The sequence below is a fragment of the Lissotriton vulgaris genome, chromosome 1_1 (assembly GCF_964263255.1).
Source record: "Lissotriton vulgaris chromosome 1_1, aLisVul1.2, whole genome shotgun sequence".
In the NCBI taxonomy this organism is placed as follows: Eukaryota; Metazoa; Chordata; class Amphibia; order Caudata; family Salamandridae; genus Lissotriton; species Lissotriton vulgaris.
In genome coordinates this window covers 1,506,950,522-1,507,238,879 of record NC_141685.1, presented here as the reverse complement: position 1 = coordinate 1,507,238,879, position 288,358 = coordinate 1,506,950,522, and positions in this window count along the sequence as shown.

Sequence of the window (288,358 nt, the reverse complement as noted above, 5' to 3'; positions counted from 1 at the left end):
CTAAAGTGATTTATACTCTATGTTCTAAATGCTAATTCTAACACTATTTCTAGTTATAAAAGTGCTGATTCCTGACAGTGGTACAGGTGGCCCTGTCTTGTAATATCCCCTGTAAATTCTGCCCGTGCCTGTTGGCACATTGTGAAGTGTGTGTTTTTATCTAATGTGTTTTGGTGTAATACACAGGCTATTTTTATACATAACCTTGTTTGGAGTTTCCTTTGTGGTGGGCCTTGGGTGTTGTTGCTGGGGGTGCATGCGCAAGCACTTAACTCACATTGCTTCCGAATTTAGCCTTACTGCTCGTGCTACGTTACAAAGGGGGTGAACAGGGGTTATCTTGGTGCGTAACTCCCTTGCCCTGGCGTGGAAGTGGTGGTCTCTGACAGACTTTGGCGCAAGCCCTGGCCGGCCAGGGATCCCATTTCTAACATTGGCTCGTTCATAATGATGTTGGCAATGTTTTAGGGGGGTTTGGTGTTCTTTGGTACAGAATTGGCAGAATTGTGGCCTTTTGGGGTGTTTTGCGGGCGCGTGTGTTTGGGTGAAAACTAAGTGAAAACTAGTCGTAGACCTTCCTTCTTCTTCTTCTTCTTCTTCTTCTTCTTCTTTAAAGAGCGCAGTGGTTCGATTTTGTTCTGCCTTACTGAGATTCTTGTGTATCGCTGGAACAAGTGACTGTCCATGTGAGTTTCAAGAGGATCGAAGTAGTGGAAGTGTTGAAAACAGCAATGTTTTGTGAACAGCGCAATTTGCCATGTTTTGAATATACCAGTATTGCATGTTTTTGGGGGGCTGTTTGGGGGGCTTCTAGGTTTCTGTGGGTGGGTTTTGGGGTCTGGGAGCACTTCTGGCACAGTCTAATGTTGATTGCATTTGTTTTTCAGGAAATCCATGGTGGAAAAGGGGAGTTAGGTCCTAGCTGCAGAGCGTATTTGAACTGAATTGAAGGTAGGCCCATTTTTGCTTTTTGTCTGTTTGGGGGTGTTCTACTTTTGGGCGGGTGGCTGCAGGGGTCTGGGGGCATAGCTTGGAAGGTCTAATATCGGAATCAAGTGTTTTGGACCAAATCGGAGGTGAAAAAGTTTTTGCGTTTTTGCTCACTTGCTTGTCTTTGGGGTGCTGTTTGGGGGGCTTCTAGGTTTTTGTGGGTGAGTTTTGGGGTCTGGGAGCACTGCTGGCACGGTCTAATGTTGATTGCATTTGTTTTTCAGAAAATCCATGGTGGAAAAGTGAAAGAGTTATGACCTAGCTGCACAGCGTATTTGGACTGAATTGAAGGTAGTAGGCCCATTTTTGCTTTTTGCCTGTTTGGGGGTGTTAAACTTGTTTCCGCCTGGGTTGACGGGTGTGGGGGCATTGCTGTGAAGGTCTAATACCGGATAAAAGTGGTTTGGAGAAAATCGGAGGTGAATTTTTTTTCCAATTTCAGGAATTTCGCTCACTTTAGCGTTTTCGGGGTGTTGGGGGGGTTCCTTGTGTTTGTGGGTGGTTTTGGGGGTCTTGGAGCAACGCTGGGTATGGATACTTTTGATTGCAAGAGGTTTGACGGAAATCCATGGTGGCAAAGGGGAGTTAGGGCCTAGCTGCAGAGTGCGCACGGAGTGATCTGGGAAATATGCAGAAATATGTCAAAGTGCCCATTTTTCCATTTTTGCTTTTTGGCTGTTTGGGGGGCTTAAACTTGTTTCCGCCTTGGTTGACGGGTCTGGGGTATTGCTGTCAAGGTCTAATACCGGATAAAAGTGGTTTGGAAAAAATCGGAGGTGAAAAAGTTTTTCCATTTTCAGGAATTTCGCTCACTTTAGCATTTTCGGGGTGCTGTTTGGGGGGGTTCCTGGTTTTTGCGGGTGGGTTTTGGGGTCTTAGAGCAATGCTGGGTATGGATACTTTTGATTGCAAGAGGTTTGAAGCAAACCCATGGTGACAAAGGGGAGTTAGGGCCTAGCTGCAGAGCTCGCATGGAGTGATTTTGGAATGAGGCCAAAATAGTTCTAAGTGCCCATTTTTCTATTTTTGCTTTTTGGCTGGGTTGATGGGTCTGGGGGCATTGCTGGAAAGGTCTAATACAGGATAAAAGTGTTTTGGAGAAAATCGGAGGTGGAAAAGTTTTTGTGTTTTTGCTCACTTGCTTGTCTTTGGGGTACTGTTTGGGGGGGTTCCTGGTTTTTGGGGTTGGGTTTTGGGGTCTTGGAGCACTGCTCGAACAGTCTAATTTTGATTGCATTTGTTTTTCAGAAAATCCATAGTGGAAAAGTGGAGTTATGACCTAGCTGCACAGCGCGTTTGGACAGAATTGAAAGAAGGCCGAAAATATTCTAAGTATGAGATTTTCCATTTTTGCTTTTTGCCTGTTTGGGGGTGTTCTGCTTTTTTGCGGTGGGTTGGCGGGTCTTGGGGCATTGCTGGGAAGGTCTAATAATGTATAAAAGTGGTTTGAAGAAAATCCATGCTGAAAAGCGTTTTGGCACTTTTTTTAACTTAGGGCTCATTAGGGTTAGCAGCAGTATTGCATGTGTTTGGGGTTGTTCTAGATTTTTGCAACTAGGTTCTGGGGTCTTAGAGCACTCGTGGGAATGTGCAATTTTGGTTGCAAGTGGTTTGAAGAAAATCCGTGTTGGGAAAGGGGGGATTTGGCCTAGTTAAATAAAGTGTTTGCCACTATTCTTAACTTAGGGCTCGTTAGGGTTAGCAGTATTGTATTGCAAGTGGTTTGAAGAAAATCCATGGTGGGAAAGGGGGGTTTTGGGCATACTTCCTGAGTGCGTTTTGGCACGATTTGAAATTAGGCTTCTGCGAAGTAGCAGCAGTATTCTGCAAATTTTTGGGAGGGTAATGTGGGGTGTTCTTGATTTTGGGGATTGTCATCTCTGAAAGTGAAAGTACAATTTTTGCACTACACGACGAGCCTTATATATTTTTTTCTCCGAGGTGTCTTTAACACTTACTGTTGTGTTTTTCCATCATCAATTACAGGCAGGCTTTTCCCTGTGCCATCGATGTACTACTCAGGTTTATAATTAGCGATCCGCAAATCCGCATCAGGCAGGCAGTGGGCAGTGTGTCTGATCACCAAGATTGATCGACGGAGCATCCGATGGAATGAAGGAGTACCGCGAATAAGAGGAATGGCTGGCTGCATCAACTTTACAAATTCAACGGGACAACTACATAAAACAGTAACAGAATCCAAAATTTTCCTTATCTTTTAAATGCTATTCTTGTGAACTTGAACTTACTTGTACGAGTGTGACTCTGTGCGTTTGTTTGATCTCTGCTTCAAATTCATCCCTCCAGCTATTTTATACGTTTTTGCTATGTTTAACACTAATTTAATGTTCTAAGTGTTTATTCTCTCTGAGGGCAGAGAGGCAAGTGAAATTGCGTAATGACTGCAGCCCTGTACTGTCAACTTGTTTCTTCGTAGTTACTAGTAAGTTGCAGTAAGTAGTAGTACTACTTTTCAGTAACCTAACCATCCATTTAGTAAACAACTTCTGGCATGCAGTTGTGCACTTTCTTTATGTACCTTTAAAGATTTATCAGTATCTTCTAATTCAAAGATTTGTTTCTCTTCATTTGTTGTTTGACTGTCCATGCTGTGTTTTTTTCCTCTCTACCAAACTTTCCCAAAACCCCCATTCCCATCCAATTTTCAAACCCTAACCCTCTTCCCCCGGGCTGTGTGGTATTTCATTGAGGACAACAACAATAAATTCCACACACTTGCTGGGGAGGACAAGGTCAAAGCAATCAGAAGTTCATGTGCGCCATCGTGGATTGATAAGAACATCCTCCTCCTACACAACGTGAACAATCAAATGCTTAATGCTTACCTTACGTTGGCACTGCTTTGGCTACAATTTAGGGCACTGTTCTGTACCGTACTATCTATTGTACTGTTTCTAATGCTACGCTGAGGCCACTCAATGTTTAATTTCCTCTTTTTTTCATATGGTGATACTGCCAGTGTGTACCACTACTGCTACCAGCACAACAATGATATTGCATCCGTCGAGGATTCAAGTCACCAACCAACCTTATTCACCATGTGCAATGCAGCCAGCCCTGGGGCTACCCCCAATTCTCAAACACAAACCACAGGTAAGATAAGCATATTGGAGAGGTAGTAGAATAATGGGCTAGGAGGACTAAGTTGGGAGGAGAGCAGAGACTGACAGTACTACTAGTAAAGTACAGTAGTAGGGATACTAAATTTACTAACTCGGTTACTTGCATTTTGGTACATTTCAGGACTAGATGTTTTATTCATGCTGATAAGTTTGAAGAAAACAAACGTTCAGTAACCACCGCCAACCCCCACACAAAATAATATATGAACGCGTATACTATGTTTTTTGTAAGAAAAATAATTTTTAAGAAATATATCTTCGTGTTGTTTTCAGCACAACAATAAAATAAATTACCCGAACTCACCCCCCTCCCTAACCCAATGTCAAAAATAAGTATGGGCAAATTTTGCGAATTCGCGATCCGCAAATTTGAGGATTTGCAAATTCGCAATCCGCAAAATTTGCGAGTTCGTGCAAATTTGCGGATTTTTTTTTTTTTGCGTGTTTGCGGGGAGCTTTGCGTGTTCGCGGGGCGCTTTGCGTGTTCTCGGGTTTTGTTTTGCCTGGTTCATCACTACCACCCTCTCGTTTTTTAATGCCCTTCTGCCCTCTGTACCACTTGTTTTTTTGCCTTTCTGCCCTCTGCCCCACTCTTGTTTGTGCCCTTTTGCCCTCTGCCCCACTGGTTTCTGTGCCCTTCTGCCCTCTGCCTTACTCATGCCCTCTGTCCCACTTTATGCCCTTCTGCCCTCAGCCATAAGTCAGATTCAACAGGAAGCACTAATAGATAAAGTAAAGCAGGTGCTCGAGTTGAAGGTCAAATTAAGTTGCACAGTCATTAATCACCCCAAGGTTGGGGTGATTAATGATTGTGTAACTGAATTTGAGCTTCAACTCTAGCACCTGCTTTACTTTATCTATTAGTGCTTCCTGTTGAAACTGACTTATGTAACAATTTTAGAGGCTCTGGCAGCTTGCCGGAGCCATTCTAAAATAGTTACAAAAAGTCAGCTTGAACTTTTGACCCAATCCGTTCCGCTCGCGGATTTTGCAGAAAATTCGCGAATCTCGCGGATTGCGAATTTACCGAAAATCCAAAAAATCTGCGGGCGGAACAGATTTTCCACCCATGCTTAGTCAAAAAGTCCAAAAGTCCCCTTTCCCAAACACCCAATTCCCACCCCACCAACAGTCTTTAAAAAAGGGGCAAGGGAAAGTCACTTCCTCCGGTGGCGTAGTTTGGCAAGCAGTTGCTGCATGTCCCGCTGCTCTTTGCGGAGGTCCCGGAGCTGGCGCTGATGTTTTTTGCACAACCGCTCCAGGTAGTCCACTCGCTTTCGGAGGCGGCGCACACGTGCCATCCAGGCTCTGGGGGTGCAGCTGTTGTTTTTGCTGCTGTGCGGCGGCAGCGGGAGGCTGTCAGGCCACGGCTCCCTTTGGCTGGAGGCTTGTGGCTGGTGGACCCGGGGGCAGTGGAGGAGGATGTACTGGTTGTTGTAGTGTCCTCATGCTCCCGAGCCCACAACCGGCGATACTCCGCACAAATAGCCTCCAGCTTACGGGCCCTAGCCCGGACAGCCATCTCCTTACGGGTGAGCTTTTTTGGAGTAGCATCTATGAAGAAAGAAAGAAAAATACTGTAGCCAATATTCTTTAGCATAAATTCAAAATAATTCAACAGAAAGTTGACACTCAGTAACACCAGCATCAGTAACACCAGCAAGTAGCAAACACAGTATAACATCTTGAAGATAACGGACCAGGGTTTTTTTGATTGTCGATCCACAACTGGCGCCTCCCGTGTGTGACGTTATTTATAATTTCTAACCACTATTTTGAGGGTGCCCCGGATAGGAGGAAGAACCTAAACCTCCACTTAGGACCAAGATCCAAACAAAATTGATACAACATGTATCTGTGCACACGTCGCTTTTTACAGAGTAAATGCTGTAGGTAATCAAACAACACAACCAATAGACAAACAATGTGGAAGTAGTCATATTTTTTTCACCACGCCCAGCCAACACGTGTTTCCTCAGGGCTAGTAGTCCACGACTTCATCAGGGCTCCCGCGGGCAGCAGTTTCAAAGCTATTGCCACAATGGCTAGGTGCGCTCAGCCGGGTCTAATTCCGACCCGGCTACCGGGTACTGTGGAGGTTCTCGCTGATTCGTCTCAGCTTTCCAGCGTCTCCGCGTGTAAATAAATGTCTTCCGCATTTACACGCAGAGACGCTGGAAAGCAGTACGGCTTAACCTGCCGCTCACATGGATACTCCTATGGTATGTCACATCTTTGGTATTAACCATCACACAGATGGCTGAGACGAATCAGCGAGAACCTCCACAGTACCCGGTAGCCGGGTCGGAATTAGAAGCGGCAGAGAGCACATTGCCATTGTGGCAATAGCTTTGGAACCGCTGCCCGCGGGAGCCCTGATGAAGTCGTGGGCTACTAGCCCTGACGAAACACATGTTGGCTGGGCGTGGTGGATAAAAACAGAATTGAAGAAAAACTTCTATCAAGACTACTTTTACATTGTTTGTCTATTGGTTGTGTTGTTTGATTACCTACAGCATTTACTCTGCAAAAGGCGACATGTGCACAGATACCTGTTGTAACAGTATAATATTTTGGCATGTATCTTTCCGCCATCTTTGTAAGCCTGTGACATTACTGGGAGTTTCAGGAATTCCACTAGCAGCACTATGGGTGGACTCACTACTACATACAAAGTCAGAGTACTAAAAAAAGGCCTTTTTTACTTTTTTCTCTTGTGTTGCAAAAGAAATTACTGGTACGTGAATTTGTGGTAGCCGCCATAATGGCAGCTCACTCAGCTTTCACCCAAGAAATACAGACACAGGCCAAGATGATGCAGACTCGCAGTACTTTAAGCAGTATATGCAAGTGGGGATCTGAATGTCTTACTTTTATTATAGGGGTGGCACTGCCACTGGCCATACTTCATCCACTCAGCGTCTGCTCTACTACATCATACACCTCTGCTATCGACGAGGAGGATAAAGAAGATAACATCCAGGCTTCCAAAGTATGTCTATGATTCTTCTTAATGTGTCAAATGTACCAAAATGTATTTTTGTCAAAATCCAACTACACCCTTTTCATTATATTTTGGAAACCGCCGTCTTCTTATGTTGAATTGCATTCAACAAAACCATTCTTTACAGTCATAAATATTAAGACTCGCTCGTCCTTCGTTTCACCCTTCTTTAACTTTTTGTTCTTCACATCCCTAAACTACATCTGATATGACTTGGCTTCACAATAAAAATTTGCCAGCTGAGTTGAAGTGAATTAGAGGGGGCCATTGGTTACCAGAGAAGTACCGCCGCTAATGCTATTAAAAGTCAAGGTTGACTGTCTTCTCCGTGATAGCCCAAAAAGTACTTCTAAATTAGTAAATGTTCTTGACAGTACAGTTTACCTATACTAGTGTACTGTGTACTACTGTACAGTACATCATACACTCCTTTGCGAGCCTACTCAAAAAAATTTCAATAAGTAAGGAGTATAATAACTTACCACCGTCCGCCGCCGCTGAATCTTCCCCCCAGCTCCTCCTGTTGGCGCCGCTGCATCCAGAGTGGATCCCTCCGCACAGCTGGCCCCGGCACTGGTGGTCATCTGTGCCGCATCAGATGTTGTGACGTCTAGGAAAAACATGTCATATTTTCAGATGCTTTCATCAAAAAGGAGGGAAGAGGAATTGGGGTCCATTCAGTTCCCCTGGTTAGATCATGAAATAATCAATAGTGGGAATGGACACTGGTATCTACAATAACCATTGGTTATTCTTTGACAACCCTCATAGACGCTGATTGATTCGGATGTAAACTGTGCGGTATATCTTTTCGTCCGCCCCTTGTCAAGCGCCAGGGCATAGTCATTGGGTTGCCAAATATCGTGCTATATGGCTGCCTCACCCGAGGCAACCTCAAGTTAGTGTAGAAGTGTCCAGAGATAGGGGACAATTCTCAGGAGGTAGTGGGTAGAAAAAAACGTTTAAAATCGGTGACTCCCCAAACATAAGATTTATTAAAGAGGAAAAAAGGGGGGTGAGTACCGGTGGTTAAAAAAAGTTTTGGTTATATTAGTAATCGAGTTACTGGATTACCATATTACTCTTAAAAGACAAGTCGACATGTTTCAGCTCACCTAGGGCCAGAAGGTCTACGGAGCTTTCGTCAGGACAAAAACAAATGACAAGACAAGGAAATAGGATTGAAAGTACTCACACAACTTGTGTAGTTTTCATGGATTAGTACGAAGATCTCATATTGAGATTCCTGTAAAGTGAGGACAAAACATAATACAAATGAACGTTTTACATGAAATGGTGGTATAAAGCACGCTAGCACAGCTTACGGCTTCAAGCTAGGAGAAAAGAACATTAGTTCCTTGAGTAGAGTGCACCTAATTATGGTCACTGTTGGGGGACGGGGGTCTAGAAGAGTAGAACATAAGGAGGTTCAGTTCACTGGAGTTATGGACAATTAAAAGGTAGTATAGGCAGTGCGCAGCAAACAGTATTTAAAGTATTAAAGCGGGTCACAGGTTTCAACATGTCTAAGGTAGAGCACTACGGGGAAGGTAGGGAAAGAATAGCAGTATCTCACATACCTTCGTGAAAAGTTAATTTCTCCACATCAGGTTGCAATGGAGTCGCTAATAACGTGGTCTTTGCTACAAAGGTGGAACAAACAAAAGGTATTTACGAGGTTAGGGCCTTACGGATGTAACTAGTACCAAAGGTCTAGAGAGGTTTGTAGATGGAGCTGGCCGCCATTCTTACCCGCGTGTAGGAGAGCATTCGCTCCTAGTGCTGACTCTGCCCCTGGAAAGAAAGAAGGATCAACTCAGGTCACTATTTATAGCGCCAAAATAGAAAAGAGGTTGCCAGGTAGAAATGACCTACTTAAAGATGGTGGGTCTGCGGAGGTAGGTAGTGCACTCATTAGTGAACGGTTGACTGTAAACATATGAAGCCTGTGTTGAGAAAACAGAATCTACTAGTGAGATTCATATCGGTCGATGTGACATACAGATTATCTCAGGGGATACTTTTTAGATGTCGAAGAAGGAGTTTATAGGGAACAGTTTAGGAGAACTGATGCCAGGGGATATTGTCATTCAATCCCGATATGTGGGTTCTGAGGCGATTGACCCAACGCTGTTCCTTTTCAAAAAGGATCTGTTCAGCATTTTGGTTTTTGTCATGGAGCATCTCAAGGATTGTCCAACTCAGTTCATCGCACGTGTGTCCAGTCTCCACAAAATGTGTACAGAGTTTCGTGGTGTTTTTCTTCAGTCTCACATTGCTTCTGTGCTCACCGATGCGTGTTTTAACTTTTCTACAGGTCATGCCCACGTATTTCAGTTGGCAGGGGCATGTAACCAGGTACACCACATGTGTTGAATTACAATTTGTGTGTGATCTTTGGGTCCAGATTAAATCATCGGTCAGCTGTAATGTCTTAGTGGTCTTGGTGAGTTTACACACGCCACAGGTACCACAGGGAAAATGCCCTGTTACGGGGGCCATGTTGACATTTCTAATGGTCGACACAATGGAATTTTTCTTCTTTGGTCGAGTGTGCACCAGCACATCTCTCAGATTCTTTGTTGTTTTATTTGCGAATCTTGGTTTTGGCCAGTTGAACGTTCCTGAGGTTACTATTCTCCAATTTTTTCTGATCAACTTTTGTATTTCGTAACTTGCTGGGCAGTAAGTTGTGACGCAGGTGACCAGATCTTTTATGGGTTCTTTGTCATGTATCTGTAGCAGGCATTCACGTGGTTGGTTCTTGGCTCTCTTTCTGCATTTTGCAATCACCCGAGGTGTATAGTCTCTAGCTTGCAGTTTCCTGCTCAGGACTGTGGCTTGTTCTTTATAATCGCATTCTTTGCTGCAATTACGTTTGTGCCGGAGAAATTGGCTGTATGGAAGATTGTCTCTGAGCGGACGAGGGTGGTAGCTCTGATAAGACAATAGACTAATTTTGGCCGTTGGTTTGGTGTAAGTCTTTGTTTCCAGTTTGCCATTTTCTGCAAAAATAGTCAGATCAAGAAAGTCAATGCTCTTGTTGCTGGCGGTGAAGGTGAATTTGAGCCAGCGATCTCTCCTGTTCAACCATTCTATGAATGTAGTTAGGTCTTGTTTAGTATCCCAGATTAACAGGATGTCGTCGATGTATCGTTTCCAGTATTTGATACTGGAAACGTACGGATTCTCGTTGTTTAGTACAAACTTCTGTTCGAATTGGCTGACGTATAATCCTGCTACTGATGGCGCAAAAGCGCTGCCCATGGAAGTCCCGTGGCACTGTAGGAAGAGGAATCCATTATATTCAAAGTAGTTCTCCTTTACGGCTAGCCTGCAGCATTCTAGGACACAATGACGGGGAGTTCGGTGGGACCATTCTTCTTGGAAGAGAAGATCCTCAAGCATTTGTAAAGTGTCATCTTGTGGTAAGCTCGTGTGCAGCGATTCGACGTCTAGTCCTACTAGGAACATGCTCAGTGGGTCGAATTCTTTATCTGCAATCTGTATCAACAGATCGCGGGTGTCTTTGAGGTATGTCGGGGTTTTCTGGACGATCGGTTTTAGATACTCATCCGCAAATTTTGAGAGAGGTTCGAGGAGCGAGCCAATTCCCGACACAATAGGGCGACCTGGCGGTGGTGACTTGTTTTTATGAGTTTTAGGGAGCGAGTAGAAAAATGGTATTTTCGGTACTCGTGGGGTCAGAAAATCAGCTTCTTTTTTGGATATCCATCCGTTTATTTCTGCTTCATGAATCATTATTGCAATGGTGTTTGTAAGTCTTGCAGTTGGGTCAGAATCCAGTCTTCTGTAGAAAGTTTCATCGGATAGTAGGGCAAGGCATTGCTGGTTATATCCTTCCTTTGTAAGGATCACTACCCCACCACCCTTGTCCGCTGGCTTGATAATAATATCATCATTATCTCTTAGCTCTTCGAGGGCACGTCTTTCTTTTTTGGTAAGGTTTTAGAAGGGTTTTTTCTTTTTGTCAAGATTGTCTATGCCTTTCAAAATGGCCTGCTCGAAAGCTAGTATTTCGACTGGTACATTGTTTGTGGGGGGTAAGAATTTGGACTTCCTCCTTAACGTGGTGTCTCCTTCATTGATGGACTGGGGTGAGCCGTCAAAAAAAGCTTTGAGTTTTAATGTTCTGCAGAATTCAGACAATTCACATTTGAGTTTGAAGGGATCCAACGTGGGGGTCGAGACGAAACCTAGGCCTTTGTTTAGGACTGTAGTTTGTTCTTGGGACAGAATAGTATCTGACAGGTTCACTATTAGTGATTCTTTTTGTTCTGTTCCATCTGTGCTGATGCCATGCTGCGGGTTTGTACATTGGGAGGACGATCTTGCCATGTTATGTTTTTCTTTTTGCCTCTTGGTGGATTTTGGCCTCTCCCTAAAAAAGGCTGCGCTGATTGATGTGGTAGAATCTGGTTATGTAACATTTGGTTCCCCATTTGTTGTTGTTGGTCACCACCCTGGTTGTAGGGGTTCATGGGGTTCATCCAGCCTCTGTACACATTTTGTGGAGACTGGACACACGTGTGATGAACTGAGTTGGACAATTCTTGAGATGCTCCATGACAAAAACCAAAATGCTGAACAGATCCTTTTTGAAAAGGAACAGCGTTGGGTCAATCGCCTCAGAACCCACATATCGGGATTGAATGACAATATCCCCTGGCATCAGTTCTCCTAAACTGTTCCCTATAAACTCCTTCTTCGACATCTAAAAAGTATCCCCTGAGATAATCTGTATGTCACATCGACCGATATGAATCTCACTAGTAGATTCTGTTTTCTCAACACAGGCTTCATATGTTTACAGTCAACCGTTCACTAATGAGTGCACTACCTACCTCCGCAGACCCACCATCTTTAAGTAGGTCATTTCTACCTGGCAACCCCTTTTCTATTTTGGCGCTATAAATAGTGACCTGAGTTGATCCTTCTTTCTTTCCAGGGGCAGAGTCAGCACTAGGAGCGAATGCTCTCCTACACGCGGGTAAGAATGGCGGCCAGCTCCATCTACAAACCTCTCTAGACCTTTGGTACTAGTTACATCCGTAAGGCCCTAACCTCATAAATACCTTTTGTTTGTTCCACCTTTGTAGCAAAGACCACGTTATTAGCGACTCCATTGCAACCTGATGTGGAGAAATTAACTTTTCACGAAGGTATGTGAGATACTGCTATTCTTTCACTACCTTCCCCGTAGTGCTCTACCTTAGACATGATGAAACCTGTGACCCGCTTTAATACTTTAAATACTGTTTGCTGCGCACTGCCTATACTACCTTTTAATTGTCCATAACTCCAGTGAACTGAACCTCCTTATGTTCTACTCTTCTAGACCCCCGTCCCCCAACAGTGCCCGTAATTAGGTGCATTCTACTCAAGGAACTAATGTTATTTTCTCCTAGCTTGAAGCCGTAAGCTGCGCTAGCGTGCTTTATGCCACCATTTCATGTAAAACGTTCATTTGTATTAGGTTTTGTCCTCACTTTACAGGAATCTCAATATGAGATCTTCGTACTAATCCATGAAAACTACACAAGTTGTGTGAGTACTTTCAATCCTATTTCCTTGTCCTGTCATTTGTTTTTGTCCTGACGAAAGCTCCATAGACCTTCTGGCCCTAGGTGAGCTGAAACATGTTGACTTGTCTTTTAAGAGTAATATGGTAATCCAGTAACTCGATTACTAATATAACCAAAAAAAATTTTAAGCACCGGTACTCACCCCCCTTTTTTCCTCTTTAATAAATCTTATGTTTGGGGAGTCACTGATTTTAAACATTTTTTTCTACCCACTACCTCCTGAGAATTGTCCCCTATCTCTGGACACTTCTACACTAACTTGAGGTTGCCTCGGGTGAGGCAGGCATATAGCACGATATTTGGCAACCCAATGACTATGCCCTGACGCTTGACAAGGGGCGGACGAAAAGATATACCGCACAGTTTACATCCGAATCAATCAGCGTCTATGAGGGTTGTCAAAGAATAACCAATGGTTATTGTAGATACCAGTGTCCATTCCCACTATTGATTATTTCATATTTTCAGATGCCACACACAACCCCCTATTTTGTCTTGTAATGGAAGAAAATGTTACATAACACATTTTTTATTACTGGGATTGAAAAAAAGTAACGGTTTTGGGGAGGGTGTTAACCTTTTATATGCTTATTCCATTAAATGCTACACTTCTTCTTATGACAACCGATGAATGCTTGCTTAACGTGCACAATTTTTCTCATTACAGAAAGAAGATTCCATTGCCCTTCTGCCAGACGATTCACCAACTACTACTAAGTCATCACCAGCAGTACTTTAAGTACTTTAAAGAAGGTGGGGGCTACTGCACAGTTATTCTAATAATGTCATGTGTCTGTTAACTATTATTATGTTTGAGTCATACTAATTTCATTCATGGGAATGTTGTTTAAACTTTAACGTCATCTTCATCCATCAGAATACTACGCTATTAAAAATAAAGAAATAATGTTTTCATTTCTTAATTTAAAATAAAACTTTAAAACTAAAAAACACTATGTGGTATTTGTTTACGAGTGACTGAGGGGAAAGGTTTGAACTACTGCACTTGGCAGTCATGTTTCAATGACTCAGATAGGCCGGGACTTGGAGGTAGTCTTCTTCTGTTCTTCTGGGTCGTAAAATCATTGGTCAGACATTCTAGATAGTCGGTCAGGGGATTGGTGGTTCAACTTCTGTTCGGACTGTGGTATGTTGAAAGTCAAACTGCACCTATCATCAACAATGTCCTATTTATCTTGTCCATACTTCTTTGTGTGCAGAATAGTCCCTGAAGCACTAGCGGTATGGGATGTGCTTCTCTCAAATCAAAAAGGCAACTGCTACTTTTTACTTGGTGTAAACAATGACATTTTGTTGATGGAAATTGTCAAAGCACTTACATTAAGAAGACTGGAATAGACAGCAAGAGCAACATAGAGGACTGCACTCAGTGCCTAGAGCTATTGCTGTATCAGAGTTTTGTTTCACACCGTTTTCCGAATGGGCAAGCTTAGCTCCCTACACATACCGACTCACTCATAATTGTAAATAGTTGTAGCACAGAGAGTGATGGCAGGGGCAGGATAAGAATGTAGAAAGTAGTCTACATTAGAAGAACATCAATGACTATTTTGTAAAACATAGAATTATTAAGAACCAGTTTGTAATGAATAGGAGCTGTAAAAGTTAGGGAAGTATAAGTATTAATATTACAATAGAACAACTTACTGGGGCCAGCAGAAGAGCCTGCAAGGGAATGCTCCTGTCCACCTTCTTTGATTCGGAGTCTCTGTCGCCGACGGCGCCTTGCCCCTGGGTGGTGCTGGTGATCATGAAATAAAGAAACACAACATGGATGATTGTTTTTTGGAAATATTTGATTTCTTTGTACTCAATCTAAAATTATGTCGGGGAAACAAATTAACATCAATTGCATCTGATCTGGTCAACTAGGAGAATAGTACTACAGTATTGCCGGATTCGCAGACCGTCTAATAGGAAAGTTATGTAATTCACTAACTACATCAACAACAAAAAGGTTCTACTACGACTGCCATCACTCAGCAGCACGAGACGTGGCATGACAGACACAGTCCGTCATCATGATTGCAGACCACTAACAAATGTCCTATAACAAGTATTAAATAATATACTCAACGTATCAATCCACCACTATCTCCTCAAAGTGGCAGCAGCAGGAGTACAAATAAGGACTAGACTTGAGTCTACTGTCTCTAGCATTACGCAGTAATGCTCTCAAATGACTAAAAAGTTGCAAACAAGTAAGCATAGTAGCAACGCCAATAACCAGGCGAGCACCTGCAATGACAGAAGCTATTTAAACATTAATTTACCTGCAATGTAATCGAATCAGCAGCATTCGTACTCCTCAGGAAAAAAATAGATTAGCAATATAACAGAGCAGAAGGAAAAACAGTAGTTATTAAATAGCTACTTACCAAGGTCAGGGATCTCCAATCCTAGCAGGTCGAGCTTGTCATGCTTCCGGTCCAGGATGTCACTCCACCGGTGCGTCACTTGCTGGTAGGTGCACCGGACTGCAGACTCCTAATACATGCGCCGGCACACCTTCTCGCACAGCTGGCGACGCTCCCGGAGGCCGTAACCGGAAGCAATCCGCCCACCTGCTGCCACGGTCTTAGGGAGGTGGACTTGGACAAAAACCATCAAGGCGGCCACCTCCACCGCAGAGAAGATCTCCCTGGCCTGGACTTCCTCCCCCCTCAAACACCCACAAGGGAGCCGGGTACGGGGAGCTGGGCCCTTTCCCTTGCCCTTGTCGCATCCCTTGGCCCTGGTCTTGGGCACAAGAAGAAGGAAAGAAGAATAGGTGTGAAAAAAATAAGAGAGAGAGCGAAAGAAATAAAGTAGGTAATAAAGTAACAAAACGTTTTAAAAACACAAAATATAGATGTAGGAAATTGAAGAGAGAGATAATAAGCAAAAAAAATAAAAAAAAAATCAGAAAAACATAGGAGTACAAAGATGTAAGATGGATAGAAAGGTAGCATGCCCAAAACCATAGCAGTGAATGAAAAACAAGATGGCCGCGCCCATAGAGGACCGCGTGGGGTAGTTCGCATGATATTTCCCCCGCGTGCAGGCAAAAACGCCCACGAACACGTAATCGTGCGCCGCACACGAAGCGAGCATGCAACTTGCGCTTGGAAACGGAGACACGTCACGCAAACAAGATGGCCGCGCCCATACACGACCGCATGGGCAACCTCGGGATTGGTGCGCTGCAAGTGGTCCGCGAATAAGCAAAAAAACGCACGAACATGCAAAAAAAAAGAAATCCGCAAATTCGCACGAATTTGCGGATTGCAAGTTCGATTTCGCACGAATTCGCGCACCGCGAATCTCGCGAAATGGCAGAAAACGAATTTTGAAAAACTGAAAGCACTTAGCATGTGCAAAAGTACAAGCTAATTTGTAACCATTCCCTCTAGTGCTTCCTGAGGGGCCCCTCCAGAGTTCAGTTGCCTACTTGCAACTATTCTCTGACCCTGCTCTGACCCTCAAAGCAGGGTCAGAGAATAGTTACAAGTATGGCACAATGCTCCTGTAAAAAAAATTAAACTGCAACAGGAAGCACTTACAGCTAAGGAAGCAGGTGCCAGACTTGAAGCTCAAATTCAGTGACACAATAACCAGTCCTAAATGAATTCATCTCAGTTGAGGCTGGGAAGGTGTGCTTTGCTATCCCCCCATAATCTACAGTGGTGAACAAGAGGGTGGTAGTGGTGAACCAGAGGGTGCTGTGATAAACCAGAGGGGGACAGTGATGATCCAGAGGGTGGCAGTGGTAAACCAGAGGGTGGCAGTGATGAACCAGAGGGTGGCAGTGATGATCCAGAGGGTGGCCGTGGCAAACCAGAGGGTGGCAGTGATGAACCAGAGGGCGGCAGTGATAATCCAGAGGGTGGCACTGGTGAACCAGAGGGAGGCAGTGATGAACCAGAGGGTGGCAGGGATGAACCAGAGGATGGCAGTGATCAACCAGAGGGTGGCAGCCATGAATCAGAGGGTGGCAGTGATCAACCAGAGGGTGGCAGTGATGAACCAGAGGGTGGCACTGGTGAACCAGAGGGTGGCAGTTATGATCCAGAGGGTGGCAGTGGCAAACCAGAGGGTGGCAGTGATAAACCAGAGGGTGGCAGTGATAATCCAGAGGGTGGCACTGGTGAACCAGAGGGTGGCAGTGATGACCCAGAGGGTGGCAGGGATGAACCAGAGGATGGCAGTGATCAACCAGAGGGTTGCAGCCTTGAATCAGAGGGTGGCAGTGATGAACCAGAGGGTGGCAGTGATGAACCAGAGGGTGGCACTGGTGAACCAGAGGGTGGCACTGGTGAACCAGAGGGTGGCAGTGATGATCCAGAGGGTGGCAGTAATAATCCAGAGGGTAGCACTGATGAACCAGAGGGTGGCAGTGCGGAACCAGAGGGTGGCAGTGATGAAACAGAGGGTGGCAGGGATGAACCAGAGGATGGCAGTGATCAACCAGAGGGTGGCAGTGATCAACCAGAGGGTGGCACTGGTGAACCAGATGGTGGCAGTGTTGATCCAGAGGCTGGCAGTGGCAAACCAGAGGGTGGCAGTGATGAACCAGAGGGTGGCAGTGATGATCCAGAGGGTGGCAGTGACGAACCAGAGGGTGGAGATAATGAAGCAGAGGGTGGCAGTGATGAACCAGAGGGTGGCAGTGGTGAACCACAAGGTGATGAACCAGAGAATAGCAGTGATGAACCATAAGGTGGCAGCCTTGAACCAGAGGGTGGCAGTGATCAACCAGAGGGTGGCAGTGATCAACCAGAGGGTGGCGCTGGTGAACCAGAGGGTGGCAGTGATGATCCATAGGGTGGCAGTGGCAAACCAGAGGGTGGCAGTGATCAACCAGAGGGTGGCAGTGATCAACCAGAGGGTGGCAGTCGTGAACCAGAGGGTGCTGTTATGAACCAGAAGGTGGCAGTGATGAACCAGATGGTGGCAGTGATGATCCAGAGGGTGGCAGTGGCAAACCAGAGGGTGGAAGTGATGATCCAGAGGGTGTCAGTGGTGAACCAGAGGGTTGCAGTAATGAACCAGTGGGTGGCAGTGATGAACCAGAGGGTGGCAGTGGTGAACCACAAGGTGATGAACCAAAGGATAGCAGTGATGAACCAGAGGGTGGCACTGGTGAACCAGAGGGTGGCAGTGATGATCCAGAGGGTGGCAGTGGCAAACCAGAGGGTAGCAGTGATGAACCGGAGGGTGGCTGCGATGAACCACAGGGTCGCAAACAGGCTGGACACATAGAAACATCATGGTTGTGACCGTTGCGACCACAAAAGTAAGTTTGCGTTCCCGAACTTGTAAAAAACCCTTGCAAACTAGCAAAAACAGCAAATTCGCACAAAGTCGCGAATTATGCGAATTGCGAGTTCGCTTTCGCACGAATTCGCGGATCGCGAATTCACAAATTTTGCCCATACTAACACTAAAACCACAACAGAAAATCCAGAAAAGACTTTCATTAGAAATAGTTTAATTACTCCTAAAAAGAAATGGGAAACTACCAGACAGACTCTTACTAAAGAGAAACTCAGTCCAGAGGAAGGTCTCCCCAACGGAGAGATAGATCTCCAGAATGGGGGGGGGGGTAGGTCTCCATAACGGGAGCCCTCTGAGAAAAGATATAACCTCAGAAATAGGGATAATTTGAAAAAACCTGACAGATATCAAGATAATGATACACGTCCCTCTCGATCTTTTCAGACTTCCTCACAGAAATCGGAAAGAAGAGGACGGTCAGAACATAAAGAAGAGCATGTCAAGTCCAAAGACAAGGAACACGCTCACCAAAGTAAAAAAATCAAATTTTCGAAAAAGAAGGTAGCAAGAATAAAAAATAAAACATGCCGAGGATCCTGAGGACACAACTCAAGAACGGAGAGTGGGCCCAGACAATGCTAGACAGCGCAGCAGAAGTGACCATAGCTTGCAAGATCCTGATGAATCTTCTGGAGACAGTGGACACGAATGAGTACATGTACAGGAATGTAAATGTAAATGTACAGGAATTTATATAGCGCAAATCACCGAGCGGTTTCTAAGCGCTTGCTTAGGGAACCAGTCCTGGTATTCCCCTGTGAGATAACCCCGACAGGGTATCCGCAAGGTGAAAGCCAGGCATCCCGCCGCGAGGGGCCGTTGTGGAGATTAAGAAAGCTATTGCCCAGAGTCGCAGAGTGTGAACCTGTGAATTGAGTAGGAACCGGAGCGAGAATTGTCGAGACCATGGACATTTTTTAGGACTCAAGACCCCGCCGAGCCGGGAATTGAACCCTGGTCCCGGGCTGTCCTCTGCTTCCAGGTCTGCCTCCTCTAACCAGTGAGCCACACTTCTCCACTTCTCCACATTCAGGTGGAAACTGCAGACACCAGAGTTAGTGTCCCCCATAAATTATATGAAATAACATTGCGTATAGAATGGGACATAACTAGGAAAATAAGAACTCTTTTTTGGGAGAAGCTATCTAAAGGCTATGATATTCTTCTAGCTGAGAAAGACTGGCCACCAGAATTTGTTAGGGAGTGCCCACATGGCGAAGAAATGATTATGCCTGCCTTCTCAAATTACATAGGAATCCCCTTACCATAAAATCCAGTTAAAAAATAAACCTACTGCACAAAGGCAGTATCCTGTTAAGCAAGAAGCTAAAACACAAGTCAGGGAGATCTTAGATCAACTTGAGTACCAGGGGGTGATTGAAACATGCACCTCACAAATGAACAATCCTTTGTTTCCTGTCTCCAAACCAGACAATTCATATCATCTAGTTTTGGACTACAGACACTTAAACTTTTGTTGCAAAACATTTGCAGTACAAAATTCACACAGTGCAGCACTGATGAATAACATTGTGTGCAAAAAATATAAAAGACATTAGATATTTCAAATGGTTTCTTCTGTCAAAAAATTGCACAAGAAAGCAGGTATTTGACCGCTTTCTCAAGTATGCGGGCCCAGAGGCAATTTTGCCGTCTCCCCCAGGGATTCAAGAATAGCCCAGGATTATTTTCAGGAAGAATAACAGAGTTACTACAAATGTATGATGATGAGGCATTATCTTATGTCGATGACATGTATCTAACAGACGATGATTTGGACAGGCACTTGAAAAGAGTGAACACCATTATACTTGGGTTCGCATCTGAAGGGTACAAATTCAATTTTAAGAAATCTTGGATTGCCCACCTGACAGTCCTATTTCTAGGATATGAGTTATCAAGTGAAGGGAAAAGCCTGGCAGCCAATTTCTTAGAGAAATGTGCCTTGCTCCAAGCTCCAAAAACGTTGAAAAACTTACAATCAATTCTAGGTTTCCTGAATTTTGGAAGAACTTACGTTCTGAATTACGCAGAGAGGGTTAAACCTCTCTACGAATTAATAAAACCTGATTTCAAACCAACTAATTAAACTCAGACACACACAGATATTTTACGTTCAATACAAACAGACATGTTAGCTAAAACAAAGCTACAGACACGCGTAAACGTACGCAACCTTGTAATCCGAGTCATCCCAGGAAGATGCAGATTCACGTACCTGACCTATAACGAAAGTGAAACGGTACCAATAGCTTACAAATCACACTTGTACACACAAGCTGAAATAAAATTCACTTCAACTGAGAAAATTCTGACAGTGGTTCAAAAGAAAGAGCCCTCGCACAGGGACGCGCATATCGGTCGTAACACCTGTACCTGCCCTAGAGGCAGTAACAAGAGCGAGCATTCCAAATGCAAAAGCTTTACATCCAAGATGGATACAATGGGGTAATTCTCTTGCTGCAACAGACGTTGAATACGTTTTTGACCCTAGCTTGAAAACACAAAAATTTCTCCAATACAAGTACGAATGTCCTCTGCCGACCGAAATTCTGCCTCTTGAACATTACGGCTGTATAATATATAAAGACGGATCACCACAGCCCGCAATTGGGGGTAAACAAGCATATAGTGTTGCGTGCATGATTGTTAAAGGTCGCTGGCGCGAAGGTAAATTCTGGCCTATGGTCACAAAAACTCAATCACTCGGAGACTGTACAACTCAGCGAGCTGAACTACAGGCTTTCAAGATGGCGCTTGAGAATACCGAACGCGAATTCCCTACACTAAGAGTGTGTGATTCGTATTACAGCGTCCAGTCTTACAATGAATACTTGCAGAACTGGGTTCAAAACGGTTTCAAAGATGCGAAAGGTGGCACAATAGAGCATAAATGCTTTGGGAACAAGTAGTTCTTTTTCAGAAAGAACTACAAAAGACTCACGTGATCCATACACTGAGTCATTAACGTGATGGCGTTCACGTTGCAGGGAATTCATTGTCTGATGAAGCCGCAAAGGCAGCTGTCCACACGGCTTCCGTAGCTACAATTAAGCGTTCTAAAATAAGAAAAGACGGTGAAACGCTAGCAGTAAAAGCCTCAATGGAAGGCAACTATGCGGAGTTACATCTAAATTATCCACTCGGCAATACATACATAATTGATGCAAACTCCGTTCCTTTTGCTCAAATCCCTGGAGTGGGGGGCAGAGTAATTCCAAACAGGAAACGGAGGGCTTACTTGGTTCAAGAAGTACATATGGGAGAGGGTCTGAGGCACCAAGGGATCTAAACTTCTCTAATAGAATCACAAATGAAGTACTGGTGGCCGGGATTGAGCATGCAAATTTATAACTTTGCAATTGATTGCCAGAACTGCAACAGAAATCACAGTTATGAACCGGACCAGGTAACTGACAATAGCAGGGTCCGTCCAGCCCAGGCACCTCTGTTAGATACCATTAGACTGTCTACACGCAGGCGTCCCTACGGACGGATGCGGCCCCACAACTACTAAGACAAGATTCATTTGGATGTGGCCCCAGCGCTCGGCTGACGCCAGAACTGTTCTAAAAGATTTGCGAGTCTTTATCGGCACATACAAAATCGGCATGCTGCATTCTGACCAGGGTCCTGCGTTTAGCTCTTGAGCTTACAAGGAGGCCATGGCCAGCTTGGGCGCTGCATTGCGGTACTCTAGTCCCTTCCATCCTGAGGGTAATGCGGTAGTGGAAAGAAAAAACCATGACGTAAAGCAATCTATAACAGCAAGGGTATTAGGTTCGGGTGATGGGTGGATTAAACATCTAATAAATGTCCAACATAGTCTTAATAATCTGCCAAGAAATTCCCTGAGTGGAATCACTCCATATGAAATTTTGTTTGATACTAGAATGATAATCGAAGACCTTGATAGTCAGACTTCAGTGGTGGAACAAAAACCCTTTGATATCAAAGATCGTTTGGCTGTTTTACAGGACTTAAATGAAACAAGAAGAAGTCTGAGTAACACAAAGCTAAAGCCAACGGCCACTGAAGAAAAACCACCTGTGCCAGCAAGACCTGTCTGGATTCCAAAGATTGGGGATCTGGTCAAAGAAATGATCGCGGTAAAGAAGGAATTTGGGCCTTCTTACAGAAAAGCAGTACCCGTCTTAGCAATCAACGGAACAAGATCAGTAGTACTACTGCCCCTTGCTGGTAAAAAGGAGAACAGAGTTGTATCAATCGACCTGGTAAAACCACAATCATGTGGCCAATAATAAGTAGTAGGCCATGTGGACTCCCGAGATTTAGCAGAAGACCAAACCTTGCTACAATTCAAGAGGTTCAAACTGAAAGACTAATCACATTTGATAAACCTGCAGTGAATAAAGAAGGACTATGCAACAAAGCCATGGAACTTGTGCCTCTTGAAACCCAAATTACAACAGTTCGTCAAGAAACACCTGTCTACAATGATGTAGCCTCTGACTATACTAAAATGACAAAGGACGAAGCAACTACAAAGATTAATAACAATCTTGATGCAATTCCAACAATTGACAGAACTGCCTCTGGCTATTTCATCAATTTCGATAACTTTTCTGAAGATCCCAGTGAACATGAAGAAAAGCCAGCAAACAAAACATTCAAAGAAAAAATAACAGAACTCTTTCATCAACTTGGAGAAATATATCTGATTTCACCATGGATTGAATTGTGGATTGTGTTAGGTGTACTTTTCCTCCTGCTCTGGCTAATTTTGGTTGTAAGCTTGGGAAGAATGATTGATGTAAAATACAGTACAATGGACACAGCAAGTCAGAAAATCAATGTGGTCCTAAAACCTCACAAGTCATCTCATTTTGAAAAAAGAGACCTGTCATCAGTAAACATCACAGCCATTCCTATACCTGGTGGTGTAGCATGGGACGCTACTGATTACGACATCTATGGCCCGGTTGAACTCTTGAAGTATCAACACCAGTTCAAGGTTTCATTAAGTGACTTTGTCTCACCGAGCTCTTTCTCTGATGATTGGGACTTTGAGACTATTAATAATATGATGTCTGATTTAGAAATGTCAGAAAAATTTACAGATCATGATTATTTAGAAGGTTCATCTGATTATGAAGAAATGTATTGCTTTAATCATTATGGGCACCACTATTTGCATAAATCAGCAAAACCTAAAAATGTTTTTACTTATAATCAATGGGAACATTGTCCAACACCGACAAAAGGCAGCTTGAAAACATTTTATGAGAAATTTCCATACTTCTCAGGGTTTAATATCACAAATCCAGAAACGTTTTATTTAAAAAATGTGAATAAGACAGGAATGAAAAATATGTTGATGAATACAAAACAGATATATTCTGCAAAATGTTATGAACAGTTGTCTACATTTAGGTTTGAATTCTGGAAAGATAACATTGAAACAAAAACAATCTGTGGTTCAAAAGATTGGCAAGTACAGGGATTAGAATCATAATTCTGACCTTGCATGATCCCAGAACAAATAATGTTCCTGAATGACACCATTCAACAAACAACCTGTCTTGGCCTAGCCAAGACAAAAGATTTAAACAACCCGTCTATACCAAAGCCTATGCCTGATAGTAATAGTACTACAGATGAGGGGTTAGACGTGTCCCATATTTTACACCAAAACAGAACAAATCCTGATTGGAAAAAATGGTTGATCTGGCCCACAGACACTAATACCTGTCAAGAGAGATTCCTGAACAAAACACAATGGTTCAAACGGAACAGGCCAGACACAAGATTTTCCCAGAGACAAGATCCAGGGATAATAACAACGTACAGTGTAGGAAAACTATGCCTCGAATGGCTACAGAAATCCACACTACCTGAAATTAAGCAACACTTGAACTTACTTAAAGAAGGTGCTGACTCGTGGGATTTCTTATTGGGACCTCGCAAACAGCGTCAAAAAAGTTTCATATACGCCGGTATATATGCTGCTTACAACGAAGCTTGGAAAGTAACGCAAATTGAAACTGCTGAAAAAATACGAGAAATTGATCGTATTCATTTGGAAAAATCACTGTCTGTAGTGTACAATGGGTTAACGACTCTGTCCTCCAGAATTTATTCTTTGGACAACATTGTATCATCTGCTATTGATATAATAGAATAGGATATGCTAATGTTGCAACATGACCAGTTCCAAAAAAGTTCTATTGTACAATTAGGCTGGACGTTACAAAATCTGCGTTCAGGCTATGTGCCTTGGCGTCTAATCAACACAATATCATTATTTTCTATCTTTAACCTTACAGATAAACAAATCTCTTTGGCACAAAGAGGAGCAGACTATACGGTGCTGAGCATTGAAAAACTAGAACGATTACCATTAACAGTTTCCGAGAAACCTGTAATTGAATGGATAATACATGGTACCATAACAATACCAATAACGACATTCCAGTTTCAATACTGCTTACAGCATATACCAGCAAGCATGTTTGAAAGGTTGGGTAAAGGATACATTAACCCGACCTGGAATTTATCTTACACACATAGATGTTGAAGTGGGGGAAAAAGAGGTATTTCTTAGTGGTAACAATTGTAAATACTCACTAAGTGTTACACTTCTGTGTCAAGGAATTCATTTACATGGAGCCTGTGAGGATTCTTCTAATGACCTTTCTTGCCACCTGCACGGCACCCCTGCTACACCAATAGAGCCTTTTTTCAGACAGCTTTCCAACGGCAGCTACGTTATGTTAGGTGACCACAGCTGTTGTGGCATGTTGCCAGGAACGGCCTATCTCGTCAGTGTTACATACAGGGTCACTTGTTGTATGCAAGTATTCTATCCAAACAGCAAGCCAGACAAGGAGGCAACAATTTGTCCTTCATTGAATATATCTTCTATTCGAATTGATACATTAAGCAGAATGAAAGCCATTCTTTTACAAAAAACGGTGCCTTTAACTTCGTCTAGAGAAACGTATGATCTGCAAGGTGCAAGGACCTCAGCAGAGATACATACATTATTATTAACAAACTGCCCCGTACATTTCGTAGAAATGTTAGGTCAAATTTTAAACATGTAAGATACCAGTGGCATCGCACATGTATTTAAGACACTTTTTTCTGGACTGTTAGCACCCTTCCAAGCAGTAGTGAGCATTTTCCCAAATTTCGTGCACTCTGTGTTCGGCGGTCTGCCTCTCATTTTGGGACTCCTAGCAGGAATTCTATTTTTGTTCCTTCTGGTCCGATATGGCAAGTCCAGTCACCAGTGATACCCAGATTACCCTGGAACATACGATCCAGGCAATGCGGTACCGAAATAAGATAACACAGGTCCTCGGCTTGGCTCGTCTAAGAGATCTGAATACCACATGGTTTCTATCATTCAGACCAATCTGGCAAGATTGCATCTTACCTGCTCTACGATGCCTGCTTTGCGGAGAAGAATGCGTGTTAGACATCTGTCTCTCACACCCATCAGCAGTACCTATTGATGTCGATACTTTGCTTGGTTGGATAATGGCTCATGCAACGTGTTGTCCCCAGCGGCTACCAATTCTGATGACGGCATTCATTGAAACCTCACCATTACGACTAGGTGGCGGTGAGGTACGAGATGAAAGGGGCACACAGGTAGAACTTTCTGTGAACATTGCTGATCCAGATAAGCCTGACGGTAATGCATCTCATATATGCACTATTTCTACTTCTTTGGAAATGGCCCAACTTTCACCTACTGGGGTAGACAAATTCTTTGCCAGCCTACCTGAGTTAATGTTTTCTCCTAACAACGAGAATAACTCTTGAGAAACAAGCACACAGCATTCCCTGAACTTTGATTTCGGCCTTCAGTTTTGATAAACATAACTTCGAAAATTTGGAACTATTTCTTTTTTTTACTACAACGAAATTGTTTTTTCTCATTACCAAAATATTTACCTTTTTTTGGCACAGAGTAATCTGCTTAATGCAGAACTATTCTTAGAGAACAAGATTTCTATTTTTGAAACCTAGAGACAAAATGTATACTTAGTCTCTAGCACATGTACAGTCTTATATAAATATGTGATGAAATGGTCTCAACCTTCTCTTCTGTATTAAGAGCCATTTCATAAATGTAATTTCATGAATCATTCAGTCAGTATTTCAAATGTAAAACTATATGCATTATTTGAATGATACCACTACTTAGAAAACGTACAGAATAATACTCATTTTTCGTGTACAAACCATTTCAAATGCATTTTTATGTATTTTTGGGGTGGGATTGTAAACACATGCTTAGAAATGTTATAACTGCTTAGTATTTAGTAAAGATGGACATTCTACGTAGAGTGGGTTTTTGTTGTCAAAAGCCAAACTACGTCGTCCCTTACCTTGAGCTGAACGACGTAGAAGTCATCGCAGAGACGCAAGGGACCAACTTCCCAAAAATCTAACTAAAAAATTTGCTGATTCTAAATACACAGCTAAGAATAAAACTAGACTTATGGGAGGAGGGCCGGTACTGGACGTGATGAGATGAAAGAGGAATCTTGCTGTCGACCTGCAGAATAACAAGCAAGTGACATTTACTATTGACTCTTAGTGCACTCCCTGAGACCCTTGTTACCTCCATTTGCCCTGAACCACTCAGTTCCCTTGAACCCTCACACCTTAGACTCCTACCTGCGATCAGTCTTATTCAGTCCTTCGTCCAGTATTTCTTTGTCTTAGATGAGATGGGAAGTCGTGTAGAAGAGAAGTGGAGTAGTGAAGAAGTCCCTTGAAGATTCGTTATGGTATCACGCTTCAAGATACTAAAGAAAACAAAAAGGGGTGTTTTACAAATGTTCCACAGTCTAGTTCTTCCAATTCCCCTTTAGCTTTTAACTTACTTGGATATTAGGATGACTGTAGTGAGAATTGGATTCTATACTCTCTTGTGTTCAAACCTGTTGTAACACAAAAAAAGATACACCTACTCTCTCCCAAGTAACTCCCTTAAAAACTAGTAGTTACAAAAATAACATCTCAAACAACAACATATTCCTTGCATTACTTTCCGTTTAAAAATCTGGATTGTTTTGCACATAACTGAGTTTCTTGTTCCTTAAGTCACAAATATTTCCAAAGTACTCAAGTCTCTTGCATTAAAGTTCTCAATTTAAGCCACAACTATTTTTAGAACGAGAGTCTTCAAGTTCCGAGAATATCAGGTGAATTTTGAACTTGTCCTGTCTTTCTTGCGATGGGCGCCTTTTAAATTGAAATACTGGTTTACTTATCTTATGTCTTTTTCTTGCAGGTCTTGTCTTCTTTCACCTGGCTAGAAACCGGTCAAAAACGGAGTGGCGAGCGTCGAATTACCCAGCAGAGCGGAGAGGTTCCAAGCGCGATCCTTCCCGCTTCCAAAGCAGAAGGCAAAGCGCTTCTAGAAACTTGGGTGCGGTTTAAATAGCCAACCGCACCCAAAAATCATGTGCGCACGCACGCGTCTGCAACGCCGAGAGCCGAACGTGGCTCAAAGAAAACAAAGCCTCTCTCGTCCTTGGCATTGTGCGCTCAATACTTACAGTGCTCACAACGTTGCTCCTATCATTGACGCCTTCTCAGAAATAAGTCTGGCCAACAATCTTATTCCAAACAGGCAACTCTTTCGTGTCCCAGCAAAACGTCAGTAATCACAGCAAAACGTTTGTTACCACAAATGAACGCATATGCAAAACGCTAGCTATCATAAATGAACACTTATCCAAATGAAAGAAATAGTAATTAACACAATCACTGCATATTATCAAAGAGGTACTGGTGCACGGGACAGGGGTGGGTTTTCTGTGAACAGTCACCCCCTAGCTTTCCTAGTCTGGGGGTCGAGGAGATTCATGACAGTTGTAAACGAATCTAGGACTCTAGTGTAATTTTCCCGATTCATGCCCTTATATAGGTATAACTTTTCATATCCTTATATAAGTATAAGAATCATAACCATATTTAGACACAGCCGATGCAGTCCAAATACGGCATGGCTACTTCCACTAAGCTCCTAGAGTACAACGAGTTCTTGAAGACAACCAGCCTTCAGCAGTACGGGACTTCCCCCTGCTTCAGTATTGATTTGTCCCAGAACTCCTGGAGCGTGTAAAGAACTTCGAGTTCTTAATGACGTTATTATGTCCACCCTTATGTCAAACTCGGCACCTTCCAGGTATAAATATACCCACATCTGCCCTAGCAAACACACAGTGGTTTGGAGCAGATCGACTAACTACTTGCCCGACGCCCTGCTATAGTGAGTGCCAAAGGAAGCCGACCCTCCAGCTGACGCACTGAGAGAGGTGCTATCTTTTCTCCTGGTGAGAAATCCAGCTCCAGCGTTTCCCTGCTACCCTTGCGGGTTACTGGGAGATCGAGTCCTGAGAGAGAGATACAAGACCTCCTTCATTCTATAACCAAGGTACAGAGCCGATTAGACCCTTAGAGAATTCTTGGATAGATTCTTGGCAGAAACTATTTAACTCAAGCTACACCTCACTTACTTCTTCCATTGTACTAGACTTAGGTTAGGTACACCAGGGTAGGCATATTTTAGATGCACCAGTTGAGTACTTTTAGTCATTATTTATCATTGTATGTATTTTACCTATTTTATGTATTTTATGGCTTAGAAACCATATCATGCTTTTACAGTATTATTCCATAATACTCTTTTTTCTGTACGCACTTTACTTCATAGCAAGTATTACGATTGTAGCAATTAACTTCTCTTGCATGAGAAAGAAGACTGCTCAATAAATAACCTTTTTATTGAACACGCCCGTCTCTCTATTTCTCTGCAAAAACCCTGGTGAAACGAAGCATGCACGATTGATTGAGTGAAATAGCCATCTATTGTTTCCGCGACTCTGAAGATATATTTCTTATTCTTGGGGAACAAAGTTGCCATGTTATTTGGTTGTCAGAAACGAATCCCTTCTTGTTTATTCGAGAAAGTTTCTAGTGACCTCTGAGCTAGCTGACATTCATAATTAAGTCTAACATATTCAATAGAGACCTAGTCGACCTAAGTCCTAAGTCTAAACTATCATTTATGTTATTCCAATGCGCAGAGCCTATTGGGAATATAGCAACTACACTACAACCTGGGTATTAATACACTCCCCCATCCAAAACCCCTGTTTCCCTTACATTCCATCCCAGGGGTTTGGTGTCAATCCTTCATAAATATATTTATAATGTGTATTAGTAAATTCAAATTTAATGTACAAATCACTAGAAATAATACACAAGTATTAACTGTGTATTAATAAATTCCAACAACCCAAAACTCCTAATTCCTTCCATTCCAGCCCATAGGAAGGGTAAGACATCCTGTAAGCAATTCATTATTAAAATGTTGACAAAAAATATATTTTAAAAATAATAATAAATAATACTAAGTATAAAAAGTAATACCTGGGTACTAATACTCCCCACCCAAAACCCCAGTTTACCTATCATCCCACCCAGGGGATGGGTGTCGAACTCTCTTAAATAATATTTATATATTTTTTTTTACAAAAGTTACATTTTATATAGTAAAGTCTATAAACTAATACACAAGTATTAACTGTGTATTAATAATTTCCCAGACCCAAATCTCCTCATTTCCTTCCAATTCAATCCCAAACGATGGGTGAGACGCCCTCCTTACAGTGATTTGATTTTAAAAAAAGTCTTGAAGCAATTTTAAAATGTGCATTATTACACTCCCTCACCCAAAACCCATGTTTCCCTAGCATCGCGTCGCAGAGAATGGGTGTCAGACCCTCTTGAAGATGATGAATTTTTTTTTTGTATTAATATTACATTCATTTAAAATCAACATTAATAAAAAATATAGTTTTAAAACACTAGCATAATCAATATTGAAAAATACTTAAGTAATAAGCACTTACCTTCAACACTTACCTTCATTTTTGTTGTAATAGTATGCCTTGTAATGGCACATTCGCTGTAATGGCATATGTTGTAATGGGATGCGTTGTAAAGGATGCATTGTACAGGGATTTCAATGTAATGCCTGCATTGTAATGGATGTTGCCCTATGGCCCCCAGTAATGCACTACAGTTAACTGTATGCTACACTCCCCAACACTACAGTGGCGACGAGCTGGTGTTGTGCTGCTCCATGGCTCATGCTCCAACTGCATGTGTTCTCCAGTAACACACGTTGCTCGTGCCTTGTGCCCAGTTCTGTTTAGAGTAACTCGACACATGCAGCAGCCGGTAGAGGTTGATACACATCAGGGGAGGAGCCCCCTGTTCCTGGCGAGCCATCTCAGCTGCATGGTCTTGCCCTCTGGACTGAGTGCTGGGGCAACTCAAGAACTTGCAGCCAATCCTGTCCGAAAAGGTAATAATTGGTCTTCCTGTTAAAAAAAGCACAGTGAAGCTACATGCAAGTGGAACAACAAAATATAAAGAAGGAGGGCGACAAACCCTCAATGGGGAAATACACATGTGAGTGAACAGCAGCAGGACAGTCAGTTATATCTTTAAGCCCAAGTTGGTGTGCTGGTGGTTGTGATGGTTGTGAGTGCGGTGGCAGTTGTAGTCGGTAGGGTGATGGTTGTGTTGCCTGTGGATGTAGAGTTAATAGCATGTGTATGATGTGTGTATGTTTGTCTGTGTTTGTTTCTGTTTCTGTGTGTAGGCGATTGGTCTGTTTGTGTCTGGTGGAGTCGGTGCCTGCAAAGATGTGAGTGTGCTTGGGATTATGGTGGGAGTTGGGATTTGGGTTGAGGAAAAGACCTGAGCTGGGGCAGAAGGTTGGACCGGTTGGGAGGCTGCAGTGAGTGAGGAGGCTATTTTTGCAAGTGATTTGTGCATGGCAGACATTGAACTGTGTAAGGCATCCAGGAATGCAACCAATTCTTCAATGTGGTAGTCTGGCTTACAAAGATGTTGCATATGAGGTCTATAGCCTCCTCACTCTGCACAACCAGGGTGACGGAGGCAGAGAGTGAGGTGCCTCTGGTAGAGGAGACCCTAGCCCTTTTAGGGGGTCGGGTTTGACCAACTGGGGGAGCAAAAGGGATGGTGCAGATGGGTCTCACGTTGGCTGACAATGATGCGGTTGTTATAGTTCCTGTAGGACCCACCACCACTAGGGACTGGTCGCTTGTGGAGGCCTCCAAAGATGATGACGATGTGGTGGCCTCCGTTCCAGTCCCTTCACCCTCCATGCCACTGTGTCCATTAGTGTCACAGTGGCCAGCTGCTTCCCCACCTTCGTGGTAATGTCCCCTTCGCATGCTCTTGAAGATGCTGACAAGACATATACAAAAGATTTATTATGTCTGTGTAAATTGAACTGATCATGAACATTTTCCTGATTTTTTTTCTCCAAATGCTCATATTTAACCTGCATCATGGCTTTCAAACTTTGGGTTAACTTTATCATTATCTCGTACATGTAGGAAACATCGTCAGAAACCATTTGGTCAAAGTTTTGTAATTTCTCAGTATTGCTCCTATCTTATTTTGATAATTTCTCTTACCATTTTCAATTTTCTCCAGGAACTGTTGAACACTTGTGAATTCTTCTGACTGGTTGTTTTGAATGGTGAACTTATGCCACAAAAAATAATATAAAGAAAAAATCCCTTTGTACTTTGTTTTTACAAGGCAAGAAAAGCTGATTCATTATTATTTAAAAAATAAAAATATGAATCAATGTGTGTTAATATTTACTGCAATGTTGAACCAATTTTGTATAAACTGAATGACCGTATCTTTTGTTTTTGACATTTCACAATGATAACACTTACTTCAAGTGACTGGAGTATTTTTCAATTGTTAAAATTAATTTTATGTATTCAGTTTTTAAGTTGCCTACTAGTTCATCATGCCCTATCTACTTTCTAATGCTGTTGAAGAAATTCAAAATTAATTTTTATTGGTATGTTAAAATTACTTTGACAGCTTAAAAAATACACATGGCTTAATACATTCCTAATTCACTTTAGTACAAAGCAAATACATTTTACATTTGACTCCAAAATATCTTAAGTAATTTTTAGTTAATTTTACCATAAGGAACATTTAAAAAAAAAAATCTGGCTTTCATTTTAGGCACAACTTGGTACAACATTACAGTGAATTTTATATACACCAATTCAGATATATTTTTTAAAATAAAAATAATTATATGACAAGTTTAAATCATGATGCATTTCTAAAATGTTCCTAATAAGTAATTTTGTGTGCTTGATTTGCAGTTTTCCAGATGGGCTATTCTAGCATATATGTTACTGAACATTATATCTTCAAAAGCCCCTTTAACTAATCTTTTTTTGTTCTTTATTGATTTACTATTTTGACATAACAAAGCACATAAAAATACTGTTTTTGGGTATGTGTTACTCTATCATGAATGTGTTCACATTCATGTCTGTTTTTTTAAAAAAAATTATCCCTACCAAATTAATTTCTCAAAAAACAAACTGGCATACATGCACATTTGTGAATACGTATCACATCATGCAAATCTGTCTCTTTTAACATAAATGTAGTTGTATTATTTAGTAAAAACATATTTTCTATTAAAAGTGAAGCCATTTGTTCTTATATTGCTAGACATTTTGGCTCACATCCTCACTATTGTTTGTTTACAATACCAGCTCACAAATGGGATGCTTGGAACATCCACTGTATCATAAGAGCATTTTATGCTATGTCACCTGTAGTAGGGCTAATGTAACATCCTTCACAATTGTGACGGAGCATAACACCTAACACAATTATAAATTGTAGCATGTTTGGTACAGCTGCCCCTTATAAAGTCAAGCAAACGCATATATAATTTTTTTTAAGGCAGGCATGTGTCTGTTCAAAACAGTTCTTTTATAGTGATTAGAAACATATTGGTATAATTTTCCACCAATTAATATACAAAACACATCATCATGTGCCTTGCGCAAAACTTACACCTTGAAGAGCTCTTCTTGTGCATTGGACGTGTGTCGATCTTTATGTTGATGCCATCATTCGGTGCTGTACCAAAATATAGTTCTTTAAAATGAATCTAAAAAAAAAACATACCCCCTTGCTGCTGGGCTCCCAACTGCCCATCAAGCTGGAGATGTTGGGAGGACTACATGTATGTATGAGATTGAGGGCTTCTTAACCAAGGCTACAGGTCACTCATGCTAAACTGTGTGGCTTGGACATATGGATCACTCAGAAGTCAGTCTTCCCAAATTTTTCTAGTCTAAGACCAACAAAACCCAAGACTAAATTCATCACTTAATATTTTCTCAAGGGAATCTGGCAAAGCCCAGGCAACACTTTCAAATTCGATCACAGTGTCTATTGGTACCAGCGTTGGCATTGTGTCCTTTACAGAACACCGAATTCTGAAACAAATATAGAAGTCTCATGCACAAGGGAATATATTGACGATTCTTCATCTAATAATGCCACCTTTGTATTAGGCCAAGGAAAAGTATGCGTGGAGCTGTGATCTTAGGACCACCCTTAGACTGAGGACTTACTGCAAGTGCCTGATATAAATAAAGCAGCTGACCTGGATAATCCTTCCCCAGAAGCAATTCAATTGTGTTTAAAGTTCAATTGGTGGAAGCAGGCCTGCGTGGAATTTCAGCTGGAAATGAGCCTTCAAACAAAAGAGAGGATATCTGCAGGTAATTATATTACTAAACACTATGAATGTGTTACAGAGGATTTTGGGATCCATAGTATCATTAATTGAGAAATTGCTAGCTTGGTCAGATCATAATCATAACTCAATGTTACTGACCCAAATTTTACAGGTTTTGATGCACTCATAATCTAAAGTTAATGGGCAACCAAACTGATAGCACAGCAGCCACGTGCAAGGCCCTAGTCACAGCACAGATAATAATGACAAGTCTGTTCCATCTTGTGGGAAAAACTAACCATATTTTTTCACTTGAGTGTTTGCCCTCCATCGCAACAGCCTACTCAATAACCAGGGGAAGTCAGGATTTGTCAACAAGACATGTGACATCCCAATTACCCCTGAGAGTGTTTCTGGGGGTCTCACTCCTTGAACAACTTGAACACGTAAAATAAACATTGGAACTCATTAATGACCAGGAATCCTTTGACTTAACTCAAAGTGCACAAAGCTAAACAGAGCCTTAACCCGAAGGGCGAAGAGCCACCTAAAGATCCAAGCAATACCAGTGATGCTTTAAGAAACAGAGAAGGGGAAACATGGCGGCCGCAGGCTAGAGTGGCGCGCACACTCCTGAGAACAGCCGATCCGGAACCTACACTGCTACCGCTACGACTGTGATGTGAGCGGGGGAAAGTGGGGGAAAGCGAAGAATCGGCTTCCCTTGAAGCCATGCATTGACCCGGCATCTTTCCCGCAGCTTTCGGCAGCTTTCTATGACATTTCTGACATTGTGATCGAGCTCGGAGGTCGGAGCACGGAGAAGAGCGGAGCCCTTCGTGTTTACCGGCTTTCATTTGTGGATATGTCCGCCGGTAGGGCTTACATTGAAAACCTTGAAGCGGTATATTGACCCGGCATTTTTTCCTGGCTTTCCGTTTTGTGTTTGTGGATGTGTCCACCGGCAGTGATTGCTCTGCCGATCTCCGCCTCTCGTTTGTGTTGGTGGCGGGCAGCAGAAGAGATCAGACGCGGCCGGGTAGCCGCGGCACGGAGAGTGCACACGGTGGCAGAGAGTGGCGGGGGGAGCAGGAAGAAGTACCAGAGCGAAGTGATTGAAAGAAAGGGGACACACAAGACGGGCCACAAGGCGGTAGATGCTGAGAGAGCTGAGAGAGCTGTGGGAGCTGAGAGAGAGCCGACCGAGCTGGAGGATCAAGGTGACATCAACGCTCGTTCAAGTAAGGTGGGATTAATGGATGCAAGGGGGCCTGTAAATAGTGACTGCAACGAGGATTCAACCAGGGAGTCACAAGTGAGAATAACAAGGAGTAAGGCTAGAATTTTAGAAACTTTAGAAAAGGAACTACAGGGCCCAGGGTGCACTTGGGGGGAGGTTCACAGGAAAGCACAGGAGCTAAAAAAAAAATCTGAATTAGTGATAGACACGAGTAAAAAACAACAAAGAAACAAGAATAAACCCAAGATCAAGAGCTCAAAAGCCCCAGGTGACATAACTCCATCACTGCGCTCTTATTTAAGAGTTCTACCCCAAGTTTTGCAGATTACGCAGGATATGGCAGCAGCAGCTATGGATAGCAACAAGCAACTGCAGAGCAAACCTGACTCACTATCAACTGGGGCTGCAGTAAGTATGGGCGGAAAATCCGTTCCGCTCGCGGATTTTGCGGATTTTCTGTAAATTCGCAATCCGCGAGATTCGCGAATTTCCCGCAAAATCCGCAAATCCGCGAGCAGCGGATTTTATGGCTTGCTCGCACTGTTCGCGTGAGTTCGCGGCTTCCCAGTTCAACTTCGCGCCCCACGAATAAGCGCTAAATTGCAGAAATACAATCTTAGCAAAACTGAAACTACTTACCAGGTTCAAAAGTTCAAGCTCATCATTAGTTGCCATTTCCTGTAGTGCTTCCTGAGGGGCCCCTCCAGAGTTCAGTTGCCTACTTGCAACTATTATGTGACCCTGCTCTGACCCTCAGAATAGTTACACATATGCCACAAAGGTCCTGAATTACAGCTAAGGGAGACAGGCAGGAGCCAGGCTGGAAGTTCAAATCCAGTGACACATTAATCAGCCCCTAATTCATTATTGTCAGTTGGGGCAGGGCAGGTGTTGTAACTAATTTTGCAACAATGAAAGCACTTAGCAAGTGCAAAAGATCACTAATCAGGAAGCACTAAGGAAGCAGGTGCCAGCTAAAAAAATATTCTGTGACACATTAATCAGCCCCAAATTAATTCAGGTCACTTGAGGCAGGGAAAGTGTGCTTTGCTTTGCCACAATAATGTACACTGGACAACCAGAGGGTGCTGTGATGAAACAGAGGGTGGCATGGGTGGGCCAGAGGGTGGCATGAGTAGTCAGAGAGTGGCAGTGGTGACAGAGAGTGGCAGTGATGAAGAAGAGTGTCCCAAACAGGCTGGACACGTAGAAACAACAAGTTCGCAAAACTTGCGACCCGACAGGTAAGTTCGCGTTTGCGAAATTGTACAAAACCCTCGCGAACTGGCAGAAACCCGCGCAAACACAAAAAATCCGCAAATTCGCGAGAATTCGCGGATTTTGCGGATTGCTAGTTCGCAAATCCGCAAAATTCGCGAACGCGAGATTCGCTAAATTCGCCCATGCTTAGGCTGCAGTCGCTGTGTCACCACACGAGGGGGAAGGGACCGAAGCTCCGGCCACTTTACTCACACCTCTGGCCTCTAAAACCTCTACAGAGAAGGGTACTCACAGTGCAGTATCTCTAGAGGAAGTGTCCCTGGATGCATCAGTTGGAAGGGAGTCCGAACAAAACACAGCTCTAGATTTTGGTAAGTCGCTCGAGGCTATAGTCTCCTCCATCACAACAATGCGAGAAGAGATCAGACAGGAATTGGTAGTCTCTAAATTAAATCAAAATGAAATAAGAGCAACTTGTGAGGAACTAGGACATAAGGTCGATGGCCTTTATGTAAGGACTGAGACTCTAGAAAGCTCTGTAGGTCTTCTAACCACTAATTTGGAGTGCGCAAGGTCAAAAATACATAACCTCCAAAGAGATGGCGAAAATATGAAAGAGCGAATAGAAGTGTTGGAAAACTTTTCTAGACGCAATAACATCCGACTTCTAAAGATTCCGTAAGGGAAAGAAAGTGGAGATCTCAAGGGATATATAATAAAACTAATAAAAGAGGCACTCAATTTGGAGGAAACGGCTGAAGAACTCAACAAGGACATCCAGCGGATACATAGAGATCCGTTTCGCATGAACCCAGCAAGGACTAAACCTAGGAAAGTGCTAAATAATTTCCTGACGTATGCTCTTAAAGAGAAAATACTAAATTTAGCCCTGAAAGCTGGTACAATAAAAGGTCCTGACTTTTCTTTTGAGATTCGCTCTGACCTCTCAAAAACCACATTGGACAGACAGTGGGAATTGGGTCAGCGCATGGATAAATTTAGATCATACGGGGCTACGGTGCAGATGAGATTCCCTGCATTCCTTTGCATTATGCATAATAATAAGATGCATAATTTTCATACTATACAGGATGCAGATGAGCTGTTAGATTCCATCCGAGATCATGCTCAAGCTCAAGCCCAGGACCAGGCTCTCTCTCACAAGATTTAGAAATCAAAGTAAGTTAGATATCAGTGCAGACATAGATCCTCAGGTCTTCCAGAACTAGATTGTAGAACCTAAAAACAAGGGATATATATAAGCAAAAGAAAAAGGAAGTGACCACATAGGTGGAACCGGTAACACAAAAAAGGAAAAATAATAATAAATATAGATATATATTGGAAATACACTGGGAGACCATGCACAGGGAAAAAAAAAAAAGGGGGGAGGGATCGAATAAAGAAGAAACAGCTCCTAAAAAAAATAATACCACACAACTCCCGCCTACGATTATCTTAACACAGCTCAACAAGTCAGCTACTTGTGGTCTCATCTCTTCTTTACTCGCTCATTGACTAACATATTCTTTGTTCAAGACTAGGTAGCAGTAGTGGCTCATGGATGGGCTGTAGATGGGCGTTAAATTGGCTAAAGATCGAGCCAGAGTAAATAAGGGGGGGTTTCCCGGGGTAAGGGTAGGGGGGGTGGTGGTAGATTAGCAAAAAAAAATCCTCATCTGTGCTCCTGTACTGTTGTTTTAACTATCCAATCTTTACAATCTTTACAAAAACAGGTTTTTTCCATGCCAGGTCTAAGAAATGTCCACATAAATAGCAAAAGAGGAAGGGTGATAGGGATAGAAGCTATAATATGACATGCACTAAATTTTTGTCCTGGAACGTGAATGGTCTGCGCGTGGGAGGAAGACATGAGAGCATACTACAATACTTGAGAGACTCACGGGTGCAGGTCATAGCGTTGCAGGAAACACACCTTCTCAGAATAGAGGCAAACACTATACTAAAAAAACATAGGTGGATTGATAAATTTTGTTCCACAGATCATAACGCTAATATAAGAGGGGTAGTGTTCATTTTTTAAAAATCTGCAAAAGCAGAAATACTAGATTGCAGGGAAGACCAAACAGGGAAATGGCTAATAGTAAGAGTTTCGCTTGATGGTCAGATTAGAATTTTGGTGGGCTATTATGGCCCAAACTCGGACGATCCATCACATCTAGACGCAATAAGGACCCAACTAATAACAGTGCAGGAGCCAATATTCTGGATGGGAGATTTTAACATTGTTCTTGATCCCAAATTAGATAAATCAACAAGGTCTAAAACTACTGGCTCTATTAAATCTAGAGAAACACTTAAAGCAATAATGACATACGTGGGTCTGGCAGATCTTTGGAGAGAAAGAGTGGGTAATAAGATGGGGGTGTCTTATAGGAACAGCCGGTTTAAACATAAATCCAGAATAGACTATGCCTTCTTTAGTTACTGTCTAAAAGACACTCTCGAATCAATAGATTATTTACCATCACATCTATCAGACCATTCGGCGCTAGAGTTTACTCTTAAGTCTGACACCACTGTCAAACACCCTTCATGGTCTTTTGACAGGACACTCCTGCTCGAGGAAGAAGAGGTCAACTTCCTAGTAAAAGAATCTATAACCTTCTTTGAAATAAATAGAAACTCTGCAACCCCAACAGTCGTTTGGGAGACATTCAAAGCTTTTTTAAGAGGGAAAATTACTAATAGAGCCTCCTATAGGCGGAAGGTATATTTTGACAAGATAAACAGATTAGAACAAGATATGAAAACTTTAGAGTCAAAAATGGTCTTGCCTTCAATAACAGCTGAAGAGCAAGAAAGATTGGCTGAATTGAAAGCTAAATTAGAGAATACTTTGCAGGAGAGAATAAATAAGAGGTGGGAAGCGAGTAAATCCTCTCAATTTGAGTTTGGAGAAAGTGCAGGAAAAATTCTGTCTTGGAAAATCAAATCTGATAAAGCCCTAAATTACATCAGGGAAATCAAGATAGAAGGTGAGCCAGAGACAAGAACCACCAGTCCTGAGATAGGGAGAGTGTTTCTTGAGTTTTTTCAGGATATCTACAAAGAGGATCTCCCCAACGACCAAAACGCAAGAGATAGATGGTTAGACGCCATTACACTACCTACTCTCTCAACAATCCAGAGCAAATCATTAGAGTCAGACATTACAGAAGAGGAGGTGAAAAAAGCTATTAGTCAAACTAAGAAAGGGAAAGCAGCAGGCCCGGATGGTTTGCCGGGAGAAATCTATAGAGCTTTTCAGAACACTATTACACCTGTGCTAACTGAACTCTTTAATGGCATCTTAATGGAAGAACAGCCAATGCCTAAGTCTTGGGGGGAGGCCACAATTGTTCTCATTCCAAAACCAGGGAAATCCCCATTAGAGTGCGGGTCATACAGACCAAAATCGTTACTTAACAACGATTATAACATTTTTACAACTATCATCGCCACAAGACTGGCTAGCGTTATTGGTACTGTAGTCCATCATGATCAGAAAGGGGTTATAAAGGGGCGACAACTAGCTGAGTTAACGCGGGAATTAATTGGGGCTATAGATATTGCTACTGCTTTCTCTCTGCCCTTGGCCACTTTGACTCTAGACGCAACTAAGGCGTTTGACAGAGTCGATTGGCTCTACCTAAACGACGTCTTAAAAAAATTTAATTGTGGGGAAGTGTTCTGCAGAACTATTATGCAGCTATATAGTGCACCATCAGCTAGGCTGCTGGTTAACGGGTCCCTGACTGAAGCACTTAACATTACTCGAGGAACAAGGCAGGGCTGCCTGCTTTCCCCTCTCTTATTCGATTTGTACATCGAGCCTTTTGCCCAGGTGTTAAGGGAAGAGGCTAATATTCCATCTTTTTGTTTCGGAGAGTGGGAAAGACGGGTAGCATTATATGCAGACGACATCTTAGTGTTTACATCTGATCCAGTCAGGGCATTCCCAGTGGTTATACAACGGGCTGAAGAATTCGGCCATGTCTCGGGCTACAACATAAACTCGAGTAAGAGCGGGATTATGGCATGGAATCTACCCAACCTAGATGTTGGGATAAACATCTCATCCTCAATGCGGTATCTGGGAATCAAAATAACCCAAGATGCGGGCATCCTTGCACAAATTAATTTGGAAAGAATACACAGTGAAAGCAAAAGACCTATGAAATCTTGGACACATTTGCCTCTTTCCATAACAGGAAGGGTAAATCTAGTCAAAATGTGTATTCTCCCAAAATTCACCTTTGTTTTCAATACTATCCCAATTGCCATGGAAACAAAAATGATGGAAAAATGTCAAATAGAAATTAACTCTTTTATATGGAACTACAAGACCACAATAATAGCATGGAAGAAGCTTAGAAGAAGGAGAGAAAAAGGGGGCCTTGCATTGCCGGACCTAATGTACTATTCATGGGCCTTTCAGACGTCTTATTCTAGGATGCTTCTCAAAATGCCATCTAATTTACCTAATACATCCATGTAAGGGGCCATGCTAAGGGGGACGAATCTAGCAGCAGATGGCTTTATGTTTATATTTAGAAGTCAGACATTTTTCAAAAACATCAAATTGAAAATATTGCACTCATGGGCCAAAAATTGGTTTAACATCAGGAAAAAACTGGGTTTATCTTATTACTCAAATTATTCCCCAATTTGGGACTCCCCCGGTCTACCCCCATGCCTGAGAGACAATCTGTCCACTATATCAGAACAAGCAGGCATTACTAAATGGGGCCAATTATTTAAAGAAAAAAAACTGATAACTTGGGATGAGCTATATGATCTAGTTGGCCCGGGGCTTTCCAGATTTAAATATATTCGACTGGATAGCTGGGCAAGATCTGAAACCCGCATAGATGGTAATATTGGGAAGATAAGTGAAATGGAACAACAAATGGTGGAACGACCAACCGGAGGAAGAGAAGTAGCCATATGTTATTGGCTTCTGTTGGAGGAAAGTGAAGGGGAGTTTCAACTCTCGGATGAGTTATGGGGGGCAGAGATTGGGCTTCCATGCGAGGAGAGGTGGATAAACTCCTTTGGATTATTGCGTAAAATCGTAAAGCCCTCTTGGCTAGTACGAAATCATATTTTCTCGGTACATCGGGCATATTTAACACCACAAAAACTCTCTAAATACCAACCGGATAAGAAATGTAACAAATGTAATTTAGTAGATGCATGTGATGTACACATGTTCCTAGAATGTCCAAATATAGCAAAATTCTGGGAAGATGTGAAAAACACTCTAAACTCTATACTAAATACATCCCTGTCAATAACCCTCCCACTTGTCATCTTTGGGATGGAAGACAACATCATAGGCAAGGAGAAGTCATTTCTTTTCTACGCAATTCTATTAGCGAGAAGACAGATCTGCATACAATGGGTAGAGAAGACACCTCCTTTACATTGTTCATGGCTCACATCTTTATACGAGACATCCAAAAGCGACCTAAAAGATCTGTTAGTAAGAGAAACTTGGCTTTTTGGGACCTCCTGACCAACTGGAGATGATCCGGGTTTTTTTTTTTCCCGGGTCCGATGATTATGCCATCTATACTCTTTTGGACCAGGGGCCAGGATAGTTTCGAGTAAGGTCCGGCAGGTTGAAACATACCTAGATGGAGTCAAAAGAAAGCACCCCTAACTTTTATTGTCGGCATATCTCTCCCACCAACATAACACATCACGTCAGCAATGTCGTGCAAGGTGGGTGGCATTATCCGTCTAAAGGGGAAGGCAGATGAGGAAAAAAAAAAAAACCAGTTATTTTCCGACAAAAGTGTGCATATGAAACCGCAATCCATCCTAAGTTCTCAATGAGAGGGACGTGACTTGGGCGGCTGCAAGATGGACACACTCTAAGTGGGCTCTGCTGGCCAAGCTCAATATCCAGAAGAATCCTATAGGCAACTGCATCTATGCTACCTGATCCCCGGTTTTCCGGCTGTGTCTCAACTCAAGGCATCGCCCCATGATGTACTAGACCCGCCATTGACGAACCCCGTCGTCTTACCTTCCTGTGGAGCTGGCTTCCTGTGTTTGCGGATCGCCTGGAGGACTGCTGGGAATCCTGATCTGGTCTGCCCGGTGAGTGCCACTGCCGCTGGGATGTTTTGCGGCGGGATTGGGGGCCCGCGTGCTGCACCGCCCGGTCCGGGCCATTTTGCGACACTCTGTGTGCGGGGCACTTGAGCATTTCACTTAACCATGAGTCCTGTCAATGCTGTGGTTGGGTGAGTCTCTGGGTAAGCTGTTCACCACATCTCATCTATAACTCAGCCCATGCTTCTGTGTCCTGACATACGAGGAGACCACCCATCTTTTGCACCGTCCCCGACCTGAAGACGATGGTGGACATTGAAATCATACGGAAATTCTGTTTCGATTGCCGCACACTACGGAACTAAAGTGCCCATTTGGATCCCCATTTGAAGCCCAAAAAATATTTCCGACTGCAATGTCTGCTACAGTGAGGGTTATGGCTGCAATGCATTTCTTTGCTACTGTGTCTTTCCAGTACACTGTGGCCAGCGCCGGTAGGATGTCACAGCCCATGTTCAGCATGTCGTTGCGTGACGCTCTGTCTGAATTGATGGTTGACCAGGACAGATATGTCCAGTTCCTGAGGAGGGATAAATTGGCAGCTGGGACGGGGGAGTTCTATGACCTGGGCGGCATTCAAAATGTAGAGGGAGCCATTGATGGTACCCACCTTGCCCTTGTTCTGCCACAGGCAGTGAACACATCTATAGAAATTGCAAACACTACCACTCCATCAACGTGCAAGTGGTATGCCAGGCAGATCAGATCATCTCACATGTCTCTGCAAAGTATCCTCGGTCGGCACATGACTCCCACATCTTGCGGAATATCACTATACCCCAATTGATGGCCAATCTGCAGCCGAGCGGGCCTGACTTGTTGGTGAGTGGGCTTTGTCAATGACTGTGATGTATCTGTGACATCACAGTCTCCTTACATATTCAGATCACACAGTTTGCCTGTTTGTCTCACAACTAGGTGACTCTGGGTATCCCAATCGTCTGTGGTTGCTGTCCCCACTGGAATCCGGGGGAAGTACAATACAATGATGCACATGGGAGGACACACTGTGTGGTGGGGTGCACTTTTGGACTGGTGAAGTCAAGATTTAGGTGCCTGACAAGACTTGTGGTGCACTTCTGTACTCACCAGAGAAGTCATGCTAGATGGTAGTCACCTGCTGCATGCTACACAACCTGGCCTTGAACAGCGGAATTCCCCTGAATCTGGACAATGATAACCAGCAGCAGCCCCCCTCTCCCAACCCACACATGCCCAGTGACGATGACAGTGGTGCAAGGAATCTGCTTTTTGCAAAAAGGACAGACCCTAACTGCAACACCCCCTTAGGCCGAGGCAAGACCCAGCACTCCCCCAAGGTGAGGTAATAAAACCAAGCCAAATGTATGGAATATAACACAAATAAGTTTATTAATATGATACTTCAAAAGGTAGGCCGAATATATCATTCAAGGCAGACTCCCAAGTATCAAAAGGACAATTGAAATAAACAGTCAAAATAGAATGCAGTATGTACATATAGCAGAGAACAGCAAAGAATGGAATAGAAATAGAATAAAACTGGTTAGGAACACCTCATTGACTGACTCTTCTACAACATTCTTGCCCGCTCAAGCTGAGGGAAGTCCATTTCTGCAGCCCGGGCAGGAGTTTCAGTCAGGACTCAAGTCCCACCAACCCACAGAAATACGTTTATTGTGTGGTGAACTTCCACCTGGCCTGCGGAGGCTCCCGGCTTTAATCATTACTGAAGTGAAGCAAAGCTTCTAGAAAGTCTCTCCCCCTCTTCATTAGAAAAAACCGAGCTGGCTAGTACCAGTCTGTGTCAAGACCAAGACAGTGGCTGGCCAAGCCTCTGTATTTTGACTTTGAGGCAGAGTTGCACATTCCACAGATTATATCCAGTTCACTCTGGTCAGTAAGGTGCGAAAAACAAGTGAAGAGTGAAAAACACATGAGGAGCAAAAAACATGTCTTCCCCACTTTGCAGCTATGTGTGAGCACAGAACAGTCAGTTATGCAAACGCTGCCAGGCACACAGAGAAGCCTGAAACAAAGCAAAGTTAGAAAGCAAGATGACATAAGGCCGTGTCAAAGCCAATAGCAAGCACTGCCAGGAAGCAAGAAAATGTCAGAGAGCAATATTGACATGAGGCCATTTCAAAGCCAATATTAAGAGCTCATATTGAAATTTATTGTACTACTCCATAACGGCTTTCGCTAAGCAGGCATTTATAGGGCTGGTCTACATTAAGGCTAGAATAAAATAACACGCTAAAGTCAGTTTAAGATGGTGGTAGTTGACGGACATTATGGCGTACTCAACCACAAGAGTGGGCCATTCATTACAAGTGGGGCGGAAGAAGGCCTTGACCAGCGTCAACAGCTCATCGTCAACTACTTCCGTTGAGTGTAGGTGAACAATTAGCGACTGTGACGGTGTCTGCATGCCTTGCTGTTGTCTCACAAATGTTAGCTTTGTCACTGCCATTTTGTACACATACAGGACTATGCGCATGATAAGAACATTTGGCCAGGCAGGGACTGAGCTCCCACAAGCACAGAAACCAATTGCTATAGTGCCCCACTAGCGCTCCTACTAACTCAGAGGTATTCACGCACCTGTACACAAGAAGATAAGTTGAAGACAAGAAACGCTGTTAAATGTGCATTTTTTACTGCAGTGTCAAAACATGCAACATACCTGCCACAACAAGCTGAGAATGCATGAGTACAAAAACAGTTATCATAGTGACACATCCATATCACATGAAGCAAGATGTTGCATCAATAATCGCTTTGGACTGAGACACACAAGCATATCCCCCCACCCATTGCAGGAAGGAGTTTACTGGAATGTCCCTGGTCCCTGTGCTTTGTCAGCAGACCCCATTCTTCAGCCTATACATGGTGAAATGTACTTCACATGTGCTGTCTAGCTCTCATCACTGGATGGATCACTCCCCAAGTGTGGGGCATCTAGCCCACTGTCCCATGACATCTAAAAGGCATCTCTGTTTTCCTGCTGCTGTGAAACTTTGTTGAGTTAGGGTGCTAGGGCCAGTCCAGAACAGAATGACAAGGCACAATGTTCTCCAACCAAAGACAGATTTTTCAGACAGTACTCCTGGACCGCGCAGAAAACAAGCTCTACGGACACTTCTCATGTGCCAGACATATACTAAGGTACTTGCAAAACAACTACGTCATGTAATATTCATGCACTACAGCTGCATAATGTAAGCCGGGTTCATGCCAGTCGACAATGTCCACGATGGTTAGATGACAACCTCCCCTTGCTCAGTTCTGTGGTACCACACGAAACAGACTGCAGAGGTCAGCAGAGTCAAAGCTAATGCAGACAGAGCGAAAGTCAGAGAGCTGAATTACAATTCCTGTCAGTATGCATGAGATAGGCAAAATAATATTGAATTTGTCACCAATACTTCCTGTTGCTCTTAAGTAATTACGAATCCAAGTAGGCACAGGCAGCTTCGAAGGCAAAAGACGATCCAAATCATCTTCAGCAAAAAGGACCACCATTCAATCCAGCAGTATGAAGGAACAGATGTGCTCCTTGCACCACGAGAATGAAAGGAGCATCCCATGGCAGCCTAGGAGAGGTTCGATGTAGGCATGGCACAGGAGCCATTGAGCAAACGTACAGGCGCAGCTGTCAGCCTGTCTGACACATTGAAAGGCATCTCATAAACTTGTATCACCGATGCAGTCCTGGTTGTGGACCAACAAAGGACTCACCCACAGCTCATGTTCCAGGGCAACAAGGGATGTGTTGGAAAGGCAAACATCCGTGGACCAGTGAAAGGTGCATCTGCGACAGGAGGAACCTGGTTGCATGCAGGTGAAATAGGCAGAGCGGAATGTTTGCCTATAGCTGATGCGTAGCAAAGCTAACGGGACACATCCAAAGAGAAGCTGCATGCGGTCATGGTATGGTTGCAACTGACCAGGGTTGCCCTGGACCCCTGGATGGTCAGACATGGCGTGAGAGTAATCTCAGAACCAGCGCTCGGCTAAACAGCCAAAGTAATGATCTGAAACCACTATAAGCAGTATGTAAATTGGAGGAATGAAACCCGGTAGGACTCCAGAAATAGCATGAAATGAAGGGACACGGCCAGAGTCCACAAGTTCGAAAAAAGTGTGCAATGGCCTGCAGTGTCAGACACTATCAATAATTTGTGATTCAGTTCCCCGAGAAAAAAAGTGGGAGTGCTGTGTTCAACAGTGACTGAATTGCGCGGGACCGTCAAGACACCTGGAATTTGAAGGTCTCGGGCTGATGTGGGAGTGACTACTTGTCCATCTGGAAGACCATTGTGCCTGCACACTGATTGAAGTATACTTCCGCTGTGGGAATGTGAGGCCAAAAATGAATATCCACAATCACATATGGGGGAGTGGGGAGAACATTGCTACAGCAGGAACACGTTATGCAACAGTTCCCATATATGTGATGCCTGCCCTGTGACCGGAGCAGTGGTCAATCAGGGGAAGATAACTTTGGATGGTACAGACATTTAGCATGGGTATGATGTCAGGAACTGGTGTTCATGTGGTTAAACATGCATGAATTGCACGTCACATGAAAAGCCCTGTACAACAGTACTTGAGTGTGTGAGTGAGACAATGTCAACATCGTCCACATGGCAGGATGTGCTGTGATGCTGGCTCTTGTGGGCACACTGGGTCTGTGCAACATAATCTGTGACAACTTCCATCATGTCCATGTTGATGTTGTTAGGGGGATAGGAGCACATTGCTTCACCTCCCAGCACAGTTCATCACTTAGCGTTCTGGTAAATGCAGTTCAGTCAAAATGCTTACTTGTTATGGGACTGAAGTGTTTTACCTGAGTTGGGCAGGGAGCGGTACAGAGACCCGAGTGGATTGTGGACGCTCCCTCAGCAGACACCAATCCCAATGTATCTAACCCCTATTGATGTAGGATGATAACGCAGCACACATGTGTCTAGGGATTGACAACACTGACCTGCATTCAGCCATGGTGACTCACTTTAACAGAAAGACAAGTGAGCATTTCAACTGTAGTGCATTTACCAGGATGCTGAGGGGTAAACTGTGCTGGGAGGTGAAGTTGTGTGCTCTCATCCCTCTTCTTTCCATGTTGATGGTGGTTTCCTGTGTTAACTGTTATGCATCTTGTACAGTGTTGCATAGGGCAGTGCTTTTATTGTACTGCCATCATATTTCAAATCACTGTCTTTTTCCTTGTGTCGCTCTAAGTTCCTCTTCTCTATCAATGGATTGTCGCATTCACATCGCATCATGATACATTGCAATGTTAGTTAACATGCTCCTTACTATGTTAAAAATGTCCTCTTGACACAAAGACATGTGGGTGTGATTTGTGTTTATTTGTCAATGAGTGACAAGTGATGGTACATGGATAGTTCAGATGGAACACACAGTGGTGGGATTCCACAGTCCAACAGTTCACTCTCATCCTTGTGACAATGTGGGATCGGATTTTCCAAAAAGTCAGTGCTCAGTGTGACGCTAGTGACATGCACGTTGGCTCTGAGAACTGGTACGGCACTGTGCTTTGCCACTTGATCCTACCTGGGACTTTTTCGGATGCCCCCTATGCCGTTTGGCCTGGGGGGTACCTGCTGCATGATCTGAGGTGTCTGTTGATTCGCTGTGATGTGACTCACCCCTCCCTGTGGTCGCTGCTGAGGTGTTGTAACTATCATCTGGCTGGCCACGGGGGCTGGCCAGCTGTTTGTGCTGCATGCATGTTTCTCAGGACACCCACAAGCCATCCCATGGATTCAGAAAATTGTCTCACATGACTATCCATGGAGCGCTGCAGCCGTCGGAGTTATTGCAGTTCATCAAGGACCTGGCCCATCCCTCCCTGGTTCTGCTGGTATGCACGAAGGATAGTTTGCATGGTGGCTTTGGCCTCTGTCTCATTGTCCTCCTGTGACTTTCCCCCAGTTGTCCTGTCACCTGCCCTGCTGCCACGGGCCAGTGGCGGCGCCTATCCCTGCCGCAGCACACTGTCCCCAGCATCCCGAGGCTGCCTGGTGGTGTTGAATGCAACTGGCACAGGGACAGTGTTGGAGGCAGCGTTCGTGGTGGTGGAGGTGGCTGCTACACAGGTCAGTGCTGCAGGGGTCAGTATTGTTATTGCAGCTGTTGTGAGAGTCGTGGTGGTGGTGGGGACAGCGAGGGCCAGTTGTTTTGATTTGCAGTTACATGTGACTTCATCAATGAAACTGTGATTCATATGAACTCTCAATGGTATTTTCTGTGTGTGCACTTTCTACAACGTATGCAGCTTGGCAGATTTGGCTCACAGGTGCAGGATGTTGTAGACAGATAACTCCTTGCTGTTTGGGAGAGAAGACAGAGGGCCTTGTGGGAGTTGTGGTCTTGCTGTCAGGTCCCAACAACCCATTCCTGAGTAAGATGGCTACCTACCTGTCTCTTGAGTGTAGCAGAGGAAGGAAATGCTAGCCTTATGAGACATTCATGTTAACAGCGTGCATTGTACATGAGTTTTATTTTGTCTGGCATTTGAGGCTCACTTGTTGTGCACAACAGTACATTAAAGTGGGATGTGATCATTTTGTTTGTTCTTACCAGCCTCCACTCCCCCCTGGATTCCTGTGAGACTCTCTGGATACAGTATAGCAAGCGCCTTCTCCTCCCCTTCACTGAAGGTTACTCATGGTATGGGAGGGCCGCAACCAGTTCTGTGGGCCGCCTTGTGGTTTCTGTGGGCCCGATGCTTGACCGGGGCCTTGAGGTTGACTCACCACCCTTTTATGTTATGTAGGGTGCATAGGGTGGTCCCTACAGCATTGACTTTGTAGTAGATCATAGTCCACATCGGGGTTTAGCACAAAAGTGGGTTTGTTGGACCAGACTTCCATACAAATGTGGTTCTACCCTTATTATCTCATCTACCACCCCTTTCAACTCAGTGTCTGTGAATTTGGGCATTTTCCTTTTGGTCATAGTGCAAAAGTGAGAATGGTGCAGGGTGCAGGGGGTGGTGGAGTTATGTGAAGTGTGTCAGGTGTGTGGGTGGGAAATGGTGTTGTGTGGAGGAGGATGTATGTGATGTTTTGCTGTGTTTGTAAATGGTGTCCTGTCTCTCTGAGTCAGCTTCTGGTGTGCAAAGTATGCCGGTCCAGGAAGGGGATTGTTTGATGCCATGGTATGTGGGTTTGTCACATGTCCAATGTCCTCCAGGTGTTTCTTTCATGCTGGGCATGGCTTACATTGCAAATTAACATTTGGGGTGTATCAATGTGGCTTGTGTGATGTGTTTGTGGGCAGCATCCTGTGCAGGCACACTTTGTAGCACAGCTGTTCAGTTTGTTACTAACGCCATTCAATTGGTCTATGCGCGAGCCTGGAAATTGGTACACAATGCTGCATCCTCCAGCTCTGCGGTTTCATCATAATTGGCCAAGCGGTCATTCCGCAGCAGTAGTTGCATTTTTAGTCCCTTGAATTACTTTCCTCATCCGCCGCAGTCGGATTTGCAACTTTTCCGAGAATGGCGGACGGTCATTTGTGAGTTCTGTTTACTGTGGCAGGATTTTGCCTGCATTGCATCATGATTTGACAGACGGCCAGCTCGCGACTTCCCTGAGAAAGAACCCTCCCACCAGCGCAACGAACCCCAGCCAAGCGGCCACCAACCTCACGAAGTGGATCAGCGACTGCGCAGATGACCTCGCCCCCCTGAGGACCCCGCCTAGCAGACCGTGCAGCAAGAGAGCCCCATGGTTCACCAACGAACTCAAGAGCTCCAAGAAGAACTGCCGAGCCCTCGAGAGAGCCTGGCGCAGAGACCCAACACCGGACAACATGACTGCCCTAAAGCTCGCCACCAGAAAACACCACTAACTGATCCACGCCACCAAGAAAACTGCATTCAAGGAACGACTGGACAACAACGCACACAACAGCAAGGAACTCTTCAACATCGTTAAAGAGCTCTCCAACCCCAATGCCGGAAACAACAACATCACTCCTTCGCAAGACCTCTGCAACTCCCTCGCCGCCTACTTCCACAACAAGATCGCGGACATACACAACAGCTTCAGCACTCAACCGACGCACGCCACGACCGAACCACCACCCCCCACCACCACCCTCCGCGCCTGGACCCCGATCAGCACCGAAGACACTGTCCGCACGATGAACTCCATCCACTCCGGATCTCCGACCGACCCCTGCCCTCACCACGTCTTCAACAAGGCCGACGCTGTCATCGCACCCCACCTGCGGGACATCATCAACACCTCCTTCGACACCGCCACCTTCCCGGAGAGCTGGAAGCACGCCGAACTCAGCGCTCTACTAAAGAAGCCATCAGCCGACCCCACCGACCTCAAGAACTACCGCCCCATCTCGCTGCTCCCGTTCCCTGCAAAAGTCTTTGAGAAGACCGTCAACAAGCAGCTGGCCGCCTTCCTCGAGACGAACGGATCCCTCGACCTCTCGCAGTCTGGCTTCCGGGCCAACCACAGCACCGAGACCGCCCTGATTGTGGCCACTGATGACATCCGAGCCCTGCTTGACAATGGAGAAACGGCGGCCCTCATCCTCCTGGACCTCTCCGCGGCCTTCGACACTGTCTGCCACCATACACTAGTGCAGCGCCTCAGCAACGTCGGAATCCAGGAGAAGGCACTAGAGTGGATCATCTCCTTCCTCGCCGGAAGGACACAGAGAGTCCGCCTCCCCCCGTTCAGATCAGAAGCCACCGAAGTAATCTGCGGCGTTCCTCAAGGCTCCTCGCTCAGTCCAACCCTCTTCAACGTCTACATGAGCCCCCTCGCAAACATCGCACGCCAGCACAACCTCAACATCATCTCCTACGCTGACGACACCCAGCTGATCCTCTCCCTCACCAACGACTCCACCACCGCCAGAGCCAACCTTCACGAAGGGATGAAAGAGGTAGCCGAATGGATGAAGAACAGCCGCCTGAAACTGTACTCGGACAAGACGGAAGTCCTCATCCTAGGATCCTCACCCTCCGCCTGGGATGACTCCTGGTGGCCCCCCGCCCTAGGCAGCGCACCCAAACCAACAGACCGCGCACGCAACCTGGGCTTCATCCTGGACTCCTCCCTCTCCATGACCAGACAAGTCAACGCCGTCTCCTCGTCGTGCTTCAACATCCTGCGCATGCTACGTAAGATCTTCCGGTGTATCCCCACCGAGACCAGGAAGACGGTCACCCAGGCACTCGTCACCAGCCGTCTGGACTACGTCTGGACTACGGCAACTCCCTCTACGCCGGAACCACCGGCAAACTCCAGAAAAGACTCCAGCGGATCCAGTACGCCTCAGCACGACTCATCCTGGACATCCCCCGTCGCAGCCACATCTCCGGACACCTGAGAGACCTGCACTGGCTCCCGGTCAACAAGAGAATCACCTTCCGTCTCCTCACCCACGCACACAAAGCCCTACAGGGTACCTCAACAGCCGCCTCAACTTCTACGCTCCCAAACGCCAGCTTCGATCGACCGGCCATGCCCTCGCCGCCGTCCCCTGCATCCGAAGAGCCACCACAGGGGGACGGTCCTTCTCCTACCTCGCCGCCAAGACTTGGTACTCCCTCCCGACCCACCTCCCACCTCGCCTTCAGGAAGCAACTCAAGACCTGGCTGTTCGAGCAGTAGCGGACCCCCCTCCCCTAGCACCTTGAGACACTCTGGGTGATTAGTGCGCTATATAAATGCTTTGATTGATTGATTGATTGATTGACGGCGATGCCGGGGGTTATGCGGGTGGATTTTTGCAGCGAGCATGGCAGATTGACGCCTTTTCCATCCGCCATCGTAACGGGCCCCTAAGTTTGGATTTGTAACGATCCATATTAAAGCCTACATATATGCATTTTCCTACATGAAATCTAACAAATTACTGTCGAAGGCAATGGTTTTGATGCTGATTACTCTGTGTGACAAACTTGGACCTAGAATGCCTGATGTATGAGAAACATTGGAAAACCCTCTTGAGAGTGATAGTGTTCTGGTTAGATTACTGTCTCGTGCAAACGTTCATGCATAGGACAGACTGCCCATTGCCAAAGCTTGTTACTTTCGGTGCGGTTTTCATGTACTGCTTGTTCAGTCATGAAGTTTCAAATTGATTTTGCGTCATTAAGTGCAAAGATAAATTAATGTTTGAGTTTGTGTGAGTTATATAAAATAATCTCCGACTGATTCCAAAATAAAGATTTCTGACAGAAGTAGCATTCTGATAGAAATAAATAAAATAACCTCTAGAAAAACATAGCATGTACATTGTGTCAATAGAAATACTTGAGTAAACCTGTGATCGCAATGCATAACATAAGATGAATGTTCATGTTGTTTTAATCGCCCAAAGCAGCAGTCAGAAAGTATTCAGCCCTCAATGATGTGAGATATGAATGCAAATGTAATTCAGTATCTGTATGCAGACAGGATCCGCTGAGTGTTGTCTATTTAAAGCTAAGATGAAACACTTGTCAGGCTCAGTTTCTCAGTGGGAAGTCTTCCTTCTTCTAAGATTGAAAAGACAAGGAAATACAAGATGCAGCTGGATGCTATCGCCCTGTGTGCCAATTAAACTCCAGAGTAACCTATAGACTGTAACAACAGGGTCCTTGAAGAAATAGCTTTAACAGGCAGAGAGTTATTATCCTATTGCCCTTGATACTGTCTTTCTTGGGCAGCTTTTCTTAACTTACTGGTCCTTGAGAATTTACTTCTTTAGAAATTAGATATCTGCCAGGCAAGGTGACGTGTTTTCTCTATCCTGGATTTCTTCCTTTACACAGTAAATGTGTTGCAGCTGTGGTATTTGTTGTAATGTCAAGGAGATATTTGAGCAAATAAGACAGTAGTAGTGCACTTCAACTGCATAAGCAGTTGGTAGCAGTAACGTTTTTTAATGAATAGAGTGAAAAAGAAACAACTAGGCCTCTGATGTCTAACGGAACAGGTCACCAAATAGTCGTTGCAAATGGGTTGCTGACTTTTCGCCACCTCATTGTCATTTTGCGATGTGACCTATGTACTATAGATTTCATTGCAAAATGCCCAATTGGAGAGGTTTGGAAAATGAAATGTTTAATTAATAGAAAACAGGCAGAATGCTATTTGCTACCCTTTGAAATTGGCCATGACCAAGGGACTCGTGGCGTGCCAGGGGCAAGAAATTCCAATCTCTGTATTTATATTACCAAATGGAAAACAGTCGTTTTTTTTGAACAACCCATGTTCCTTAAAGAGACATGTCAGGTTCTGATTTTAAAAACAAAGGGCTATATTTCTAAGAAAGTGGTGCAGCAATTCACCTTGTGGTGCTGCGTCACTGGAAAAGGGCATAAATGCACCATATGTAAGGCAAAATGGTGCATTTCTTTCCAATCCTCTGTGCTGGTGCGCAATGGGCTGCCTAGTGCCAACACAGACCCCTTGCACCAGGGCGCATGGGGGCCTGCGTTGAATGTAGGATTTCTTTTGTTAAGGAAGGGCACAATCCTGCACAAAAACAACCCTGAGAGGCTTTTTTCTCTTTCTATGTGTGATGCAGACTGTAGCACACATAGAAAGAGGAACAAACAAGGAGCAATAAAGATATTTATCCTTGTTATGCCTCTCTTGGGGAGGCATATATTAACTGGTCCATTTCCAGGTTTACCTGCTGGATTGGCATCTTTGGCTTGGTTTCCACAGACATTTTGCTTCTACCTTCTGTATTTTTGATGCAGTGCTCGATTTCATTTTCGTGGCTTAGGTGCTTTGGGCACTTTGCCACTGCTGAACAGTGTCAAAGGGCAAGTGCTCCCTGTGTAAACTGTTATTACAATTGGTTCTCCTTGATCAGCATATTTGATTTACTGGTAAGTCCCTAGTAAAGTGCACTGAGTGTGCCAGGGCCTGTAAATCAAATGCTGCTACTGGGCCTGCAACACTGATTGTGCCACCCACATAGGTAGCCCTGAAAATGAATCTCAGACCTGCCACTGCAGTGTCTGTGTGCATTTTTAAACTACCATGTCAACTTGGCAAGCACATCCACTTGCCAGGTCCAAACCTTACCTTTTCTTACATGTAAGACATCCATCGGTAGACCCAAGGTACGGGCAGGGTGCAGTGTATTTTAAAGGTTGGACATGTACTGGTGAGTGTGACATCCTGATAGTAAATTATTGCCAATTTAATTTTTGATTATTGAAAGTCTATCTGCCCCGTAGGATAGTATGGGAGATGCTGTGTAACATCTTACAAGTATAACATCCCATTGGGATAAGATAGAGGATAAGGTTTAGGCTCTCTTTACTCAGAATTTAATAACACATCTTTTAGTAAATATGGTTTTTAAATTGTATGTTTGAAAATACCACTTAATGAAAGTAGGTATTTTATTGTTTAACCATTCTGTATGCCTCTGCCTGATTGTGGATTGAATGTCTGGTTTTGTAGTGACAGGGGCTGGGGATGTGCATTCACTGTAGATAGCCATTGGGGGGGGGGGGGGGGGGTTGAGGTATGCCTGTCCCTTCCTGGATGACTCAGAGCTGAGCTGAATAGACATTGGCTGCATTTTGAGTAGTAGGAGAAGTTTTCTTTGCACCTAAATTGGGCCTGTCTCCCTTGCACAATGCTGTCTCCAACCCCTGTGGTCAAACTGCACAAGTGAGGTCAGAACCGGTTTGGACTGGGCTCAGAGATACTTGCAGAAAGAAAAACAAAGACAAAATGGGGTATAAGTAGTGGACCTTAAACCAAAGAACTTTACAGCACTTCTGGACTGAAGAGGAACCTTTGCCAAAGAGAAGAGCTGTAGAGCTGTGAGGAGGAGTACTGCCCCTTTGCAGTGTAAGTAAGTATTACTTTTATTTGATTTCGTTAAAAATCATAAAAGCGTGAGAAAAACACATATTACATAATAATTAACTGAAGTTAAAATCTATGAAAATGTAGACAAGTAAAAACTATTATCCTTTCGTAAGCTTTGGTCGCAACAACAGTTAAAACGATAACATTGTAAGAAGTTCATTGCAGTTCGATATGAAAAGAGTGATATTTGATGTCTGTGCAGAAAGGGAGTGACCAGTCAGTCATATAGCTTTGCCGTGTGGACTATTGTCTTTTTTGTCCAGTTCTTTGGCTGCTATTTTCCAAAAGGTGATGGCTCGACATGACAGCTGTATTGACAGTCCACCAAGGCCTTGTATCACTGCAGCTCTGCACGATCTCAATTGGTGCTTCCTAAAAATCTCCCGAATAACTATTTTTCGAGGTTCCAATAGCACGGGGCAGATGCATAAAAGGTGTAATAACAATTCTTCTCCTTGTTCACACAGGCGACATTCTTTAGTAGGCCTTGTTGACTTCCATTTCGGGGCTAAATCCTTTGTGGGGAACGAACCCAACCGCAACAGCGTCAAATAGTGCTTTTTGTGATGAGAGAAGTGTTCGGACAAGTACGGTTGGGGTTTCAGAAACTGATATGATTGAATCACTGCCCATGCATGGTTTTTCTTAGCAAAGGCAGCTTTATCAATAAGTAGCGAAGTTTGCTTTATTGCGCTGTTTACCATATTTTTGAACCCGGAATATGATGTTGTTGTATGCCATGCCTCTTCAAGATGTAAATCAACAAGTGATTCTTTTAGGACTGCAACAATGGAGTTTTTTTGCATCGCCTGATTTTTGATTTCTTCCCAACAGCAGTGGGCTAAAGTGTCATCTTCCGCTTGCCTCATCCGCCAGTAATATTTTACCATCGCCCCTTGTCTGGCAGGTTTCTGATTTTTCAGCCCGTATTCCAGTCGAACTTGTGCCTGAGAAATGTGCCGAGGAATTAAAAACAGGCGCTTGAAAAAACTTGATTCATGATTTCCGACCCATATGATATTGAGGGTAAAAATGTAGCTGCGATTATCTTAAGCAACTGGCCTGTTGGACAACCTTATAGTTTCTTCTGTAAAATTTTGAAAGCATACAGGAGTTGTTTTGCTTTAGTGTTCCCTTGGTCCAAGTGTTGCTTATATTTAAGTGTGTGGTCAAGTTGGAACCCTAGGTATTTGTATGAGTCCACCTGGGATATTGGTTTTTCCTCCAGTTTCCAGGTGAATTTCCCCTTTGACCCTATTTTGTGATGACTACTAAAGCATAATACCTTGGTTTTCTTAAGGTTTATTATTAATTGAGCAGAAGTGATATAAGATCCTAGTTGTGTCATTGAATGCTGCTTGCATATTGGTGTTTGTGCTAGGAGCACAATATTATCTGCGTATTGAAGGCTCCTGATCGGTGTTTTGCCTAATTTTGGTGGGTCAATTTGCACTTGTTGGAGGTACTTCTCAAGATCGGCTGTGTAGATGTTGAATAAGCAGGGGGCCAACACACACCCCTGTTTTAGACCATTTGATGTTGGGATCTTGTTTGTTATGGTGCGGCCATCTCTTTTCCTTATCTGCACCCAAGTGTTTGAGTAAAGATTGATTATTGCCTCCAAAAGTTTGGGTGGTGCCCCCCAGGTTTGCATTTTGGCCCACAGCTTCTTTCTCGGAACCTTGTCGAACGCTGCTTTAAGGTCGATAAAGCATGCGTACAAGGTTCGAGATTTTGCGTAGGCTTGATTGGCTAGTAGTGTCACGGCTGAAATATTGGTAAGGGTGCCCATTCTGGCTCGGAATCCAGTTTGGGTGTTCGGTATCAGGTTTATGCGTTTGACCCAATCCTCTAGATCTGCCAAAAGATTTGCAGCATATATCTTGGCCTCCACATCGATCAGTGCAATCAATCTATTGTTCGCAGGGTCTGCGCGTGAACCCATTTTGTATATAGGATTTAAAATGCTTCCTCGCCAGGAGTCAGGGATCGAGCCAGTTGTTAACGCGTGCGTAAACAATAGAGTTAGAATGCCAGTCCAAAATGAAGGGCCGTGCCGGAAGAGTGCATTTGGCAAGCCATTAGGACCTGGTGCTCCCTCAGATCTTAAATGTTTTATAATTTTAAGAACCTGGTCTTGTGTAATCTGTAGCGGATGTTCTGAAGATTCTGACTTTTGTGTTTTGTACATCATATCTGGTGTGGGAACTTCCTGCTTTATAGCACCTAAGAGTGGAGTGGCGTTATATGTCTGATCAATATGGTCTCTCCAGGTATATTCCGTTATGTCTGAGAGTGTGCTGTGTGGGGTTTGCCTGCAGTTGCTGCTTCTGTCAAGGAAAGGACAAAGACTGGAACTTGGCTGAGAAAACTGCTTGAATAAGATCTCCAAGGGCTTGTGTGTGCTGGCCCCCGGCTCTGAAGTCTCAGAGACAAGAACACTTTACCCCCAGCTCCCCTCAACTTTATTGCTGAGAGTTCTGACATGCCAGGAGGTGCCTAGTTAAGTTTAGGGGCCTATGGAGGTTGTTCCTGCTGTTGGGAGCTAAAAGCAATATGAAAGAAGCAAGAGAAGCAATCTCCGATGCCATTAGTGTTGCCACTGTGACGCCACGACTTGCACTGAGGTCAGGGTCAATACTTGTAAAGTGCAAGATGCACCGCCCAGCCTGCACCGCAGCTCTTTCGCCCTCGACGCCTGCAGTTATCGGCATTCCTGAATCAGCGCTTTCACCGACTTAGTCATCGCCTGTGCCTGCATCCTGTTATTGTGGCGTTGATATCCGCTGAGGGTGACTCCACAAACTTGTTGACTTTTCATCACCTCACTGGAACCGACGCCTCACTGCCAATGCAAATGTCTTCATCTGTCCTTGATTCGACACATCGCCTCCTAGGGGGCACGATGCATCGCCTCCCCCATGGCAGCAAGGGAGCCAGCCTCCACCTCGGCACGCAGCCTCACCTCCACAACGTCATGCATCATCATAGACTTCATTTTCCAAAGGTGATGTTTGCTTGGGGTTCTGTGTGACTCCGTGCACAACGCTGCGCACCTCACAGTTGGCGCTTTATTTTGAATGTATTGCTGTCACAACATTGTAATAGCCCCAGGTAGAGTTATTCGTTTTCTACAAGCTTTAGTTTGGAAATAGGTTGTTTTAAGTTCTATTTTTTAATACCTGTATTTTGGATTTTTTGATGCTTTGGTCTTGTTGAGATTCGATAAAGATACTTTATTTTTCTAAACAGGTGTGTGTCCCTTTGTGATGTTTTCACTGTGTTACTGTGAGCTTTAAGTACAAGTACTTTACAGATTGCCTTTGGGATAAGCCTGGCTGCTTGTACCAAGCTACCAAGGGGCAGACCAGGGGTTATCTAGGGTGTGTATCCCCCATACCCTGACTAGAAGCAAGGGTCCCTAAGTGGACAAAGATACCTATCTCTGCCAATTAGAGACCCCCGGTACTAACACCTGCTCTTGTAAATCTAGCAATGCCTCAAAGTCCATGGATGCTACATGGGAACACCCACCCACCCCCCATGGAAATGCCTCCCTGGTGCAGGTGGCCTTGCCTGGCTTAATACATCTTATTTTTCATTGTGTCGCTGTAGTAATGAAGATCAGGTACTGAAGTGTTGCTTTAACTTATTTATTAAGTCTTAGTTGCAGGTTGGAAATCCATATTCAGCAACCCCACCAGGTGCAGCCTGCCCGCTGCTCAGCTCATACTCCAACTGCCACACCTCACCTCACAGACACCCAAACATTCCATTCATCAGCACCACTCTAACATTCCACACAACACCTTCTCACTGGCTGAGCAGCTAAAGCCAAAGCAACATGGGAGAAGCATCTACATATAGAAGACACCACAGTCACTCTTGCATCATGTTGCATGGTGAAAGAGTGGCACAAAGGGGCTAATAAGTACTTCCATTTGGAAAGCAATCAGGTGAGGATGCAGTTGTCCACTGTCTGCTCCAGCTCAGGCCAACTATAATTATTCCAAAAGGGAAAGCTTTTCAACTGGTGCAGCTTTCCCTTTGTGAATTAGACACTACCTCAACTAGCATCTCAATATCACAATTGCAATCAAAACCAATGATACATGTCATTGTGATTCACAATTAGGAAGGAATTTCACCTCAATGCCTCATCCTAATTCTAATACATTGTGAGTTGCAGAACTTCCAAAGGGGGTTCGTAACTACTCAACCCAATTGTCTGTCACAAACTTAGTGATTTTGCAAATTTCAGGATTTGTACCTGAAAAGGGGTTTGGACACCAGACCCTATACCCCTTAAACAACAAATATATATATATAAATATCCGGTAATCCCGGTATTTTACTTGATCCCGAAAGTCCATAAAGATCGGATCAAGCCACCGGGTAGGCCCATCATATCGGCCAGACAAGGAACATTTGAAAATACGTCTCGGTACATCGACCACTTCCTCCAGGATCATGTCAAATCCTTACCATCCTACCTAAGAGACACTATGGACTTCTTGGAGATGACCAAGACAATTATGTGGCACAATGACTATTTATTAATCTCACTTGATGTGACTGCATTGTACACTAGTATCAACCACAAGGACGTTTAAAAGCAGTAGCACATTTTTTTAATAGGAGATCGGTACGCATGCTAGAACACAATGCTATGATAAAAGAAATGACTGAGATTTGCCTCACTAGTAATTATTTCTTATTCCAAAACCAAGTATTCCAACAACTAAGAGGAGTTGCGATGGGGGCCTGCTTCTCCCCCAGCTACGCGTGCTTGCACATGGGGCTGTGGGAGGAGCAGGTCCTGGGAGTCGCCTATGCAGAGGTGATGGCTAAGAAGGTAGTGTTGTGGCATAGGTTCATAGACGGCCTTTTTGTAGTATGGAAGGGGTCAGTGAGTGAGGCAGAACAGTTAATCTCGGATATCAATGTCAATGAGTTGAATCTGAGATTCACAGGTGTGATCAGTGACAGTAAAGTCAATTTCCTAGACGTTGAAGTCTATGTGGAGGGAGGTAAGCTTCAAACCAGGTTGCATCGCAAAGAGACCGCGGGCAACACGGTCCTCCATGCATCAAGCCACCACCCTGTTCACCTGAGCCGAAGTATCCCCTACGGGGAGAGGCTGAGGATCAGGAGAATATGTAGCACAGAGGAGTCATGTTTGGCATCACAAACAAGCAGCAAGGAAAGGTTCCTGGCAAGGGGCTATTCGGCGGCCTTGGTTGAAAAAGCCATGACAAGGGCCAACAAGACAAATACTCTCCTCAGTACTGAGGGGAAACCAAACAGAACACCGCAGGTGGGGAGTAATGAAGGCGGCCAACCAAGACTAATAACAGCTGACAGTCGTCAACACAAGCAGTTGCAAAAGATCTTTCGCAGAAATTGGCCCGTAGTCAGGGGGGGACCCTGTGATTGGTAGAACGTTGGCAGACTATCCAGCCATAACGTATAGTCGTGCCAGGTCAATGAGCGACATGCTTGTGAAGAGTAGATCGGAGGTGGTGAGCAGGGATAACTGGCTATTACAAAGCAAGGGTTTTATGAAGTGCGCCATCTGCAAAGCGTGCACCATGGGAAAGAATAGGACGACCTATATGACCCCATTTAGTGAGGTACCAAATCTTATCACCAAAAAAATAACATGTAAATCGGATTTTGTCATGTATGTGCAGGAGTGTGCGTGTGGCCTGCGGTACATGGGTAGTACCAAGTTACAGGTCCACAAGCGCATACTCCAGCACATGCGGGCGGTCAACAATAAGGACGAGTCTTATCCGGTGGCGAGACATGTCAACTCATGCCACAAGGGTGACCTGGGTTGCCTCAGCTACTATGCAATAGATATGGTGCAGCCGCTCCGAAGAGGAGGCGACAGAGAAGCGCGCTTAAGATTATTGGAGACCAGACATATCCTTGAACTCAACACCAAGATGCCGAATGGTCTTAACGCGACAGAGGACTTGCATACGTGCTTATAAAATGAAATATGATGTCGAGCATATCTGCGGTACAAAAGGGGGTGGTGATGGACGGAGCATCTGAATCAATCAAACACTCACACCCAGTCAAAAGATCTGGGTTGAATCCATCACCGTTCTTTAGCCCACTCTGCCACCCCAGTTCAAACATGGCTATATGCAAATCAGTCTGACCCTGTGCCTCATGGGAACAGTCCAGCCTGAACTGCCAAGCCTTGTCTTCCCTGGAACGGAAACAAGCTTCCGAGGTCCGGTTTCTGGCATTCCAGCCGTCTTCAGCCCGGCTTGCTTGAATCCAGTGGCAAAGTGAGCAAAGGACTCACGTCTGAGCATACCCTGCCACAATTATGGCGGCCAAAAGCGGTACAAAAGGGGGTGGTGATGGACGGAGCATCTGAATCAATAAAACACTCACACCCAGTCAAAAGATCTGAGTTGAATCCATCACCGTTCTTTAGCCCACTTTGCCACCCCAGTTCAAACATGGCTATATGCAAATCAGTCTGACCCTGTGCCTCATGGGAACAGTCCAGCCCGAAATGCCAAGCCATGTCTTCCCTGGACCGGAAACAAGCTTCCGAGGACCGGTTTCTGGCATTCCAGCCGTCTTCAGCCCGGCTTGCTTGAATCCAGTGGCAAAGTGAGCAAGGGACTCACGTCTGAGCATACCCTGCCACACTTATGGCGGCCAAAAGCGGTACAAAAGGGGGTGGTGATGGACGGAGCATCTGAATCAATCAAACACTCACACCCAGTCAAACGATCTGGGTTGAATCCACCACTGTTCTTTAGCCCACTCTGCCACCCCAGTTCAAACATGGCTATATGCAAATCAGTCTGACCCTGTGCCTCATGGGAAAAGTCCAGCCCGAACTGCCAAGCCATGTCTTCCCTGGACTGGAAACAAGCTTCCGAGGACCGGTTTCTGGCATTCCAGCCGTCTTCAGCCCGGCTTGCTTGAATCCAGTGGCCAAGTGAGCAAGGGACCCACGTCTGAGCATACCCTGCCACACTTATGGCGGCCAAAAGCGGTACAATTGGGGGTGGTGATGGACGGAGCATCTGAATCAATTAAACACTCACACCCAGTCAAAAGATATGGGTTGAATCCATCACCGTTCTTTAGCCCACTCTGCCACCCCAGTTCGCTTGGCAGTTCAGGCTGGACTGTTCCCATGAGGCACAGGGTCAGACTGATTTGCATATAGCCATGTCTGAACTGGGGTGGCGGAGTGGGCTAAAGAACGGTGATGGATTAAACCCAGACCTTTTGACTGGGTGTGAGTGTTTGATTGATTCAGATGCTCCGTCTATCACCACCCCTTTTTTGTACCACGTCGAGCATTTCTGCAGCAGAAATGCCAAGGGGTAGAACAATGATAAAAATTTGCTGGGGGAGTCATCAAAACAGAAGACTGTTTTTAAGAATGTATTTTTACACTTTATTCACAGGGTGAAGTCATTAAACTCCTACAAGTGTGTGCAATGGATAGATAAGATAACTAGGGCAGTGTAGACGCAGTTATCCCAAAATGAATTAGGCCCACTTGGGCTCTATCGAAATTCACCCCTATTTTGAATCCATTTTTGTAGAACAAATGCGTATTTTGCACAGATTTCAGCGGATGTTGCACATATTCAGCATATTTGCACAAATAAATATAGAATGTTTATTTATATTCATTTTTTTATATATATAATGAAATATCGAACCTTGATTTTACATTTGATGTATTATAAATCTTTTTTGGGTTATATGTGATATTCATGTATGTAATTATTTACGTATTTATTTGCGAAATTTGCACATGAATGAAGGACAATATGGAGGACTAAAAAGCACAACTGTAGTCCGAGGGTTTTTAAGGGGTGAAATAACAACGTGAGAATGATGTAATGTACATATTTTTACAACATTGTTGGTGATTGCCATATATATGCATCATCTCGCCGATATGTTCAATTATTGTGGATTAGGCGGAAGTCTGTTGTTTATGTCCACAGGCCCATGGTCAGATGACCCATGTATGCACCTTAAATCACGAGGATAGGTTGACCATGTCATGTGATCAAGGGCTTCAGGGCCGGAAACGCGTCATGGCGAACAGAGGGATGCACTAAATAAAACTCTGCAAATTCACCTGAATGGGTAAGGTTCGTTCTTAGTGTCCGGTGACCTTGGATATGTAGTCGAAGTTCCTGGAAAATATATATATATATATATATATATATATATATATATATATATATATATATATATATATATATATATATATATATATATATATATGCTTTTCACAGTCACCTTCGTTTACAAGACAGACTGCTCGGACACCTTCCTTGTGCAAGTAAAATATCGATTTATTGGCAACAACAACGCGTTTCGGCGATTAAGCCTTGATCATGCTAAAAGTCTCATCTCACAAATGCCATTTAAATCCACACGTACAGACATAGACATTAACATAGGACTGCTTTGAAGGTGATACAGAATGACAGTACTTGTGTCGGCCATTTTGATATGTCCAAAAATGTAATATAGACCAAGTGGTCAATTCATGGAGTTATGCACATAGTGCAAGTAACGAAATTAATACCATTGATTTTTGCAAAATCTACATGCTACTTAGTGTCGGTCAGAAACACCAAAGGTAAATCATATACAAATAGGTTAATTCACCAGCAAGTCCTGCCCCAGTGGGCTAATAACAACTACCATAATCAATAGCAGTCTCTTGACTGTTCTCTCACCCATGTGGGCAAACCCAATTAAGTCGATACATCACAAGTGTCTTGCATGTTCTTTTCAATGGAAACTTCATACACAGTCCTAGGCACCTAAAAAATAGAAAATTTAAAATTACTAAAACAGCCGCTGCAATAAACTGAAATAAGTCAAATTCATGTTCAATGTAAGTGTACTGCTAATTCTTCATTGACATTCAATCCATTATGTACTGTACTTTCAAAATCAATAATGTAAGTCGATTCAAGTTTGCGTAAAGATGGTTCTCGGTTCCCACCCTTCACCCCAAGATCAACATTATCAATCACCCTCATTCTCAATTTAGTTTCATCATTGTAGTGGTGTAAATGAAAATGCGGTGCTACAGGATAAGATCTGTTGTTGTTCCTTATAGCTCTGAGGTGTTCCAGGATTCTTGTTTTAGCTTGATGTTTGGTACTCCCCACATACCATTTGTTGCATGGGCAAATCAAAATGTATATACAGTATGGAGTGTTACAGGTTAGATGGTTTTTTATCACAAATTCCTTTCCTGTGTTCGGAACAGATAGTCTATCACAGTTAACACTTCCTCTACAAGCATGTTCTACTGAGTGATGAACACCTAAAATCTGACCTGGGTTGCAATCCCCAGATTACTTTTAGAAAGAGTAGATCATTGAAAGACGAATTGAGTCACAACTATGTCACACAAGAAAGACAGGGAACCTCTGGTACACAGACAGGATACAAATGTTGCAACAATTGTAAACCTTGTAGAGGAAGTGTTAACTGTGATAGACTATCTGTTCCGAACACAGGAAAGGAATTTGTGATAAAAAAACATCTAACCTGTAACACTCCATACTGTATATACATTTTGATATGCCCATTCAACAAATGGTATTTGGGGAGTACCAAACATCAAGCTAAAAAAAGAATCCTGGAACACCTCAGAGCTATAAGGAACAACAACAGATCTTATCCTGTAGCACAGCATTTTCATTTACACCACTACAATGATGAAACTAAATTGCGAATAGTGGTGATTGATAATGCCGATCTTGGGGTGAGGGGTGGGAACCGAGAACTATCTTTACGCAAACTTGAATCGACTTACATTATTGATTTTGAAAGTACTGTACCTAATGGGTTGAATGTCAATGAAGAATTAGCAGTACACTTACATTGAACATGAATTTGACTTATTTCAGTTTATCGCAGCTGCTGTTTTAGTAACATTACATTTTCTATTTTTTAGGTCCTTAGGACTATGTGGCCACATAATGTTCACTGTGTATGAAGTTTCCATTGAAAAAGAACATGCAAGACACTTGTGATGTATCGACTTAATTGGGTTTGCCCACATGGGCGAGAGAACAGTCAAGAGACTGCTATTGATTATGTAAGTTGTTATTAGCCCACTGGGGCAGGACTTGCTGGTGAAATAACCTATTTGTATATGATTTACCTTTGGTGTTTCTGACCGACACTAAGTAACATGTAGAGCTTGCAAAAATCAATGGTATTGATTTTGTTACTTGCACTGTGTACATAACACTATGAATTGACCACTTGGTCTATATTACATTTTTGGACATGTCAAAATGGCTGACACAAGTACTGTCATTCTGTATCACCTTCAAAGCAGACCTATGTTAATGTCTATGTCTGTACGTGTGGATTTAAATGGCATTTGTGAGATGAGACTTTTAGCGTGATCAAGGCTTAATCGCCGAAACGCGTTGTTGTTGCCAATAAATCGATATTTTACTTGCACAAGGAAGGTGTCCGAGCAGTCTGTCTTGTAAACGAAGGTGACTGTGAAAAGCATGTTTGGGACTTCCGGTGCCCTTGCTCGGACCACCCGCTAACAGCAAGTCCGACTTTACCGGAGATCAGTGAGAGAGCATATATATATATATACATATATATCCCAAAAGGTGTTTTCTTCACGTTCATTTCCATAGGAAATTTTATTACTGGCTACAGCCCGAACTGCTGAACAGAATTACACCACATTTGGCAAAAAGGTAGCGTTTGGTTCAGAAAGTGACCTTTTTTTAAAATGGCATAAATCCATTCAGTAGTTGTTGAGAAATTCAAAAAAGAAAAGCCTGAAAAGAAATTTCCCATAGGAAACTTTAGCCAATGCTACAGCCAGAACTGCTGAATGTAATTACACCAAATTTGGCCAAAATTTAGTGCTTGGTTCAGAAAGCGACATTTCTTTTAAATGGTGTAAATCCGTTTGGTAGTTGCTGAGAAATTAAAAAAATAAAAGTTTTGATATCTGGGGCAGCGGTGGGTCCACATACCCTCCCGCCCACGAGCTTCACTGTGATTGGCTGCCAACACGCCCCCTTGACTACACTATAAATAGTGCGCGCAGCTGGAAAGCGCGACACTAAGACCTACGAGACTCCTGAGGCGGAAGCCGGGAGAGATTGAGACAAACCTTCTTTTAAAACGCTTGTGTGTGATACTCTGTACTTTTTTTAAAACAATCACCTCATTGCACTTAGCAATTCACGAACAGCGAGCTCATCGCTGCAACGCTTGTCACTCCCACCGCCATTCTCGAGGGCGAGGCGCGACTAGAGACACGCCCACCTCAGGCGGCCACGCCCCTTGACTACACTATAAATAGTGCGCGCAGCTGGAAAGCGCGACACTAAGACCTACGAGACTCCTGAGGCGGAAGCCGGGAGAGATTGAGACAAACCTTCTTTTAAAACGCTTGTGTGTGATACTCTGTACTTTTTTTTAAAACAATCACCTCATTGCACTTAGCAATTCACGAACAGCGAGCTCATCGCTGCAACGCTTGTCACTCCCACCGCCATTCTCGAGGGCGAGGCGCGACTAGAGACACGCCCACCTCAGGCGGCCACGCCCCCTTGACTACACTATAAATAGTGCGCGCAGCTGGAAAGCGCGACACTAAGACCTACGAGACTCCTGAGGCGGAAGCCGGGAGAGATTGAGACAAACCTTCTTTTAAAACGCTTGTGTGTGATACTCTGTACTTTTTTTAAAACAATCACCTCATTGCACTTAGCAATTCACGAACAGCGAGCTCATCGCTGCAACGCTTGTCACTCCCACCGCCATTCTCGAGGGCGAGGCGCGACTAGAGACACGCCCACCTCAGGCGGCCACGCCCCCTTGACTACACTATAAATAGTGCGCGCAGCTGGAAAGCGCGACACTAAGACCTACGAGAATCCTGAGGCGGAAGCCGGGAGAGATTGAGACAAACCTTCTTTTAAAACGCTTGTGTGTGATACTCTGTACTTTTTTTAAAACAATCACCTCATTGCACTTAGCAATTCACGAACAGCGAGCTCATCGCTGCAACGCTTGTCACTCCCACCACCATTCTCGAGGGCGAGGCGCGACTAGAGACACGCCCACCTCAGGCGGCCACGCCCCCTTGACTACTCCTCTCCTGACTATAAACCATGTGCCTCGCCAGGAAGCGCAGCGGACGAGCGCAGCGGGCGCGACGATTGCGCGCCGAAGGCGCGCCTAAGGTAAGCCCGTCTGCGCCCGTCCGCGCCAGACCGAGCCCAGAGCCCATACCCCAGGCTAGTCACAACTGCCCTCGATTGAAATATTCACTCGATACCCTGTACCAGCTCAGGGAACCAGTGAACATTAGATGTAAGGAAACTATTATGCCAGAAACCGATCCTATCGGCTGCCCTAACTGCGACTACAGGTTATCCCCATCCCCCCTACCCGAACCGGCTCATCTTGAAATGGCCCTGCTGAATTGTAGGTCACTCCCAAAGCATCAGACAGAAATCCACTTACTACTAGCAGAGCTGGGCTTAGATGCTCTGTTCTTAACAGAAACGTGGCTTTCCCCTAGCACAGATCCAGACATCAATCAAGCACTTCCTCCCGGATACCTCATTAAATCTCTAAATAGACCGAAGGGTATTGGTGGGGGGATCGCGATCATCTACCGTGATAATCTTTCATGCCAACTTAAAGATAGCCCCATTCTGGATAGTGAAAACGTTCTGTTCTCCCTTCACCTGCCACCATCTACGACACTTTCTGGGGCCCTAATCTACCGCCCTCCGGGACAGGTAGGGGGTTTCATAGACTCACTCACGGACGCCATCTCTTCTCGGGCTTGTGTGACCCCTAATTTCACAATCCTTGGAGACTTAAATCTCCACTTCAACGATCAAAGCAACAAACTTGCAACTGACCTAAAAGCCGATCTGGCTTCCCTTAATCTTCATCTCCTTAACAAAGAACCCACCCATACGAAAGGTCGGCTACTGGACCCCATCTTTTCCAACCTCTCCACCCTCACTGTACAAACTCCTCTGCCCCTTCCTTGGTCAGACCACTTCCTGGTCCCTTTTAAACTCAACTTCCAGGCAAATCGTCTGACATCCGCCTCCCCCGAGTCCCTTCTCGTCCTTGGAAAAAACTGGACACTACCTTATGGGATCAGGCACTGACGTCCACGGTTCCCCTAGTAGACCCTAACCCCTCGTCAGCTGAAATCCAACTTCATAACTGGATAAAAGATTCCCTCGACTCAGTTTTACCTCTTAAAACTCTCCCATCCAGTAGGAAATCGTCCAAATTACCATGGTTCACGGAAGAACTTCGCGAATTAAGAAGAAAGGGCAAAAAGCTTGAACGCCGTTGGAGAAAGAACTGGAATACAAATGACAAAAGCGACTATAGAACCCATATTAGACTGAATAAAAACGCATTAAAAACTGCACAGGCCAATTTCTTTGAGGAGCAAATAGCCTCAGCCGCTAACTCCGCGAGAGAGACCTATCGAATAGTGAAACTCCTCACCAAAATACAAGACCCTCCATCTTCCCCAGACGTGGATGGCACAAAATGCAACCAAATGGCAGAGTTCTTCTCTGCAAAAATTGCTAAAATCCTAACTTCCCTTCCAACCCCATCTACCACTCAAGCACTCCCTGGCTCCTCCCCTCTCCAAGACACCCCGAGATTAACCTCTTTCTCCCAAATCTCCATTGAAACGTTTCTCAACGTTTTACAGAAAGTCAAAAGTGGCTCCCCATCAGGCCCAGCCCCCATTAGTAAATTGAAGCTAGTTGCTCCCACTATTGCTCCCCTATTTACTAAACTGATCAACGCCTCCTTTGAAAACGGTATAGTCCCGGCGAACTGGAAAAAAGCCACAGTTAAGGCTCTTATAAAAAAACCACACTTAGATCCCACAGACCCTTCCAATTTCAGACCAATCTCACTGCTACCAGCTATGAGTAAAATAGCCGAACGAGTAGCAAATCAGCAACTTTCGGATTTTTTAGAGACCAACCATCTTCTCCGCATGTCCCAGACAGGCTTTAGACCAGGACAGGGGACTGACACCGCTTTGTTAGCCGTTGTCGAGGAAGCCAGGGGCATATTGGACGCAGGAGGATCAGTGGCAGTGATCCTCCTCGACCTGAGTGCCGCCTTCGACACGGTGGACCATGCAACCCTTGTCCAGCGCCTTGGCCTAATGGGAGTGGCCGACTCCGCCCTGGCCTGGATATCATCCTTTCTCAAAGACAGGTCCTTCCAAGTGGCTGACGGGTACTCCGTCTCCACTGCTCAGTCTCTTAGGTGTGGTGTGCCTCAGGGATCTTCCCTGAGCCCAACACTTTTTAATGCTTACATGGCTCCCCTTGAGGATGTTGTAAAGCCATTTGGCATTAAATCAATAATGTATGCTGATGACACCCAGCTGATCGTCTCCCTTAACCAGGCCGACAACGCCCTGACCAACCTGACCAGCTGTCTAGAGGAGGTGCATCAATGGATGTGCGAATCAAGGCTAAAACTAAACGGGGAGAAATCGGAAATACTTCTCTTAGGAACCTCCAACAAAATTCCCACTTCCCTGCCTTGGCCACCGTGCATGGGAACACCACCCATTCCCAAGTCCGAAGTCAAGAGCTTAGGGATATGGCTTGACCAGGATCTAAGTTTCAAAACTCAGGCGAGAAAAACAGCGGGAACCTGCTTCGGCCTGATAAAAATGGCTCGAAAGATTTTACATCTACTTCCGCCCCAGTCCAGGAATTTTTTGCTGCAGGGGCTTGTGAACTCCAGACTGGACTACGGAAATGTCCTGTACCTGGGAGCCCCAGCCTCGGTGACCCATAGACTTCAATGCGCACAGAACGCGGCGGCGAGAATTCTCACAGGAACTTCAACGAGGAATTCGGCTAAACCAGCTCTCAGAAGTCTGCAGTAGCTGCCAGTAAAGGAGAGGGTCAATTTTAAGACCCTGTGCATTACTCACAGAATTTTGCACAATGAAGGCCCTCCCATTCTCAGGACACTGGTGACTCAACAACAGTCAAGTCGCCAACTAAGATCCAACTCTCTTTCCCTCGCCAATGTCCCCAGAATTAGGAAGGCCAGAACAGGCGGCTGCATGTTCTCCTATAATGCTCCCAGACTGTGGAACGCCCTTCCCCTTTCCCTGAGGCAAGAACACAACCACCTCAGGTTTAGGAAACGCCTAAAACCCTTACTTTTCCCCTGAGCTCACCCCCTGACCTTTCCTTCCCTCAGTACTGTGGTCTTTTAGCGCCGGGATGCCTTAGGGTAGCTGCGCGCTCTAGAAAACATAAAATCAAATCATTAAAATCAACATTTCAAACCAGAAAGTGTTGGCAGCCATCTTGTGACTCTGTAGAACTGAGTCACAAGAAAACAGTCAAAATAAGATTAAAAAAGAAAAAAAAGGGGGCAGTGTAGAAACACCCTGACCACCTAGTCTTGCTCAGGGGGTCGGGGTGCGCATTTGGTGTGCGAATCCAGACGAAAAAACAAAAGAAAAATGAGCCCTCATGTGCACCAGGTTCCGGGACCAATCCTATAATTATATTGTGGGGGTCTGCGTGGCCTCCATAGCCCAGGGGACCGCAACCTCACCGGGGATTTCTAAATTAGGTGCGGGAGGGCACGTGGCTCTCCCGCAGCCCCGGGGACCGCCACCTCCCTGGGCTTGTTTTGTAATTATTGAAGGGCCTCTGAGCCCCCCCAAGCCCCGGTGATTGCTACCCCCTTAATATGCAGGGGGGCCTCGCAGGCCCCTCAACCCCAGGGACCACCACCACCTCTCAGTTGCTTCGAAAATAGAGGGAGGCGTGGCCCCCCTTCTGGAGCCCTTGATGGCCCTGGGGACTGCAATCCTCCTGAGCCGGCTCCTCAATGTCCCGGGGATCCCACCCTGGGACATTGTTGTGTGCTATGACAGAGTCGAAGCACGTCTCCCACCCTGTCATAGCAAACCCTGGTTTGCTTCGTTGAAGCGAGAGGAGGAAAACCTGCTCTTGCTTCAATGAAGCAAAGCAGGATTGCTTTTGGGCAAGGGGAGCTGCATGTTAGCAACTAGTATGAACTAGTGTGAACACGAAGGGTGCGCAGCTCTCAGCGCAACCCCCTAGTGTAAACGCGATGGGTGCGGGGCTCTCTACAGTGAACAAGATGAGTGTGCTGCTCTCAGTGCGGCCCCCTAGCATGAACGCGATTGGTGCGCAGCTCTCAGCACGGCCCCTTTGTGTGAACGCGATGGGTGCGCAACTCCAGGCATAAAGAATTTTTTTTAAATTGTAAAGCTAGGTTATATGTTGGATTACTAGGTGGCTCTTAAAAGAGCCCTTGTTTTTATTGGGAGATTTTTGTAGCTACATGTAAGTGCCGATACAGAGCCTTAGGTTGTTGAGAAGGACTCTCCCTTATATGTGAAGTGTACACCATCACTCCTGTAGATGCCATTCATTTCGAAACACAGATTGTTGTTGTATATGGAGCCCATCCTATGGTCTCTGAGATAAGCAGAAACAGCTTTATTGATATTTTTTCTGGCTTTTTCAATTTGTGGACATAATTGATTGGACCACTTCCATTTTTGTCTTAGGCATATGTTAGAGTATACAAAGACAGTTTGGAGGAAAAGCAACATCAATTCTGCAAAGGTGTTCTTCATTAGCATTTCCAGTCCTACCCCAGTCAATGTGCCTAGGTCATTGCCACCACAGTGGACAATCATGTGGTCAGGGGGTTGGAGATGTAACATGGTTTTAACCAAAGGCATCAATTGGTAACACTTTAATCCTCTTTGTCCAATCCATTTAATGTTCACATTTGGTAAACCTAGATCCTTTCAATACCTCTGTGTTCAGCATACCTTTTGCACCAGAAAACATAGCTGTGACCTACAATCCACACTCTAAGCACTTGAAGGGAAGTCTGGATGCACTGAAAAGATGTCTGTAGCTGAAGTAGGCAGTTGGTAGAATGAGAGGTATCTAAAATGGTGTATAAGATGCAGTTTTTGAAAAAGAAGAGGAATGATTGGTTGTTTAAGAATATTGTACATTGAAACATAGGGTGCATGTTTCTGTCTTTAAATAGCATGTTTCTTATTGGTTAGTAAAAAATGTTTGAAAGGTACAGTAGATAGAATAAGCTCATATTTTGTAAAGTCAACCACACCTGTTGTTTGTATTTGCAACATTGTGTGGTGAACTTGAAAATATGCTGAACTTGTGACCTGTGAGTTCAGTTGAATGTTCCATGAACTGTTACTATGAAAACAGGTATTAAGCAGAATGGGGGTAGGGTTGAAAGTTAACTGTGGCATTAAAATGTGAATTTATTATAAATATTAAAGTAATATGTTATTGCAGTGAGATTTCCCATGTCAGTGCTATGTTTAGAAGAGGTGTGTTATTACAAAAAAGTGGTAAAATTATTTGTAATATATTTTTGAACTCCTGTATGGATTTGCGGTGCCATCGCTTTTGGTGCACGGTGTAGTAGCGACTTCAAAAAATTCAAGTAGCAGTTTGTGTTCAGTTAGAAGTCAATTGGCAAGGGTTGAAATGTTTAATCAATATAAATGTGTTTTAGAATTGAAATAATCTAGGTAGCAATGTGATTTGTTATTTATATGTATATGTGTGGAGAAAGAGAGGGAAACTTTACCATTTCTGGTTTTGCTTTGCTGAGAGAAGTGCTATACATATTGATTGTGTTTATAAGAAAATCTTTTCTGAGTTTCTGAAACTTCATAATCTACAAATCAATTTGAAAGGTGAGTTATACATTTGCTAGGTGTATTATGTGTTGGCTTTGTTTTGAAAAGAAAACTATAAATCATGAACTTTGAAATTTGACATATATTCTTAAATGTGTATTACAGTGTGTTGTAATGTATTTCAATGTTGTTTAATATAGATTCTGTATAGTATTATGGGTATTTTGGAATATAAATTACTGATTATGGTAGTTTTTTTTCCGTGTGTGGATATGTACATCTGTAGTATACCGCATAATTTTAGGTGTTGCTTTCAATTTGGAAGTGTATATGTTGAGTTAAGGCATTAGTAATTAGACTAGTTTTTATAAGTGTTTAGAGAGGTATAGTTGAATATACCATATAATGTTTTAAATTTAAAGTTTGTTCTGTGAGGTGTACATAAGGTTAAGGTATAGACATATCCTTGAATGGTTTCAGGAATATGTTGTGACTCATAGCAGAGACATGTGAACGGTTCCTGCTTTCTATTTGGCTAGGTGTAACATTATAAGCAGTTGTAAAATGGTAAAGCAGCAGCATAAAAGTGAGGTCTGCGATATTTTTGTAGATATATTATCACTCAGGCACTTTGTATGTACTTCTGAAATCTCCCAGACATTACCCTAGCACTCATGGAATCACTAGGCATTACGTATGTACTCATGTAATCCCCCAGACATAATTCTGAAGTTATAAATTCATCAATGAATTAGCTATACACTGGTTCAATCACTCAGGCACTATCCTTGTACTGCTCTAATCACACCGTCAGGATTAATGCACTCTTCCAATCATTTAGGAAGTGCTGATGCACTTTCAAAATCATGTAGGCCCTAAACTATGCAATTATGTGATCACCCAGACACTACCCTTGCACTCCTGCAATCACCCTGTCAGGATCTATGCACTCTTCCTATTACTTAGCCAGTGCACATGCACTACCTTTAGACTTCTCCAATCACATTTACATTTGTAGTATACTGCATAATTTTAGGTGTTGCTTTCGAATTGGGAGTGCAGTCTGTCAAGTTTAAAGGTGTGCATGGAGTTGCGTGTGAAGTATATCTCTACTTGCATATGTTGAGGTAAGGTATTTCTGATTAGACTAGTTTTCTAAGTCTCTAGAGAGGAACAGTTGAAATATGCCACATAATTGTTGACTTATAGCAGAGAAATGTGAATGGTTCCTGCTTTGTATTTGGCTAGGTGTAACATTAAAAGTAGTTGTAAAATAGTAAAGCAGCAGCACAAACTCGTGCACTGCTACAATCCCCTAAGCAAAACTCTTGCTGTGCAGCCTTCGCCATGTCAGTACCCATGCACTCCACCAATCACCCATCTAACACCATGTACTTATTCAATCACTCTACCAATATCCAAGCACTTCTACAGTCACCATGCACTCTCTTTGCAGCACTGTAATCATCCAGTCACTACCCATGTACTCACTACTTATTCAGATCTTCAACTATTCAGGTAGTAAGCATACACTCCAGCAATCCACCTGTCAGTACCTAATCTCTCTTCCAATCACCCATCCAGCACCATTTATTTATGTACTCATTTAATGAACAGGCACTAACATATGCTCTACGACAATCCTCTGTGCACTATCCATGCAGACCTCTAACCAGCTGCATACTACTGATTCACACCTCCAAATATTCAAGTAGTACCCATGCAGTTTAGCAATCCCCCTGTCAGTCCCAAAGCACCCCTCCAATCACCCATTCACAATATGTACTTATCCAATCAGTCTGCCAATACAAAAGCACATATAAATTCACCATGCACTCTCTTAGCACTATTGTTATCATCCAGTCAGTATCTATATACTCATGCAATAACCCAGTCACTAACTCATGCCCTATTACAATCCCATGTGCACTATCCATACAGACCTCTACCCACCTACCCACAACTGATTCATTCTTCTAATTACCCAGGTAGTACCCATGCAGTCCAGATATCCCTCTGTCACTCCCTACACACTCCTCCAGTTACCCATCCAGCACTATGTAGTTTTCCAATCACTCCGCCAATACCCAAGTACTTATAAATTCACCATGCACTCTCTTTGCAGCACTGTAATTATCCAGTCACTAACCATGTACGCATGCAATGACCAATGCACTAACTCATGCAGTGCTACAATCCCCTGTGCACTATCCATGTATACCTCTAACCAGGTACGCACTACTGATTGACTCCTCCAATCACCCAGGTAGAACCCATGCATTCCAGCAATCCCCCTGACATTCTCCATGTACTCCAGCAATCACCCATCCAGCACCATGTCATTTTCGAATCACTTCGCAAATACCCAAGCACTTATAAATTCACCATGCACTCTCTTTGCAGCACTGTAATCATCCAGTCACTACCCATGTACTCATGCAATGACCCAGGCACTAACATACGCACTGCTCTGTGCACTATCAATGCAGACCTCTATCCACCTGCACACTACTGATTCACTTCTTTAATTACCCAGGTAGTACCCATGCGGTCCAGAAAGCCCATTTCACTTTCCATGCACTCCTCCAATCTCCGATTCAGCACCATGTAGTTTTCTAATCACTCCGCCAATACCCAAGCAGTTATAAATTCAGCATGCACTCTCTTTGCAGCACTGTAATCATCCAGTTACTGCCCATGTACTCATTTAATGAGGCAGACACTGTCTTGTGCATTGCTACAATCCTCTGTGCACTATCCATACAGACCTCTTACCAGCTACATACTACTGATTCACTCCTCCAATCATCCAGGTAGTACCCATGCACAACAGTAATACCCCTGTCACTCCCCATGCACGCATCCAATCACCCATCCAGCACCATGTAGTATTGCAATCACTCCGCCAATACCCTAGCACTTATACATTTACTATGCACCCTCTTTGCACTACTATGATCATCCAGTCAGTATCTATGTACTCATGCAATAACTCAGTCAGTAACGCATGCACTATTACAATCCCCTATGCACTATGCATGCTGACCTCTAACCACCTACACACTACTTATTTACTCATCTAATTACCAAGGTAGTACCCATGCAGTCCAGCAAACCCCCTGTCACTCTCCCTGCACTCCACCAATCACCCATCCAGCACCATGTAGTTTTCTAATCACTCCGTCAATACCCAAGCACTTATAAATTCACCATGCACTCTCTTTGCAGCACTGTAATCATCCAGTTTCTACCCATGTACTCATGTAATGAGTCAGGCACTGTCTTGTGCACTGCTACAATCCTCTGTGCACTATCCATGTAACCCTCTAACCAACTGCATACTGCTGATTCACTCCTTCAATTACCCAGGTAGTACCCATGCACTACAGCAAATTCACTGTCACTCCCCATGCACTCCTTCAATCACCCATCCAGCAGCATGTACTTATTCAAACACTCTGCCAGTACCGAAGCACTTATACATTTACCATGCACTCTCTTTGTAGTAGTCTAATCATCCAGTCAGTGTGCATGTACTCATGCAATAATCCAGGCATTGAATAATCCACTGCTACAATTCAAGGATAAAACTATGCAGTCATTATAACATTTGCGCAGAACCTATGCAGCCATCTAAGCACCCACTTACAGCCCATGCAGTCATTGAAATATACAGGCACAACCTTGCACTGATGAAACACTCAGATTCTACTCATGCACTCATCTATTTATGTAGAGAGTACCATTGTAGTAAACCTATCACCCATCCAGTACCTATCCAGTCATTTAATTACCGAGGCAATTCTCTTGCACTAATACAATCACCCCAGTAGTACACTTCCTTCCATTCAATCTCTCAAGGTTTAACAATGGAACCAGGAAAAAACTCAGTAGTCAATCACTCACCTAATTAGCCAGGAAATACTGATGCACTTATTAAATTCTCCAGACACTACCCATTTAGTTATCTAAGCATCCAGGCACTACCTATTCACTCAATCAAATAGAAATGGGCTGCATCCAGCTGCTGAAACACTACTCATCCACTCATCCAATAGGCTAGGTGCTATGCATTTGCTTAAGCAATCTTGTATGCACTATCGATGTGCTGCATAAATCTTGCAATCATCCAGGCACTGTATTATGTGAAAAATCCTGCTTAATGTTTAGAAGAAATTAATAGAGCACTTTTACTTGGTATTGTGTCAGATGTAGAAAAGGTGTGTGGTGATGTGTAGTTTCGTTCCTTTGGTCCTGTCCAGGATTCTAGGGAAAATTAAGAGTTGTTAAGAGGAGGAGTTGCAGAACAAGATATATATATTATACCCCTGGGCAGAGCTGGCAGAGCTGGCAGAGCTGGCAGAGCGGCATTACGTGAAGGTCCATGAAGTTAGGGACCAACTCAGTGAAAACTCCTCTCCGCTCTGCCGCCTGCCTCCACCCCACCAGGAAGAATTACATTAAATATACATAAAGGTAAAAAAATAAACACTTACCTTGACTGCGGTGTCCCCGGGCTGCCGTCCTCCCCTTCCTCGGTTTCACGATGATCTGTACATGCGCGCACACCCGCGCATTTCACGCAAGAAATGCACATGCGCGAGCACGTGCGCATGTGCAGATCATCGTGAAACCGAGAAAGAGGAGGACGGCAGCCCGGGGATGCCGCAGTCAAGGTAAGTGTTTATTTTTTTAATCTTTAATGTATATTTCATGTAACTTTACCTGGGGGGTAGAGGTGGGGCTGGTCAACTCCGCTCTGCCGTGAAGTGTGCAGAGTTGTGCCTACTCCGCATTTTCCATGGAACGCAGAGTAGGCACAACTCCGCACACTCCATGGGCAGAGCAGAGTTCTCCACCCACTGTTAATATATTATAGTTGATAGTTTTAAAGTGGAGATTACAAAATTTAACACAGTGTTGTGTAAAAAAACAGAGTATGTTCATATATATTGTTGATGCACTTACAAGATTTAAAAACAGAGGGCACAATTCACAAAGGCAATCTGGGAAAAAGAGTCTAACTTTACAACTTTTGGTATTCATAGAGGCAGTTTACGAGTCATATGTTTACGTCCACAGTTGAGCCAGAATCTCGAGCTTGGGCCACAGTCTCCGCACCGGGCCATACTCTCCGGCTCGGGCCGTACTCTCCTGCTCGGGGTCGATGAAGTGTAATCAATTGGCCAGAATACAGTTTTTACAAAAAGGAACATAAGGAATATGTGATAAATGGTAGAGGAGGTTGTGAAATCAGTTTGGGCAGGGAAAAGGTTGTGGCCGGACAGTATATTCTATCCAGAAAAGTTTGCTCCATTGCATCATGGTACATGCAGTCCACAATTTGCGCTCTCCACAGTGCTGACTTTAGTGTCAACTGTAGTGTAGTGTAGCCCGAGCCTCCTTTCCACACCTTTCTGCAAGGACCATTGCTACTTAAAAAACCATGGAAATTCACTGAAGAAAACTAAAGGTCACAGGGACATTATGGTTAGGCTGATATTTCATTCATACAAAACCAGATACATTTGCAGTTATAGTTAGCTGAGATAACTATAACTCGCACCTCGAAATGTACTGTTTATGACCTAATTTATTACATTACTTATACATGGTCAGTTACATCACTGATGACATCACCAATGACATCACTGATGACATTATCCAGTGACCGTGTTTCTTTAAAGGTTAAATATGTTTTTTATATATATATATATATATATATATATATATATATATATATATATATATATATATATATATATATATATATATATATATATATATAATTAACAGAAAGAACCATATGTTTCAGGAGCGTATAGTTAGTTGGACATTTCACTCATACAAAACCTTTGCAATTCCCCCGTTATAGTTAGTTCAGCTAACTATAACTCAGGCGCCCGCAATGCACTGCTGATGACGTCACATATTACATCACTCATTACATGGTCAGTCACATCACTCATGACATCACTGATGATATCATTGATGACATCACTGATGACATCATCCTTATGATAGAGTGGCAGACCTCCTGTCACAATAATCTAACCTTTGATACACACACATAAAAATACAAACTAACATTTTCGAACAATGGACATACCAATACCAGTTACAACACACCTATTCAGTAATTCCAAGATCTACACACCCGTCCACTCATTCACCAACCGCCCCTATACAGTGACTCAAACACGTACTCACTCATCATATGTACTCGTACACCTATTCATCTTGTTACACAACACCACTCATCCATAGAGTTACTCACACACATAGTCACACATGCAAAGTATAACACATCTATTTACTTGCATATACAGTTATACACACACTATCACACTTACTTCTACAGAAACTTACACATGCTTACACTCTTAAACAATCACTTATAGAAACACCTACTTATTTGTACAGGAACTCTTCCAATCTCTCACTCTCATATATACTCACTTATATACACCAATACTCACATATACTAGTTTGAAACATATGTAGTTACTCGTAAAAAAACTATTGAGACAGTCATTCACTCACTAACACACTCATACACACACTCATAAACCTATACAGTCCTGCACACATGCTGTCTTCAACACATACAAACAGTGAGTCACTCATTCATGTATCTATGCACTAAGTAATACCTCCCACCGAACCATACAGACACTCAGACACTCATACTGATACTAAAAGAACAGATAATAACCCATATAGACACTCATGTAGCTACTCACCAACCCATGCAGCCACTTATACACAAAGTGAGAGACTGATACAGATATTTAAACATTACTCACTAACCCATGTATTCACTAAGATACACTTAATCAGTCAGTTATAAAATCAATTTTACAAAAACTTTATATAATTTTTAATTAATAGATTCATTGATAAATATGTTATGTAGCGGGTTGTGGGTTTATAGGGGAATAGGGTGGGAAGTAATTTAATGATGTTAAATTAAGTATTAATTAGTAGGAGTTATTAAATAATTTTAATTAATTGGTCATTAATTTTAATTAATTGATTAATCGATAAATATTGATTAATTGATAAATATGTTCTGTAGTGGGTTGTGAGTTTATAGGGGAATAGGGTGGGAAGTAATTTAATTATGTTAAATTAAGTACTAATTTGTAGGAAATATTAAATAATTTTTATTAATTGGTAATTATTTTTAATTAATTGGTAATTATTTATGTAATAGTTTAATTTTTGATTAATAAATGTTATTTTTTCTTTATAAGTATGTTATTTTAACTCCTACGCTATCCAACATTTTCCCTACTGTTGCACTCTCTGGAGTGGGAATAGTAATTTTTACCCCTACGCTATCCAACACTTTCCCTACTATTGCACTCTCTGGAGTGGGAATAGTAATTTTTACCCCTACGCTATCCAACACTTTCCCTACTGTTGCACTCTCTGGAGTGAGAATAGTAATTTTTACCCCTATGCTATCCAACACTTTCCCTACTGTTGCACTCTCTGGAGTGGGAATAGTAATTTTTACCCCTACGCTATCCAACACTTTCCCTACTGTTGCACTCTCTCGAGTGGTAATAGTAATTTTTACCCCTACGCTATCCAACACTTTCCCTATTGTTGCACTCTCTGGAGTTGGAATAGTAATTTTTACCCCTACGCTATCCAACACTTTCCATACTGTTGCACTCTCTGGAGTGGGAATAGTAATTTTTACCCCTACACTATCCAACACTTTCCCTACTGTTGCACTCTTTGGAGTGGGAATAGTAATTTTTACCCCTACGCTATCCACCACTTTCCCTACTGTTGCACTCTCTGGAGTGGGAATAGTACTTTTTACCCCTATGCTATCCAACACTTTCCCTACTGTTGCACTCTCTGGAGTGGGAATAGTAATTTTTACCCCTACGCTATCCAACACTTTCTCTACTGTTGCACTCTCTGGAGTGGGAATAGTATTTTTAACCCCTATGCTATCCAACACTTTCCCTACTCTTGCACTCTCTGGAGTTGGAATAGTAATTTTTACCCCTATGCTATCCAACACTTTCCCTACTGTTGCACTCTCTGGAGTGGGAATAGTAATTTTTACCTCTATGCTATCCAACACTTTCCCTACTGTTGCACTCTCTGGAGTGGGAATAGTAATTTTTACCCCTACGCTATCCAACACTTTCTCTACTGTTGCACTCTCTGGAGAGGGAATAGTAATTTTAACCCCTACGCTATCCAACACTTTCCCTACTGTTGCGCTCTCTGGAGTTGGAATAGTAATTTGTACTCATACGCTATCTATGTTAATAATTTTATTATTATTACTTTTATGTTGTTATTAATTGTTATTTATAAATTAAATTATGTTTCTTAAATTATTTATATATATTTATTGTATGTTTTTTTAGTACTTTTATGTTGTTATTAATTGTAATTTATATTACTATTGTATGTATATACATTTATATTTATATTATTATATTTTTATATATTTATAAGTTATTAAAATAATTAATTTAGAGTTATTATTAATGAAAAATATACTATGTATTATGCATTTATTATTAATTCTTTTTTTTACATTAATTGTTAATATTTTATAATATATTATATTTGTAAACATGTTTATTACATTCATAATTATTATTTTGTTAATATAATATTTTTATTTAATTAAAATATAACAATATTTTCCCCAAAACAATATTTTTTACATTCAATATATTTTTCCGATATTTTGGTACTTACCTTTTTAAAGATAGCATCTCGATATTTTGTCCCTCGATATTAGTGTTGCGATATTTTTGTATATCGATATTCTGTCTGTCGATAATTAGTCAGACATTCATATATTTATCCTGAACAGCAGAACAGCGTATTCCAGAGTCCGTTTTTCTCTGCATGGTACCTGCATGCACCTTGGAGTGTAAACTGATATATATATGTATATATATATATATATATATATATATATACATTACCTACTGGCGGTCGCCAGTAGGTAGGTATAGTTAGGATTTTTTTTCAATGTTAAATCTCAAAATTCTATTTGGAATAACTTGGGCACCGGTTGACGAATCTGCCTGAAAATTTCCTCAAAATGGCCTCGTCGAGCACCGGTCCTTCCCTAAAAGTTTGGGGGGGAAGCGTCAAGCAGGGGCGGAGATAAAAGGGGGTCCCAAAACGCGTTTTCCCCATGTTAATTTCCATAGGGCGGTCGACCTCACTTTTAGCCCGAACGGCTGAATGGATTTCCACCAAACTTGGCAAAATTGTAGGGACTGGTAGCCCGATGTGCCTTTGCTATGTCTCAAGATATATGCTCCATTGGATTTTGAGTAATTTAGGTTCCAAAAAATATATATAACTATAGGCGCGCCCTGGTACGCGCACCGGGGAGCACACCGGGCGTGCTACGCGACTTGCGCACGGAAAGGTGATTGGTTCACGGGTGTCTGTAAACATTCGAAACAGTCCGGAGTGGCCGCCATCTTGTGTCGCGGTAGGATCGAGACACAAGTGGTGGCATTAAAAAAAGGGGGAAATGACTATAAGGGGGCAGGGTAGACCCCCCGACCCCCTAGGTTTGATGTGGGGGCTAAAACAGTTTCCCGCGGGGCATTTAAAAAAAAAGAAATCGATTTGCACCGGGGAGCGCCCCGGGGAGCGAAGCATGGAGAAAATCCAGGGTCTTATTTATGAAGGCCTTGCGACAGTTTTGCGCCGCCGGTGCGTCACTTTTTGTGATGCACCTGCGGTGTAAAAAATGCGCCTCGTTGCGCCATATTTAAAAAGTGACGCATCTAGGTAGATGCGTCACTTTTTAAACCCCTGCGCCACATTATACCTGCGTCAGGTATAATGTATGCAGAGGGGGCGTTCCCCCGCAAAAAGCCTCGTAATAGTGACGCACTGAAATCTATGAGATTTAACTGCGTCACTTTTGTGACGCTGTTGCGTCAAAACCTTGCGCCTGCCTCACAGCAGGCGTAAGACTGACGCAAGCCCTTTCACATGGGGCTTTCCCCATGTGAAAGGACGCATTACTGGAGTTGCCTCACTTTTGTGACCCACTCCAGCAATGCGTCACTTTTGCGCTTACAGATACGTCAGAAATACTGACGTATCTGTAACTCCTTGCGACATGATTCGTCATACATTTAATATGACGCATCAGGAATGTCGTAAGGAGTGCGCACTGAAAAGTGACGCATCGCTGTTTTCACGCAGCGATGCGTCACTTTTCATGAATGAGGCCCCCAGTTTATTCACTGTGTCACCTCTACGACCCTTTCTTGCGTCAATACGTCCCTTTTGCATATATTACACCTGACGTAGGAATAATGTGGCGCAGGGGCTTACAAAGTGACGCAACTACCTAGATGCGTCACTTCGTAAATATGACTGAATAAGGTGCATTTTTTACAGCAAAGGTGCATCACAAAAAGTGATGCTCCGGTGGCGTTAAAGTGACTCATGGCCTCATAAATGAGTCCTTCTGTCTTCTACTCATGCATCATATTAAATTTATGACGTATTATGTTGGAACTTCTTACAGATACGTCAGTATTTCAGACGTATCTGTAAGCACAAAAGTGATGCATTGCTGGAGTGTGTCTCAAAAATGAAGCAACTCCAGCAATGTATCCTTTCACATGGGGCCAAGCCCCATGTGAAAGGGCCTGCACACCTGCTGTGAAACAGGTGAATATTTGGACGCAACAGCGTCATAAAAGTGACGCAGTGATATGTCATTGATTTCACTGCGTCACCTCTACGACCCTTTCTTGCATCAATACGTCCCTTTTGCATACATTACACCTGACGTAGGAATAATGTGGCGCAGGGGCTTACAAAGTGATGCATCTACCTAGATGCGCCACTTTGTAAATATGACTGAATAAGGTGCATTTTTTACTGGACTGATGCGTCACAAAAAGTGAAACTCTGGTGGCGTTAAAGTGACGCATGACTTCATAAATGAGGCCTTCAGTATTCAACTCCAGCAATGCATCTTTTCTTACCATTCCACACCCCTGTTCCTTTTCAACATTTTCTTTGAATATCCACATTCCCCATATTCACTCTTCTTCTCCTTACTTTCCTTCCCAACACTCACCTTCTTTCAGTCCCCCTACTTCACTTCCTTTCTCCTCTCATACCTTTCTGTTCTTTCTTACTCATTTTCCCTTCCATTATCAATGCACTCCATTTCACTTACTCTTTTTCATTTTTTTAAGAATATAGCTCTTTGATGGGAATTGGAGGTATTTCTGAAAAGAACTTTTTTTTTCTTCTTTTTTTTAAGAACAGAAACAAAAACAGGTAATGGAAACTGCTCAACAGGAGCAAAAAAAAAACAAAAAAAATTAGGGCTGGGAACAGCAGTGATGGTTCTCCAATGCTCGAACCATGAGCTGGACACTTTGCTCCCCATAGGTAAGGAGTTGATTGCAGTATCTACATCTCAGGACTGCATTGTTAAAAGCAGGTTGAATATTTGGCACGAGCTCCTGCGATTGCCCCCTCCCAGAAGTAGTTGCTCCTCCGGTGGATGTAGAGGCCCCATCACTGGGAACCTCTTGTGCCAGAGCCCTGACACTTTCCCGGGCAAAATTCTGGGGGTGCCTCCTCTCCACATGCCGGATCATTGTAAAGTTCCCAAAAGAGTATTTTTTTTTGGGGTCACCCCGTGACAGGACTTGTTTGCAGATCCTGCACTCCACTTTTGGAGCATTCACCTTTTTCTGGTTAGGTGGTATTTTAAAAAATTTCCAAATAAAATGCTCCTTCACCTTTGGCTGAGGAGGCTCTTCATCAATGAGATCACGCTCTTCATCACTGCTGGATTCTCTGGCAGCCATGGTAAACCAAGAAAGATCCAGGAGAAAAAACAGGTCTTTCAGTCACAAAAGTGAAAGAAGAAGTGAAGGAAATGGGTGGGGATTTCATTCTTTGTAAAAAAAACTGCTAGCAACCAATGAAAAGTGTTATTTTAAGGTCACATGACTTGACGCGCTGAAGCTGGTCGCACCGGAGCGCTTCCGGGTGCGCATACGCGGCCCGAACGTAGGCGCTTCCGGGGGCGCACACGCGGCGCGAACGTAGGCGCATACGCGGCACGAACGTAGGCGCTTCCGGGGCGCATACGCGGCGCGAACGTAGGCGCTTCCGGGGGCGCTTACGTGGCGCGCCGAAGTGACGTCTTGATAGTTTCACGGAAATGCAAAATCATTTTCATTTCCTTATAAAAAAAAACTGCTTTTACATGTATGGTACGAAATGTTTTGCGTTATTATTTACTTTTCATTCATATTTTTTTCATGAACGAAAGTAGCGCTCTGGGTGCGCTTTCCGGAGAGCATACCGGAGCGCGCACCCCGAGCGCCCCAGGAAAAAATGATAAAAAAAAAAAAAAACTTAAAAATTAATACTTACACAAAACAGCAAATTTAAAAAAAATCATAGGTTAGAAACTCGATATAGAAAGGAATTAGCATTTAAAAAACCTATGAAATTCACTGAAAAAACCATAGGTTTCACACCAGTTATAGTTAGGAATTAGCATTTAAAAAACCTATTAAATTCACTGAAAAAACCATAGGTTTCACACCAGTTATAGTTAGCTGGAAATTTTACTGACATAAAACCATTGACATTCCCACGTTATAGTTAGTTGGACTCACTATAACTTGCGCGCCTGCAATGCACTGCTGATGACATCACATATTACATCACTCATGACATGGTCAGTGACATCACTCATGACATCACTGATGACACCATCCTTGTGACAGAGTGACAGACCTCCTTTCAGTGTAATGTAAGCCTTGAAACACATATTCAAAAATAGTATTTAACATTTTCAAAAAAATGGAGATACCCATACCAGTTACAACAAACAATTCAGTAATTCCACCATCTATATACACATCCACTCATTCACCAACAGTTCTATATAGTCACTCATACATATACTCACTCATTATATGTAGTGATACACCTATACATCCTGTTACACACCGACAGTCATCCAAAAGTTACTCACACACATATTCACACTTGCAAAAAAACTATTGAACATCCATTTATTTGCATATACAGCAATACACACACTACCACTTCACTTCTAAGGAAACTTACACATACTTACTCTCTTAAACAATCACTTATAGAAACACATACTTATTTAAACAGGAACTCTTACAATCTCTCTCTCTCACATATACTCACTTATACAAATCAATACTCACATATACTAGATTAAAACATATGTTGTTACTGAAAAAGACAATAGTGAGACAGTCGTTTACTCACTAACATACACATATACACACTCATTCATCCATACAGTTTTGTACCTATGCTGTCTTCAAAACACATACAAACAGTGAGTCAGTCACCAACCCATAAAGCCACTTATACACAAAGTGAAACACTGATACATACATTTCAATATTTAAAATGTACTTGCTAATATATGCATTCACTAAGATACACTTAATAAGGCAGTTAACCAATCAATTCTTATAAAAACAAACATCCATTTACACACTTATTTAACCATTTATTCTTCCATCGTCCTTTACAAATACATATATAAAACATATATGTTTTTCAGAAAGACACACATTCACTGGATGGTGTCATCAGTGATGTCATGAGTGATGTCACTGACCATGTCATGAGTGATGTAATATGTGACGTCATCAGCAGTGCATTGCAGGCGCGCAAGTTATAGTGAGTCCAACTAACTATAACGTGGGAATTTCAATGGTTTTATGTCAGTACAATTTCCAGCTAACTATAACTGGTGTGAAACCTATGGTTTTTTCAGTGAATATATATATATATATCTCTCTCCAAACAAAAGGTTAGCCCCAAAGAGAGACGCCAGCAGTTGCGTGTAAATCTTCGATTCTTTAATGATGGCAGCAGCATTCAGGCAAAAACAACCATGATTTCATCAGGCAATGTAGCCACGCCAGACGCATTTCATGTACTGTGTTCCGTTCTTCAATGGCATAAGTCTTAAGCACCCAAATGTACTTCCTGCACACATTTATTCTCCGGGGCCTGCCCCAGTGGGCAGGGCCAGTCGCATGGCCTTCTGGTCCAGGTAGGGAAGGCTAGGTAAAGCAGCTCCTATGATCGGATCATCTAGAACCAAGGGCCAGTTACGTTTAAAGATGTTTCGGATCTCCTTGTGTTGTTTGTTGTATTCTAGTATGACTCTGAAATCGTTTTCTTTAGAATTAGAGTTTAAACTTGATATCTGATGGATAGTGCCAGAATTAATGGTTAGTTTTCCACATAGAAAATCTGATCTTTCTATTGACATTGATTTTGAGATAGTACTGTCTATTGTTTTTGCAGAATAGCCACTTTCTAGAAATCTTCCTTTACTCTCTATTTGAGCTTATTTGAGAGACAAGGGGTCACTGTTTACATGTCTAAGTGTAAGCATTTCCCCATAGGGAATGCTGCGTATTAAATGACATGGGTGTGCACTACTGGCATGCAAGATGGCATTGCCTGCCGTTTCATTTCCATATAGTTTAGTTTCTATTTTGTTGTCCTTGATGTATATTTGCCTGTCAAAAAAATTGACAGTTTCAGTGCTGATTGTAGCTGTAAGTTGTTTGTTTAAGGCATTGTCATTTAGCTTTTTAATGAAATCACATGCTGTTTGTTGTGAACCTGACCATATTAAAAATAGATTGTCTATGTAACGCAACCAGACAATAACATTGTTTTGAAATTCAGCCTTGTACTTGGTTTGGAGTACCTGCTCCTCCCACCAGCCCATGTGAAGACATGCATAGCTGGGGGAGAAGCTTGCTCCCATTGCTACACCTCTTGTTTGTTTCAACAACATATTGTTGAACATAAAAATGTTGTTGTCTAAACAGAAAGTTGTCATTTGTACAAGTATTTCACTGTGTTGTGCCTGAGATTCTGATCTTTTTGACAAATATTAACGTAGCGCGTTCAGACCATTGCAGTGTTGTATACTCGTGTAAGAGAGGTCACATCAAGGGATATCAACAAGTAGTTTTCCTGCCAGCAATGCTTGTCAATTTGGTTAGAAAGTCATTTGTGTCACGCACATAGGATCGTATCGTCTGAACAAATCCCTGTAAAAAATAGTCCACATATTGAGACGTATGTTCTAAAAAACCATTGCGGGCTGAAATAATAGGTTTTCCTGGCGGATGTTCTGCATTTATTTGTATTTTTGGGATAAAATAGATTATGGGTGTCACTGGATGATCTTTTTTCCAAAAATTTTATTCACTGATGGTTATCAAACTGTTATTTTTCCATTTGTTCAGTTTGATGTTGTAGTTTTTATATGTCTGTTTCAATTCCGTCCCGCTACTTTTTGAATAGCACGTGCAGTCAGTTAATTGTGACAAAGCTTTATTGGTGTACTCTTTTTTTATCCCAGATAACTATATTTCTGCCTTTGTCTGCACTTCTGATTACAATGGAATTGTCTTTTTCCAATCTATTAGTTAGTTTGTGGTAATTCATGAGACGTCGATTGACTCTGCATTTAGAATTCTCAACCTTATGATGTAATTTCTTCAATTGTGCCACAGTTTATTCATTAAAAATGTCAATTGAGTCTCTTATCATAATAGGGTTGAAGGTCGACTTTCCCCGGAAGGAGTTGGTAATGGGGGCTCATCGTGTATGTTGGCATTGACATGAATTCTCATTGATAATAAATCAGCATTACCATCTTCCCATGACTCTTCAAGATTGGATAGTAGAAAACTGTCTGAATTGGAGGCAACAGATGCTGTTTGCGATTGACTTGGCTCTTGTGAGTTTGTACTCTCATTCATCATAAAGAATTTCTCGAGTTCCAATTTGCTAATGCAACGATAGACATCCATTATTGTTTTAACGTAATTAAAATTACTTTTGGGGCAATGGGACAGGCCTAGTTTGAGAATTTGTTCTTCTGATAGCGTAAGATTGATTTCGGCTAGGTTAATAATCGTTTTGCTTTTAGTTTCAGTTGACTGATTTATTAGCGTTGGTTCCAGCGCCCCGTCGCTTGTCCTTTGGGTCTTGATGAATTGCCTACTTGCCTTTCTCCTTTGCCTAGGTTTGTGGGTTCTGTTTCTGATGCTGGTGCTTTTTTGTTTTGTGCGCGTAATGTTGCCATTCGGTCCATTACTAAAACATGAAGTTCCTCTCCTGGGTTTTTTTTATTTTGAGGATTGGTTTGATTTAAATCTCTTAATTCAGAATCAGAACCACTCTCCGGGTCCGAGCTTAGGGGCCGATTAGGATTGCAGTGATTCCGCATCCTCCGGGCTGGCGGAAGTCACGGCCGGCCCGGAGGATGCGGAATCACAGCAGCAGTGCCTTCAAAGACCTCCCGCCAGATTAGGATGGCGGGGGGGTCATCGGCGGACGGGAAAACCGCCCGCCGCTTTTCCGCCGTGGTCGCCTTCCGACCGTGGCGGAAAAGCTCTAATATGGTGGCGGTGTCTATCAAACACCGCCACCCATATTAGGATGGGGCAGGAAACATGCTTTTCCACAGCGGCTTCTCCGCCGTGGAAAAGCATGTGGTCTTTTGAGTTTGGGGGCCTGTTGCGGGCCCCCAGGGTGTCAGGGGCTGGGGGGTGCACATGGGGGGTACCTATGGTACCCCCCTGCATTTACATGAACAAAGCGGCAGGCCCGCGCGGTGCTTGCAGCTTTGTGCATGTAAATGCAATACATGCATTTTTAACCTTGCGGCGGGTGCTGCTTCAGGCAGCACCCGCCGCTAGGTTAAAGATACAGGATGTGACCGCCAGGGTGGCGGTCACATCCTATTTCAAACGGAGGGACCGACGCTGCCCCTGCGGACGGTCCCTCTACCTCGGGGGTGGCGGATGGACGCAGGTCCGTCCGCCATCCTAATGGGCTCCTTAGGTCAGAGTTTGAAGTTTCTAAATATTGTGCCTCTGTTCTTGACGTACTTGGCATTTGTTTGTCACCTTTTTTGTTGTAATCTTTGACATTTCTGATGGCATCATATCTTTTGGAGAACGTAAATATCTGGCCAAACTCATAGTCCATTTTTTCTCGTTGAAACTTGTATGCTTTACACTCTTTGATTTTGTCCTCTTCTTTTTTTAAATGAATAAGTATTTCATTCCGTAATTTCGTAATTTGATCGGCTGAGCCAAGGCCTTGTATTTCTTCATTCAATTTCTCAATCTGCTCAAGAAAAGTAGTTCTGTCAATGTCAGCATATTTAATTAGAATAAGTATTAACTTTCTAGATAACTTTAAGTTGCAATTAGCCCAATTTTGCATCATGAGGGGGTTCGGGTTATCATAACTTGGTGCTTTAAATATTCTTACCCTCTTGGCACCCATCCTACATCGATGTATCTTTGTAGTGATTTTGATTCCCACCATTTACTTTGCTCTTGATGCATGTTCTTCTCTAACTGTTGGAATTTTTCTTTGATATTGTTGGTATTTTTAATATTGACCATAGATGCCTTTTCCCAGTTGTATGAACTACAGGCAAGTTACTGAATAGTTCTTCTGCCGCTGCTTCGCGGTCTCGCAGTGTGTTGTGCGCCATCTTGAAATTTAGAAATTAGGCTTGCGTGAATCTCTCCATTTATGCTGCGTAGTGTGAGATAACGTACAATGCCTTGAGCGATTTACCGTTCACCCTCGAAAAGCTACCAGTAGTTGTATATATATATTTTTTTTTCTTCTTTTTTTTAGGATAATATAGTGTCACCAACATCCAAATGAGGCAAAGTGACCTGTGGTAAGATGAATACTCACCAGCCCGGTTCAAATAATATTATGACTGTAGATACACTCTTAGGTGCAAACTTGAATGTAAAATTGGGGAACAATCTTATTAGTGTCTACACTGAAATTGATTCTAATTACAGCATGCACACAGAAGTAAAGTGCAATGGTATGCATTTGATGTATTGTATTGCAGTACTTAGTATGCTAGAGAATGATAGTAGAAAAATTATACTAGACAATTGGTGTAATGGTGCACTGCTATGCATTTGATGCATTGTATTGCAATACATAGTATACAAGAGAATGATACTAGAAAAATTATACTAGACAATTATACTGCACACGGGTCATGACCAGACTTTAACCAAGCCAGTGGGAATAATCACACTACATACCTCAGATTACAAATACAACCACAGCGTATTGCACTTAAGTTCAAGGAATTCACAAAAGCACAATAACAATGAATGCTGAACAAATATCAATAATCAAATTGTCACCTCAGCAGTTAAAAGAATGATGGGATCTCATAGCAGCGGTGTGCTGATCACTATTTTAGGGTCCAGGTATCATCTGAGAGATATATGTAGTAATGTACATCATGTGTATATGGTGGGATAGCATAAACACCTTACAATAGGGTACAAAAGACACATCAATTAATTCAATCCACTTCACTATGGAGTTGAAGGTAAGACTCCGTGAACCTCTAGAACACACATGAATGCATTGGAATTATCACTACAGAAATGTATATTTGGTAGGCCACATTATAAGTATTTTTGTGAAATCTCAAATTTCAAGGAGATCCACCAAACTAGTTGAACAATAAGGTAAACCTTTTTTTTCCCCTCTTCATCTTCGCCCATGAGAGCTGCAAGAATGTTTTAAACATAAGATGTCAATACTTGTCTTAGCATGGTAACTGTTTGCCAAAATTCAGGAAGGTTCATTAAATGACACTAAATGTATTATAATTTTTTTTTAATGTACACCCATTTAACTGTGTCCCCTTCATGATGAATATGCACAATACTTGAAATGCAATCAGTGTGCATAACCGATTATCTGTCTACAGAATCAATATTTCCAAGTGCTGACTGAACCTGTAATTTTTGCATGAATATTTACTTCACTGAAAAAAACACAGTTAAAATGATGTTATGGTGCCAAAGCCAAACTCTTGACATTTTCAACCAATTTTGAACTACAACTTAACTTCGACTGTGTTTATTACACTGAATAATTCGTTTTTCTTCCTTTGCAGACCTAAAGTGTTTATATTACTAAACCATAAGACACGTTTAACTGTATTTTCTCAGTGAATTGCTGAGGCTCAAGGACTATTAGGACTCTTGCAGGGTCCTTGCACCTGGGATCAGATCCAGCTTTAAATGGACTTTAGTCATGCACAGCACAATTTGGATACAGGTCCAACACACAGCTGTCCGAGCATTCTGATGGTTGGATGCAGAGCCCAGCCTGTGGCCAAGTCCTGCATCCAACACCTTGTGTGCAACCACTACTGCATCCAACCTTTGGCCAATCACAAAAGAGTTTGGATTCAATGCTGAGCTTGCACCCATTCACTTGAGTCATAGTAGTTGGAAGCAGGCTACTGCCTGTTCTTGAACACAACCTGTCATGCATTCAACAACCACTGCCTTTCGTTCATTTTGGGCCAGATGTAGGTGGCCCAATACCGGTCGGTAACGGCCGAAATTACCGAATTTCGGCGGATACCGACCGGTATTGGGTTTTTAGATGTAGGTGGCATTTTTTTAGGGTTCTGTATTTTACCGAATCGGTAATTTAAGGATTTCTTAACATACCGATTCAGTAAATTACCGAATCCAGGATGTAGGGAGCACTCAAGTTAGTGCATTCCTCAGTTAAGGATTCATTATTTACCACCAACTACAAGTTAGTGGTAAATAATGAAAACCTTTGAAAAAGCATTTTTTTTTGCTTTTCCAACAGTGCGGTGTGGCAGACATACATGCCCTTAGGGCATGTATGTGTGCCACATGTGCACCCATCTACAATTGAGGGGTGCAACAGGGTGTCAAAGTGACACCCTGCCACCCTTCAATCTTTTCCCCCTTTTAGCGAATCGGTATTTACCGATTCGTTAATTGACTTTCATTCCTATGGGCCTCCAGGTCCATAGGAATGAATGGCACTTACCGAAGGAGGCCCATAGAAATGAATGTCAATTAACGAATCGGTAAATACCGATTTGGTAAATACCGAATCTTAACGATTCGGTAATTTTTACCGAATTTTTAGCTACATAGCATTTACCGATTCGTAAATACCGAATCATTAAAATTCGGTATTTACGAATCAGTAAATACTATTTACCTACATCTAGCCCCTAGAGTTTTGCTAATAACTTTGATGCTGTTTAGCTAATGTGCATGAAATTGTGCAAACCCCTAAAAGCACAATGTTTCTAGTGATAAAATGTGAAGGGGTCCAACATGGTTGGAATTTCCAAGCCTTTAAAGCTACTATGTGCATTTGGGATACACTTTGGCCTGCGGAGGTTCAAATGGTTTCAGTTCTCTGTGCTAGTGAAATAGCAATGAGTGAATTAAAATGAGCGGTGCAGGTCAGGAATAGATTAGTGAAAATTGCCATGACCCTGAACGTTGGGTATTTTAAAGTCTTGGAGCCCTCTCTCCTATCGAAGGGTAAGTTGAAAGAGGCCTGCAAGATATCATATAGGTTTGCAGATTTACGCTATGTATAAATGAAATCTTCAGCTAGTTATATGTTGGAGTCATGGGAAAACCCAAGGATGTATCCTTATATGTTCACATTCCCCAATCCCCAGTGATAGTCGCTGTAAAAATACAATTGTGGGTTGCTTTGAACTTCTGATGTTCAAAGTAGGAGCAATTCTTGGCACTCTCTGATACAGATCATAATTGTAGCTGTGGATTATGGGCCAATAATGTTAATGTTCACCTTTTATTAGATTATTTGCACTTTTACAGAATTTGATGCTAGATTTTTTTTAAACTTAAAAAAATATATAATATCTATCATCGAAATGAGGCGCTCTCGTTACTCTCAAACATGGTGGGGCAGATCTACAAGGAAGAGCCGCAGCGTGGCAAAGCAAGCCCTTTGGCTGCGCCATGCTGCAGCACTTCCGAAGCACAGGAATGCAACATATTTACAATAATATGTTGCATTCCTGTGCTCTCCCCTGCGCTGGTGCACAAACGGCAGCCATGAGTGGGCTCAGGCACCCTTGCACCATGGTGCAAGGATGCCTGCGTCATAGGGAGACTGTTTTTGAGCAGGAAGGGGCACCTTACTGCACAAAAGTAATCACTACAGGCATTTCCCACTTTCAATGCATGATGTAGAATGTAGCATGCTTTGAAAGAGGAAAAACCGAGGAGAAATTAAAACATTTCTGCTCGTTGTGCCTCGCTACGCCTCCCCTGGGGAGACGTACCATTGACACTCATTTCCAGGCTTACGATTCCTCGTAAATCTGGAAATGTGTCTCGTTCCATGGGTGTTGCATAGGAACAACCACGGCAACACCCATGGAATACCCCTTCCACGCAAAGTGCTGCATATGAAGGGGCTGTATTTACAAGGTGAGGAAAAGTCACGCAGGGTTGCTTGTTCTCTCCTTGTAATTATGGAGAAGTGAAATGTGCCTCCAGTATGTCAAAGAAAGTGACGTACTGGTGGCGCACGGGGCTTGTAAATCTGCCCTAGAGTTTTTAGATGTTGCTTGTGTGCCGGCAAATGTTTAAAAAACTAGTTTGGGCTACAAATGTTCATGATTCTTGACATCTGATAATGTATGTTGACCTCCATGTTAGACTATCTAGGTGGAGCGTCAGAGGTGGCAAAATTCTATACATAGATTGATGACAGGATAATATGCCTCGATGTTTAAATAGGGTGTTAATGTGGTGTCCTGTATGTAGGTTGAGTTAAAGAATGTGTATAGGATTCGAGAGGGTGGGTTGAGGATCTCTTTTTAACATTGCATATGTGTGTATTTATTGTTTTAAAGACATATGTATAAATAATAACGATTTATTTTTTACTACTTTGCAAAACTGTTATAGGATTCGCACATTTTCAGCTAGCCAATTTAGGTCCAAAGCCTTCGAAGGAAAGAGGGAAAGCAGAGTTAGCAGGTGTTGCATTTTCGATTTTAATCTCAATAGGAAATTTTAAGATTCACTACAGCAATAACCACTGTTTAGATTTACACCAAACTTGGCATCAAACTAGAGCTTCACTCAGAGGAGTGCCATTGAATGGTTTAAAGTAAATCTGCTCACACAGTTTAAATTTGTATATTGCAAACTTTATATTAGGATAATGCCGCAAATGTAGAAATGCTCTTTGTATTATGCTTTCACAATAACTTACAGTCAGGTACTATTACTTTCTCAGTGTTGAAAGGAGGCTACTTTGTTCAGAAACTAAATTGTATGAAAGAGTAATGCGGACGAGCCATCTGAGCCTACTTGTGCTCAACGCTTGCTGTGTGGCTGATACTGCTGGCAAACACTCATTTTCTTATAGTACTTCAATTCAGCAACTTCTAGAACATCTTTTAATTAGATATTTCACTAGAGTGCCCCCATGGGCCTCCATCCACCGTTCAATTAGGTAAGATTAATTCTGAAAAGAAACGCGTGCATAAATGACTCTGCTCCAACCAAAGCTCTAACCACGAGCACCTTCCTTTGCCTTGATTAGAGCTTACTTCTGTGGTACCTCAGTTGTGTTATGAGATCGAAAGTATTGAGGCCAAAGCTATTCGGTGCCTTTCAGTACATTTGTCACCTGTATGAAAAGTTAATTGTTACACAGTTTCTTCCACAGCCTGTTGCGCCGTGATTAAGTTTGAGTAACCAGAAGGTAATAAATGACAAAAATAGATGGCAAAGTAACATTTTTATAAACGAATGGATCCAAATTAGGAAAAGTACGAGTCTGTTGTAATGATTTTTCCACTGTATGCAATGAACCCCATTTTTTGTCTTTCTCCCATGTGGAAAGGCATATTTGCTGTTGCCCCGTGCTGGGGGCGCCAGAGATGAATATCTAGAGTACACTTGCAGTAGTAATGCTCCTGTGTGATTCCTTTTACCCTTAATGTGAAAAGGCCTGTGAGAGACAGGTATTGCAGAAACCTATACTGCCACACCTTGCGTAATGAGATACCTATGTTAAACTGTATCTGTAGCATGCTCCTTTGAAGTACTGTACTATGACCAACCAATTGAATATTTAAAGTTAGGTGTTAGACCTGACACCCATGGGTGGTAGTCCCCCAAACCTTCACCCCTCCTGTTCTGATGTATTTGTTTTTGTTGGATTTAGGACAATGTGCACTTTACCACTGCTAACCAGTACTAAAGTGCTTATGCTCATACCTCTCAACCTGGGCTATACCAATTTGCGCTTTTATTTACTTTTAAGTCCCTGGTAAAGTGATTGTAAAGGTACCCAGGGCCTCCAAATAAAATGCTACTAATGGGCCTGCAGCACCCATTGTGCCAACAATTTATGTAGTCTTTTTAAACATGTCTCAGTCCTGCCATTGCAGCCTGTGTGCAGTTTTAAACTGCCATTTCGCCTGGCAAAATAACCCTTTTGCTAGGCTCAACCTTCCTTTTTAATGCATATATATACGTCAACCCGATGTAGGCCCTAAACAGCAGGGTGCATGGTATGTGAAATGTTGGAAATGTACTTTTAAGTTCTACATGTTCTCATAGTGAAAAGATCTTAAATTCGCATTTCCCTACTGCCAGGCCTACCTCTCCCCTAGTTTATCATTGGGTTACCCTGTTACATTTAATAAGTGCTAACATTTGAATAGGAGCAGGTAGGAACGTCAAGTTTAATCTCAAATGAATTGTAAATTAAAACCCTCTTTAATGGTAATGTATGATTGTAAGTCACAGTTCTGAAAATTTCACTTTTAGAAAGTTAGCATTTTCTTGTCCTACTCATTTGTTGCCTGCCTGCGGGCTGTATACTGGGAGGGTCACATGCCTAGGTGTAGTTGGACTTTGACCTTTGTGTATTCCTCAAAGACCATGATACAAAGGGGAACTAGGTGTTGTCAAGCTGTCACCTACCCCACGTGCACTTCAAAGGGCTGGCCTAGCACAAATACAAATAAATTTGCCACCATCCTATTGTGACCCCAGACAACTTGGGCCTTGGAAAGGAGGCAGGAGGAAGTTTCCAAAACCAGAAGTGTGGATGGTATAGGTGTTTCCCCCACTTCTAAAGCTGGCCCCAGGTATAAATATTGGAACTCTTGAAACACACATCAGATCGCCTCAGACTGCCCTACTGCCAGAAGGACTGCCCTGCTGCCCTACTGCATGAGGAAGGAAACAGGACCTGTTACTTGAACCCAGAGCCACCAGAGTAACTCCAAGGGCTAGCAGACTGGCATTGTTCTGTTCTGTAGGGACATGGCAAGCTCCAGAGACCTTCCCTGCATCTGCCCAACTGCCCAGACTCAATTGCCTGCCTGTGCTCTTCTGCTGGCCTCGATTGGTGTGAATCTTGACCCCAAGAGGTGCCCCCAGGTCCTGTACTGTTGGCTGGCATCAGAATGTACTCCTCCAGTCCCAAATGTGGGCACTACTCAGAAACATCACAAAATGATCCGCCTCAATGCATCACAGCACAGGTCCTCACATCACCTCCTGATCGGCAGCATCATCACAAATGACTCAGCACAACACATCTGAATCCTGGGCCTTGTATCGCAGTAATTCACAGCCCCTGATTGCCAGCCCTACCGGTACTGATGCAAATTGATACAGCACGACACAAATAACCATAGTTGTCGTTTTGTGCTGTTCAGCACTACTTTTACCTATATTTGAAATTGCACATCTACAGTTCTGCTGATTGGAATTTCATCATTCTGATACCATTTTATTTATTACATTTTTCTCCAGTGTTCTAAATTGGTAAATTTTTCTTCTGTTTGGTATTCACTTGATTACTCTCTGTGTGCTGCATAAATACTTAACACATCACCTCTAAGTTAAGCCTTACTGCTTTTGTGCCAAGCTACCAGAGTAGGTAAGTATACTATACAAATACGTAATTTATATATGCAGAGTTATTAAAATAACATTACATTTCATAGCACGTATATAAATACATCATTCTTAAAAACTGTTTTTGATATAAATATGATAAAAAGATTCAAAACAAAAGTGCCTATATTTAACTTGGTGTGCACTAACATGCCTTACTATGCCAGTTCTTGTGTTATTGTTTAGCGGATATTTTTTTTCGCTGCAGATGGTAAACATTTTGTACAACAGCAGTTCAGAGTAGGGTCTGACGGCATTAAGCTCACTATTACTGCCTCTCTACAGGTTTGTACACCCCATTCATTAAATAGTACTTTCAACATTGATCCTCGTTCTTGCGCTAAAACCGGGCTCAAGGATACAATATGTGTAATATTTTCCTTTCCTGATTTGCACAGTCTGCAATTCGTCTCTGACTTTGACTTATTCTATATTTTACCGCTGCACTGTCCTGGGTACAACCATACCAGGCATAAATAAAATACATTTTCAGGGATCGTGACCAACCTGCCTTTAATAATTTTGTTGCTTAAGAGTCTTGCATTTATTTATCAAAGACCATACGTGCGCTCTTACTGCCAGCAATTTTTTATCTTTAAGGACCGAAAATGTCTTTACCGAGATGTTAATACATTTGTTGAAGATTGCTTGTGAATAGGAATTTTCCCATAGGGATTAAATGCCTAGGACTTATATTGATTGATTATGGTAGGTACAGGCTGGAGAGTCCTTAACCTGTTGTAATTCCCACCACAAGGCTTGACATAGATGATATTCGGAGGATGATTTTATTCTATTCCAGGTTTTTATGTAGGCCTCTTTTCTAGCAAATACTCGATTTATTAGTCTGAATTCCAAACTTTCTGAGCAGGAGATGCATTTAGAGGAAGACTAAATTGTGATCGAAACACTCTTGCTGAAACAATATTGATCTGGATGGCATCTCTCCTTCGGAGAATTCACTTCCATATATAATGCTGGGCCTCAATTTGTGTGAGATGACTTTCAATAATGGGGCAAAGCATGGTCCTCCTAATATTCTTCATAAATATTGAAAGGACAGGCTCAAGGTAGTCGCTTTTCTCTTTAGATTTCTTTTGTGCTATTGGAAAGTAGCCCTATCATCGAATAATACTCCCAGATATCTATAGGTAGATGTCAGGTCCAATTGTTTACCTCCTAGGAACCCGCTTTTCCTTTTTTTATTCTACCAGTAAATTCCATCACCATTGCTTTATTTAGGTTGACTGTCAAACCATTTATGATGGAATAAGAGTACAGCTTATCGATTAGTCGTTGTTGGACGATTTTTGTCTGACTCATGGTGATAACATCGTCTGCATACAATAGGTTTGAGATTTGCATATTACCTATTTTTGTTTCGTAAGAATTTGTTTAGTTTAAATAAATCACAAGATCTCCCAAAAACAAATTAAATAGGATCGAGGCCAACCTTGCTTCCCCCTGGTCTATTTGCATTTTCCTACTGAGCTCGGATCCATCCCCTATTCTCACCCGCGCCCAGGTTTTTGAATAAAGTAACTGGATTGATTTTAGCAAATAGGCCGGGATACCCTAGAATGATTTTTGCCATAGCAGGTTACGGTTTACACAGTGGAACACTAATTTACATAAATACAGTGGCTGTTTCTTAGACTTCTGTTTGTTCATTACTGGGACCAGGAACGAGACAACGCGCTCGTCGGGCCACATAACGATTGATATGTACAATCTAAGTGTAGTTGGAGACTCACTGTAAGAGTACTCGTGTATCCCCCTTGGATTCCGTAGCAGCTGGTATGAGCAAACAGGGTGCCTTTAGTTAACATAGAACAAGTGTCCAACAGTGGAGTGGCATCAAATTGTGCGGCCCTGATGAATCTGCCAAAATTGCTGTGGCAGTGAAACATGTTGGTAATAGATAATGGTGTGCATGAATAGCTACCAGCCTTTTTAGTCTAACAGCAAACACCAATTTCTCTATGAATAAAATTATGAAGAGACGTGTTTGTTGTTTTTTATACTCTTCTTGATTGTCACTAGCAGACTTTCTCTGCTTCCACTTTTCTACACACTTTTTTGGTTTGTTGTTTTGGACACGCTTTCTCTATTTCTTTCTGAACCAGATGACAACCGATGATGAGACAGGGGCCCTGCCTGGAGATTGCATACCAGTTGGTGGTGTTTCCGTGAGGTGTCATTCGGTTTGTTCACATTTTTTCTAAACAGAACTTGTTCCAATCTGATGAGGTGGACACTTGATACTGATTAAAGGTGTCAGACACTTTGTTTTTGTGTTCTGTGTAACTGTCAAAGAGGTGTTGGCCTATTGGTTTTGTCTTTAATTTTAAGGAACTCAGGACGTAGTGCAGTGGAACGACCCCTTACTAGAATGAAAGTATATAGGGGAGGATAACAGTTAACAGTACTTACAGACTGTTCTGTTATTTAATTAACTGACATTTTCCACGTCTCTTGGACAGGGCTTTTGTTGGTAACTGTTTTTTGAGTGGAGGGCAGCCCCAGTCCGGTATTTCCCTCTTAGCTCCTATTTCTGATAGACTGTTCATTACTAGGACCAGGATTTGCAGATTGATTTCACTTCCCGCTCCCTGGATGAATTCTGTCTGATTTGGAGGGACAATTTTATTTTTGCCAGCCCATTTTAAAAGATCTAAAAGCAGCAGACTAGCAAAATGTTTTGGCTCCATATTTTGGAGTGTCATTAATCAACAATTAACTGGTTGATGTCTATTGCCCTCATTTAAAATGGGGGTTATCATTGAACCCCTCCAATGGTCAGGAATTGACTGCTGTTGCATCACACAGTTAACACCTGTGTTAACCTGCTTGCCCAAAAAGTTGTTTCTGCTTTAAATAAAGCCTAAGGGAGCCTATTTGGTCATGGGGCCCCATCATTCCTACCTTTTTGAATCCCTTGCTGCACTTGGCTCTTCGAGAAAGAATTGGCTAAGGGCACCTGCAAATAGGGGCATCTTCTTCTGCTCTGCGCTTGTTTGTACGGATAAACTGTGTTCTGATTGAGTGATGATTTACAATGGTCAGACAAGTAATTTATCCAGGATGTTTCTGTTAAATTTTAACTAATCACTGGTACCTGTGCTCGGTTCAGACCATTGGTTAGATGTCAAAGATTGCTTACATTTTTCTTTTTCGCAAGATAAAATACCTTTGTCCAAAGAGCTTGCTTCCCATACAGCGTTAGTGAAGTTTCTGTTTAATATAGTGAATCTATGTAATTCTACATTAGTTGGATTCTTCTTGATCCTCCTCCAGTCCAGAGACGATTTCGCTCATTTCTTATTTGGAAAGCCACTACAACCTTCTTCTTTCTTTGCTCTTTGGCATGTATTTCCTTTTTCCTTCCCTGCGGCCTTTTCATTAATTGTTAGTTATTTGATAACTTATCAATAAATAGGAACAATTTACACGTTGGAGTTAGTAAGTGTTCTTTAATGCAAAAATTTGCTGTATCTCGCACCAAGCTTTAAATGTTTCTGTTTGCCTCTTCTGAGCATCTTAGCCTTTGATTACTTGTTTTGGTAATTTCTCCAGTAAAGAGGGGAGCTTTCCGATGAAATAACTTTGAACATTGATTGTTATTATTTGCAGGGCATGTTCACTCTTGTTTGGTTTCTTTATTGAACAAACAGCAACTTAGTTACAAGTGAAAGAGTGACTGCTGTATAGTCGAGATTTGAGGTTGTGTTTGAGGCATAACACATTCATGGAGGTGGGGAGTCTTGTTGGTACCTCCCATTTAGAATTCTTAGGCCAAGTGATTCCAAATCCTTTGTTAATGCCATAGTTTTTGTATCCATTGCTCTTTATTTATAACACTTGCAGACTGTGTTGGAATGGACCAAAAATAGTTCTGCTCAGTTATATAGTCGTTGTTGTTAAAAGATCTCAGTACGTTCATATTACAATCTACAGTTGCAAAAATTTCTGGGGGCATTCCCTGAAGGAAGGTCAGTATAGTATTAGCAAGTTTTAAGGCAAATGATAATAACTTTGACCTTGTATTTGGAGGGATGTAAGGGTTAATCAAGAAATTAGCACTCTTGCTTTTTTATGCCATTTTGTTAATTTTATTATTAAGATGTTCTCGTCTTCTGATGTTATCTGCTCTTCTTTCATTAGTAGGTGTATAGCTACAAAGATTGCCAGACCAACCTTTTGGTGATCTGCCTTTTTTACTTTTACTGCGGAGGAAAAGAAACAAACATATCCGTTAATTGATAATGGTTTTAGTGCCCATTTCTCTTGTAAACAGAATATTCCAAAATTCTTTTGTATGGCTTTCAGATTTTTAGCCACTCCACTAGACTGCACCCCGTTAATGTTCCAAGAGCAAATTCTTAGCTAATCTTTATTTATCTGCACAGCTTAAGAGAGCCATACTATGTTAAGCCTTGGGCTGACTTTTAAATTTGCTTTGTTCTGTGCAAATATTTTGTTGTTGGTTTGCCACCCTTTGGATTTTGTAGGATAAACAATCGTTTTTTTGCATTTTCCGAGATTTTCAGAGAGGATATCTGGTTTGTTAACATAAATGGTTCTGGATAGACAAGCGGCGTGGACAGTGTCATCCTGATGCCTCATGCCAAAAAGCAGTTTTTTTCCTGAAGAACCCTTTTTGCCAGTGAGCTGGATGCCCATGTAACTACAATTGATTCCTGCTTATTCCTATTGTCTGATTCAATGAACTCCAAGTCTTATATATCAGTTGATGTTATTTTTGCATGGGAGGGTATTGCCTGTAGCAATTTCAGGAATGTTCCTCTATTAAGTGTATCTTGCATCCCTCTTATTTTGTATAGTGGCGTTAAGATTATTTTTGTCGCTAGTACATTTACACCTTGCATGCTGGTTATTGTGGACTTATTGAAATGCTATTTGACGATATATTCGGCGAATAAGAGTTTATATATTGGTTGGGTCTAGTAATTACCTGACCCACGTTCTGACTCCTTCTAATATCTTTATGTTCAATCGTGTCAGCCTGCTTCCCATTTAATGACTTTGGTACTACATTTAGAATTTTTTCATTATTTACTTCCCTCTCAATAGAACCTTTTTCAGTTGTATTTTTAGTAAAATATGCTGAAACCTGTAATATTTGAGAATCCTTCTGTTGAATTTTCTCTTTTTTAGGAGATATTGTAGCTTGCTAAAAATTGAAAAGCACTTTATGCTGTTCTTTATTGGACCTTGATCAGGTTTTTTGGGCTTATCCTACTCAGTCTCCCTAGTAATTCCATCTTGATAACTACCCAGTGTAGTAAGACCTTGTGTGAATATTGTACTGGCTCTTTGCTTATTTCTTGATTTGCACATTTTATTTAATTGTTTTTGGGATATTTTTAACTCTTGCCATAATTGATATTCCCATTGTAGTTATAGTTATTTTATATATCTTTTATCAGTGCAGTCAACACCGCTGGAATTTCAATCAGTTTATTAACTATAGGTGCATGAGTACATTTTAATGGGGATAATGCCAAGCATGCTTGAGCGTGGGTGATCAAGTTGTTTAGCTCCAGCAGTTACTGGTTTATTCCTTATATTGAGGTAGCCATGATGTTCAGTAAATCAATCTGAACCTCCATCTCAGTTGAATGATAATTTAGAGCTTCCAGTGCTAACTACGATGATCTACACAAGATATCCCATACTGAGGATTTATCTTTTATCATGGAACAGTCATCATGGTTTATAAGGAGATCCATCATTTTTTCTGGTATTCTTGTACATTTTGATCAATTGAATAAGCGTTCTGATCAGATTCTTGGATCGTTTAATACAACTTTTTTTGCTTTTCTAGTTCTGCTGATTCCCGCTTGTGTACAATTGGGATTATTGTATTTCTCTTTTATTCACCAAATATTTACTTCAATTGGAAGTGGAGTTCCATCTGTTAAGTAGCATTCCTTTAGCACACACTCTAATTTATTGTCCTCAGGAATTCGTGATAGGAGCTCCAAGTCGTTAAATGTATCCCACACTGATTCTTTACTCTCTTCCAGATTGGATTTTACTGTTAGGTCGTTAGCCGGTGCACATATTATTTCGGGTGATTGTGAGTTTTCTCTGGCAGTTGTTGTTGGGACCATTGGCTCCGGGAGAACATTTGAATCTTGTGCAATAGAAAAAATTATGGTTCTAGTGTCCTTCAAAAAGTAAAATGTTTGTGGAATTTTGAACACTTTCTCAAACATTTGAGTTATTGGGGAGATTAGAGATTGCTTTTCAGTTGAGGATTTAGCTTTTGTACCTGTTGTTGTCTGCACATGTTGGTTCCATTTCTTCTTTCATCATGAGTGTATGAAATGCCCTTTCATGCCCTGACCTCATAGCGCAGTTTTTATATTTCCTAGTAATATTTCCCTAATAACTGAGTTTGTGCTTGATTGTAGTGTACGTTAGCCTCTGGTGAGACTTTACCCCATGCATATTAGGGCTGTCACACTTGGAGTAAAATGTTGGGAAAAAGAGCTGCCCGGTCTAAATGTATCTATGCACCATAAAACGAAAGATCAAACAAATTGGATTGAAGATTTGTACCTGCAAATCTTGCTCTCTAGTGGATCAGAGGTTGCTGATCACAAAATGGACCAACCTTCCATTGTAAAGAAATTTGGACAATTTGCTTTACGATCCCTGAAAGCAAGAGGAAAAGGATCCTTGAGTCTTGCTTTCCTTCTGTTCTCTCACTGTCTGTGGGCTGCTGCCTACAGCCTCCCTCCGTACCAGAACTCCTGTTGGAATGTTCAGATCACACCAGACCCCACAACGGGCCGGACTGGCTCACAGGGGCTCAAGAACAGGTCTGTCCAAGTGTGGCAACCCTCCTGTGATATGCGCCACAACACTACTGCAAGCCGGAACACCAAGCCAGAGGTGTGGAAGTGAATAGCTACAGGGATGAGCGGAGCACTATTGGTGCGTCCACAAGCTGCACCCAGCCTAGCAGGGCCACTTCCATGGGAATACCGCTGCTCACTTTCTGTGGCAGTCAATTATGGCTGCCACGCTCCCCTGTAGCCTAAAACGCTGCCTGCACCACTGCACTCCACGTACTTTAACTGGACTCAAATCGGCCTGGCCACTAATTAGCGGGGATTTGCTCACCATGCTTTGTCCTCTCCCTGCTTGCTGCTAGCCTCTGACCTCTTGCTGGGCCCTGAGGTCAATTACCACTTTCAGAGGTGTACATGGTGTATGGCGGAGCTGGGGGCCAGGAGCCAGAAGTGTTCACCCTTGCTGTGCATGCAGCACAGAGCATGTGACGCCGACTACCAGTCCTTTCCGGTTCACTTTGCGACCAACCAGAGGGTTATGTACAGGTTAATTTAGTTACTTTTTGTGGTTCCTCTTTTACAGGCATTGCAGTTGTTTCCTGAGTAGGGTTTCACCCCAGTCAACCAAGAGCAACGCAAATCCTCACACCAAGCTACACTCACCAATTCTAATCCCACTGCTTGAACCACTGCACTGAAGCCAATTGACTCTACTCTTGAAAGTTAACCAGTCTGTGGCGTAAACCTCCTGAGGTATTGCATTATCCTTAAATTAAATACTTACTGGGTCAGTAGAAAGGCCCATTGCTTGATTTGAGCCAGTGATTACTGGTTTGGGCATTCAGCACATTTTTATGGGAGGGCAACTCTAATTTTACCTCATCAGACATTGACCAAGAGCAAGAGAGGGAGACAGACTCAAAGGTGGAAAAGGAGGAAGAGAAAGACAGAAAAACCATTTCATATGGGGAAGCAGAAATCTGCAAGAGTGAAATAATGGGATGGGAGAGTTTGGTAGTGGATCAAAGAAATATGGGGTAGATTCAAGGTTTCACAGACTTGTATGCGAGATGCTGTCATTTAATAACACCAGTTACAGGCTACTGAGCAGAGGTTTTGGCACCAGCACTCATTCTTTTAAGAATTAAGCAGTCGAAATACTCCATATCAATAATGCAATCGCTAGTGTGCATTTATCATAGCCAAGGACAAAAAAATGATTATTCAAGGGCTGCTTGGAGGTGACATTTAGAGTTAAATATTTCTAAAAGTGCACTTGCTTCAATTTAAAATGTGCTAGCCCCCACGAGCATGTATTGAACTTATTTGAGAATATTAGTGTCTTGGTTTTGTCCACATTAATTGTGAATTTATTGTTTGTAAGATATTCAGAAAGCACTTATAATTTCCATGGGAGTCACACCAGTTAATAATTCTTAAACACAAGGGGGCATATTATCAAGGGGGTTTATCTCCGCTTTTTTGGCTTTAAAAGCCAAGAAAGCGGAGATAAAATTATCTCCCTATTACCTAGCTGTCGCTAACACCAGTTAGCGACAGCTAGTAGGAGATAGCGACCATCTTGGGCCCCACTTTGCATGTCAGTGATATTTATCACTAATGACATGCAAAGTGGGCGTGCCAAGATGTTAGCGACTGAAAACAGTTGCTAACATCGTTATCTCCTATTACCAACTTTTGGAGATAGTCGCGCTAAGCGCGAATATCTCCAAAAGCTACTACCTGCCCTGAGCAGTTCTTAGCCATGTTATCCGATGGGAGGTGGATAACATGGCTAAGAGCATTAGCTCGGTAATGCATGAATATCGCTGACTTTTCAGCGAAATTCATTCATTTGCGGCGATTTTTATCGCATTTGCGATAAACCTTAATAATACCAAGGTTTATTTGCAGTAAAAATCGCCGCAGCTCAGCGGTAAATTTTTGTCTCTAACCAAGCAATAGCGATAATTATCGCTATTGCTTGGTAATATGCCCCAAGGTTCCATTTAGAAAGGGAAGAATGTGCTTTTTACACATCTTGGGCGAGAATGACCGAATATCCTCTATTTGTGTTTGTAACCTCACACAGTACTGCTTCAATCCGTTCTCTAGAAGACTACAGGTCAAGTTTTCAAGTTTGTAATTTCTGTAAAATGACCAAAAGGCGAGGTTGTCCATTCAGTTCTGAAGTTTAACTTCTATTTGCCGACTAACAATTTTCTAAGGCTGAAAGAGTCAAGATTGAACCTGTTTTTTGATGACTTACATATTTCTAGTCCTCTTCGCTTTTGACCGCCGCCAGCGTTGTCAGAAACAATTATTGCGCAGCAGATATCAGAGTGTCATACATTAAAAGGAATTCACAGTACAGCATTTTCTTGAAAAATCCGTCAGGTTGATATTGAACAGAGTGTACAGATTTTTCTCAGATACGTAAGTGTCTAAATACTTTACGGATTAGAGATGTCTAAGTAAATTGACTGGTAGTAAACAAGTACTCCTCTTCATTCGAGAACACAATCAAGGCTAAATGATCTATTCAAATCGACAAATGGCCAGATGTATTCTATGGATACAAATATATAGTCAATGGCAACTTCACAATTACCAGAACGAAAGGTGGGCCGAGCTGGGCAACCTTTTGGATTATGCCTGTGTGAAATTGGGTTTTTAGTTGTGGAGGTTGTGGGCCTGCACAAGCAATAGGTCCACAATTATCTCCTCCGTGAAAACTAAGGGGCATATTATCAAGCCTGTGCGCTAAAATTATCGCCGCTTTATCGGCCGAAAACGACCGATAAAGCGGCGATAATGGGCTTGATAATATGCTCTATGGAATTCCAATCGAAGCCCATGTTAGATGTGAAGACATCTAACATGGGCTTCGATTGGAATTCCACAGAGCATATTATCAAGCCCATTATCGCCGCTTTATCGGCCGTTTTCGGCCGATAAAGCGGCGATAATTTTAGCGCACAGGCTTGATAATATGCCCCTAAGTATCCCATTGTAACTCAGGGTAAAAAATCAGAGGAATCCAAGGCTTACTCAGGGGAAGTGGTGTGGGCTAGTAATCCCATTTTTACTGGCACACAACAACAGCACTCAATAAAAAATGGTCCAGTCAGTGATTTTTCTTTTAAAATGGAAAAGTACATTTACTACACATACACTAAATACCATTCACCAATTTTCAAATATATACACATGGTTGAAATACCATTTGTGGCATTCTGAAATCACAATAAACACCTAGTGGATCATAGCACTCAAAATCACAATAGCCCCCTATACCAGACAGAACATCCCAATTTAATGGGGTGTAATTTTCAATGACACAGGCCTATTCACTTTGTCAAGGGGTCACCACACCAATTAATGAGACAAGCCTATTGGCTTTGTCAGAGGGGTCACCACATTAAAAGACCACTAGCTGAATATTATGATTACCTATCTTATCACTCGAACCAGTAACCATGTTTCAGTGCCATCAATATTGTCAATACAAGCATTGCGATGTTTATCAAAAATCATTGTCACAGCATCTGTTCGACAAAAGCATTTAAAAATCAACATACCTTGGCCAAGATTTACTAAGCCTTTGTGTTGCCCTTGCGTTGCACAAAGTGATGCAGAGGAATGCAAAGCTTGTTTGGAATTTACAACATAGCTGTTTGTGCCACTGTATGTTACATTTCGACTTGTAAGGCGTTCCATGGATGGAGCGTGGGCGTTCTCATGTATCCATCCATGGAGTTTCGGCTATTCCCAGATTTACTAAAGCTAGTAAACCTGGTAATGCATCAAAATGGTACATCTTCCGCGATGAGGTGCAATGAGTAGAAACATCCTTATATATCCTCATTATTTCCTCTTTCCATGTGTGCTGCATTCGGATGGATCGATGGATGGGTGGATGGGTGGATGGGTGGATGGATGGAGTATCACGGTGGATGGATGGAGTAACAGGGTGGATTGAAGGATACATTGAAAGGGTGGAGAGATGGATGAACAAAGGTGGATGGATGAGTGAAAGGGAGGATGGATGGAAGGATGAATGAAAGAATGAATTGATGAGTGAAAGTTAGGGTGAATGGATGGACAGATGAGTGAAAGTGTGGATGGTTGAATGAGTGGAAGGTTAAATGGTTGGATGAGTGAAAGTGTAAATGGATGGATGGATAAATAGATGGATGGGTGAAACAGTGGATGGATTAGTGAAAGGATAGATGACTAAGTGAAAGAGAGGATGGATGGACAGAGTGAAAGGGATTTATGGATCATGGAGTGAGAGGGTGTATGGATGGATGAGCGGATGAATGGGTGAATAAATGACTGGATGGATAGATGGGTGAAAGGGGGGATGGATTTGTCTCCCCCTACTGGGCCTGACCTTACTGGCAACGTTTGGCTCCCTTCCTTAAGGCAGCACCAAACGTCCATTGTTAGTGGCTTTTTTAGACATAACTGAACTCTGCTCGCCCTAGAATAAAAGACCTCTTTTGTCTTTTTATCACGTCCACCCCTCCCCACCCTTATACCAATTTAAGTTGCCCTCATCTGTTAATCCTATCCTATGCTGAGATTCACCTTGAGCTACCACTTGACCCTCCAGACTTGGCTTATCTACTCCTTGCGGCCACACAACATTTCCCGTCCTATACCCTGAAACAAAGTATCTAAAACCCTAGATGGCAATTTATGGACCCCGGCATTTTCTTCTGACTTTTCTGCCGAAGTCAATGGGTGTCACTTCCTGGGTTGTGAGAACCCTCCCGCATTTCTACCTCTAGCAGCCACAGGGCTCACTGGACCCAATCTGCACCTTTGTAGGTGCACTGACCTACCTCGTTTAGATTGCAAAACATTCTGCTTAGCATGATATGTTATTGTGCTAGCTGCTTGTTAATCCTCCACAGTGACACAATTGATTCTTTTAATTGCACAATTGACTCCCTCAGAGAGACTGCTGCTGTTTGCATCTTTTTATCCAACTTCTCGGTAGAAGTTGAACATTGTCACTCCCTGTGCTGAGAGACTGTTCCAATATTTCTAACCCTAGCAGACACTGGACTCACTCGGCCTTGTTTCACCTTGTTGACACACCAAACTACCCTGTTAAGATTCCACAATATTGGTAACTTGCTTGCATATTATAGGCAAGATCTCATCCACGTAATGAACTTGAACAAATGCGATAGAATTCCGTGGCTGACATTTGTAAAGAAAGAACTGTACCGGCTGAGTCTTCATGAGCTATGGGAGGCCCCTGAGTTAGGCTGTCAGAAAGTCTATCGAAAAAGACTGGTGGAGATTCATAAGGAGAGAAGTCTTGCTTCCCTTGTGCTTGCACCCCACAATGGGATTTTAACTGAACGATTTCTGGATTCCAAGAATTCTTACCACTTCGAAAGTTTTATGGATATCATTTTCCCGATATTGGCAAGAAAACTGTTCATCCAATGGAGGCAAGGTACACTGCCCATCAAATCTTTTACATATAAATGGGCAAAGGGGGATGACAAAACCTGCCCTGGCTGTAGCAACTATGATGAGGAGGAAATCCATGTTCTCTTCTTCTGCCCAGCCTACAATGGACCAAGGAAACACTGGCTAGTGCCTATATGCAGGAATCTGGGCATAAGGAGCTTTGTGATCTCACACAGAATATTGAAAACAAATACTTCTCCTCATATAGTATTTGCAGTTGCTAAATTCTTATTGGCGATGTGGCACATCAGGAGAAAACTACTAAAAGCCTGACTACCAAAGGTTGGAATTTGTATATAACTGTATTGCCAATGTACCTCCTGATTATTAATAGGGAATTGATTCTTTTCTTTTTTATTTCCCCTTTCAAAGTATGTTTAATACATGTCTTAATAATAATGTGGACGTTTTACGATGTATGTTTTTATGATGTATGTTTTTATATGTATCTTTTATGGCCTAAATGGCCGAAATAAAGAATTTTTGGATTGGATTGGATTGGTAACTATGATATGTTATTTTGCCTGCTGCTAGACAGTCCTGCACTGTGGCATAATTTGATGCTCAACTAAACTCTTGCGTCCTATTATATGGTAATCTGTTGCTGTTAACTCCCAAATCACCCTTTGATTGTATTTTCTGTTGTTTTTTTATCATTTGATCCCTTATTACCTGCTTTTATTCATATATCCCTAAATACCCCTTACTACTATTCCTTTTGCCCTGACTTGTTTTGAACTAGTAGAAATTTTGAAAATGTTTGTATTCTTTTCTCCCTGTAACTATTTCTTTCTGATATGCTCTCATTACAAATATTCCAATTGTCAAACTGTCCTCCTGTGTTATTCTGACCTCTCCTACTCACTTTCCACCGCCCAGTTAATCACGCCCGTTATTGAATCATTGGATATCCCTCCCTTCTTATTCTTACCTCACCCTCTTAAGTTTACCCCCTTTACCCCTCACTCACCGTTGTCGCCTTATCTCTTTTTATCATTTTCCTCTCTCTTCTCTCCCCCCTCCCCTCCTACAAATTGACTAATCATGTCACCACCCAATCACGCCCTCTTCTCTCAAGGCCCTTACCTCACTGGACATGGCCCCAACTCTTGGTCCATTTCTTACCCTCCCAATCTATCCAAAAACAACAAGACATTTTTTTAAACATAGAACACTGATCCATCACCCTGAAACTTTAGGTGTTGATAACCACCACAGCCTCTCCTCCCCTATAAAAACCAACTACATCTTCTACTCCAAACGCCCCTCTAAATAGAAGAAAGTTTAGTAACAATGGGGTAACCCAATATCCCTCAGAACCTAGGCAATCGTATGTAAAGAAAACCAATGGCTCTGTCGGGTATCACATATTCCTTCAACACTCGAACAATTTATTGAGTTATTCATCGAGTTATTCAAAGAAACATTTACTTTCAGTCCACGGAACACACACAAAGACCATATGGGGTATTTAGTTATTTTTTATATAAATTACATCATTCACAAATACCCCTTACTGATTTTATGAGTCTGTCAAAACAAAAAGTGAAATATACATGTGTGACAAAGTGACATCTGGTGCTCAGTGATACAGTAGTGGTGCACAATATGTACAAGGTGGATAAAATATGTATAAGAAAATTAGATGGCCAGAAATGAGGTATTCAATGATTCTGCAAATTAAATGAATAAGTCTTTTTCGCAGAGCCTTTGTGCTGGTCCAAAGGATATTGTCGACGTTTCAACCCAGGGTCTGCACTACTATCTAGTCAGTGCGGGTCTTCATCCTGTTATTTTGGGGACTAGCAGAATCCCCCTCTCTCCCGGCTCCCCTAGACCTCCTCCCCAACTTACCACCATCCACTCATGCTCGCTCCCAAATAGCAACCCTAAACCCATTACCTGCATGCTTGTAAACTGCTGTTCGGCCAATCATCATGCATTCGAAATATCTGAAACCATCGGCTTACTCTCCCTCCCCCATTACTCTATCATCAGAAAAGACAGACCTTTGAGAAAAAGGGGTGGAATAGCTGTAATCTTTAAAAACAAGCTCCAACTTTCTCTATCTAAGAATGCAGAGTAGAATGCAGAGTACTCAACGTTCGAATATCTGGGAGCCAAACTTAGGTTTCAAGATTCTTCCCCGATTTGAATTCACAATATCTAGCATCCTCCTGGTGGCCCTCTTCTCTTCGCTGAAGAATTATCCGACCTTTTTACTCAATCTTCACTTTCTAACTCTAAAAATCTCTTACCTGGAGAATTCAATCTCCACTGGAACGAACCTGAGAACCCCCCAGTTAACCTTCTCACTAATCTTCTAGAGATTAGCGACCTCAAACAACTCTGCCATTCCCCAACCCATTTTAAAGGGGCCATTCTTGATGCCATCATTATTAACAATGACTTTGCCTCCCTATCTAACATCATCCCTATTGCCTTGTCGGACCACCACCTCATTATGTTCACAAACTCCCCCTCAACATCACCCCAATCCAAAAGCACCAAATCCATAAAATGCACAACACATTTTAATCTCATCCCCCCTGGCAAATTAGAGTCCAAACTCCAAGCACAACTTCATCTCACCCTTCTCTCTATAAATGCCAATGAGCTCACAGAGCATTTAAACAAAACTGTCTCAGAGGTCTTAGATCAAATTGCCGCGCCTAAACTAAAAACTTTAAAAACTATCCCTTCCAAGTCATGGTTCAACTCAGATCCCAACAATGAAAGACAACATGGAGACAACACCCTTCTCCCTCACATCTCGCCCTCCTTAGAGCCACTAGATCTACCTATAAGAAGTACATTTTTAATGAAAAAGCATCCTTCTTCCGCTCGCAACTCGTTTGTGCCAAAAATAAACCCAGAGAACTGTTCAACATTGTTAGAAATCAAACTTCCTCTGCCCCCCCTCATGCTTACGGGCTCCACTATCAAATGTGATGAAATTGTTAACTTCTTCTCCGAAAAAATTGCCAATATGAATCCCTCCTTGTTGGCTAAAGTTCTCTTAAACATTTTGCTTTTCCCTGGACAGTTTTCCTGACTGAGAGCTGTGAAGTTAGATGCTGTAGATACTTGCCACTGCTAATCAGTGTGTAAGTACTGATGTTCACTGTATAAAATGTAGTGGTGTTGATTGTCTCTGATTGGTATGTTTGCCTTACTATCAAGATCCCTAAGTGATGCGCACTGTGTGCGCCAGAGCTAGTCCTAAAGAAATGCACAGAGAGGGAACACAGGTCTTCAGTGTAAGGCCTGCGTGCATTGTGCTAAATTAACATGTTGTCCTGGCAAGTGCTATCACTTGTCAGGCCTTACTTTCCCTTTTGCATACACATGGGGCACCCCTTTAGGATATTCTGGGTAACCCTTAGACAGGGTGCAGTGTAGGTAAAAGGCAGAACCTGTGCCAGTGTGGGTGCCAGAAGCTGACAGTGGAAAATGCTCTATTTAATTTTTCCTGGTGAAAGGCCATCCTGCCCATAGGACAGAATAGGAGAGGCTGGGTGTAGTATTGTTAGCCTAGTTTCCCAAGAATTGGAAATGGAACAGTGAAGTTTGGTATGTCTAAACTCAATGCATCATAATGCATCTTTTTGAGTAGATAGTTTTGTTGCTGTGTGTCCAGAAACCGCGGTTTGAGAAAATAGCCACGTTTGTGCTTTAGACCTTTTTGCGTGTCTCAGCAGAATGTGAATTGCCTGCCTGGATCTGGGAGAGGTGAGAAAGCTGAGGGAAGTTGTGCCCCAGGGAAGAGGTGGAGACAGTGCCAGGCTGCCCTGCACCTAGAGCAGGGAGAAGGAGAGGCTTTGTGAAGTGAAGAGGCCTGGTTCCGAGCCATAAAATAATAGACCCATCTCCCTCTGAGTGATTAAAAATCCAGGCCCCCAGTATCAAAAAGAGGATGGTGACACTGAGGGGGAGATATGCAAGACTGATTTAGGGAGGAGTGGGGGACCTCTAAGCACAAGAAAACTTCAAAGACAATAAGGCGTGTAACTGGAAGAACTGTAACCCCAAGACTTTGGCTTTTGTCATATTGATGATGTCGTCAAGAACGGTCTCTGTATCATTCAGAGAAGTGCTGGGAGCACGTTGAAGACATTGTGGACCGGCTTTGACCTGTCCGCGATTGGGAAGAAAACATCTGCCTCTGGAAGAGTTGCTGAATAGGCTGCTGGAGACACTTGACCCTTGCTGCGTGATCTGGGGCTTGTGAGTAGTTTGTAGCTTTTGACCGAGGAGATACTGAAGGGGCACTGCAGTGGGTCGTGTCCCCCCTTCTTCCTGAGCAGGACTTTGCTGTGTGCTGTGTCCTTTACCCCAAGGGCCCAAGGTGAGCTGGCTCCCTGTTCGGAAACACAGGAACATTTAAGTTCCCAGAAAGTCTCAAGTGGCGCGGTGGTGGGACCATGTTGTGGCAGCCTGAGACCTCCAAAGGGGTGCCTAAGGTGATTGTGGGCACCCGGAGTGAATCAAGACTAACGCAAAGGGTGTGTGTCTTGGTGCGGCTACAGGTGTTGGAGCACCCATGGAGTGTGGGCATCGTGGAAGAGAGCTGAGACTCAGGACGTGCCGGGGGTGCGTGTCGCAGTGCAGTCCAAGCACTGGTGGAGAGTGCCGGGAAATCATGGGCACTAAGGAGGAGTGAGTCTCCAACACGCAGATCGGCGTGTGGTGAAGAGGTGAGAATCAGATGCGCAATGTGCATGTCGTGGTGCGCCCGGGCGTTAGTGGAGAGCGCCAAAAGACCGTTTGCACCAGGAGACAGAGTGGGTCTCGGACGCACCGGGGCTGCGTGTCGAAGGTACCACCGAAGGTGCTGGTGAGGAGTACCGGGAGCGGTGAGCACCAGGGAATGAAGAATTCCTAACAGTGCTGGAGAGGAGGGCCAAGTGATCGGGCCCTCGAAGGCACAGTGAGGTACCACCAGCGCGTGTGGAAGGCTTTGTGGAAGAAGTTTGTGGTGAACATTGATGGCCCTGACTGGCAGTCCGGCAGCAACTGAACTAGCGGCCCGAGTGTGCCTTGCCATGGTGACAAGGTTCTGTTGGAAGCCCAATCCACTGTGGCAGGAGAGGAGAGTGGGGTCGCACCCCTACAGGTAAAGTAAATCATCGCCTGGGGCGGGGTGCAGGCCCGGAGGGACACTCTCTCGGACGCTGGCTGTTGGCAGCTGTGTGCAACTGTTGCTCTAGCCCAGATCTCGGTCCGTGCTGGTCCCAGACGGGGCACTACAGAGGCCATTCCCATAGTAGAACTTGGGTGTTATTGTTGATCCGTGTTGGGGGCAACTGGTCACACACTTCTAAAATCAGTTGTATAACACTTTGCATATTTTCTGCTAATGAACTATCGAACTGTTGAACAACGTCTAACACTTGAGGTGCTTAACGAACTCAGTGGTTAGTGAGCTGTGCACTATGTTATGTTTCTCTTGCAGGATACAGGATCATAGCGTAGCAAACTGCATTGAGTGTTTACTCCACTGTACTGAATTGCACTGGGACGCATTACCTTACTACTTCTGTGCACAGGGCATGCACGTGGTGATACGCATTGAATTGTTTTCCTATCGCACTATACGTAATTGCAGCATGACCCATTGCTGTTTTCCTTCTACGCATAGGGTATTCTGGTAGCAAACCGAGTTGCATTATCTTGTGATGACTCAATACATGATCTTGACGCTACGCATTGCATTGTTTCACTGTGGTACTGTACAGGAACCCAGCATTAAGTAGTGCTGTATTCCTTGTATTTTGCAACGTGTGTGAATCTAGTGATACGACATACCTAACCTGTTGAGAACGGTTAAAAGTCAGCGTAACTGTTGGTTAGACGCGGTGGTTGGTGATTAGGACCGCCCAACCCACCAGAAACAATATGACCCAGTGTATATATGTGGGAGTTGTATCGTGTGGTCATTTCGAATATCTTTTTATATAAAGTATGCTTGTTTTATACAAACTCGTCTGGAGTCCAGTTGTGGTAACATCATTGGGAATGCTGTGGGCGTGGTTGCACATACTGAACACTCATGCCTTGGAGATAAGCCTGGCTGCTCTTGTCAAGCTACTGAGGGCTGAGCAGGGCTGTCTTGGACGGTGTCCTTTCAGGGCCTAACCTGGGTGCGGGGATGTCCAGGTCGCGCACTTGACAACGATGCGGGCGGGAGCTCCAGCTTCTAACAGACCCTAACGACCCTAACAACCTCCCACCTATCTCTAACCTCCCCCTTCTTTCCAAAGCCCTTGAAAAATGTGCCCTAATCCTACTAGATAAACACATTGAAACTTCCAACCTTCTTGACTCTTTGAAATCCAGCTTCCGTAAACCCCCTTTTCTGAATCGTTTTTGGCCACTATAGGTGTGGCAGGGTATACTCAGACATGACTCCCTTTCTCACTGCACCATCAGGATTCAAGCAAGCCGGAACGAAGAAGGCTGAAATGCCAGAAACCGGTCCCCGGTAGCTTGTCTCCTTTCTGGTGAAGAATTGGCTTGGTAGTTTAGTCTGCCCTGTTCCCATGATGCACTGGGCCAGGGACAGACTGATTTGCATATAGCCAGGTTCTGAGCTGGGATGGTGCAGTGAGATAAATAAAGGTGATGGATCAAGCCCTGATCTTTGGACTGGGTAAGAGTGGTCTGCTTAATTCAGACACTCTGTTCATCACCACCCCCTTTTCTGAATCGTTTTTGGCCACTATAGGTGTGGCAGGGTATACTCAGACATGAGTCCCTTTCTCACTGCACCTTCAGGATTCAAGCAAGCCGGGCCGAAGAAGCCTGAAATGCCAGAAACCGGTCCCCGGTAGCTTGTCTCCTTTCTGGTGAAGAATTGGCTTGGTAGTTTAGTCTGTCCTGTTCCCATGATGCACTGGGCCAGGGACAGACTGATTTGCAAATAGCCAGGTTCTGAGCTGGGATGGTGCAGTGAGATAAATAACGGTGATGGATCAAGCCCTGATCTTTGGACTGGGTAAGAGTGGTCTGCTTAATTCAGACACTCTGTTCATCACCACCCCCTTTTCTGAATCGTTTTTGGCCACTATAGGTGTGGCAGGGTATACTCAGACATGAGTCCCTTTCTCACTGCACCTTCAGGATTCAAGCAAGCCGGGCCGAAAAAGCCTGAAATGCCAGAAACCGGTCCCCGGTAGCTTGTCTCCTTTCTGGTGAAGAATTGGCTTGGTAGTTTAGTCTGCCCTGTTCCCATGATGCACTGGGCAAGGGACAGACTGATTTGCATATAGCCAGGTTCTGAGCTGGGATGGTGCAGTGAGATAAATAACGGTGATGGATCAAGCCCTGATCTTTGGACTGGGTAAGAGTGGTCTGCTTAATTCAGACACTCTGTTCATCACCACCCCCTTTTCTGAATCGTTTTTTGCCACTATAGGTGTGGCAGGGTATACTCAGACATGAGTCCCTTTCTCACTGCACCATCAGGATTCAAGCAAGCCGGGCCGAAGAAGGCTGAAATGACAGACCCCGGTCCCCAGTAGCTTGTCTCCTTTCTGGTGAAGAATTGGCATGGTAGTTTAGTCTGCCCTGTTCCCATGATGCACTGGGCCAGGGACAGACTGATTTGCATATAGCCAGGTTCTGAGCTCGGATGGTGCAGTGAGATAAATAACGGTGATGGATCAAGCCCTGATCTTTGGACTGGGTAAGAGTGGTCTGCTTAATTCAGTCACTCTATTCATCACCACCCCCTTTTCTGAATCGTTTTTGGCCACTATAGTTGTGGCAGGGTATACTCAGACATGAGTCCCTTTCTCACTGCACCATCAGGATTCAAGCAAGCCGGGCCGAAGAAAGCTGAAATGCCAGAAACCGGTCCCCGGTAGCTTGTCTCCTTTCTGGTGAAGAATTGGCTTGGTAGTTTAGTCTGCCCTGTTCCCATGATGCACTGGGCCAGGGACAGACTGATTTGCATATAGCCAGGTTCTGAGCTGGGATGGTGCAGTGAGATAAATAACGGTGATGGATCAAGCCCTGATCTTTGGACTGGGTAGGAGTGGTCTGCTTAATTCAGACACTCTGTTCATCACCACCCCCTTTTCTGAATCGTTTTTGGCCACTATAGGTGTGGCAGGGTATACTCAGACATGAGTCCCTTTCTCACTGCACCATCAGGATTCAAGCAAGCCGGGCCGAAGAAAGCTGAAATGCCAGAAACCGGTCCCCGGTAGCTTGTCTCCTTTCTGGTGAAGAATTGGCTTGGTAGTTTAGTCTGCCCTGTTCCCATGATGCACTGGGCCAGGGACAGACTGATTTGCATATAGCCAGGTTCTGAGCTGGGATGGTGCAGTGAGAACCAGAACAGTGATGGATCAAGCCCTGATCTTTGGACTGGGTAAGAGTGGTCTGCTTAATTCAGACACTCTGTTCATCACCACCCCCTTTTCTGAATCGTTTTTGGCCACTATAGGTGTGGCAGGGTATACTCAGACATGAGTCCCTTTCTCACTGCACCATCAGGATACAAGCAAGCCGGGCCGAAGAAGGCTGAAATGCCAGAAACCGGTCCCCGGTAGCTTGTCTCCTTTCTGGTGAAGAATTGGCTTGGTAGTTTAGTCTGCCCTGTTCCCATGATGCACTGGGCCAGGGACAGACTGATTTGCATATAGCCAGGGTCTGAGCTGGGATGGTGCAGTGAGATAAATAACGGTGATGGATCAAGCCCTGATCTTTGGACTGGGTAAGAGTGGTCTGCTTAATTCAGACACTCTGTTCATCACCACCCCCTTTTCTGAATCGTTTTTGGCCACTATAGGTGTGGCAGGGTATACTCAGACATGAGTCCCTTTCTCACTGCACCATCAGGATTCAAGCAAGCCGGGCCGAAGAAGGCTGAAATGCCAGAAACCGGTCCCCGGTAGCTTGTCTCCTTTCTGGTAAAGAATTGGCTTGGTAGTTTAGTCTGCCCTGTTCCCATGATGCACTGGGCCAGGGACAGACTGATTTGCATATAGCCAGGTACTGAGCTGGGATGGTCAGTGAGATAAATAACGGTGATGGATCAAGCCCTGATCTTTGGACTGGGTAAGAGTGGTCTGCTTAATTCAGACACTCTGTTCATCACCACCCCCTTTTCTGAATCGTTTTTGACCACTATAGGTGTGGCAGGGTATACTCAGACATGAGTCCCTTTCTCACTGCACCATCAGGATTCAAGCAAGCCGGGCCGAAGAAGGCTGAAATTCCAGAAACCGGTCCCCGGTAGCTTGTCTCCTTTCTGGTGAAGAATTGGCTTGGTAGTTTAGTCTGTCCTGTTCCAATGATGCACTGGGCCAGGGACAGACTGATTTGCATATAGCCAGGTTCTGAGCTGGGATGGTGCAGTGAGATAAATAACGGTGATGGATCAAGCCCTGATCTTTGGACTGGGTAAGAGTGGTCTGCTTAATTCAGACACTCTGTTCATCACCACCCTCTTTTCTGAATCGTTTTTGGCCACTATAGGTGTGGCAGGGTATACTCAGACATGAGTCCCTTTCTCACTGCACCATCAGGATTCAAGCAAGCCGGGCCGAAGAAGGCTGAAATGCCAGAAACCGGTCCCCTGTAGCTTGTCTCCTTTCTGGTGAAGAATTGGCTTGGTAGTTTAGTCTGCCCTGTTCCCATGATGCACTGGGCCAGGGACAGACTGATTTGCATATAGCCAGGTTCTGAGCTGGGATGGTGCAGTGAGATAAATAACGGTGATGGATCAAGCCCTGATCTTTGGACTGGGTAAGAGTGGTCTGCTTAATTCAGACACTCTGTTCATCACCACCCCCTTTTCTGAATCGTTTTTGGCCACTATAGGTGTGGCAGGGTATACTCAGACACGAGTCCCTTTCTCACTGCACCGTCAGGATTCAAGCAAGCCGGGCCGAAGAAGGCTGAAATGCCAGACCCCGGTCCCCGGTAGCTTGTCTCCTTTCTGGTGAAGAATTGGCATGGTAGTTTAGTCTGCCCTGTTCCCATGATGCACTGGGCCAGGGACAGACTGATTTGCATATAGCCAGGTTCTGAGCTGGGATGGTGCAGTGAGATAAATAACGGTGATTGATCAAGCCCTGATCTTTGGACTGGGTAAGAGTGGTCTGCTTAATTCAGACACTCTATTCATCACCACCCCCTTTTCTGAATCGTTTTTGGCCACTATAGGTGTGGCAGGGTATACTCAGACATGAGTCCCTTTCTCACTGCACCATCAGGATTCAAGCAAGCCGGGCCGAAGAAAGCTGAAATGCCAGAAACCGGTCCCCGGTAGCTTGTCTCCTTTCTGGTGAAGAATTGGCTTGGTAGTTTAGTCTGCCCTGTTCCCATGATGCACTGGGCCAGGGACAGACTGATTTGCATATAGCCAGGTTCTGAGCTGGGATGGTGCAGTGAGATAAATAACGGTGATGGATCAAGCCCTGATCTTTGGACTGGGTAAGAGTGGTCTGCTTAATTCAGACACTCTGTTCATCACCACCCCCTTTTCTGAATCGTTTTTGGCCACTATAGGTGTGGCAGGGTATACTCAGACATGAGTCCCTTTCTCACTGCACCATCAGGATTCAAGCAAGCCGGGCCGAAGAAAGCTGAAATGCCAGAAACCGGTCCCCGGTAGCTTGTCTCCTTTCTGGTGAAGAATTGGCTTGGTAGTTTAGTCTGCCCTGTTCCCATGATGCACTGGGCCAGGGACAGACTGATTTGCATATAGCCAGGTTCTGAGCTGGGATGGTGCAGTGAGAACCAGAACAGTGATGGATCAAGCCCTGATCTTTGGACTGGGTAAGAGTGGTCTGCTTAATTCAGACACTCTGTTCATCACCACCCCCTTTTCTGAATCGTTTTTGGCCACTATAGGTGTGGCAGGGTATACTCAGACATGAGTCCCTTTCTCACTGCACCATCAGGATACAAGCAAGCCGGGCCGAAGAAGGCTGAAATGCCAGAAACCGGTCCCCGGTAGCTTGTCTCCTTTCTGGTGAAGAATTGGCTTGGTAGTTTAGTCTGCCCTGTTCCCATGATGCACTGGGCCAGGGACAGACTGATTTGCATATAGCCAGGGTCTGAGCTGGGATGGTGCAGTGAGATAAATAACGGTGATGGATCAAGCCCTGATCTTTGGACTGGGTAAGAGTGGTCTGCTTAATTCAGACACTCTGTTCATCACCACCCCCTTTTCTGAATCGTTTTTGGCCACTATAGGTGTGGCAGGGTATACTCAGACATGAGTCCCTTTCTCACTGCACCATCAGGATTCAAGCAAGCCGGGCCGAAGAAGGCTGAAATGCCAGAAACCGGTCCCCGGTAGCTTGTCTCCTTTCTGGTAAAGAATTGGCTTGGTAGTTTAGTCTGCCCTGTTCCCATGATGCACTGGGCCAGGGACAGACTGATTTGCATATAGCCAGGTACTGAGCTGGGATGGTCAGTGAGATAAATAACGGTGATGGATCAAGCCCTGATCTTTGGACTGGGTAAGAGTGGTCTGCTTAATTCAGACACTCTGTTCATCACCACCCCCTTTTCTGAATCGTTTTTGGCCACTATAGGTGTGGCAGGGTATACTCAGACATGAGTCCCTTTCTCACTGCACCATCAGGATTCAAGCAAGCCGGGCCGAAGAAGGCTGAAATGCCAGAAACCGGTCCCCGGTAGCTTGTCTCCTTTCTGGTGAAGAATTGGCTTGGTAGTTTAGTCTGTCCTGTTCCAATGATGCACTGGTCCAGGGACAGACTGATTTGCATATAGCCAGGTTCTGAGCTGGGATGGTGCAGTGAGATAAATAACGGTGATGGATCAAGCCCTGATCTTTGGACTGGGTAAGAGTGGTCTGCTTAATTCAGACACTCTGTTCATCACCACCCCCTTTTCTGAATCGTTTTTGGCCACTATAGGTGTGGCAGGGTATACTCAGACATGAGTCCCTTTCTCACTGCATCATCAGGATTCAAGCAAGCCGGGCCGAAGAAGGCTGAAATGCCTGAAACCGGTCCCCTGTAGCTTGTCTCCTTTCTGGTGAAGAATTGGCTTGGTAGTTTAGTCTGCCCTGTTCCCATGATGCACTGGGCCAGGGACAGACTGATTTGCATATAGCCAGGTTCTGAGCTGGGATGGTGCAGTGAGATAAATAACGGTGATGGATCAAGCCCTGATCTTTGGACTGGGTAAGAGTGGTCTGCTTAATTCAGACACTCTGTTCATCACCACCCCCTTTTCTGAATTGTTTTTGGCCACTATAGGTGTGGCAGGGTATACTCAGACACGAGTCCCTTTCTCACTGCACCGTCAGGATTCAAGCAAGCCGGGCCGAAGAAGGCTGAAATGCCAGACCCCGGTCCCCGGTAGCTTGTCTCCTTTCTGGTGAAGAATTGGCATGGTAGTTTAGTCTGCCCTGTTCCCATGATGCACTGGGCCAGGGGCAGACTGATTTGCATATAGCCAGGTTCTGAGCTGGGATGGTGCAGTGAGATAAATAACGGTGATCGATCAAGCCCTGATCTTTGGACTGGGTAAGAGTGGTCTTCTTAATTCAGACACTCTGTTCATTACCACCCCCTTTTCTGAATCGTTTTTGGCCACTATAGGTGTGGCAGGGTATACTCAGACATGAGTCCCTTTCTCACTGCACCATCAGGATTCAAGCAAGCCGGGCCGAAGAAGGCTGAAATGCCAGAAACCGGTCCCTGGTAGCTTGTCTCCTTTCTGGTGAAGAATTGGCTTGGTAGTTTAGTCTGCCCTGTTCCCATGATGCACCGGGCCAGGGACAGACTGATTTGCATAAAGCCAGGTTCTGAGCTGGGATGGTGCAGTGAGATAAATAACGGTGATGGATCAAGCCCTGATCTTTGGACTGGGTAAGAGTGGTCTGCTTAATTCAGACACTCTGTTCATCACCACGCCCTTTTCTGAATCGTTTTTGGCCACTATAGGTGTGGCAGGGTATACTCAGACATGAGTCCCTTTCTCACTGCACCATCAGGATTCAAGCAAGCCGGGCCGAAGAAGGCTGAAATGCCAGAAACCGGTCCCCGGTAGCTTGTCTCCTTTCTGGTGAAGCATTGGCTTGGTAGTTTATTCTGCGCTGTTCCCATGATGCACTGGGCTAGGGACAGACTGATTTGCATATAGCCAGGTTCTGAGCTGGGATGGTGCAGTGAGATAAATAACGGTGATGGATCAAGCCCTGATCTTTGGACTGGGTAAGAGTGGTCTGCTTAATTCAGACACTCTGTTCATCACCACCCCCTTTTCTGAATCGTTTTTGGCCACTATTGGTGTGGCAGGGTATACTCAGACATGAGTCCCTTTCTCACTGCACCATCAGGATTCAAGCAAGCCGGGCCGAAGAAGGCTGAGATGCTAGAAACCGGTCCCCGGTAGCTTGTCTCCTTTCTGGTGAAGAATTGGCTTGGTAGTTTAGTCTGCCCTGTTCCCATGATGCACTGGGCCAGGGACAGACTGATTTGCATATAGCCAGGTTCTGAGCTGGGATGGTGCAGTGAGATAAATAACGGTGATGGAACAAGCCCTGATCTTTGGACTGGGTAAGAGTGGTCTGCTTAATTCAGACACTCTGTTCATCACCACCCCCTTTTCTGAATCGTTTTTGGCCACTATAGGTGTGGCAGGGTATACTCAGACATGAGTCCCTTTCTCACTGCACCATCAGGATTCAAGCAAGCCGGGCCGAAGAAGGCTGAAATGCCAGAAACCGGTCCCGGGTAGCTTGTCTCCTTTCTGGTGAAGAATTGGCTTGGTAGTTTAGTCTGCCCTGTTCCCATGATGCACTGGGCCAGGGACAGACTGATTTGCATATAGCCAGGTTCTGAGCTGGGATGGTGCAGTGAGATAAATAACGGTGATGGATCAAGCCCTGATCTTTGGACTGGGTAAGAGTGGTCTGCTTAATTCAGACACTCTGTTCATCACCACCTCCTTTTCTGAATCGTTTTTGGCCACTATAGGTGTGGCAGGGTATACTCAGACATGAGTCCCTTTCTCACTGCACCATCAGGATTCAAGCAAGCCGGGCCGAAGAAGGCTGAAATGCCAGAAACCGGTCCCCGGTAGCTTGTCTCCTTTCTGGTGAAGAATTGGCTTGGTAGTTTAGTCTGCCCTGTTCCCATGATGCACTGGGCCAGGGACAGACTGATTTGCATATAGCCAGGTACTGAGCTGGGATGGTACAGTGAGATAAATAACAGTGATGGATCAAGCCCTGATCTTTGGACTGGGTAAGAGTGGTCTGCTTAATTCAGACACTCTGTTCATCACCACCCCCTTTTCTGAATCGTTTTTGGCCACTATAGGTGTGGCAGGGTATACTCAGACATGAGTCCCTTTCTCACTGCACCATCAGGATTCAAGCAAGCCGGGCCGAAGAAGGCTGAAATGCCAGAAACCGGTCCCCGTTAGCTTGTCTCCTTTCTGGTGAAGAATTGGCTTGGTAGTTTAGTCTGCCCTGTTCGCATGATGCACTTGGCCAGGGACAGACTGATTTGCATATAGCCAGATTCTGAGCTGGGATGGTGCAGTGAGATAAATAACGGTGATGGATCAAGCCCTGATCTTTGGACTGGGTAAGAGTGGTCTGCTTAATTTAGACACTCTGTTCATCACCACCCCCTTTTCTGAATCGTTTTTGGCCACTATAGGTGTGGCAGGGTATACTCAGACATGAGTCCCTTTCTCACTGCACCATCAGGATACAAGCAAGCCGGGCCGAAGAAGGCTGAAATGCCAGAAACCGGTCCCCATTAGCTTGTCTCCTTTCTGGTGAAGAATTGGCTTGGTAGTTTAGTCTGCCCTGTTCGCATGATGCACTTGGCCAGGGACAGACTGATTTGCATATAGCCAGATTCTGAGCTGGGATGGTGCAGTGAGATAAATAACGGTGATGGATCAAGCCCTGATCTTTGGACTGGGTAAGAGTGGTCTGCTTAATTTAGACACTCTGTTCATCACCACCTCCTTTTCTGAATCGTTTTTGGCCACTATAGGTGTGGCAGGGTATACTCAGACATGAGTCCCTTTCTCACTGCACCATCAGGATTCAAGCAAGCCGGGCCGAAGAAGGCTGAAATGCCAGAAACCGGTCCCCGGTAGCTTGTCTCCTTTCTGGTGAAGAATTGGCTTGGTAGTTTAGTCTGCCCTGTTCCCATGATGCACTGGGCCACGGACAGACTGATTTGCATATAGCCAGGTACTGAGCTGGGATGGTACAGTGAGATAAATAACAGTGATGGATCAAGCCCTGATCTTTGGACTGGGTAAGAGTGGTCTGCTTAATTCAGACACTCTGTTCATCACCACCCCCTTTTCTGAATCGTTTTTGGCCACTATAGGTGTGGCAGGGTATACTCAGACATGAGTCCCTTTCTCACTGCACCATCAGGATTCAAGCAAGCCGGGCCGAAGAAGGCTGAAATGCCAGAAACCGGTCCCCGTTAGCTTGTCTCCTTTCTGGTGAAGAATTGGCTTGGTAGTTTAGTCTGCCCTGTTCGCATGATGCACTTGGCCAGGGACTTACTGATTTGCATATAGCCAGATTCTGAGCTGGGATGGTGCAGTGAGATAAATAACGGTGATGGATCAAGCCCTGATCTTTGGACTGGGTAAGAGTGGTCTGCTTAATTTAGACACTCTGTTCATCACCACCCCCTTTTCTGAATCGTTTTTGGCCACTATAGGTGTGGCAGGGTATACTCAGACATGAGTCCCTTTCTCACTGCACCATCAGGATACAAGCAAGCCGGGCCGAAGAAGGCTGAAATGCCAGAAACCGGTCCCCGTTAGCTTGTCTCCTTTCTGGTGAAGAATTGGCTTGGTAGTTTAGTCTGCCCTGTTCGCATGATGCACTTGGCCAGGGACAGACTGATTTGCATATAGCCAGATTCTGAGCTGGGATGGTGCAGTGAGATAAATAACGGTGATGGATCAAGCCCTGATCTTTGGACTGGGTAAGAGTGGTCTGTTTAATTTAGACACTCTGTTCATCACCACCCCCTTTTCTGAATCGTTTTTGGCCACTATAGGTGTGGCAGGGTATACTCAGACATGAGTCACTTTCTCACTGCACCATCAGGATACAAGCAAGCCGGGCCGAAGAAGGCTGAAATGCCAGAAACCGGTCCCCGGTAGCTTGTCTCCTTTCTGGTGAAGAATTGGCTTGGTAGTGTAGTCTGCCCTGTTCCCATGATGCACTGGGCCAGGGACAGACTGATTTGCATATAGCCAGGTTATGAGCTGGGATGGTGCAGTGAGATAAATAACGGTGATGGATCAAGCCCTGATTTTTGGACTGGGTAAGAGTGGTCTGCTTAATTCAGACACTCTGTTCATCACCACCCCCTTTTCTGAATCGTTTTTGGCCACTATAGGTGTGGCAGGGTATACTCAGACATGAGTCCCTTTCTCACTGCACCATCAGGATTCAAGCAAGCCGGGCCGAAGAAGGCTGAAATGCCAGAAACCGGTCCCCGGTAGCTTGTCTCCTTTCTGGTGAAGAATTGGCTTGGTATTTTAGTCTGCCCTGTTCCCATGATGCACTGGGCCAGGGACAGACTGATTTGCATATAGCCAGGTTCTTAGCTGGGATGGTGCAGTGAGATAAATAACGGTGATGGATCAAGCCCTGATCTTTGGACTCGGTAAGAGTGGTCTGCTTAATTCAGACACTCTGTTCATCACCACCCCCTTTTCTGAATCGTTCCGTAAAGGCTGCTGCACTGAAACTGCATTGCTAAATATAGTTGATGATATCCACCACGCCTTGGATGATAGTGAGCCTTGCCTGCTCATTCTCCTTGACCTCACTGCTGCATTTGATACAGTCAACCATTCAACCTTACTTAACGCTCTCAAATTTATTTTTGGCCTGATTGACCCTGTCCTTAATTGGTTCGCCTCCAACTTCTGACATAGAACTCAGCAAAACAAAATCCAAGACTGTCTCTCAAGCCCCACACTGTCTCTCCTGGTGTCCCTAAAGGATCTATTCTCTCTCCAGCTCTCTTCAACCCCTTTATGGAACCCCTTACCGTCATACTTAAACAAGCCGGAATCAACTACCACCTCTATGCTGATGACTGATGACACCCAACTGTACTATAAAATAAATCCCACTCTGATGTCCAGCACCTAAACAACGTCTTGACTAAGATCCAATCCTGGTTCCACTCTAATCACCTAAAACTCAACTGTAATAAAACTGAAAACATTCTTTTCCTCCCCTAAAACAACCAACTCCTCGTCCAAGCATGGATCTCTGACCTTAATGCCCTCAACTGTTCGCTCTCCTTATCTAAATCAGTTAAATCTCTGGGTATAACCACTGACAACAAGCTAACTCTCAATTCCCATATAAAAAATTCAGCTAAGGGAGCACTTTTCATGCTCCATCATCTCAAAAAAGTTAAACCCTTCATTCCAGCTGAAGATTTGAAATCTGTTGTCCACTCTCTAGTCCTCTCGAAAATCGATTATCGTAACGCTATCCTCTCCAGAACCGTCAAAGTTCACCTTGCCCCTCTTAAATCTGTTCTCAACCTTGCGGCCAGGCTTATAACTGACTGCAAACATTTTGATCACATCTCCCCTGCCCTCAATGCCCTTAAAAGGTTTCCTGTCGAAGGCAGATCCTCCTACAAAATTGCCTGCACTACGCACAAAGCCCTTCATCAAAAGACCCTGATCTACCTCTCAAGCAAACTCAATAAAGCTGGCTGTTCCCGACCGGTAAGAAGCACCATCTCTCTCCTCCTCGTCCTCCCTCTGCTAAAAAAGAAAGCCTCACAATCTCGCTCCTTCTCTGGTATGGCTAACATCTGGAATGCCCTCCCTAAAGACTTTTGATGTAAATCTTTTTACGTCAGTTTCTAAAATGACCTCAAACGGCACTTGCCCAACAAATATTGGGGTCCATAGTCATTTTCTTATCTCACTGCTATACTCTCTCCCCTCTCCCACCCCCTATCTACTCCCTTCGACTTTCTTACCCATCCTCTTCCTCACCCCCTCTCCAACTTCTCCTCCTTCCCTGCCTCATCATACTATTACCCCCCTCTTTTTCATGCCTAACCTACGCAGACTACTGAGCTCACGCCTAACCTACCTAATTTACGCAGACTACTGAGCTTACCTCTTGTTACTGTATACAATCTGTAATTTCCTTTACCACTTTTTGTTTTGCAAATAGCTCCTTCTTTACCTATTTAAATTACTCTGCCTGAATGTCGCATTTAGAACAATTGTTTATATTCCTGTACTATCTTCATACTTATTTAAAGTGCTCTGATACCCCTGGGTGGGGCCAGCGCTATATAAAACCTTTTAAATAAATAAATAAATGGGGAAAGAGGTGAAAAGATGAATGAATGGGTTTAATGGATAAGTTTGGGGATGGATAGATATGTTTGAATATGTATGGGTAGAATTGTGAAAGACTGAATGATGGATAAAAGAATGAATGGATGACAAAATGAAAAGTTGAAATACTAGATATCAGCAGGTGGATTGAAGGATGAAAGTATGAATTAATATATGCTTGGATTAAAGAGACAAGAATGCTCTTCTGGAGTGGGTCATAATGGCCTGCTAATTTTGCTTCTTACCATAAGAGCTTTGAATAGCTATTCATAAGGAATCGCTATTACAGACTCGCAAAACGGGATTCATGTAGGAATCGCAAAATAAAATGCGATTCCTACACATTCCTTATTTGCGATTAGCAAATTGCTAATCGCAAATAAGAAATAACTCCCCATTCATTCCTATGGGCCAAAAGGCCCATAGGAATGAATGGGGAGTATTCCTTATTTGCGATTAGCAATTTGCTAATCGCAAATAAGATAGCGATTTAAAGGGTGCCAGGGGTGTCCAAAGGACACCCTGTAGCACCCCTTAAATGCAAATGTAAAAAGGTGTTTTTCACACACATGTCCAAAGGACATGTGGTGTGTAACATGCAAAAGAAAAAAATTTACTAAAGTGCTTTTTACTCTTTTTTCGCAATTTACCACAAAGTCAGACTTCGCAATTTCAAATTGGTTGATGAATTGCATTTGAGGAATCTCTATTAGAGATTCCTTAAATCCAATTCCTCGCAAATATGCGATTTCGCTAATAGCGATTTTTGCATTTGGGATGATGAATCCCAAATGCAAAAATTGCACTCGCAAAGGGCCAGAATCTGGCCCTTTGCGAGCGCAATTTCGCTTGATGAATCGGGCTGTTGGTTCGAAGTGGATGTACTCTCTTGCCTGAGTCCAATAGGGCATCAGGTGGCTTGTCCTTTCAGGTGCACAACTAATGACCTCTTTTATTACAATGCCCATTTGGTCAAACCTAGTACTGTTGTGTCAGCAAATATCCCATTATTTGCACATGGAATGTCGCTAAGCCGTAAACTAACATTACATCACTTCATCTCATTGTTGAAACCATATCTTCAAATTAAAATTTCCTGCTCACGCAAATATAGAGTCAGGAAAATTAACCCTCAAACTTGATAAGTCATCTTCTACACTGGAAAAGTTTCAATGAAGCAATGTAGCAGGGGTTGTATATAGATAATAACAAACAAATAAGTCTTTAAGCCCCTTTTTTGAGTGAAATTGTAGCAGGCATGCAAAGATGCAGGTACATTTAGGGGCTGATTCCGATCCTGGAAAAACACTGTACAAACCGTGGTATGGAGCGGTTTCTCCATACAACTCGTACTTGTAAGGAGGCCCCTACAACCTAGGAAGTACGATCCGTACAAATAGACGCACTCCATACAAATTGTAAAAAAGACCATACAACTCGTATATACAAGCGATTCCGATTCGGATTGCTCTGTACGCGACGTTCCCATGTATTCCCGGCAGCAGTTTACAACCCGGCAAGTACGATTCGTACAAACGACATGCGGTACGGCTCTTTTTTTACAAGAGACAAAAAGTGCGGGAAAAGCCTTGTACGCCCGTAAAACAGTACGAGACAGACCCCCCCATGTACGCGTCGTACACCCCATGAATACAGGGGTACGGTGCGTATGCACAGTGCGTATGGATGACACGGAAAGTGGGGTACGGTGCGTACATACGCGATGAAGGGGTTCTGGTCATGTACGCACCGTACAAGCACCGTACTCCAAAATCACCTGTGTACGAACCGTACCCCAAAATCGCGTATGTACGCACCATACCCCAAAATCGGCCGTGTACGCACCGTACCCCAAAATCGCGTATGTACGCACCGTACCCCAAAATCGCCTGTGTACGCACCGTACCCCAAAATTGCCCGTGTACGCACCGTACCCCAAAATCGCCTGTGTACGCACCGTACCCCAAAATCACGTATGTACGGTGTGTAAATGCGTGATGTTGGGGTACAGTGCATACACAGGTGATTTTGGGGTACGGTGTGTACATACACGATTTTTGGGGTATGGTGCGTACATGGGCGATTTTGGGGTACGGTGCATACATACGCGATTTTGGGGTACGGTGCGTACATACGCGATTTTGGGGTACGGTGCGTACATGGGTGATTTTGGGGTACGGTGCGTACATACGCAATTTTGGGGTACGGTGCGTACATACGCGATTTTGGGGTACGGTGCGTACATGGGTGATTTTGGGGTACTGTGCGTACATACGCGATTTTGGGGTACGGTGCGTACATATGCGATTTTGGTGTACACACCATACACATGCCTCACATGTGGGGGGACCCCTGTACGCCTCATACCTCTATACGACCCGTACCCCGGTATGAGTCGTACCCCCAGAACGAGTCATACCAGGGTATGAGGCGTATAGGGGTTCGCTTCGTTGCCTGGTACAAGTCATTCCCCGTATATAGGCCATTTTCCATACAAATCGTATGCTGACAAACTGGTACGAATCGTACTTGACTGGTTGGACAGCCTTTTTATAATTTGTATGGTCTTTTTTACAAGTCCGTGTCGTACAGCTTTTCCCGATCCGATTTGTAAGGATTGGGCCGATCTGTATGTATTTTTCCCGTACGAATCGTACTACACGGTTTGGAAGGGACTTGTACAATTTGTATGGAAAAAACTACAAATCCTATTTGTATGGAAAAAAAAATCCATGATCAGAATCAGGCCCTAAGTGTCCACAATATGCACCTCTTTGATGTAGATATTGACGCAAATGCCAGTAGGCTCCATGAAGGATACCCTAGTTTTTACAACTTGCATTTTTCTCTAATACAAAAAAAAATCTATCACGGACTAGCCCACAGTAGCGTGCCCTAAAATATCAAAATAACTTAGTTGTTCGATGGATTCAACAAAAAACTGAGTTGTTATGACCATGAATGTTTGATATAAGCATACTTGGCCTCAGAGTCTGCTATGTTATATGCAATACTACTATGTCAAAATAATAAAATTTTATCCGATACAACAATGGGTTATATCAGCACATTATCAAAGAAAAATAATGTTTATAACATTGCCACAATGCATTCCTTGAAAATTTAAATTGGGCACAGGGTGTTTTGTGTTCCCTCTGGAATATCAGACCAACAATGTTGACGGGAGAGCATAGTGGTGGCCTGCCCTAGATGCGGTCTGGTAGCCGCATCAGATGTTCATATGTTTTTTGAGTGTTCATTCTTAACACTATTTTGGAATGAAATCTGCGCTTCCCTCTCATTAGCGATAGGTTCGCAAGTCAGCCCTTGCCCTATGTTAGTCTTTTTTGGTATTATACCAGAGCTTGATGGCATAAGTAAACAAGCATTTACAATGCAATGGTTTCGCCTTTGGAAAAGTTAGAGCTATTGGAATTGTAAATGACAAAATTTTTATTTATGTGTTGGTTTTGAAAACAGATAAATAAATGGCATTGTCATTTACATTGCCATTAGCTTAATCTCTCGCAAATGTGAGACCTATTGTACCCTACAGACGAGCTCAGCAGACAGCAATTACTACCACACACACACACACCCAGAGCCACACACACACACCCAGAGCCAGCCACACACACACCCAGAGCCCCACACACACACACACAAACACCCAGAGCCACACACACACCCAGAGCCACACACACACACCCAGAGCCACACACACACACAAACACAAGAAAAGCTATTGAATGAACAACTGCGTAAAAACATACACTAGGTGTCATCTAAACAAAAAGACAGCAAGTAACTGCATTTTAATATACTCATGTTTGCACTCTGTTGCAGAAGCGCTTCTTCGATTTTAAAAATACTACTGTTTAGGTTTCTACTGCAGATCTGCATAAAGGATGAATAAAGAAGGCAAAGGCTTGGTGTATATTGCTAGCCCTTTAACTGTGAGCAACAACCAGAGTAAAGCCGGACCACTGGCCCGAGCTAAGATCACCACAAAATGCCATTGTTATAATCAAAAGGTAAATGCCAAGGACGGAGCCACCTGCCTGCCAGGAGACTCGTGAAAATAAAATTGTTCAAAATGTATTTCAGCCGAGAGCCAGGTACGTAACAAAAGAGAAATATTGCAAGAGGGTCACACCTCAAATCTGATTAGATTTCAACAGACCTCTAGCAATGTCCCTAAACTCCTACCTGGTGTTCCAAGGAACATGCAAGGCACTAGAAAACCCCACCCCATACAGTCAGCTGTTCAACGAGTAATCTTAAAATGGAACTCTGCATCTAGCCCCAAGCGACCACTAGGATGGTGAACTTGAGTTTCACAAATACTCCAACCATAGTCAACATCCGTGTATTAATACTAACCTTTTTAAAAATGTTCAACGACATAGAACTCCTCAAAGACCCTCACAGAACCAAAATGCCCCTTAGTGTTACCACGTCTAAATGCCTAAACTGATGTTTACATGGTACATGTGCTACAAAAACAAGAGACAGACTTAAATAAAAAGCAGTGAGTGCTTACCCCTGTGCAGTCGTCAGGACTACGTCCTAGTGTAGGCATCATCAAGTGATGTCCGCTGAGCTCCAGATCACTTCCAACAAAATCATCCTCATATTCATCAAAGCAAGAGGCAGAGGACAGGCCAGCAGACGAGGAGCTGGACATCTTGCGGGGAAAAAAACAGGGAACAGGGGAGCCCCCGCAGCCGCTGTCCGAGCAGGGAGACTCAGCGTCCCCCAACCCTCTGGTGTCGGGACATAACTCCCAGGGGTGGAGGAAAGGGATACATCGTTCTTCGTTGGGACCTCGGCAGGGGTTTGGCTCTCGCGTAACTATCAGCCGCGGGATGGGGCCTGAGAAGCTCAGGCCCCTAGGAGTCCTGCTCTGTGGAAGCTGGAAGGCCAGCTCGGTCTCGGGGGCCTCCTCCCCCACAGAAGGCAACCTCTGGGGTAATATTGGCTGCCAACACCGTCCGGTCACCCTGTGTACTTTTGTTTTGTGGGTGCACTGCATTATCCACGGTCATGTGGCTCTCTTTGGCCACAAGTCCCCCTTCTCTTGTGCTGGCCTGGGCACTCCCTGCGGAGGACCCTCCGATTAAGGTGCAGTGCTCCTTAGAGAGCCATGCGTGTGCGGTCAATTTGTGTCTTCCTGCACACGCCAGGGCACAACTAAAGAAAACGCTACAACAAGGAAGCTGCAAGTGGCTATGGCCCGTGCTCATGCCCCGCGCTACCCACAGACAAAGGTCTCCTATTCCCGTAACTGGGATACGAAGGGTTCTATGTTGTTTTCTATAAAAAAAGTTCTAATACCAGGATTCAATTCCAGCCCTGTCTTAGCCGTTAAACCTGCCTCCGGTTTGAATTGCTCCTCCTCACATTGACATGCACCGTCATTGGCCAGTATTCGGGAACTTAATATGAAATTATCTAAGAGTCAACTGGGATAATTTCATGTAAGACAACATCTGGAGATCTGCAAATTAAAGTCAGGCTGTGTGAGCGCGACGAAGAGAACAAGTGTGGTGTTGGAATGCACACACGTCATACAGACTAGAGTGCATAGTGAAGAGGCACATGTATGTGTGCAGCCTAACATTAGTGGAGGGGAGGAGCGAGATTACTAAACTGCAGCAGATGTAGACCACAGTTCCGCATGAGAGGGGAGGCTGTGTCGAGAGCTCTCGGCTAAGCGCACAAACAAAACATCAAAAAAAGTGCTGCTTCAATAGCAGATGAAAACGGTAATAGGGCCAAGGGAGACTGATAAGAGACGAACAACAGTAAATAGTATGCTACAGTCAATAGAAATGGAGGAAAAGCAAGTGGCAAGCACAGGAACCAATGAAAAGTAAGGGCAGGATGTAAGCCCCTTTTAAGATTAATATTAACAATAGATTTCACAAGCGCTGTTCAGGCTAAACCTACCAATTGCATTGCAAATGCTTGTTATCGCCTTTGGGACCTTATAAGCATTTAGCCATGCACAATTTCTGGCAATGGGAGAAACCATTAGATTTGACAGGGGGTGAAGGTTCGTAGGTGACAGTAAGCAGTAGCAAAAGCATGCAATAAAGTCACATTTAAAAGGAGACAGCTGCCAGACTGCACTCAGACTTTCTCTCGTTCCAGCTCAAGGGTTAGCACCGGCTGCACAGAACCTGCAGGTCACATGTGTTTATCACAGAGACTGGACATGTGTTTCATCATTCCAATGTCGCCGAAAGCAGTTTCCTTGATTTGGGCAGTGCTGGTAGCACCAGTGCCTTGCGTGAGAAAGCTCTATAAAGGGTATGTTATGAATTGTAAAGTACTTGTTACAGTAATTACTAGCCGAACACCTGCCTGCTTTCAAACAAACTGCTAATCACTCTATAACACAGCACCGGTGGAAGCCATACCACTGCCTGTGCATTGATACGCACAACAGAAACGGTACAAAACACTGATATCTGCAAATAGTATCAGAGTAAAAGTCTGACCTTGAGACGAGCCCTGCAGACGCCCCCACTGAAGCTCCGGCACTGCCCAAGGTGTGAACTGTTGTGAGAGTGCTTTTCCTTCAGCCTTGCACGAGTCTCTAGCCCCCCCCCATCTCCCCCAGAGACGGGTCATCTGCAGAGGGGTCGCTGCTGGCTGCCTAGACACTGCTGCCCTCCCCACCACCTTCGCAGTCACCCGTCACTGCCGGCGACACAACAGGTGCGAGGGTTGACCATCTACCCCTAGGCACAAGGGATGGCCTTATTTATAGACCCACAAGTGTTTGTGCGGGGACAACAAGGCTGCAAATTGTCATGTTAAAAGCCTGCTGCCTGAGCTTTGTTAACATGACAGGTATATTTGTAGAGTGCCATAGCCTCAAGGTGCTATTGAGAAATAACGGATGGGCCCTCATGGTTAGGGACACGGAGTAGAGAAAAGGGGCCCAGTTCTGAGTGTAAGGTGAAAGAAAGTCCTCAGATTTTGAAGGGGAAGTGGTACATCCTCAGTCTGCCAGCGGGATATCTCCAGAGCACACCACTACGTCAGTGTATTCTGAACCAGAAATACAACGCAATTCTGAAATTGGAGGGCTACTCTGTTCCTGCATAAGTTTTTTTTTTCTTTGCATTCGGAAATTGTAGATCTGATTAATCCGTAGTGAGATCAGAACTACAGGTCCCATAATGCAATGAAGAAACCTGGGTCGACGATAGATCTATAAAAATTGAGCACTATGAATTCTATGTAAGTGGGGCTATCCACGTGTTCGCGATACTGATAAAGGCTGAAAAGATAGTAAATACAACACTTAACAGGATTGACTGGGACCCTAGACCTCTGTGCTCCAGTGAAACTACACCAGCCGCACCATTTTGTAGTTACGGAAATCATGTGCTTTTCCTCCAAACTGTCTTACGTTGTTCATCACCACTGGCATGCCCATACTCATTCAACACTGGATTGAACTTGAATAAAAATAAAACCCACATTATTAGCAGACTCCAATAACAATAATATCACTGTTAACAGGGAGAGGATGCGGCCTAACGGTGAGAGCTGCCGACTTTGTAGCGACGGAACGAGGTTCAAGTTTTGGCATTGGCTCAACATCCTGGACAAATTACTTAATCTCCCAGTGCTTACCAAAAAGTTATTGTGTAATGTAACTAGTGCTCATGTAAAGCGCTACGGTCGTGTTAGCACAACAACAACAAAATAAGCACCACATATGAAGCATTGTGCTTACATTCCCTACACACCTAAAGGAACAACTGAATAAAATGCAAAAGGAACATATAAAGCTGAAAAGTCCAACGAAAAACTGAAGAAATGTTTCTAAAACTGGTTTGAGTCCCAACCCTTTTTTTGAACAACATTGATTGCACTTCTGCCTATGTCTGATTTTTTTATTACTTAAATTAATAATAAATTGTAGGTTTACTCCCAAATCAGGAGACTGCTGATTTAGTTTACAATTCTGCCTTTGCAACACACTACAAGGTCTTCTCAAACAACCCAAATGATTGTAAAAGCATAAAAACTAAATGATCGGGATAAAAACTGCACAGTAGCAACATGCTGTAACGCAGAGAAAAGAAAATACATTTTCTTCTCACTATTTAAAAAAATATGCATCTCTTTTGAACATCTTTGAAAGATGTTGCATTTTGTATAGGGAAGAAAAAGACAAAGCTCTGCGACTCAAAATGTATACACTGCACATTAATTGTGTCATGCACAGGAAACTAAGAAGCAGTCACAGCTTACGGGAGCAAGGTGACTCAACCTGTGAGCAGACATCGGACTGCGCATGCTTTCTGCACAGACACTCTACCATCCTGTGCCAGCTCTCTACTCCTCCTCAGTGTGGCCGGACGACTTAAGACGCACTAACTACTTTAAAAACAAGCATTGAAAATGCAATAGGACTCGCAATTAAGCGAGACCTACTGCATTAGAATCGGAAGTGGGGTGGGAAGAAGACACGAACGGGAGTAGGGAGGGAGGCTGGTGTGGTCTGAGAAGTCACAGAATGCGGGAGGGGAGGGGGGAGGCAGAGGAAGAAAAATCAAGCAAGTCAGGTCCCGGGCCGGCAGCCAATCACAGCGCGGCCCGGGGAATGACGTCACAGGGGTGTCCCGGGTCGGCAGCCAATCACAGCGCGGCCCGGGACACAGGGCAACAAGGGGCGGGGCTTAAAAAAGACCCAGAAACGCCCCCGATTCGCGTCAAGGCGGGCCCTGAACTCAGTGACGCTCCTCTCCTCCAATGGCTGGCCAGCATTTACGAGGCCAGCCAATGGAGAAGAGGGGCGGGTTCAGGCCCCCATACTACTAACAAAAGATTTCAGCTCCGCCCACCCACTGCTTACGCAGTGGGACGGTAGCCGAAACCTAAAAATGAAAAAGCAGAGTACAAAAAAATTTACAACTCTGGTTGTTCCTGAAAGCTGGGAAGATTGTGATCTTAGCACATCAAACCTTTTCTAAATGCCACTTTAAGAAAAAGTGCCACATGCTTCGTTGCACAGCACTTTTTTTCAATTTTTCTAAATAAACACAAAAATCTGCTATAGCTTGGCTATTTTCTTGGGTTCGCTCCAGGGGAATGCAGAAATCCTAGGTCCATCTAGAGCTCAATATGTGTGAAAAAAGAACACAAATTGGTCATGAATATCTTTTATGAAAAAAAAATCTGATGGCTTAAGCGTGGCATGCCCCAAAAAACATAGTAAACTGTTTACATGCAGTTGAAACAGTTCCTCTGTAGAGCGTACTGACAATCTCAGGTCTAACGTTCACCATAAAAGTATAAATAAATAAATGAATGTGGAAGATTATACTGTTTTCTTAGGTCAGACTAGTCGCAGCCTCAAACAATGTCACCACATCACACGTACACAACTCGAGCTCTATATAAAACCAACAAATACAAGAATAAAATTCTAAATATGCTGCCTCCTGCTAAATTATTCACCAGAATAAACAGCCATACTGGGCCAAGCATCTCAACCATCCAGGAGGTAAAGTAGTACTTGAGACAAAGACTTGTAAAATCTTCCTTACTCAGAAGCACTCTTTTGCTGGTGCCAAGGCAAACATACTTTTTGACATCAGAATTCAATTCAAGCTTCTCTCTTTTGGGAGAAATCAGAAAACTAAAAAGTATATTTACTAAGAAGTGACAGAGTGCAGCATTAGCCTTCCTGGCTTAACGCCTCATTCTGCCACTTCTGCAACACAGGTCTTCACCATATTTACAACAAAACTGTGCCACCCTGCATTTCCCCCTGCGCAGGCGCTAAATTTAGCAGCGAAGCTGTGTTGAGGGGAAGATTGTTTATGTGCATGAAGGTGTCACTTCCTGCTCATATACAATCTTTAAATGGTGTTTTGTAACTTCTTTCTCTGCTGCCGAATGCAGCACACATAGAAATGGCAAAACATATTTTTTTTAAATGATTATTGATGTGCATAAATAATCAATGACATGTTGCTGTTTCTATGAGTAACGCACAACGGAGCAGACCTGGAAACAGCAAAAATGAGGAGAAATTAAACAGTTCTCCTCATTTCGACAGGTCAAGACCTGGTTTTCACTGTTCTTAATTTTGGCGCTACCTCCTATTTATACCACCTTTGTAAATAGGGGGCAGCATCCAAATCAATGGGTGTTGGTTTTGAACACCCACTGCACCACCCATTCCCCTTCCCTTTCACTCTGAGAAGAGCGTGAAAGGGGGCCTTATTTACAAGGTGGCATTAAGTGGCTTAACGCTTCCTTGTAAATAAGGCAAAGCCCCTATCGCCACTACTATGTCCGGAAAAATTACATTGTGGTGGCAATAGGGGCTTGTAAATATGTCCCTAACAGTTGCCATCTCTTCTTGAATTAATGTTTTTTTATATGTATTTAAAGGTGCCTTTATTTTCAGTAACTGCAATGCATGGATGTGAGGTTTGCAAATCAGTTATCTATTAAGCATTCTAATACTTTCTGTGGTTCAGCATCCCTATAGAAAGCATTTAGATAAATAAATAAATGAAATTAAGTAAATAAACAACACTTGTAAGTGGTGAGCATTTAACTCACTGAACCATCTTGCCAGCGTATATAAAGGCCCTCATTTAGGACATAATGGCCCGACCATAAAGGGCTGAGGCAGAAAGGTCACGTCCTTCAGCGATTGCTGGTCCACCTAGGGCTGGACTGGGAACCAAAAGCAGTCCTAGCAAAGATGTTCAAACCAGCCCCAGCTAAAATGCTGAAACCATTCCCTGCTGAAATGGTCAAACCAGTTGCACTCTTTTCCTTCCTCTCTCTCTCTTTCTCCCCCTCTGCCACTCCCCTCCCGTTTCCTTCTCCCTCGCCCTCTCTCTCTCTCTCTCTCTCTCTCTCTCTCCTTGCTTGATGTATCTGCTGCCATACAACCTCGGGCCTAGAGACAGAGTAAGGCAGTGGCCTATGACCTTCCGAGAGCGGAGTCCTGTTGCTTCTCTGGAGCATAAATGGACAATTTGGCCCCGAGCTCACTCCATTTAAACTCCCCCACGTTTTTGGAGGGTTAGCTTGCAGAAAGTGCTTCAGCAGAGATGATTGGAGCCTTTTAGCAATAATAAATATTAATGGTCTGCCAGCCATGTCATAGTGGTTTGACAGATCGGTTGGAAACAATTTCATTATCCATAGCTCTTAAATGTGCCCAATCAGGGGTTCCATGGTGTACATAGCTTTTCACAGACAGCACAAATGAAGGATAAGCAGGATGGCCGCTCCGACGTCATTCTTGGTGGCAGATTAGAGGAAGTCCAGGTGCTTTTGAAAGCAAAGCTGGCTCATACTCCCTCGTCAGATAAACAAAGCATCCTGTACCTCTAAATTAGTCCGGGGAAGTGAGGATTTGGCGGGCAATGTACCTGCAGGTTTTGGGCGCAGACTCAGTTACTGCTCATCTCTAGATGAGAGTGACATGAATGTAAGCATGCAAAATACATAGCAATGCTAATTCAGTTTACTCAAGTCACGTGCAGCCTCTTGCATCAAGAAGTCATGTTGCAAAGGATCAAATGAAATCACTTTGAAAAACATCAAAGGCACAACCAATGCCTAGATGGAATTAGCAGTTCATTCCTCGTGTGTTGGTTTAAGGGGATTACTCTTCGGTGACCTTAAATCAGGAGTGATTTCACTCACATTCCAGTGACACACACTGAGCATATTATTTGGTTCCGTTTTTGTTCAGGAACAGCTTAGAGGAGACATGGGTTCAATTTGTCTCCAGATGTATCGAATCTGGGCTTGCATTGCAGGGTAATGAAACATTTTGTCATCTTTTGGTATCACACTTCATCCTTAGCACCAGACCAGCACATGCTGTTATGGTATCAAGAATAACATTTACTCTGGAAACTGTCACACTGTGTACTCAGGGGAACTGCATACTTTTTTTTGAAAATCTTGTTTAGTATAAGCGAAAGGTGTCATCACATTCTGCCTAAACTCAGTAAAATCTAAAGTAAGAATGACCCACGTGAAAAATCCTCTCTCTCACGGCGGGTTTATAGAGTTAACAAATGTTACGTCAAATGTTCTTTTTGATTTCTGTGTATCTTTCACTGAGCTTTTCACTGACGGCTGTGTAGCAGGAACAACATTAAAAACCCAGAGGGAAAACGTCCAAATATTTGTGTTCTTCAAAACACAATATGGGTGATGCCTAGTGCTGCCAAACGGCCGGTGCGCAGCAAGGGTCACCACTTAGCTTTTACCAGATGGCAATAAATGCCACTCAGCGGGCAAAATGGAATCTCTGGAATGCTTCACATGTATGGCTTACAATAGTGGCGTAACGCTAATAATTCACATGGGGAAGTACAAGTACCATTATTCACATATTACATTAAATAACAGCACAGAAGTGACCCCGACATTGTTTTAACACGAGAAGTTCGAATGATTATTAAATAAGAACAATGTATCTGGGGAATGCAGGCTGTTTTTCCGAGGGACAGGTTTGAACAGACATGTATTTATTTTTGAATTGTGTCTTAAAAGTATAAATATATAGATAAACCAAATAAATCAATCGACGGTGATGTAAACAAGTCAGGTCCTGGGCCGGCCAGCCAATCACAGCGCGGCCCAGGAAATGGCTTCACGGGGGTGTCCCGGGCCGGCAGCCAATCACAGCGCGGCCCGGGCCAAAGGGGCGGGGCTTAAAAAAAGAACGAGAAACGCCCCCAAATCGCGTTTTCGCAAGAAAGCGTGATTGACAGCCTCTGTCTCCCAATGGCTAGTCTCCATTTATGGAGCTAGCCAATTGGAAACAGAGGCGGTCTGAACATCCCTACTGAAAACAAAAGTTTTCGAACTGGGAGGGGCTGTGCCCCTCGCCAGGTCGAAACCTAAAAACTGATCTTCTATGGCTGTTTGTTGGCTAGAAGAGAAATATGTAGACGTTGGAAAGATAAGGCACCTCCTCTCTTTACCGATTGGTGTGCATCTATGTTACAGATGTTCAAATTGGACATGGTTAGAGTGGGTAACCAGCATAAGAGGAGATTCTGGCTACTTTTGAACTGGTAATCAAGGATCAGAATATCATGTTTTTTTTTGTTTTTTTTTCCCCCATGTCCTATGATTGTGCTGCTTGGAAGGATCGTGTTATTTGATCCCCTTTTGTTATACACACCCTACATGGGCGACTTTGGTTACGAAATGGGTTGTATATAGCAGTATGCTAGCCCTGTTGGTACCATGTGATGACGATAAAGTAGTAGATGCTTTGCACTGCGGGATTCTCCGGTAGAAATCATTAAAATCCCCCCCAGTAAATCTGGGTCAGTGTTCCTGTCATCTCCTCTAACTGTTCATCACTATATGGTCACCAAGGGCGAATATGAGACACAAAAATAAATAAATAAATAAATAAATAAATGTTGACGGGAGAGAAGATCGAGAACAGAATATTGAAAATAACGTTTTGACAAGTAGGTAAGTCTAGATTATCTATATATACCTCCACATATATGTCCCTAGGCAGTAGATATATCTTCAAGGTATGTGGATGTCGAATTAGAAACAGTAAAGCTGTACTTTCCTATATGCTCTTCCCTTTCGATATTCAGTCTTCCAAATTAGTAGTAGTGGCTCAGGCCACATCTGTGACTGGGGGTGAGTGTCTGAAAAGTTTCAGAGCCCCATCCATCATCTCCTTGTGTTTGCTTTGTTCGCCCTAAGTTGTCAGGATATGCCCAGACGTGGGTCCCTTGCTCACTTTACCACTGGATTCAAGCTAGCCTAGCCGATAGTTTGGGCTGGAAGGTGTCCATAAGGTACAGGGTCAAGACTGATCTCCATATAGCTGTGTCTGAACTGAGGTGGCGAAGTAAGCTAAAGAATGATGATTGATTCAACCCAGATCTGAAACTGGGGGTGAGTGTCTGAAAAGTTTCAGCCCTCCATCCATTATCTCCTTGTGTTTGCTCCATATTGGTATACTACAATATTGTTGGTGTTGAAACACAGGAGTACAATCTGTAGGTTATATGTTTTCGCCAACAAATTAAACATCACTCCATCAATTTAGCGATGGCTCCTGTTACCTTTGTCGAACCTTTTCTACAGGAGAAGCTAGAACATTTTCCTCTTTAGCTGTCTGAATCATGTAAGATCTGCATCATGCAGCAATTCAAGGGCTGGACCGTAAATATAAACAGAATGCAAGCAACGTAAATATATATAAAACAATGCTCTATAAACATAGGCTTTGAGCATGCATTATAAAATTAGAGTTTATATATATATGTTACTTTCCAAGGTACCGCTAGAGACCTGAATGCGTTTGGCATACCCCAAGGTATAATTATAAGAACCATATGTTTCTTTCAACCTGCAAATAATGTACTTAATTTTGCAATGTCCGTGATTTATTACCTATTGCACCTGAAGAAATGTGAAACATCACTATGCACATGTGGAGTCCCTCATCGGGGTTGAGCAGTAAGTTATGTGGCAGTTCAACAGATATAGTAATCAGTTAGGGAGACCGACTAATCCTAATGGAGGCCGCTCTTTGCTTGCAAAAATGATGCTGTGGCTTGTAGCAAAGCAAAAAACCTAATGCCCATTGATTGGACCTAACTGAGATATATTGGTAAAGAAAAGTGACTATCTATCTGACAGAGAATTGCAAATTTGCAGTAAAAAATCTTTGTTGGCATGATATAAAAGTCTAACAGCTAGATTCATCAAAGTGAAATCGACTCGCAAAGGGCCAGATTCTGAGAATCTGGCCCTTTGCAAGCGCAATTTGGGCATTTGGGATTCATCATCCCAAATGCAAAAATCACACTTATAGAATTCGCAAATTTGCGAGGAATTGCATTTAAGGAATATCTCATATAGATTCATCATCGGCATGTTTTGCGAGTCTGTAATAGCGAAAATTAAGGAATCGCAGTTACAGACTCGCAAAACGGGATTCATGTAGAAATCGCAATAATTATTGCGATTTCTACAGCTTCCTTATTTGCGATTAGCTAATTGCTAATCGCAAGTAAGGAATAACTCCCCATTCATTCCTATGGGCCTAAAGGCCCATAGGAATGAATGGGAAGACCTATCAATGTGCGAATCGCTATTAGCGATTCGAATGTTGAGTTTGCGATTTCAAGGGTGCAGGGGTGTCCAAAGGACACCCTGTTGCACCCCTAAAATGATATTGGGTGCTGGTGTTACGCACACACATGTCCCAAGGACATGTGTGTGTGTGTAGCATACAACTTAGAAAAATGCGCTTAAGTGCATTTTTCTAAGTTTCCGCTATTTACCACGAGGTTTGACTTCGCGGTAAATAGCGGCCCAAAATTTGCGAATTCGCAATTTTTTAATTTTTCAGGAATTGCATTTAAGGAATCTCAAATAGAGATTCCTTAAATGCAATTCCTCGCAAATTTGCGAATTCTATAATTGTGATTTTTGCATTTGGGATGATGAATCCCAAATGCAAAAATTGCGTTTGCAAAGGGCCAGATTCTCAGAATCTGGCCCTTTGCGAGCCGATTTCACTTTGACGAATCTAGCTGTCTATTTGAGATTCCTTAAATGCAATTCATGAAACATTAAAAAATTGTGAATTTCAGGGGTGCAACAGGGTGTCCTTTGGACACCCCTGCACCCTTGAAATCGCAAACTCAACATGCGAATCGCTAATAGCAATTCGCACATTGATATGTCTTCCCATTCATTCCTATGGGCCTTTAGCCCATAGGAATGCATGGGGAGTTATTCCTTATTTGCGATTAGCAATTAGCTATCGCAAATAAGGAAGCAGTAGAAATCGCAATAATTATTGCGATTTCTACATGAATCCCGTTTTGCGAGTCTGTAATAGCGATTCCTTAATAATCGCTATTACAGATTTGCGAAACATGGCGATGATGAATCTATATGTATGATCTCGGTTATGAATTATGTGTAGTGCTAATGACCACATACCAGGGTAAATAGCGCACACATCTAGCGACTATTCTAATCATGAGTTTAAAAAAGCGCATTTGATGTTTATCACATTTGCTAAATACTGCATGTCTGCGGTCCACGTGCACTATCTATCACATGTGCTATTTACCGCATATAGTATTTACCACATGCTAAATATAATGCATCTAGTAAGTAACAGCCATTTACAAGTATGTAAGATCATTGAAGACCATTGAAAGACTCCACCTTAAAATACTTCAAGTCCAAATCAGTAAAAATACCTGGAAGTGTAGGAAACTAGAGTGTAGAAAAGCTGTAAAACAATATAAAAAACTAAGACTGACTCAATAATGCAAAAATAAAATAAAACAGATTTACACACACCTGCACATAGGTCGACCTCTACATAAACAGTTATATACATGATAAGCTCTCACAGGCCTATTGCAATAGCCCCCACTCCTATATTGCAGTAAACCACAATGGATTCAGCAGTGCTAGGTTACTATATGAGATCCAAGTTTGCCACAAAAATCCATACAGCACAAGGATTAAAATGAACTCAATTTGGGTAGCAACGCAGGAGAGCCAAGATTAACCCAGTAATGCTGGAACCCACAAATGTGAGTCAGCTGAGAGCTCGATGAAGCTCGATGTTAGCACCATAAAATACATATTTTCATCATTACATATACCCTTGAGCCCAACATATGGATCCGCTGCCAACCCCACTTCTGAAAATACAAGCAGTAATATAATTCTTTCTTAAGTGGTCACACAAGAGGCTGTGGGGTTGGTGCATGGCATTTCTCAGTCAACCCTCAGCAGAATACTCTGCTAAGTAATATATGCTTTGCAGAGAGTGAGTGGTCATCTTATACAGTACCATTTCGACCCCCACACAGACAAGGATAACAAAGAAAACATCTATGATAAAGTAGGATTTCCAGGCATCCTCGGGTCAATTGACTCCCCTCATGTGCACTTGGACCTCATGCAGAAAGGAACAAGTCTGCAGCAACTGTAAAATGAAGCATTCCATTAATGTGCAAATGCTGTGTAATGTGGACCTGTGTATACTTAACTGCTCTGTTAGGTGCCCTGGAACAAACCACAATTCCTTGACCCTGGAAGGAGCAGCATTAGTAATACTGTAGTTACACATCACCCTCAACATATTGAACAGAACAATCAACCATTCGTCATCAAGATTACAATGAATTATGATAGTTGCACTTGTTTAGTTCAGTGTCAATACATATCAACAGTACCATTAGAGAGTTGTTCACCCCATGGCAGCACATACATAAATCAATGTGAATATGTGTAACAAATTACATCGGCCACTCTTCACAATGATGATGATTCCCAGCCAAAGTATCCTTTTAACAAGCATATGTACTTCCATTATGTTCCTTGACTTACATTCCTAAAACCGTAAGGCCTTCTTTCACGTTTTCCACTCTAAACATGGTGAGGGTGGCCATACGTTCTTCTTCCTATGGTTTAAGGTAGAGCTGATATAGGGAAGTACTACAATTTATCATGCTTTAGTGCTTGTGCTTGTCAACTCAATTAAATACCTAGCATTTCAATGTTTAGAAACTGTTTGTAATGTACTCAACATCATGTGAACATGTTGATACAGTATGGATTATGTCGATTAGCTCTTCCACAGGCATGTTCTTTTTTCTTTTGGTAGCATCTTCAGCATGGGATGGCACATTAGACGGTCATGGTGTCTTACCACCTCATTGGCAAGGACCTCCAGCTCAGGATCCATAAATGTGTACTTCTTTTCCTTGCTGGGGGCCATGGAAGAGTTTGGTAGGTTTCTGCTTGTGATGACTGAGTGATATCAGAGGATAGCAACGGCATCTGTTTGTCTTGTCTCAAGAAGATTTCCCCAGACAAAAAGAATGGCTTCATACTCCCACACAAGAATAAGTCAGTGTACGTTGGGATGTTTTGAGGTCTTTCTTGCAATGCTCTGGTTGGTTCTTCTTGTCCCAAGAGATTAACTTTCTCACTTCTAGAACTTTCAATGCCTGAAAATGGGAACTTTTCCTTTTCTTTTGTTTTGAGCACATGTGGTAAAACAATTCTCTGGTACACATAAAAGCTCATAATCGTGTTATTTAACATGTTATTTACCGAACTCCCGGAATCAGTATTTACACAATGTGCAAGTTTGGTGCTCTTTTGCCAGGGTTACCAGGTGACTCCATATCCACATGCATGCCATTCTCCAGTCCCAGACTATTATTCAAAAATCTTTGGGCCCAATTCACAAAGATACATGAAGTAATAGTCTAGTGTTACTGCTTCACATACTGCTAAATGCAATTCATTAAGGGGCAAGGGGAGATTTCTGTCTATGCTTGCTCTAAAATTTAGGCCCAATACACAAAGGATCCGATTCACAAAGATTCGCTCCCATAATGCCAAGATGGTGGCATGGGATGAGAGGTGATCTTGAGATAATGGTTTTTTAAACAGAGGACGGTGTGAACAGCAGCTTGGAGAACCTATCAGAAATGAGATGTTGGCCTAGGGTTCAACAGAGGAGCGAAGCCGTTTTAGACTATACTTCACTGAGGACACAAATAACCATCTTAAAAAGTCAAGAAAAGGAGTGACCTAGAGAGAAAAGAGACAAGCAGGACTAAACTGGAGAAAGAGATGACGAGGGCTACAGTAGAGTAAAAAAGAGCCAGGATAGAATGCAGAAATTGCTGAGTATGGATAGGGCGGAGGAATAATAGATGGATAGAAAGTAGAGAAAAGAGAGGGAAACCAGAAATGCATAGCAATAGATAATGGGGAACAATGGGAACAGAGAAACGGGGTAGAGTGAAGTGAAAATGAATAGAAAACTCAAGAAATGGTAGGAGAGGTAGAGGATAGCGGGAAAGGATGCACCAATACTCGAAGAAGACTGTAAACATTTTGAGAACGACCTGAGAAAGGGGAAAAAGTAGGTGGTGGTTTCCTTAAAATCTATTCTGTGGCAAAGTTTCTTATTTATTTATTTTTGAGTTTATTTTACAAATTAAGCACTGCAGTGTTTTTTTTGTTTGTTTTTTATTGTTTTTTTAACATAAGACAAAACATAGGCAAAGTGTGCCAACTCATAGCCAGCCATAATGTATCCATAGCACCAATTACAGAAAATAACATAGCATTTCATATCCCAGTACATGTTGCCGTGTTATACAGTAGAATTTCTACTTACCAAACATTGGGGCACATTTCAATGACATACATAATATACATTGTCATAGGTACAATAAACCAGGATAGCGCATCCAATCTATTACATAGCTCTACATACTTCGCCTGCCTCGCATACATAGCAATAAAGGGAAAACATCTTTCTGACACATTAATTACAGTAAAACCACACCTTGTATCCGCAAGTGGAGCTCAATTACGGTCCTGCCTGCCCCTCAGCGCAACCTGCATCTTGCATTTCCTGGTCTTCAGCTGCCCGTGACCATTCCAAGAAAGGTTACCATAATCTTTTGGGCGTGATGTGGATGGCATCTGGTCCCAAAAAAGCTTCAACTGAGCGTGCCCATAGGTCACAATCCTTAGCCAACCCTTAAAGTCTGGCACTCGCTTTCTACCCTAGCACATAGCAACTTGCCTACGAGCATATAGCAGTAAAATGCATGCAATTTTCGCCTCTTGGGCACTGTGTCACGCACATATCCCAAAAGACCCAGCAACGGGGAAAGTGGATCATCTCTGCCAATTATCCGATTTACTGCACTAAATATCTCACTCTAGTATGCATGTAAGTGCAGGCAGTTCAAGGCCACATGGAGAAAAGTAGCCTGATCATGCCCACATCTCCAACACCTTGCATCTTCCCTCAACCGCACACGATGCAAACTAACCGGTGTCCGATAATATCTATGTAAGTACTTGAATTGGATCAATCTCAAGTAGTATTTAGGGGACAAGTCCGTCAATTGGCCACAGCAATATCCCCATTGTTCTTCAGTTATCTGTGGGTTCAGTTCACCATTCCAGAGCTCCTTGAATTTTGCCCTCATCACTGTATAATATGACTGCATAACAATGTACAGCCTCGTATTCATCTTTTTGGCAGACTGCGATTAAAGTATATTCTCCAGTGGTAGCATTGTCGGGGGTGCGTCAGGGAATTCTGCATTCATCGCTCGACACGCAGTGCGTATCTGGTGATATAGAAATGTTTCGTCAAACGGCACAGTGCCCTCTTCAGTATCCAATGGGGAGGCCTGAATGTTCCCTCCGAGTAAAGATCAGCGAAGGTATTTAGTTTTAGGGCAGCCGTCAGGGTCTTATTAACACCCTTCGCCATGCATACAAACAGAGGATTATTTTCCAGTGGCATGGATGGCGCATATAGCGTCTTCATACCTGCCCGTTTCTGCAGTTCACGCCATACCCAGCATAGCGTCACAGCTGTATCAACATCCTCCCTTGGCCTACTTACAGTGCAATATAGTGCAACAGCCAACGGTGTTGGAGCCACTGCATCTCTTTTGACCGCAACATGGGGCTGAAATGGGGTCTCATGCACCCAAAAATGAAGGAACTAAGCTTGCGCTCACAGCGCATATAGTTGCATATCAGGAGCCCCCAGTCCACCCTGCACTAGGGGAAGAGTCAGGAGATCCCAGGACACCCTGGCCTGCCCGCCCCGCCCACACCAAGGACAGCAGCTGTGTGCGCAACAGGGCAAAAAAATGTTTAGTAAGGGGTATTGGCAAATTCACAAATAGATAAAGAAATTTAGGCAATATAATCATCTTCACCAGTGCCACTTTTCCCGCCACAGATAGAGGAAACCTAGACCAAAGAGCCCCCTTCCCTTCTAGCCATGAGTAAGCCCTCCCAAAGTTTAGCGTCCATATGTCCTGAAGATTTCAGTTTAACCAAACCCCCAAATATTTGATTTCAGTAGCCTCCCATCTAAGGGGGAACTCAGAGCAGACTTCCCTCGTGCCATCACTAAGCGGGAATATCACAGACTTAGACCAGTTTATAGATATGCCTATAAATCCCCCAAATCGTATAAACTCCCGTAGCACTGGGTCAAGCTTCACCTCCGGGTCAATAATGTAAAGTGTGACGTCGTCTGCCTATAGAGAGCTCATGAGACTACGCGTGCTAAATCTTATCCCTCGAGCAGTATGGTGCTGTCATATCCGTGCGGCCAACGGCTCCATAGCTATAGCAAATAATAACCGTGACAGCGGACATCCCTGTCTCGTACCTCTCGATATTCGGAAAGGATCTGACACCATGCCATTTATCCGGATGCGTGCACTAGGCGCCTCATACAGCAGTTTTATTCGCTTAATAAATAAGGGGCTGAATCCCATGCGGTGCAATACCAAGAACAAATATCATTACTCTAAGGAGTCAAATGCCTTAGTTGCATCTAGGAAGATCGCCGCAGCTTGAACACTAGGATGTAGGTAATGAATGACTGAGAATACTGTACGCAAATTATGTAACGTCGACCTCCCCGGGATAAAACCGATTGATCAGGGAGTGCAATCATTGGTAACATTGGTTGGAGACGGTTTGCCAGTAACTTGGCATATATCTTGACATCCACATTGATCAAAGATAGTGGCCTATAGGAGTCTAGTTCAATTCCGGCCTTCTCAGGCATCAATAGTGTAATAATCATAGCCTCCCTCATTGATTTGGGGTAAATTTCCGTCTCCAGCGCCTCCTCATATACTGCCAGTAATCTTGGAGCTAACTCTTCAGCATATGCCTTATAGAAGGCAGTGGTCAGGCCATCCGAGCCTGGGGCCTTATTTAGAGGTAGACTTTTAATCACTTGTGCCACATCCTCTTTCACAATGGGTAAATCCATGTATAATCTGTGGTTATCATTGAACCACGCCAGAGCAAGGAATCTAAAAATTCCGACATGTTATCCGGGTCAGCCATTCCAGTAGTTCTATACAGGTTGGAGTAAAATTCCTGAAACACCTTCAGCACTCCATCCTGGCCCCTAATCGTCTCCCCAGTTACATTATTAATCTCATGCACAAACGTAGTCCCTGCCATTGGTCTGATCATATTTGCCAGCGTATGCCCGGCCTATCACCCTCTCCATAGCATTGGGCTTCTGCATACTTGCCAAGGAATTTCACCTCCCTAGTTGCCTCTTCCTCAAACTCGAGCAGCTTAGTTTTTTAAAGGCCCGCTGTCTGAAGGTCGTTGCCCAGACACATCCTGGTCTCTAGATCTTTGATTTCTTTTTCCAACCTAGCCAACATCCCCTTGATGGCTTTCAACACCCCTGCCTGCCTCGCAATACACTGTCCTCGTATAATGACTTTAAAGGCGTCCCACAATATAGCCTCAGTCTCTACTGATCCCTCATTCATTTAAAAATATAGCTCTATGTCCTTCCTGATCTCCTCTTTGAATGCATCATCCAACAACGCGTTCTGAGGTAGTCGCCAAGTAAAAGCTCGGGAGGGGGCTCCGGGTAGAGATAAACGAAGGATGCATGGTGCATGATCTGACAGTGAACGCGCCATATGGGCTACCTCCACCGCCCAGGTCGCAACATTTCTGGATATTAGCCAGAAGTCTAATCTGGACCAGGCCTGGTGCTGAGTGGATATGCACGTTCCTTCCCTCAGGTCGGGGTGCCTGTCCCTTCATATGTCCAGAAGCCCCCCATCCACCATTATATCGTGTAGGGCCATATGTGCTTGTGGATGTAATGACTTAGCAGTGCCCTTTCTATCATCCTCATCTGACAGCACAGTGTTAAAATCTCCCCTCATTTCACAGTTTGGCACCCTATCGCTCCTATCTTAGACCACAACTGTCGGAAAAAATCAGGGGAGTCCATATTTGGGCCGTACACTGCAGCAAACGTCACCTCTTCACCCACCAACCTCCCATTCAATATCACAAAATGAACTTCTGTGTCTATACAGGTATAGTTACATTTCCAATCAGAACCTCTCTTAATAAGAATAGCAACCCCCCTTGCATAACTAGAGTAAATCGCTGAATACACCTCCCCTCAGCGGCTATGCTTCAGTCTCTGCGACAGCGTCACATTTAGTTGCGTTTCCTGCAGAAACAGACATCTACAGCATGTCTCATTAAATATGCATGGACTAGTCTCGCCTTTCTGCCATAGTTCAATCCCCTGACGTTCCAGGTGACAATGTTCAAAGTTTGTCCATTAGGTGTCATTGCAGTGAATCAAATATATAGGGATGTCCCTTTTGTTTACAACACAGTACTAGCATTACTACTTTGCTATGTGGATACTCATGACATTTTGGCTTAAAAAAGCATCCCCCAATTTCCAGTTGCACCCACCTCCCACACCAACCCCCCAATTAGGTTGTAGTGTACCCATCCCATGTGTAACTTTTACTAACATCAACAGTTCTCAGGGAACCTTCCCAGGGTGACCGGGGTTTAACAGCTAGTGCTTTCCATGCATTACAAGAATAGGCAAATTTGAACTATTACAAGGCAGTGCCGAATGGGGAGGAACATCGGTCAGCACATCTAGCCTGCCCCAGAGCAGTGCAGTGCAACTCAACCTATTCGTCAGCAATTACCTGCCTTATCAACTTATAAAGAAACAAACATAAACCATTATTTCGATATTATTTCAGTCATTGTCACTTAGCCTGCCAGATTGGGACCCGCCTGCAGCTCCTTTCATCTTGGACCCCTTGCCCGTAACATGTTTGGCGAATTTCAGTGCTGATTTTGGGTCCGTGAAGTAGTGTGCTGTTTCATCGTGGGACACCTTTAATTTCGCCGGATATAACAGGGAGTACGGGATTTTCGCTTGCAGCAGGAGTCTCTTAGCTGGTAGGAATTCTCTTCTGGCCGCCTGTACCAACGGGGTGAAGTCTGGGTAAAATGAAATGGAGTTCCCCTGGTGCGTGATCTGGCCTTTCTCTCGGTATGGTGTCCAGATTCTAGTAATTCAGCAATTTTATCAGTATGGGGCACGGTGTACCCTCCACCGGTGGCTTCGGGCCTAGTGTTCTGTGCACTCGCTCCACAATGAACACCGTCGAGAGGTGTGGGTCGAACAGTGCATGCAGGAGATCTGTCATGTAGGTTTCCATTTTGGACATTGCCGTTGTCTCCGGTATGCCCGTTACGCGCAGGTTGCTTCTGCAAGAGCAAGCTTCTAAATCATCATTCTTTTCTCGTATGACTCCCAGCAGTTTATCCATATTGAGCAGTTGCACCCTAGTTTCTGTCTGAAATTCATGGAATTCCACCTGTCGGTTTTCTAGACCATCCAACCTCGCCTCATGCACTGACACTTGAGTCTTCACTGTGTCCAGTTGCTGAGTCAGCGTGTCAAACTTGGAGTCAAGGCTCTTGAGGCTCGAACGCATTTCAAGTAGTAGGGCCTTCACATCTTCATCCCCAGTCCCAGATTGCATATCTATCTCTGCGCCGCCCTGCACTCCTGCACCCGCTTTGTTTTGCCTGGTCGAGCGCCTCAAGTCAAACGTGATCTTTGGCTGCTTAAGATCCTGTTTACTCATATTTACCCCAGATGGGGCTTCACTTTTGCAATTGAAGCTTCCAGGAGTAAAGTCATACAGAAGGGAAGCCAAAGTCGTGGAAACTCCCTATCTAACCACAAGTTCTTGCTTCGCAGAGCGGCCCCCCGCAGCAGATATTACAAGGTGGAATTTAAGTGCATCTACGCAAGACTCTCGGCCGTCGCATTGACGCATCCGTTTAGCGGCACACACTTTAGCTCCACTAGGCTGCCATGACCGTCGCCTTGCGCTTCAGCATGGTGTGTGCCCAATAGTCCGCAATCTCACACTCCACCCTTGTTGCACCTCTCCACAGCCTTTGCACTGTATTTCTCCATCAGGGCAGTCTCCTGGGAATGTCTATCTCTGCATCGTTCACCATATAACGCCAAATGTAGTGGTATGCCCCTCTTAGGCTCCCAGTATAGACCAGTAATGCCTAGTCAGGCACCAATATCAGGCAGGCCAAGCATGTACATAGGCCGCCTCGCAGAGTCAGTGCCACGCCGCGGTCCTCTCACCCTGAGGTCTTGAGCCAGCCTCTGCACCACTTCACTACTCTCCAGCAAGTCAAGTGTCTATTATGTAGTCGACCACAGTTTGGCTTAGCACTGTTGCTTACTTCAATGTATGCCAGCCGACCCTTTCATCCACAGCGTGACTGTCCTTACAAACACGCGTCAGCTTTAATCCAGCCCCAGTGGCTCGCATCGGGTTCATCAGTAACTCACAGCCTCGCCACATATCAGCCTGTACCTCTTGCTTCTCAGCACCCGTCTTCAGAGTACGGATTCACAGGGCTCCACCATTTTGTTAAAAAAAAAAAATAACAGGCGCATATATTATTGTCTCTCTAGCACCTTCGCCCAACCTGCACCAACTGTGTACTCACACCAAAGTAGTATTTGCTCTGTCCGATCTGTTTGTTTGGTGTTCCGCAGTCCGTTGGGTGTATTTTCGCGCCTGCCACAGCTTGACGCAGATGTGGCCTACAGTCGCTCTCACCTCCCCGAACTTAATTTCAGAGGCAGTGCAGCGGTCTTGGGCATCGGCTCGCGCAGCTCCTCCCCGGTCCGGCCTCGTTGCCCACAGAATCGCGTCCAGGAAGTTTTGTTTCTCACCGCTTCGCTCCTAGTTCGTGCACAGTCTTCTCCTTCACCTGCAGTAGCTTTCAACACGTCAGCAGAAGCTTTTACGGCAGGATAAATAAAGGTTTATTCCCCCAGTCGGCGGAGCTCGCTCAGAAGGTGGCCATCTCGCAGCTCGGCTAGCCCCCCCCCCTCAAGCACTGCAGTGGTTGAAGGTGGTGGGCACTGGCACTCTTTTTTGAGGTACCTGAATCTATTTTTCATTATCAAACTTTGACCTTCTAAGGAAAACATTAGACACCTGCACTCATGATGACCATGATGATTATTATTATTATTATTGATATTGTTGTTCATATTATTATTTACAAATTCAGCATTTAATGGAAGTATCCTGGTAGTTAGCTGAATGTTTTGCAACTCAGGCTACTGCTTAAACCTGGCTAGTGTAATGGTGGAATGGTAGGTCTAAGTAAATAATACTGAGTCAGATCGTCCAGGGTATTGAACGTGCAGATTTCGAACTCTAATTATGCGCTGGCACACCTCTGTAGAGGTAGCTGTTCACGCTTTATAAATGTAGGTATTATTAAAAGTTGCAAAGTAACATGTATTCACGTCAGTGGACAGTGTCTAACCCTTGAATCACGTGGCACTTCTTTAAAACAAGTAATTTAGTGAAGGCAACCGAAGAGCAATAACACTAATGCCATCCCTGCAAACAAAGACAGCATTTCTACAAGGAATGAACTGCTCTATTGAACCTTCCACCGTATTCCATCAACACTTAATACTCAAGGGGGAGAACTCTATCAACTAGGAGATGCGGAAATGTAATTACTATTTATCACTCGAAATGTGTTTGTTGTAAACATCATATAACAAATGCTAGCACTTTACCCTATCACTTTTTACTTTATAGTTACAATCTTTTCTGTGTTGAAAATGTAGCTCTGGGGAATCAAAACTGTATTTCATTGTAGCAAAATGTTAAGTATCTGCAGAATGAAGGTCAATTCAATTTGTGTCTGCTTACCAGAAGTGCATAATGTACATGGAGAGAGGATGCATATGCAGAGACGCAACAGGGATCATGAGACATTGAAAGGTGCATGTAGCCTGATATTAGGGGTATGAGAAGTGGCAATGTCGGTCCGTCACCACATTGTACAAGTGTTTTAAACTTTGCCCTTCACAAAATCTTGCAAAGTAAAAAAAAGTAACAGCAAGTTTTTTAGTTTGTTTTAAAGAACATCTTTTGTTTCCTCTGCTGCAGAAGAAAACCATTTCCACTACAGCAAGATGCAGCAGGCAGACTGCTGTCAGGAGCCCCACTCCTGGCCCAACGATTTTCCAACCCCAAGCCTCATCATCCACTCCCTGTAATATCTCTCAGGTTGTTAAACACCCCTTCTACCCCTAGCAACCCTCACCCTTTTAAAAAGCTTCAAAGCTTCTTCAGGGATGCTGGAGCTGCAGGAATTAAAAATCTTGGGGCCAGATTCACAGAACTAACTTTAGACAAAATCCTAAACTCACTACCATTTACTCATTTTGGGATTCACTGAAGGCACTTACTCCTCATTGAGTAAGTGCCTTCTGTGAATACCAAAATGAGTGAGTGCCCTCTGTGAATACCAAACTGAGTAAGTGCACTTACTCAATTTAGTATTCACAGAAGGCACGTATTCATCAATGAGTAAGTGCCTTCTGTGAATACCAAAATGAGTAAGTGCCTTCTGTGGATACCCAAATGGTAGTAAGTTTAAGATTTTGTCTTAAGTTAGTTCTGTGAATCAGGCCCTTGGGTTACCAGCATCAGGTCTAACCCCTGCTGTTTGATTGTATTTTGCAATGGATCTTTGCCTCTGGTTTACAGAAGAGCAGGAGCTGTGCATCACAAAATATAATACCCATCACTAATCGGTTTTCAGTCAATAATGAGAGGTTGGTTTGAGTTAAAGAATTTTAATAATTAAATATTTTAGAAATTCATCTTAAGTATGCCACAGGTTAATGTGCATTAATCACAATCATCAATATATGAACAGAAACCAAACATCAATACATCAATATTAGTTAATCAGATCATAGAATAAGTGCATTAAATCACTTTCCATAAAGGAAAGAATCCTATTCTAAGAACTGGGATAACATGGAGTCAGTCAGAACCTATAACGAGTTCAAGTTTGAGAGAGCGAGCATTAAAGTCACCTTAATAAATCAAAAATATCTCAAAGCAGAACTTCTCATAAAGAGAGGTTCAAGAACCTCACTAGAATCTCAAAGCAAGTGGCATATGGTTTGGGTCTAGGTAAAATCGAGAAGCCATAAAGGCAAGTGAGGTATAGAGTGTTAGCCTACTCTAGGGACACACACCATTATAGACAACACATTTTATTAATGTTGCAGCTTTCTGTATTTTTCCTCCTTCAGTCAGCCAATCAGTGTTCAATGCTTTTATGAGAACAGGATCGCTACTCGTCTTCTCACAGAAATAAAATAGGCCAAAGACAGCAACTTGCCTACGAGCATATAGCAGTAAAATGCATGCAATTTTCGCCTCTTGGGCACTGTGTCACGCACATATCCCAAAAGACCCAGCAACGGGGAAAGTGGATCATCTCTGCCAATTATCCGATTTACTGCACTAAATATCTCACTCTAGTATGCATGTAAGTGCAGGCAGTTCAAGGCCACATGGAGAAAAGTAGCCTGATCATGCCCACATCTCCAACACCTTGCATCTTCCCTCAACCGCACACGATGCAAACTAACCGGTGTCCGATAATATCTATGTAAGTACTTGAATTGGATCAATCTCAAGTAGTATTTAGGGGACAAGTCCGTCAATTGGCCACAGCAATATCCCCATTGTTCTTCAGTTATCTGTGGGTTCAGTTCACCATTCCAGAGCTCCTTGAATTTTGCCCTCATCACTGTATAATATGACTGCATAACAATGTACAGCCTCGTATTCATCTTTTTGGCAGACTGCGATTAAAGTATATTCTCCAGTGGTAGCATTGTCGGGGGTGCGTCAGGGAATTCTGCATTCATCGCTCGACACGCAGTGCGTATCTGGTGATATAGAAATGTTTCGTCAAACGGCACAGTGCCCTCTTCAGTATCCAATGGGGGAGGCCTGAATGTTCCCTCCGAGTAAAGATCAGCGAAGGTATTTAGTTTTAGGGCAGCCGTCAGGGTCTTATTAACACCCTTCGCCATGCATACAAACAGAGGATTATTTTCCAGTGGCATGGATGGCGCATATAGCGTCTTCATACCTGCCCGTTTCTGCAGTTCACGCCATACCCAGCATAGCGTCACAGCTGTATCAACATCCTCCCTTGGCCTACTTACAGTGCAATATAGTGCAACAGCCAACGGTGTTGGAGCCACTGCATCTCTTTTGACCGCAACATGGGGCTGAAATGGGGTCTCATGCACCCAAAAATGAAGGAACTAAGCTTGCGCTCACAGCGCATATAGTTGCATATCAGGAGCCCCCAGTCCACCCTGCACTAGGGGAAGAGTCAGGAGATCCCAGGACACCCTGGCCTGCCCGCCCCGCCCACACCAAGGACAGCAGCTGTGTGCGCAACAGGGCAAAAAAATGTTTAGTAAGGGGTATTGGCAAATTCACAAATAGATAAAGAAATTTAGGCAATATAATCATCTTCACCAGTGCCACTTTTCCCGCCACAGATAGAGGAAACCTAGACCAAAGAGCCCCCTTCCCTTCTAGCCATGAGTAAGCCCTCCCAAAGTTTAGCGTCCATATGTCCTGAAGATTTCAGTTTAACCAAACCCCCAAATATTTGATTTCAGTAGCCTCCCATCTAAGGGGGAACTCAGAGCAGACTTCCCTCGTGCCATCACTAAGCGGGAATATCACAGACTTAGACCAGTTTATAGATATGCCTATAAATCCCCCAAATCGTATAAACTCCCGTAGCACTGGGTCAAGCTTCACCTCCGGGTCAATAATGTAAAGTGTGACGTCGTCTGCCTATAGAGAGCTCATGAGACTACGCGTGCTAAATCTTATCCCTCGAGCAGTATGGTGCTGTCATATCCGTGCGGCCAACGGCTCCATAGCTATAGCAAATAATAACCGTGACAGCGGACATCCCTGTCTCGTACCTCTCGATATTCGGAAAGGATCTGACACCATGCCATTTATCCGGATGCGTGCACTAGGCGCCTCATACAGCAGTTTTATTCGCTTAATAAATAAGGGGCTGAATCCCATGCGGTGCAATACCAAGAACAAATATCACTACTCTAAGGAGTCAAATGCCTTAGTTGCATCTAGGAAGATCGCCGCAGCTTGAACACTAGGATGTAGGTAATGAATGACTGAGAATACTGTACGCAAATTATGTAACGTCGACCTCCCCGGGAAAAAACCGATTGATCAGGGAGTGCAATCATTGGTAACATTGGTTGGAGACGGTTTGCCAGTAACTTGGCATATATCTTGACATCCACATTGATCAAAGATAGTGGCCTATAGGAGTCTAGTTCAATTCCGGCCTTCTCAGGCATCAATAGTGTAATAATCATAGCCTCCCTCATTGATTTGGGGTAAATTTCCGTCTCCAGCGCCTCCTCATATACTGCCAGTAATCTTGGAGCTAACTCTTCAGCATATGCCTTATAGAAGGCAGTGGTCAGGCCATCCGAGCCTGGGGCCTTATTTAGAGGTAGACTTTTAATCACTTGTGCCACATCCTCTTTCACAATGGGTAAATCCATGTATAATCTGTGGTTATCATTGAACCACGCCAGAGCAAGGAATCTAAAAATTCCGACATGTTATCCGGGTCAGCCATTCCAGTAGTTCTATACAGGTTGGAGTAAAATTCCTGAAACGCCTTCAGCACTCCATCCTGGCCCCTAATCGTCTCCCCAGTTACATTATTAATCTCATGCACAAACGTAGTCCCTGCCATTGGTCTGATCATATTTGCCAGCGTATGCCCGGCCTATCACCCTCTCCATAGCATTGGGCTTCTGCATACTTGCCAAGGAATTTCACCTCCCTAGTTGCCTCTTCCTCAAACTCGAGCAGCTTAGTTTTTTAAAGGCCCGCTGTCTGAAGGTCGTTGCCCAGACACATCCTGGTCTCTAGATCTTTGATTTCTTTTTCCAACCTAGCCAACATCCCCTTGATGGCTTTCAACACCCCTGCCTGCCTCGCAATACACTGTCCTCGTATAATGACTTTAAAGGCGTCCCACAATATAGCCTCAGTCTCTACTGATCCCTCATTCATTTAAAAATATAGCTCTATGTCCTTCCTGATCTCCTCTTTGAATGCATCATCCAACAACGCGTTCTGAGGTAGTCGCCAAGTAAAAGCTCGGGAGGGGGCTCCGGGTAGAGATAAACGAAGGATGCATGGTGCATGATCTGACAGTGAACGCGCCATATGGGCTACCTCCACCGCCCAGGTCGCAACATTTCTGGATATTAGCCAGAAGTCTAATCTGGACCAGGCCTGGTGCTGAGTGGATATGCACGTTCCTTCCCTCAGGTCGGGGTGCCTGTCCCTTCATATGTCCAGAAGCCCCCCATCCACCATTATATCGTGTAGGGCCATATGTGCTTGTGGATGTAATGACTTAGCAGTGCCCTTTCTATCATCCTCATCTGACAGCACAGTGTTAAAATCTCCCCTCATTTCACAGTTTGGCACCCTATCGCTCCTATCTTAGACCACAACTGTCGGAAAAAATCAGGGGAGTCCATATTTGGGCCGTACACTGCAGCAAACGTCACCTCTTCACCCACCAACCTCCCATTCAATATCACAAAATGAACTTCTGTGTCTATACAGGTATAGTTACATTTCCAATCAGAACCTCTCTTAATAAGAATAGCAACCCCCCTTGCATAACTAGAGTAAATCGCTGAATACACCTCCCCTCAGCGGCTATGCTTCAGTCTCTGCGACAGCGTCACATTTAGTTGCGTTTCCTGCAGAAACAGACATCTACAGCATGTCTCATTAAATATGCATGGACTAGTCTCGCCTTTCTGCCATAGTTCAATCCCCTGACGTTCCAGGTGACAATGTTCAAAGTTTGTCCATTAGGTGTCATTGCAGTGAATCAAATATATAGGGATGTCCCTTTTGTTTACAACACAGTACTAGCATTACTACTTTGCTATGTGGATACTCATGACATTTTGGCTTAAAAAAACATCCCCCAATTTCCAGTTGCACCCACCTCCCACACCAACCCCCCAATTAGGTTGTAGTGTACCCATCCCATGTGTAACTTTTACTAACATCAACAGTTCTCAGGGAACCTTCCCAGGGTGACCGGGGTTTAACAGCTAGTGCTTTCCATGCATTACAAGAATAGGCAAATTTGAACTATTACAAGGCAGTGCCGAATGGGGAGGAACATCGGTCAGCACATCTAGCCTGCCCCAGAGCAGTGCAGTGCAACTCAACCTATTCGTCAGCAATTACCTGCCTTATCAACTTATAAAGAAACAAACATAAACCATTATTTCGATATTATTTCAGTCATTGTCACTTAGCCTGCCAGATTGGGACCCGCCTGCAGCTCCTTTCATCTTGGACCCCTTGCCCGTAACATGTTTGGCGAATTTCAGTGCTGATTTTGGGTCCGTGAAGTAGTGTGCTGTTTCATCGTGGGACACCTTTAATTTCGCCGGATATAACAGGGAGTACGGGATTTTCGCTTGCAGCAGGAGTCTCTTAGCTGGTAGGAATTCTCTTCTGGCCGCCTGTACCAACGGGGTGAAGTCTGGGTAAAATGAAATGGAGTTCCCCTGGTGCGTGATCTGGCCTTTCTCTCGGTATGGTGTCCAGATTCTAGTAATTCAGCAATTTTATCAGTATGGGGCACGGTGTACCCTCCACCGGTGGCTTCGGGCCTAGTGTTCTGTGCACTCGCTCCACAATGAACACCGTCGAGAGGTGTGGGTCGAACAGTGCATGCAGGAGATCTGTCATGTAGGTTTCCATTTTGGACATTGCCGTTGTCTCCGGTATGCCCGTTACGCGCAGGTTGCTTCTGCAAGAGCAAGCTTCTAAATCATCATTCTTTTCTCGTATGACTCCCAGCAGTTTATCCATATTGAGCAGTTGCACCCTAGTTTCTGTCTGAAATTCATGGAATTCCACCTGTCGGTTTTCTAGACCATCCAACCTCGCCTCATGCACTGACACTTGAGTCTTCACTGTGTCCAGTTGCTGAGTCAGCGTGTCAAACTTGGAGTCAAGGCTCTTGAGGCTCGAACGCATTTCAAGTAGTAGGGCCTTCACATCTTCATCCCCAGTCCCAGATTGCATATCTATCTCTGCGCCGCCCTGCACTCCTGCACCCGCTTTGTTTTGCCTGGTCGAGCGCCTCAAGTCAAACGTGATCTTTGGCTGCTTAAGATCCTGTTTACTCATATTTACCCCAGATGGGGCTTCACTTTTGCAATTGAAGCTTCCAGGAGTAAAGTCATACAGAAGGGAAGCCAAAGTCGTGGAAACTCCCTATCTAACCACAAGTTCTTGCTTCGCAGAGCGGCCCCCCGCAGCAGATATTACAAGGTGGAATTTAAGTGCATCTACGCAAGACTCTCGGCCGTCGCATTGACGCATCCGTTTAGCGGCACACACTTTAGCTCCACTAGGCTGCCATGACCGTCGCCTTGCGCTTCAGCATGGTGTGTGCCCAATAGTCCGCAATCTCACACTCCACCCTTGTTGCACCTCTCCACAGCCTTTGCACTGTATTTCTCCATCAGGGCAGTCTCCTGGGAATGTCTATCTCTGCATCGTTCACCATATAACGCCAAATGTAGTGGTATGCCCCTCTTAGGCTCCCAGTATAGACCAGTAATGCCTAGTCAGGCACCAATATCAGGCAGGCCAAGCATGTACATAGGCCGCCTCGCAGAGTCAGTGCCACGCCGCGGTCCTCTCACCCTGAGGTCTTGAGCCAGCCTCTGCACCACTTCACTACTCTCCAGCAAGTCAAGTGTCTATTATGTAGTCGACCACAGTTTGGCTTAGCACTGTTGCTTACTTCAATGTATGCCAGCCGACCCTTTCATCCACAGCGTGACTGTCCTTACAAACACGCGTCAGCTTTAATCCAGCCCCAGTGGCTCGCATCGGGTTCATCAGTAACTCACAGCCTCGCCACATATCAGCCTGTACCTCTTGCTTCTCAGCACCCGTCTTCAGAGTACGGATTCACAGGGCTCCACCATTTTGTTAAAAAAAAAAAATAACAGGCGCATATATTATTGTCTCTCTAGCACCTTCGCCCAACCTGCACCAACTGTGTACTCACACCAAAGTAGTATTTGCTCTGTCCGATCTGTTTGTTTGGTGTTCCGCAGTCCGTTGGGTGTATTTTCGCGCCTGCCACAGCTTGACGCAGATGTGGCCTACAGTCGCTCTCACCTCCCCGAACTTAATTTCAGAGGCAGTGCAGCGGTCTTGGGCATCGGCTCGCGCAGCTCCTCCCCGGTCCGGCCTCGTTGCCCACAGAATCGCGTCCAGGAAGTTTTGTTTCTCACCGCTTCGCTCCTAGTTCGTGCACAGTCTTCTCCTTCACCTGCAGTAGCTTTCAACACGTCAGCAGAAGCTTTTACGGCAGGATAAATAAAGGTTTATTCCCCCAGTCGGCGGAGCTCGCTCAGAAGGTGGCCATCTCGCAGCTCGGCTAGCCACACCCCCAAGCACTGCAGTGGTTGAAGGTGGTGGGCACTGGCACTCTTTTTTGAGGTACCTGAATCTATTTTTCATTATCAAACTTTGACCTTCTAAGGAAAACATTAGACACCTGCACTCATGATGACCATGATGATTATTATTATTATTATTGATATTGTTGTTCATATTATTATTTACAAATTCAGCATTTAATGGAAGTATCCTGGTAGTTAGCTGAATGTTTTGCAACTCAGGCTACTGCTTAAACCTGGCTAGTGTAATGGTGGAATGGTAGGTCTAAGTAAATAATACTGAGTCAGATCGTCCAGGGTATTGAACGTGCAGATTTCGAACTCTAATTATGCGCTGGCACACCTCTGTAGAGGTAGCTGTTCACGCTTTATAAATGTAGGTATTATTAAAAGTTGCAAAGTAACATGTATTCACGTCAGTGGACAGTGTCTAACCCTTGAATCACGTGGCACTTCTTTAAAACAAGTAATTTAGTGAAGGCAACCGAAGAGCAATAACACTAATGCCATCCCTGCAAACAAAGACAGCATTTCTACAAGGAATGAACTGCTCTATTGAACCTTCCACCGTATTCCATCAACACTTAATACTCAAGGGGGAGAACTCTATCAACTAGGAGATGCGGAAATGTAATTACTATTTATCACTCGAAATGTGTTTGTTGTAAACATCATATAACAAATGCTAGCACTTTACCCTATCACTTTTTACTTTATAGTTACAATCTTTTCTGTGTTGAAAATGTAGCTCTGGGGAATCAAAACTGTATTTCATTGTAGCAAAATGTTAAGTATCTGCAGAATGAAGGTCAATTCAATTTGTGTCTGCTTACCAGAAGTGCATAATGTACATGGAGAGAGGATGCATATGCAGAGACGCAACAGGGATCATGAGACATTGAAAGGTGCATGTAGCCTGATATTAGGGGTATGAGAAGTGGCAATGTCGGTCCGTCACCACATTGTACAAGTGTTTTAAACTTTGCCCTTCACAAAATCTTGCAAAGTAAAAAAAAGTAACAGCAAGTTTTTTAGTTTGTTTTAAAGAACATCTTTTGTTTCCTCTGCTGCAGAAGAAAACCATTTCCACTACAGCAAGATGCAGCAGGCAGACTGCTGTCAGGAGCCCCACTCCTGGCCCAACGATTTTCCAACCCCAAGCCTCATCATCCACTCCCTGTAATATCTCTCAGGTTGTTAAACACCCCTTCTACCCCTAGCAACCCTCACCCTTTTAAAAAGCTTCAAAGCTTCTTCAGGGATGCTGGAGCTGCAGGAATTAAAAATCTTGGGGCCAGATTCACAGAACTAACTTTAGACAAAATCCTAAACTCACTACCATTTACTCATTTTGGGATTCACTGAAGGCACTTACTCCTCATTGAGTAAGTGCCTTCTGTGAATACCAAAATGAGTGAGTGCCCTCTGTGAATACCAAACTGAGTAAGTGCACTTACTCAATTTAGTATTCACAGAAGGCACGTATTCATCAATGAGTAAGTGCCTTCTGTGAATACCAAAATGAGTAAGTGCCTTCTGTGGATACCCAAATGGTAGTAAGTTTAAGATTTTGTCTTAAGTTAGTTCTGTGAATCAGGCCCTTGGGTTACCAGCATCAGGTCTAACCCCTGCTGTTTGATTGTATTTTGCAATGGATCTTTGCCTCTGGTTTACAGAAGAGCAGGAGCTGTGCATCACAAAATATAATACCCATCACTAATCGGTTTTCAGTCAATAATGAGAGGTTGGTTTGAGTTAAAGAATTTTAATAATTAAATATTTTAGAAATTCATCTTAAGTATGCCACAGGTTAATGTGCATTAATCACAATCATCAATATATGAACAGAAACCAAACATCAATACATCAATATTAGTTAATCAGATCATAGAATAAGTGCATTAAATCCCTTTCCATAAAGGAAAGAATCCTATTCTAAGAACTGGGATAACATGGAGTCAGTCAGAACCTATAACGAGTTCAAGTTTGAGAGAGCGAGCATTAAAGTCACCTTAATAAATCAAAAATATCTCAAAGCAGAACTTCTCATAAAGAGAGGTTCAAGAACCTCACTAGAATCTCAAAGCAAGTGGCATATGGTTTGGGTCTAGGTAAAATCGAGAAGCCATAAAGGCAAGTGAGGTATAGAGTGTTAGCCTACTCTAGGGACACACACCATTATAGACAACACATTTTATTAATGTTGCAGCTTTCTGTATTTTTCCTCCTTCAGTCAGCCAATCAGTGTTCAATGCTTTTATGAGAACAGGATCGCTACTCGTCTTCTCACAGAAATAAAATAGGCCAAAGACAGCAATGTTAAGTTTGCAACTACGTTGTATTAATTCTAAGTTCAAGTGGGTCATTCTCCCATTCAGGTCTACTTTCCCATATAAAGACCGAATTTCTATTCTTCTGAACATAAAGTTTTTAAACAATAGTCTATGTAGAAGTTAAAACATCAATATAATGAAAAGAAAACAATTAGCACAGCAACCTTTCATATTCTTAAAAACAATGCTTCATCTTCCTATATGAACTCTTCAGTACCCCATCAAAATGCTAATTTCTAATCATTTGTTAACAGTGATCTTTGTCTGCGTAGAAACATTCTGTGGAAATATATGAAAATATTTATGCAACTATTATTTAATATGAAAAACATGTTCATGAAAAAGTCAAGAAAAAGGTGTTTATGCATACTTAACGTTTCTAGTCAGGTGAGCTTGTTAGGCAGTGTTGCGTTCGCCATTTAATGCCTAGTACGAGTAAATATGATTGCCTACTACATTCTTGTCTATTTAAATGCATTTCATTTGCATTAAATCTTACACATTATTTCTGCACATTATTATAAACTATATTATTTTTAAAACATGCCTACAGGAGTAGTAAGCGATATATGAATACAATTACAAGTCTGGACACTACTCAAGAGGGTGACCACGATTGCATTCCAGCACCCATGCGTTGCACTGCCCTGGTTCCTCCAACTCACACCCATTCACACCTTCTTACCATTCCCAGCTGCCCTTCATTAATTGAAAGGATGAGAACAGATCCTGTGCACACGCACGTATGGTTAATAGTCCCAGTATAGTGCCTGGGTTTTATACTCATAAAGAGTGAAATACTTTGAGAAAAGGAAGCGAGGAATGTCAATGATTCGTCTGAATAAAGTTTTTATAAGTCAAACAATGGACAGTACAGTAAGGAGGTAGCCAGCCGACACGTGTTTCGTCACACCGTGAAGGAGGTGTAACTCAGCAGGGCTGTAGGGCTACAAGTTGGGTGGAAGTAATTGAAAGGATGTCCAATAGTGTGGTCAGGGCAGAACAAACTCGACCGTCTAGACTACTTTATCTTGCACTCCTGCGGAGGCCATACTACTACTTTCTACCCCCCTTTTTTATCTTGTTGGTCCCTAAAATTAGAGCTGAGTAGGAACACTTGGTAGACTGTCCCTATATTAAGCGTGATTAATTTTCTGCAAGGACCCACTAACCTCGATTTCCACAGCCTGTTCATTATGTTTGAATCAGTGTCAATCAGTATTTAATGGGTGATGTATTGTTTTTCCGCTTCTCTGATCACCTACCTCTACCTCTCTCCACTCGCTCCACTTGCCTTGTTCAACCAGTTATATTGTGTGTATCAGTGTCAATCAGTATATAATGAGTGATATATTGTTATCTTACTAGCCTGATCACCTACCTCTACCATTCTCCACTCTATATTGACAACCCATTAAGTTCTTAATTTTCCCCGCCCCCCCAAATTTGATGCCGTAACTCCCAAAAACTCAACCCTTCCCCCCCCTTCTCCCCCTCCTTCCACGCTCTTACCTTTAGCCCCCTTCTTCTTAAAATTTCCCCCTCTCCAACCGCGCTTGTATCCTTATCCCCCTTGTCTATAATATCTCCCCCACCTCTTTGCTCGCTCCCCTTCTCTCTACTAGCCTAACCTCACCATTATGTCCCGCCTCAATACCACACACACACCACCACCCCTCATACCCCTACTGACAAACAGGTCGCCCTCACCAAACACGGACCAAACTCCTGGACCATGCCATATCCTCCCAACCTTTCGAAAAATGAAAAAAAGAATCTTAAACATACATTTTTAAAACAACACCCGAAAACCTTATCGAAGACAACTATCACAGCCCCACATCCCCCATTAAAACTAACTATATTTTCTACACCAAACGCCCCTCCAAATGGAAGAGCACCTTTTTACACCACCTCCCAGTATCTAGCGCAATCAGAATCCCCCATGGTTTTAAACTTACCACTTCTCCTTCCACACTCTTCCCTGGTGATATAACCATCTCCATCTACAAAACTGGAAATATCTTAACCAAGCCTCTGAACAACACCTCACAATTTATGAACTCCTCTTTAGCACTCTTTCTAACGATCTGACAATAACCTCTCCCCCTCCAACACCCTCTCAATATCCCAATCCCTCAGTGCACCCCTCAACCACCACAACTCCTAACACTCTTCCTAACAACAGTCCCCCTACAACAACTACTACCCTGGCACCCATACTTGAACTCTCTCCTAACGTAATGATATCCCCTCTACCGCGACCAGCTTCATTCCCCATCCATGACCAAATCCCCCCACCTCCCAGAGAATCACTCTACTACACCATGACACTCCTTCCCACTTTGACCCACCCTCCCCTTTAACTCCTACCCCACCCTCCACTCTGACATCATCACCCCACCACTCCTCCTCCATATTCCTACACCCCACAATGACTGTCCACCTCCGACACCGAACTACTTCCCCAGTACCCCTTCCCCCCTTTCAAACCGGCCCATAATGACTAAAAACCCCCACGTCCATGCCCTGGCCCATTCCTCCTCAAATGACACTTCTGTGTCACCCTCACCTGAACCCTTCCCTGCTGCACTCCTGTCCACTCCAATTACCTCTACATCCCTCCTTCTTCAGTTCAGCCAGACACTTCATAACTTAAACGACAATCTCATTACCCTAGCTACTGAACTTACCCTACTCAGGAAAGATTTCAATCGATTCAAATCCTACAAACCCACTGACCGCCCCTCCTGCCTCCCCCTTCATGCTAATCCAAGAAAACACTTAGATCCCAAACAAGGGTTAACAACGCCACTTCTCTCCCGCTCTCATAGACCCCTGCAAACCTCTAACACCTTCTCCGCCCCTGACCTCTCTGCCCTCTGCCTCTCCTACCTTAACGACCTCCCACCTGTAGAATCTCCCCCCTCTCACTCCAATATCCCCGTTATTTTGGGGACCAGCAGAATCCCAGAGCCTCCTAGCTACCCGAGACCCCCCAACACACTAGTATTCAATTACTCCCCCACCTCCAAACCCAAACCACTGACCTGCATGCTCGTCAACTGCTGTTCAGCTGTCCGACATGCGATTGAAGTCTCAGAAACCCTTCTTAAAGAAGACATCGATATCGCCTTTCTCACTGAAACCTGGCTTAAAGACCATTCAACACCCATCATCGACCTTCTGTCCCCCCCTGGCTACTCTATTCTCAGAAGAGATAGACCTGAAAAAATAGGGGGTGGCCTAGCTATCATTTTTAAAGTAGAACTTTAACTCTCCCCTATTAATAACACTGACTACACAACCTTCGAATACTTAGGTGCTGAACTTCAAAATGAAATGCTCCCCCCCTATACGAATGCATAACAACTATCACCCCCCAGGTGAACCCCTTCCCTTTGATGAAGAATTCTCCGACCTCCTTACTAAATCATTAGTTTCCAGTTCCAAAAACCTTTTCCTAGGAGATCTCAACCTCCACTGGAATGAACCTAATGACCCAGCAACTTTGCCTCTCCCCTACCCACGCCAAAGGAAACCATCCTAGACGCAATCATCTCCAATCCAGATCTTACATTCCTATCCAACATCATCCCCATCGACTGGTCTAACCATCATCTCATTCTGTTCACAACATCTCCACCACCCCTCCTGCCCCTATAAAAATATATAAAGCTACAATTGTAGTTAGAAACCTTACACAAATCCCTCCTGGCGCACTGAAACATCAACTCCAATCCCAACTTAGTCTCACACCCCCACTTCAAATACTAATGATCTCACGGAGCATTTCAACATTTCAATTGTAACGGAGGTGTTAGACCAACTTGCCCCTTTGAAAACTAAAACATAAAAAAATGCCCCCTATAAATCTTGGTTCACACTAGACCTTAATAAAGAAAGACACTCGATGAGACTGGCGGAAAGAACATGGAGACAATACCCCTCCCCAACCCATCTTACCCTCCTTAGAACTGCGAGAGCTTCTTACAAACACATCTTCTCAGAGAAAGCCTCATTCTTCCGTCTTCAACTCTCTCGTGCCAAAAACAGACCTAGAGAACTGTTCAACATTATTAGAAACCAAACCGCCCAGGCAACCGTTAACCCGGTTGCCTCCACTAACAAATGCCAAGAAATTGCCAATTTTTTCTGTGAAAAAAACGCAAAAATAGACCGCTCTTTCCTCAATAATCCACCCTCGCTCACCCCTCAACCACCCACCTCTTTCACCTCCCCCTCTGAACACTTTCCTGACCCCCCCTCTCCCCCCTCCCTTCTCTTACCCCTCCGGAACCCATTTCCCTTCCGCTTACAAATAACACCTCGGCATAATTTCCACCCTATATTTGAACAGGAGGTCTTCAACATTTTAGCCAAAATTAAACCTTCCTCCCACACCAAAGATCCTCTTCCTTCTGCACTCATCAAAGATCTCAAACATGTCATCGTCCCCTACTGGACCAACATCATCAACGCCTCTCTCTCAACAGGGAATGTACCCATCTCCCTTCAACTCGGGCAAATCACTCCCACCACCAAAAATCCCAAAGCTGACCCCAACGACCCTAATAATTTCAGCCCCATCTCCAACCTCCCCCTCCTCTCCAAAGCCCTGGAAAAATGTGCCCTCCTCCAACAGGACAAGCACATTGACATGTTCAACCTGCTTGACCCCCTTCAATCTGGCTTCTGCAAAGGGTGCAGCACGGAAACCGCACTTCTCAACATAGTCGATGATATTCACTTAGTCCTGGACAAGGGTGATACCTACCTACTCATCCTTCTTGACCTTTCTGCGACATTTGACACAGTTTACCACCCAACCCTACTCAACACACTCAAGAATCGCTTCAGCCTCAGTGGCACTGTCCTTAATTGGTTCACTTCCTACTTTCAACATAGAACCCAACAAATTAAAACTCAAAACTACCTCTCTAGCCCAACCTCTGTCTCCCTTGGCATCCCTCAAGGATCCATCCCCTCTCCACTCTCTTTAACCTCTTTATGGAACCCCTTACCCGGATACTCAAACAAGAAAAAATCAACTACCACCTATATGCTGACGACACCCAACTGTACTATAAAATAAAATCCCATGTGGATATCCTGCACCTTAACTCGACCTTAAGCAAGATCCAAACCTGGTTCCACAACAATCATCTGAAATTCAACCCCAACAAAACTGAGATCATCCTCTTCTCTCCCAAAAACAACCCTCTCCCAATCCAAACATGGATCGCTGACCTTAATCCTCTAACCTCCTCTCTCTCCCTCGCCGATTCGGTTAAATCACCTGGCATCACCATCAACAATAAACTCACACGAAATTCCCACGTCAAAAAACTCTGCAAAAAGTGCTATCTTCACTCTCCGGCATCTCAAAAAAATCAAACCTTTTATCCCAGCTGAAGACTACAAATTAATTATCCAGTCTCTTGTTCTATCCCAAATAGACTACGGTAATGCCCTTCTCTCTGGCAACCCCAAAATCCACTGGCCCCCTTCAATTCCGTTCTCAACCTCGCCACCACGTTAACAACAAACTGTAAATGCATGGACCACATCTCCCCTGCCCTCAAGTCCCTCAAGTGGCTCCCTTTTGAAGGCAGATCTTCCTATAAAATTGCCTGCATTACTCACAAAGCCCTTTACCAGAAGACCTCATCCTACCTCTCCACTAAACTTAAAAAACCTGGCTGTGCCCGAACACTGAGAAGCTTCAACAATCTCCATCTCATTCCCCCCTACTTAAAAAAGCTGCTTCAAAATCCTGCTCCTTCTCAGGTAAGGCCCCAACCATTTGGAATGCCCTACCCAAAGACTTTCGATGCAACCCCTCCTACCCGAGATTAAAAAAAGACCTTAAAATTAATTTGCTCACTAAATTCTGGGGAAATTAAATCCCGGATCTCCTTTCTGACAACCTCTCCTCCTCCCACCTTAGACTTCTCCCCCTTCCCCCATTCACCCCCCCATTTTCGTTTTGTCGTCTCCCTTCCCCCTCCCTCTCTCTTTACCACCCACTACCTACTATGTCCTTGGAATCCTCCTTGCCATTCTATTAAATTTCCTATTTACAATAACATTCTGGTTTCTGCATCTTGCTACTTTATCTCTTCCTATATGTGCCTTTAATCATTTTTATTTTCCCTATATTATTACCTGTATTCTTGTATTGGTTTTAACACCTCTAGAACCCGTTTTTGGTCAACTATTATGATTGTTTTTTTATTGTATACTTCCAATGCTGATGTAAAGCGGTTTGATACCCTCGGGTGGAGCTACCGCTATATAAAACCTTCAAAATAAAATAAATGAAATAAACAGTGAAGTCAGGCAATTGCTGGAAACATCATCCTCTTTTGCTACAGTCAAAGATTTACATTGAAACCTTTCTCTGCCCCTGCCTACTGGCACTTCTATCCTTTACTTCAGCAATGTGAACAAATCTAAGCAATCTGTTTATGCATTTATTTAATTGATTGTTTTTTTCCAGCTTTTCACATTCTAACAACTTGGCTGGACTGTGCCTTTGCACATTTTTATGGTGCAGGGGAATGTTGTACCCTTTGAGGTTCCGTGACAATTGTAAGTGGTGTTTTCGACTCGCACGAATATGGTCGAGTCTGATATCTATGAACCGCAAATGATGGGTTTAGTAAGTATGCGCAGTTTCGCTGTGCTAACTTAAACCGTTCGTTTGTTATGTGGGTTTTTCATCTGTACCCACGGGTTCCATCTTAGATACGGCATCCATTTTGTCTCTTGCCCTCAAGTAGCCAGCGAACGGACGTTGTCCGCTTCGCGACCCTGGGACTCCCAAGATATCTGCGGAAGACACATGTTCTTTGTGAGTGTCTTTATGACGAGGGGGTTGCTACTGTAAGGCAGATGGCGCCGCTCGAGGCTCATCTTGCCGCACGGACTTATTGTCTCAGCCGTGCATCTCATTAGGCACGTTTCTTTGATGCCTGTATCTCGTGTTTCCTGATACCTCCCCCTTTTACACCCTTTCCGATCTCCCCACTGTCTCCGTTTTCCTCTACACCTGTCCTTGTTCCTATTTCGATCTATTTTATTGCTGATTGGAATTTGCTAATGGTGGGAAGATGGGTTTTTACAGTTGGGAACCGCCAAATGTTTCCGCACTTATGTTTCGGACCTCATGTGTTCCAAAGTGACCAAAGCGACCCCTTTGGGGGATAATGATGGGAACCGGGTTGTAAACTTTTGTGTTCAATGTTATCCTATGGGTAAAAACTGTATAAAAGGAGCGATTCACAGAACCAATTTGAAGCAGTCTCCCCAAGTTGCACGTGGTGTACTTGTCGTGATCTCTGTGTTCCCTGCAGCAAATAAACCTTGAATCTTTGACGTCGAAGGAAGTGTCCCGTGTCTCTGTGATTCGTACGCCGGAGCAGGTTACCCACGAAGGTTTCAGGTGTTGTGCCCTGGCACCGCTGGGTCTTAAAGAACCCAGTCCTTCAGTTGGCGCCCAACGTGGGGCTGCATCAGTGGTACCGGTCCAAGCCCGACGATCGTGAGGAACTTCGTGTGAAATCTCCGAGGGAAGGTGCACTCCGCTTCATCGATCCTGTTGTCGAAATAAGTGGCCCGAAGACTTTTCCCGCAAAGATTCCCGCCTCCGGACGGCTGCGACGGACTGCTGCCCTGACTGTAGACCTGTTTTGGCGCCTGGCGTAGACCTTGGTATAGCGAGACGATTGACGGGCCTTCCTGGTGACGCCATCGATTTTTGAGTTAAGTATTTGTGGGTCGCTCCCATAGTTCTTGGTTGTTGACACTTTAGCGAGTGTTTTTTTTTTTGTTGTTAGCGCTGTGTGAGTGTTTTTGTCGGTGACACTTTGCTAGCGTACTTTGTTGTGTTGTTTGACGACTGCAGCCGCCAAAAACCGAGGGTTTTGTTCTTTGCTGGGACTTGGTAAATCCCGTAACCCTTGAAGTTTGTGAAACTCGGCTAGTGTGCAAGATGCCTGGTCGCAGTACTTTGTTTAGTTGTTTCAGACCTTGTGGTACGGATTCCCGACTGGAGGACTCGTGTCCGATACCTCCGGTTGGAACTCCCACGTATGAGCTCTATAGTAAGCATGGGCTAGGCCCAGTTACCTTTAACGATTACTGGATTAAATACACGAAAAAGGACGGTGACCTTCGTTGGCCACCTCATGGTAGCTTCGAGGCTCCGATCTTAGATAATCTAGAGATTAAATTGTTCGAAAGAAAGTCAAGGCCGGCCATGTTTGATGCCTTTCGGTTGTGGCGCAAAGAAGCCCGACAGAAAGAAATCAGACAGACTAAACGTACTCAGCGAGATAATGTTGCTACCATAGTGAAGAAAGCAGAGCAATTTCAGCATGATAAGGAGGTTAAGGATAAGGAAGTGTTTGACCGATTACAGCGTATGACTGTAGATAAATGTTACCCCGCTTTGCCTACGGAGTCGGAAAAGAAGGAAAAGCCAGTTGAGGATCCCTTAATGTCTTATCTTATGAAGTCGCCACCTCCGTACGTACAGGGTACCGCAGCTCCTGTGGTCCCTGCCGTACCTATTCTTCCACCTATTCCTCCTCTGCCTGTTCCTCAACCTGTACCCGTTCTTCCGACTGTTCCTGCTCCTTTGCCTGTTGCTATCCCTACTGCTCCTCCGCTTCCACATACTCCTGCTCCCGCTACTGCTCCTGCTGCTGCTCCTGTTTTGTTAACTCCTGCTGTTGCTACTGTTTCTACCCCTTCTCTTGTTAGTCCTGTATCATATGCTTCTCCCTCTACTCGTAGTCGCAATTCTCCTCTTGCGGCTAGTTTCTTTCATTCGCTCGGACCTGTTCATGGGTCCGCTGGTTCTGATGGTCCTCAGAGACGTAGTCAGCTTCCTGGAAACAGAGAACGCGTTGCGTTATATAATATGGCGATGGGTTGGATGGTAAATCCTCTTAGGTGTCCACCCCGTGTTGTCCTCGATACATTTTGTCAATTCAATGTACCAACCCAGAGATATGTGTTTAATGAAATGTGCAAGTCCCTTTATGATCAAATAGCGGCCGATGCGCCTGACGAGGTGCTGACCGCCCTGTCTGATCTTCAGCTTCAGTTCGCAAATGGACTGATAGTGGATACTAATGTTCGACGTGCTGTTGAACGATTGCTATCTCTTCGTCCCGCTCCAATCCCTCATGCGTTGTTTGTTGAGGATATTGAAAAACAACCAGACGAGTCTGGCCAATATCCTATGCGTGAAGTTCCACCGGTTTGGATGCCAGGTAACCCCGCAGCTGCCCCTCCGGTCCCGCCGTATTTCCAGAGAGTATGGATACATCTCCCATGGAAAAGATCGGAAGTGTTGCAGGTGAAGCAATCTTTGCCTGACCCCCGCAAAAATCCTGCAGGGTATTACAAAGAATTATCGCAGCTCGTAGATGCTACGGTAATGAATCTTGCCGATATCGACATGTTGTTTGGCAATGTCGTACCGCAACCGGTATGGGCTAAGATTCGTCAGGAAAATCACACAAATGAACTAGGTGGTGATTGGGCGGCCATTGTAGCGGCAGATGGGTTGCAAGTTGGTGGCGCTAAGCCTGAACAGCTGATTGCTGCTCTCCCTCAAAGAATAATAACCTTAATGAAAACACTTATGCCAGCTATGAGAGTGAATTGGGACAAATTGTCAGCTTGCAGGCAGAAGAAGGATGAGAGTGTTTCCGACTTCTTTATGAGGTTCGAGGAAGCATTCATTGACCATAGTGGACAGGATATGGGTACCGAGGGTGGTCAGAGATTGTTTGTGGATAAATTTGTTTCGAATTTGTTGCCCGATTTGAGCAATAAATTAAAGAATTCGGAAAGTGCATGGGCCGTTTCTACTTCGGCTCAGATATTGGCTACGGCACAATACTATGAGAATAGAGAGAAAGAAGAGAACGACCGTGTTGATAAAAAGACGAAAGAGCTCAAAACTAAAGTGTTGTTGCAACAAGCGTATCCTCCGCGGTCAAATCAGAATAATTCGCAGCAGAATAGGTCACAGCCACAATCGAACAGATCCCAAACTCGTAATGACTCCTCCTCCCAAAGATCCTCGTTAGGGTACAATCAATGTGCTTATTGTAGACAGGAGGGACACATTAAATTCAATTGCCCCGTTTTGAATGAACGTAACAATGGTAACTCATCTAGAGGAGGTCGTGGTGGTTCGCAGCAAACATCACGTGGTAGAGGTCGTGGTGCGCAGAATGATCGCTCAGACAACTCGTCTAATTCTAATAATTGTTTCGATCAACGTGGATCATCGCAAGGACGATCTGCGCAGTACAATGTAGACGATTATTACGTCGATCAGGGAATTGACGACAGTAATTACTAGGACAGCCATAGACAAGGAGAGGGAGTGGTATCAGTTCCGGTTGATCAGAGAGGGCCTTACGTCGCAGTTGCTACATCGGGCGTCGTTGAGCCTTTTCTGTTGGACACTGGTGCAGCGAAAAGTTCTATCATGCATTCGAAACTCCCTGGCGCACCTTTGTCTGGCTTAACAAATGTTTCCGTTGGATTCTCTGGCGCCCCCGTTAGCAATCCAGTTTCGCGCCCTTTGCCCCTTAAAATTGGGCCACGTGAGCTAGAAGCTCCGTTGATTTTGACTACGGGTTGTGGTGAAAATCTTTTGGGCCTGGATTTGCTTAAACGTTTGTACGCAACTTTGTATTGTTCTCCTGCGGGTGTAAAGCTTACGTTAGGAGAGAGGGTTGTCTCTCCTATGTATTTGTCCCTCGATAAGCTCCCACCGGAATTGAGTTCTCTTCCTGCGTCCTTGTGGGCAACAGGTCCAAATGACGTGGGCCTACTTGATATCTCCCCTTATGTTGTACAGCTGAAATCTAATGTGCGACTGCCGCGTATTCCCCAATATCGTATCTCCCTTGATGGTGAACGAGCACTGTTGGCGATCATCTATGATTTAATCGAGAAAGATGTTATTGAAGAGACTCGGGGAAACGTGTGCAACAGCCCTGTGCTGCCCATTCTTAAACGTACTGATCCTTCAAAACCGCCTGTTTATCGCTTTGTTATTGATTTACGGGAGGTAAATAAAATTGTGGTTCCTCAATTTCCCGTTGTGCCTGACATCACGGCGCTACTGACTCTGATTCCAGCTTCTGCATCATGGTTTTCGGTGATTGACTTGAAAAATGCGTTTTTCAGCATCCTGATTGCCGAGGAGAGCAGGGACCTTTTCGGTTTCTCTCTCGGTGGACGTAGCTTCCGGTTCAAACGCGCTCCTCAGGGCTACTGTGAAAGTCCATCTATTTACAGCCAAGCCTTGAAGGGTCAACTGGATGCGCTTAGGTTGCCGGTCGGTGCGGCCTTGATTCAATACGTCGACGACTTATTGGTGGCTGCTGATACTCAGGACATTTGCTAAATTGCTACGGTGTCGTTGCTGCAACATCTCTGTGAGTTAAATCACAAGGTGTCACCTTCTAAACTCCAATATTGTTGTCAAGAAGTAACCTATCTAGGTCACTTATTGTCAAAGGAGGGAAGGAGATTGACCCCAGAGAGAATTGCAGCAATTGCGCGAATGGCTGTGCCAAAAACCCAAAGAGATGTGCGTGCCTTTCTAGGTATTACGTCGTACTGCAGGCAATGGATTCCTAATTTTTCATTGCTAGCGAAGCCATTGGTGGCTCTTACGTGCAAGGATGTTTCAACTCCTTTACCATGGACGGAAGAATGTCAGAAAAGTTTTTCTGAACTGCGTGATTCATTGTGTTCGGCTCCTGTGTTGGGTACTCCTGACTACAGTAAGCCGTTTACGTTATATGTTCACGAGCGGGAAGGTTGTGCTTTGAGTGTCTTAACGCAACCTTTTGGTGGTAAGCAACGTCCATGTGCATATTTTTCCTCGACCTTGGACCCAGTAGCTAGAGCATTGCCGAGTTGTTTACGAGCAACAGCGGCAGCTGCGGTCTCCATCCGACAATCAGCAGGATTGGTCATGGATAATATGCTTACGGTGATGGTTCCGCATGCAGTCGATACTCTTTTGAATCGAACGAAAACTCAGCACTTGACGAGTGCGAGGTTGTCTGGGTACGAATTGACGCTCTTGGCAAGCCACATTCAGATAAAACGTTGTAACGTTCTGAACCCGGCAACTCTGTTACCAATTAGCACAGAGTCAGATGAAGTAACAGAACATGACTGCTACTTGAGGACTGAAGAGGAAACAAAAGGTCGAGTGGACCTTAAAAACACCCCATTGGAAGATCCGGATGGTACTTTGTATGTGGATGGGTCATGTTTTAAGTTGCCGAATGGCGATGTGACTACTGCTTATGATGTTGTAACATTGAATACTGTTGTTGAGACTGCAAGGTTGAATCAGAATTCTGCCCAAGCTGCGGAGCTGATTGCTCTTACTAGAGCGTGTGTGTTAGCGAAAGGGAAACGTGTGAATGTGTTTACCGACAGCCAATACGCGTTTGGTGTCGCTCACAGTTTTGGACGATTGTGGAGAGAGAGAGGTTTCTTGACGTCGCACGGTACGAAGATACAGCATGGCCAGCTTGTGAATGATCTTTTGGATGCATTGACTTTGCCTACGCAAGTTGCGATTGTTAAATGTAGTGCGCATCGTAAGGTGACGGATGATGTTGGTCGTGGTAATGCGTTTGCGGATGAGATTGCTAAGGAGACTGCCCGGAACCTTAGCACTCGGATGTATGTGACGAGTTCGGTTAGGTGGCCTACAGAATCGAGTATGTGTGAAGACACTATCGAAAGTGTGAAAGCAATTCAGAATGAGGCTACCGAGACTGAAAAGATGAAGTGGAAAGAAAGCACGGGAAAGTTGGATGCGAATGGTTGTTGGATTGACTTGTCGGATCAGAAAAGATGGATGTTGCCTGATACGTATGTGCTGGCCGTTGTGACAATGGCACATGGGTTAGCACATATCAGCGCGAAAGGTATTTGCAAGTTGCTGGCTTCTGTGTGGAAGAATGATGGTATTACGAAATGTGCTGAACGTCTGGTGAAGAATTGTATGGTGTGTATAATGTACAATCCTGGCAAAGGAACCCCAACTCCTCCTGGCAGTTTTGCTCCCCCTTCGTATCCCTTTGAGGTGATTCAACTGGACTTCATCCATATGGAGCGATGCAATAACCTGAAATACGTTTTAGTTGTGGTTTGCGCATTCTCCCGATGGATTGAGGCCTATCCCCTCAAAGACAACACTACTTTGTCTACTGCGAAAATCCTACTGAAGGAATACTTTCCTCGGTATGGAATGCCTAGAGTCGTGTGGTCAGATAACGGAAGTGAGTTTGTTGGAAGTGTGATGAAGAGTGTGTGTAAGGGCCTTGGAATTAATCAGAAATTCCACAGCGCCAATCATCCTCAGTCAGCTGGATTGGTTGAAGGGTACAATGGCACCCTTAAACTAAAGTTAGCGAAGATTCAGGCTACGACTGGTCTTTCGTGGCCTGACGCTTTACCTTTAGCATTACTGTCAACTAGGGCGACTGTACACTCCCGAGTAGGGCTTAGTCCCTACGAAATAGTGTTCGGCCGTCCTGCGAATGTGTGGGGGGTTCCTAGGCCAGGAATGTTTTCTGATCTTGAGTACCCAATGTTGATCGATTATCTACATGACTTGACTGCTAAACTGAGGTTAATTCACCAACAGGTTTACGACGCATTGCCGACGCAGACGGAGGGTCCAGGCCACCAGCTCCAGCCCGGAGACTGGGTGGTGACAAGGAACTTTTCACGCAAAAATAACCTGGACCCGAGGTTCACCGGACCCTACCAAGTGCTCCTGGCCACGCGGACTGCCGTTCGTCTCGAGGGACGTAAAAATTGGGTGCATGCCACGCACACCAAGAAAGTCCCCATCCCTTTGCTAGCAGACCCGTGGGTAAGGAGAGGCATTGCGTCATCTGAAACAGAAACATTGCCGGCGTTTGTGCCTTTTAGCGACGCACAGCTTGTTGAAGAACCCTCAGCGCAGCAGAAAGACACTGTTGAACAATTAGCATCAAGAGACTCAAGACCAGAACACTCAACTGATCAGCAGGACGCTGTCTCTTCAACGGATCCTTTGTTTGACGAGCAGACACGTCCTGGGAAAACCCGATACTTTTTGCGATCTCGCACTAAGGACAAATAAAAAGATCTTGCTTTTTCTGTATTGACAAGAACATTATCCCGTTTTCGTGATCAGTTTTGAACATTTATATTACTGTAATTATTTTGTATATATATTGAGCTTCATTTCTTGTATTTTTGCTTTTACAGCTGAGAGACTTTTGTTTTTTGCATACATACATATTGTGCATTGAAGGCCGTAGGGCCGCGCGCGTACTTCCTTCTGGACAGTAGGTCTTGACGCTAGGTTAAAGGCCGTCGGTTCCTGGGAACTCCTAGGGATTGACTATTGCTGCACAGAACGAAGTGCGTCAAGAAACGTTGCGGACGGTCGTAGGGAATGCCATTCTCGAAGCTGAATGATTTGGAGGGAGCTCAAGTCCACAGATTCAAGCTGCAGCAACTCAGTCGTACCAAATGTTTCATATTCCAACTGTTTGTATTGTTCTTGACTGCTTCTGCATTATTGGCGGGTGGGGTGTATTACACGATGTCTTACTTCTTACCTGCTACACCTACTCCTACTTCTTACCCTAATCTTACCTCTACTGTTTCTCCTCATTCCTTTCACATGTTACCGGAACACGAGCAGGCTAGACGTGTAGAATTCCGCAACAATTCCTTTATTCAGCTCCTTCATCAGCATCAATTAGTGGTTAACACTACCAATTGTTGGGTGTGTGGGTTGATGCCACATACTACGGATAAGGGAATTCCATATCTGGTGTTACCGTATAGTTCCCAAGGGTCAGCTCGAGCATTTCAAACAATGTTTCGAAGCGCACTGGGTTTCCACCCCATTCGAGAACCACGTTCCCCCTACTCTGGTCCTACCTCGTATCAAAAACCTTTGTCGATAGCAATAGAGGATTTAGATAGTGATATCTATGATCCCTCGCTTATTCCCGAAGAAGAGGTACAAGCCTATAGAGTCCTAAGTAGAGGTGAATATAGTGCGTTCACTAGTGAAAAGCAGCTTAAGAGCTCGCCTCCGATATGGGTCGTACCCCACACTGGTAATTTTTGTCTTATGGGTCGTGGTCGAAGATCGCAAGCCCGACTTGGAGCAAGTGCTTGCACTGAAAATTACATTCTGCCGATGTTCTCGTCCCCTGTGTTTCTGGCTGCCAAGGGTACATACTTTATCTGCTATGATCGTGCATACACATGGTTGCCCTCTGACTTCATGGGCTCATGTTTCATTGCAAATCTGTTGCCTCCGACGTTTACTGTAGATGCCGATTATCATAAGACTAGAGTTATACGAGGCGTAATTAACGAAGAGGATACTGCCGGTCAAGAGGCAGGAGACTTTTTCAAGGGTTTCCTCCCGTTTTGGGGACCTATGGTTAATAGTAGGAACCTGAGACAGTTGACTCGGGTGGTAGAATCGACAGCTAACATTACTGCCAGTGCCCTTGGTAATATCACTACAGAACTTCAGGCGGAGAGACTTATGACGTTACAAAACCGTATGGTTTTAGATGTCATCTTAGCAGATCGAGGTGGGGTATGTAAGGTGATCCATTCGAGCTGCTGCATTTTCATTCCAGATAATGCTCCTACTGTCTATCAAGCCATCTCGAGGTTGCATAAAATCTCCGAATCCATACACGTGGATGTAGGGGATTGGACGCTACTTGGGTGGTTTTGGGGCCTGATGTCGACTTGGGGTTGGAAGATTCTGATGATCATCGGAGTCGTTGTAGTGTTCCTGTTCACGTGTTGCCTTTGTGTGCAGTGTGGTCCTGCCTTATGTGGCCTCTGTGCTACAACGTGTATGAGACAACCATCTGTTACCAAGGGGACTCGGTTGGACAGAGCTATGCTACAGCAACATCTCGATGGTCTGATGAATATCGAATATGATTCTGATTAGTGCTTGCCTACATGAGGGCAAAAGGAGCGTCTGAGGTTCCGTGACAATTGTAAGTGGTGTTTTCGACTCGCACGAATATGGTCGAGTCTGATATCTATGAACCGCAAATGATGGGTTTAGTAAGTATGCGCAGTTTCGCTGTGCTAACTTAAACCGTTCGTTTGTTATGTGGGTTTTTCATCTGTACCCACGGGTTCCATCTTAGATACGGCATCCATTTTGTCTCTTGCCCTCAAGTAGCCAGCGAACCTGGGACTCCCAAGATATCTGCGGAAGACACATGTTCTTTGTGAGTGTCTTTATGACGAGGGGGTTGCTACTGTAAGGCAGATGGCGCCGCTCGAGGCTCATCTTGCCGCACGGACTTATTGTCTCAGCCGTGCATCTCATCATTAGGCACGTTTCTTTGATGCCTGTATCTCGTGTTTCCTGATACCTCCCCCTTTTACACCCTTTCCGATCTCCCCACTGTCTCCGTTTTCCTCTACACCTGTCCTTGTTCCTATTTCGATCTATTTTATTGCTGATTGGAATTTGCTAATGGTGGGAAGATGGGTTTTTACAGTTGGGAACCGCCAAATGTTTCCGCACTTATGTTTCGGACCTCATGTGTTCCAAAGTGACCAAAGCGACCCCTTTGGGGGATAATGATGGGAACCGGGTTGTAAACTTTTGTGTTCAATGTTATCCTATGGGTAAAAACTGTATAAAAGGAGCGATTCACAGAACCAATTTGAAGCAGTCTCCCCAAGTTGCACGTGGTGTACTTGTCGTGATCTCTGTGTTCCCTGCAGCAAATAAACCTTGAATCTTTGACGTCGAAGGAAGTGTCCCGTGTCTCTGTGATTCGTACGCCGGAGCAGGTTACCCACGAAGGTTTCAGGTGTTGTGCCCTGGCACCGCTGGGTCTTAAAGAACCCAGTCCTTCACCTTCGTCGAGAATAACTCCATATAGGGGCTTATTTATGAAGGCCTTGCAACGCTTTTGCAGCACCATTGCATCACTTTCGTGATGCAGCGGCGGTGCAAATATGTTCCTCATTGCTCCATATTTACAAGCTGACGCATCTCGACAGATGCGTCACCTTGCATCACATTATATCTGTGCCATGTATGATGTATGCAGGGTGGGCATTCCCACATAATAAAGGGTCATAGAAGTGTTGCAGTGAAATCTATGAGATTTCACTGCAACACTTCTAGTACGCCACTTTATCAAATCCTTACGCCTGCCTCATGGTAGGTGTATGGGGCACGCAGTGCCATAGGCACAGGCCTACCCCATGCTTTGCTGGAGTTGCATCATGCTTGCGACACAACTCCACCATTGTGTGACTTTTGCGCCGATAGATACATCAGGATTCATTCCTTGCAACATGGAGTGCCATACAGTTAATATAACGCATCCATCGTGTTGCAAAGTGGGCGCAGTAAAAAGTGTTGCACCGCTGTTTTATCGCAGCGATGCAACAGTTTTTATAAATGAGGCCCATGAACTTTAACAGCAAACCAGTAAGTATAGATTTTCTTTTGCATTGAGAGGTCCCAGAAACTCTCTCGGTGAACAAAAGCAGAACAAACTTCAAATTGTGTTCTATTATGCACTCACGAACCCTCCTTGGACATCAAACAACCTGGTCGTTTTTTTCTTTATTCAACACTTTCTTTCTGTGCCACTACTACCAACATAGATCTATTTTTGGGAGTTAGGAGGAGTAAGTTCATGCTGAAAATGATGAAGTAAAATAATGTTTCAGTAATGTTTGAGTGAGTGCTTGTGTTGTCATCCGTCATTCCCTCAATGTTTATCTTCTCTGACTCTGAAAGACTTGGTTAAATCCTGGGTTGCTACAACAATATTGTAGAACAAACATCGATGAAAAGATAAGTATAGGTTTACTACACTTAACTCCACCTATATGCACCTTCACAATAAATATTTCTCTTCAGTGTGCAAAGGTTAAGTTAAGAAAAGTAAAGATATACGTGAAATATAAACTTAACTCCACATCATTTTGTATTTCAATGTTTTTACTATGGATTCTTGCAGCAAACTATTTTTGTAGTCAATATTCTGACATATACTGGATGATGGTTCAGAATTCCAGGTAGGGACTCTGGGCCAGGTGTGCGATCGACCAATTAGCGAGTGGCACATTGCGTCGCATTTGCGTCTCGCAATTGGTGACTGGCTAATTGGGATGTACAAGTGTCTGAGACACTGTTTGCAATTCCCAATGGGGTCGCAAATTGCACGCCTCATGCATATTAATGAAGCTGTCGCAATTTGCGACCTCATTGGGAATGGCTGGCACTCTCAGGGATGGTGGACTGCTGGGGTCAGCAGACCTCCATGTCTAGGACTGCCTTTAAATAAAGCATTTTTTCTTTAATCCAGCTCGTTTTCCTTAAAGGAAAACGGGGTGCATTAAAAAAATTTAAATGAAGCTTTATAGGTCCCTGGGACCACTGCCTGCCCTTAGAAGGGTGGTAAACTGCGAGAGTTCTGCGACCCCAATTGAAGTCGCAAAACATTCATACATACCTTTTGGAATTGCTAATCCTATTTTGTGAGTTGCAAATTGATTTGCGACTTGCAGAATAGGATTAGTACATGGGCCACAGGTTTTATGCGGTCGCGAACGGGTCTAAAACCCATTTGTGCCCGCAGAAACCTTTGCATATTTGGCCCTCTGGCAGGTAGCAATGTACTTTGGTGATTTGTGCACACATCCACCTGCCCCATGGGTGCTGCAGCCCCATCGATGAGCAGCTCCTGTTAGCCCTCATGTGATGACCGTTCCAGGGTGTAGCATTGCATTAATTCTGTACATTGGCAGGAAAATGCTGCACTGCAGTGAATGACACAGAAGGACGATTTCACCTCTTGGACAAGACCATATAGCAACATCAGCATATGTGACAGGGTAAAGATTCTTTTAATCGAGTATGGCACCACTGCTTAGCATGCCCTTTGGTGTTAGCATGGTGGCTATGATCAAATAGAATTAGGGCCAGTATAAATGACTTAAAATCATTTGAAGCAATGCTTGCAGGCTGTCTACAAAGTAAAATCTTGCAGGAGGTGAAGGGGCCACACACTTCTTTTAAAGATTGTACATTTGTTTTCTGTCTTTGCCCCGTTCTGTTATGGCCATTTGCCCAGCATGCTCCGCACCACACAAATTCTCCAGAGAGCTTCTGGTGAAGAGCCATCCAGTTTGATAACCATAAACGTGGAAGAAAATTTTACAGATTGAATACACATGTTAACAGATGTGTATGATCTACTCTAGACTTTAACTGTTCGTGGTTGGCGTGCCTTGACATGCCCATTTTTATGCTGACTATATATTAATTGATATATGAATCTGTTCACTATATGAACTTGAAAACAGGCATAAATAAGTACTTCCTTTTCATTGTGAATAATATAATGCCATTAATGTGGCATTTCTGATAATATAGTAGGCAATTTTGCTTTTGTTTTCTTAATGTTGGCACTGCCTCTAGCTTTCTATTGGAAATGTGACATGTGCAAAGCGGGTTAGGTGTCCAAATCAGAACATCAATGTGTAAATAGTGATAGTATATCCTGGACAGTGTTGTTAGGCACTCCCTTGTGTAAGAAATTGAGTTATTGGCTGACTGGGGTGTGAGCCCTGGTCACGCAGAATCCACAATCCTTGTCAGGGTAAGGCACAAGCAAAGCAAATTAACCTGTGCACAACCCCCTGGTATCTTGGCACAGAGCAGTCAGGCTTAACTTAGGAGCGATGAGTAAAGTATTTGTACAACATTTCCAACAGTACCACAGTGAAAACATTAGAGGAAAAGGATTTCACACCAGATTAAAAAAAAAGAGCAAAATGTGCTAAATAAAACAAGACCAAAATGACAAAAATCCAATCAGTAGAACCAGGGTTATACATTTTTAAAGAATCAAGTGTAAAATAGAGTCTAAAAGCACAAAGCGCCAATGAAGGCTATGTGGTCGCGCTGGACTGAGTCAAATTCAAAAGTTCAGGCCCACCATAATGGAGCACAGATCGGATACAGTCCCAGATTAGTCCTGCTGAAATATTACCTTATCAAGTTTTGTGCCAAGAGTCCCGTTTGCATTGTGGAGGGCTGCAAGGAGGGTGTTGCAGAAGGCTGTCAATTTGGCATGAAGAGTAGGCCGGACAGCCTGGAGCTTGGCATTGGCGGTCCCCTGGGGGCAGTGGATGCTGCAATGCAAAGAGATAGGCTGGCAGCGACTTGTGCCTCGACCCTGAGTGAATTGACGCGTTCAAAGAGCCCAAAAGTTGATTTAAGCTTGCTGTGCCACAACTGATATTAGGACCTGAGGGGCACCACTAAGGGGTCAAGAATGCATTGTCGCTGGGCCCAGGAGCTGCTGGTGAGACATTAATGTCCCTGAGGCTCAGATCAGGAGGCCAGCAGACTAGCCCATGGAGTCACTCTGGGGTCCTGGGTTAAAGATGATGTTGCAGGTCAGTTGTTCTTCCCCTCGCAAGAGGGCAGCAAGGCAGCACAGCATTGCAGTAGTTTCTTTAGAGCAGCAGTCCAGCAGAGTGGAAGTGCTAGAAATTAAGTCACTAGTTGATAGAGGAATGCACCCTGTCCAAGGAGAGAATGACAATCCTAATTAGGCTAGGCCACCACACAACCTACATTACCATGTGCTCACTATTTGGTAGCTCGGCACAGAGCAGGCAGGCTTAACTTTGAGGGCAATGTGTGAAGTATTTGTGCAATATCTCATACAGCAACACAATGAAAACATCACAAAAAGACTCCACACCAGGCTAGAATAATAGATTATGATTTTATAACAACAAAACAATAAAAATCCAATAAGTAGATCCTGAGGTATTCTGTTTGAAAGATTTAGGTGAAAATAGCGAATAAAAGTGCAAAGTGTCAACTGCGGGTATCTGGTCACGCCGGACCGGGACAAAGTCACAAGTTCAGTCCAACATAGATGGAGTGCGGGCCAGCTGCAAGGACCCACTGGGGCCCGCTGAACACAGTACCTTAAAAGCATTGCTTTGTGAGGCTTCACATCATCCGGCGTAGTCTCTGAGAAGTTGTGCGGCAAGGCTTTGAAGGGCTGGCATTGCTTTGCATCAGTTCTGATGGACTGGCATCTGCGCAGTGAGGCTTTGCAGGGCTTTACACCACCTGCTGTTGATTTTGGTGAGGCTGGTAGCTGTGTGTCATGGCTTTGCAAGGCTTTGCATAGCTTCACACCGGTTCTAATGAGGACCACAGAAGGTAGAGCACCGCATGCCCACTTCCAAGGGTCCCAGACTGGGCTGTCACCACTTGGCTGCGAAGTCTCACGGCTTGCAGAGACCAGTTACAGACCCAGCTGGTACGAAAAGAATTCACTTTTGTGCCACACCAATCGGCGATTATTTCCCAATATCTTTTGGCATTATTTTTAGATGCAGCCTCTTTTAATTGCACCCATACTCCATCTCCTTTATTCGTCTTAAAGAGCATTTTTTTCTTTGTCTCTTCCTCTTCAGTAAAATTAATAAATAACTTTGTTCATGAGAAAAATTCAAGAACTGGGCCCTCACTAGTTCATTTATTTCCCTATTTAATATTAATAACAGATTAAAATGTATTCTTTGTTTAGTTGAAACTTGTGGTAATTTACAAGATTTGGCCAAGGAACCTATATTGTGGGAGTAGACTTCAAATAAATCCAATTGAAAAGGATCGCACTTACCTATCAATAATTGCTGGTGGTCCCTTATTAAAACCGTTAAGCCTGCTTTTAATTTAGTGGTAGCTTAAGTATTCCAGTGGATTCTACCATTAGACATATTGCACCCTACTCTACTACCTTTGAAGTTCCAGGGATCTAACTTAGGGCAAATAAATTCAAATTTAAAGCAAATCAAAATATGATCAATAAGAACATTCCCCATGACCTCCATATTTCTAAATTTACAGAAGAAATCTGCTGAAGTAATTAAATAGTCTATAACAGATCTCCCAGATGGCGCCTTGTGAGTATAGTTTTCTGGAATATCCTTTTCTAGCCTCCCAATAACAATTATGAGATCTAAACTTCTCAAACCTTCAAGTAATTGGGTTCCTCTCTTGTCAGTCCTACATTGGTTCGGAAATTGAGCCTTGGGGATATTTAGGGCCTAATTTTTTTCAGAATTAGCGATTATATTTATACTGTAAGATGAGACTTTAGCATTCAAATCTCCCACTAATAAGATGGCCCTACAGTCTTCCCTCTCCAAAGTAGAGGAAATAAAAGCAAATAAATCATTCAAAAGGTAGAAATAAGATATACCAGGAGGCAAATATGCATTTACGATCAGCAGGGAATCCAGATTGCCTTGGTCATCCTTGCGGTTTAGCTTAATTGCTTGAATTAAGTTGGAGGCATGGTGAATTTCTTTATATGACCAACTGAGGCTTCTGCTTAACAAAACGGCAATACCTCCTTTAGCGTGACCTCTATTCACTGGCAACGCAGGCCGGCTTAGTACTATATAGTCTTCAGTGAACCAATTCTTTGTGATCCACGTCTCTTGGAGACAAATAATATCGGCATGCTGCTCTTTTAAAAACAAAACTTTGTTTTTACTAGTCCACGATAATATACTAATTTCCTTGCTAGGAAGGATTCCTACCTTTAGGGCTTAGGGATCTATTTGTGCTAAGTGCACCTGCTAGCCAGCTCCATTTCTTATTTTCCTCCTCTACGGGGAGCACGTGCTGAGTATTTTTCTCTATATGTTACCATGTTTTAGGGGGAGAGCACATGCACTTTAGGACTGGTTAAAAGTAATAAATTGTCTGGAGTATTAAAGCCAGCAAAAAGAGTGGAGAAAAATGGAGGGTAGGCAGGAAAAAAGTTGGGGCAAGACCACCTTAAAGCAGTCACGTCTAACATATGTGTCACTCAGCTGAAAGTGGGGAGAGCTACCCAAATACTTGGGAGCTACTTTCACTAATGCAGAAGAATCTGTAAACACCATCAGCACTGGCGCGGTCAATCCCTGGGCGATGCTCCACCCTAAAGTCCATTCTCTGTAGGGAGATGGACCATTTCAAGCGCTTGCGATTTTCACCTCTCATCTGCATGAGCCATCTGAGAGGCTGTGGTCTGCCTGAACCCGTAAGTGAGTATGAAACAGGTATGGTCAAAACTTCTTCAGGCCCAGATCACAGCAAAATTTTCTCTTTCAATTGCACTCCACCTCTGTTCCTGTGGAAGTAACTCCTACTAATGAAGGCTACCAATTGGTCTAGGCCCTCTTCATTCAGCTGTTCTAGGAGCACTCTGATTATAGGTATCAAGGAGAGAGAGAGGAACAGGAAAGCTAGTTCTCTTCCCCTAAGCAAGAATGAATAATCAAAAGGAACTAGCCCGAAAATGTAAGCTTCAAGATGTGTGTTTCTTGAAGTGAGGAAAACATCAGTTGCTTATGAAAGCCCTCACCCACCAACCAAGTTGCTGGCATGCTTCATCATTGAGCCCCACCTGGTAGCACCGAGCTCGCCGTGGGTGTGCTATGACACCTGTTTACAGCAGAGTGAGTATTGGTATATGAGTGTGCAGTGATAGTGTGTAAGTATAGGTTAAAAAACTGTCCTGGGGTCCCACTACCCTCAAGCGTTATTTCATTAATGGGCCCTTGGCAGTATTAAAAGCAAGTCAGTGGATGTGCCTGAAGGTGACTATGGTCTCCCATATCCATTGTGCTCAACATGTTCCAGCCAGGCCTCATAGTGATCTGGCTTTCTTAAGAATCTTTATGTTTGAAAAGTGATTAAAGCGTGGTCAATAGAATATATTTGACCAGGTATGTGATGCACTCGCTAAGGTGCAATATGAGTAAGAGGAGGATTTAGTCTATCGTTTTATACCTGTAGTTTGTTAAAAAAACACATAGACAATACAGACAAACACACAAATATGAGGATTAGCTTCGATATATGCACATATAAATCATTCGGTTCTGTACCATCGTGTCTGAGGTCTAACTGAATAATAAACTTCGGTGAGGTACGGATCGTGACAGAACTGTGACGAATGCTTGTCATTGTCAGCAATATGCACTACTCTGTCCAGAAAATTCAATAGCAGGATGATAGCATGCGTTTGTTACAGTGACAATTGTGCAAAGAAATGGTAAAGCCCTGTAAACTTTTACTCTAGTAATTGTCAGAGAAAAAACTCATGAGTTTCCGGCAGTGGGGTCCGGCTTATAGTCACACTCTGGTTTGCGTAAAGAAGACATCCAAAGTATGGTTTGTATCACAGTTAAGTTAAAAAATGGCTCCCCCGTGGTCTAGAGATTTTGAATCCCCATTATACCCACTTAATTTGTCAAAGCTCTGGACCCGCAGATAGACCTGCTTGATTTCATCGGAACAACGTCGATGTGAGCCCCAAGTCAGGACGAGCATAAAATACCATCCACGCCTCTCAAGTGGATGCAGTTCCCTACCTTGGACGAGTACCGTCTGCCAGGGTGAGAGTTGAAACAAAAAACAGACAATTGACATCACTATGTGGGTGAGTGAGAGGGATTGTGCCTGGGAAGGAAAGAGGGCACGTCCCTCTTTTGGAAAGAGTGTAATGCGACCATGAGCCAACTGAGTGTAATTGGACCATGCAGAAATTAATGTACATTACTTATAAAGTATTTAGAAATACATATAAGATGTCCATTTAGAGATGTTTAAAGATATTTACCAGCAAGAATAAATGGACTACATTTTGCAATTTACACCCTAATGCGGTATATTCAGACTGGGAGGAGAAGAAACGCTTGGTGTGTGGTAATGGTGCCTATAGTTGTGAGATAGAACTCACTATTTATCTGTGAATTGAGAGTTTGTTGAACTTGTTATCTTATATGTTAGTAACTGGCAGTGTTACTCAGAGTGTCAACTGATTTATAGATGTTTCTAGTTTCTGGAACTGCTCAGCGACCCCTGTGCGTCAGCACATGTTGTCTATATGGGGACCATTCAAAAAAATGATGGGCCAATGGTAATGACTGTTTTAAGAATGTGGTTCCCACAGTGCTTGATTTTGAGGGTGGAATTCAGGTGCTCAAGCTATGCCAGGGGATATTTTCGTTCAACCCATGTAAGTGAGTTGAAAGACGATATATCCAGAGCTGTTCTCTGGTGAGCAGAAATGTGTCATTGCTGGTGTTATTGCACTCAATGTGTTCTATCACTGTCCAAGACATATCATTGGGAGTGTGTCTTTTTTGTAAGTAGTGATGTGTCAGTTTGCTGATATTCTTTTTGCACTTAATGGTGCTGCGGCGTTCCACAATTCTGGTTCTCACTTTGAGTGTCGTCATGCTGACATAGTGGTGTCTGCAGGGACTTTCAATCAGGTAGACTACACTGGCTGAGTTCCAATTAGTGTGTTTAAGTTGTCGCCTTGTCTTGCCGGGTTCCAGATCAAGTGTCTTGTTAGGCAGTGTCAGGTGACAGACACTGTAATCTTCACATGGGTAATGCCCGACCACCTTGGGTAGGCCCCAGGCATTAAGGACTGAATTGGTAGTTGTGTTTTTGTGTGTTCTGGGTCATGTAGATACCAGTCGGTCTTTGAGGCTGCTAGCTCTTTTGTATGCAAACAGAGGTTGATACCAGTTTCTTGTTCCAGAGTTCAGGATATGCCAATTTTTCCATATTATTTTAGCCACCTTGTGGAGTTCTGGACTTTTTGGTTCCGTCCAGAGGTGTCAGGGAACAACACCCGAAGACCCCGGAGTTCCACCTGTCTTGGTGCACAAATAAACAGAAACACGGGCTTCTCGATGGTGGCGTCAAAGACCAAAGGTTTATTACTGCAAGGACACAGAAGTCACAGAAACTACGCATGGGCAGTGTCTAGGAGCCTGTTCGATTTGTACAAAGAGGGTTGCTCCTTATATACTAAAAATTGGGCTTCAGGCAAATTCTTCACATGTTAGTACATTCCCAAACCTTTGTGTCCTAAACAATAAATATTTGGCGTTGCACAGGAATCGTCGACAATATCTGATGTCAAAACATTACGAACGAGGGGTTCCCACTTTTCCATCATAATCTCATGTCAACTTTTCATTCAAGACCCGGACCGCCTCATCGTAAATTTCGTTACCTCCCCCTAATAAAGGCCCAGAAGGAAAGGAGCAGAGCCAGGTGCAGAAGATAGAAAAGCAGGATAAGGGATGTTTGTGGGTTGTAAATGGGCAAGGCTACCGGCTTCGGCCGCCTAATCATGATCAGGCCAATGACCACAAGAACCAGTATAGCAGGACTGGCCTCGGGCAGAGGAGGCAGCCTTTGTCGAGTCATGCAGCTACAGCGTGTTCTGTTCCAAGGTGCACGTGTCACTAAAGAGGTGAATCACCGGCTAAAGCTACGTGTCCTTAATCGAAATGAAGTGATCAGGGGTTATTGCGTATGTGAGGGCAAGAAACACAAAATGGCTGCCATGATCTAAGATGGATGCCATGGGTAGATCGGAAATGTGTTTGTTACAGAAGTACTCTTGCTCGTAGCGTAGCGAAAACACCAGGATATGCTAAATGGATCATTTGCGGTTCACTGATACCAATATTATGTATTTCCGACAATATTGAAAACACGGGTTCAAATCGTCACGGAACCTCATACCCTCCTTTTGCCCTTACATAGGCAATTACTCAGTCTATGTCAGAGTCTAATTCTATGCTCATCAGGTCAGTGACATGTTGTTGTATCATCATTCTTTCTCGCGCCTTTTCTCCAAACGCAGGTGGTTTTCTAAAACAGGTTGCAGCACAAAGACTACACAGAGCAGGACCACACTGGATAATCAGGCAACACGAGAACAGGAATACTAAGATGACACCAATGACCATCAGAACCTTCCATCCCCATGCTGATATCAGAGTCCAAAACCACTCCAGGAAGGACCAGTTTCCCTTGTCTACGTGTATAGAGTCGGAAATCTTGTGTAGCTTAGAGATCGCCTCATAGACTGTTGGAGCATTATTGGGAATAAAGACACAGCAGCTCGATTGGATCATTCTGCATACCCCACCTCGATCTGCAAGTATTACGTCTAGAACCATACGGTTCTGCAACGTCATGAGTCTATCCGCCTGAAGCTCAGCTGTCAAATTGCTAAGGGCACCAGCAGTTTCGGTAATAGTAGATTCAACTACCCGTGTTAGCTGACGTATGTTTCTACTATTGGCCATAGGCCCCCAGAACGGAAGGAAGCCTTTGAAGAAGTCTCCAGCTTCCTGACCAGCGGTGTCTTCCTTGCTGAAAACACCTCTTGCTACTCTGATTTTGTGGTAGTCAGAAGAAGCAGTGTATGTTGGAGGCAACAGTCGAGCAATATAACATGAACCTGAAAAGTCAGCAGGCAACCATGTATACGCTCTGTCTTGACAGATGAAGTAGGTACCCCTAGCAGTAAGAAAAGCAGGGGAAGAGTTAGACGGAAACACGTAAGTCTCTACGCACTCACTCCTCCCTAGCTGAGCTCTCGGATTTCTCCCATTTCCTTGCAAACAGACCTGACCTCGGTGAGGCACGACCCAGATTGGAGTGGAGCTTTTCCGTTTGCTTTCTCCCAAACTAAGGCGATACTCTGAAGAATTCCAACTCAAATATACTCGTAATTTGTCTCTAGGGTAAGATGGAGTATTATTGACGTCCTTGATCATGTCAATAATTCCCTGGACTAAAGCTTTTTTGGCAGAGTTATATTTAGTGGAACGTGGTGGACTCGGAGGATAGGTTTCAAGGGCATAAGCAAAGATCGTTTGAAAGTCCTGAAATGATCCATTATAGCTAAAAGGCAAAACCAGATAGGGAATACCTTTATCCATAGTGTGGGGTATCAAGCCACACACCCAGCAGTCTGTAGTGTTAACTACTAGTTGGTGTTGGTGCAAGAGCTGTACAAAAGTGTTATTAATGAATTCTGAGCGTCGAGCTTGCTCATGTTCAGGAAACAAGTGAAAAGAGTGTATGGAAGAAACAGTAGAAGTAGCAGGATCAAGGGGAGGTACTGTAGTTACTGGCACAAAGATTAAATTTATACCAAAAACGATTCCACCCACCAACGTTATTAAAACTATTAAAAATGTAATAGCACATTGCATCAGAAAACAATTACTATGAAGGATTCTGTAAAGTCTGTTTCTGCGAACATAAATCACATTTTCTCGTTGCAGCGCAGGAAGCTCCATCTTCTACAATCCGCTCGCGACCACTGATGATGTGTACGTAGATGAAAATGCCTCTATCAGCCCTGGGAGTTCCCAGAACCAACAGAAAGATCGACCTTGTGTCTGACCCCCGCAGATTCAACTAGGCACACAGCCACGACCCTACGGCTACCCAGACGGCAAGGCAATTTTTAAAAACAATAAAACAATAGCAAACTTCCTGGCTGAAGGCGAAAGTTCAAAATTTCAAATATCACAATAGGCAGTTTCCTTCTTTATTTGTCCATATTACGAGATCGCAAGTTGTATCTTAGTTTTGCAGGAACCGTTTGATCAGGAAACAGTGTGTTGTCAATAGAGTTTGCAATGTTCAAGTTCGCAGATGGCAAAGTTTCTTCTGATGCAGGGGGCAAGTGTTCAGGAGTCAAAGAAGTAGTTTCAGGAGGAGAGTCAGAGTTCGGAGTGTCAGTTACCAATTCGGCATCGCTGAAAGGGATAAACTTGGGTGTTTGCTCGAATTCAGAGGCACCAATTCCCTTCTTCACCCAGTTGTCGTAAGGAAGTGGTAGGGGCACATGTTTGACATGAGTTGCATGTATCCAGTGCTTGCGACCAGCCACACGAACAGCAGTTCTCGTTGCTAACAACACCTGGAAGGGGCCAACAAATTTGGGCTGAAGGTTCTTTGTCCTCGTAAAATTTCGTACCACAACGTGGTCGCCGGGTTTCAGCTGATGACCTGGACTCTCCGGAGGCTTTGGCAACGCATCGAAAACCTGTTGGTGAATAAGACTCAATTTAGCAGTCAAGTCGTAAAGGTAATCAATCAACATTGGATATTCCAAAGAACAAAATTCTTTTGGCCTAGGCACTCCCCAAACATTAGCAGGACGGCCGAAGACAATTTCGTATGGACTAAGCCCTACTCTAGAATGCACAGTCGCTCTTGTCGATAACAAAGCCAAGGGTAGTGCGTCTGGCCAGGATAAACCCGTGGATGCCTGTATTTTAGCAAGTTTTAGTTTGAGGGTGCCATTGTAACCCTCAACTAAACCAGCAGACTGGGGATGGTTTGCACTGTGAAATTTTTGCTTAATACCTAAACCGGCACACACACTCTGCATAACTTTCCCTATAAACTCACTTCCGTTATCTGACCATACAATCCGTGGCATTCCAAACCTAGGGAAATATTCTTTGAGAAGAATTTTGGCAGTAGATAGGGCAGTATTGTCCTTTAGTGGATATGCTTCGACCCATCTGGAGAAAGCACAAACTACCACCAGGACGTATTTTAAGTTATTGCACCGATCCATGTGAATGAAGTCTAACTGAATCACTTCAAAGGGGCAAGAGGGTGGAGCGAAATGACCAGCAGGAGTAGGAGTTCCCTTGCCAGGATTATGCATCAGGCATACCATACAATTTTTCACCTCTCTCTCTGCACATTTACTAATCCCATCATTCTTCCAAACTGGGGCCAACATTTTACAGATTCCTTTAGAACTTATGTGCGCTACTCCATGTGCCATTGTCACCACTGCAAGCACATACGCATCAGGCAACATCCAACGCTGTTGTTCCGACAAGTCAATCCAACACCCACTCGAATCCAACTTGCCCGTACTTTCTTTCCATGCATGTTTTTCCTCCTCAGTTGCCTCTTTCTGAATCTCTTTCACACTTTCCACTGTATCCTCACACATTCCAGACTCGGAAATCCATCTTGCAGATGTTGCAACATACATTCTACTCATCATGTTTCTAGCTGTCTGTTTAGCAGTCTCATCAGCAAAAGCATTCCCACGACCAACATCATCCGTGATTGCTTTATGCGCACTGCATTTCACAATCGCAATTTCAGTCGGCAAGGTTAGAGATTCCAACAAGTCGTTAACTAACTGACCATGTTGAATCTTAGTCCCATGGGACGTAATGAAACCTCTTTCTTTCCACAAACGGCCAAAATTATGGGCCACGCCAAACGCGTACTGACTATCTGTGAACACATTCACTCTCTTTCCCTTAGCTAGAACACACGCTCTTGTTAGAGCGATTAACTCTGCAGCTTGGGCAGAATTCTGACTCACTCTTGCAGTCTCCACAATCGTCCTCAAAGTCGTTACTGCATAAGCAGCAGTCACATCACCATTCTCCAATTTAAAACATGACCCATCAACATACAACGTGCCATCCGGATCTGGCAATGGGGTGTCTTTTAAATCAATTCGTCCTTTTGTCTCTTCCTCGGTTCTGAAACAACAATCATGAGGTTCGGAATCACTCGACTCTTGATTAGCCGGCAACAGTGTTGCTGGATTCAATACATTGCATCTTTTGATCTGAATATGACTCGCTAGCAATGTCAGCTCGTAGCCAGATAATCTCGCACTGGTAAGGTGTTGTGTCCTAGTTCTGTTCATGAGTGTATCCACAGCATGAGGAACCATGACCACTAGCATATTATTCATCACCAAACCAGCAGATTGTCGAATGGAAGCCGCAGCTGCCGCTGTAGCTCTCAAACAACTAGGTAACGCTCTAGCTACCGGATCTAATGTTGATGAAAAATACGCACAAGGGCGTTGTTTATCACCAAATTTCTGTGTCAGAACACTCAACGCGCAACCTTCTCTCTCGTGAACATAGAGCGTGAATGGCTTGCTGTAATCGGGTGTGCCCAATACAGGAGCTGAACAAAGTGCATTTCGTAACTCAGAAAAACTCTCCTGACATTCAGCAGACCATGGCACCGGACTCGGAACATTTTTCCCAGTCAAAGCTACCAACGGTTTTGCTAAAAGAGAAAAATTTGGGATCCACTGCCTACAGTAAGAGGTAATACCTAAAAAGGCACGCACTTCTCTCTGTGTGCGAGGAACACTCATCTGCGTAATTGTTTTTATTCTTTCTGGGGTCAACTTCCTTCCCTCCTTTGACAAGAGATGACCTAAGTAGGTCACTTCTTGGCAGCAATATTGCATTTTCGAAGGTGACACCTTGTGATTCAAATTGGACAAATGATGCAATAACGAAATTGTAGCTGCTTTGCAAGTTTCCTTGTCATCGGCAGCCACTAGAAGGTCATCTACATACTGTACTAGAGCAGAACCTGGAGGAAGTACAAAGGAATCTAACTGACTTTTTAATGCCTGACTGTAAATGGATGGGCTCTCACAATAGCCTTGTGGAGCGCGGTTAAATCTGAAGCTTCGACCTCCTAGACAGAAGCCGAAAATATCTCTGCTTTCCTCGGCTATCGGAATGCTGAAAAAGGCATTTTTCAAGTCGATGACTGAAAACCATGTGGCTGTAGCAGGAATCAATGTTAACAAGGCAGTAATATCTGGAACCACAGGAAACTGTGGGACCACAATCTTATTTACCTCTCTGAGATCAATGACAAACCTATATACTGGAGGCTTTGTAGGATCAGTTCGTTTCAAAATCGGTAATACAGGACTATTACAGATATTTCCTCTAGTTTCTTCAACCACACCTTTCTTAATCAAATCTTGCACAATCAGTAAAAGTGCACGTTCACCTTCATTAGAGATCTTATATTGAGGAATTCGTGGAAATTTTACATTTGCTTTCAAAGTGACTACATATGGTGGTATTTCTAAAAGGCCTACATCGTTAGGACCAGTCGCCCAAAGAGTATCAGGGAGTGAACGCAGCTCTGGCGGGAGTGCATCCATTGACAAGTACATCGCAGAGGTGATTCTTTTACCCAACGTGAGCTGTACTCCTTCCGGAGAACAGTACAATGTCGCATATAGGCGTTTTAACAAGTCTAAACCAAGCAGATTTTCATTACAACCTGTCGTCAAAATCAGGGGTGCTTTCAATTGACACGGTCAAACAGAAATAGACAAAGGACCAGATACGGGGTTGTAAACAGGGGCGCCTGAAAAACCTACAGAAACATTTGTTAAGCCGGACAAAGGTGCGCCAGGGAGTTTCGCATGCATGATCGAACTTTTTGCGGCACCAGTATCCAACAGAAACGGTTCGACTACACCTGATGTTGCTACTGCGACATAAGGCCCACTCTGATCCACTGGAACTGATACTACTCCCTCTCTCTGTCCATGGCTGTCCTAGTACTCATTTTGTTGAAATCCCTCATCATTTTCACAATAGTCTTCAACATGATACTGTTGAGATCTATTTTGTTGAGCAGACTGTCCATTTCGTTGATCAAAGTGATTGGAAGGGCGATCATTCGTCTGTGGAGCCATTGCACCTCGTCCTCGACCTCTAGAATTCTGCACAAAACCACCACGACCTCTCTGAGCTGCTGCTGCGTTATTTTGCGCTAAGACTGGACACTCATTTTTATAATGACCTTCTTTCTTACAATACGCACACTGATTCCACTGGTATTGTGGCCTAGGTGAACTATAATCTGTCCTTTGATACGATCCTTGCTGTGTATTAGTCTGATTCATACGAGGCGGATATGCCTGTTGCAAAAGGACTTTAGTCTTTAAGTCTTTCGTCTTCTTATCTGATTTCTCTTTCTCTTCTTTATCCCTATTTTCATAATACTGTGCAGTTGCAAGTATTTGCGCAGTTGTAGAGACAGCCCACGCACTCTCAGAATCTTTTAATTTATTGCATAGCTCAGGTAGCAAATTATGTACGAATTTATCGACAAACAGTCTCTGTCCTCCTTCTGTGCTCATATCCTGACCACTATGATCTACAAAAGTCTCTTCGAACCTCGTGAAAAAGTCGGAGACACTTTCGTCTTTCTTTTGCCTGCATGCGGACAACTTGTCCCAATTAACACGCAATGCGGGCATCAGAGTCTTCATTAAGTCGATTATCCTACCTGGAAGATTAGCAATTAGAGGTTCGGGTTTGGAACCACCTATTTGCTGACCATCCGCTGCAATGATAGCTGCCCAATCACCACCAAGGGCAACTGGATGATTCTCTTTACGAATTTTAGCCCAAATTGGTTGCGGAACTACATTCCCAAATAACATGTCAATGTCCGCCAGATTCATCACACAGGCCTCAACTGTTTGCGCTAATTCCTTATAGTATCCAGCAGGATTCTTACGCGGGTCTGGCAAGGCCTGCTTCACTGCTAACACTTCGGCTCGCTTCCACGGAATGTGTATCCACACTCTTTGGAATTGCGCCGGAGCGGCTGCAATACCAAGGACTGCATCAGCTTGCACAGCATCGCGCCAAATCGGAGGAACCTCCCTCATTGGATATTGTCGATTCTGCTTCGTACTACCTTTCTCTAAGTCTCTCGGTGAACGAAGTGATGGATCATTCCTATAACTTAAAATCAGTTCCATCGCTTCTTTTATATTTTGACCTACTATCATTCCTGCAGCAAACTCTTTCTGAACCTTAATTAAGTCTTCTAAATTCAATTCAGAGTCATCTCCTTCTAGTTCCTCACGTAAAAGAGAGCACATCTCGTCAAAGACATATCGTTGCGTTGGTTCATTCCACTGCATAAATGTATCTAGTACATCTCTCGTACTATATCTCCTACTTTTCGAAATCCATCTGAGAGCCGTGGAATCTAATATTCCCCGTTCCTCAGTACTTGGGAGCTGACTACGTCTTTGTACAGAGTCAGAAGTAGGAGTCTTAATTAAAGATTTATAGAAAGGAGATAGAATGTTAGAGACAGAATCAGTGATTCTTCGACGAACAGAAAGCGGAGTCAACATACTGGCAGATGCAGAGAACACAGTAGCAGTTGGGACAGATAGCGGGACAGTAGGAGTATCGAGGAAGATAGCTTGTGAAACAGTAGGTGTAAGCGATACAGGTATAGGCAAAGAAGTTGGCAACCCAGGAAGAGGAGGTGCCGTAGGAACATTTACATTAACCACAGGAGGTACAGGAGCTTGATTCTGAGGGGCAGGAGCAGGAATACCAGGTTGTCCAGCAACCGGCAATTGAACATTTGGTACAGGTGGAGCCGTAATACCCTGTGCATACGGTGGTGGTGACCGTAACAAGTAAGACAACAGAGGATCGTTTTCGGGATCCTCTACTATCTTAGTCGTACTTGATGGCAAGGCAGGATAGCATTTATCTATCGCTAAGTTACGCTCTCTAGTGGCTATCTCCATTGCCTTCTCAGACTCGTTATCTTGCAGCTGCTTAGCCGCTTGTTCTAAAGTTAACTCTTGCTCTTTCTGTTCTTTTTTCAACCTTTTAATCTCTCTCTGTTTAGATTCTTTTCGCCAATAACGGAAAGAATCAAACATTGCCGGCCGGGCTTTCTTCTTAAACAGTTTCACTTCTAAATTGTCAAGGATTTCGGGTTCAAAACTACCATGCAGTGGCCAACTAAGGACACCGTCCTTCTCAGTGTATCTGACCCATACCTCATTATACGATATAGGACCCACACCATGCTTACAGTAAAGATCATATAGAGGAGTCCCAATCGGAGGAACCAGACATGAGTCCTCCAATCGTGAATCACTGTTGCAACCAAAACACGACAACATACAATTTCTCCGACTTACCATTTTGTAATCCGGAACACAGAACAGACAACACAAACAAGAATGTGCACTCGAACCAAGAACTTAGGCCTACCAAAAGCGAACAAATGTATCGATACCCAAACCAAACCAAATAGATTATCATAACCAGAACAACCAGTGATAATCTTACGAAATCAAACCAAACTAAGAACCAAAAAAGGATTTTAACAACCCTCACGAAATAACCAGCTAGCAACCACTAAATACTTAACTGAGGCACTGAAGACGTCACCAAGGAGAAACCCGTCACGTTTCGCCGTACTAAGGACTGCACCTCGGGTCCAAGACAGGGCGACGGTCAAGGCAACGGCCCACTGCAGCCGTCCTGAACGGGAACCCTCGTGGAAGAGAACGTCGGGCCACTTTTGCGATATGCCGGGATCGATGAAGTGGGGCGCCTCCCTCAGGAATCTTCACACGAAGCTTCTCGAACTCTTCAGGCTTTTGGACCGGTACCGAATGACGTCGCCCCACGTTGGGCGCCAGTTGGAGTTCTGGACTTTTTGGTTCCGTCCAGAGGTGTCAGGGAACAACACCCGAAGACCCCGGAGTTCCACCTGTCTTGGTGCACAAATAAACAGAAACACGGGCTTCTCGATGGTGGCGTCAAAGACCAAAGGTTTATTACTGCAGGGACACAGAAGTCACAGAAACTACGCATGGGCAGTGTCTAGGAGCCTGTTCGATTTGTACAAAGAGGGTTGCTCCTTATATACAAAAAATTGGGCTTCAGGCAAATTCTTCACATGTTAGTACATTCCCAAACCTTTGTGTCCTAAACAATAAATATTTGGCGTTGCACAGGAATCGTCGACAATATCTGATGTCAAAACATTACGAACGAGGGGTTCCCACTTTTCCATCATAATCTCATGTCAACTTTTCATTCAAGACCCGGACCGCCTCATCGTAAATTTCGTTACCTCCCCCTAATAAAGGCCCAGAAGGAAAGGAGCAGAGCCAGGTGCAGAAGATAGAAAAGCAGGATAAGGGATGTTTGTGGGTTGTAAATGGGCAAGGCTACCGGCTTCGGCCGCCTAATCATGATCAGGCCAACGACCACAAGAACCAGTATAGCAGGACTAGCCTCGGGCAGAGGAGGCAGCCTTTGTCGAGTCATGCAGCTACAGCGTGTTCTGTTCCAAGGTGCACGTGTCACTAAAGAGGTGAATCACCGGCTAAGGCTACGTGTCCTTAATCGAAATGAAGTGATCAGGGGTTATTGCGTATGTGAGGGCAAGAAACACAAAATGGCTGCCATGATCTAAGATGGATGCCATGGGTAGATCGGAAATATGTTTGTTACAGGAGTACTCTTGCTCGTAGCGTAGCGAAAACACCAGGATATGCTAAATGGATCATTTGCGGTTCACTGATACCAATATTATGTATTTCCGACAATATTGAAAACACGGGTTCAAATCGTGACGGAACCTCACTTGTTGGAGGCCTCATTGTAGGTCATGACACATGTGAGTGGGGGATTACGTCCCTTCGTATGTTGTCCTCCAGGAGGTCCTCCCTGTTCTTGTTGCGGGCATGCTTTTTGGTTGTTTGGACAATTTTTGGGGGGTATCCTTGCTCATGTAATTTCATGGCCAAGTCTGCGGATTGTTTGTGGTCAGAGGTCTGACTAAAATTTCTCCGTATGCAAAGAAATTGGCAGAAAGGGAGATTCTCTCTAAGTGGTCGAGGGTGGAAACTGTTGAATTGTCGTAGTTGTGAGAGTGCCTGCCTCTGCTTTAATAGTCAGGTCCAAGAAAGATATGCTTGTTGCATTGGCAGTGCTAGTAAACCGTAGGTAGGGGTCACGTTCGTTGAGCCAGGTGAGGAAGGTAGCCAGTGATTCTTGAGAGCAAGACCAGATCATAAGGATGTTGTCAATGTAAAGACGTCATAACTTAATGTTATGAGTATGGGGGTTAGCGGCTGGTAGTATGTGTGTTTGTTCAAAATGGTAGACATTAACCCTGGCCACGCTTGGGGTGAAAATGCTGCCCATCGATGTGCCATTAGACTGAAGGTAGAATTCTCCTTCAAACTCGAAGTATCTCTCCTTCACAGCTAAAGTGGGACATTTTAGGATGAAATCTCTGGGGGTGGTGTACTCCCAAGGGGTCTCCATCAGTATGTCTTGGAGAACTTTTAGTGTAGCATATTGAGGAAGGCTTGGGTAAAGGCTCTCGATGTCCAGCCCCACTAGGAGTTGTGAGGTGGGGTCAAACCTCAGGTCCATAATGAGGTTTAGTAGATGTTTGGTATCTCTGATGTAGGTAGATGCCTTCTGTACCGGGGGTTAAAGAAGAAGTCACAGAACCGGGAAAGAGGTTCTAAATGGAGTTGATCCCGAGATGATGGGTCATCCTGGGGGAAGTCCAACCTCTTTGTGTATCTCTGGTACTGTGCTGAAGTAAGCTCTGGTACATAGAAAATCAGCCTCCTGTTTTGAGATGTGCTGGTTCGCTTCTGCATTCTCCACTAAGGATTTTATTGTTGCTTGCACTCTTGGTGGGGGTCTTCCTTCAGACGTCTATAATTCCGTGTGTTATTAAGTAGCCTGCGGCATTAGTGATGTAGTCCTGTTTGTTCTGAATCACCATTTCTCCCCCTTTATCCGCCGGTTTGATAGTTATGTTGGAGCTCTCCTGTAGTTTGCAAACTGCTTCTCTGTCTTTTCTGGAAAGGTTGTTGTACATTTTAGGTTGGTTCTTGTTCTTGACCTCATTGTAAACTGCTTGCTCGAACGTTGTTATTTCCACAGGGATGCTTGACGGAGGTGGTAGGAAGGTGGACTTTAGTTTCAGGCCAGTCTTGTTGGTATTGGTGATTCTTTCTGTGGGTGGTTGCTTCTCCAAGAAGGCTTTCAACTTCTGTTTGCTAAAAAATGTCTCCAGTTCAGGGTGAAGTTGGAATTTGTCCAACTGTGTGGTGGGTACAAAAGATAATCCTTTGTTAAGTACCTCTTCTTCCTTTTGTGTACGGCGGTGGAGGATAGGTTGAATACCAGGTAAGTAGATTTCAAAACCTGGGCTCCAAGGGGTGTCTGCTCTGTCCCGGTTGGGGTTCTCTCATCTTGTTCCTGGTGTTGGTGCTCACAGGTCCTTCTTACTCTGCCCAGTGTACCTGTTGTTGGTTCCTTCTCCGTCCTCTTGATCACCAGCCTTGTTCTAAAAAAGGTGGCCTATCGTTATTTGGATAGTAGGCTTGTGCTCCAAGAAGGTACATTGGGGGCCATCTGAGGTATGGATTTTGTGGTGAGTGAACGAGTGGTGGTGATCCAAAATGATGGCCAAGGTGTTGAAACGCACCCCATGGTTGTTGCCATCATGGTGGTCCCCCCCTGATTTTAGATTTGTAGGAGCCTGTGCTCGAGTCACTGGAAACAGAGCTGTTATCCCCAGAAGTGTCAGATGATCTGTTCTGTTTTTGAGGAGCGGTGTAGTTGTCCTCTGTATAAGGATAGGTTTACATGTACTTAAATTGTTTAAGGTCCATTTGGAACTTAGTCATTTGTGACTGGGTAAGATACTTTTTTCTTGAAGAATGTTATAGTTGTCTGGAAGTGGCTTTCTGTGGCCTGGATGTCTATAAGCATGGCATCTGACAATCGCTGAGCAGTTTTGATTATCAGAACCAGCCAGACTCTGGTGCAGTGCCAGTCGGTCTGGGCCCAGTCCTTCCTGAAGAAGGCATCCTCCAGGAAGATCCAGGGGGTGTTGGTCACCTTTGGGTGCAGTGTTTGTGCTGAGGTATTTGGTTACAATTACACTGTGTAGGATTGTGCAGATCTGGTTGCGCTTCTTCTCAGTCAGTATGTCCCAATCTGTTGTTTGGGCTATGGTCTGTGATACGTTGCTGTCTGTCAAAATGGAGGGATTGGCGAGCATTTCACTGATGTCATTGTCAGTGAATGTTAAACCTGCTTTGTCTGCCATTTTGGACAGCAAAAGTTTTTTTTAACGTAAGTGCTCTCACAGCTGTCCACTGCTTAAATTATAGGTATCAAGGAGAGAGAAAGGAACAGGAAAGCGAGTTCTCTTCCCCTAAGTAAGTTTGAATAATCAAAAGGAACTATCCCGAAAATGGAAACTTCAAGATGTGTGTTTCTTGAGTGAAGAAAACATTAGTTTCTTATGAAAGCCCTCACCCACCAACCTAGTTGGTGGCATGCTTCATCATCGGGCCCCGCCCGGTGGCACTGAGCGTGCCCCGGTGTGCTACGATACCTGTTTATAGCAAAGCGGGTATTGGTAAGTGAGTGTTCAGTGATAGTGTGTGAGTATAAGGTAAAAAACTGTTTGGGGGTCCCACTACCCTCAAGGGTTATTTTATTAATGGGCCCTTGGCAGTATTAAAAGCAAGGAGGCGGATGTGACTATGGTCTCCCACATCCATTATGGTCAACATGTTTCAGCCAGGACCCATAGTGATCTGGCTTTCTTCAGGACCCTTATGTGGGAAAAGTAATTAAAGCGTGGTCAATAGAATATATGTGACCAGGCTGTGACCAGGCATGTAATGCACTCACTAAGGTGCGATATGGGTAAGAGGAAGATTTCCTCTATGGTTTTATACCTGTAGTGGGTTAAAAAACACATAGACAATACAGACAAACACACAACTATGAGGATTAGCTTCGATAAATGCACTTATAAATCATGTGGTTCTGTGGGTGAGGGCTTTCATAAGAAACTGATGTTTTCTTCACTCGAGAAACACACATCTTGAAGCTTCCTTTTTTGGGCTAGTTCCTTTTGATTATTCAAGACTGCCCTTATGCCATGCTTAGACGCGTCCAACGTCCAGCTGCACAATGAATTCCTTGGAGAAATCGGAAGCCCTGATCACATGTGCTGTATACATAGGTTCCTTGAGAGATTTAAGGCTTTCTGACAAGCCTCTGTCCGGATGACCAATCTGGGCTGCTTCCTGGAAGTAGGCTCAGTTACGGGGTCAACAATCATGCCATAGCCCTTATCAAATCTGCGGTATTAGCCAGAGAGGCCTAGGAAGGTTCTCACTTCTGTTTAGGTGTTAGATGGTTCCCAGGCCATGATGCTTTAAATCTTGGCCTGAAGTGGTTGCACCTTGCCTCCACCTACCAGGTGTCCGAAATATACCACTGAACCCTGTCCAATCTGGCACTTGCTGACGTTGACTGTCAGGCCTGCCTTTGTAGGGCCTGAAGCCCCTCATGGAGGTGGTGCAGGTGCTCCTCCCAACTGGAATTAAAGACAGCAATATTGCCTTAGTAGGCAGCACCGAGAGCCTCCTTACCAGCCAGGACTTTGTCAACCAACCATTGGAAGGTAGCAGGGGCATTCTTTATTCCAAAGGGCCTCACCCAGAATTGTTAATGGCCCTTTGGGTTTAAGGATGCTGACAACTCCACTGCCAGTATTCTGATGTCAAATCAAACATTCTGAGGAATTTGGCAGTGTTCAGTCTGTTATGGAGCTCATTAGCTCCGGGGGTGGGGTGAGCATTAGTCCTGGTGACTGTGTTGAGTCCTCTGTAGTCCACGTAAACCAGAGTTATGGTTTGGCACTCGGTGGGGTAGCCTTTGGTACCAGCACCACAGGGCAGGACCACGGACTGTTAGAGGACTCAATAACCTGAAGTGCAGCATTTTGGAGGCTTCTTCCTTGATGCAGGCTCTCACCCTGTCTGACAACCTGTACATGTTGTTCTTCACAGCTGCACTGTCTCCTGTGTCAACATCATGACCACACATATCACCTTCTAGTGACTGGTAATTTATTGTTTAGCCAGGACTAACCCCAGGTCTATGAATTTGCTGGTAACTTTATTGCTGGCAGTATGAGGGAACCATTGTAGTAGGTAATATCCCGGGGTCAGTGCACTGTCTCTTTACGTTATGTCTCCTAGCTTAGTTGATACTGCTCTCCAGAACCCCTCTAGTAATAGAAACTCCCAGAATATATGCAAAAATTTAGAATGTTCTAACTTACACCGCAGACAGGTTGTTCGGGCCCAATATACTCATTAATCTTGTGCGGGGTGAGATATTCTCTGTGGAGGATACAAAAGTGGATTCGCTGGAATTGCGCATTTCTGGAGCACTTCCATGCTCTTTCTACCAGTGCTTCCCACGGCTTCTCTTCTATGGGTATCCCAAGGTCTGTTTCCTATTTAATATGCAGACTCTCCAAGGGACGCCTGATCTCCTGGGTGAGCTGCCCATATAGGCAAGTTACTGCCTTGATCGTCCCAGCTGCTGAAACCACATACTGACATGGTGAGGAAGTCGACGGTTCCACTATCCCATTCTTCCAGTGCTTATGAATAGCTGCCGTCAGTGCAACATGTAAGAGGAAGTCCCACCTAGGAAGGTCGTATCTCTCCAATAAATCATGAAATGGTAGGAGGGTATTGTCCTCGTAGAGATCTCCAACATTGGAGATCCCCACCTCTTCCCAGGCCCATAGCCCCTGCCTGTCTCCCCATGTGGTAGTGCCTTGTAAACCAGCAGCGGCGCATATGGGGACCAGGCTTGGCTCTCTTACTCGCTTGGTTCCAACATTGGCGGATCACCCATAGATCTCTTGGAGCCTCTCACTCGCTCAAGGGGAGCCGCAGCAGCACTCGGGAAAGATGTCTTAGATCCTGATCCGTGGCCCTCCTCATTACGAAGCCTTCCAGCCATCCATTTTGTAAACCACTGCAGTTGAGTTACATGGTAATAGGCCTCGAAGTCAGGCACTGCGAAGACCCCCCTCCCGCCTAGGTCTCATCATGGCAGCGAGCGCTACCCTGCATCTCACAGAGCGCCATAAAAAAATCCTGTGATCATGGTGTTAAGTTGGGTAAAGAATTTTTGTGGGAACCATAGTTGTAGTGAGCCAAAGTAATAGAGCAAGTGCAGCAGAGTGACGATCTTTAGCAGCGCCACCGGTCCTGCCACTGATAGCGGGCGAGTACCCCAAAAGTCAAAGTTACTCGTGGTGGTTCTTGACGCTCGTCCGACATTACCTTCCAGTAAGTCGGTGGCTGTTTGATAAATAGGTACTGTTAGGTAAGTTAGGCATCTACTTTCCCATACCACATCTAACGCATCCAGTGGGTTAGTCCTTCACTCAAAACAGGGAAAAGGCATATCCTATTCCAGTTTACCTTGAGGCCCGTCACTTTTCCCAGCCTAGCCAGCAGTCCCCTAGCGCCCTGCAGATCATCCGCACAGTTGGCGAGGAACATTAGTAGATCATCTGCGTATAATGCAATAAATTGGGATTGGCCCATCCCGTCCAGTCCCCGGTAGTACCGCCCGACCCTGCATGGACAGCAAGAGGTTCCACCGCCATTGTGAACAAGAGGGGAGACAGCGGACATCCTGGTCTTGTTCCCTTGACCGCAGTGCATGCCTCTGATATCACACCCCCGTGCGCACTCTGGCAGTGGAGTTCTTATACAATATTGCAGTCCAGGCGACTAATCCATCGCCCAGCCCAAAAGCTGTCAGAACTCTAAAAAGGTATGGCCATTCGAGACTGTCGAAGGCCTTCTCCATGTCAATCGACAAGATGCACGCCTCATCTCCATCACGAGCAGGGGAGTCCAACAGCCAGAGCAGTCAGCGTATATTCATGGCCGTGTTCCGGAATGGAATAAAACCCTTCTGGTCTATATGCACAAGCGTTGCCATGTGAATCATCAGACGGCTAGCTTAAATGCGGTTTAATATCTTGTAATCTAGGTTGAGCATAGCGAGGGGAAGGTAGGCAGTGCGATACCAGGCTGGTTTATCCGGTTTTAAGAGCGCTATAACTATAGCTTCCCTTGTTGATACAGGCAAGCACCCATCTCACTTTGATCTATTGTAGAGGGCTGTCAAGCGAGGAGCCAAGGCATCTACATATGTGGAGTAGAACTCAACCGGGAGCCCGTCCGTACCAGGGGTTTTGTTTCTGACCATGTGTTTTATGGCCCCCTTTATCTCACCTAGTTCTACATCCCGACCTAGGGACTCCGCTGTGTCTGCATCAATTTGAGGAAGTTCTATATCTAAGAATCCTTCCTCTTCCAACACCATTGGATCTAGCTTACTCTGATACAGGGCACTATAGTATTCCAAAAACTGTGCATTAATAGCTCGTTGTCCCTAATGGGTCACTCCATCTCTCTCCCGTAGTTCTAAGATCGTCATCCCTCTGCGAGCTGGATTGGCCAGCCAAGCCAGCAATGCCCCAGACTTGTCCCTCTCAGCATGGGCCCGGGCCGCATATGCCCTTTGGTCAAAGCATCTCAGCCATTCAACCCGGACCGCTAGTGCTTCTCAGGCTTCCAGAAGATCTGCTTGTCTTTCCACCTTGCTTGGTCTATCCCTTTCCACATCCCAGAGCTGTTGTTCCGCTTTCAGTACATCATTCAGGAGGGCCCTCCGTACCCCCACTACTTTGCCAATACAACAACCCCTTATGACTACATTGAAAGCATCCCATTTAATGTGAGGGCTGGCAGCCATATTAGTATTATTCTGGAAATACTCCTGTATAGCAGTGCCTATTGTGGTTCGGAATACCTGATCCACTAATACCTCTGGACAGAGACGCCAGCTAGGGATTGTGGGCCTAGTTCACACACAATTCAAGGATACCAGAAGGGGATTGTGGTCAGATATTGTCCTGGTTAAGTACTCACGCAACATGATTCCTACATATACATCTGGGGAGCAGAGAATGGGGTCCAAACGAACATGCAGCTCATGTAGAGCCGAAAAATAAGAGTAATCCCCCTCCACCAGATGATGAGCTCTCCAAGTGTCTGTCAACCCCCAATGCCGTTGCCTATCTCGTCCGGCTTCTGCTACCCTGTATGTAGGAGTGCCGGGCCTGGTGGGTATGAACGGTACAGGTTAGCATCAGTAATGCAATTGAAATCTCCCCCCAAGAGCACTGTTCCGGTCACAACCTGCACTAATGTCTGTGAGAGCTGAGCGAAGAATGCGGTCTGGTCAATGTTAGGGGCGTATATACTCCCTATAGTTATATCTAGGCCATCTAGCACCCCAACACCACCACAAACCTGTCATCAGGGTCTATTATTTGTCTGACTCATTGGAAGGGAACTCCCACCCGTACCCAAATGAGGGTCCCCCTAGCAAAAGCTGAGTACGTGGTGTGGAACACCTGCCCTCACCAGCAGAGCTGTAGTGCTGTCCCTTCTTTCTGCGTTAGGTGGGTTTCTTGTAATAATGCAATTTGCACCCCTCTTCTTATCAGGTAAGCATGTATTTTGTGCCATCGATTCATAGTATGCATCCCCCTAACATTCCATACGTCAAATTGATCCACCCTCTCTTAATCACATTCTTCAACTGCTCAACCCATCCCTAACGACCTCCATTGTTCCCTTAGATTGGAAACATGCAATGGTTATCCCACTATTAAAAAAGACTAAAGCTGATCCTGCCCTCCCTTCTAACTTTCGTCCAATTTCACTTCTTCCTGCTCTCTCAAAGATTCTTGAGCGACACATTAATGGGCATTTGTCCAAGTTTATTGAAACAAATGGGCTTTTGCATCCCTCACAGTCCGGCTTCAGGACCGGTTACTCTACCGAGTCCACCCTGCTTGGGAAGTGCTTCGACACAACATCGACGCGGGCAACACCATGGCCTTGGTACTGCTAGACCTGAGTGCAGCCTTTGATACGGTCTCCCATACTGTACTCATAAAGGCCCTCCAACTCTCTGGTGTCACCAAAACGACCTTGAATAGGCTTAGCTCATTCCTCGTTGACTGCACCTTTCAGGTCTTCCCTTCCACCTCCAAATCCAAGCCTCACTCCTTACCCTATGGGGTCCCACAGGGTTCGATTCTCATCCCCCTGCTGTTCAACATTCATATCAGACCACTGGCAGCTGTGGTTGAGGAATCTGGGTTGTCGTTTTTTTCATACACTGATGACACCCAGATCCTCTACTCTCTCTCAGCTGAAAAAACTTTCGAGCCCTCTGCACTCGGATCTGGCCTCAGTAAAGTCATGGCTTGGATGAACGCCAACGTTTTAAAACTTAATGGCCATAAAACAGAGGTCCTGATCCTGGGCAAAGATAGAGGTCTCTGGGGCCCTCAACATTGGCCGCCAGAAATGGGTATGCTCCCACAACCCTCTACTCAGGTGCGCAACCTTGGTTTCATTGTTGATGATTCTCTTTCTATGCGGCAGCAGGTTACCAAGGTTGCTGCCACCTGCTTTATCATTCTGAAATGGTTGAAGAAGATCGTGTGGATGCTCCCATCCTACGCCTAGTGCACCCTGGTCCAAGCCTTGGTTACTTCTAGGCTGGACTACTGGAACATTCTCTATTTGGGTGTCAACAAAGAGGTAACATGTAAACTGCAGCGAGTACAAAACTCCGCTGCTTGACTGCTTTGCCGAGCACCCAAAACTGCATCAACGTGCTGGACTGCTGGTAGATCTCCACTGGCTTCCAGTGGAGAAACGGGTTAAGTTCAAGGTCCTTACTTACATGTTCAGTATCAAGCATGCTAAGTCCCCCCGCTATTTGCAACATCTAGCTTGCCCCTATGTTGCCTCTCGTACTCTCAGATTCTCCACCCAAGAGAAATTCGGACTTTCGAAAGTTAGACTTTCTCGTATGGGAGGGCGCTCCTTCTCCTATCTTGAGCCCATTTTATGGAACACTCTCCCATTGTCCCTCCGCATGCAACCTGACCTTCTTTCTTTCCCCAGATTCCTTAAAACATGGCTTTTCAGCCAATAGGTCTCTCCTTCCTCTGCTGTTCCTTATTAGTGCCGGGAAACCCTTGGGGGTAGCTGTGCGCTGGTATATAAATTTAAATAGATAAATAAAAATAAAATAAATAAATAAATTCCAGGTCATGTGCTTGATGCCACGAGGAACCCATAGTGCAATCTGCAGTCCCTTTTGGTGTAACTCTCTGATAGCGACATGCCTGACACCAAACCAAATTTCCCCAACAATAAAAACACCCCAACTCCTGCTCCCCAGGACAGGATTACAAAAATACGTCCCCATCCAAACAAAAGCACTTAAACAGTGAATCATGAAAGTGGCAGAACATGCTCCGCTACCATTGAACCCAGACCCCCCCCCCTCCTGCCCCCCCCGGACCACACCTCAGGCATTGAACACTCGGCAAGCCCCACAGTACTGGTGTGCCCTCCAGCAGTTGTCGAACTGAACCTGTAGGACCCAGGGCCAACATTAACCAACAGGTAACCCTCTGCACATACAACCTGCGGTCTGATCAGCCGAACACGCCGTCTGCTGTGTGTGGTGTAACGACCGGAAGTTCAGTGTCAGAGAGCCCATGGAAACTGCTCGATCTCAAGCTCTCAGATCTGTCTCGCTCGGGGTCCTTGGCATTGCTGGTCGGGCTTGCATCTACATCACTAATGCCCGCTACTGCTTGCACTGCTCTATCTTTTCTTGGCGCTGACCAGCAGGCGAAGGGGCCCTCTGAGGTGGCGAAGAAGAAGTTGACCGATGTCTGGGTAAATCCAAATGCGGAGTGCGTGATCCGTTGCCGCGTCGAGTTTCTAGCCAGTCCCCAGCATGATGCGGGGGAAAGAAAAAAGTGTGTCTCCGCATCTGCAGTCTCTCTAAGGCGAGCCGGGAACAACATGGCATAGGGGGATGAAGCTGGCGCAACTTTCGCTTGACCCCCAGAAAGGAAGATCTCTGCTGCTGCACCTCCCTAGTGTAGTCCGGGAAGATCATCTCCCTGCTGTTTCCGATCTGTAGGTTCTGCTTCTCGTGGTAGGGTGCCGAGTTGTTCTGTCTGCTCGCCCTCAAGATGCGCTCTCATCTTCGTCAGTGTGTTTCTTGGGTTCATCCATCCGCAGGACATCAAACCCCTTTTTTCTGGACACCCTTCCCATCATGTGATCTGTTGGAAGAAGTAGTAGGCTGGTGCAGGAGTCCCGGAAGCCCCGAACCCCTGGTCAGGGTATAGTTGAGCACACAACTATGGGTGCAATATCCTCAATTTTCTAGTTCCCGTGGACTCCCATAGGTCTAGAGGGCGGTGGAGAAGCCTCCAGCACACGGGCCTGAGGGATATCTTCAATACGTAAGGCCTCTGGGTGGTCGCCTCAGGTTCCCCAGAGGTATGGGATTGATCAGGGCAGCAGCGTAGGCCCAGCCCCATGCAGTGGTCCAGCAATCAGGCAGCAGCGCAGCGTTACCCTTAAGCGCCTCCCGTCAGCAGATCTGGATCTGGCACTACCTATTCATGTAGGCAGCCCGAACAAGGCCCAAAGAACCCAGATCAATACTCCCCTGCTTTCAGGGTGTTTCACAGCTTGCACGCCAAGCAGTTCAAAGCTTCCCTCTGCCGCCTCTGAGTGCATAATGTCAGCACCACAATCAGCGCCCGTCGCAGCAGATATCGCTGCGGTTCCTTCACGGACACTTATCAGCATGAGCTAGTTCTGAGAACCACACGTGCACCCCACTCCTTGTCGAGTTGCAGGCCCACTGTCCTCCCTGTCCTTAATAGTCACTGCTATTGGGGCTCTCAGCCGGCTCTGATTTCCTGGCGTCAATGCGGCACCCCCGAATTCGGGCTGCTATGGGCAGTTCACCAGGGCAATGTGCAAGGTTCCTGTGCGGGGGGCAAGCTCTGCTCTGTCGCCCCTCTCGAACGCCAGTTAAAGGCACTACCGGATCACACTGGGAGCCCTCTGTGCCCCCATTTTGAGGTTAGGTGTCTTCTTCTGGGCTTCTGCAGGGTGTGCTTCAAAGCTCACCTCGCCTCTGCTACTCCATCTGGCTTTCTCGCTGGTGGGTTCCCGCCGTCGCTCAAGCCTCCGACTCTCGTCCGCTGGACAAGGGGGCGTACTAAGCACATCAGCGACAGGAGTGTCTTTCGCAGGTCGCGGCCGCCATTTTGTCCGCATTCGAGTCGGAGCACGATCAGAGGGGAAAATCACCATTTTCTCCGCATTCTGTCTCTCCAGCACCTCTGGAATGTATGTAGAGGAGCACCAAGTATCCCACCACAATTTGCGGTATGAGGGGCTACCTCAGCTTGTCAGGAGTAATTGCATTGGAGGGAAGCCACGGAGGAGCTCCGAGGTCCGCTGCTCCCTACATCGGCGCCAAGCCATGCCCACCTTGGAGGTGCACCAATTAGGTGGGTTCCCCTTATGCTCCTTGACTTTGTATGGGTCAGTCCAGTGGTCCCTGCGAGCTCTGGGCTCTACTGGCTATTTACCACTACCTTTTTCCAAGGTTGAAACTCTACCAGGGTAGCCTTCTGGTCATACCAGCATTTCATTACTTTCTGGCTTTCTTAGTTGATCTGCCCAGCTTTCACCGTCCTCCTCGTCCTACGAACATTAAGGCTCGTAACTGGAAAAATGCCAACCTGCCAAAACTTCTTTCCCTCTTGGCAGCCTCAGCCCCGGTAGACCCCGATTCAGTAAGCCACCAAGCCTCCTCCCTCGAACACTGGCTGAAGGAAGCAGCCGATTCAGTAGCCCCCCTAAAGACCATAAAAGTCCAACGCCCCCACGATGCCCAGCGCTGGTTTAATGACCAGCTTAAATCTGATAAACTTGCCCTTCGCCAAGCTGAACGTCGATGGCGCCACAAGTATGACCCTCTACTCAAGACAGAGTTTATCTCCTTATTGAGCAAATATAAATCATCGATACTTGAGGCAAAGACTCATTATTTCTCTACAAAGATCCTGGAGTCGGCCTCCAAAACAAAAGACATTTTCTCAATCGTAAATGAGCTCTCCCTCCCTGACCGCATCACTCTTCCACTGGCACCTACTCAGGCTTTGTGTGATGAGCTCAATGCCTTCTTCCTAGAAAAAATTTCCATCATCAAAACTAATATCTCTCCACCCTCCCCCTCCAAATCGTTCCCTCTCCCTCCTGCTAACCCTCAGGTATTCTCTTCTTTTCCTCCTATCTCTATTTCTGACCTTCATAACCTTCTTCATAAGGTCTGTTCCGGATCTCCCAGGGACTGTTGCCCCCCTCATATCCTGAAGGAAATTTTCATGGCCTGTCCCGGTCCTGCTTTGGCCCTCCTCAACACCTCTTTATCATCTGGAGTTGTTCCAGAGGCCTTTAAGCAGGCCGTGGTATTACCCATTTTAAAGAAACCCGGCGCTGATCCACTAGTGCTCAGTAATTACAGGCCCATATCTCTCCTCCCTTTTTTGGGCAAGATATTAGAGACCTATGTTACCGGGTGCCTGAGCTCGTTCGTGGAGACTTCTCTATTTCTGGATCCCCAGCAGGCTGGCTTTCGCCCTCTCCACTCCACCGAGATGGTGATTGCGGCTGTCTTGGACACCCTCAGAGCGGGCGCTGATGACAACCTCTCCCAAGCCCTGATTTTGCTAGACCTTTCGGCGGCGTTTGACACGGTCGATCATGCTATCCTGGTCGACCGTGTCAGAAACGCCGGCATCCAGGGTATTGCGTTGGACTGGGTGCGATCTTTCTTGCAGGGCCGCTCGCAGGCAGTCCATCTGTCTACTTTCACTGCTCCCTTTCTCTCTCTCACATGTGGTGTCCCCCAAGGTTCTGCTCTCTCTCCCCTTCTTTTTAATTTATACATGCAACCACTTATGGTCTCCCTTCGTCACTCCCCTGCAACTATTTTCAATTATGCTGATGACCTCCAGTTGGTCTTTCCCTTGGACACTTTACCCTCTTCCCGTCACAAGTTTCAAACCACCATGTTGCTGATCTCAGATTGGATGGCTCACAGCCAGCTCAAGCTGAACCCATCAAAAACGGAACTCGTCCTGCTGGGTGGCCCTTCTAATCCCTGGAACGACACCTATTGGCCTCCTTCCCTTGGCATCCCTCCCAGCCCGGTCAAGACCGTGAAAAGCCTTGGAGTGGTTATCTCTGAGGATTTATCCATGAAACCCCAGATCTCGGCTGTGACATCATCCTGTTTTTTTCAACTGCGCAGGATCCGTAAGATCTATCGTTTTCTCACCAGAGAGGCACTCATTCTAGTCTTACTGGCTCTGGTTATCTCCAGGATTGATTTTGCTAATCTCCTGTACGTGGGGATTCCTGCTTATCAGCTTCACAAACTTCAGCTGATCCAGAATCAGGCGGCCCGCTTGGTGTATCACCAACCTAAACACCAGCATGTTTCTCCTCTTCTGAGGAATCTTCACTGGCTCCCAGTGGCCCAACGGTGCTCCTTTAAACTTGGTTGCACCGTCTTTAAATCTCTCCACGATCGCGCCCCTGAATTTGTGTCTTCTAAACTGAAGAGATATCTCCCCACCCGTAATTTAAGATCATCTGCTGATAATCTTCTCTGCATTCCTTTCTCCCGCCGGAAGCGGCATGGCGGCTTGCGCCTTTCTTCTCTCGGCCCCATCTTTTGGAATTCCCTTCCTTCTTCCTTTCGTCATTGCCCTACTTACGAGTCATTTAGGAGAACCTTAAAAACTTTTCTCTTCAAAGCTGGAACAGTGTGATCTCCTGGCCCTGGTTTGTTATGTCTGTCACGAGCGCCAAGAAACCGTTTCGGTGTACGTGCGCGTTATAAGTTATTTAACATAACATCTGGCTGGCCTCAAGATTGCTCTTGCCCTTCTTCCAGAAGCGGTGCATCTGGTTTCGGAGGGCCAGCATGTGGTTAACCACAACCTGGGGGGCTTCCTTGGAGCTGTCGCTTATCTCTCCCTTACAATTATCAGAGGTCCTTTAACAGGGTGCCCATAGAGGAGTTTGAAGGGACTTAACCCTACTCCTTTCTGTGGCACCTCCCTGTAGGCAAAGCAAAGGCATGGCAAGAGGATGTCTCACTTACACCTCATGGGCTCAGGTATACCTGCAATCATGCCTTTCAAGGTCTTCTTGAATCGTTCAATCATACCATTAGTTTGGGGGGTGATAGGGTGTGCTAAAATTGTAAGTTACATCACACTCATTGCACAGTGCCTTTATGTGCACAGACATGAAGTTATTTCCTTTGTCAGACACTATCTCCTTGGAGAACAACATATGAGTAAATATCACTATCAGAGTTCTAGTCACCACAGGTGAAGTCCCCAACCGCAGAGGGATTGCCTCTGGGTAAGGTGTGCACGGTTCATCAAGACCAGGATAAACCTGTTTCCAAAGGCTGTCTTCGAGTCCAAGGTTCCAATGATATCAATGCCCACCCATGCAAAGTGGATGCCAACACCAGGGAGTAGGCTATGGGGAGTTTTCTGCTTTTTCCCTGACTTACCACTGGCCTGGCAGGTGGGACAGGTCCTGTAGAATATATCAGAGGCTGACTTCATTTTGGGCTAATAGAAGTGGGAGACAAGCTTGACAAAAGGCCTTGTCTTGCTCTAAATGTCCTGCCAGGGATATGTTGTGATCCAAACCCAGTAGAAAGGTCCAGTAATGTTGGGGGATGACCAGACCATGGGCTGCCTCATCACCAGGAACCTTAGGCTTGCTGTAAAAGAGATCACTCTTCCAGTAGATCAGGTGATCCCCAAAGGCATCACCTACTGCATGGGCTGATGCCTATTGCCTCAAGTGCCCTCAAGAGTGGGACATTGCCTCTGTGCTTTGCAGAATTTATCCCTGGTGGGCCAACCCTCAACTTGCCAGTCAGCAAGCTCAGGGAGGTGACCTAGGACAGTGATGTACTCCCTGGTTGGCTCAGAGGCCTCCTCTTCACCATCAACTTCCACAGTTGGTACTTTAGGGTTGGTTCCCATGCCCCCTGCCTCTTTCCTTGGCAGCTGTCTGGGCCATTTTCCAATCTCCAGGTGCCCTTGACTCCCTTCCCGGGCAGCCATGAGCCATGTGATCATATAAATCCACTTCTGCAATTCCAGCATCTCCAAGTAAGACCAGAGCTCTAACTCCCTGTAGGTAGGGTACACCATGTCATTGCCTAACATGCAATCTACAGGCATGGCAGGACTCACAGCAACTTTCAGAAAACTCGAGACCCCCCCCAAAGTCAAAGGGACGGGTGGCTCTCATGACTGTCAGCGACTATGCCTTGGTGGAATGTGTTTGGTGGCACCTGCTCCGCTGACACTTGACAGTTGTCATGCTGGCTCCTGTGTCATGCAGAGCCTCCACCCATTGCCCATTAATGATGCCACCCTGCTTATACTCAAAAATATTTTCAGCCATGTGGTTTTTTGGCACCATTTCTCCATCCCCTAGGGAAAGTAGGGTCACCTCTGTCTTTTCCCCAAAACTAACTGGGACTTCCTCCTCCCGAGCGCTACTTTTCCCAACCCAGGTGTCTGCCCACCATTCGGGGCCGTACCCTACAGGGACATTTGAAGTCACTGTTAATGTTTTTTTAAGCTTTATATTGTGCAAACTCAAACCAGAGGTATCAGAGCACTTTACATGAGCACCAGTTACATTACAGATAGACACATCCGTTTTTTTTTGTTGATAGGCACAGGGAGATTAAATTATGTTCCCAGACCACGAGATGTTGAGCGTCCCTGCCGAGACTCAAACCTGGCTCGCCAACTTCATGGTCAACCGCTCTAGCCGTTAGGCGACAAGTGACCATATTTATAGCACTTTTTACATTTGAGTATAAATCTCTCTGTCTTCTGGTCAAAGAATCCCTTCTTCTTTGTATCAGACTGTGACTGAATACCACTACTCCACTGGGTATTATTAGAGATCTCCTTATTTTTAAGTCCCGCCTTTCTTCTGCTGGGAACCCTGAACATCTTTGTGGGTGTCTCCCCCAGATGCCATTTTGCACACTCTGGTGCTAGCCCAGAGGTCTACCTGCTCAGCAAGCTTCCTGGGGTCAGTCAGCTTACTGTCCACTAGATGCTGGCAACCCTCTGTAAAGCAAATACTGAGCATGTGCTCTCTCAGGATCAAATTGCAAAACCCAACTTCACCATTTACTTTGCTTCCCCTCACCCAGCCATTCAGTGCCTTACTGGAGTAATCAATAAAATCTGTCCAGGACTGGTTGGGGAGCGGTGTGTCTCTGAATTTTTGGCAACACCTGCCCGGAGTCAGACAATGTTTGGCATTTACATTTTTTTTCATGGGAGTGTTTGATCCCCTATCTCTTAGGATAGAAGTGTGTCCCTTCCCAGTGTACGCATTTGTTTACACAGACTTGGCCCCAGTGCTCCTCACATACCACGTGTACCTTCAGTGCAACTTCATAAGCAGAAAATCACATAGCAATGTCATCTCCTACTATGCAACTGGGCACCAACTCCTTGAGTTTACAAACCTTCTTATCTCCATCAGGCACTATATATATGCTGCCACCGTCAGTGCTGGATTCAGATTGCATAGCCTTGATCTCCAGCTCCTTTAGAATCAGTTAATGAGCTAACAAAAGTTTCTTCTCAGTTAAGTCTCTTTCAGCCTCAGTCTGTTCGGCTTCCTTTTCAGCATTTTTCTCCTCTGCCTCCATTTTCAATGTTGTCAGCCACAGCTTGGTTTCTCTCTCTTCTCACCTCTCAGCCAGTTCCTCTGGTGATGGACCATCGGAAGTGACACTGCTTCCTGCTCTCCCTGGGAGCTCAAACTCAGGAGTAATCTCCTCAGCCGCTACAGGTGGTTCCTCAGAAGAGCCATTACCAGTCCCTCCCAATCCATCAATCTCCATAGAGTGGGCTTCTGCCAGTCCCTCAGGGCCATTTGAAACTCCACCTTTTAGGTGACTCCTCTGGCAGGTTTTTTCTTGGAGTAGCTTTTTTACTGGCTAACTGTATAATCCTCCAACTTGCCTAACTCAAACTCCATGGATCCTCTTGCAGAATCATCCAGAGACATGGTGTATAGGATGGATCAAAGATGCCAAGGAGGGGAAGAATGATGACAAATCAAAATAGTCTTCGATGTAGATGGTAGTGTACACCAAATGACTGCTAGGCACTGCACAAACACAAGTCCTGTTCTCACCCCTGATCACCAGTGTTAAAAATTGAGTCTCTTGTTGGCAGAGGTGTGCACCCTGTCCATGTGGGGACCACTATCTTAATCAGGGTAAATAACATCACTATAGAAATTATCCTGTGCTCACCGTCTGGTAGCTTGGCCTGGAGCAGGTAGACTTAACTTAGAAATCGATGTGTAAAGTATTTGTGCAATCACTCATACAGTAACACAATGAAAACCCCAGAAAAGGACTCCAAGCCAAGTTAGGAAAATAGATTAAGATGTTATCAATAAAATGAGACAAAAATGACAAACATTTAATAAGTAGATCCTGAGATATGCAATTTTAAAGTTTTAGGTGAAAATAGTGCATAAAACCGCAATGCACCATCTGTGGTTATCTGGTCCCGCCAGACTGGGACTAAGTCACAAGTTAAGGCTGACTACGATGGACCATGGGCCAGCTGTGGGTCACATTCGAGCCCGCTGAACACAGTACCTTAGATCATGGTGTGCTGTCTGCACCGCATTGCTTTGCGAGGCTTCTCGTTGTCCAGCATCAGTCACGAGAAGCTGTGCGGCGAGGCTGTGTGGGGGTTTGGCATTGCTGTGCGTCGATCTCGGGAAATTGTGTGGTGAGGCTTAGTGGTGCTTGGTGTCAATGTGTGTAGATCCCAGGGAGCTGAGAGGCTTTTCAGGGTTTGCTGTTGCTGTGGATTGGGAGCTGCATGATTAAGCTTTGTGGGGCTCCGTGACACTCAGCGTCCAGTAAGTGTGGCAGCTGTGGGGTGAGGCTTTGCTGGACTTTGCATTGCTTTGTGCCTGTTCAGATGAGGACCACAGAAGGTAGAGCACCTTAGACCCACTTACAAGGATCCAGGCATCACTTGGCAGGGCAGGCTCACAGCTTGCAGAGTATAGGTGCAGATGGTGCCAGTCTTTAATATGCCTGAGTCTTGGGAACAGGAGGCAAGCCAGCAAGCCCCTGGAGTCACTCTGGGTTCAAGTGATGCAGGTCAAGTCCTTCTCATTCAGGCAGGGGAACAGCAGGAAGCAAGATGTTTCAGCAGGGCAAGAGCATAGCAAGGCAGAGTTCCTATCCTTTCAGAAGCGAAGCAGTTCTTCTCATTGGCAGAGTAGTCATAGGTCCAGAGGTGTACTGATTTGGTGGGGTCAGAGGCCCGTAACTTATACCCAAATGCGCCTTTGAATTGAGGAAGACATGAAAGAGTAGCTTGAAGTGCACCAGTATCCCTTTCAGTCCTGCCCGCCAGGCTATCTGTGGGGGCTAATCAGACCTTTGTGTGGGGTCAGATCACAACTGAGGTGTAAGTGTTAGCCCCTTCCTCCCTTCCTGCCCAGGAAGGAAGGGCAATCGAAATGCAGATATATGCAGATGGGTACTTAGCCACACCTAGCCTTCCTGTGTTTGTGGCTGTTTGGAGGGAAGGCACAAAGTGTAGCTGTCACCCAGCCCAGATGTGTATTGGAGACAGGCTGTAAGGCACACAGAGCAGTAAGAGTAGAGAAATGTCCATTTACTGAAAGTGTAATTTCTAAAACAGTAATGGTTAAATACAACTTTACCAGTAGAGAGGATTTAACCAGGCCTCGTAGGAGTTTGCTAAGTTCCTCTAGGCGGAACTCCGTGAAGTGACCTAAGAACTCCATCTCACTGGAAATTCAGTTCTGAACCGGCTCTCTCTGCTGTAGGACAATAAAGTGAATGCCAAGGGTGAGTTAGTTGACCTCATGTGTGGCTACTGGGACACAGTACGCTGCAAAGGGTCTTTACCAAGAAGTGACCAGTTGACCAGTACCAACAAAGCAGGAGACCTATGCTGGAATGATGACTGCCCTTAAGTGCTGTTCCCGTTTGTTCAATCATTCTTTTTGTATTTCCAAGTTCTGAGAGCCTTAGAAGTGACCCAGAAACCCTGAAAAGTTGGTACTTTTTGAACTTCCAAGACCTCAAAGGCATCAGTGAGACTCACTGCAAAATCGTCGGATTTTGATGCAACTTCTTCAGATACAATTTTAGGCTTGCTCTCCTGGAGGATTTTGAGTTCCATAAAAAACTATGGGGCTTATTTAATTCTTGACTTTCAGGCCATTTTCCCCCAGGGCAACTGAATAAAGTACTCTGTTGCCCTGGTGGAGGATGTGACTTCCAAATTTATGTCAATTGATATTTCTAGTATTCACAGGAAGTACAGTCAAGGTGGTTCTTTTGAATGCGTTGGTACTTTGCCAAAGCTGCATTTTGTGTTTGAAAATAAAAAAATAGGTCCCTCCTCACCACGGGATTCAACTTAAATGGTGAGCCAGCATTTTTTGCTTTTCACTGCCCCTTGCCGCCTGGGTTTGCCTAGCGGTGGCAGGCAGTAAAAAATAGCTACCCATCTTAATTAGGGAACCAAACATAGCCAATCCTCTGACAAACCGTAATCTGCTGGGCCTCCGGAGAAGTTTCCCCATAAAACAGATGGAGGAGTCTTTCCTGTGGTCAAACTATGGTGCAATGGACGGGCAGTCCATCATGTTGGCGATAAGCATACCCCCTTGCTGCTACATCAGAGTATACTTACTGTCAACATTTAAATTGGGTCGTAAGTCAGAAGGTAAAAGTTTGGACCTGGACGACCCCACTTGGTGTTGGCTGAAATTGTTCCAAAGTCCTGCTCTACTGCTTCCATAGACTATTATTGGCACTTTGTGCTTTTTGTATTATTGTCATTTAAATATTTATAAATTCATATCGTGAGTTCTCCTTATTGAATTTTAGTTGTTTTGGTGTTATTTAATTCAGCACAACATACTCTACTTTTCAAATTGGGTTTAGGATTTTTGTTGTTTTTATATTTTCACTTTAGTACTGTTTTGAGCCTGCATGGCTTACACATTGCCTTCACTGTGCCATTACTACCAGGGGGTTAAGGTCAGGATACTTTATTGACTTTTGTGGTTCACTCCGATGAGTTCATGTTACTATACTATTCTATCACCCACCCCAAATAATAATCCACTTTCCTAAAATTACAAAACTTCAGTCAAATATTTTGGATAGGCACCCCTTAAAACAATCACATTTGTCCATGACGTGTTGCTGAATCCTTTTTGCCTCAGTGTGATCCAGGACAAAGCTTGTGAAACTTGACATCAGGTCAGTGATAGTTCTCAGGCTGTGTCTTTTCCCTGATGAGGACAAATGTCTTTCTTGAAAGGTAAAACTTTTACTTGGCTAGGTGTCATGTCTTGCATTACTATGATTTCAAAGTCCCCTACAATGTATATATACTCTTATGGCCATTGCAGCTCAATGCAACGCATAACAAATACATAGTGTTTTCTGTTTTTTATGTATTCACCGGATATCTTCCATCTTGTATCTCTTGTCTCATAGTTAATGCGTTATATTCATGGAGCTTGACGTTTAGAAACATTTGAGCAACTTTGGATTAATGTTAAAGTAAGAAAGTGATTTTTTATTTTATTTTATTCCCAACCTAAATCAGATTTCAAGGGTTTAGTTTTCTTGAAAACATGTTGGAATTGTCATCTGTAGCCTGTTAGCAGTCTTCTTGAAAACAGAGGAGTTGTTTCAGACATTCCAGTAAGAGTATCTACGACAAACAGATTGTGAATGTCATGTTCCTTCTCTTACTGTCAAGCTCTCTTGAGAAAAGGGACAAACCGGAGATAGTGATTGACCTTGCCTCCTGTCAGGCAACATACCGGAAAAATATTAATAAAATGAGTTTGTGCTATTTCGGAAGCTCTGATTTTTGGCCAGATTTTGGTGCTCCAGTAGACACTAGCTTGTACTACAGAAAAACACAATTGATTCCATCACAGATTGCATCACAGATAGCCATCAGCCATGATGCCAGTTTCCATTTAATGTCCGCAAATGACATAGTTGTAAGGATCCTGCACATAGAACAGACCTGTGCACAGAAACCCAGGACATCAGTGAATTGTGGTGTACCAGAAACTCATCTCAGTATCTAGAAAACCCCCAACCAGCTAACATCAGTGTCATATTAGCTCTTCGTCCTATAGCAAAGTAACCAATGATTAGACAAACTAGAAAATGCGACTTAGGACAAACTCAGGAAGTGAGAACACTCTTTCGTTATACTCTGATACCAGTCCACAACAGGAGTAAATAAGAGACACGGGTAAGGTTAAAATATTTATTTTAGCAACGTGTTCTCATGTACAATATCTTAGCCAACATAAGCAGACATATGATTAGAAATAATATGGTCAGCATTGTTACAATTTCATAAAATACAAAGGGAGAAATGATATTACAATTATGGTGAAAACAGGTCTTATAGTTCTAACACCCTCCCTATATAGGAACTATGTAATATAAACTAAAGAAGGTCTCTTAGGTTTGTTTGGGGGACCCCATTACCTCTCCTCTCAGCAAGAGTAAATCACATCAGGATCAGCAAAAGCTCTCTGCATCCCTGGAAACAGAAAATCTTCCAAGCGTGTGAACTCATGGCAACTGTGCCATAATATGGGGGCCAGAATTGCAGTTGGCTCACAGCCGCCAACTCTTGTGTCTAAAAAGGTTAGCCGATCATTTCGAACAACAGCTGCCATGTTATGATAACCTTGACGGCTACAGCACTCACTGTGCAGACTAGGGGCAAGATGTAAGTCTAGAGATGTCAAAAACAAACCTTTTTCTCATGTGCAGACATTCACGAAGCCTAACTTACAAAAATAGCTATATGCGGTGTCATGTGCAAAAGCGGCAAAAGGTAAAATGGCATTTAAACTTCTAATAAGCTATGCTAACATTCGTGCAAGCAGACCTTAGGCCACACTACAACATGATTGCACTTTCCATAATGTTTATATCTGCAATAGCTTTTTTCAAATATTAAGCACTGAAACAGGGCTTTAATAAATAATGATGCCCTTTAAAATTTTAGAGTGGATTATTTGTGTATGTGCATCCTTCAGGGGAAAATATTCAAGCAACCCTCTAAATTAAAACGTATTCCTGCCTGGTGTGCACTTGGATAGATATGTAAACCTTTAAAATCTACTAGCTTTATTTTCCACATAAAATAATCCAGTTATGTTGTTTCTTTTGGCGCAGTATCCTCTAATCCTCAAAGCTTTCAACATTGAACCCAAAAGCTACATCAATCAAAGGATGCAAAGTGTTGGATTATTAGGAAATGGGGGTTGGGGTGTGCAGAGTCCAATGGTGCTTGGGTTCCCACACATGAGGCAGTGCTTGGCTATTGCAAGAATGTCTGCTACTACCTAACGTTATAACACACATATTCATTTGATCATGAGGAGATAAACTATAGGCAGGCCTAACTTCTATTATTGATCTTGGGCCCGATTCACAGAACTAACTTAAGACAAAATCCTAAACTTACTAATTTTGGTATTCACAGAAGTTAGGATTTTGTCTTAAGTTTGTCTTAAGACAGACTTAAGACAGACTTAAGTTAGGATTCTGTCTTAAGTCTGTCTTAAGACAAACTTAAGACAAAATCCTAACTTCTGTGAATTCCAAAAGTAGGAAGTTTAGGATTTTGTCTTAAGTTAGTTCTGTGAATCGGCCCCAGAGTTTCCAGTCTCAGTAAACCTAGATTAGGTAAGTGTCCCTTTTACAGCTCTCATAGATAACTGATAAAGGGACATCAGATTTTGCAGCCTAATACTGTTAGCTTGGCTTATCCTTGCGAGCAGTCTCACTATTTTCAGTGTCAGCAGTCACAAACAAAAATTGGGGAGAGGTGATGAGGGGTAGGGGGAGCGGGAGGGGGAGCTTGAGTGGGAGTTAGGCAAAAAAAATTAAAAAAAGAAAGAAAAGGAAAACTTACCTGCAGCTGCTGGTCGCCTCCAACATCACTCCTTGGTGTTCTTCCTTGTGCCATCAGACATTGCGACTTCACCACAGACTCCCTGTGCAATGTTCTCATACAATGAGAGCAGAGCGAGAATAGGCCTGAGCAGGCTGAAAAGACACTCCGCTCAGGACAGCGAGTATGTGCTTTTTCTCCAGCCCGGCTGTTCATTACTGCCGGGATAGAGAAACCTAAGTGTGCATGTGTGTTTGCCTGGCCTGAGACGGGCAGCCAAACACACATGCGTACTTAGAAGTGCACATAGCACTCCCCCCCCCCATGGCCCTGCCCCTGCACCGCTGAGCAAACATTACAGCTGTCTGTCGATATCAGAAGCCGCGTGAAAAATCTTATTACCCGGCAGAGTAAATCAGTTCTCGGCATGCGCTCCATTTGGGCAGAGTGTCAGGAGCCACAGTTTATGTGTAGGAGTCTTGTGGTAAAAGTCTTCCTCTCAATAGAAATGATAACTCTTTGAGGCACCGATGTACGCAATGGGCAGCAGTCCGCCAATTGAGGAAGCCACGTTGAAGGATTACAATCCAGCAGAGTTAGATTAACAAGACTCCCACACATAAACTGTGTCTCCTGACTCTCTGACAGAAGGGAGCGTATGCCTACAGCAGATTTTCTCAGCAGATGTCCAATATTGACAGACAGACAAAATGTTTGCACATTGGTGCCCTGAAGGCCACGTCAGCCTCCAATACTAGGATGTATATACCATAGTACTGTATCTGGATTGCGCAGACTAGGTAAAGCACAACTATCCTTTAATCCCCAGTCAATTCCTTGTCTGATGAGACCCTCACATCACGAGTAGGGTCGTCAACACCATCAAAAGGATAGTCCGTAGAGTGAAGCTCCAGAACAGATTTGGTTGATCTTCCCTTAATTGAAAATTAAATAATTATACATACCTTTTTAAATACCAGTAACGTTTTTTTTTATTCCAAGTCACTTTAGTATGACATATTTCTAGATTATGTTTTTTTCATTTGGGGTTCCTTTACCACTCTAATTTTCTCTTCTCAAGAAAATCACAAAAAAAAACTAAAGCGTTGTAACAAAAAAGTAAAAAGTATATGGCCAAATATGGACATAAACCTTTCAGAACTTTCTTTTTTGTATTACAACAAAATAAAAACTTGATTCAGCTAATGAAGTTAAAGAAAGTAATTTGTTCTGGCTACTTCTTACTGTTGCATAAATCAACTCCAGGCAGACGTGCTCTGTATAATTATTTTCATGATTTAATCAACACAGAAACTACTTGTGATAATATGAAATTGTTACATAAATGAGTTCCATGTGAACAATAGTGGTAAGTTAATACTTATATAGCCAGTCTACATGGACATATGGGTTGCTTTTGTTTTTTTGATAAAACAGGTATCCCATAGGTCCGTCCATCTTCTCCTTGTAGTTTCTGGCAGCAGATCTGAATTGCTTTTTAACTCCTCCATATTTATGCAGTGTTACTGGGTGTCAATCAGGGGGCCCCTGACCAATGGGATGCAGAGTTCCACCCAGGTGTATGAACACTTCCTCCAAAGTGTGGTATGTTCCTGGCCCAGAAAGCACAATTCTTCCAAAATCGAAAATGGAGAAACTCTATCCTTACAGGTTAGATCAAGCTAAGTCAACCCACTGGTGTGGCTAAGATTGGGCAACACCCCCCTTCCAGTCCTGTCACTAATCTAATTACTGTGTGGCTGGGTTTCCAAGTGGTGAGGATGAGCCTGTGCTGCCCTAAAGTGTAATTCTCCCTTTGAAGGGCAGTTGGGTGACTCCACCCACTTCCTACCATCTGCTTCTGCAGTTTCAGTTCTACTCCCACATGAAACCCATTGCCTCTCTAGCTGGCCACTTCATACCTCATTAAGGCAGCTTGGCTCAGCCTGGCAGATGCTCTCCAATTAGGAGAGGGAAGCTGGAAGCCTAGGTTTTGGCTTACAGAAAAGAAAGTTTAATAACTTATATTTTATGAAAGTTATTATAAATCTAACAGTGGAAAGTTGTTGAAGTGATCATAACTAGCATTTCAAGTCATTGAATGACATTTCTAGCTCCTTCTTATCAATATTTATACGTAACTTAAATATCCTAATGTTAGCCTATGGAGCTAATTATCTACAATGGGGAAAAGCAAAATTGACAGTTGTCTTACCAGGGTTCATAAAACATGTTTTAGAATGTTCCTGCTTATAGTTACTAGCCACCCTACCCCTGGGGCACCTAGGGAAGACCTCAGTGGTGAATTACATCTTACAATAAGGTAGATTACTAGTTTGGAATTGGTGTCTGTCATTGCCAATTCTAATTATACATAACCACATATTTCTCATCAGAGGACAGGTCATGTGTAGAATATATGACGTTACAACGCAAACAATTACAATGTATGGTTTTACAACGTAGTTGTTACCTCGCAACTACCATTACACTGCATGATTTTACAATGCATGCCATTACAATGCATTTTTTAAAACTACCATTACAACGCTTTCCATTACAATGCATGCCATTACAGTGCATAATACGTTTAGGGTAACTTTTAGTGTAACAGTAGGGTAAGTGTGGATGGTGTAGGGGAAAATGACTATTCCCACTCCATTTAGTGCAACAGTAGGGCAAGTGTTGGATAGTGTAGGTATAAAAATTACTATTCCCATGTACCCAAAACCCATACCCACCTTAAAAGTAAAAGATCTCCATTACTTATATTATAATGTGTTGTAATGGTATGCGTTGTAATGACATGCGTTGCAGTGACATGCATTGTAATGACATGCATTGTAATGACATGCAATGTAAAGGCAGTTGCGTTGTAACAGTTGCATTGTAAAGGTAGTGCATTGTAATGACTGCATTGTAATCGTAGTTGTATCTGATAAGCAGAGCTCACTCACAATCGGAGTCAGAAAACAAGCACCTAGTAGTCAAAATAAGGGAAAAAGTGGGGGTGCACTGCAAACAGATCCTGATTTCTCACACAAAACAAATGAATTGTATAACTACAGTGGTGGACTTATCTTTCCTTCATCTTTTCCATCTGCATAAAAAGTTACATATTTGCAAGATGTAGATAACAATTAAGAGGAAGAGTCTTATACAATGATATGTAAGTGGCCCTAAGCTGCCATTTTAAAAACACAGTATAGGACAGAGACATTATGTATAGCTGACCAGTCATAAAAAATGCGCTAAATAGATGCCCTTCTGTGAGCAGATCCTGTTCTGAACAATATGGCAGTCATCTATACTGAAGATAGAGAACACAGCAGGCGTGACCGACAGTTGAACTTGTCTGAGACATGCCAAATGTTTGTGGCAGTGACTGCCTTTGTAAATTATTCCCATTTAGATAAACTATATTTACGTTTATCTTGAAGGATATTCTGGAATACGGCATGGGCTTTGCCCTTATGTTGGACCAATATCTCTTTAATAACAAGTATATAATGTTCAGCCCTCAGTTGCAGACTGAAACTAGAATGATAATAACCCTGTCCGACATTTTCTTTCTGTTTAGTCCAGGCTTTTATGTGCATCCAGCTGCCCCCTCAGGCAGATGAATGATAACAAATTTGATAAAGTTCTTCCTGTTAAGAATACAAGTTCCCTTGATTTACTTGAATCGTATGGATTGCCCCTAAATGCCTTGGAGGAATGAGGAGTCTAGAATTCCTTGCACATGAAAGTCAAGCTACTTATGCAATCCTTGACCAATGTGAATCTTTGACCTGTCATCCTTAGAGTGGTATTCCTCCAGACATTTTGTCTTTTGCTTCCTGTTTTTGCTGATTCTTTTTGGCGTCCTTAGGACTCTGAGCACTTTACCACTTCTAACCAGTGCCAAAGTATTATGCTTCTCCCCTAAACCTAATAACATTGGTGTATACCTGATTGGCATAATTGATGTACTGGTAAGTCCATTGTACAGTGGTATAACATATTCCCAGGGTCTGTACTTCAAATGCTGCTAGTGGGCTCCAGCACTTATTGTGCCACCCACAGAAGTAGCCTTACAAACCTGTCTCAGGCCTGCCACTGCAGTGCCTGTGTGTGCAGTTTACTGCCCTTTGACTTGGTATTTAAAACTACTTGCCATGCCTTAAACTCCTGCACTTTTATTACATATAAGTCACCCCTAGGGTAGGCCCTAAGCAACCCTAAGGGCAGAGTGCTATGTAAGTAAAGGTTAGGACTTGTACCATTATGTTTCACATATCCTGGTAGTGACAAACATCCAATTTCGTTTTTCAGTTCTGTGAGGCCTACTTCTCTCATAGGCTAGCACAGGGAATTCCTTAAAGCGCTTTTAAGCTGTAATTTCTGAACAGAGAGAGGTATTTCTATCACTTTCATATGATTGGAATGGTTATGATAAATCCTCCTTACTCGTGAAGTTAGCCTTAACATTACTGTTTTAGAAATGGACATTTCTCTGCACCTACTGATCTGTGTGTTCCTGACAGCCTATCTCCAATAGACGTGCTGGGGTGGTTGACAGGTACCACCCCAGAACTCTAGATAGCCACAACACAGGAAGGATAGTTGTGTTGATCTACATATTTTTGCATTCTGTTTGACTTGTCTGGGCAGGATGGAAGGGAGGGTCTAACACTTCACTGGAATAGACAGCCCTCGGTCCCCACACAAAGGAATGCTTCCCCCCTAGCTGTAGCCTGGCAGCCAGGGCTGGGTTGAAAGCCTCTCAAATCAAAGGCACTTTTGGGTATAAGTACTGGGTCTCTGACCCTGTAAAATCAGACATTATTGGACTTGTAAATGAAGCTCTGCCAGAAGTATTGCTGTGCTGCTGAAAGGTCTCCATTGGCCTGCTGATCTGGAAGGTCTGCTTTTCTGTTTGCTGCTCTGCTGCCTGTTCCTCTCTGACTCTGTTGAACAAGAGGTGAGCTGTGCCTTCATTCCAATGATCTAAAAGGGCTTGTTGGGTTGCCTTCTGTAGCTTGAGACTCAGGGAATCAAAGTCTGCACCCATACTCCTGTGCCTGGCTCACCGGAAGTGGCCTAAATATTTGCAACTTGGATTTTCAGCGCATATCTTGTATTCATGTAGCAGAACCAGAGCATCGACTCGATTGCGGGAGTAAAAGTGGTGCATTGCATTGGAGCCAGTGGTTTGACTGCAGAGATTGACATATCCGACACCGTATCACCACTGCTGCAGCTTGGTGAGATCAACTCATCCCCTCGACTGCGTGGCAGAATGTGGCGCTTCGCTCAACACCTCTCGACTTTGGTTGTCCCCTTCCGAACATGCAAATCCCCTTCACTATGAGGAGAAGATCGATGCATTTCATTGCTTGCTACCAGGATAGGGTCTTTGTTTACCTGGGCCTGCATGGATCCTGTAGCAGACCAATACTCCATTGTGGTCTTTGACTATGCCCCAGTCCAGCATGAACCAAAGTTACTTTTTTAGCACGACTTGCTCATAAGCGTTTTACTGCATTTATGCCTTTAAAATTCAGCCTTTACCTCTATACATTGGATTTTGTCATTTTGGTCTTGTATTGTTCAGAATATAATGATCTATTTTTATAAACCTGTGTGCAGTCATTTTTGGTGTATTCATTGTGCTACTCTGTGTGTTGCACAAATACTTTATACATTGCCTCTTTAGATAAGCCTGATAATGTTATATTTTAGTGTCATATAGCTTGCCCTAACTAGAGTGGTGTTTCCTGCCTGGTTTTGCTGCATACCTCAGCCAACTAGGAATCCCATTTCTAAAAGTGGTCCATTAACAAGTAGCTGGAGATGCCATGATGTTCAGTGGAGAGCACTATGGCATAAGTCTGGATATTTGATGGGTAGCACATTGAAATCAATAATTTTAAAAATTAAAGAAGGGTAAGAATCTATATTTAGCAGTTCTTCAGCATGACAGACTTACTTGTGTTATTAAAACGTTATTTTGAAAGAGGGAACATTACTGAAGAGGAACCCTCCTTCCTCAATTCACTAGACAGTTTAGTCTTGTTTACATCCCTCACAGATATTGTTACATTTGCACGATATTCACTCTAAGATCAATAGCAGTTTTCCAACAATATACTTAATAATGCATGCCATTGATGACTGTAAAGATTATAACAATATAAAAATATAAATCCTAGTTGGATAAAAATCTACTTAAAATCCATTAGTTTTATAAAGGTAGGGGGTGAGAGTAAAGGCAGTGGAGAGAGAAGGTGGATTAATTAAATATCAATGCCAGTGCTTGATTTGTACAAGGAAGAAGGTTTGGTGATTGAAGCTCTACTCAGAAGGTTTCAGCCAGTGAAGTCAAATGTCAAAGCACGGAATACCAAGGCTGCATAGCCTTGAACCCACCTCATGCCTCTTTAATCCACTACCAGACACACCCAGTCCTTTTATCTTATTCTTTCAGGTTCCAGCTCCTCCCTTGGTGACGAGGTTTCCATCTTCCTCTTCCTTGATCTTTCTGGTAGGTGTATTTTTTACTTTCTTGTTCTCAGTAACGATCTGATGCGAAAAAATAAGTGCTGGTCCCCAAAAATAAGCCTGCTCAAATCAAGCAATGTCAGTGATGTACTAAATAAAAATATATTCCTTATACAGTTTTGCTGAGGTAGTGTGCAAAGTCAAAGCATATGTATGGCAGAATTCTAAAGGCATTTGTGAGCAGAATTGAAAGATTCATCTATATCGTAAAGAAAATTCAGAAAACAGCACCATGATCTATATCCCAACCATGTAATATGCAGTGAATCACTGAGGTTTCATGGAACACAACCAAAGGTTTAATGCAAGCCAGGGACACTTCTAGCCCAGGATTGTGACAGTGGTGGGAAAAAAGGATCCCACAGCAAGGAGAAGACCACTATCTGGGGCTGAACTTCACATGTTATTTGTTAGGAAAAGGCAACCGTCTACATTTCAGCAAGCCATTCATTTAGGTCTAAGTTGGATGCAGTCCTCCAGTGTCCCACAATGTTGATTATGCATACTGGCAACTCTGTGCCTTCTGCAGTTAGGAAATCCCATCACATTTGACATGTTCCCAAGATTACTGGTTGCTGACAGCTATTTGTACTATAGTGTGTGACACCTGGGCAAGACCATTCTGTGTGCAGCATATTTCACAGCCTGGTTGTTTACACCTCAAGCAGTGGACAGGAGGAAGAAATCTATCTTGTGGAATCTGAAAAGTGTCCAGTACCAATTATTGGTTTAAACTATAGAAAGTTAAGATGTAAGCCCCTTACATAAGTATCATAGGTGGAGAGCCAGGAGCCCAAGGATTTTTGAAGGTAATCTGTCTTCAGAATAGTTTTCCAGCATTGCTTTTGTCCATCAAGATTGAACTGGAAACAGGTGTTTGATCAATAACGTGTAAATGAATGAGATTACCCATTGAAAGTACTCCATGTCCAAGGATATATATGTATAAAAGAATCCTGTAGCATCATTAGGAGGGTCAGTACAACTTGACAGTGGGTAATTTGACCATACAGTCAACAGTCCTTATCCATAAAGCCATACTACATCTAGATGGTTGAGAATGGCTTGGGGGCTTCATCATAGAATAATGGTCCATTTTGTTTTCCAATCACCACCTAGTAACCTGACAGACCGTCCATACTCTGATCAGTACACCTGCATTATGTCATTTAAGGGTCAATCTTTAGCTGATGGTACATTGACTTCCAAATGTGGAGCACAGTAAGGACCATAGTAATATTTATGGTTGTAGGAACAGATTTACAATAGTAGGCAGGGAGTATCTCTGAGTGACTGCCTAAAATATCTTATTCAAGCTTTGCACAGAGCGCCAATAATGTGGTGTATGAAATTGGGTTACTGGATGGGGTGTGTGAAACCCTTCTTAAGCAGCAACCACAATTCCTGTCAGGGTGAAGCACAAGCAAACCCCAAATTAACCTATGCAAAACCCTCTGGTGGAGAACCGGGTCTTGGGTCTTGGAGGGCCATAGGGACTCAAGAATACTAGAGGGCATAGGTAATTTGTGCATATATAATGACTTTTTAAGTATATGTTTCATGGTGTTGTTTTTGCGATGTAGGCCCTCATGTTGTTTACATATTGCATTTGCATTTTACAGATTACTAAATTTTTAACTGGATGACACTGGAGCACTTTAATTACCTTCTGCTGTTTAAACATTGCATATGCACTTTACTGAATTTGATTCATTGTCAACGTTAGGCCCTGCGTTGCTTACGTATCACACGTGCACTTTTAGCAATTTATATACTTTTTAGACTTGCTTCTGACCCGCTGCGGAAGATTCGGGGGATAGGGAGTTTTATATGCATTGTAAGGCTGTCCCAATTAGACTAACCTGTTGTTTTATACATTGTAATGACTGTCCTTTTTTATCAAATGGCTTGTACTGTATCTCTATCTGTGTTTTTATGGCCGTTCAGGCCGAAATAAAGATTCTTGATGATGACTCCGGCTCCTTCAACTACACGACTTTGTGGTGAAGTGTAGACTGGCTCACTTGTCATCAATTGTTGCCACTTTTTTTTTTAAGTTATAAATCACCATATCCTTATACAGGCATAAGAATCATAACCATATTTAGACATAGCTCATGCAGTCCAAATACGGCAGGGCTACTTCCACTAGTTCCGAAAATCTACAACGATTTCTTGGAAAACTCGGCTTCAGCAGCTAGGGACTTCCCCTTCCTCGAAAACTGACTTGTCCAAGAACTCATGGAGTTTTCAAACAACTGAGACTCTTTGATCACGTTATTACGTCCACCTTTACGTCAAACTCGGTACCTTCAAGGTATAAATATGCCGCACTTGCCATAGCAAACACACAGTGGTTTGGAGCAGTTCAACTATCTACTTGCCTGACGTGCCCTGCTACTGCAAATGCCGAAGGAAGCCGACCCTCCAGAAGACCCACTGAGAGAGATGCTGTCTTTTCTCCTGTGGAGAAATCCTGCTCCAGTATTTCCAAGCTACCCGTGCGGGTTGCTGGGAAATCGAGTCCTCATTCCAAATCAAGGTACGGAGCTGATTAGACCCTAAGAGAAATCTTGGACAGATTCTTGCAAAAGAATACTACATTTATGCTACACCTCACTTACTTCTTTCCTCATACTAAGCTTAGGTTAGGTACATCGGAGTAGGCGTATTTTAGAAGCACCAGTTGAGTACTTTTAACCTCTGTTATTTATGTCTGTATTTAGCTATGGTTAAGGAACTATACAATGCTCTTACAGTATCATTTTATTCTACTCTTTTTACTGTATGCATTATATTTTGCAACCAGTCTTATGCTTGAGAAAGAAGACTGTTCAATAGAACCTTTTATTGAAAACGCCTGTCTATCTATTTCTCTGCACCTCTGGTGAAATGAATCATTGCTGATTGACTGAGTGAAATATCTATCTATTGTTTCCAAGACTCTGAAGATCAGTTTATTCTTGGGGAAACAAAGTTGTCATGTTTATGTGGTTGTCAGAAACGAATCCCTTCTTGTTTATTTGAGAAAGTTTCTAGTGACATCTGAGCTAGCTGGCACTCACAATTAAGTCTAATATGTTCGATGGAGACCTAGTTGACCTCAGTCCTACATCAAATCTATAGGATATATTATTCCAATGTGCAGAGCCTATTGGGAATATAGGAAATACACTACATGTCACCCAACGTTTGGTAAGGCAGTAATTTAAAGCTAGATACTAGAGTAACTCAGTCGTGCTTTTCACAGAGACCCCTTTATCCCGTAAAAACTCTGGAGTGTGTTAAAGGATAAAATATCCGCCATAAACTAAGTAGGACGAAAAATCCTATGTATTAGTTTTTGGTTTTGTTCAACGTTGAAGGATACAGTGTTCCAAAATATTGTGCACCTTATCTTTGTTTCCTTTAAACTTGCTCTGCAACTTTCATTAAACAATGCGACAACAACGCAACCGGTGGAGCTGCAGCAGCCCAACCGGGCTTTGACACCACAGGCTTTAATGTAAATGACGATGATACTATAATCATCCCGGAAAATGTAAGGAAAGCCATAGCTAGAAAGCTCATAGAAAATGGCCTATCGCCAAGAGGTGATAGGGAAATATTGGCCATAGAGGCACATGAATATGGGCAGACAGAGGTATTCTATTCATGGATTATCTTTCCACAAGCAAATCCAACAACACATGTGTTCTACTTCTACAAGATGGAGGAACCTCCAGTGGTATACGCTCCTTTCGAGGACATTGAAATTCCATTAACATACCAAGAGCATCAGCTCTGGTTTAAAGGCACCCTACAACATCAAAATCAAATTACCAGGCTCGGTCGACTTGGTGGACGAGGAGCAACATGGCCGGTACTATCCAGCTATACACCACATCCTGCCATAGAACAAATGACAGGTCCAGAACTATTAGCTCAGCTAAAACAATTAATCAAAAAACATAGACAATTGGTACAATATGCCATGCAGACTTTAACAGTCCAACCTGCTATAAGAATTACATGCACACCCCTCATCAGTGGAAGTCAAACAAAATGATACCACAGACTATACAATCAGTCACTGGTAAATTGCCCGCAAAAAGGGAACAAATTCCATTCTGGTTAGCTCAAAAAATTACTCAAATAGAGGCAGTATTTCCGGATAGTACACCTCATGAGAAACACAGGATTCTAACAATCTGTTTACCAATGGGGATAGCACCACACATGGAACACTGTGACACTTGGGGTACAGTCTTTTCTTCAATCTACAAAAAAACACATGGTGTTCAGTTTATGGTGGTAATACCTGACGTCCTGAAACAGATTCTAAATGAATACGGACCAGAACCTGCCTTGAATCAGGGTATGAAATTACTGAAAGATTTCAAACAGATCTCAGCTATATTATTATCTAACATTAAAGGTGAAGCAGCATCCGTGGCAATACGCCAAAAACTAAAAAAACTTGATGTAACTGAACAACCGTATGAACTTGCCAGGATAAAATAAAAATCCTATGAAGAACTAGGTAGAGACAGTTTGGGAGGGAAACCAGTAAAGCCCGAACTAACAGAAAATCCTGAAAAAGTTTTTATCAAAACCAATCTCACTACAACTAAAAAGAAGTGGGAAAATAGTAAACAGTCACTTCCTAAAGAGAAGCGTTCTCAATCCAGAAGTTAATCTCCTCAAAAGGAACACTCTGAAAAGAGGTATATCCTTAGAAATAGGGATAATTTAAGAAAACCTGATAGATATCAAGATACCGATACACGATCCTCTCGTACCTGTCAGACTTTCTCACCAAAATCTGAAAGAAGAGTATGATCAGAACACAAAGAAGAATGCGTGAAGTTCAAAGATGATCAACACGTTAAAAAAATAAGAAAACTATATTCACCAAAAAGAAGGTAGCAAGTATCAAAATCAGACATGCCGAGGATCTTGAGGACACAACTCAAGAACGGGGGGTGGGCCCAGACAATGCTGGACAGTGCAGCAGAGGTGACCATAGCTCGCAGGATCCTGAAGGATCATCTGGAGACAGTGGATCTGAATGAATGCATTCAAGTTGAAACTGCAGATACCAGGGTTAGTGTACCCCATAAGCTATATGAAGTCACACACCGAATAGAGGGGGACATAACTAGGAAAATAAAAGCACTCTTTTGGAAAAAACTATCAAAGGGTTATGACATTCTTCTGGCTGAAAAAGACTGTACACCTGAATTTGTCAGGGAGTGCCCACATGGCGTAGAGATCATTATGCCAGCCTTCTTAAATCATATTCCTATTCATGAAAAATACACCTATGCCAGAAAATGGGGTATCGCTCAAGCTCCAGCATTATATAAAAATCATGTGGGACGGGATGAGGACTCTCCTAACCATAAGATCCAGTTAAAAAATCAACCCACTGCTCAGAGGCAGTATCCAGTAAGCAGGAAGCGAAAAAACAGGTCAGGGAGATCTTATATCAACTTGAGTACCAAGGGGTGATTGAAACATGCACCTTGTCCGTGAAAAATCCTTTGTTTTCTGTCTCCAAACCAGACAATACATATTGTCTAGTCTTGGATTACAGACAGTTAAATTCCTGTTGCAAAACTTTTGCAGTACAAAATGCAAGCAGTGCAGCACTGATGAATAACATTGTGCGCAAAAAATACAAAACGACATCAGATATTTCAAACGGTTTCTTCTGTCAAAACATTGCACCGGAAAGCAGGTACTTGACCACTTTCTCAATAATGGGGACACAACAACACTTTTGTCGTCTCCCCCAGGGATTCAAGAACAGCCCAGGATTATTTTTAGCCAGGGTTACAGAGTTACTACAAATGTATGATGATGAAGCATTATCTTATGTCGATGACCTCTATATTACATATGATGATTTTTACAGGCACTTGACCAGGGTGAACACCATAATACTTGGATTCGCCTCTGAAGGGTATGAATTAAACTTTAAAAAATCAAGAATTGCCCACCTCAATGTCCTATTCTTAGGATACGAACTTTCAAGTGAAGGCAAGCGCTTGGCAGCGGACTTTTTAGAAAAATGTGCGCTGCTCCAACCTCCAAAGACGCTGAAAAACTTACAGTCAATTCTAAGTTTCCTGAATTTAGGAAGAACTTACATTCTAAATTATGCAGAAAGGGTTAAACCTCTCTACGAATTAATCAAACGTGATTTAAAACAAACTAATTGGACTCAAAAACACACAGAAATGTTGCGTTCAGTGCAAACAGACATGTTAGCAACAAAACATTTACAAACAAGCGACAAGGTACGCAACCTTGTAATGAGATTCATCCCATGGAGATGCAGATTCACATACCTAACCTTTAATGAAGGTGAAAAGATACCAATAGCTTACAAATCACACTTGTACCCACAAGCTGAAATAAAATTCACTTCAACAGAAAAAATTCTGACAGCGGTTCAGACAGCCGTAGCAAAAGAGAGGGCTCTCGCACAGGGTAAACGCATAAAAGTCGTTACTCCTGTACCTGCCTTGGAGACAGTGACAAAGGCAAGCTTTCCTAATGCAATTGCTTTACATCCAAGATGGATACAATGGGTTAATTCTCTTGCTGCAACAGACGTTGAATACATTTTTGACCCACACTCATAGTGTGCGATTCGCATAAATGCGCCCAGTCTTACAATGAATACCTGCAGAACTGGATTCAAAATGGTTTTAAAGACGCAAAAGGTGGCACAATCAAGCATAAATTGCTTTGGGAACAAGTAGTTTTATTACAGAAAGAACTACAAAAGTCTCACGTGATCCATACACTGAGTCATCAGCGTGATGGGGTTCACATTGAAGGGAATTCATTGGCTGATGAAGCCGCAAAGGCAGCTGTGCAAACGGCTTCCGTAGCTGCAATCACTCGTTCAAAAACAAAAACAGACAGCGAAATAATGCAAGCTGTCACTTCTTCAATAAAAGACAGTGGTAAAACATTACCAAAAGGATTTCCACTCAAGTACTCATATATAACTGATGCAAATAATGTTCCTTTTGCTCGAATCTCTAGAGTGGGGGATAGAGTAATTCCAAACAAGGAACACAGATTAGGACTAAAATTAGCAGCACATTAAGGGATTGCCTCTGCACACGCAGGTCTTTCCACCACAGTGTCATTATTAAAGCAGAGATACTGGTGACTGCGCTGACACCCGAACTGTTATAAAAGATTTGCGAGTCTTTATCGGCACATACACAATCGGCACGCTACATTCTGACCAGGGTCCTGCATTTAGTTCTAGGGCTTACAAGGAGGTCATCGCCAGCTTGGGCGTTGCATTGCGGTTTTCGAGTCCATTCCATCCTGAGGGAAATTCGGTTGTGGAGAGAAAAAAACGTGACATAAAGCAATCTATAACAGCTAGGGTATTATTTTCGGGTGATGGGTGGGTCAAACATCTAATAAGTGTTCAACATAGTCTTAATAACCTGTCAAGAAATTCTCTGGGTGGAATCACTCCATATGAAACCCTTTTTGGTACGAGAATGTTGGTTGAAGACCTTGATCGTCATACTTCAGTGGTGGAACAAAAACCCTTTGATATCAAAGATCGTTTGGCTCTTTTACAGGACTTAAATGAAACAAGAAGAAGTCTAAGCAACACCAGCGAAAAGCCAAAGACCACTGAAGAAAAACCACCTGTCCCAGCAAGACCTGTCTGGATTCCAAAGATTGGGGATCTGGTCAGAGAACAAATAGCAGACAAGAAGGAATTTGGGCCTTCTTACAGAAAACCAGTTCCTGTACTAGCTGTCCACAGATCGAGAACAGTGTTACTGCCGCCCCTTGCTGGAAGAAAGGAGAACCAGTCTGTATCAATTGACCTGGTAAAACCACACCATGTGGCTTTTAATAAGTATTAGGCCAGTGGACTCCCAAGATGTAGCAGACAACCACATCTTGCTGCTATCCAAGAGTTTCAAACTGAAAGACTCATCACATTTGAAGATTCTGCAGTAAGAAAAGAAGGACTATGCAATAAAGCCATGGAGCTTGTGCCTCTTGAAACCCGAATAACAGTTTGTCAAGAAACTCCGGTCTAGAATGATGTAGCATCTGACTATACTAGCATGTCAAGGGAACAAGCAGCTCCAAGGATTTCAAATAATGCGGATGCAATACCAACTATTGACACAACTGCCTCTGGCTATTTCATCAACTTCGATACCTTTTCTGAGGATCCCAGTGAACCTGAAACAGCACAGGCAAACAAATCTTTCAAGGAACAATTAATGGAACTTGGTCAAGAGCTTGCAAATACATATCTGTTTTCACCATGGGTTGAATGTTGGATTGGATTAGGTGTATTTTATCTCCTACTGTGGCTCATTCTTGTTTTAAGTTTGGGAAGGCTGATAGATGGAAAACACATTAAAATGGACACAGCAAGTAAGAACATTAACTTGCTCCTGAAACCACACAAATCATCTCATTGTGAACATTGAGACCTGTCATCAGTAAACATCACAGCGGTTCCTCTACCTGGTAGAATAGCATGGGATAGAACTGATTATGACATTTATGGCCCTGTGGAGCTGCTGAAAATTCTACACCAATTTAAGGTTTCCTTCAGTGATTTTGTTTCCCCTAGTACATTTTCTGATGATTGGGACTTTGAAACTGTTACTAACATGATGACAGATTTAGAAATGTCAGCAAAATGTGCTAAACATGAATACTTAGAAGGTTCATCAAATTATGAAGAAATGTGTTGTTTTAATCATTTTGGTCATCATTATTTGCTCAAATATGCAAAGCCTAGAAATGTTTTAACTTATAAACAATGAGAACAGTGTCCAACACCTCCAAAAGGTAGCTCTAAAACGTTGTATAGAAAATGTCCATATTTTACAGATTTTAATGTCACAAACCCAGGAAGTTTTTACTTCAAAAATGTTAAAACGACAGGCATGAAAAGTATGTTGACAAATACTAAACAGATTTGTTCTGTGGCCTTTTATGCTCAATTGTCCACATTAAGCTTTGACTTTTGGAAAGACAATATTGAGACAAAAACTGTTTGGGTCACAAAAGACTGGCAGGTACAAGGTTTAGAAACATTGTCAGAGCCCGCATCATCCCAGAACAAATAATGTTTTTGAATGAAACTGTTCAACAGACATCTTGTCTAAGATAAAAGATTTAAACAAAACAACCATACCTAAGCCCACACCTGATAGTAATAGAACTACAGATGAGGAGGTAAAAGTAAATTTTATTTTACAACAAAACAGAACAAATCCTGATTGGAAAAAATGGTTAATCTGGCCCACAGACACGAATATCTGTCAGGATAGATTCCTGAACAAGACACAAGGGTTTACAGTAACTCGGCCAGATCCAAGATATATCCAGAGACAACATCCAGGGATAATAACAACTTACAGTGTAGGAAAACTGTGCCTTGAATGGTTACAAAAATCTACATTTCCGGAGATAAAACAACACTTAACTTTACTTAAAGATGGCGCTGATTTGCGAGAATTCTTACTTGGTCCTCACAAACCACGGCAAAAACATTTCATATACACCGGTATATACGCTGCTTACAATGAAGCATGGAAAGTCACGCAAATGGAAACAGCTGAAAGAATACAAGAAATTGATCGTATTAATTTGGAGAAAGCACTCTCTGTAGTTGACAATAGGTTAACAACTCTGTTGTCCAGAATTTGTTCTTTAGACAGCATTGTATCCTCTGCCATAGACGTAATGGAACAGGACTTGCGATTGTTACAACAGGACCAGTTTCAAATACGTTCTATAATGCTGTTAGGCTGGATGTTACAAAACCTTCGTTCTGGCTATGTGCCTTGGCTTCTAATCAACACTATGTCATTGTTTTCTGTATTTAACCTTACAGATAAACAAATCTCTTTGGCACAGAGGGGAGCAGACTATACGGTGCTGAGCATAGAAAAACTGGAGAGATTATCGTTGACTGTTTCTGAGAAGCCATCCGTAGAATTGATAATACATGGCACCATCACGATAACAGTGACAATTTTCCAGTTTCAATTTTGCTTAAAACATATACCAGCAGGTCTGTATGAAAGGTTGGGTAAATGATACATAAAGTCGACCTGGGATTTACCATACACACACAATGTTGGAGTGGGGAGAAGGAGGTATTTCTTAGTGGAAACAACTGTAAAACCACATTGAGCGGTACACTTCTGTGCCAAGGCATTAATTTACATGGAACCTGTGAGGGTTCTTCAAACAACTTATCATGCCACCTGCAGGGTTCCCCGACAGCGGTGATAGATCCAATATTTTGGCAGCTTTCCAATGGAAGCTACATAATGCTCAATGATCACAGCTGTTGTGGAATGATGCCAGGGACAGCCTATCTGGTTAGTGTGTCAGCCAGGGTAACTTGTTGTATGCAAGTAAGCAACACAGACAGGGACAGGGAGACGCCACTATGGCCTTCACTGAACATCTCTTCTATACGAATTGATACTTTAAGCAGAATGAAAGCCATTCTTTTGCAAATAACGGTGCCGCTGACCTCGTCCAAAGAGACGTATGATCTGCAAGTTGCAAGGTCCTCTGCAGAGATACATGCATTATTATCAACAAACTGCCCAATACATTTCGCAGAAATGTTAGGTCGTATCTTAAACATGTCCGATTCTGATACCAGCAGTATTGTACATGTATTTAAGACGATTTTTTCGGGACTGTTAGCACCCTTTGAAGCAGTCCTGGGCATTTTCCCTAACTTCATGCACTCTGTATTTGGCGGCCTGCCTCTCAACTTGGGACTGGTTGCAAGGATCCTATTTTTATTTCTCCTGCCCCGTTATGGCAAATCCGGCTACCAGCGATTCCCAAATTACCATGGAGAATGCTCTTCTAGCAATGACGTATCCTGAAAGAATAACACAGATCCTTGGCTTGACTTGTTTGAGACATCTGAATACCACATGGTTCCTGACATTCAGACCAATCTGGCAAGATTGCATCTCACCTTTTCTATGATGCCTGCTTTGTGGAGAGGAATGAGTGTTAGATGTCTGTCTAACACTTCCATCAGCACTGCCAACGGATGTTGACGCTTTACTGAGTCCGGTGACAGCTCATGTACTGTGTTGCCCCCAACGGCTACCGATCCTAATGACGGCATTCATTGCGATCTCACCGGCAATTCCAGCTGAAGGTGATACCAACAGGCACCCAGGTACCATCTGCTGCGAACATTGCTAATGCGACTGATGCTGACGGCGATGTTTCACATCTGTGTACAACTGACCTTCTTAATGAAGTGGTTCAACTTTCATCTACTGTGGTAGCCTTGACGACCTAATGTTTTCTCCTGACACCAAGAATGACTTTTGATGTTAGCACACAGCGATCCTTGAAATCTGAAATTCGACCTTCACTTTAAAAAAAAAAAAGATATTTCTAACTTTAACTCTATTTTTCTGCGATTTGATTTGACTTTTTTCCAAAACACAATGAACCTTGGCGCAAAAGCAATCTGCCTAAAGTAGAACTATTCTTAGAGAACAACAATTCTTTGAATACTTCCTGAGATCAATATTGACCTAATACGCATACCATATGCATACCAAAACTGACACAATTTGTATATACTGCTATGGGATGGTCTTGACTATTTCTTCTGTAACTAAGAGCCATTTCATAAATGAAATTTTCGTGATTCATTCTTTTAGCATTTCTGAAATCATATCATATGCTTATAATGAACTAGTTTCTTTTAAAAGCGTTGTACGCAAATGCTCATTTTATATGTACAACCATTTTCAAATGCATTTTATGTATTTTTGGGTGGGATTGTAAACACATGCACAAGATTATAGGCTTTAGTACTTGAACTTAGATGAACATGATAACGTGGAGGGGATGTTGTATAACATTTTAGGACCCTATTGTAATTTTCCCGATTCATGCCCTTATATAAGTATAAATCACCATATCCTTATATAGGCATAAGAATCATAACTATATTTAGACATAGCGGTACAAAAGGGGGTGGTGGTGGACAGAGCATCTGAACCAATCAAACACTCACACCCAGTCCACAGATCTGGGTTTAATCCATCACCGTTCTTTAGCCCACTCTGCCACCCTAGTTCAGACATGGCCATATGCAAATCAGTCTGACCCTGTGCCTCATGGGAACAGTCCAGCCCGAACTGCCGAGCCATGCTTACTGATGTACTCATTCATTTTTTGAAAGGTGCCTTCTTTGATGAGGTTATCCCAGACGTCCTTGTTACTGATAACGGGGTGCAAGTCACTTCAGAAAACATGAAATAATTTTCATCTTAAATGGGTGTTACCCATCACAAAACTGCCTGGTACTGTCACATGAAAATGGGTTAGTTGAACGAATGAACCGCATGTTCAAGGAATGCTTACAAAAAACAGAGTTATTAGGAATACCTGCTAAAGATGCTCTACAAGATACCATTAGGGCCTATCATTCAACCCCGAATTGTGTCACAGGAGTTTCCCCTTTTAACCCTTTGAAAGGTAGGGTTCCTACAACCGGACTTTCTCCTCCAGGATTGAGAAAAAAGAGGATGTGTGTTGTGGACCCCAATGAAATCACCAGGAGGGTGGATGAACGCCAGTCTAAGTGTAAGAACAGAAATTATCTAACCAAACATGTCAAATCCTGTATATTTAAAGAAGGAGATTGGGTCCGTATTGACCTTCCCAAACCACGTAGGAGGGAGGCTACTAGATTTTCTGAACCTATCAAAGTATCTAGGGAGGGTACAAACATTGTCTATCTAGAAAATGGACAAACCTGGAGCATGGACAAGATTGTCCCTCACAAGCAAGTTGTGGGAACAGAGGTCATTCCTGATCGAGGGAGGGAGATGGAACTTGTTGTTCCCAAGAGATCTCAAAGAAGCAAATCCACACCTGTGTGAGTTAGAGACTATTGTGTTAAATTACATCCTTTTGCAGTTTCTATTTTGTGCACTGTTTAACATTCTAGTGGTGTCCTTGGAGATCACAATGAACCATATCCTCACTGTTGTGCATGAGAATCTATGATGTTAAATTATTTGTAATGCAAGTTATCTCTTGTGCTACATCTAGCTTATTTCTAATCATCTGCTTAATTCCTCTTTTCTCCTTCTCTGCTCTTCCCCCTACTACTCTTCTCCATCCTGCTCTTCCTTCCTTCCTTTCTTTTACCACCCTATGCAAGGAAGTGTGTTATAATCTTATACAATGGTACATTCCACCACCCGCTCACCCTGCCCCTCTTGGTATGTGTCTAGTCACAGCTGACTGGAATCTGTGATGGTGAAAGGTATGAATGAAGAAGACTGCTTAATCTACCTACGTTTTGTCTTCCTTTGCAACAAAGAGCCTTTGAGGCAGGCCTATGTCAGACCTTTTCCCACTGTATGGGTTCTGGACAAAAAAATTGCCACAATTGGCCTTGGCATAAGAGAGTGATACACCCATTGAAGTTTAGAGCTAATGTTTTCTCTCAGTTCATATCTTTCAATAATGTGGAAGAGATACCCACCCAGTTCACAATTTCGATTACCTTTTCGGCATTAAGTGAAAGGGTCAAGACGTCCTCTGAGACAGCGTTAATGACTCACAACAGGTGTAAGAATGGTTTCAGGTTATTTTAGGAGGAGCATTTTAGTACAAATCTAAAGAGACAATCATGAATTAAAGACGGGTTACCCTGTAGGCAAGGGTCTTGACTAAAATCTTAAAGTCATTGTTGATCAAATATTTGGGGCAATAACTACTGCAATCTAAAGGGCCCTTCTTCTCTTGGAAAGGTGATGTACTTGTTGGATATGGGCCCAAAAAGACAGTCTCTGTCCTGTCTGTTAATTCAGCATGCAATATGATGGACTCCAGGGGTTAATTTTGCAGAATTCACTATGGAAACCACGTTCACTTGTAGATTTACAGGAGAGAAATTCTAAGGTTTTGTCTGCTATCCCTCACTCAGAGATTTCTCTTCCAATATGGCTCAACTTTCAGATGATGGAGGAGATACGTTTATAGATTTAGAAAGTAGGTCTCTGGTCCTAGGTTAGGCGGTTCTTCAGAACAATTTAGGGACCTAATTTAGATCTTGGCAGGACTCCTGTTGTCCCTCCATGGCGGAGTTTTCAAGTACTCCATCAAGCAGACAGATTTCTGCCTGCCGTATTTAGATGTGGGCTAGCTGATCCACAGTCTGTGTTGATAGAGTGCTTTCCATTGCATAAACGGACTCCTCTGCTGACTAATATTACTCCATCGCCATCAGGGTGGTGGGATTGCACAGAGCATATTTAGATTTCACAGTTGTGCTGATGTTGTTCTAGTGATGGATTGCCATTGGAGTGATTCCATTGCGGGAGGTGTCCAGCAATGCACCATTCAGGTGGCTATTGGGTGGATGCTTATTTTATCCTAACAATGGTTCAAAGTGGATCAAAAAGTTACCATAACACAAACATATTTCAACGATAAGTGATCAAATCCAACAACAGTGCACACCAAAAAGAAAAATACAAAGTAGAACTATTCTTGGAGAACAAGTTCGGCCCATATACAAACAATTTGTTTAGAAATATATACAAAATGTATTCAGTATAAAATATATTATGAGGCTCAGACATATAAGCTGGTGCATATAACAATTGGTAGACATACACGACCAGACAAGTGGCATACAAAAAGAGGTTACATAAAAGAAGGAGTACCGGAACAACACTGGAACTACAATAAAAACAACAATGTGTCCTTCATAAATTGCAGCCACAGTTGCGTCAACGACGTTTCGACCTTTGTCATTAGTACACGGTCATCTTCAAGACAGATAATTAACTGAGCATCCCACCAAACAATTTCTGATCATAGGAAGGAGAACAAGCACAGTAATAATTAATGCTTGTATGAATAATATTATGTTTGTGTAAAGACGAGGAGCACTTTACAACTCAGCTCCATTGATTTCTAATCTTCTGTAACTGCTGAAAATAAATCAAGCAGAACTAGCCACGGGTGGGAGGTTCCCTTTTCTTTACACTTCCTTGAAGGCACCTGAACGAACTCAAATTAAGTTCGGGCAGCACCTTGATTGGGGGGCACAGGCATGATGCATTTTGGCTGGCTTTGTTCACCTGCATACCACACTATAAAACACACTCCATTTCAACCCACGATCCTTTGGAATTTCACTTTAGCACAACATTGTTAAGCAGAACTTCAGTCAGTGAAGTCAGATATTTTTTTTTGCATTCTTGTTGAACGTTTCTTCTTTCATTTTGTGTGGGTGATTACATTTATTTAGTTATATTATATTTTTTTTTATAATGGCACATAGGATTCATCTCTCGAGTAGAGCCACAATTGTTTGGAGCCCAAGTACAAACTACAACTATAGCTTATAAAAGGCAAATGTGGACCATAATAGTTGAAAGAGTGAATGCTGTAGCAAAGAACCTACACACGTAGGAGGAAATTGGGAAGAGGTGGAACACCTGTGGTGGAGAGTGCATTTCCTGGCCTCCAAGCATAACTTGAAGCCCAGAGGACAGGTGGTGGTTCTCCCAGTCCCCCTTATAAGTTTTTCCCTGGGAGGAGAAGGTTTTGCAGATCCTACTCAGGAATCCCTGGTGGAGTGGAGACTGGTAAGTTGTACTTTTTTATGTGTCACTAAACCAAAATGTCATTTTTGTTTTTATTCTAGCTATTGCTAATGAATATAAACCTATATACTTTACTTTTTAAAGACATTTGTAGCATTATTGTTGTATCTCTTGTTTTACTGATGTTCAATATGTCTTGTCAATATGTTTGTTTTCCTAATGTATTTTTGTTGTTTTTGTCTTGTTTGTTTGTTTGTTTGAAAGAATTTTGTAGTATTTTAGATCACAGGTGTAAATCTCCTTTAAATTTCACATGATGTAATGGTACTTGTAAGTGTTTTTTCACCTAATAATATATTTCAGATTTATGTTTTGTATTGTAAATGTCTGTTAATTTCCACTACATATATGTATGTTCAACTTACAATTTTCCAAGTGTTGTTATTGGTTAATTGAATTGACTACAACTACAATGACGCATTGTGTTTGTGTTTTGAAAATAATATTGCAATGTGATGTTGGTCAGTGTCTCTTTTTTCATATTTTTAAATATGTTAAATTGGTATGTATTTATCTATGTTTATTCTATGTTTTAAAATGTCATTTTGTGCTTCATTTTACGTTGCCACTTTCTTGGTATGTTATGGAATTGGTGAAATGTGTTTCACAAATCAAAGTATGTTGACTTAAAAATGTTCATGTATGTTATGTTGTATGCTGAATTTAAGTTGTAGTGTTAGTAAATGTGCTTTTCAATGCTTATATGATGGCTAATGTTAGAAGCTGTTTTATAAGCAAAATGTTAGCCTGCTAGGCCTTGGAATGCATTACTTCACATTTCTCCTCCCTGCTGTGTTGTGTTGAATTTTTGGTATATGTTACATATACTTACTAACTTTTTTGTTCTTTTCGAGGCACATCTTTGTTCCTGTCTTTTTTGAAGTAGGTATGTGTGTAATTTGAACTGCTTGTACAATTAATTATAAAACCCCTAAAAAGCATAACCATTCTATTACTATCTTTTTCCTTTTGGGCTGCTTAATTGTTGGCTTCAAACTCATTTGATGTATAATCCAGACTTTTACAATTTTTAATGTTTATATTCATAATAGATCCAACACACAGTTCATGGACAATCATCCACCACTGAGGATACTGCCACCCCAGACCAGGATCAAGTCTTCAGTGAGGACCCCACTCCAGCAAGTCCAGACGATGAGGAGCTGCCTGGTCCATATGTCTATAAACACAGAACAAGGGGACCCTAATAGTCAGAAAGGACCAAGGGTAGTAGTAAGTTATTAGAGACAGTGGTCCCTTTCAAGAAGAATACATCCACATAGCCACAAAACTACAATCAGGATTGGATCTATTCCTGTCCAAATGAACGATATTAGGATGTATTAAACAAAAAATAAAGCATGGAAACAATATATTAACATAAAGTGAACAGGACGTGACAGGGTTTTTGGAAATCAACTGATTTCCTTACCTAAGGCATGTAACTGAAAATAGGAAATAACAACAGTCACAATACAAATAACATTTTGTACTCCGTATAAATCATAATTGAAGGTAAGAGTTAAGACGTGGCTGTCGATTACGTTTTGATCCTCAACAACGGATGTGGGATCATCATCAGGACTAATGAATCAAAAAATGCCTGAGAAGTTGCCAAGGTTGATAGATCTAGCGCGGACTTCGAGGTTCCTGGTAGATTGTCAAATGAGAGTCATGTTGAGAGGATCAATGTCCCATCCAGCGCGACCAGTGTGTGCTCGGCAGGTCATGGGACAAGGTCATAGAGGAGAGCAAGGTGGACCAGGTCATAGAGGAGAGCAAGGTCTTCACCCCAACTAGATCCGTAAGTGGGTACTGGCAGTACGTGATCCAGTCTTTCTATCACTTCCGGACCACGATCATTCACTGACAGTGTGCAGGCCTCTCATCCTTTGGATTTATTCCCTGACTTGGGTCTCCCAGAACGCCGAGCGTGCTATCACGCACTGCCAGTACCCACTTAGCGAACTAGTTGGGGTTGAGACTTACTCTCCCCTACAAATTTATCCTCCCTTTCGACCCGCCGCACCATAAGCCACACTGATTGCTGCTCCTAGACCTATCCAGCACCATATGCTTCCTCACCACCTACTGGCCCTTCATTTGATTCCACTTAAATGACTGGGGATTTACAGACTGGACAGCTAACAGTTGCAAGAAGTCATGGGAGATCATGAGGAGAAGGTGAGATGAGGCGATTCCTGTGGTTTTGCAGTTCTCATAGCAGAGTACATCAGTGCAGCGGTAACAAGGACAACCAGGCAGGCAGACAGGAGTAGTAGCTGAACAAATCGGAAAGGATGCACAGGTCCACAAGTACAGCTGGCCACTTTCATGTACATGCGCTACATCGTAGTGTGATAAATACAGGAAGAGGAGCATTGCTCCACAAAGCAAGTTTGGGTGATATAATACTCTGAACTGAGAGGCAGAATATTTGACTTAGGACTTTACGTTATCGGAACAGAGATTGTTCCATGACATATTCTGGCTTTCTATAAATAATCAGAAACACAAACATCTCAACCACATTGACCTTTAACAAGAGACCTATCAATCCTTCCTGTTTTATTTCCTTGTACTTGTCCTTGTACTTGTTTCAGGAGTTGTCTGGCTCCTGGTTTTATGAAGCGCCACTAGTGCTTATCCTGATATTTTAATCATTTTATGTGCTGCTTGTGTAACATTGATTATTAAATTCTGCCTAATTTACCAGTATTCAGCAACCCGCAGGGGAGCCCGCAAGTGCTGAAGGAGTTGCTGGACCCCAGTTTAAAGCCCTTTTTTATTTACCCTGTCTAATTTTTAATGCGCATTGGAACCAGAGCTGAGACACGCACCTTAGTTGGGAGGGTGCTTATTCCTGACAATGGTGGGTCCGTGCACTGGGCGCTTTGTTGGCGTGCCAAAAAGTGCTCCTAAGGCAAAGCTGCACTGGGACCACAGTTAGCGCCAACCCCGCTGCCGGATTTCACCCCATTCCTGGCCTACAAAAAACTATTCAAGGTATGACCTTTTGAAAATAAACCCTAGGATCAAAATGAGCCATAGCCCCTTGCTTTGTTGCACAGACAGCGATCTCCCACGAAGTCGCCCAGACTGTAAACTCACTTTGACCAATGAGAAAATGAGTTTGATTGAAAAGCTCAACAACTCGTATGGTAGGGCCTCAGACAATTCAAAATGATGGCAATACATTCTTATTCATGCCCGGTCCCTTTTAAAACATAAATGGGAATTCACTGATTTCTTAGAAGCTCACTCAATTGATTTAGCATTTGTCACAGAAACCTGGGCTGACTCTTTGTCAGGCCCAGACAAGGTCACTGCCATCCTGGTCGGGTTTTCCCATTCCAGGAAGGATAGCATGGGGAAAAGGGGTAAGGGTTTGGTCATAGTTTCATGAGACAGTCTGAGAGTAACATGTACAGAGCGTCCACCCAGCTTTGAATGTGAAGCCCTCACTTTTAAAATTTAACTCACTCACACTTACATTACACTTTCAATGGTCTCCAGAGGTAGATTCATTCAAGCTTTAAGCCAACTTCTAGAGGCAAACATTATATTCAGGACTTCACTGTACTCAGTGATTGTAATTTTCACCTAGACAATATAGCGTACAAAGATACAAGCGACTTGATGGACCTAATGACTAGCACGGGTCTGGAGCTAATTGTTAAGGGAACCTCCCACACAGTGGAGAACTTGCTCAATGGTATTTTCACAGACAACCCTTTTCTTTTCTCGACTAGGTCACTTCAACTTTCCTGATCAGATCACTTAGCCATTCTGTTTGATTTCCCCCACCCTGAAAGCTTGCCAGAAGGGGAACACTTCTGTAAAGAAGTATGTGTAATACTCTTGGCTCTCTATTGATGCTATTGAGGCACATTTGGCTAAAAATAGACCTCAGATGGCTATGGATCTAGAAATTGTAGTTACAGATTGCCATGCCTGGACTGATTCCACGTATAGTACCTTAGCCCCTCTCAAATTACAGAGATCAGGCCACCTGAGCCTTGGTTTTCTGAGGAACTCAGGATCGAAAAACAGCACTTTCATCACCAGGAACACCAGTGGGAGCAGAACTATATTGCTACAGAAAAGGAACATATAGAAAAATAATCTTAAAATACAAGGAACTGATCCCTAAAGCAAAAACCAGCTACTTTATTGACAGAATCAATTTAGTGGTTAACTGCCCAAAAGAAGTGTTTACCATGGTGCAAAAGTTAACAGTACTCCTAGAGAAAAATGATCCATCTATAGACCAAAGGTTTTGTAATGCTTAACGTCCTTTTTTCCAACAGAAAGTATGTGACATATGTGATTCCATCTCCTCAAATCTTAACAATAGAGGATAGTCTAACAACCTCAGTAGCCGTCTTACCATGGTTAACACGACGGGGACTAACGAGACATCACCGCTGGGCCTGCCTGTTAACAAATTAGCTTCTCCATCGTCATGTTCCCCCTTTTATATGAACAGGTATTCAAACGTGTCAGCACAGCCAAATCTGGCTCACTGGACGATCCATGAACCTCCTAGAATTGTTTATATGGAACCAGATTTTAAACATCTTACGGAGGTTTTTAACCTGATTATTAAAATAGGAACTTTTACAAAACAATGGAAAAAGCCTCAATATTACCTCTCCTGAAAAGTTCGTCTGGATTCCAGTAGCTACGGGCCCATCTCATGCCTCCCCTTGACAGCAAAAATTCTCAAAAAACGAATAAATCATGAACTCACCTTCTTTACTAAAAGAAACAGCCTCCTTGATGTCACACAGTATGGTTTCAGGAGCAAGCACAGCACAGCACTGATTACCGCTACAAGAGGCATCTGATGTGCAATAGACATCAAAGGTAATGCCGCTCTGATTCTTTTAGACACCTCTGCAGCGTTTGACGCTGTCGACCACTACTTGCTTATAGATCATCTTCAAAATGTGGGCATTAGCGGTGCTGCTTGATCTCTTTCCAAATATTTTCTGACCTATTGAGAGCAAACTGCGGAAATAGGCAATGTGATATCTCCTTCTGTTAGTTTACCATTTGGCACCACTTATTAAATCCTTTGGATTTGCCGTGGTATCATATGCTGATGACACCCAAATTATTGTCTCAGTCACCAGTAACATTTACAATACAGCAAAAAGATTTTAAAATCGCATGCAACAGATCAGCAAGTGGATGCTGGAAAGCTGTATGAAATTCAACTCAGAGAAGACTGAGGTCTTACTTTTTGGGCCCAGTGTCTCCTTTTGGTCACCAAATTGGTGGCCTCAAGACCTTGGCAATCTCCCCTGACGTATACCAAAAGCTAAGAATCTGGGAATAAATGTTGACACATCCCTTCCTTTCAAACACTAAGTTAATGTTGTTAATTCTGAGACTTTTTACACACTTAAAATGCTCAGAAGAATTCGATCTACCTCAGGCTCTTCAGAAAACAGTTGTTTGCAGCACTTGTTCTTTCAATGCTGGATTACTGTAATGCTTTCTTCCTGGGTACACACAAAGGTCTGCTTGCCAGGATCCTGGTCGTACAGAATGCTGATGCCTGTCTCATGCTAAAATGTCCCTGACAGCAGTCTATAAAAAATGCCCTACCCTCTTTTCATTGACTTCCCATGAAGATAATTAAGGCCTTTTGCATTGTCTGTAGGGCTCTGCGCGAAGTCAGTCCTGACTATCTCAAGCAGCGGATCTGCCCGTACACCCCACAAAGGAACCTTCACTCTTCCAATGCCAACTTGGTTAGGGTCAGAGTCACCCAATCTGCTTTCTTTTAGTAAAGCACTCTAAACGTGACTCTTCACTCTATGAGCTCTATCTGTTCAAACTTGGGTTCCCGTCTTTTTTATGCGTAGATCCTACTATATTATCTGGTCTTGTCGGCAACCCATAGATGCTTCGGGTAGTAGCTTACGCCTTATAAATAGAAAAATCAAATCAAATTATGTTATAGGCTGTGGAGTGTTTGTCCCTTGAGTTGTGCTCACCTCATAACGGGACAAAGAGTGCGACAAAAAAGACTACATTGGTGTAATTATATTGCTTGAAGTAAGCAAGGTACTACTAGCAGGGCTGTCCTTAGTGCTGGTGGAGCCTGGTGCGACAATCTTTTGTGCAGCCCACAATGACATCCTTCATGAATTCCATCACTACCACCCTTAAACAGTGCCCCTCATCTTTTCTTTCTTTTATAGTGATACCCATACCAGTGTTGGTTGTCAGTTCACTTTACATCACACACACTTTACACAGAGACAATAGATCATAAAATACTGTTCTGTGACCCGCTTGGTTCGCGTTGTTTGTTGTAGGCATATTAACCCTCAGGTCTACTTTATGATGAGTCAAATCTGCCACTATACAAAACTCTGATCTCTCTCCAGCAGGAACATTAATCACCAAAGACATTGGCATTTTTATTGTTGCTTGTAACTGCTCAACACAGAAGGAACTCTGCAGCAGGTGATTTTTTACATAAGGTATTTTTTAATATCCCCTCCCCCGACCCCCCCCCCCAGCTCAGCGACAAATGCTGCTGCACTAGTTGCACTTAACTAAAGTCAGCCCTGATTACTGTACATTTATCCTATATGTAAAAATTACAAAAAGAGACAAAGTCTAAAGTATTCACACGCTGGTGATAAAGCCACTGTCTTGTCAAAGAAGCAACAATGTGTTACAGAGAATTTGGAGGAAGTGTAATCACAATAGAGCAGACGAATACAAACACTAGAGTTTCTCAGTGCAAGTGAATGCTCCTGTGAACTGTGCAGGCATGACTTGGAGGTAAATCTAATCTGGCAGGGTTAGCTAAGCAAGTGAGCCTTGTCTAAATATAGCCATTCAGAATTTTAAATTGCTCTTAGAGCCTTTCTTCTAGGTAAATGCAAAGCTACTTTGGCGTCTTACAAGTAGGTCAGATTACTTGGGAGCTTTCTTTCTCAAACTAAAACGTCAGATTGTGTGAAGGAAAAGAAAAACAGCTCCAAGCAATTTATACTGCTGCTTATAAAACAAGCCTTACTGGTTCCCAGAATATTAATCAAGAATTGCTTCCAAAGTCATTTTTAAATACACCTTAAATTTGTGCTTCAGTGCAAAACTAGCCTGAAAACTAAAAGCAATGTAAGTTATGAAAAAAGAGAATCAATGCTGCAATAGTCTTGAAATTTCCTCAATATACTGTATCTTTCTGCTTGAGCACAATCATCTCTTTGTTATTCTCACAGGAGCATCAACACAATAATTTTACTTAATTAAGAAATTTCGGATAGGCTGTCCTACTTTTTTTATGGGAGGAGTTCTCTGCCCGACTGTGGAGTCTCCACAGACATAAAATTACTATTAACTCATCTGTTTGTGAATACAAATAAGAGTAAACTTGAGTACATTTATCTTTGTGAATCAGCTCTGAATGTGGAGAGCTTACTGCCAAATACATGTATTTGAGAATGGTTATCTTTGCTTCTTTGTCAGCATGGTCCTTATGTGCATTTTGCACTTGGGAGACAAAAGACCTCTCCAGAATATGCCAATATGAATATTACAAATTGAGATACTCCTTTTGCTGCCTACATCACTACATTCTAGCAGCAGATGAGCTCCACTGGAAATAAGCCTCAGTCTACTTCTACCAAGGCTGGCTGACTTTCTTTTTGGATTTTAGGGAGATTTCTGCTGACTATTCACTATTGTAGGTCCCCTCATCACCGGCCTCCTTGACTATGGCAACACTTCCGATGCCGGCATCTCCACCCAGCTCCTCAGAAGACTCCAGACCATACAGAATGCTGCAGCCAGACTCATCCTGAACTTCCACTGATGAACCCACATCACCCCCACCTCAGAAACCTCCACTGGATCCCCATCCAGAAGAGAAGCCAGTTCAAGATCCTCACGCATGGCTTCTACACAAGCTTCACAATCACGGACTGGCTTATTTCAACCATCAACTAAACTTCCATCTACCCGCAAGACACCTGCACTCTGCTTCACTAGCCCTTGCGTACCTCCCCCCTCATCTGTCAAACCCACAGAAGAGGATGCTTCTTTCCCTACATCGCCGCCAAGACCTGGAATGACCTGCCCCTCCATCTTATTACTGCACCCTCCCTGGCAGATTTCAGAAGGAAAGTCAAGCCCTGGCTTTTCGATAGAGACGCCAACACGCCAGCGACCAGATACCCTTAGGTCTGACAGTGAGGCGCTGTACAAATTCCGTATGAAGGGCAAGCTTTTTTGCTGTTTTTGATAATGCAGAACAAAGTGAATCTTTACTCTTGCAATATCTGGTGTACATTGGACCGAGGTTCTTTGCTGCTGCGGTCCACAGCGCCGGGACACCCCCGTTGGGGGTAGCCGTGCGCTTAATAAATGTTATTATAAATAAATAAATAAATAACCATGTGTGCTCCATATTTGGTGGTGCAACCTTATTATGCCTTATGCTACTATTTTTCATTCTTTTTTTAAGAGGCAAGTAGAGGTTCTTCCATTTGCTGATGGTGAGAATATTACAATATTACACTTATGGGTTAAGTTCTTTAAAATTATTTACTCTGTTGATGACTTTATGCTGAAGATAGAATTTGTACTTTTCTGCAGGTTTCTTTATGATCTTCCACACATTGATATTGAATTTTTATTTAAATATTTTGTTTCATTTTCATACAGAACTTTTTCTAGGATAATGTTCCTTAAGCACTTGCACCAACACTCAAAAAGGTTTCTGGGGATAATTTGTTATATGTCATACAGATATGGACCAAGCAGCCAGTCTTGTTTAAATCTGGTTGAAAATGTAAAATGTTGAACTAGTTGGCCTCCTGCTCCTAAACTTACATCAGGTGAATATCCACATGCAATTCCTTAATTATGCAATGCATGGAACTGTTAACTTTCACCTTCCCTGACTTTGTCAATAGTCTATCTAGTAAATAAAAGGATAGCAAATAATCGGCAAAATACGTGAAAAAGTTATATTTGTTTGCCTTTGTTTTTTTTTAATGAACAGTCAACAAACGTGTTTCTTGTCCACAATAGATAGACCCAATTTGGCCCACCATGGCAGGGTGCAATAATATCATTATTATCAAAGCACTAACTTAAGTGTTAAGGACTTACATACTTAAAGGCCCTTAAATCAGAATAATTGAGGCTGATGTGTCCACAGGCGTTTTGGAATAATCATATACCTTTGTGTTGTAAATGGGCATAATTATTCTGTTTTTCAAAGTAAGTTGGTACTATGGCCTGAAGTGCATAAACCTTTATGCCTAGATGCATCAACCTTTTTAGGAAGTGCAAACGGTGCGATTCGCAAAAATCGGCCTTTTGCACTTCCCAAATTGGTTTCTGGGATGCATCAAGCATTTTTGGAAAATCGCTATTTTTAGCGAGTTCCAAAAATGCGATTGCTTTTAAGGAATCGCAAATTTGCAAGAGAATGAATGATTCGACAGCCACCAGATTGGTTGGGTGCCTTTGTGTGGGGGTAGTGGGTAGAGGGTGCTTCCTGTGCTATCTGTGGTGTTTTGTGAAACTTTTTTGGGGCGGCTTCTGTGAAGGGAAGGGTTTGTTTATATTGTGTTGTTTTTTCGTTTGTTTGCTTGTGGCTGGTGATGTTTGTTTGATGTTTGTTTCTGTTATATTCACGTTTGGGAAGGGGATGTGTTATAATGTGCTAGTATATTGATGTTTAGTTTTACCAATATTTGTAAATTGCTGTTATCCTGTTTGTAGTGGATACATGGAAGGGATGCAAAATTAGTATGTAAGCCTTATGACATAGGGATGTTCCAAGGTAGTTGGGAGGAGAGAGAAGCTGTTGGTGTCTGGCTTGCTAGGCAGACTTTGTTGAAAAATACAGCAATAGCGAATACATTATTTGACACTGAATATTTCTACAAAGCCATAATTCACGGAAACACATTATAAAAAGAAGTCCACCGGGGACCAGGGGTGGGCGACTTTGTGAAAAGTCAGGCATGACTAGATTCAAATGTGGTAAAAGCCCTGTCTTCCATAGTAAAGTTCAGTGTGATTTTAACTGCTTGAAAAATGAGGTTCCGTTTACAGAGGATACATGTCTTACAAATGAAATAATACCAAATAAAATCTGAGCAGCAGATTTGTACAAGATGTGTGGTCTAGTAGCCCATCTGGTGACATGTAAACTCCAATACTAAATTGTAAGTCCTTGTGGCATTTAAAACTGTCTAAATTGTGTGATTCTGATCAAATTTCTGCAGCCACCTGGGATCACTTAACTGTAGACTGAAAAACTGTATGATCTACTATCTAACAATTGGATGTTTTCAGGCTGGAATGAAATGTAAAACTAAATATTCAATCATAATACTAATTGTTGTTGCAATGATTTAAAATGAAAGTAAAACTTGTGTGATACCTGAATGTCCCTCAGCGAGATCATTTATGTATTAAAAATGTAAAATGTTTAAGTGCAGAGCTCTCATGGAAGATACATCTCTACAAAATGGTCTAAGCTGTGACAAAGCATTTAATGTGACCGTTTTCTCAGTGTGCCTCACACATACTCATATATACAAGAACAATTATTTTTTAGGGGTGATAAGTGCATTAGAGGACTCTGCATGTTACAAGTTAAAAAACAGGGGGCATATTATCATGAAATGTGTTAAAATTATCACCGGTTTAGCGTCAGAAAAGTGCTGCTAAAGCGGTGATAATGGGCTTGATAATATGCCCCGGAGCATTCCAATAGAAGCCCATGTTCACACCAGAACATGGACTTCCATTGGAATTCTCAAGGGCATATTATCAAGCCCATTATTGCTGCTTTAGCGCCAGTTTTCTGCAGCTAAACCAGCGACCATTTTTAACGCCGTTCTTGATAATATGCCCCCAAATGACTAGGATAGCGCTGCAGTTTGCATCAACTTTAGACATAATAGGTGTCTTAAGCACAGGTTTCTCCCACTAGAATTGCGAAAATTGTCTTTTTCCACAGGTTACAAGTAGGTCTGGGCAATAGCAGGTACATTATCAAACTGACCCATCTGTAGTAAAATGCCCCTTTTTTGCATGATGGCCCTCATTTTTAAGTCAAAGCCTTCAAAAACTGAGGTTCCGTGATTCTGAACCCGTTCAATAAAGGTCGTCGTATCGAGACGATTTTGGTATCAGTGGACCGCAAATGACGAGTGCGGTATGTACGAGTGTTTTCTTCATGATCGATTGATGGATACACTGTGTATTCAGGGATTTCGTTCGAACCTTCGGGTTCCATTTTGTGTACGGCAGCCATTTTGTGGTTGCCCTCACATAGGCCGATGACTACGGCCGAACGAGTCTTTGGGACACGTACACCTTTAGCTGACTTTTGTGTGACCTGAATGAGCTGACTCCCTTGCCCAAAGCTAACCTTGTTGAGCCAGTTCCTTGTTAGGCAGCTGGTCAGATAGAGATCAAAGAGCAGGACATTGCTGAGTTTATGATACACGCACACACCCTTCTATCTTACTTCTCATCTGTTTCTGGTTCCTTCTTTTGTGGCCAATATATGGTTTGGGTTGAGGTCCTTTTATTATGGGTTTGTCCTGCCTGTCCGAGCAGGAATGTTGGATTTTGACTTGTCATTTCTGGTGGGCTGGACAACGGAAAGTGGGCTTGTCGTTATGCGATACGTTTGAAATGTCACTAAGTGATTGGACAGTTTGTAAGTAATTGATGCTAGCCAGGAATGTGATTTTTTGTTATAAAAGACGATGTCTTGCTCTATGAAATTGTGCAGTCTCTGGCGAACCACCTGTGTTGTGCTTCGTAGACCTCTAATCCTGGTTGCAACCAATAAACTTGGTCTTTGACGTCACAGAGAAGTGTCCCGTGTCTCTGTTTGCCAAGACAGGAGAACTCGAAGACTTCTGGCGTTTCCCCTGGCGCCGCTGGGTTCTAAAACCCGGTTCTTCAGTTGGCACCTAACGTGGTGCGACTTCATCGGTACCGGTCCAAGCCTGACGATCGTGAGGAGCTTCGTGTGAAAATTCTGGAGGAAGGCCTGCCACTTCATCGACCCCTGTATGTAGTCGTGGTCCGAAAGGATTTGCTGCGAGGTTCCCCGCTTTCCGACGGCTACGAAGGACTGCTGCCCTGACTGTCGCCCTGTCTTGGAAGCCTTTTGATGATTTGTATGGCGAGACAATAGACGGGTCTTCTGGCGACGCCATCGACATTTCAGTTAAGTATGAGTGGAGCATCTCCCAGTCCTTAGTTTTGTTTTGGGTATCCCCTTGGGATCTTTGATTTGGGACTTGCAAGCTCCAAAGCCGAGGGACTCGTGTATTCGCGAGGTTATCGTATTCGATATTCCCTTGAAGTTTGAAGCTAGACTAGTGAGCGAAGATGCCTGGTCTTAGCACACTTGGAAAGATATTTTGTTGTGGTTGTAATAGGGATTCCCGAGTGGAGGACTCCTGTCCTGTGCCTCCGATTGGAACTCCGACCTGTCAGCTCTATTTAAAACATGGCGTGGGCCCTATCATGTGTAATGAAGTATGGATTAGATATACTAGGAAGGACGGTGTACTAAAGTGGCCCCAATATGGTAGTTATGATGCAGAAATTTTAGATAATCTAGAGGTTAAACTGTTCAAGAAGAAAGCCCGGCCGGCGATGTTTGGCTCTTTCCGCCTATGGCAAAAGGAAGCCAAACAGAAAGAAATTAAGTTAGCAAAGAGAGCAAAAAGAGAGAGAGGTATCTCGATGGTGCAAGCTGCTATACAGTTTAGAGATAATGAAGAAGAACAAGCAAGTGAGCAGTTGCACAGGCAATGTAAACTGGCGATTGATAAATGCTATCCAGCTTTGCCATCTCCTCAGCAGGATGCAGCGAAGGACCTTGAGAAAGATCCTTTGATGTCTCATTTGTTGAGTTCGCCACACCCTTATGTGCAGAGTGCTACAGCACCTCCACAACCTTTAGTTGCGCAACCTCCGGTTGCTTTGCCTCCTGTTGTTCCACAACAGCCAACTCCTCTTCAGTTGGCTCCTACTCCTTTGATGCAGCCTTCTCAAGGGCCACCGACTTTTCTACCTGCTTCGTCTCCAACTGCTACGCATGTATTGTCTACTCCTTCTGCTACTACTCCTATGCATACTTTGTCTCATCCCGTTTTTCCTCCTGTTCTTTCGTCAACTCCTCTTTCTGTTCGACAAAGAATGACCGATACTGTTACTGGTCTCTTTTCTCCTCTTTTTGGGTCATTAGGTATGACCCCTGTTGAAGAGTGTAAACAATTGCATAGCCAATTGCCTGGTCCAGTTGAGCGGTCAGTATTGGATCAGTTAGCGTGTAAATGGGTTACTTATCCTTTGAGGTATAATTTTGAGTCTGTTATGGATGTCTTCCATCAATGGGAAGCACAGACGCAGAAATACGTTTTTGGGACGATGTGCACTTTCCTTCGTGAAGAATGGGAAGATGGTGATTTGGGACAAGCTCCACCTGAGTTGTTCCGTGTGCAGTCTGAGTTTGCAAAGGGAACTATTGTGGGTGTTGACGTTGAAAGAGCAGTTGCAACGTTGTTGTCGTTTAGGAGTGAGTCTCCTTCTCAGCCGTTGTTTGAGCCTGATCCTTCTATTAGGAGAAAAGTGCGACAATATCCGATGAGAGAGGTTCCTCCGGTGTTGAAAGAAGCAGTTCAGGCCAATGCTAATGCTGGTATTGTAGCTGCACCAACTCATTTTCAGCGTGCTTGGGTACATGTTCTATGGAAGCGAGCTGAAGTTTTGGCCCTTAAGCAGACTTTACCTGATCCACATAAAAATCCTGCAGGGTACTACAAGGAATTATCACAAACTGCAGACTCATGTACTATGAATTTAGCTGATATAGACATGTTGTTTGGAAATGTAGTTCCACAGCCTTTATGGGGACTGATTCGTCATACGGATCATGCGCAGGAGTTAGGTGATACATCGGCTGATATTGCTGCCTCAGATGGCAGACAAGCTGGTGGTGCTAAACCTGAGCCTTTAGTTGCAGAACTCCCAGGTAGGATTATTAATTATATGAAGACTTTGATGCCTGCTATGCTTGTCAACTGGGACAAATTGTCTGCATGTAAGCAGAAGAAAGACAAAAGTGTGTCTGATTTCTTCACTAGGTTTGAAGAGACGTTTATCGACCATAGTGGTCAGGACATGAGTACGGAAGGTGGTCAACAGTTGTTCGTTGATAGGTTTGTGCATAATTTGCTTCCAGAGTTGTGCACTAAGTTGAAGGATTCTGAGAGTTCTTGGGTTGTTTCTTCGTCAGCGCACATTTTGGATACTGACCAGTACTACGAGAATAGAGATAAGGACGAGAAAGATAGAGCCGACAAGAAGACTAAAGAGTTAAAGACAGATTCTTTTGCAGCAAGCGTATCTGCCTCGTAATAATCAGCGTGATTATCAGCAACCTCAGCAGTATCAGAGAAACTCGCAAAGGTTCGAGTCTTCTCAACAGCGTTTTCCTGTAGACCCTAATCAGTGTGCGTATTGCAAAGAAGAGGGTCATTTCAAGAATAGTTGTCCGGTTTTGTTACAGTGCACGAATGGTGCTTCTATTGTGAGAGGTCGAGGTGTTCAGCAAGCTCCAAGAGGTAGAGGACGTGGTGTGCCTCAGAATGCGCGTCCCTTGCCTCCACAGAATTCAATAAATAGTTTTGATCAGCAGAATAGTGCGTCTGGTAGGACTGCTCAGTACTATGCGGACGACTACTACGTCAAAGGTGTCATCCCGATTGCCGAGGAGAGTAGGGATATTTTTGGCTTCTCTTTAGGAGGCCAAAGTTTCCGGTTTAAGCGCGCACCTCAATGCTATTGGGAGAGTCCATCCATCTATAGTCAGGCTTTGAAAACACAGCTTGATACGATTGTTTTACCTGATGGTGCTGCTCTTATTCAGTATGTAGACGATTTGTTAGTTGCTGCTGATAATGAAGAGATTTGCAAAGAGGCTATTTTGTCGTTGTTACGTCATTTGTCTGATTTCCATCATAAGGTGTCTCTTTCGAAGTTGCAATATTGTCGACAAGACGTAACCTACTTAGGTCACCTCTTATCAAAGGAGGGAAGAAGGTTGACCCCAGAAAGAATTCAAGCTATTGCGAAAATGAGTGTGCCTACGACACAGAGAGAAGTGCGCGCTTTCCTGGGTATTACGTCGTACTGTAGACAGTGGATCCCTAATTTTTCGCTTCTTGCGAAGCCTTTGATAGCTCTTACTGTCAAGGAGACTCCAAATCCTATTCCTTGGACTGACGAATGTCAGAAGGGCTTTTCAGAATTGCGTGATGCGTTGTGTTCGGCTCCTGTGTTGGGTACTCCCGACTACAGTAAGCCTTTTACACTCTATGTCCACGAGAGAGAGGGATGTGCATTGTCAGTTTTGACTCAACAGTTTGGCGATAAGCAACGTCCATGTGCGTATTTTTTTTGTCGACTTTGGATCCAGTAGCTAGAGCGTTGCCGAGTTGTTTTGAGAGCTACAGCGGCAGCGGCTGTCTCTATTCAACAATCTGCTGGTTTGGTGATGGACAATACGTTGATTGTGATGGTTCCACATGCAGTGGATACCTTATTGAATCGAACCAAGACACAGCACTTAACTAGTGCTCGGTTGTCAGGTTATAAATTGACACTCTTAGCGAGTCATGTGCATATAAAGAGATGCAACACGTTGAATCCAGCTACGTTGTTGCCGATTTCAGTTGAGACAGATGGTATTGAACATCATAAATGCTTCCTTAGGACAGAGGAAGAAACGAAAGGGAGGATAGACCTTAGGGATACTCCCATTGCAGAATGTGATGGTACCTTAAGGGTTTATGGTTCGTGCTTTAAGCTTCCGAATGGTGATACGACTGCGGCATATGCTGTTATGACTTTGCATTCGATTGTCGAAGCTGCACGTATTCCACATAGTTCAGCCCAAGCAGCAGAGTTGATTGCATTGACAAGAGCGTGTGTGTTGTAGAGAGGGAAACGAGTGACTGTGTATACCGATAGCCAGTATGCGTTTGGTGTGGCTCATAGTTTTGGACGATTGTAGAAAGAGCGTGGGTTCTTGACTTCGCATGGGACTAAGATTCAGCATGGTCAGTTGCTGAATGAACTCCTTGAGTCACTTACTTTGCCGTTGCAAGTTGCGATCGTGAAATGCAGTGCGCATAAGAAAGTTACTGATGACGTTGGTCGTGGTAATGCGTTTGCAGATGAAGTTGCGAAAGAAACTGCGAGAGATGTAATGAGTCGAACGTATGTTGCAGGTTCGGCAAGATGGGTTCCGAGTAGAAGTATGTGTGAAGATACGATAGAGAGCGCGAAGTCCATTCAAGCTGAAGCTACAGAGAAAGAGTTGAATGAATGAAGAGAAAGTAAGGGTAAACTGGATTTGAATGGTTGTTGGGTTGAGTTGTCAGAGCATCAGCGATGGTCGTTACCGTATGCGTATGTACTTCCAGTGGCTACGATGGCGCATGGAATGGCTCATATCAGTTTGAAAGGGATTTGTAAGTTGTTGGCTCCAGTATGGCACAATGATGGAATTCCTAAGTGTGCAGAGAATTTGGTCAAGAATTGTATGGTTTGTCTGATGTACAATCCTGGTAAGGGAACTCCAACTCCAGCTGGTCATTTTGCACCTCCGACGTATCCGTTCGAGGCTTTGCAGCTAGATTATATCCACATGGAGAGGTGCAACAACTTAAAGTATGTGCTTGTTGTTGTTTGTGCCTTTTCTAGATGGGTAGAAGCATACCCCCTGAAAGATACACTGCCTTGTCCACAGCTAAAGTCCTTGTCAAGGAATTTTTCCCTAGGTATGGATTGCCGAGAATGATCTGGTGTGACAATGGAAGTGAATTTGTGGGTCAAGTGAGGAAGAGAGTGTGTGATGGTTTAGGAATCCGCCAGAAATTTCACGCTGCAAATCATCCCCAATCAGCTGGCCTAGTTGAATGCTATAATGGCACCCTTAAGCTAAAACTAGCCAAGAATAAGGCGAGCTCTGGTCTACAATTGCAAGTTGCGATCGTGAAATGCAGTGCGCATAAGAAAGTTACTGATGACGTTGGTCGTGGTAATGCGTTTGCAGATGAAGTTGCGAAAGAAACTGCGAGAGATGTAATGAGTCGAACGTATGTTGCAGGTTCGGCAAGATGGGTTCCGAGTAGAAGTATGTGTGAAGATACGATAGAGAGCGCGAAGTCCATTCAAGCTGAAGCTACAGAGAAAGAGTTGAATGAATGAAGAGAAAGTAAGGGTAAACTGGATTTGAATGGTTGTTGGGTTGAGTTGTCAGAGCATCAGCGATGGTCGTTACCGTATGCGTATGTACTTCCAGTGGCTACGATGGCGCATGGAATGGCTCATATCAGTTTGAAAGGGATTTGTAAGTTGTTGGCTCCAGTATGGCACAATGATGGAATTCCTAAGTGTGCAGAGAATTTGGTCAAGAATTGTATGGTTTGTCTGATGTACAATCCTGGTAAGGGAACTCCAACTCCAGCTGGTCATTTTGCACCTCCGACGTATCCGTTCGAGGCTTTGCAGCTAGATTATATCCACATGGAGAGGTGCAACAACTTAAAGTATGTGCTTGTTGTTGTTTGTGCCTTTCCTAGATGGGTAGAAGCATACCCCCTGAAAGATACACTGCCTTGTCCACAGCTAAAGTACTTGTCAAGGAATTTTTCCCTAGGTATGGATTGCCGAGAATGATCTGGTGTGACAATGGAAGTGAATTTGTGGGTCAAGTGAGGAAGAGAGTGTGTGATGGTTTAGGAATCCGCCAGAAATTTCACGCTGCAAATCATCCCCAATCAGCTGGCCTAGTTGAATGCTATAATGGCACCCTTAAGCTAAAACTAGCCAAGAATAAGGCGAGCTCTGGTCTACAATTGCCCGATGCTTTGCCATTAGCACGTCTGTCAACGAGGATGACTGTACATTCATGAATGGGACTTAGTCCGTACGAAGTAGTTTTTGGTCGCCCGGCAAATATTTGGGGGGTGCCGCGGCCGACCAAATTTAGCGAGATAGAGCACTCTGTTTTGCTTGATTACCTTTTCAAATTGACGGCTAAATTGCGTGTTTTGCACAGGTTCATGATACACTGCCACAAGCATCTGAAGATCCAGGACATGTTATCGAACCTGGCTCGTGGGTCTTCGTGAAACACTTCCAATGGACCAAGAACGAGCAGCCCCACTGGAACGGACCCTACTTGGTGCTTTTGTCCTCACGATCAGCAGTACGAGTGCGCGGTAAAAAGAACTGGATCCACGGCGTACATTGTAAGAGGGCTCCTTTGCCTCTGCCGTACGACCGGTGGGTCCAGGACGGTATTCCTGTCTCTGAGACTGAAACCGTGCCTCGTTTTCTGCCTTTTAGCGATGCACATTTGATTGGGACGAACTCTGAACGAGAAAGCGATGATCTTCTGCAAAAAGCTGTACCTCCGTTGAATCGCTTGGACACTTCTGAACCTGAACTTTTGTTTCGAGATCAGACATTGCCTGGCAAAGGCCGTTATAATTTGTGACCAAGAGTCGAAGGACTAATTAAATAAAATTCTTTCTTTGCTATTTTTAAAGGTTAAGCTCTCCTCTGAGAAACAGTTTTGACCGATTTTTGTTTTTCGAACTGCCATCTGGGTTCAGCTGTAAGGTCGCGGTGCAAAGACTTTGGAGTGCAATCCGAAGATATTAGGTCGACGGTTCTGGTTGGTCTAAGGGCGTTCCCTGGTCTGACAGACGCATTCCTTAGCACGGAACACCCAACCGCCGCAAACAGCATGATTAGAGGATGGAGTTTTTCAAGATGGAAAGACCTGTTGAAAGAATGAGCTTCAAGAGCAAAATATGTACAGTGATGAGCAGAAAACGTTTTTTAATATTATGTCTTTTTATGTTGTTTAGCTTAATGATGTTTCTAATAGGATATGTGACATTCTCTTTTCAAGTGACGTGTGTACCCACTACACAACCTATGCCTCCTCCTACTGTTTCTTCGCATTCTTTTCACCCTCTGCCCGAACATGAATCTATCAGGAGAACGGAATTCGCTAATAATTCCTTTGTTCAGCTTCTGCACCAACACCAGCTAGTAGTGAACACCACTAATTGTTGGGTGTGTGGCCTTATGCCCCATACTACTGAGAAAGGTATTTCTACTTGGTTCTGCCTTTTAGCTACAATGGTTCTGTGTGGGCATACAGAACGATGTTCATCTATGCTCGAGAAGTTTATCCCCTACGTTCTGTGAAGGACAGTCCAAACAATAGTGCTTTGTTAAGGGCATAGTCGACATGATTAGAGGAATTAGTTCCTATGAGACTATCCCGAGAGATGAGACGCAAGCATATATTGGATGGAACGTGACTGGATATGGAGTTAGTCTGAGTGTAAACTAGTGAGCGAAACGATCCTCTCCGATTTGGATAGTGGCCCATCAGGGTCATTATTGTCTGCAAGGTAATGGCAAGAATCCGAGAGCTCAGTTAGGGAAGAGTGTCTGCACTGAGACAAATGTTTTCGCGTCCCAGAATTCCCCATCGTTTTTAGCAGCTAAGGGTACCTACTTTGTCTGTTACGATAGAGCGTATACATGGTTGCCCCCTGATTTCTCAGGCACATGTTTTGTTTCGTTCCTGTTGCCTCCTACGAGTAGAGCTGCGGCAGATTACCACAAGACGAGAGTTGTTAGAGGTGTCTTCAGTAAGGAAGATACTGCAGGACAAGAATTGGGAGATTTCTTGAAGGGTTTTCTGCCGTTTTGGGGACCTATGGCTAACAGCGGGAACATTCGACAGTTGACGAGAGTGGTTGAGTCCACCATAGTCGAAACTGCCGGTGCCCTTAGTAACTTGACTGCTGAGCTCCAGTCGAATCGCCTTATGACTCTTCAGAACAGAGTTGCGTTAGATGTCATACTTGCAGATAGAGGAGGGGTATGTAAATTGATTCAATCGAGCTGCTGCGTTTTCATTCCAGACAACGCTCTGACAGTTTTCCAAGCCATTTCCAAGCTACATAAGATCTCTGAGTCTGTACATGTGGACGAAGGAGATTGGTCGTTAATGGGATGGTTTTGGGGATTGTTATCCACCTGGGGATGGAAGATTCTGATGGTCATTGGGATGATCTTAGCTATCATTTTCCTGTTCTGTCTTTGTGTACAGTGTGCTCCTGCTATATGTGGCCTGTGTGCTACTTCGTGTGCAAGGAAACCTGTCCAGAGAGAGTTGCTAAGTACTAGGATGATGCTACAGCAACATCTTGACGATCTGATGAATATAGACCTGGATTCAGACTGACATGAGTTTGGGTTTATTGCCTATGTAAGGGCAAAAGGAGGGCCTGAGGTTCCGTGATTCTGAACCCGTTCAATAAAGGTCGTCGTATCGAGACGATTTTGGTATCAGCGGACCGCAAATGACGAGTGCGGAATGTACGAGTGTTTTCGTCATGATCGATTGATCGATACACTGTGTATTCAGGGATTTCGTTCGAACCTTCGGGTTCCATTTTGTGTACGGCAGCCATTTTGTGGTTGCCCTCACATAGGCCGATGACTACGGCCGAACGAGTCTTTGGGACACGTACACCTTTAGCTGACTTTTGTGTGACCTGAACGAGCTGACTCCCTTGCCCGAAGCTAACCTTGTTAAGCCAGTTCCTTGTTAGGCAGCTGGTCAGATAGAGATCAAAGAGCAGGACATTGCTGAGTTTATGATACACGCACACACCCTTCTATCTTACTTCTCATTTGTTTTGGGTTCCTTCTTTTATGGCCTATTTATGGTTTGGGTTGAGGTCCTTTTATTATGGGTTTGTCCGGCCTGTCAGAGCAGGAATGTTGGATTTTACCTTGTCATTTCTGGTGGGCTGGACAACGGAAAGTGGGCTTGTCGTTATGCGATACGTTTGAAATGTCACTACGTGATTGGACAGTTTTTTTTTTTTTTTATAATTTATTTATTCATTGGTAAATTCAGAAAATCAAAGCAAATGCTCAAAAAAAGATTAATAATGCAACCAATAATGTAGATAGATGCAATAAGCATGAGATACAAAATAGGAACACGTTATATATTACAATGGATAGTTAACATAGTACCTAGAGAGTAAAGAGCATTCATGAATTAAATGATTTAAAAAATAAACTCAGCCCATATCTTATATTTTTAACCAGAACTAAACATCGCTATGATGCAAAATCAAACACATAAAAAAAATCCAAATAGTTAATAGGGAAAAAAGAACATGATACATCGAAAACAATGTTATAACAAAAATAGATAATTAAATATTTACAAAATTTGATTTCCGCTTTCGATACTATACCATCTAGTGATGGGCTCCCACAGCTGTTTCCCTATTGCCCTCATTTTTCTACCTCTTGTGAGATAGATTGCAGTTTCTTGTTTATAGATGGCAATAAACCGACTAAGCCACATATGAAAGGTGGGGGGCTCTACATCTTTCCATCTAGCTGCCAAAATTATTCGAAGCACGGCATATCCTAAAAAGATTACCGCCTGTTCTTCACTGTTGTGAGCCAAAGAATCATCATGACCTAATAGGAGCAGGGTTATAGAGTCTCTAATTTGATGCCCAAAGACCTGGGCCCAGTATTCCAGTATCATAGCCTTAATTGTTGCCAATGCCGGGCATTCAGAAAACATGTGCAGGAGGTTTGCAAGTGGCTGATTACATCTAGGGCAATTATCATCTGTCCTGAGCCCCCAGGCAAACAATTTAGCTGGCGTATAGTATAGATTAAAAATGGTTCTGTAATATTGGGCCTTTAGATTAGACGCTATAAAGTACTTTGCCGAAAGAGCTAGTGAAAGATCTATATCTACGTTGGGGTTGGCTAGTTTTGTAGCCCAGGATTGTTCCGTACGCTCAATATCGTCAGGGGCTTTTACCATAAACATCTGATATAAGACCACAATTCTTGTGGACTTTTTCCCTATAATATCCAATAATGGTATGTTATCTAATAGAATTTTTGGTCTAATATTACAGATGCTAGATGAAATTTGATAGAATTTTAGAAAATCACGATCGGGAATGTTATATCTTAATTGGAATGACTCAAAAGATGATGGAATACTATTACCCAAAAAATCGCCTATTGTTCTAATGCCTAAGAGCTCCCATTGGACAGTTTGTAAGTAATTGATGCTAGCCAGGAATGTGATTTTTGGCATAAAAGACGATGTCTCGCTCCATGAAATGGTGCAGTCTCTGGCGAACCACCCGTGTTGGGCTTCGTAGACCTCTGTTCCTGGTTGAAACCAATAAACTTGGTCTTTGACATCACCGAGAAGTGTCCCGTGTCTCTGTTTGCTAAGACAGGAGAACTCGAAGACTTCAGGCGTTTCCCCTGGCGCCGCTGGGTTCTAAAACCCGGTTCTTGAAGACAGCGCAGCTGTCTGGTTTGCTAAAGACCTCTTCCGGACATTCTGAAAGCTTCCCTGGGAATGCATTCCACCCATTGCTTGCCATTGACTTTGTTGTTTGTATGTCACAATTGCTTGCTTTCAGTTTGTTGGCTTTATTTGTTTAAGGCTGTCTAGCTTTAGTTTGTCCCTTTAGTGGCTTATACTTTATTTACTGTATTATTTCACAGATCGCTTTCTGAAAACAGGCCTTTAAATCTTGTTCTTATCTTGTCACATTTCCTTTGCATTTAAAGACAGATGTCAAAAGTTAGGCTCTGTCTTCCAAGGGAGGTTGGTGTTTACTTTTCTTTCTCTGACTACAAAGTGAGAGGATGTATGTGATAATCAGGCTGGCTACTGGGGATATGTTGGAGGGAGACTGTATGGTGTTATTTTTTTTTTAGCACACAACTAAATTTAAATGTCGGTAAATGAACCTTGCCGAATATAGCAGAATGATAAAGGCACAAACAAAGCACATTTTTTTGCCTCTCAGAAGTGTGGTGGAAACACATATTTGAATACAATCAAAACGAATCAATACACTAGGTGATGACATTTCCACACATTATCATTTGTGTGCTGTATACTTTTATCACTACCACTGTATGTCTGTGCAAATGTAGGGGTCATTTCAATTGAAGATGTGCTGTCTGTAAAGACAGTATGCTACCACACTGCATATTCCACTTACTCCACTCTACTCTGCTCTGTACCACTCCATGCCACTGCACTCTATGCCACTGCAATCTATGCTGCACCACTTAAATCTGCACCACTCTACTCTATGACAATGCATTCTACTCTAAACACTGTACTCTACACCAATGCACTCTACACCACTTTACTTAAAACCAATGCTATCTATAAAATTGTGCTCTATGCCAATCTACTCTACTCTGCAATACTCTACTCCACTGCCCTCTATGCCTCTGCACTCTAAACCATTGTACCCTGTCTCACTGCACTCTATGCCACTCTATTCTTCTCTGCACCATTGTGTACTCCACGCCACTGCACTCTATGCCATTGCACTGTATGCCACACTACTATACACTACTGCAGTCTATAACAGCTCTACCTTGCAACAAAGCACTCTCTGCCACTGAACTCTCTGCCACTCTACTCTATGCCACTGCACCCTATGCCATAATACTATATGCCATTGCACTCTACATTGCTGCATTCTACTCCACTGCACTCTATGCCACTCTACTCTACTCTGCACCATGCTATACCACTCTACACTGCATCACTTCACCCAATGCCACGGCACTCTATCATGAACCACTTCACTCTACTCTGCACCAGTCCTCTCTGCGTCACTCTAATCTGCATCAATGCCCTCTCCACGATTGAACTCTATGTCACTCTATTCTGCACCACTGCATCTATGTCACTGCATTCTATTCTGCACCAGTCTACCCAGCTCCACTCTTCTCAATGCACTGTGCATCACTACACTCTATGCCACACTACTCTGTATCACTGCACTTTATGTAAATCACCTCCAAGCCACTCAAATATACTAGGAACCACTGCACTCTATGTCACTGCACTCTATGCTACTTCATTCTACCCTGAAACAATCTACTGTATGCCACTGCACTCTACACTACTCTAGTCCACTCTGTACCATTCTACACTATCCTACTCCACTCTACCCTGTGCCAAGCCGCTCCACTCTACACTGCACCACTCTACTTTATGCCACTGTACTCTGTGCCACTCTATTCTATCCCATTGCACTCCACACCACCTTACTCAACACCAATACACTCTACACCACTGAACTTTACGCCACTCTACTCTCTACCACTGCACTGTACGCTACTGTACTCTACTCTGCAACACTCTACTCCTCTGCACTATACAAAACATTCTATGCAACTATACTTTACACCATTGCACTCTACGTAAATGAACTATATGCCACTCTATTGTACTCTGTACCACCGCACGCTACGCACTTTACTCTATATTATTCTACTCTATGCCACTACACTCTACGCCACTCTGCACCACTGCACTCTAAAACACTCTACTCTGTGAATTCATATTCAAAAAATGTAAAAAGCAATTGTCAATTGGAAAACAAATCGAATCATGGTCTAGGTCCACACTCTCTCCTCAGCTCCTCTGTGCCGTCTCTTGCCTCAAGACCTCGATCTCCTCTTTGGGAGGTTCCAGGCTGCTGCCCGCTCCTGCGCCTGCTGCCCGCTCCAACTGGGAACAGATTACTCGCAACCACCGTAACCTTTCTAAGCTATTTCTTTATTATTTTTTTTCCTGTTGTGTCACTGTTATTGTGCCCATCTGTATCTTGCTCTAATTCCACCACTGTTTTTATTTTCTTGTGTCTGCGTGTTTCTTCCACCTTTCCCCACTGCAGCCTCTGTGGCCCCTTCCCCCAGAATTCCCACCCCCCAGAATTCCCCTTCTCCCGCCTCCCAGCTTCTCCTCCCTTCCCTACTTAAGGGCGGCCGCTGCGCGGTCACGCAACAGACATGTGCAACGGGCGCACCAAAGGCGAGCCTGTCTGCGACTGTCCGTGACCCAACCACGACCATCAACAGGAACCCTGGACCTCCCACTACCCATTGCTACAACACCATCACCCACCACCCTCCGCACACTGAACCCTGGAAGATTTAGAGAATGACAACATGACCCACGGCCAGTTCTCCTGCCTACACTGTCGCTAGACCCTCACCGCCACCCCAGCCATCAACACCGTTGACGCCAACACAAACGACACCCTAATATGAGTTTTCCTCAATGTACACTCCGTACAAAAACACCGCATGGAAATCTGGAACCTACTCGACTCTCTCTCGCCCGACATCGCCTTCTTCACAGAGACCTGGACCAACACATCCTCCGCCCCTGACATCAGCACCTCCATCCCAGACGGATACAAGATCCAGAGGAAAGACCGCCCTAACCACCCAGGAGGGGGCTTTGCCAGCACCCACAAGAGCACCCTCCACCTCATTGCCTCCAGCGAAACCTTCCCCTCCGCCGAACATCTGCACTTCCAGATCCAGACCACCCCCAAAGCCACACTCCAAGGAACCCACGTCTACAGAACCCCCGGCCCTCCAAAACTCTTCGCTACCACCATCACCGACTTCATCGCACCCCACGCCATCGCCTCAACAAAGTACATACTCATTGGAGACCTCAACTTCCACCTCGACAAACCCAGCGACCCCAACTCCACTATCCTTTGTGACAACCTCGCCAGCATCGGATTTAAACAACTCGTCAACACACCGACCCACAGAGCAGGACACACCATTGACCCCGTCTTCGCAGTAGGAAACAGAGTCCAATTCAGCCACACAACGCAGCTGCCATGGACGGACCACCACTTCGCACACTCCCCATCAACAAACCCAAGGCACCCAAACCAGCCCTACGCCCACTACGAAGGAACTGGAGCAAGTTTACCAACGAGCAAGTTAAGTCCACCATCACCCGAGACAACCACACCTGGGCACCCGACGCAAACGACGCAGCCAGAGAACTCCACACCTCGATCTCCAACTGTGCAGATGAGCTCGCCCTGCTACGCATCCCCGACAGACAACACCCCAGGAAAGCTGCCTGGTTCACCACCTCTCTCCAAGAAGCCATACGCACCTGCAGATGCCTGGAGAAGAACTGGACAAACACCAAGACAACCGAAAACCACACCACCTACAAGGACACCATGACGGACTACCACAACCAGATCCGAGCCACCAAGAGGAACTTCATCCACAACAAAATCCTGGCCAACTCCACCAACTCCAAGGAACTTTTCAGTGTCATTCAAGAATTCACCCACCCATGCAGCGAAGCTACTGACAATACCCCATCCGAAGACCTCTGCGACAAGCTTGGAACCCATTTCCACCTCAAAATCAAAAACCTGTATGGCAACCTCATCTATTCAAGGGTATTGCACTCTACAACACCAATGCACTCAAAACGAATACACTCTCTGCCACTGCACTCTATGCCAATCTACTCTGCACTAGGGCCCTGTATGCCACTATACTCTACTCTGCAACACTCTACTCTATGCCACAGCACTCCACATCTCTGCGCTCTATGCCATTGCACTCTACATCACTGAACTCTATGCCACTCTATTCTATTCTGCACCACTGTACTCTTCACGACTGCTCTCTACAACACTTTACTCTGCACCACCATACTCTATGCCACTACACTCTACAATAATGCACTCTTTGACACTCTATTCTGCAACCCTGAAGTCTCCACCACTAATCTCTCCACCACTCTACTCTGCATCACTCTACTCTGAGCCATTCACTCTATATATTCCACTGAACTCTACTCTAGACCACTCAACTCTACACCACTCTACTCCAAAAGACTCTACACCTCTCCACTCTACACCACTATACTTTAAGCCACTCCACTATACTGATTGATTGATTGATTGATTGATTGATTGATTGGCTTTATTTCAATATATGCAATATCTTAAAAGCAATACAACAGATAAAATAGTCACAATATTTACAACATGTACAACACCTTTACAATGAAAAGGAATAAAAGCAGTGACATAATTGAGAACCAATAAATACAATTAAAATTAGGATTAAATTGAGAGAGAAAGCCTTTTTACATGAATCAACCAAGACCATTTAAAAAATTTAGACAAGCCACAAACTACCAAGGCGGATGTGTTAGACAGTAAAATCCAAAGGGCCACAGAGTGCTGACGAGTTCCTAAGAGTCTGCACAATGGTTTAAGCCATTGCCTCCTGGGAGCGGAATAGTCTGGGCATTCAAAGAGGATATGTGCTACTGTCTCAACCCGTTTGGAACAAAGGGCACAGTAGGGGGACGACTGGGAGGACGATTTCCACCGGGATACCAGGTCACTAACAGGTAAAGTCCCCACTCTAAACTTAAAATTTTGGGCCCGGTCAAACGAATAGAAATCATGTCGAGGTATGGTTCATAAGCGACCACGTCTTTGATCTTCAGAAAATCTGAGGTGGAATTACAGTGACGTGGGTCGACAATGAGTTTAGAATTGACCCAATCCCAGTAAATTTTCTTTAACGTGGCTTTGGGAGGGGCAGAGCGAGTATCCCAGGCATTACCAAGTCCCAGTTCACCCAAAAGGCATTTAACATCCCTTAGCCTCCCATAGCCATTACTTCAAACAAGGCCGTAGCATAGGAGGCAAGTTCGGGCACCCTCCAAAGCCGAGCCCACAAAAGCAAGGGAGGAAGTCGTGCCTGGTCAGCGATTGATCTACAACCTAGATCCAGCAACACGGGGACTGTGGAGGTGCTCAGATGGAGAGCCAACAGATCTTTCAGGAATTTGGACTCAGATTTTACTAATACGTCCAAATTACCTGTGCCCCACAACTCTGCTCCATACAGAGCTGCACTGACCCCTCTGGCTTTGTAGGTCTCCACAACTGGGGCAAAAGGTTTTGTTGTGGAGGAACGTTGTTCCCTAAGCAGCACTCCTCCCACCCTTTTGTGGTTAAGCAGCATCTTGTGTATATGCGGAGTCCAACTCAATGAGTCACTAAGGTGAATTCCCAGGTAATCGAACTCCGATAACATCTCTAGGGGAGCCGAGTTCAACACCGGGGGCGCCCCAGTTTCCCGGGAGGATTCATGATCAGGTATTTGGTCTTGTCAACATTGATCACCAATACCCTAAGGGAACAAAACTCCTGGAAGCGGTTGATTAGTTTTTGCAGGCCCTGGGGGGTCATTGCAATGAGGAGGGTGTCATCTGCAAAGAGCAGTGTTGGAATTCGAGTCCCTGCCAGGGAGGGTGCGTCTGCAGGTTCTTTAAGCAGATACTCAACCACACCATTCACATACAGGGAGAATAGGGTGGGAGCTAGCACGCACCCCTGGCGCCCGCCCCTTCTCACTGGGATCCTGTCAGTTTTTTCCCCCCTCGTACCCCACCGCACCTGCGCATAATTGCCTGTGTGTAATTTTATCAGGAGCAATAGGATATAAGGGGGCAGCCTCAGACCCTGTAAGACCCTCCACAATTCCTCCCTTCGTACCAGGTCAAAGGCAGTCTTGAGGTCGATGAATGCCAAGTAGAGACTGCCTTTGCCCAGCACCACCACCTTCCAGTGCAGTAGGACTAATATAAAGGCCAGCTCAATAGTCCCAGTGCCTGAGCGGAATCCAGTCTGGAAGTCTGATAAGATGTTATTGTCATCCGCCCATTGTAGAACCCTCCCCAGGATCACCTTCCCTGCCACTTTCTGAGATGAATCGATTAGGCTTATAGGCCTATAGTTAGCAGGGTTGTCCCGACAACCCTTCTTAAATATCGGGACCACCTCCGCTCCTTTCCAAGATTCAGGTACAGGGGCTCCCCTCATGATGGCATTTAATAATGTAGAAACCAGCTTCCCCCATTCCTTAAAATTGGCACGTAACAAGTCACCGGGAATCCCGTCAGGCCCAGCGGCTTTAGAGGGCACCAGGGACTTGATCACGTCCTCCACTTCTCTAGCGGTAAAAGTGTTTCCCTCTATATCCATTGTGTGTTCCACTGGTGACCACGGGTTGGTTAGGGCCCCTTCAGAAGCGGTGTAGAGAGACAGGAAGTGGCTGAACCAGTTCTGGGCTGGGATATTACATGTCAGCAGAGAGTCAACAGGCCTATCCCTTGATCTTACCAAGCTCCAAAAACCCCTAGCATCCCTTGCCGAACTTGCAACCAAGAGGTCCACCCAAAATTTCTCCTCCCACTCTCGTTTTGCTACTTTGATGGACTCAGAATAGTCTTCCTAGCGAGCCTAATTGCAGCCTGGGATTTAGATTTAACAGCACCAACCAGTGCTTTTTTCTTCTCCCTACATTTTTTAGTGAACCACCCCTGTTCTTTGGGCGATTTCTTCCTTTTGACAGCCACAGGGGCACTGCTGGGGAGAATGAATAGGTTGTTCAAGGCGCTGGTCAGATCACAGAAGGACATAGAGACCTCCTCGGTCAATCCAGACAGTGAGTCCAATTTACACATTGCTGCGGCCAGGAGCACCCCTATGTCTGCCACTTTCTCTTTGGACAGAGCAAGCTTAGCCCATTTCAGCCTTCTGCCACAATTGGATGGAATGACTCCGTGGGAATGTGGTGATATATGGGAAGAAATTCCATCCCTGGAAGTAAGCCACTGGGAAGAAAGGACAAGTGAGAGAAGATTATGATCACTCTCAATTGACGGTATGACCTCCATATCCTTCAGGAATTTCCATAGCCTCACGTCAAGAAGAATATAGTCTATTCTCGACATATGGTTTGGCCTGTTATCCCGCTACGTCAGACTTTGTCCTCCCATTAGTGGCCCTAAGATCAAATTCCATATTTAGGGAATTGATCTGTACTGCCCCTTGGGTCCACCTCCTTATTGGGGTCAGAGCTAAGGCAGGGATCCCGCTCCTGGAGTCCTCCTCGTTGGTTCCCAGGGTATCGTCCAGGCCCAAGGGCTCGAACGTACAGTTCAAGTCTCCCGCCATCAGGGTGCGGGATTTGTCGGGGCGCTGTCTTAGCAAGCCTTCTAATAGGGAAATTGTGGGTGACTGTATACCTCCCTTCATGCCTCTAGCATAGATATTAAAAATGTCCAGGAGCAAGCCACTCTGTGCACCCTTTATCGTAATATTAAGGAGATCGGGTGAATTAGAAGAGTTCTGGACCACCTGGCAGTCAAGTGAGATCGCAACCCAAATAAGGAGTCCTCCCGAAGGGCATCCCCTTCCCGATACAGGGGATACAGCGGGGACAAAATAAGTTGAGTAGCCTACCTTGTGACAGGGCTCCCTACTCCAAGTTTCTTGGAAAATACAAATAGAGTAGCCCTCCACAAGGACGTTCTAATCCGGTAAGCCCAGCTTCCTCGAGATACCCGCAATGTTCCAGCTGAAAATCCTAAATTCTGGATCCGCCACAGCCGGCCCCCGGTGGGACTCGTGGCCTAATGACCCCCCCATCGGATCTAAGGTCCCCAGACCACCATCCCCACTTTGGGTTCCTATAACCAGGTTGATAGCCTGAGCTTGATTAGAGGCTTCATTTGTCTGCAAAGGGAGATTGCTATTGTGTCTACCCAGTTCATTAAGAACAGGGGCGTTACTAAGGCTCGGCAACCCAAAAGCCGCCTTTTGGCAGATATCGGTTCAATAACCAGGAGGCCTCCCACATGACCCAAACCAGGCTGCCGGTTGGTAAAGAAGTGGAATGGCAGGGTTCTCAAGAGTAAGCAGGGATATTGTTCCATCCCCCACCTACAGGATGTGTACCATTAAAGCTTACTGCAGGCCTTGGATAAAAATAGGTTAAATCTACTACACCTACGCCTGCACTTCCAGTACCAAGCTTCTGGTTACAGATTGTTTGGGCAACCCTACAGTCTTTAAAGTTTCCCACCACACAATCTCCAACTAAGTGCTTAGTACCATACCCAACCCACCCTACCCTTCTAACTCCTAGGATCAACCCATCTAATCCCCTAGGGAGAGGTCTATTAGCTTTTAACCAATGCATGGTTTTGTTTTTGAGAGCCTGGTGGGATTCGTATTGGCCTTCCTTCAAGGAGGGTACACTGGTGAGTATGGCGACATACGGTGGCACTCAGGGGGTAAGTTCATGGGTGGAGCTACTAGTGCCGCTTTGCGGGGCAATACTTCTGGCTGAGGAGCTTTTGGGAGGTTAGTGCACGTTCTTAATGGAGGGGCATCAACCGATCCAGTACCATGCTCAGTCGGGGTTCCATTGTGTTTGGCCAGTCCCTTCCTGCCAGGTTTCTCAACCCTGGTAGGTTTCTTAGCCGGGGCAGTGTGTGGTTTGGCTGCATTTGGTTGTGCTAAGACTGGTGTTGCGGCCGGCCCTGAGGGTCCAGTACTACACAAGGGAGCCACCGTTTGGTTAACAAGTGCGTCTGCCGCAGCCGGCAAATTTGCAGTATTTGCCGTGTTAGAAGCTGTAGTAGGTGCGGCATGTGGATAGGTAGGGGTCTCCCGAGTATTGGTAACCCCTCCCAGTCCGTCCTCCCTAATTCTACAATGCAGTTGAATAAGGGTTTTAAGGGAGAAGAAGTTATCCAGGGTTGTCTGTTCGAATCTGTCCAACCACTCTCCCAACCCTTTAACTCTCTCTACATCGGGGATAATAGTGATCTCATCAGTTCTTCAATTTGTACAATAGCGGTGGAATTAGGTGGAACTACAAGTGAGTCGGTCGTTAGATCTACACATACTTTCTTGACTGACTCACCGAGGTCAGCATCCCCCTTGTCAGTCCCGGGATTTTTCATGCCCAACCCCTCACCTGCTTTAGTTCCCATTCCCCTAACTCCCTGCTTCCTTTGTCTCTTATATAGCTTTGGGAAGCTGCCTTTGCGCGGACTAGCAATCCTTTTCCTTTTGGAGTGTGTTAAGCTCTGTAACGCCAGCAAAGGCACATCAGGTATCTGCGGGGCATTAATGTTAGAAATAGGAATGATAGGACAGGAAGTAGGGACACAGAACTCATTTGGGCGTGGGTCAGAAGTACTAATAGCAGTAGGCATGAGTATAGAAATAGCTGCCAAATTCTCTAGCCTATCTATACTGGCCCTCAGGGAAGCAACCCATGACTGCTCTTGTATGAGGGAAGTAGTTAGCAAGGGGGCACAATTGCTTGCAGGGGAGGTAACAAATTCCAGGAAGCCCAAAGATGACCGTTTGGCCGAAGGATGTTTGTAAGAAAGGCTCTGCTCTGTCATAGCAATTTCTTTCTCTATGACAGTGGCAACCCGTGTAATAAATTGGTGCATTGTGCCTATGATACACTTGTTCCCCCCCCCCCTCTCAGGCTTCTCCCTTAACGGGTAGACATTCTTACAAGACAACAAACCAGACAATGATAATACTAGTAGGGAACCCCTCTATGCCTAGTGAAACAGACAAAGAGGTAAGTGGGGTGGCCCAGCCCAGCCCAGGACAGCCCCGGACTGCCACAGACTGTCTGCCCTTTGCCCGGGCTTCGCTCTGCGTCCCGCTCACGTCCCGCAGAGCGTTAGACGAGCTGTTGAAGTAGGGGCGTTGTAGGCGGGGGCGTGGCTACCGGGGGGCGCGGCCGAGATGGTCGAGGCTGTGCAGGGACTCATGCCCAAGAAAGTCCCTGCCGCGCACCGCCCCTGCAGCTGCTGCTGGCTCCCCCACTCTGGCAACGTCCACAGGCGAAAGTTCAAGGTTTACTTAAAAAATTCTGTCAGTAATTTTTCCGTCAATCTGGGGAAGCTGCAATGTATTTTACACCCCTCTTATGTTTCGGCTCTTTGCAGCGGGGGCGGTTCACCTTAGTGGGTCTTCACAAGAGCTCCCGCTCCTCGGGGGCTCTCTCTCCATACTTCTCCCTCTAATGCACTCTTTGACACTCTATTCTGCAACCCTGAAGTCTCCCCCACTGATCTCTCCACCACTCTACTCTGCATCACTCTACTCTGAGCCATTCACTCTATACATTCCACTGAACTCTACTCTAGACCACTCAACTCTACACCACTCTACTCCAAAACACTCTACACCTCTCCACTCTACACCACTATACTTTAAGCCACTCCACTATACACCAATCCACTCTATGTGACTCTCATCTACTGTGCACCACTGCACTCTATGACACTGCACTCTACGCCACTTAGCTTTATGCCTCTCTACTCTACTCTGCAACGCTCTACTATATGCCAGTGCACTCTACCCCACTCTACTATGCACTATTGTACTCTTGCTGCTACACTGTACTGTACACCATTTCAGACTGGGCTACTCTACTCTACTCCTCATCACTCCACTGCCACTTTACTCAATGTGACTTCACTCTGTGCCACTCTTCTCTGCAACACAACAATGTATGCCACTGGACTCTTTGCCAATGCATTCTACTTTGTGCCACTCCACGCCAGTGCACTCTTCCCCACTACTCCATGCAACTGCACTCTACCGTGCACCACTTCACTCTCAGCCACTTCACTCAATTCTGAAACAATCTAATCTATGCCACTGCACTCTATGCCACTGTATTCCACTCTGTGCCATTCCACTCTATACCACTACACTCTACACCACTGCAATCTATGCTGTACCATTGTACGCCGCTCTACTCTACTCTGCACCACTCTACTCTACGCCACTGCATGTTGTGCCATTCTACTCTATGCTATGCACTCTAAGCCAATGCACTCATCCACAATTTCCTCAAAACTAATGCACTGCACCCCACTGCACTTTATGCCAACTACTCTACACCACTCCGATGTATGCCACTATACTCTACTCTGCAACACTCTATGCCATTGCACATTCTACCACTCTGCACCATTGTGCTCTATGTCAATTGCACCCATGCCAGTCTACTCTATCCTGCACCACTGCACTCTACGCCACTGCTCTCTACATGACTATACTCTGCACAATTTTACTCTGTACAATTTTACTCTACATGACTATACTTTGCACAATTTACTCAACACCACTACACTATATGCCAATGCAATGTATGCCAAAGCAGTTTACATCACTGCACTCCATGATACTGTACTCTATGCCAATACACTCTACTCTGCACCATTCAGCTCTAAGTCACTCTACAGCACTCAATATCAATGCACTCATTACCACTACACTGTAAGCCACTGCACTCTATGCCAATTGACTACGCCACTTTACTCTACACCTCTCCCTGCACCACTCCACTCTACCCTGAACCACTCCAGTCTATGCCACTTCACTATACTCTAGAACAATCAGCACAATGCCACTCCACTCTGCGCCACTCCACCCTGTGCCACTCCAATCTATACCATTGCACTCTATGCCACTGCAATATACACTGCACCACTTTACTTTACTCTGCACCACTCTACTCTATGTCACTCTACTCAACATCACTACACTCTACGCCAATGCACTCTTTACAACTTTACTCAAAACCAATGCACTCTACACCAGTGCACTCTACGCCAATCTACTCTGCACCACTGCACTTTAGCCTCTTCATTCCAGGCTACACTATGACACTCTACTCTTTGATACTCCACTTTTTGACACGCTACTTCATTAAAATCTACTCCACTCTTTGACATGCTACTCAACTCTATGCCACTCTACAACACTACTCCACAACGCTCTATGCAACTTCCTCTACGCCACTTCATGGCACTTTACTCTTCTCTATTTCTCTATCTCTAACACACTAGTCCACTCTACACCACTCTATGCCACCCCACTCCTTAACACTATGCCACTTCACTCTATGACACTCTGTGCCACTCCACTAAAGACAGTTCTTGGACTCTGCACACTAGGATACTACTATCTAGTGCCCTGTGCACACACTCTGACCCCTACAAAAATGCTGAAATTGGCTATGCTCTTGACTGGCATATTGAACTTAAATATATGTCCCTAGTATAGGATTCAAAAGTGTGCCCAGGGCATGAAAATTTAAATGTGACTAGTGGACAGCAGCACATATTGTGCCCACACTAAAGTGATAATGCAAAGCGTGTCTCCAGGCCTGCACCTGCAGACTGGGTTTGCATTTTAAAAACTGCTAGTTCGATCTGGCAAAGATAATATTTTGCCAAACCTAAACATTTCTTTTTAATACTTACAAGTCCTCCCTTAAGTAGGCCCATATGGCAGGGTGCATGGTATTTAAAAGGTAGGGCATGCATACTTATGTTGTACAGGTTCTAGCAATAAAAAATCCTCAAAGTCGTTTTGCAGTATGGTAAGGCTGACTCTCCCATTGGAAGAGATGCAGTTACATTATTACACATTATAATGGTAACATTCAGTTTGGGAATAGCTACGAAAATTACACAAAGATCATTTTATTGATAATTTAACATCCAGCTTAATGGTCAAGTCCAATTTTAGGATACTATTTTTTAAATAAAACATGTAGAAATATTTAATATCTGTACTTGAACCAAATGGCCTTATTGCCAGTGCTCAGTGTCACCTGACTGTTGAAGGCTCCTCTGAAATGAAATCTGTATTCCTCTCAGACAGTGGACACAGGGCTTGGGTTTGGGGGGATGTTCTTCCTGACATGAAGGCCACCTGGCCTGTGCCCAGGAACTCAATGAACTTAAAAGGCTGTCTCCCTGTCAATTTCAATTTCGTCTTATTCGATAATTTTTCAATCATAAAAGACACATATAAGAACAGTATATATAACTAAGTATGCCACACTTTATAGAATACAATTATTATTAAAAAAATTAATTAGTTATATTAAAAAAACAAGTAAAATTTACATTCATTGCAAAGCATAATTATGTCAGGAGGGAGCCACATAAAAAGAAGATACAATATGCCCACATAGCCATCAGAGAAAAAAAACATCAAGCACAATCCTCTTCATTAATGCAAAATGGAGCCTGCATTATCTTTCAAACTACTCCTTCTAAGGTCCCATGACCAGCTCAAAAAGTTTGCCATAGGTATGACTACAGGTTCCCTTGTGTCTGTCTTTAAGATACGCAATGCTGTTTGGGATGATCTTGTACCAATATTGCGGCAGATCAGCTTAATCCATTTATTACGGGGACCCTTATACACAGGGCACACAAACAATACATTCAGTATGGACTCATCCTAAGATATACACACAGTGCATTTTGTACCGCCATCTCCCCATTTTGCCGTAAAGGTTTTCAAGGGGAGGGTACCCACTCTAAATTGGTGATACAGTTTCCAGTCACCAGGTCTCGTGATGACATCCCAATAGGCCTCCAACCTACATTCATACTTTTGATCTAAAAAGAGGCCGGTCAGGAATGCACTACCACCAGTGACAGGGACTTAAGACAAACCACGTCCCAATAAAAAGATTTAAAATCATTTTCAAATGGGAACTGACTCCCTTCTTGGTCCTCCCACAAGTGCCTAAGCCTCATGTCGACCAACATGCCCTTAATTTTGTTCAGCCAAGTAATTTTTGAAGACATATCAGCTTCTCTGATATGCTTAACTGCTTTGGCATAGGGTACTAACTCAGGAGTTGTCCAAAGTTATCTCCAATACACAAGGGGTCTAAAGCCCTCTTCCTCCTTAATAGAAATACAACCCAGATCTAAAAGTAGCGATTTGAGGGGGGAAGATTGGGGAAGGCCAGTCAAAGATCTCAGAAACTTGTTTTGGGCCAGGACCAAGGGGCCTAGGTTATCGAAGCCCCAGAGTTATGCACCATAAATTATGGAAACCCTGATTTTCCTACTGTATATGGCAAGTGCTGGACCTACTGGTTTAGTATGGGATAGCCAGAACTCTTTTAAAAGGGCCCCTGCTAATTGATTATGCCTGAGGGCTAGTAAATCTATCTGAAGCTTCCAATTCATCCTTTAGCCCATTATTACGCCCAGGTACGTAAAGGTGTCTGTTTGCTCCAATGGTGCATTATTCATTACAACTCTGCCTTTCACTTTTTTAAGTTTGTCCAGCACCATGAACTTAGTCTTATCAACATTAACTATAAGCTCATGGTCATTACAAAATAAAGTGTATCTGTTGAGGGTTCATTGCAGACCTGATTGTGTTTTGGATAAAATTAGGGTGTCGTCTGCATACATTAAAAGTGGAACCCTCATGCCAGCAAGAGTAGGAGCATCAGTTGGATATTCAGAGTAGTACGAGATAACATTTTTTATAAGCAGAGAAAAGAGGGTGGGGGCCAAAACACAACCCTGCCGTACCCCCTTGGTCACAGGAAACCGATCTGTTATCTCTCCCTGTTGGCCCCACCGAACCCGGGCATGATTAGACTCAAAAAGTTTAATGATCAAATTTAAAATCGCAGGGGGCATCCCTACTTCATTAAGTTAATCCCACAACTTTGAGCGGGGCACCAGATCAAATGCTGACTTTAGATCTATAAATGCAGCGTAGAGTTCCCCCCTGTTAAAACCACAGTATTCCAATAAATCATCACGAATCTAAAAACGTGGTCGATAGTGCTGACATGATAAGCAGAGAAAAGAGGGTGGGGGCCAAAACACAACCCTGCCGTACCCCCTTGGTCACAGGAAACCGATCAGTTATCTCTCTCTGTTGGCCCCACCGAACCCGGGCATAATTAGACTCAAAAAGTTTAATGATCAAATTTAAAATCGCAGGGGGCATCCCTACTTCATTAAGTTAATCCCACAACTTTGAGCGGGGCACCAGATCAAATGCTGACTTTAGATCTATAAATGCAGCGTAGAGTTTCCCCCCTGTTTAAACCACAGTATTCCAATAAATCATCATGAATCTAAAAACGTGGTTGATAGTGCTGACATGAGGGCAGAAGCCAGCTTGGAAAGTGGATAAAATTTCTTGGTCATCTATCCAAGTATTTACTCCTCTCAGCAGAAGTCTGTCCACAATCTTTTGCATGGTATCTATGAGACTTATAGGCCTGTAGTTACTTGGGTTGGCACAATCCCCTTTTTTGTAGATAGGGATAATCTCTGCCCGCGCCAGGATTCAGGCAAGGGAGCACCTCTTGCTAGTCCATTGACCATATGATGTATATATTTGAGCCAGTTTTTCTTGTCACATTTAAACAGTCCGGACCCGTGGCCCTACCTGTGGCCACGCTATCCAGGGCTCCCTCAATTTCCCCAATGTCAAAGGGTAACAGAGTGTCACACATTACTTGTGGGTAATGGTTTGGACTACTATTCGTTAAGGCAAACTGGGTCTGATAGTACATGACCCATGCTTCAGGAGGGACATTATTAGTTGGTGAGGGCCCTCTATCACCACTGACCCATTTTACTGTTTGCCAGAACCGCACCCACTTTTTCCTATTACTTGTATTTAGTAAATCCTGCCATCTTTTCTCATCGAAGGTCTTCTTATATGCATCCCTAGCTTCCCTAACTTCTTGCGGCAAACCTGACCTAATAGCTTGGGAGAGGTGACTGAAAGCAGCCCTGCATGCCCCATCATACCACTTTGCAGATTTCTGCATGACCTGCTTAGAGCTCCTTTTATTTTTTGTAAAAAAGGTTTCAACTTTATGAATAGCTCCTTATGAACCTTTGTCAGGGCAGGACGAGAAGCGTCATGCAAATCAAGCTGTGAGAGAACTAATAGGGTATCTTCAAGGGCTAACTTTATCAGGTCCATAGTACACTCATCCTCTGAGACCATTGCCCACTTTAATCTACGGCTATCATTAGACATAGTCACTTCAGCTGTGGCTTTTTCAATACCTGCCTCTGCCGTAGAATGACCAATTGTTTCAAGAGTTAAAATTGAGGCGTCATGATCACTTTCCGGTCTACTCTGGACCTTCATATCCTCTAGCCTTAGCCACAGTTTCAAATTGATAATAAAGTAGTCGATTCTGCTACTTCTTATCCCATTGTTAAAAGTATGAGTACCCTCACAGTCTGATTTTGACCTTCTGCTTACAGCCCTCAGGCCTAATTCCAGAGATAAACTTTTCAACTGGGGGACTGCCTCTGACAATTTGTTAATTGGGGTGAGCTGCAGCAATGGTATACCCCAGGTCGCATCCTCATCCCTGGACAGGCTTCCATCTTCTATGCCCAGGGGCTCAAAAGTACAGTTAAAATCACCTGCTACTACTAGGTGGTTTGCCCCTTCAATGGTTTGATGAAAAGATCAAGTTTAGAGATAGTAGGAGAGGCTTTCCCTCCCGCTAGCCCTCTTGCATAAACATTGGCAAATATGACATCTAGCCCATGTTCAAAACGAATTTTGATAGCCAGGATGTCAGGGTCATCTATTAATAGCTCTTCCGCCTGGCAACATGCTCTAACCCAGATAAGTAAACCCCCAGATGGTCTTCCTTTATGACTGGGAATAGCCGATTTACCAAAAGTCAAATACCCAGGACGAAAGATCATGTTCAATGACCAAGTCTCCTGGAACATAGTGATGTCTTGATTCTTCTATAAAGCACGACCACTCACTAGAGATAATTTTTGTTTGAAGACCAGCAATGTTCCATCATAATATATTTAATAAGGGGGGAGCAATGCTAACCCCCCTATCTGAAAAAGATCTAATCGCACTGCTCTTTGGGGTAGGTGGTATAGCTCGCTGGGGACTCATAGTATTCACAGGAGAGGGAACAGGTCGGGCAGCAGTATTCTCTAACATGGGCAGGTTTGTGGTTGGTAGTCAATCACAGGCATCTAAACCAGAAAGAGGAGCAAATCTGTTAACTAAATTTAAGTCAACTGGTCTGTGTAGGATTCTGTGAGTTGTTCAATGCACGTGGAATCGCCCAACCCATCAAGGGAGTGTGGTGGGGTCTATAAAAGTACCCTTGGGGCAGGAGAGAGATTTTTCTTGTATGTTACTCTATATTAGTGCTGCCCAGGTGGTCCAAAAGAAATCTTACAACAATGTTGTATTTAAAATTAGCAACTATACAGTGCCCTCTCCCGTCCTTTGTAGAATGACCTATCCATGATGATCGTCTGGCTATAATCATCTGTTTACAGATATCCCAATTCCCTACCCCAGCCTCCTTCAGTTGTGTTGTAAGCCAGTGCATGGTTTTAGCCATCAGCTGATCGGTGCTTTCGATCTGACTGTCCTGTAAAACTGGGACATTCCTCAGAACCACCACCAAAGGGGGTGCGGCCGGGGGAAGGTGTGAGACTCTAGAGCCCTCTAACGCTGGGGTATTGTCTAGTCCTTCGTGCATCCGGGGGTACTCTCTGCCATGTGGCCTTAATATAGAGCTAACCCAATTTATTGGTGCACGGGTAGTTGACTGTTGTACAATTTCACCTACTAGCTATATGGGTGGCCTACTTTCCTCCCCTCTCCGAGCACCCTGGTTAGCTAGACCAGAACCACTAAGCACATTCCCTATTTCAGCCACTTCCCTTCCCACATTTCTTATGCCAGCTTAATGGTTAATGGGCACAGTACTATTGTTCCCCGACGGCAATAACATCAACCTAGTTTCCGGTAGATTTGACGAGTTCTAATTGGTTACTACCGCATTTCTCAGCTCTGAAGATGTAGATAATCGGTTGGCTTGAGTCAGTAAACCCTTTATAGTTCTGTAATTTGTCGTGACCTTCTGTTCAAAGTTATTTAGTCTCTCCTCGATCTTCGTTAATCTGTGGATAATAGGAGTTAAGGATGTTACAATTAAATCCCCCAATTTGTTCCACATAGCCTCATTTGCTACAGCAGAGGTGCCACCCGTAATCCCTGAGGTCAGGATTCTAGACATACTGAGGGCCGAATCCCCCGTTGCTACCATTGAGGAAGTAATACTTCCACCATTAGTGTTTGTCCTTTGGGTCTTCGCAGGTTTCTGTCTCTGAGGCCTCCCTCCCCGCTTTCTTTTAAGTGGTGGATCGGGGATTGGAGCAGGCACTTTGTTTTTATGTTGGGGTACTGACCTTGTAGCAATGCGTGGAGGTGGGCTGCTTTGGGTGGGTGCTGCATCCGTCTGGACCAACTCTGCTTGATGGGATATATTATCAGTAACCAGCGATGCAGAGGTTTTCAATGGCCCATTACAAAACTGACCAGCATCACTTGCCTTATCAGGGGAGTCAGCGACTATTACTAAAGAATGTTCAGGAGTATGTGCAGATGCTATAACACCCAAAGATGATTGTTTAGACAATTGAAGATCAAGAGATAGACGGCACTCGGTCAGCGCTATCTCATGGGCAAGGACCGAGCTGGCTCTAATTTAAAACTGGTCCAAAGTCCCCACCAAACTTCCTGAGGGCAGCCCAAATCTCCCTTTACCCTCTCGCAGGTTCATCCTCAGAATATTTAGACGGAATGAGGAGTAGAATTAAAACA